We start from the raw sequence: 288,358 nt of genomic DNA on the forward strand, positions 1-288,358 counted from the left end.
ATTTATTTTTTATCACCTTACATCACAAAAACTGTAATACCAAATAATCAAAAATTCATGTGCTTCAAAATGGTACCAATAAAACCATCATCTCTTCCGGCAAAAAATGACACCCTACCTAAGACAATCGCCCAATAAATGAAAAAAATGTGTCTTTCAGAAAATGGAAACAAATTTTATTGTGTAAATTCAAAATTAAATTTTAAAAATAGACTTATTAGGTATCGCCACATCGTTACGACCTGCTCTATAAAAATATCACATTATCTACTCTGTCAGGTGAACATTGTAAAAAAAACTAATAATAAAAACTGTGCCAGAACAGCCATTTTTTGGTTACGTGGCCTCATATAGTAAAATATATATAAACACACACACACACAATGCACAACTACCTCTAGCAAAAGATTTCTATACTGCAGAAATAACCCTAATAATAACACGCCCCCCCGCGCACAGCTCACACCAGCGCGCCGACTAATCAGGACACGGCGCTCCACATGCCGCCTGCACCGCCCACACCTGTGCGCCGGCAAGCAGGTCAGAGCGCCACCATTTCTGTTCGTCAGTCCCAGCCGCCATTTCTGCTCGTCAGTCCCAGTAGCCATTTCTGTTCGTCAGTCACAGTACTATCAGCCATATAGAGAGGAGCCCCTGTCAGCAGTATGACCTACCAGTCGCTACCAGCAGTCTCAGCACCAGCAGTTAGTGCCAGTCGTACAGCCACAGCCAGCAATCACAGTGCCAGCAGTGTCAGACACCTGTCAGTGCCAGCCATCTCAACCATCAGTCAATGCCACCAGTCTCAGCTACCAATCACTGCCAGCAGTCTGTGACGATCAGTGTGGGGGGGAACTCCACACTGAACACAGGAGGGATTGGGAACAGTAACTGGGTCTGGAAACTAGGGAAGAAACAGGTCACCTCCTAGACAACCCTAATCCGGGCCCTAACTATCTATCAATATGAATAGACCTTGAAGGTAGGAATAGTCCTAAGCAGGATACCTAGACCCTGATTTCCCTATAAGGCCCTGGAATAAGTATAGGACCAGAGACAACCCATTCCTCCCCAGATGGACAAATGGATGTCTCTGTCTCAGGCCCAGATACAACAACAGGGAATGTAACAAACACAAACAAACGCGACACTTAACTACTGTAGAGATGGAAGAACTGAAACACCAGAGAGGATCTCACACCAGCTCAGCCAAACCCAAATGAAGCTATCTACCGCATAGTCAGAAGGGTGGGGTCAGAATATAAAGGGTAGAAGTGATGACCACTGAGCAACAGCTGAGAAAAGGGAAGTGGTCATTAACCCTATCAACACTGAATCAAGAGAAATCAAGGAGGCTGTTAGATTCCTCCACGCTCAGCCAATCTCCTTGATTTCCTGACATTAGTCACCTGAGGGACCTTGACACAGTCTCAGACACATCCAACACTCAGTGCCAGCAGTCTCAGCCACAAGCCGCAGGCAGCAGTCTCTACGACACAGCCACCAGTCAGTGCCAGCAGTCTCAGCCACCAGCCACAGTCTCAGCCACAGCCAGCACTCAGTGCCAGCAATCTCAGCCACAGCCACCAGTCTCGGCCACCAGCCACAGTCACCAGTCAGTGCCAGCAGTCTCAGCAACCAGTCAGTGTCAGCAGTCTCAGCAACCAGTCAGTGTCAGCAGTCTCAGCCACAGCCGCCAGTCTCGGCCACCAGTCAGTGTGGTCAAGTGCCCTTGCCATTTAATATAGACTGTTCCTACTAATGTTTATGCAATACTATTCTAGCGCCCATTATTGTAACGGACCTAATGTCTAGTAAATAATAATAACATAGAAACTCAACAACAGTTAGCAAAGGATAGGGAGGAATATAAAAGCTACTTATTCAATAAAGCACAACACATAATCTTTTTTCTTGGGCAGAGACATTTCTGTGAAGCAGGGAAACCAGGACGGCTGTTAGCATCAATACAAAATCAAAAAGAGAATAATAAAATCAGGTGTATTAATCGGGAATTCATTGTCGACTATTATTCCACATTAAATCAATCTGAGGTGGGAGGGAAAGATGAGGAAATAGATTCATATTTAAACAAGATAGATATACCAGTTTTAACGGATGAGGAAAGAGAGATATTAAATGCCCCCATACAGTTATATGATTTTATGGAAGTCGTAAGAGATCTACGGAGTAACTCTGCCCCGGGCTCAGATGGACTTCCATTTAAAATCTATAGGCAATATGGGGATGTGTTGTTACCATATCTGTATCAAGTCCTGAATGAATCTAGGGAAGTAGGAAGTCTACCACCCTCTTTATCAGAAACGCTAAGGATGGACAGGAAATAGGATCATGTAGACCAATATCTTTATTGAATACAGATTTTAAAATATGTGTGAAAGTATTAGTAAACAGGCTTAATAAAGTGGTAAATAAGCTGATTCATCCTGATCAAGCAGGGTTTATCCCTAAAAAGCATGCCCAAAAAAATATCCGCAGAGTATTGGTAAATATTCAAATAGGGGAGGGAGAGGACCGCTCCATCCTGTCGATGGATGCAGCGAAAGCATTCGACAGGGTGGAGTGGAAATTCCTCTGGAAGGTTATGACTAAAATGAAGATGGGGGTAACTTTTATTAAGTGGGTGCGGTTATTGTATAGCTGTCCAACTGCTAGAATAAATGTTGATGGGGTATGGTCAGACTCATTTAACTTATACCGAGACACTAGACTCGGATGTCCTCTTTCCCCTCTACTATTCGCGATCTTTATACAACCACTTGCGTGTAAAATCAGGATGGATGATAGGATAGTGGGATTTGGGGGAGGTGGGATTAGAGATAAAATAAGCCTATATGCAGATGATGTATTGATATTTTTGAAAGCAAGATGGAAAATCCTTCCTTATGTTATGAGGATGGTAAATAATTTTGGAGCCATTTCGGGATTTGAAATAAATTGGGCAAAATTGGTATTATTGCCACTGAGCCGACAAGTTGGTGGCCGATTGTATGAATACTAAAACCTACAGAACAGTTTGAGCATCTGGGGATCAAAATCACTGCTAATTTGAAGGATTATAGTATTTTACATTTTTCCCCGATGATTAATAAGGTAGAAGATAAGAGTATGGCAGAAGCTTCCGCTAGCCCAATTGGAAAGAATTGCTCTATTGAAAATGGTATTAGTACCACAAGTTTTATACATATTGACCGCATGCCCAATTTGGATAGAAGATCCCTTTTTTCAATTTGTTGGAAAGGATTATAAATGATTTGATACGGGGAAGAAAGCGAGTACGGATTAAGCAAAAATATCTATGGTTAGCAGAGGAGTGGGGGGTCTCGCCCTTCCTTATATGCAGGGTTATTACATGGCTGCACAAATCCAATGGAGTATGTGTTATGGTGGGGAGGGGTTTATTCAGCATTTAATAAGTGAATGTAAAGGGACCCAGAAAAATATATTTAGTATTTTGGAAACAGGATGTTTGGGAGTACGGGGGAATAAATACCCGATAAGTAGAATGTTGCAGAATGTATGAAATAAAATCGGAAAGATATTTGGTTTGTCTCAAGCCCTTCATTACACCCCATTATGGCAGAATGTTAATTTAGGGGAGATTTTGTCACTTGAAGATTATACATTTTGGGAAAAGAGGGGTATTGTGAGGGTGTCACAGTTAGTTACACAAGAGAGAATATGGTCACTCGAAGAGTTGTGTGCAGGGGAAGGGGTTGACCGAGTTTAGGTATGTACAATTAAAACACACATTTGATTGTACAAAGGATAAGAGATATTTTATGATTAGGGATCATGAGTTTACGGATTTTTGTTATAATTGTAAAGAGATAAGGATTACAGTGGCACAAACGTATAAAAGAATTAGGAAGGGATTAGGCAAGATGATTAAATTTAAGAGTAAGAATAAATGGGAACATGAGATTGGGTGTAGGAGTGCACTGCAATGGGAAGATGCTTATAAAAATATAAAAAGGGCATCCATATCAAGTAATCATAGACTAATACAATTTAATATAATTCATCGTATATATTATACTCCTTCACTGTTGACTAAGATATATAAAGATGGGGATCACAGATGCTTAAAATGCCAAAATGAACAAGCAGGTTTTATTCATCTTATACGGAGCTGCCCGATTATTCAAGAAAATTGGGGTGAGATATTTGAGGAGATGGGTAGGAGGATGGAGGTAAAAGCCGCAGCAGGCATAGAACTTACAATATTAGGATTCCTCCCCATAGATAAAGGGCATAAGAAGGAGAATATAATGTGGTTGAAAGGGTAATGATAGTTAGAAAATGGGGATCAGAAAATTACCCTGAGTTTGAGGAATGGAAACAATTAATGAACAGGATAAAGAATTATGAACGTGTATTATTTTGGGAGAAAAAACAGCTTAGACAATGGGAATAGTGATGAGCGAGCACCAAAGTATTCGGGTGTTCGGCCCGAACACATTGCTATATTCGTGTGCTCGGCCGAGCACCCGAGAATAATGGTGTCACGGATTAGAGTGGGGGTAACTCTAATCCGTGTGATGTTAACGTAAGTGGAAGCTGCTTGACCAGGACAACAGAATTAGGGAGCAGGTCACCTCCTAGCGCATCCCTAATCTGACCCTGACTCCTAGCTGTATGAGCCGACCCTGATGGTAGGAGGGCTCATACTCAGGAACCTCGCTTCCCTACTAGCCCTGGACAGATCCCTGAGCTAGGAGCTGGGTAAGACTACCTGTTCCTCCTGGATACGGACGGACAGGAGTCTAAACTGGCCAAGCTGCAAGGGAAGAGAAACATCAACAGCCTATAGATATGGCAGGAGAGTGAAGGACTTCCACCCCTACCTGCCACAGACACACTGACTGGATCCCGTGCTCAACTGCTGATGTCCACACCCAACATAAAAGGACACAGCACACACACATAAACACACAGGAACCCAGATCCATAGCTGCAATAATAACAGACACCACATAAACATAAAATAACATCATGTAACATAAACTTATGACCACAAGGGTGGCCCTCACTGGCAGATGGTATTAGAGACCAAGAGGATGCCTCCAGCTTACTACAAGGCTGGAGTACCCCTCAGCTTCAGGTCTCCACAGAGGTTATATAGCCCAAAGTGGCCACACCCACACACAGACACACCCAGTGTTCACACACTAAGAAGGAAGTTAACCCTTCCTACACCAGGCAAGGGAAGAAATCCACTTAAAGGGGAAGTGCACACATAACTTAACTTAAACCCCGTGCACACCAGACATAGAAAGTGCATACATACACACATAGCCAGAGGCAACCGCACGCATCAACAGTGAGACGCCTAGCAACCAGCTCAGGCTGCTACATTGCCAACAAACACCTGTTGTCTGCGGCAACCGCACTAGAGGCGAACTACTAACAGCCCCCAGCTGCGGTTGACAAAACACCCAGACCGCGGGCAACTGCATGCGTCTCCCAAGAAGTCACAACCATAAACATGGGCGTGACAAATGGAAGTCAATGGGAGAACGCCAGGCACTCGTTGCTCGGATGAGAAGAGGGTGTCTGGTTCATAAAAAAAGGTTAAATATTTATGGAAACCCCATCAAAATGGTTTGGAAACAACATTAAGAGGATAGCTGGATGTGTCTTAGACTCCTATTATGTACGACATACAATAGACAACCACACAAAGGGTATATGCCAAAAGCCATGTATGTGCAAGCTATCAATCTATCCATTAGACAGATGACAGGCTTAGTCAGCATACCTTACAATGGCAGCCTTGTGCACTATGAGACATTCCAAAATAGCTCTCATCTGACTGATAACCAGTAAACCTCAAACTTATTTTGCATCTGTTGGATGGCTTGGGTGGACCTGCACACCTAGATTAATATCATTAGGGCGACAAAAAGTTTTCCGATTGTCCTAACATAATATTCAGTAACCTTTCTATACAGTATTGTCATGAAAAAACTCATTTGCTAAAACATGGGCATATGGGAAAGACATGCAAATGAGCAGAATCTGCCTTGTTTTTCAGCTGTCATAAGACTATGAAAACCAATAGATGGCACTATTGAGTTATGAACAGCGCCCTCTATTGGTTTCACAGTCTTATGACAAGACAAATATTCTTGTCAGAAGACTATGAAACCAATAGAGTGCGCTGTTCATAACTCAATAGCGCCATCTATTGGTTTCATAGTCTTTTGACAAAACTATTAGACTGAGTCTTATGACAAGTTTATTAGTGTAGCCTTTTGCATGGAAAATTCATTATACAAATTTGCAATTAGAGTATTCGCGATCTACACTAGGATGATATCTGACACTGGGAAAGCTGGGTAATAACTCGCGATCTACACTGAGTTATTACCCAGCTTTTCCAGTGTCAGATATTATCACTGACTTACTACATAATTATTACATAATATTCGCTATATTGCTCTATATTCGTTTTTTACAATATTCATAATATTCTAAAAAACAAATGTAGAGCAATATAGCGAATATTATGTAATAATTATGTAGTAAGTCAGTGATAATATCTGACACTAGAAAAGCTGGGTAATAACTCAGTGTAGATAGCGAGTTATTACCCAGCTTTCCCAGTGTCAGATATCAAATTTTCCATGCAAAAGGCTACACTAATAAACTTGTCATAATACTCAGTCTAATATTCTTGTCAGAAGACTATGAAACCAATAGATGGCGCTATTGAGTTATGAACAGCACCCTCTATTGGTTTCATAGTCTTCTGACAAGAATATTTGTCTTGTCATAAGACTGTGAAACCAATAGAGGGCGCTGTTCATAACTCAATAGCGCCATCTATTGGTTTTCATAGTCTTTTGACAGCTGAAAAACAAACATAGAAACATAGATTGTGTCGGCAGATAAGAACCATTTGGCCCATCTAGTCTGCCCAATATACTAAATACTATGGATAGCCCCTGGCCCTATCTTATATGAAGGATGGCCTTATGCCTATCCCATGCATACTTAAACTCCTCCACTGTATTTGCAACTACCACTTCTGCAGGAAGGCTATTCCATGCATCCACTACTCTCTCAGTAAAGTAATACTTCCTGATATTACTTTTAAACCTTTGCCCCTCTAATTTAAAACTATGTCCTCTTGTAGCAGTTTTTCTTCTTTTAAATATTCTTACCTCTTTTACCTTGTTGATTCCCTTTATGTATTTAAAAGTTTCTATCATATCCCCTCTGTCTCGTCTTTCTTCCAAGCTATACATGTTAAGGTTCTTTAATCTTTCCTGGTAAGTTTTATCCTGCAATCCATGTACCAGTTTAGTAGCTCTGCTCTGAACTCTCTCCAAAGTATCAATATCCTTCTGGAGATATGGTCTCCAGTACTGAGCACAATACTCCAAATGAGGTCTCACTAGTGCTCTGTAAAGCGGCATGAGCACCTCCCTCTTTCTACTGGTAATTCCTCTTGCTATACACCCAAGCATTCTGCTAGCATCTCCTGCTGCTCTATGACATTGTCTGCCTACCTTTAAGTCTTCTGAAATAATGACCCCTAAATCCCTTTCCTCAGATACTGAGGTTAGGACTGTATCACTGATTTTATATTCTGCTCTTGGGTTTTTACGTCCCAGGTGCATTATCTTGCACTTATCAACATTAAATTTTAGTTGCCAGATTTTTGACCATTCCTCTAGTTTTCCTAAGTCCTTTTCCATTTGGTGTATTCCTCCAGGAACATCAACCCTGTTACAAATCTTTGTGTCATCAGCAAAAAGACACACCTTACCATCGAGGCCTTCTGCAATTTCGCTGATAAAGATATTAAACAATACGGGTCCCAGAACAGATCCCTGAGGTACCCCACTGGTAACAAGACCTTGGTCTGAATATACTCCATTGACTACAACCCTCTGTTGCCTGTCCCTCAGCCACTGCCTAATCCATTCAACAATATGGGAGTCCAAGCCCAATGACTGCACTTTATTGATAAGCCTTCTATGTGGGACAGTATCAAAACCCTTACTAAAGTCTAGATAAGCGATGTCTACTGCACCTCCTCCATCTATTATTTTAGTCACCCAATCAAAAAAATCAATAATATTAGTTTGACATGATCTCCCTGAAGTAAACCCATGCTGTTTTTCATCTTTCAATCCATGGGATTTTAGATGGTCCACAATCCTCTCCTTAAGTATGGTTTCCATTAATTTCCCCACTATTGATGTCAGGCTTACTGGCCTGTAGTTGCCCGATTCCTCCCTACTACCTTTCTTGTGAATGGGCACAACATTTGCTAATTTCCAATCTTCTGGGACGACTCCTGTTGCCAGTGATTGGTTAAACAAGGCAGATTCTGATCATTTGCATGTCTTTCCCATATGCCCATGTTTATGCAAATTATTTTTTACATGACAAAACTGTATAGAAAGGTTATTGAATATTATGTTAGGACAATTGGAAAACATTTTGTCGCCCTAATGATATTGATCTAGTTGTGCAGGTCACCCAAGCTATCCAACAGATGCAAAATAGCTTTGAGATTTAATGGTTCTCAGTCAGATGCCATTGTAAGATATGCTGGCTGTTATCTGTCTCATGGATAGATGGATGGCTTGTACATACCTGGCTTTTGGCATATAGCCTTTGTGTGGTTGTCTATTGTATGTCGTACATAATAGGAGTCTAAGGCGCATCCAGCTATTCTCTTAATGCTGTTGCCAAACCATTTTGATGGGGTTTCCATCAATTTCTAACCTTTTTTTTTATGAACCATACACCCTTTTCTCTTCTGAGCAGGGGGTGCCTGGGGTTCTCCAATTGACTTCCATTGTATTAAATTGTATTCGAGCACCCAAATTATTCGGCCGAGCACTCGGATCTGTCGAGCATAGCGATGCTCGAGCCAAACAACAGTTCGGCCTAGCATGCTCGCACATCACTAAATGGGAACAGATATGGGCAGGATGGATCCGTCCTCTCCTGATCCTGAGTCCTCTCCTGCATAACGGAAACAGGACGGATCCATTATGCAGCCCATAGTCTTCTATTATGACGGAATGAATAACGGAATGCCTCTAAAGGCATTCCGTTGTGCATTCCGTCATAGAATTGCGTTATGGTCCGTGGTAACGGAATCCATAACGCAATTCATCTTTAACCAACAAATGAAGAGTGAACGAATTTCATAAGCGGAAATTCGCTCATCTCTAATAATAATATTTTGTGAATATTTGGAACATGGTGTTGGAGTGTACCCTGTCAGAAGTCAAGGGAATTGTCACGGCTGAGGATGGGGGAAATCCTCAGCCGTGCCTGCCGGGTGATGTTATGGCTGCTCAGCCAGGAGAACAGGATAGGGAGCCGGTCACCTCCTAACAGCGTCCCTACCCTGACCCTAACTCCTAACTGCATGGGCCGACCTTAAAGGTAGGAGGACCCATGCGCAGGAACCTCGGATCCCTAACTCACCCTCCGTCCGGTCCCTGCGCTAGGAGTCAGGGTAAGACGACCTACTCCTCCTAGGCACGGAGGAGCAGGAGTCTCACTGGCCAAGCTGTTGGGAAAAGGGGAACAAATGCAAGCCTATGTATATGGCAGGTGCTGCACTAGTTCCAGCCACCTGCCACAGCCCTGCTGACTGGATCCGTGTGCAGGAAAGCTGAAGTCCACAAATAGCAAACAGACGTCAGCACAAACTCATCCACACACCGGAACCCAGATACATGGCAGCACTGAATAATACAGGAAAACATAAACCGAACATCACACAGACTTAGCTAAACTTAAACTTATGACCACAGTGGTGGCTCTCACAGGCGGATAGAAAAGACAGGAGGCTGCTCCAGCTAGCAAGACTGAAACAACCTACTGAGCCCTGCTAAAGAGAGGGTCTATATAGGCCCAAGTGGCCACACCCAAGGGTTGGACACACCCAGTGACATCACACACACACTGGGAAGGAAGTTAACCCTTCCAGTACCACAGAAGGGAAAGACACATAAAGGGGAAGTGCACACAATACCTAATACACCGTGCACACAACACACACACCTAACATAAAGAAAGTCAGGTGAGACCGCATGCCAGGGCAGCAAGCTGCCAAGCGACGCTCAGGCTGCTCTGCTGCTAAATACAACACTAGTTGCCCGCGGCAACCACAAGTGAGGCCACAAACAAGCGGCCCTCACCCGTGGTTGAACACCCATACAAAACCGCAGGCAACTGCATGCGGTAAAGAAGTCAAGGTCATGGGCATGGCCGTGACAGGAATATCCATGATATCGGTATTTGGATGATAGTTTATGGGGAAAAGTAGAAGAGATTAAAGCCTCTGACTTGAGGAAAAGTTATTAACAATGATATGATTTGTATGAATTTTCGTATGTTTTACTGTGAACTTTTTCTTGGTTAATTAAATTGTAATCAGATGAATAACGGGATTGGATTGAATGTATGTTCCTTTTTTTATAAGCATTAAACTATTTATAAAAAACAAACAAAAAACTCCTAGGCTGGGGGGTGGGCTGGATTTTTTGGTGGTTCTATCCGGGAATCTTTCCCTTCGTAAATGCGGAACTTGTGGGTGTACCTGGAGCTACTCTCACAAATTTTTTAGATTTTTATGCCATACCTTGCCCGTTTACTAGGCAGGAATTGGCAGTTGCAGAATCTAATCCTCCCTTTGAAGAGTAATAGTGACTCATGTACACATACATTTGTATCTGGGTTGTACACCTCAGCAAACCTGGTGTTAAAGTGGTCAATGACAGATCTAACCTTGAACAGACGGTCAAATGTTGGGTCGTTTTGGGGTGGGCACTGTGCATTGTCGTTGTAGTGTAGGAATTTCTGAATTGACAATCGTTTCCGGGTCATGGTCTGACTGTAAATTGGAGTCTGGTAGAAAATGTCCGAACTCCAATATTGTCTAACGCTTGGCTTCTTTACAACGCCCATATGCAGCACGAGTCCCCAAAACTTCATCATCTCTGCTGCACGTACTGGGGTTCAACCTAGGGGATCTAGCATATGGCGAGGTAGGGTTCTGAGCTATAAATTGTTGGGCGTACAATTTGGTTTGGGCCACTATTAAATTTACAAAATCTTCAGAGAAGAAGATTTTGAAAAATCTTGTTCGGTGAAGCCCGCACTGTCTATCTGTATTCCGGAGCTGCCCTCAAAATCCAGGGTTCACTCTGGGGGGCTGCCTCTGCTGCTACCCTTGGGCGACTTCTGGAGGGTCCCTCATCAGAGGAGTAGAGGAAAGTGGCACCCTCCTCTCCCTCACTGGCAGACTCAGTATTAGAAGCAAGCACGGTGTATGCCTCTTCTGCTGAGTATACTTTTTGGGAGGGACGGGACATTTTTATTTTATTGGGGTGTGACGTGTGCATGGGATTAGGAATCCCCAAAAATCTGGGGTGGGACAGCATTTTTGCTTGCCGGGTATATTCTTATTCAGTAAACTGCAAGTTTTTTATATCGTTAAATTTTAAGTGTGTGTGTGTGTGTGTGAAAAATCGCACAACAAAAAAATATGCAAAAGGAACATTTCTTTGTTTATCAGGTCAGAGAAATTAACCAAACGTTTGGCATATATATTCAGTTATCCCGGGTACTTTCTCTGGCACCCCCCCTCCCCCCCCGCCGAAACAATAATCTCCTCTTATATATAATTTACTTAAAGTTCTGAATACTCAGGGGTGCTGGCTGGCTTGGTCGGGCAGAAGGAGTGTGGGAGACTGTGAGGCCTTTTTCTCCAAGATATTATGTGAGATATTATGTGCGTGCAAAAATCTACACTAACACTACCTAAAATGTATTTTTTACACCAAAAAAAATAAAGAAAGAAAACATAAAAGCAACCAGTAAAAAAAAATGGTACTTATTGGTGCTCAGGGCTTCAGAACGCACGCAAGCTGACGTTTTGTGCATACGTGCAGACACTGCATTATAAAAATTTACTGCAGATACAAAAAAAGAACAGTATCTAAAAATCAACATATATATATATATATATATATATATATATATTTAAGAGTCTAATTATTACTTAAAAAAAAAAAGCACAGATGAAAAAAAATATATCTGCACCAAAAAAAATTGCCCAGGTGCTGAACAGTGGATTACAGACTGATCAGCGCTTGGCGGTCATAGCTCGCACGCAGAAAAAGTGGTGCAGAGCTGGAAAATTGTAAAAAAAAAAAAAGCAGTGCAGCAATACCAGATGTTGTTCTTCTTTTCTTCTTCTTTCAGCAGGAAAAGCTCAAATCGAAGTGGTGGTGCACCGCAAGTCCCAGCAAGTCAACAAGCAGCACAGAGAAGCAGAGAACCTCTCTGCATGCAGCTACCAGCTAGAATGGCTGCCTACAGAGAGGTTCAGCCCTTTCCTGTGCTGCTATAACGCTGCCATTGGCTGGAGCGTTGTTCCAGACAATTGCAGTGCTGGCAGGGGACAACAAACACTGGAGTCCCCTGCCTGACCTCGGAGGAGAACGGTGCTGACTAGTTCAGCACCGGACACCTCCCCATGGACCCCCCCCCTCCCAAACACGCCCCGCAGCTTCCTTCTGCTTCCGGCGCTGCGACATGTCGGTCTTCATTGCCCGGCCAATCGCAGCGCTTGGAGCAGCAGGGGGGCAGAAAGACACCATGCTGCCCTTACCCGGCATGGATGCCTGCCGGTAAGAGCAGCCATGGTGCCCCGATTCCCCCGCGATCCTGCCCCAGCACCCAGAGGACCTTGTGCGGTACATGTAAGGCGCTGGTCCTTAAGTCATGTCCAGCTGCGCCGTACATGTACGGCGCAGGTCCTTAAGGGGTTTAGCTATACATTTAAGGACGCTTGTTCCCAACAAGCCACTGTTTTCAGTTTTTTTATAACATTGTGTTTAAAAACCATCTGCGCCCAATAAGGAACAATTTTTGAAATATTTTGAATATTAAAAAGTATAACTAATGTGATAGCGTGGTGTGGTTTTGAACAAGCTGTTTGTTAACACTGTCAACCATGTGTTTGCCCATGGCTATATAGGTCAATGTCACTATTTGCTATTGCTGTCATTGTGTTGAAGAGCTCAAAAGGGAGGAACCAAACTTCATAAAAAAAACAGAACAATAAAATTATAAAAATTAAAAATAAAAGCCCTAGGAGACCTCAGAATGTCATATATCAATATTCAGGGAAATTACAGTACTAGAGATGAGCGAATCGAAGCTGACGAAGTAGAATTCGATCCGAATTTCAGGAAAAATTTGATTTGCAACGAATGGTAACGAATCACAATTTTTCCTAAAATGACGGCTACACGTGTGAGGACATGGGGCAGGAAACTCTGGGAAGGTGGGCTGAGCCATAATGCCATGCATGCAGCCAATCTGCAGCCAGACCTGTGATGTTGCAGCCCTATAAATACGGCGATTATCTTAGAGTCAGGCATGTTCAAGTGTTCTGAGTGCAGGGACAGACGTGTGAAGGCGCTAGGGACAGCAATTGGAAAAAACCTCATTGTGAAAAAAAAAACGGAAAAAAGGATTTATAAGTGCAGGGAAAGGATAGGGAGGAATCATTTCACAGCATTTTAGTGCAGGGAGAGACGTCAGAAGGAGCTAGGGACAGTGATAGGAAAGCGATTTTCAAGTGCAGGGAAAGATTATTTGGGGATCCAAATAGCCGTTATACAGCTCTGTCATTCCAGCAATTTGTTCTTGGGGTGCAAGTGCTATGTTCAAAAGCCTTTAGCGGGGCGAATAGATGCCGGATGACCGGGACGCTCCATGACCTTCCCAGGAGCTAGTCAGGAGCAGCGGTTCATTTCTGAGACGTCCGTACAGTGCGAGGGAAATCCGAAGACCCTCTCAATCTCCGTGCTCCGTTACATGTGGTAAAATCTTTATTGACGTATTTTCGTAGAAGTTATATGTGGTAAAACCTTTTGGGACGTATTTTGGTCGAAAAACACATTTTATTTAGCGTTCAGCTCTGCAGTTATATGCGGTAAAATCTTTATTGATGTATTTCGGTCGGAAAACAAATTTTATTCAGTGTTCAGCGCTGTAGTAATATGCTGTAAAATCTTTATTGATGTATTTCGGTCGAAAAACAAATTTTATTCAGCGTTCAGCGCTGCAGTTATATGCGGTAAAATCTTTATTGACGTATTTTCGTAGAAGTTATATGTGGTAAAACCTTTTGGGACGTATTTTGGTCAAAAAACACATTTTATTTAGCGTTCAGCACTGCAGTTATATGCGGTATAATCTTTATTGATGTATTTCGGTCGGAAAACAAATTTTATTCAGTGTTCAGCGCTGTAGTAATATGCAGTAAAATCTTTATTGATGTATTTCGGTCGAAAAACAAATTTTATTCAGCGTTCAGCGCTGCAGTTATATGCGGTAAAATCTTTAGTGACGTATCTTGATGAACTTTGCGACTCTTCCGGGCTCAAAGCTGTCTTGCGCTTTGTCTTTTCATTGTCTATAGCTACTAGAGGCCTGTTCATGCAAGGCAGGTTCCCCCAGAAGTATCTGGGAAGATGAGCAGCCGATACCGCACTTGCATCAATCTTGACAGGATTAAACAGAAGACTGTCTGATTCTCTCCTGTCTTAGGCAACACTTAATTTTTATCATTAAATTTATTAAATATTAAATTAAAAGAAAGTAAACTTAAGTTTGCCAATATATTATCCCAATCTTCAAGGTAAATTCACAGACAATCAATTTTCCAAGCCTTTTGTGCCGGAGAACGTGTATTTTTAAATCGTGTTTTTAGCAACACTTTATAAAGTTGAAAAATTTTAACCTTCTGTTCTGTTCCCTATTCCCTATAAATGAATAGACGAAGCGGCCACTCTGTGGGCTCCTCATTCTGCTGCTACCTCCACAATCTCTTGTCGTCGTGCTACTCTCTGGCCCCCTCATGCTGCTGCCACCTCCGCAATCTCTCGTCGTCGTGCCACTCAGTGGCCTCCTCATGCTAATGCCTTCTCCACACTATGTCACCTTGTCACTCTGTGGTCTCCTGATGCTGCCGCCACCTCCAGACTCTATCATTGTGCCACTCTGTAGCCTCATCATACTGCTGCCACCTCCAGACTCTGTCATTGTGCCACTTGGTGGCCTTTTCCTGATGCTGTTACTGCTGCTGCCACCACCTCCAGACTTTCCAGTCATTGTGCCACTCGGTGGCTTTATCATAATGCTGCCACCTCCAGACCCTGTCATTAGTCCACTCTGTGCTGTTAGGCCTCATGCTGTTCCCACCCTCCCCACTTCATGACTGGGCCACTATTTTGCCTTTCAGCCTGGCTGACATCATCATATGTTTGACCTTTCCTCTGATCTGTCATCTCTGTTTTACATCCACTCTTGTTTTTTGGGGCATTAGCCATACTGACGGATTGCTGACCGAGTGAATGCGTATGCTCTACAGACAGAATCCGTATTTTGTTGGTTTTTGTTCTGATGGATCAGAGGAAGGGCAAATTAATCAGTGATGTCAACACAAACTTACTGCTGACACCCTCTCCACTCTGTCGGGGGCGGGGGGGGGGGGGGGGGGCTCTACTTGTATAAGCGCTTAATAGAACAGGTTCTGTAGACATCTATGTGGAATCAGCTGACGACGGTGTAAAAGGAGTGCACTTCTTCTTGGTACTAACAACGACCCGTAAGACTGAGTTCACACTTGAGTTATTTGGTCAGTTTTGGCCCCATGACTGCCCTAATGAGTGAAGTGTGCAGTAATTCCAAGAACGACCCCTGTCATCTGCATGTCATACTGACTCACAGTATTGTTTCACTACCAAAGCAGACTCCCTATGCGTGTTACTGCAAGGCACAGTGTTCTACACCACTATAAAGGCTCTCAGCAGCCAGGAAATAGCTGTTTTTTAAAGTAATTTGCCGCAAATATATTCGGATCGAACCGAATCTTTCCCGAAAAATTTGGCGAAACGGGGAATCAAATTTTTTAAAAATTCGCTTATCTCTATACAGCACCTTTCATTCATGTAGAATCAACTTGGCCGCAAATTAAATTTTTAAAAATTTTGACAAATCAGACACGAAACAAATTTTAAGAAGTTTGCTCATCTCTATTTTGAAACCTTGGAGTGGCACTACCAGCTACTTTAAGGGCATTGTTTGGCTTCGGGTTGAGCTTAAAGGGCACTCGTTAAGGGTCTACTAAACACGTCTCCTTGATTTCCTACAGCCGTAACTTCAATTTTTGCATTTAGTTGCTTGTTTTTCTGTTAAATTGTAAATCTCAGCATTGAAGGGTTCTTGGAGAGACCCGGGGAAGTTGTTACCACCACGCGTAATAGTATTTTCATGTATTGTCATTGAAGCACGTCAGAAGATATTTCCACTTGACACGGCTTCGTAGGCCTTCTTGTGTGAAATTATGATTAGTTTATATCATCAACAGATCTCTTCCTTGGCTGATATTGGGGTTGTAGTGATTTACATCTAAAGTCAAAGCAGACAGAGGGAGATTAATTATCGTCGTTACAGCCTCTGCAGACAAAAAAGAAGAAAATTGAAAGACCGGGAAGCCCTTGAATTTGGCTTCTTAATTTGTCCATCAATTGGAAAGTGCAGAGAGAAAAAAACAGCAGGATTAAAGACTCAGTCATTACAGATCTGGCTGCGGGACAAAACATGTTTCTGCAACACTCTGGGAGGCTTTCAAAGTCTTCCAATGTGAAAGTGGCAGCGCGTAAAATGGACGGCAATCTTGTCTATCAGATGAAGATGTAATCACGAGCCGGCTTGACACATTCCTGGCCCCATCAGCCAAGTTCAGCATGGTGTCACCACTTGGTCTTAGCAAGGACACGTATTGCTTGATAGGATCCGACACTTAGGGAACAGACAAAGGGGACTTTCTGTGACTCTGAAAATTCAGTTGGCAGCGTGTAAGGAGGACTTTTCTTGGCCGTATACTACAAGGCAAGAAAATCCGGGAATTAGCGATTGTTATCATTATGGTTGTCCTATGTTGTAGTGGCTATCTTTCATTTGGGGCTGTCAAGGGAGGGGCAGTTCCCTGGGTAAAATGGACAGTGATGGGTAGCTTTTTGTGCATTTGTGGCCAGCATTTGAGTTGGGACAATGGGTCCCAATACAAAATATGTAACAGGACCATCCAACTATTATGCATCGGTTATTATAGTAGTGGTCTTCTCCTTTGGGATAGAGGGACTTTTTAGGTTACCTCATAATTCATGGCCCAAGAGCAAAAGCCGCACTCCTCACAGTTTCGCACTTGCATACCCTGTTCATCCATTACTACCCTTCTAATATGCTGTGTTTTCCATATACAGCTGTATTTTAGGCTGTGGTGTCTTTCAGATGTATCATGTCTAAAGATTACAGAGTAGTTCAGCATGTGGTGTTGCCTCTCATCTCATCTGACCCTCATCTATTAGTCAGAGCAGAAAGTGGAAACAAAAAGAGACTGTTACGGCAGAGGGTGTGGAATCGCTGTGTCAACAAATTTGGCTTTGGGCTACTCTTAAGGGCATTATCCTGGCTGCCCCCTTGTTTTCACTTTTACAAGGATCTGGACTTCGCTGCAGGGGAAGCACCAGGCTGCTGCCTCCTACAGTAGTCTCTGCGTGGTTAAAACAGCGAAACCAGGGTGTAAACGGCTTTGTAGTATTCACTTGAACAGACTGAGCCGTCATAGAAGTGAATGAGTACACCATACTTGTAACTACACCTTCTCACCACTGCAATTGTTGCAGTGAGCAGGTAAACAAAGCAGTGAAGGCAGAGTTGTTATGAGTGCTGCCTTCTCTTCAAACAGCTGATCGATGGGGGTGCCGGGAGCTGGACCCCTGCCAATCGGATATTGATGACCTGTCCTGGAGATAGGTCACCAATAGTAAAAAGTGGACAACCCCTTTAACAATTTACCAATTTCAGTGAGCAATGAACACAGTGTTATGGTGTTGTTTAGTTAGTACAGGGTAACCACTAATCTAGTCTTTGAATATCACAGTGTACTTTGTGGGAAAAAAAATACTTCCCTATACATGAAGTGCCATGTGATAGCTCTGTGTCCAGACTGTGAATCTGGATAGGCTCTCCCCACCCTCTTCCAGCTGGAAATTCCAGCATGATCTGAAACCACCATTTGGCAGGTTAAAACCCTCACGGTCTTATTTGGCAGTGATCCTATCAAAGAAGAAGGCCAACCCAACAGACATAGAATATAAAGGACAAATCTGCTTGAGCTTAGAGGTCTCCTCAAACTGATGGTTTCTCTATATATACTATATACATTCTATACAGTATTATATAGAATGGGGGTAACTGAATATCTGTAACATACATTAATGTCATACATTGAATTTCATATATCCTTTTCTGGGAAAATTCTCTACCACCTCATTTTCTGCTTCGACCTTGAAGGAGAAAACGCCACATCTTGGTAAAGCCTTTTCTTGCAGGTATAATTTCTGTCCTGAACAGTCCAATAAGGAAGTCACTAATAGGGTAGTCTCCTGGTGTGAATGTGTTCCAGAAGAAGCTGAGTGTCCCACGGGGGCACTTCCTGACTCTTTTCCAAGCTAAGAAAAATTTCTTATTAACCATTGTAATGAACATTTTATGTCCTGAACCAACTAGACCTCACATGAAGCTTACCGCTGCTGTAGATAAGACATCACAGCTAGAAAAAAAATAGAACCCTTTATATATAAAGTTAAAATACCCAACACATGTCAACTGTTACAGCTCAAGCAGCACAATACTAGCTGTATCTACTCAGCAATATATGTCAGCTCAGGATTATCATAAAAAAAAAAATCTAAATAATGCTATACATAACACAATATAAATACTAAAAAGTGAGTAAAACAGCTAGAAAAAACTGAAAAGAAAAACAAAACAAATTAAGTAAACATTTTCTTAAAAATAGAAAGTAAAAATAACTTTCAAGAATTAACTATAATTATAGTACAAGAGCATAAAATCAACTAAAACATTAATTACAGTTATAGCACAGGAGAAAGAATCAACTAAAAAATTAACTAAAATTATAGCCCAATAGCAATCAACTTAAAATTTTTACAAAAACTGTTCCTAAAAAATGTACTACAAATGACCAAAATTATAGTTCAAAAGCTAAGCATACAATAACCATATTATTAATAAGAGTAGTAGTCTACCAAAAGTAGAAGTTTTTGGTGTTGATTACCACAATGATGGGAGTGGATTTTAAACAGTCCCAGTGCATATCTCAAAGTGAGGGTGGAATCATAAAATTATTTAGTAATTGGGTGTTGAAATTCCTTATGTAGGATAGGGGTGTGTCCCAACAGATTGAAAGCACCAATTTTACAGCGTCAGAAGGTCTAGTAACAAACCCTATTGACAAAGGTAGTGGTAATGCCAAGTTGGCAGATTTTTCATACATTTCCAGGATGAAAAAGAAGGGAGCACCACACAACACTGGGTTCTCAGGGGCTCCAGAATTTGTTATTTAATGGTTAATTGAAGTATGTACTTAAACAGACATGTCAGGAGAGCCAATAAAAGTTAAAGGGGTTGTGCAGCCAGTACATATTGATGACCTATCTTTTGATTGGTTCCGGCACCCACACCGATCAGCTGTTTGGTGCTTGGACGAGAACTGCTTCCTATTCAAGATTACGGTCATGTTCAGGGGTTAGGGGAACCACTGGACATATCCCGAGTGTTTATAGACAAGACATAAGGACATAGAATATGCAAAAACAAATGGCACAAGACACAAACATAATCAGACTCAAACTGTACATAAAGGTCGGAAACAGTGCAGACCTAGTCTCATCCGACCACCGTCCCTAACTGCTTGGACAGTACATCCTAAATGACAACCCCCAACTGGTCGACAGTCCCTATGCTGGCTAAGTGCAGGGACCTAGTCCAATCACCCTCAGTTAGAACTGCAGGGACCTGTACACACAGCCGGAACCCAAGCAGACACAAATCAAGATCACGATTAAAGACACCGAATCGGAATCAGGATCAAGGAATAAACCGGAACCCATGCAGATCAGGATACACACAGGAAGCATGGCATTCAAGGTCATAACAGAAATAACAAAAAAGACATAACAGACATTGAGACGTAGCAACATCAATGATCAATCAGACTGACCAAACGAGTCAGGGTTGAGTTACAAACACTCTGGCCAAGAGAGCAAGCGCCTTGCACACAGCTTTCCTGGAGACAGACTGATCTCCCAGACATACAGCTCACAGATCTGAATGCAGAGTGATTAAGACACAGAGTCTGCAGGGAGGTAGAGATCATACAAGCTCTATTAGAAAGTAGAGAGAGGAGAGCACACATGGCAGAGTCTGCAGGGAGGTAGAGATCATACAAGCTCTAGTAGAATGTAGAGAGAGGAGAGCACACATGGCAGAGTCTGCAGGGAGGTAGAGATCATACAAGCTCTATTAGAATGTAGAGAGAGGAGAGCACACACGGCAGAGTCTGCAGGGAGGTAGAGATCATACAAGCTCTAGTAGAATGTAGAGAGAGGAGAGCACACATGGCAGAGTCTGCAGGGAGGTAGAGATCATACAAGCTCTAGTAGAATGTAGAGAGAGGAGAGCACACATGGCAGAGTCTGCATTGAGGTAGAGATCATACAAGCTCTAGTAGAATGTAGAGAGAGGAGAGCACACATGGCAGAGTCTGCAGGGAGGTAGAGATCATACAAGCTCTATTAGAATGTAGAGAGAGGAGAGCACACATGGCAGAGTCTGCAGGGAGGTAGAGATCATACAAGCTCTAGTAGAATGTAGAGAGAGGAGAGCACACATGGCAGAGTCTGCAGGGAGGTAGAGATCATACAAGCTCTAGTAGAATGTAAAGAGAGGAGAGCACACATGGCAGAGTCTGCAGGGAGGTAGAGATCATACAAGCTCTAGTAGAATGTAGAGAGAGGAGAGCACACATGGCAGAGTCTGCAGGGAGGTAGAGATCATACAAGCTCTAGTAGAATGTAGAGAGAGGAGAGCACACATGGCAGAGTCTGCATTGAGGGGGAGATCACACAGGTTGTATCAGAGAGTAGAGATGGAAAAGAGCACACATGGCAGAGTCTGCTTGGTGAGAGAAATCATAAAGGCTGTATCACATTGTAGTGAAAAAGGGTAGCACACAAGGAAGTGTCTGCAGGGAGGTAGAGATCATACAAGCTCTATTAGAATGTAGAGAGAGGAGAGCACACATGGCAGAGTCTGCTTGGTGTATCACATTGTAGTGAAGGAGGGTAGCACACAAGGAAGTGTCTGCAGGGAGGGAGGCTTCACACAAGCTTTATCAGAGTGTAGAGAGAGAGAGAGGAGAGCACATTTGGCAGAGTCTTCATGTAAGATGCCGCTTCTGCAGTAGGTGCTCTCCTCCACAGTACACTGTGAGTACAGCCTGTAAGATCTCTCCCTCCATGCATATTCTGCAGTGGGTGCTCTCCTCCCTCGCAGCACTGTGATACAGCCTGTAACTAGGGTTGAGCGAACCCGTGGAAGTTTGGGTTTGCCGGATTCAGGTCAACGTTCAGGTTCGGGACCCGAACTTGACTCGAAATTCACCCCGGACCCGGACAACATTTAAGTCAATGGGGACCCGAACTTCACTTCATTATTTTCCGTTATAACATGGTTATAACAGAAAATAATAGCATTCTTAAAACAGAATGCTAAATAAAATGTCTACTGAGGGGTTAAAAAAAAAAAAACTCACCTCATCCACTTGATTGCGCAGCTGGTATCTTCTTTTCTTCAGGACCTGGAAAAGGACCTGCATGACGTCACTGCAAACACCGCAGGTCTTGCTGAATGAAGATAGAAGGACCTGCTGTGATGTCACCGCGCTCACCAGGTGGCATCACCGCAGGTCCTTCTATCTTCATTCAGCAGGAACTTTGCAGTTCGGGTTCGCTCAACTCCTGTAACATCTCTTACTGCATGCAGATTTTGCTCATGGTGCTCTCCTCCCTCACTGTGATAAAACCCGTAAGATCTCCTCCCCAATGCAGATTCTGCAGTGGGTGCTCTCCTCCCTCACTTCATTGTGATGCAGCCTGTATAATCTTTCCCTCCCCGCAGACTCTGACATGTATGCTCTCTGATACCGCCTGTATGACCTCTCCCTCCTTGTAGACTCTGCTGTGGGTGCTCTCCTTCCTCTCTTAATACAGCAAGCTCTGCTGTGTTCAACCTCCTCCCCTCTCTGCTGGTATCTACCGCAGACCTGCATACTGTGTTAAGCAGGTCATGGTGAGTATGGTCTACCATCTACCATGTATGGGGACCTCCTCATTCTCTCCAAGTGGCAGATGTTGGGAGAGATAATGATCGAGCAGTTGGATTACAACTTCCCAATCCTTATGTTTTTACCCATTCACAATACATCCACACTATCTGAGCAGAAACAACATGTGTAAGGGAGGATTGGGAGGGACATGCTAGCAGTCAACCAAATGAGCAGCAAACATCATGTGTATGGCCAGCCTTACTCTGAAAGGAGAAAAGGGTAGAGCAGGGAGAGCACACTCAAAAAAAAGCAAAAAGATGATCCATCCTTGTTCTAACAGCTCAGCAACTCGGTCAGAAGGAACAGCACAGCCGGCCTTATAAAGGAGTTACACATACTCTACAGCAACAGAATGGTAGGAAATTGTAGAATCTCCTTCTATCTGACAATAAGTGCTTATATTATGGTGAGGATTAGGAGAAGTTCATGTTATTTAAATCTAAAACATAATTTTGGAAAAAAAATAATAAAATGTCATGTCTTAACCCAACATGGTTGTCATACTTTTAGTATTATACAACCCCTTTAAATCAATATAATCGAGCTTGAAATAGGCAATCCAAGATAAGCGTCTATTACGAAGTCTATCCCCATGAATACAAAACTCACTAACTGCAGCTGTACGTCGAACATAAAAAACGGGTAGAATCTACCTCCACCACATATTCCGATATGATGAGTTTATAGGAGCATATTGATGTAATCTAGAATTTTGTTAGACCCACTCGACTCGAAATCCCTTCTCAGCAAATAGACTAGCATTCAGGGCTGCCATATCTCACCTTGCATGTAATAGTTTTTCATCAATCCCTTGAGTGGAGAATTGAGATGAAATGACTTGAACAAGCCAACGCTGCTTTAAATCTTCCTAGGGCTATATATTTTTTTCTGTGAGGTCAAGATGTCTAGTTAAAGAGGATTTGAGGGTGGCGGATTCCAGAGCCTCCAGGCATTACATTTTTATCTATATTTCCAGTATTAAAGGTGAAGAAGTATATGAAGTAATCTCCAAATACATTGTCGTTGGTATAATGTATTTTTTTTTCCTCTTGATTTGCTGTCCGAAGAAATTTTGACTTTTGACCATGGCCTGTTCTTTCATGAAAAGTAGCTTTTCTGGTGGGATGCTACCTTCACGAGAGGTATTCCCATCTCAAGCAGCGGTGGCATATCACTAGGTGAAGGAAAATCGTCTCATGTCAGTCCAATGCCCACTTCCATTGACACTCAAAAACACAAAAAATTTCTCAGATGCAAAACCTTGAAATTAACATTTTTATTTCAAAATTATGTTACTTTTAAAAGACCAGAGCCACCGTTCTTCACGTTGCGTCCTCTTCATTCCTCTATCACATGTCCATATCCGTTTTGACATTCATGACCAGATTCAGTGATTCATCAGTGAAGGATCCATGTTTGGTCTGTGCTTCTGTTTTTTAGCCCTCCGTATGTTATCTGTATTCCACAGACACTGCTAGCCTGAAAAATAATTTCCAGATCATCTCCTACCAATGGTCTGTGAAAACGATGGACCAAACACGGATGTCATCCATGTTGTGTCCATGGTTTTCATGGTCCCATAGATTATATGAGACCCATAGGTCCCATACAATTAGTGTTGAGCGAATCAAAGTATCAGAAGTGGACTCCGATCAAAATTTTAGGGAAGATTTGATTCTCCGCGAAGCCGAATTTCAATTTTGCCTGAAAAAAAAATATCATACTCACCTCATCCATTTGAGCGCAAAGAGGTCGCCATGACCATCTTGATTGAAGATCCTGCGTGAAATCTCGTGAGCGGTGACTTATGACATCACCATGCCAGTGTGATGACGTCATCAGGCACCAAGCGAGATTTCGCACTGGATTTCAATCAAGATGGCCAAATGGATAAGGTGAGTATTATTATTATTTTTTAACCGATTAACCCCTGAAAGTGATGAACGTGGCAACTGAGGGGCTCGATGACAGGGGGCAGCGCTTCTTCTTTATGACGAAGTAATTCGTCATGAAGTGAATTTCTTTCTGAACTTCGGCGAAGTAGCCAAATTGAAGTTTTGTAAACTTCACTCATCTCAAACTTTTATGTGCATGAGGGATGCATAATCACTGACAAATATAGGGCATACTTCCGTGGACCCACAGTCTGTGTAAAACCAGTGATGTGTGAAGGCACACATTAAAGTCAATGGATACATGAGCAGTCAGTGGAGACCGCAGACAGCACACGTCCACCATTCTCTGACATGTGAAAAAGTCATTAGAATAGTGAAACCCACTTGCAAAATTCCTACCAGACAATGGGACAAATTCATGTATTTTTTAATGTACTTTTTGCGTTCCGTTCCCGTGTTTACATTTCGTGTCAGCATCTGCTGCTGATTTTAATGTTTGGATTTTCCTCCCCGCGCCACACATATCTACCAAATTTAAATTCCATCCAGAGTCATCAAAGGCACCAGCTGTGTATCTCAAAAGACTCATAGACCCAGCAGCAAACTTAACACATGGCGGGGAACCTTTCTCAGATCAGCTTTTCCAAAAACTGCAGCTGAGCTATGTCAAATTTTTTCTTTTCTTTTTTTTTCCTTTCTGTGTTTGTGTTGATTTGATTCTTGTCAGAAAAAAAAAAGGCGACAACGCCTTCTTGAAAGGATCTCTAACAAGCAAAGTCTTACCCTTCTGCTCATTAGTTACTGAATTGAAAGGTGGCTGGGGTTATTGAACTCCGAAAAAAAAAAAAAGAGAGCAAAACAAAACTAAAAGTTTCACAGTAAAGTATTTTTCAATCAAAACAAAAGACTTCGATTTCACTTTCTACTCAGTGTTGGTTCTCAAAAAATGAAAATAAAAAAGCTGCAGAAGCTGAACCCGAAGCTGCAAACTGAATGGCCGACATGGCTTTCAATGGAGATATTCAAGGCTTTTTATTTTTTTCTCCCCTTCGCGAATGACACCTGACACTGTCAAAATGTCTTGCCCGCATTGTTAAGTGAAGTGACATTGGGGCACAGCAGGGTCCGGCTAAATAGGAAGCCATGGTCTCTTCAAAAATAAATGGCACGTTTATAGAGCAGGGTTGAAAAGTGTGAAAAACATGTTTTTTCTTTTTTTCTTCCTTTTTCATCTTCTTGTAAAGGACAGAGCTATGACTTTGCATTTGTTAACAACCTTCTTAACCCCCTTTTTAATGCCTGGGTGACCTGGCATTTCCGCCTGGTATATTTCAATTCGTGATTATTTGGCTGACATTTTATGCTGTTGTACGTGGAGAGTAAAGCTGTTGAGAGGTTTTATTTTGTGGTTTTTATTTTTCCTTTTTGTTGGTTTAGATTGTTTCTTAAGACGTAAAAGGAGTTCTCTAGAATTTTCTAATTGATGACCTATCCTCAGGAAATCAGCGGGGTCCTATTCCTGGGACACCTGCCGATCAGCTGTTTGAGAAGGCTGCGGCACTGCCGTAAGTGCCGCTGTCTCTTCGCAGCCTACTAACTACAGCGCCACCCATTGGATAGCGGCTGTGCTTGGTATTGCCGCTCGGCCCTGTACACTTGAATCAGACTGAGCTGCGCCTGATGAACATGATGTCACATGGCCTAGGGGGAGGCCTAGAAACACTATTGATGATATTGATGACCAATCCTGAGGGCAGGTCATCAATAGGGTTGAGCAAAGCGAGCTTTAGTACTGAAGCCGACTTCGGAATTCAAGTTTTAAAATGGTTTTCAAGTTTAAAAATCGAAGGGACCTGAAGGGGAAAATAGAGAATGGTCCATCTCAGGAGGAAGATGAAGAAGATAGAGAATGGTACATCTGAGAGGAGGAAGAGGAAGCTAGAAGTTGGTCCATCCAAGAAGAGGAGGAGGGGGAAGATAGAGGATGGCCCATATGAGAGGTGGAAGATAGAGAATGTTGCATCCAAGAGGAGACAGATAGAGGATGGGCCATCAAAGAGGAGGAGGAGGAAGATATAGGATAGTTCATGTGAGAGGAGAAGGAGGGAGATAGAGGATGGACCATCCGAGAGAACGAGGGAGAAGATAGAGGATGGTCCACCTGAGAGGAGAAGGAGGGAGATCGAGGATGGTTCATCCAAGAGGACAAGGGGGAAGACAGAGTATGTTCCATTCGGGAGGAGGAGAGAGAGAATGGTCTGTCCGAGAAGAGGGTCTCAGACTGCCAAAGCACACTGCGGGAATCTGGCAGCGAATTTGTAGTTTCTGGTGCTGCAACGAACAATTGCCTGACTACTCCACGTGATCACTGCAGGTAATTACTAGCTTCAGTCGTCATCTGGGGTAATTCAGGACATAATCACTGCAGCGCCAGTCTCGTTACAGTGATGATGTTCCTACCTATATCTGGTGATTTGCTCCAGTGATCACATCAAGAGTCAGTGAAGTCATCACAACAGCACTTGGACCAAAAATGGTAGGGGATGGGCAAATGAATATGGATTATTTTCTATTTAAAAACTTTTCTGGCAAAAAATTGAATCGTTTACCTTGGTTAGATTTTCGTGGACTCTCAAAGGTGATTTATGTTTTTTGTGCCAGTCAAAAATAATCAACCGTAGTGATTGACATATTTGGGTGAACCCTTTCATGTTGGAAAGCATAGTTTTTGGTGAATGTTGACTGTAAGTCTGTAGCTAGCTCTAGGATAAAATAAGCCATAGGTGTAAAGAGAAATATGAGTCAAGATCCACACAATCTTCAACCATAATGGTTATGTTGTGGTCCAAAAACAACCATCACCCAGTGATGGTCATAAACCTCATCAATTTATGGATCAGGTAAGATAATTTCCGCAGTTCAAACAATTATATTCTTGTACATAGGGTCAGTATTATAGTAGTTATATTCTTGTACATAGGAGCAGTATTATAGTAGTTATATTCTGGTACATAGGAGTTAGTATTATTGTAGTTATATTCTTGTACATAGGAGCAGTATTATAGTAATTATATTCTTGTACATAGGAGCAGTATTATAGTAGTTATATTCTTGTACATAGGAGCAGTATTATAGTAGTTATATTCTTGTACATAGGAGCAGTATTATAGTAGTTATATTCTTGTACATAGGAGCAGTATTATAGTAGTTATATTCTTGTACATAGGAGCAGTATTATAGTAGTTATATTCTTGTACATAGGAGCAGTACTATAGTAGATATATTCTTGTACATAGGAGGGAGTATTATAGTAGTTATATTCTTGTACATAGGGGCAGTATTATAGTAGTTATATTCTTGTACAAAGGAGTTAGTATTATAGTAGTTATATTCTTGTACATAGGTCAGTATTATAGTAGTTATATCCTTGTACATAGGGGGCAGTATTATAGTACTTATATTATTGTACATAGGAACAGTATTATAGTAGTTATATTATGGTACATAGGAGTTAGTATTTTAGTAGTAGTATTCTTGTATATAGAAGCAGTATTATAATAGTTATATCCTTGTACATAGGGGGCAGTATTATAGTAGTTATATTCTTGTACATAGGAGCAGTATTATAGTAGTTATATTATGGTACATAGGAGTTAGTATTTTAGTAGTTATATTCTTGTACATAGGAACAGTATTATAGTAGTTATATTCTTGTACATAGGAGGCAGTATTATAGTAGTTATATTCTTGTACATAGGAGCAGTATTATAGTAGTTATATTCTTGTACATAGGGGGCAGTATTATAGTAGTTATATTCTTGTACATAGGAGCAGTATTATAGTAGTTATATTATGGTACATAGGAGTTAGTATTTTAGTAGTTATATTCTTGTACATAGGAACAGTATTATAGTAGTTATATTCTTGTACATAGGAGGCAGTATTATAGTAGTTATATTCTTGTACATAGGAGGCAGTATTATAGTAGTTATATTCTTGTACATAGGAGCAGTATTATAGTAGTTATATTATGGTACATAGGAGTTAGTATTTTAGTAGTTATATTCTTGTACAAAGGAACAGTATTATAGTAGTTATATTATGGTACATAGGAATTAGTATTTTAGTAGTTGTATTCTTGTATATAGAAGCAGTATTATAGTAGTTATATTCTTGTACATAGGAGGCAGTATTATAGTAGTTATATTCTGGTACATAGTAGTATTATAGTAGTTATATTCTTGTACATAGGAGTCAGTATTATAGTAGTTATATCCTTGTACATAGGGGGTAGTATTTTAGTACTCATATTCTTGTACATAGGAGCAGTATTATAGTAGTTATATTATGGTACATAGGAGTTAGTATTTTAGTAGTTGTATTCTTGTACATAGAAGCAGTATTATAGTAGTTATATCCTTGTACATAGGAGGCAGTATTATAGTAGTTATATTCTTGAACATAGGATCAGTATTATAGTAGTTATATTCTGCTACATAGGAGTTAGTATTATAGTAGTTGTATTCTTGTACATAGGAGCAGTATTATAGTAGTTATATACTTGTACATAGGAGGCAGTATTATAGTAGTTATATTCTTATAATACTACTCCTATGTACAAGAATATAACTACTATAATACTGCTCCTATGTACAGTAGTTATATAGTAGTTATATTCTTGTACATAGTATGTTCTCCCCGTGTTTGCGTGGGTTTTCTCCGGGTACTCCGGTTTCCTCCCACACTCCAAAGACATACTGATAGGGACCTTAGATTGTGAGCCCCATTGGGGACAGTTGGATCCTAATGTCTGTAAATCGCTGCGAAATATAGTAGCGCTTTATAAGTGCATAAAATTAAATAAATAAATAGGAGCAGTATTATGCTAGTTATATCCTTGTACATAATAAGCAGTATTATAGTAGTTATATTCTTGTACATAGGAGTCAGTATTATAGTCAGTGGCTGATTGGCCATAGACCCTACATTGAAATTTCCCCGTGAGCTGATGCCCCAGGGGTTCACCAAGTCCTCCTCACTGATCAGGTACATAATTAGCTCTCAACAGTAATTAACGCTGTGAGAATCAGGTACTCATGGAACTAGCCAGTGACCGCATATGCCCTCCTGAATTCAACTTCAACTGATATTCTTGTACATAAGAAGCAGTATTATAGTAGTTATATTCTTGTACATAGAAGGCAGTATTATAGTTGTTATATTCTTATACATAGGAGCAGTATTATAGTAGTTATATTCTTGTACATAGGAGCAGTATTATAGTAGTTATATTCTTGTACATAGGAGCAGTATTATAGTAGTTATATTCTTGTACATAGGAGCAGTATTATAGTAGTTATATTCTTGTACATAGGAGGCAGTATTATAGTAGTTATATTCTTGTATATAGGAGCAGTATTAGAGTAGTTATATTCTTGTACATAGGAGCAGTATTATAGTAGTTATATTCTTGTACATAGGAGGCAGTATTATAGTAGTTATATTCTTGTACATAGGAGCAGTATTATAGTAGTTATATTCTTGTACATAGGAGCAGTATTATAGTAGTTATATTCTTGTACATAGGAGGCAGTATTATAGTAGTTATATTCTTGTATATAGGAGCAGTATTATAGTAGTTATATTCTTGTACATAGGAGCAGTATTATAGTAGTTATATTCTTGTACATAGGGGCAGTATTATAGTAGTTATATTCTTGAACATAGGAGCAGTATTATAGTAGTTATATTCTTGTACATCTGAGCAGTATTATAGTAGTTATATTCTTGTACATAGGACGCAGTGTTATAGTAGTTATATTTTTGTACATAGGAGGAGTATTATAGTAGTTATATTCTTGTACATAGGAGCAGTATTATAGTAGTTATATTCTTGTACATAGGGGGCAGTATTATAGTAGTTATATTCTTGTACATAGGAGGCAGTATTATAGTAGTTATATTCTTGTACATAAGAGCAGTATTATAGTAGTTATATTCTTGTACATATGAGCAGTATTATAGTAGTTATATTCTTGTACATAGGAGCAGTATTATAGTAGTTATATTCTTGTACATAGGAGGCAGTATAATAGTAGTTATATTCTTGTACATAAGAGCAGTATTATAGTAGTTATATTCTTGTACATATGAGCAGTATTATAGTAGTTATATTCTTTTACATAGGAGCAGTATTATAGTAGTTATATTCTTGTACATAGAAGCAGTATTATAGTAGTTATATTCTTGTACATAGGGGCAGTATTATAGTAATTATATCCTTGTACATAGGGGGCAGTATTACAGTAGTAATGTTCTTGTACATAGGAGCAGTATTATAGTAGTTATATCATTGTACATAGGAGCAATATTGTAGTAGTTATATTCTTGTACATAGGAGCAATATTATAGTATTTATATTCTTGTACATAGGGGCAGTATTATAGTAGTTATATTCTTGTACATAGGAGCAATATTATAGTATTTATATACTTGTACATAGGAGGAAGTATTATAGTAGTTATATTCTTGTACATAGGGGCAGTATTATAGTAATTATATCCTTGTACATAGGGGCAGTATTACAGTAGTAATGTTCTTGTACATAGGAGCAGTATTATAGTAGTTATATTCTTGTACATAGGAGGCAGTATTATAGTAGTTATATTCTTGTACATAAGAGCAGTATTATAGTAGTTATATTCTTGTACATATGAGCAGTATTATAGTAGTTATATTCTTTTACATAGGAGCAGTATTATAGTAGTTATATTCTTGTACATAGAAGCAGTATTATAGTAGTTATATTCTTGTACATAGGGGCAGTATTATAGTAATTATATCCTTGTACATAGGGGGCAGTATTACAGTAGTAATGTTCTTGTACATAGGAGCAGTATTATAGTAGTTATATCATTGTACATAGGAGCAATATTGTAGTAGTTATATTCTTGTACATAGGAGCAATATTATAGTATTTATATTCTTGTACATAGGGGCAGTATTATAGTAGTTATATTCTTGTACATAGGAGCAATATTATAGTATTTATATACTTGTACATAGGAGGAAGTATTATAGTAGTTATATTCTTGTACATAGGGGCAGTATTATAGTAATTATATCCTTGTACATAGGGGCAGTATTACAGTAGTAATGTTCTTGTACATAGGAGCAGTATTATAGTAGTTATATCATTGTACATAGGAGCAATATTATAGTAGTTATATTCTTGTACATAGGAGCAATATTATAGTATTTATATTCTTGTACATAGGGGCAGTATTATAGTAGTTATATTCCTGTACATAGGAGGCAGTATTATAGTAGTTATAGTCTTGTACATAGGAGCAGTATTATAGTAGTTATATTATTGTACATAGGAGCAGTATTATAGTAGTTATATTCTTGTACATAGGAGCAGTATTATAGTAGTTATATTCTTGTACATAGGGGCAGTATTATAGTAGTTATATTCTTGTACATAGGAGCAGTATTATAGAAGTTATATTCCTGTACATAGGAGCAGTATTATAGTAGTTATATTCTTGTACATAGGAGCAGTATTATAGTAGTTATATTCCTGTACATAGGAGGCAGTATTATAGTAGTTATATTCTTGTACATAGGGGCAGTATTATAGTAGTTATATTCTTGTACATAGGGGCAATATTATAGTATTTATATACTTGTACATAGGGGCAGTATTATAGTATTTATATACTTGTACATGGGGGCAGTATTATAGTATTTATATACTTGTACATAGGGGCAGGGCTGTGGAGTCGGTAGATAAATGGTCTGACTCCGACTCCTCCGTTTTTGGTACCTCTGACTCCCCGACTCCTCTGTATTTAATATGCGAATGTATTTTATACATTCCTTGAAGGAAAGAAAGGCAACATACATGTCATTACCACAGAACTACTGGCTAGGAAGCCGCTGCCTTCTCCTTTGTGTGGTGATCTTCTGCTGAAGATCGGGCAGTGGGGGGATCCAGGAAGGGGCATTTATTGTAAAACATGATTTCCCTAGTATAATCCCATAGTCATGTTTAAAGTTTAAGCTAACAATCTGAGTTTACAAGTTTTTATAGCCTTAGCTGAATGACAGCAGTTTTTCTAATGGTTTACAGCTTCAGTCTTGAGCTATTGACTATCCATTCCCTTCACTTATACAAGTGTCTCGTCCTGCAAAAAACATATCTACTCAATCAGTTATCAGTGAGAGGCTAGGTTAACCATGGGCGTTGCCTATGGAAAGTATAAGTATTGCCGCTCCTTATCTGTGCGTTGCGTGCCATATAGTGAAGCATATGAAAAGCATGCTTCTTCACAGTCACTTAACGTGTTCGTTTTGTGGTAACGTGACGCACTGCATGCATTGGCCTTTATTCTTACAGTAGAGAAGTACCGTATTTTTCGCAAAAGTGGGGGAAAAATATCAGTGTGTCTTATGGGGGCGAATGCTGCGACCGTCCGGTGAATAGGCTGAGAGGGAGGAGGGGCTGGGGCCGGCATCTGTTTCTGTAATGGCAGCGGGGCCCGGTGCAGTCACTGTATTCTACTACACCGGGCCCCGCTCACTGTAGTATACGGTAATCATATCTAACTTGTGGGTATTGTTAAAGTATTCCAATCATCTTAAATCTAGCGCTGTACTACTTACTACTAACTTCTTGGCAGTCAGGAGGCCGGGTGGGCGCTCGTAGCGTAGCTCACTACGTCACGCGCCTGCTCCGCCCACTTTATGAATGAAGCAGGCATCGGGCCCCTCTGCCATTACAAAAACAGATGCCTGCCCCCATTCACTACACAGGGACACTGTTATGGGGGGGATCTGTGGATGACACATAAGATAAGATGCTATATATGTGTCATCCACAGATGCCCCCACAATGATCCCCCATAACAGTGCCATCCACATATGCCCCCATAACAGTGCCATCCACAGATGCCCCAATAACAGTGCCACCCACAGATGCCCCATAACAGTGCCACCCACAGATGCCCCCATAACAGTGCCACCCACAGATGCCCCTATAACAGTGCCACCCACAGATGCCCCTATAACAGTGCCACCCACAGATGCCCCCATAACAGTGCCACCCACAGATGCCCCCATAACAGTGCCACCCACAGATGCCCCCATAACTGTGCCACCCACAGATGCCCCCATAACTGTGCCACCCACAGATGCCCCCATAACAGTGCCATCCACAGATCCCCCATAACAGTGCCATCCACAGATCCCCCCATAACAGTGTCATCCACAGACCACCATTAGTTCAAAACCCACCAAAAGCACACCTTTTGGTTCAAATCTTTTTTTCTTATTTTCCTCCTCAAAAACCTAGGTGCGTCTTATGGGCAGGTGCGTCTTATAGGGCGAAAAATACGGTAATTATAACTTTTTGTGAATTGGGACATTTAAACTTGCTTTTTTTAAATTCCAATTTAAATCTAGTAGGAGTCGGAGTCGGTTCATTTTTTGCCGACTCCGACTCCAGGTACCCAAAATTGCCTCCGACTCCTCGACTCCAACTCCAACTCCACAGCCCTGCATAGGAGGCAGTATTATAGTAATTATATTCTTGTACATAGGAGGCAGTATTATAGTAATTATATTCTTGTTCATAGGAGGCAGTATTATAGTAGTTATATTCTTGTACATAGGAGCAGTATTATAGTAGTTATATTCTTGTACATAGGAGGCAGTATTATAGTAGTTATATTCTTGTACATAGGAGCAGTATTATAGTAGTTATATTCTTGTACATAGGAGGCAGTATTATAGTAGTTATATTCTTGTACATAGGAGCAGTATTATAGTAGTTATATTCCTGTACATAGGAGCGGTATTATAGTAGTTATATTCTTGTACATAGGAGCAGTATTATACTAATTATATTCTTGTTCATAGGAGGCAGTATTATAGTAGTTATATTCTTGTACATAGGAGCAGTATTATACTAATTATATTCTTGTTCATAGGAGGCAGTATTATAGTAGTTATATTCTTGTACATAGGAGGCAGTATTATAGTAGTTATATTCTTGTACATAGGAGCAGTATTATAGTAGTTATATTCTTGTACATAGGAGCAGTATTATAGTAGTTATATTCTTGTACATAGGAGCAGTATTATAGTAGTTATATTCTTGTACATAGGAGGCAGTATTATAGTAGTTATATTCTTGTATATTGGAGCAGTATTATAGTAATTATATTCTTGTACATAGGAGCAGTATTATAGTAGTTATATTCTTGTACATAGGAGCAGTATTATAGTAGTTATATTCTTGTACATAGGAGCAGTATTATAGTAGTTATATTCTTGTACATAGGAACAGTATTATAGTAGTTATATCCTTGTACATAGGAGCAGTATTATAGTAGTTATATTATTGTACATAGGAGGCTGTTTTATATCATAATCTTGTACATAGGAGGCAGTATTATAGTAGTTATATTCTTGTACATAGGAACAGTATTATAGTAGTTATATTCTTGTACATAGGAGCAGTATTATAGTAGTTATATTCTTGTACATAGGAGCAGTATTATAGTAGTTATATTCTTGTACATAGGAGCAGTATTATAGTAGTTATATTCTTGTACATAGGAGCAGTATTATAGTAGTTATATTCTTGTACATAGGAGCAGTATTATAGTAGTTATATCCTTGTACATAGGAGCAGTATTATAGTAGTTATATTCTTGTACATAGGAGCAGTATTATAGTAGTTATATTATTGTACATAGGAGGCTGTTTTATATCATAATCTTGTACATAGAAGGCAGTATTATAGATGTGGGGGCAACATTAGAGTAGTTATATTTTGTTTATATAGGGCTATTTTGTAGTAGTTATAGTATTGTTTATATAAGGTACTAGTATAGTATTCAGAGGCATATGCTGTAGTTGCTTCAGCAACCAGAATGCCGGCTTGCCCCATCGGTTAGCACAGGCCTGGGGGGAGGCCTGGCATGACATAGGCTTGGAGGGAGTGAGCTGTTCGGGATTTATGGGGTTAATTGGTAGGGTTGGTGGGGGCGTTGCATTAGGGAAGGGGTATATGATTTTAAAAAGGGTAGTAAGAGCGGGGAAAGGGCCTTTTTGTAGGGACAGCATGGGGCAATTTTGTAGTAGTTATAGTATTGTTTATATAAGGTACTAGTATAGTATTCAGAGGCATATGCTGTAGTTGCTTCAGCAACCAGAATGCCGGCTTGCCCCCTCGGTATGTACGAGACAAACATCCATTGATTTGCGGTTCAAACAAGAAAATAGCCTTGCAATTCTGTTACTGATGCCGTGCAATTAAGAAAGCCACTTTAAGTTTGAATGCAATCCCACAGGAGCCCTTTCAGTTCACTTGTGCCTTGCCCTTTGCATGTAATAATTGAGCTTAATTAAGCATGCATCTGATGGTAATGTTTGTGCAATATTGTCTTCATGGAATCCATTAAACATTGATAATCTCGCATTCACCACCATTTGAATGGGAAGGAGCAGCCTTTTTATTGGCAAAATAGTTCTATAATTGATTTTGCTGTCTTTACAATAGTAGGATGAATGCAGATTATGATTCATGCTGTGCCGGCTACTTTTGGTTGCACTCAACAGGATACTGAGATTTATTTATTTTTCATTGTGGAAAATGCTGTACAAATAGAAGACAACGGAAATTTGATAGCAATTTTTCTTTCTGGAGAGGTTGCAAATTTGCAGTTTATAACAAAGGGCTGGATAGAACAAGGAGACTGGAAAATCAGTCTTTTGTCATTTAGAAGGATGGATTGGCAAGTAAAATTCAGCACTTAAAAGTGCAGGATCACGAACTTTTGCAGCAGAAACCCAGAGGCTGAATTCATGATGTAAGATACTGTTCCTGCGAAACCACTCTCCTCGTGGGTTCTTCAATTTTTCTCCAATAAATGAGGCATGTTTCCATGACTACTGGAAAGTAGTCTCCACGATGGGGATTATGCTTGTATCAAATCACAGCTAGAAAGGACGGTGCGTTTTTGTTTTTTTTGGTTAATGGTTAGTGGTCGCTATATGTAAAGTACGCAAGAGTCTTAGACATGAAGGGGGATCTCTGCTTTGGCCAATTTTGTTGGAAGGGTCTCCACATGATTAGTTGATTCCAGGTCAAGAACTTCAGCGATCATCTCTAATCTGTGGAGGAACCTAGAGATTTCCCTGCAGCACCACGATAGGAGAAATCAAGTATTACATAGTTCTCATGGAAATCAGTGGTCCCCATGCATGGGTCTTCCAGAGATGTTTACAGCCACTCTTTTGCTTCATTCACACATAAGTGTTTGGTCAGTGATTTCCATCAGTGATTGTGAGCCAAAACCAGGATTGGAGCCTTCAAAGACATAAGGTATAATGGAAAGACCTGCACCTGTTCTGTGTTTAGAGCCGCACCTGGTTTTGGCTCAAAATCACTGAAGGAGCTTTAGTTCTTATAGTAGATGACAATCCTGAATGGGCAGAGCCCCCTCCACTTGATTTATTTATTTTTTTAGCCAGGAAACCCCTTTAACTTGTTCTAATCTTGAAGTTCGTTTTTTTTTGCCGAAAAGTATCTAAGAGTTTGTAGAATGCAGGGGGAAAATTGCCCCCCCAAAAAAAAAACATACCGGTACCAGATGTGATGTATTTCATGATCTGGCAATGATGTGTTGGCTGACCACAGCTTCTCTCTGCAAAATCCAGATGAAGGAGACCTGGGATGATCAGCTGATCTGAACAGTCCTTTAAGTTCAGCTCTTTGGATACATCAGATTTGCATTCAGTTAATATCAGTCCTCGCTGGTTCTCTGGTTTTATAATGATTTTTTGAATCTGTCCAGAGTACCCGAAATACTGCATAGTTTTGACCCACCCTCCATATATCTATTTTTAATGTCGGCACTTCACTTCCTGTCACTATGGTGGCCCATGCCTGCTGCGGTCCTGTTCCTCCAGGGTGGCAAGTGTACCTCTTCAGTCACCAGGAACAGTTGCCTCACCTCTGTGGAACTGCTGATCCCTACCTGTAGGCCATGCACACCCTTCCTGGCTCTTTAAGTGCCAGTGCACTCTCACCTTAATTCTTCCCCAGCCTATTACTGGCTGCCTCAAAGTATTTAGGCACTTTCCCCTGTAGAAGGCTGCCTGAGTAATAGGTGCAGCTAGTCTGTGCAAATGTGTTTTGTTCTGTTTTCCTGTCCGTGTACTGACTTCCGATTACAGACACAGACCCTCTGACCTTGAACCTGTTTCATGGATTTGCATAAACTCTGCCTGACCTGAACTTGGCCTGTTACTGACTACAAGTTTTGCCTGAACCCTTGGTGTTCCACACTGGTGTTTCTGACCCCTGTGTGTTAGCTGTCAACCACACCAGGACTACTCCAAGAGGTTGCAGCCTGGTGGTTCCCCTGCAACGAATCCAGATCCCTGTATAGGAGTTTGTCAGTGAAAACCAAGGGAGTGCCAGGATAACGCCTTTAAGTTTAGTCGAAACTAAGAACGATTGGTTGACACATTGGTTCCACTGCCCATTACACCTCCACTGTTCTTAGCATCACTGCACCCTGGCAGTGTGTTTAATTGCAGAACTTTCTGTTTCCATCAGCTTCCTGCTGGGTTTTCCAACTACTCCCAGCATGCTTTGCTCTGTAATGTTCCTCTGTAGTAATCATGCTCTCTCTCAACACCTCCTTGGAGCAAGCCCTTTGAAAAATTACAGAGCACAGCATGCTGGGAAGCTGATGAAAATTGGAAGTTCTGCATGTAAACATCCTGCCAGGATATAGTGATGCTGGGAACAAGGGAAGGAAATTTCTACATGAAAAACAAGTGTATGGTGCAAAAATATCCTGTGTTTGGGGTATTCTGGGCAAATAAAAGAAATTCATTATGAAACCGGAGAACCCCTTGCATGTACCCTGGCATGATATTTACTTGCAGAACTTCCTCTTTTCATCAGCTTCTTCCTGGGTTTGACAACAACTCCTAGCATGCTTTGCTCTAATGTTCCTCTGCAGTAGTCATTCTCTCTACACCTCGCCTCCCCATATTAGTGAAGAGGAGCAAGCCCTTTGAAAAATTACAGAGCCATTCATGCTGACATTGGTTTGAAAACCCAGCAGGAAGCTGATGAAAACAGGAAGTTCTGCATGTAAACATCCTGCTTAGATGATGTGATGCTGAGAACAAAGAAAAAAAAATGCTGACATGAAAAACAAGTATATAAGGCAAAAATATCCAGTGTTTGGGGTATTGTGGGAAGGAATTTTTTTTTTAATGAAAACAGAGAACCGCTTTAAGAACTCAAGAAATATATTTGACTTGCCCATAAAATGGACGTCTCACCTGTAGGTTGGGATTTACACTTTTTAGAAGTAAAAGGTTAACAACAATGTACTTTTAATGGAATATAAAACCTAGAAATTAATGTGAAAGCAAACAAGAAATATAGTTGTCTATAGGTGGTGGAGTTTAGCAATATTAATTTCTTATTGCAGATAGAATAGAGCAGGGAGTCTCCTTCTCCAGCCACCAGTCGTACAACCAGTCCCAGGATAGTGAGGAGTAGGAACTAGTATGATCTCCCGGGACACATAACGAAGATCTCATTGTATATTTCAAATTTTTGGCTGTAATCCCAGTCAACATAAGACTTAAAGGGGTTGTCCCATGAAAAATTGAGCAGGCACCTTGGCTTCTCTCACCCAGCATGGGTATATGTAAAAAAACACCCCAAAACACATTTCCCAACTTCTCCTGAGTACGGCGATACCACATGTGTGACACTTTTTTGCAGCCTAGGTGGGCAAAGGGGCCCACATTCCAAAGAGCACCTTTAGGATTTCACAGGGCATTTTTTACACATTTTGATTTCAAACTACTTCTCACGCATTAGGGCCCCTAAAATGCCAGGGCAGCATAACTACCCCACAAGTGACCCCATTTTGGAAAGAAGACACCCTAAGGTATTTAGTGATGGGCATAGTGAGTTCATGGAAGTTTTTATTTTTTGTCACAAGTTAGTGGAATATGAGACTTTGTAAGAAAAAAAAAATCATCATTTTCCGCTAACTTGTGACAAAAAATAAAAAATTCTAGGAACTCGCCATGCCCCTCACGGAATACCTTGGGGTGTCTTCTTTCCAAAATGGAATCACTTGTGGGGTAGTTATACTGCCCTGGCATTTTAGGGGCCCTAATGCGTGAGAAGTAGTTTGAAATCAAAATGTGTAAAAAATGCCCTGTGAAATCCTAAAGGTGCTCTTTGGAATGTGGGCCCCTTTGCCCACCTAGGCTGCAAAAAAGTGTCACACATGTGGTATCGCCGTACTCAGGAGAAGTTGGGAAATGTGTTTTGGGGTGTCTTTTTACATATACCCATGCTGGGTGAGAGAAATATCTCTCTAAAAGACAACTTTTCCCATTTTTTTTATACAAAGTTGGCATTTGACCGAGATATTTATCTCACCCAGCATGGGTATATGTAAAATGACACCCTAAAACACATTGCCCAACTTCTCCTGAGTACGGTGATACCACATGTGTGACACTTTTTTGCAGCCTAGATGGGCAAAGGGGCCCAAATTCTTTTTAGGAGGGCATTTTTAGACATTTGGATCCCAGACTTCTTCTCACGCTTTAGGGCCCCTAAAATGCCTGGGCAGTATAAATACCCCACATGTGACCCCATTTTGGAAAGAAGACACCCCAAGGTATTCAATGAGAGGCATGGCAAGTTCATAGAAGATTTATTTTGTTTGGCACAAGTTAGCGGAAATAGATATTTTTTAGTTTTTTCTCACAAAGTCTCCCTTTCCGCTAACTTGGGACAAAAAGTTAAATCTTTCATGGACTCAATATGCCCCTCAGCGAATACCTTGGGGTGTCTTCTTTCCAAAATAGGGTCACTTGTGGGGTATTTATACTGCCCTGGCATTTTAGGGGGCCTAAAGCGTGAGAAGAAGTCTGGAATATAAATGTCTAAAAAATGTTACGCATTTGGATTCCGTGAGGGGTATGGTGAGTTCATGTAAGATTTTATTTTTTGTCACAAGTTAGTGGAATATGAGACTTTGTAAGAAAAAAATAAAAATAAAAATCAATTTCCGCTAACTTGTGCCAAAAAAATGTCTGAATGGAGCCTTACAGGGGGGTGATCAATGACAGGGGGGTGATCAGGGAGTCTATATGGGGTGATCACCACCCTGTCATTGATCACCCCCCTGTAAGGCTCCATTCAGCAGTCCGTATGTGTTTTGCGGATCCGCGGTGTCCGTGTTTTGCGGATCCACGGATCCGTATGTGTTTTGCGGATCCACGGATCCATGGATCGGATCCGCAAAACACATACGGACGTCTGAATGGAGCCTTACAGGGGGGTGATCAATCACAGGGGGGTCATCAGGGAGTCTATATGGGGTGATCACCCCCCCTGTAAGGCTCCATTCAGACGTCCGTATGTGTTTTGCGGATCCGATCCATGGATCCGTTGATCCGCAAAACACATACGGACCTCTGAATGGAGCCTTACAGGGGGGTGATCAATGACAGGGGGGTGATCAGGGAGTCTATATGGGGTGATCACCACCCTGTCATTGATCACCCCCCTGTAAGGCTCCATTCAGACGTCCGTATGTGTTTTGCGGATCCGCGGTGTCCGTGTTTTGCGGATCCGCAAAACACATACGGACGTCTGAATGGAGCCTTACAAGGGGGTGATCACCCCATATAGACTCTCTGATCACCCCCCTGTCATTGATCACCCCCCTGTAAGGCTCCATTCAGAGGTCCGTATGTGTTTTGCGGATCCACGGATCCATGGATCGGATCCGCAAAACACATACAGACGTCTGAATGGAGCCTTACAGGGGGGTGATTAATCACAGGGGGGTGATCAGGGAGTCTATATGGGGTGATCACCACCCCTGTAAGGCTCCATTCAGACGTCCGTATGTGTTTTGCGGATCCGATCCATGGATCCGTGGATCCGCAAAACACATACGGACCTCTGAATGGAGCCTTACAGGGGGGTGATCAATGACAGGGGGGTGATCAATGACAGGGGGGTGATCAGGGAGTCTATATGGGGTGATCACCCCCCTGTCATTGATCACCCCCCTGTAAGGCTCCATTCAGATGTCCGTATGTGTTTTGCGGATCCGATCCGTGGATCCGTAAAACACATACGGATGTCTGAATGGAGCCTTACAGGGGGGTGATCAATGACAGGGGGGTGATCAGGGAGTCTATATGGGGTGATCACCCCCCTGTCATTGATCACCCCCCTGTAAGGCTCCATTCAGATGTCCGTATGTGTTTTGCGGATCTGATCCGTGGATCCGTAAAACACATACGGATGTCTGAATGGAGCCTTACAGGGGGGTGATCAATGACAGGGGGGTGATCAATGACAGGGGGGTGATCAGGGAGTCTATATGGGGTGATCACCCCCCTGTCATTCAGACGTCTGTATGTGTTTTGCGGATCCGATCCATGGATCCGTGGATCCGTAAAACACATACGGACGTCTGAATGGAACCTTACATGGGGGTGATCAATGACAGGGGGTGATCAATGACAGGGGGGTGATCAGGGAGTCTATATGGGGTGATCAGGGGTTAATAAGGGGTTAATAAGTGACAGGGGGGGTGTAGTGTAGTGTGGTGCTTGGTGCTACTTATTACAGAGCTGCCTGTGTCCTCTGGTGGTCGATCCAAGCAAAAGGGACCACCAGAGGACCAGGTAGCAGGTATATTAGACGCTGTTATCAAAACAGCGTCTAATATACCTGTTAGGGGTTTAAAAAAATCGCATCTACAGCCTGCCAACGAACGATCGCCGCTGGCAGGCGTTAGATCCACTCGCTTACCTACAGTTCCTGTGAACGCACGCGCCTGTGTGTGCGCGTTCACAGGAAATCTCGCGTCTCGCGAGATGACGCGTAGATGCGTTACTGTGCCTGAGTGAGCCGCCTCCGGAACGCGATCCTGGAAGGCGGTCCAGAGGCGGTTAAACAGAAGAAAATACGCCTTCTGGAGTGGCCCAGTCAGAGTCCTGACCTTAACCCGATTGAGATGCTGTTGCATGACCTCAAGAAAGCGATTCACACCAGACATCCCAAGAATATTGCTGAACTGAAACAGTTCTGTAAAGAGGAATGGTCAAGAATTACTCCTGACCGTTGTGCACGTCTGATCTGCAACTACAGGAAACGTTTGGTTCAAGTTATTGCTGCCAAAGGAGGTTCAACCAGTTATTAAATCCAAGGGTTCACATACTTTTTCCACCTGCACTGTGAATGTTTACATGGTGTGTTCAATAAAAGCATGGTAACATTTAATTCTTTGTGTGTTATTAGTTTAAGCAGACTGTGATTGTCTATTGTTGTGACTTAGATGAAGATCAGATCACATTTTATGACCAATTTGTGCAGAAATCCATATCATTCCAAAGGGTTCACATACTTTTTCTTGCAACTGTATGTAATAACAGATCATGTGACACTTAGATTGCAAACAGGTGACATAATTTCACTAATTATGTGACTTCTGAAGGTAATTGGTTGCACCAGAGCTTTTTATGGGCTTCCTAACAAAGGGGGTGAATACATACGCACATGCCAATTTTCTGTTTTCTATTTCTAAACAATAGTTTTTTACATATATTTTTCTCATTTCACTTCACCAACTTAGACTATTGTGTTCTGATCCATCACATAAAATTCTGATTGAACTTAAGGCTGTTATGTACCAAAATACGAAAAAAGTCAAGGGGGTGAAAACTTTTGCAAGGCACTGTACTTCCATGAAATCTCATTTTATAAATTGCTGTACTTTTTTAAGCTCTAGGCCAGGGGTGGCCAACCTGTGGCTCTTGAGCCGCATGTGGCTCTTTGCTTCTTAAAGTGCGGTTCTAGCTGTGGAGCCGGGAAGCAGTCAGGCCGGCTCACTCTCCACCCCATGCTTAGATCTCCCTGATCGGGCAATGTTACTACTTTGCAGCTCCATCTCACTCTCCAGTACGTCCTGATGCACACAGTGTGAGAACTTAGTACGTGGAGACACGCACTATGACCTGACGTGGTGCTCATCAGGTCACAGTGGAGAGCGTGTCAGACCTGCAGAGTAGCAGGTGCCCGAGCAGGAGCCCAGTGCCTGATCAGGAGAGGGAAGATATTTTTTTAAATTATAGAACTGAGGGGTCTGATCTAAGCATGGGAGGTTATGATCTGGGGATGGGGGGGGGGGCTTGATCTGGGCAGTGGGGGTCTGATCTGAGCATGTGAGGGGGCCTAATCTGAGCAATGGGGGCTCTGATCTGAGCAATGGGGGTCAGATACGAGCAATGGAGGTCAGATCTGAGCATGGGAGGGTCAGATCTGAGCATGGGAGGCAGATATGAGCATGGGGGGGGGTCTTGTTTGAGCATGGGGGGCAGATCTAAGGATGGAGGGGCAGATATGAGCATGAGGGGCAGATATGAGCATGAGGGGGCAGATATGAGCATGGGGGCAGATATGAGCATGGGGGGTCTTGTTTGAGCATTGTTTGGTCAAGTCTGAGCATGGGGGGGAGGTCTGAGCATGGGGGTGGAGATCTGAGCATGGGGGGGGAATATGAGCATGGGGGGGAATATGAGCATTGGGGGGGGAGATCTGAGCACTGAGGGTCTGACACTGGGAGCCTGATTTGTGTTGTCTGATTCGAACATTGGGGGTCTTATTTTGGGGGTCTGATTTGGAGGTCTGATGAGGTTTGTGGATTTTATTTTAGGTCAAATGAGGATTAAGGATCTGATTTAGGAGTCTGATCTGAGGTCTGAAATATATTTTATCTTTTTTCCTCTGCTAATGAAAAAATAAAAAAAAATATTTTTATCAGACCTCCGATCAGATGACAAATATTTTTTTTCTCTTATTTTTCTTTGTCAAAATCTAGATGCATCTTGTAGGGTGAAAAATAGTATGACTCGTGTCTAAATGTATAGCTTGTGGCTCCTGGTGGTCATACGTTAGTTTTTTTTGGGCTCTTTGTGTCTGTATGGTTGGCCACCCCTGCTCTAGGCCCTATAAGAGGGATCAGCAACCTATGGCACTTCAGCTGTTCAGAAACCACAACTCCCAGAATGCTTCATTCACTTCTATGGGAGTTAGAAGAGCAGCCGAGCATGTTTGCATGCTGGGTGTTGTAGTTTCACAGCAGCTGGAGTGCCGAAGGTTGCTGATCCCTGCCCTATAAGTATTTATGTGCCTCCCAAAAAAATCAGGCAGTCAGCACTTTCCACTTTATTAACAGTCTCCTCTTTCAATAAAGACTTTGCCACAGACATTAGAATGTGGCCGGATGTCTCTGGAATCGGAGACGCTACATTGTGTCGGATACAAATGAAAATGATAGAGTTAAGATCATTTCTCTCGCCTTATGACAGATCAGCAGATTTATTTTGCTGAATTGAAAACAATTGAAAGGGAAACCAGAGCTCGTCAATCCTTTCATAGTCTGTCTAATTATTGAGATAATATGCAGCACTTTTGCACGGTTTGCTTAGCCTAACTATACTTGAAACTTAAAGGGGTTGGCTCATCTCAGACAGTGATGGCATATTGCTAGGATATGCCATCAATCTTATCCACCTATGGGACCTACTTCTATCTCCAACCAGAACGCGTCCCCCAAAGTGAAGGAGAGCATGTCGTGTGGTGTGTTCTCCATTAATTGCTATGGGAGCTCTAAAACTATTCCAGCAACTGTGCTTGGCTGCTTTCGAAAGACCCATAGCCTTGAATGGAGAGCGCACCATGTGAGCGCGGCCACCGCTCTATTTATCGCTATAAAACTGCCAAGCCGACAATCTGGTATTTTCAGAACTCCCATAGAAGAGAACTAAGGCTGATTGCATATGCATAGCTGCTCTCCAATCACTTCGGGGGCCCCATCCTGGATATAAGATCCGGTCTCAGAGGTGGAACCCGCACCTATATGATATTAAAGGCAAGTCCTCAGTCTAAGATGAGCCAACCCCTTTAAAGGAAGAACTCCAGAAGAGGAAAGCACAACCTCCCTGTCATCCCTGGCCTCTTCGATACAACAATCAGTGACCTGCAAAGTCACATGCCGCCACTGAGTCCATTGATTGCTACAGCAGTCATGTGATCAAAGCACATGACATCAACGCAGAACGTCCAGCAGGGAACTTCTTGTCATGGAGGCTTAATGCCAAGTTCATTGATTTTAATCTATCACTATATTTTCTGCTGAGAGTAGATGAAATTGAGAATCCAACAGATCCCCCCTTTTTGCTGAACTTTGACCTGATTACTGCATTGTTAAAATGTTACCCCATCAAACCAAGAGGCAAAGAGGTCTTAGCTGGTGGAGTCCAAAACCCCAATGTCCATGGCAAAGACCCGAGAAACTTATGAGAAATAGTTGTTCAAAATTAGGCAACTCCATAACTATAATTCCCGACCATCCATTGACAAGTCAAGTGAATGCTACTCTAGATATAGTTGGGTAAATGTCTTGTCAAGCCATGTACAGTAGCAATTGCACTTCAGAAGCCCAACCTCCTCTATTTGCATTTATTTGTAGCTTAGTATTCATAATAAAAAAAATCATTATTTTGGTTCCCATGTGGAAAACAGCAGGTGGGGGTCCTGGCAATAAAAGCTTCTTCTTAATGAAGGGTTCTACAAACTATACATTAAAAGGGTGTTCCAACCTAACTGAAAAGTTAAAGGCATAAAATTAAATAAATTAGGTCCCATTTTTGATCAAGTGACCCCCTTCAGCCAATGTCCTCAGTAGTCCCATGTGCAAGAACGACCTGTTACTGTTACACCATGGTTCATGGCCAATGTACCCCAGAGCTAAAACATTTATGACAAGGAATGATTTAAAGAAAATGGCAAGGACAAACTTGCGGGGTTAAGATCTAAGACAAGTGTTTTCAGCGGGGAAATCCACACCATCAATATAATCAATCAAGTCACTGTGCTTCCCTATTGGAGGCCATGACTTTACTCCAAAATTGGAGGCCATGACTTCTCAATCCAAAATTAGATTGAGAAGCCATGGCCTCCAGTAGAAAAGAGCAGTGATTGATTACATCGATGGTGTGGATTTCCCCGTCCAAAACACCTATGATCTATATTGGAGCAAGTCTGCCCTTCTCCGAGAACTGCACGGTTCCGTTTTTCTTATATTCATTCCTGACTGTGTGAAGAGTACCTACTTCATGGAGGACCCTGCAGCTCTTGTAGTAAGAGACATTAATAGGGATGCTTTTTTCCCCTTTTATTATTCATGCATGGCAAGGAACCCTGAATCCCAACTATCCTAACAAGAGGTTCTACAAACTACACTACCCCATAATTCTAATTTTTGACCAACTAATGTCAAGCCATGTCAATTTTATTGAAGATATAGATAAAGTTAAATGAGGTGTTTGAAATGTTATCTAATCAAGCCATGGGTCACAAAAAGTGCTCCCTAGAATCCCAATCTTTAAATTCCAAACACCAAGAAAAGAGGCTCCCAGTCTAGGCAATCTCAAAAAGTATAGGTTAAGAATAAGATAACTATTTCCAATCCAAATTAATGTTAAAGTACTTAAGGTTGAGTGAAGATCCCTAAACTCTTAACATCATGACAAGGACTTCTTCAAACAACTATAATTTCTGACCAACTAATGACCAGCCAAATGAATTTTACTATACGTATATAATTATTGAAGTTGGATGAGTATTTTGAAATATTATTTAACCAAGCAATGGATCATAGTTGATGGACCCTAAACCCCCAAGGTGCTTGACAAGGTCTTCTGAATCCCAACTACCAAGACAAAAGGTTCTCCAATTTAGACATTCCCTATTTTGGACCAACCATGGTCAAGCCAAGTACCGTAAATGCTACTATAGATATAGTTGGGGTTGGGTAAATTTTCTATATGACCAACGCACCCCAGAACCCCAACCTGAGCTACTTGAATTGACTTTGATATTTATTATAAATATATACTGTATATTTCTAGCAGTCACGGACAGGAGAAAATAAACCTCTTTTTGAACTTTCCTTCAGGCATTTGTATCATTATAGGAAAGTGGAATGTGAAAACTTTTTACATTAAATAGTTTGACAAAGTTGAGGAACCTTACGTTACTGATGCTTGTTAGTACATTCTTATATAAAAGAGAAAATGCATCTCAGCATGACTCCTTTTTATAGTACGATCAAAAATACACAGTGACAATCTCTGCTCATCATCTGTGAATGTGCTCCCTAGGATTTAAGATTTGCCAGAGTGGCACAGAGATCCTGAAGATCCTGAGTGCCACAGAGCATAAGTGAGAGGCTAAACCTTGTCATTTGATTATTATTAGTATTAGGACATTGCGGTCTGGTCTTTATCTCCTTTATTTGTGTATCATTACGATAATGAAATATGTGCGCCTTTGAATCCTCCATAACGGGTAAATATGAGAGGTCTTCAAAAGGTTTCCGCACTTTTTTTTTTCACATTATCATTAAGAATTTAAAAAACAAATTATTTAGGCACCCACCTGGCACACAGTTTGCTGAACTTAATGATGCCATGAATCATAGCATAGGCAGATCCAACGCTCACAAACAGCTTTCCTGCAATCCCTACTACTGTTATTCTTCTGTTTTAAAGAATCAGTTCCAGGGTTCATTCTTTATTCCTTCTGGTTGTGGCTGTAGATGGACAACCAGAGCTCTCAGTATCCAGGGACAGACAGAGATCTTAAAGTGGCCCTTAGAAAAAAATAAAAGTGGCCCCATGTTGTAGCTGGGTCCAAATTGACAGTAGATGCAGCAAAACAAGTAGAAAGGGCCAGCATAAGTAGACAGGGCCACCAATACCATATACTATCCCTGCAGAACCAAATATCACAGTGCAGTAGGAACTACTGCCTCAGAAGAACCAAATGCCACAGTCCAGTACAAAATGCTGTCACCCTTGCCACTGTATTCAACTGTATCACCGTCCTAAAGATGGCGATACGGTGGAATTCAGAAGGGCGGCTGTTGGCCAGATGCATAAGTATCTGATGCTCCTAAGTGAATTAATGCTTAGAGCTTCAGATTGTTATCTACCCAGCCAGCAGTCGTGAGGAGGGCTCGGGGGGACCTTTAGACAAATTTCCCTGTAGGGTCTACAGAGGAATCCACCTCTGTCTGTATCCGTTACACTAGTTTTAAACCGTTCAATCCACTCATAGACCAGTATTTCCCAACCAATGTGCCTCCAGCTGTTGCAAAACTACAACTCCCAGCATGCCCGGACAGCCTTTAGCTGTGCGGGCATGCTGGGAGTTGTAGTTTTGCAACAGCTGGAGGCACACTGATTGGGAAACACTGTCATAGACGATTCCACGAGAGAGAACTTTATCCCAGTACTGAGCACACACATGGAGATTAATTTGTGCTCTCTGCCCATAAAAAAGAGTGCCATTCTTCTTTGGTGTAGTTTATAAGTTTCGCAGCCATCTTCACCACAGTACAGGGTCAGCCAACTTGCCAGACATACCAGTCAGATGACACTTTCAGACACGACCAACTACTACTCTTCCCACCCTCACTGTTTCAACTGCAAATATAAAAGTGCAGAAAATTTGTAAGACCCCTCGTACAAATGGACTAAGTAAATTAGAAAAAAAAAAATCTAATTCCACTTCAACAGTGCCCTGATCTCTTTTTAAAGCACTATAGATTGTCACAAACCAGCGGGTGTGAACCCAATGTGAACACGTGTCCTACCTCCTCTATAGGCGTTGTCTAAGTGAACCCCTCGATCTTCACAGTATCCCTGACGGTGGAGATAGACTTTACCCGAGGGGAACACCAGGTCGCTACCTCTTGAAGAGGATTGGCACACGAGCAGGAGGTACCTGAGAAAGGTACCAGAGGTACAAGCGTTGTCAGCGGGCTGAGTCGTAACCAGGAGCAACAGTGCAGGACCGAAGGATGAGGCAGAGGTGAAGTCAAACAGGGAACAGGTCAGAGCAGGCAGCACTGGTACAGCTCAGGCAATCTGGGTCAGCAACAGGAGAGTCAAGGCAAGTAGGCAGGGCTCAAACAGGTAGCAGAGTACAGGAATACAAGTATGAGTCAGGAACACAGGAACACAAGCAGATATAAGGAACCTTAACAGGACACAAGGACCTTGACACTGAGGCATCTGGAAAGGGGACTGAGCCATTTATATATGTGCAGGAGGGCTAGGATTGGTCAGCGAGGTCACATAACCTAACCCATAAAGCACAGGAAGTGACGCATGCCGGCCCTTAAGGAAATGATGCAGAAAACAAGCAGCAAGCATGCTGTGGCCAGGGCTGAAAGGAAACACTGGCCACTGAACGCGGCGCCCAGTATCGCGGCGGTAAGCAGGGGAACAGTGGCGCACAGCAGCCGCTGTTACATAGATGGAGAAAATGTTTAATTCTTCATTTGCTGGTACAGATTAGGACTTTATACGGGAGCTGTGACTAATTTCACAAAATGCATTCTGAAATTTTGACAATTTGGTTCAGACAAATCTTGCAAAATTGTGCCAGCGCTATTTCACAGTAGAAATAGACAGGAAGGAAGAAGATGTGTTATGTGTTTCATACAGCTATTGGCAAATGAAAACTTTATGTAGTTTATGTGGCACAGCAAATTCTGCAATCAAATCCACAACATTTTGCAACAATCTACATTATTTCTGTTGAGCAGCCAGCCAGCTTTTTTTTTAAAAGAAAAAAAAACTTCAAGTTTCACTTAAAGTAGTGCATCTAGCTAACATGCATTAGTAGTGAACACTTTGTACTGCGATAACAGCATTTATATACTAGTTCTCGTTAACTCATTGAAATTTCATTGTAAATTGTCGATACCAGTGTGCAGTGTTTGTAGAATGGAAGGGCCATTTATCTGCGCCTCTGTTTGTAAATTACTCTGTGGCCTCACTCTGAGTTTACGTTGTCCACGGCTTCATGGTTGAACTGTTGCTACTCCTAGACTGTTCTAAAATAATGGCACTAAAAGATGCCCTAGGAAGATGCAGTAGATCAGAAAGGTGACATCCTACGACTGTGCCACTCTTTAAAGTCACTATCACCACTGCTTGTCTGGCTGTGTGCTTGATTTTATGCATGTGTTCACTGCAAACCAGTATTTGGCCATAATGTACCTTTAATTTATATTTCTCCATAACATAATGTCACTCTGAGCCCGACTAGATTCATTCTAGTCTCTTACAGTTCATACATTTTATACTTTTTTCTTACACATTCCTATTTGATTCATTGGACGTCTCGCGCTATTTGATGTCTCCCAGTCTCTTAGACATTTATAACCCCGTCTAACCTTTCACTGAATGCATCTCGATCCGCCAGTTTCGTAATGTATTCAGTGGGGCGCATACTTACTGCGGGCATTTATACCGCCGATATTTATGACCACTGCATTATGCAATAAAACAAAATATCAAACATCATGAAAAGTTAATTGTTGCTCTAATAATTGTTTTTTAACGACTCACTTTATGGATGGAGCATTACGTTTTAACAGTTGCCTGAGCACCCTATCTACTATCGATTTTGTGATATACCTTCCACATACGCAGGAACTGACTAAGACTATAATGTTTATGACTTCTGGTCATCTTATTCCCTGGAGTTTAGGACAATCTTCTTAGCGCAGAGATCAAATCTTACAGAAGATAAACAAGGAAAGGAATTATATTCCCTTAAAGAAAAATACAATCAACAGAAACCACTGCAGCATCCGATACAGAATTTTCCAACTCTATATACAATTCTGTGACCATTAGACAATCCTATTATATGTTATATAATATATATCATGTTATATACATATGAGCAGTATTATAGTACTTATATTCTTGTACGTAGAAGCAGTATTATAGTAGTTATATTCTTGTACGTAGAAGCAGTATTATAGTAGTTATATTCTTGTACATAGGAGGCAGTATTATAGTAGTTATATTCTTGTACATAGGAGCAGTATTATAGTAGTTATATTCTTGTACATAGGAGCAGTATTATAGTAGTTATATTCTTGTACATAGGAGCAGTATTATAGTAGTTATATTCTTGTGCATAGGAGGCAGTATTATAGTAGTTATATTCTTGTACATAGGAGCAGTATTATAGTAGTTATATTCTTGTACATAGGAGCAGTATTATAGTAGTTATATTCTTGTGCATAGGAGGCAGTATTATAGTAGTTATATTCTTGTACATAGGAGGCAGTATTATAGTAGTTATATTCTTGTACAGGGAGTGCAGAATTATTAGGCAAGTTGTATTTTTGAGGATTAATTTTATTATTGAACAACAACCATGTTCTCAATGAACCCAAAAAACTCATTAATATCAAAGCTGAATATTTTTGGAAGTAGTTTTTAGTTTGTTTTTAGTTTTAGCTATTTTAGGGGGATATCTGTGTGTGCAGGTGACTATTACTGTGCATAATTATTAGGCAACTTAACAAAAAACAAATATATACCCATTTCAATTATTTATTTTTATCAGTGAAACCAATATAACATCTCAACATTCACAAATATACATTTCTGACATTCAAAAACAAAACAAAAACAAATCAGTGACCAATATAGCCACCTTTCTTTGCAAGGACACTCAAAAGCCTGCCATCCATGGATTCTGTCAGTGTTTTGATCTGTTCACCATCAACATTGTGTGCAGCAGCAACCACAGACTCCCAGACACTGTTCAGAGAGGTGTATTGTTTTCCCTCCTTGTAAATCTCACATTTGATGATGGACCACAGGTTCTCAATGGGGTTCAGATCAGGTGAACAAGGAGGCCATGTCATTAGATTTTCTTCTTTTATACCCTTTCTTGCCAGCCACTCTGTGGAGTACTTGGACGCGTGTGATGGAGCATTGTCCTGCATGAAAATCATGTTTTTCTTGAAGGATGCAGACTTCTTCCTGTACCACTGCTTGAAGAAGGTGTCTTCCAGAAACTGGCAGTAGGACTGGGAGTTGAGCTTGACTCCATCCTCAACCCGAAAAGGCCCCACAAGCTCATCTTTGATGATACCAGCCCAAACCAGTACTCCACCTCCACCTTGCTGGCGTCTGAGTCGGACTGGAGCTCTCTGCCCTTTACCAATCCAGCCACGGGCCCATCCATCTGGCCCATCAAGACTCACTCTCATTTCATCAGTCCATAAAACCTTAGAAAAATCAGTCTTGAGATGTTTCTTGGCCCAGTCTTGACGTTTCAGCTTGTGTGTCTTGTTCAGTGGTGGTCGTCTTTAAGCCTTTCTTACCTTGGCCATGTCTCTGAGTATTGCACACCTTGTGCTTTTGGGCACTCCAGTGATGTTGCAGCTCTGAAATATGGCCAAACTGGTGGCAAGTGGCATCTTGGCAGCTGCACGCTTGACTTTTCTCAGTTCATCGGCAGTTATTTTGCGCCTTGGTTTTTCCACACGCTTCTTGCGACCCTGTTGACTATTTTGAATGAAACGCTTGATTGTTCGATGATCACGCTTCAGAAGCTTTGCAATTTTAAGAGTGCTGCATCCCTCTGCAAGATATCTCACTATTTTTGACTTTTCTGAGCCTGTCAAGTCCTTCTTTTGACCCATTTTGCCAAAGGAAAGGAAGTTGCCTAATAATTATGCACACCTAATATAGGGTGTTGATGTCATTAGACCACACCCCTTCTCATTACAGAGATGCACATCACCTAATATGCTTAATTGGTAGTAGGCTTTCGAGCCTATACAGCTTGGAGTAAGACAACATGCATAAAGAGGATGATGTGGTCAAAATACTCATTTGCCAAATAATTCTGCACGCAGTGTACATAGGAGCAGTATTATAGTAGTTATATTCTTGTACATAGGAGCAGTATTATAGTAGCTATATTCTTGTACATAGGAGCAGTATCATAGTAGTTATATTCCTGTACATATGAGGCAGTATTATAATAGTTCTATTCTAGTACATAGGAACAGTATTATAGTAGTTCTATTCTTGTACATAGGAGCAGTATTATAGTAGTTATATTCTTGTACATAGGAGGCAGTATTATAATAGTTCTATTCTAGTACATAGGAACAGTATTATAGTAGTTCTATTCTTGTACATAGGAGCAGTATTATAGTAGTTATATTCTTGTACATAGGAGGCAGTATTATAGTAGTTATATTCTTGTACATAGGAGCAGTATTATAGTAGTTATATTCTTGTACATAGGAGGCAGTATTATAGTAGTTATATTCTTGTACATAGGAGGCAGTATTATAGTAGTTATATTCTTGTACATAGGAGCAGTATTATAGTAGTTATATTCCTGTACATAGGAGGCAGTATTATAGTAGTTATATTCTTGTACGTAGGAGCAGTATTATAGTAGTTATAGTCTTGTACATAGGAGCAGTATTATAGTAGTTATATTCCTGTACATAGGAGGCAGTATTATAGTAGTTATATTCTTGTACATAGGAGGCAGTATTATAGTAGTTATATTCTTGTACATAGGAGCAGTATTATAGTAGTTATATTCTTGTACATAGGAGGCAGTATTATAGTAGTTATATTCTTGTACGTAGGAGCAGTATTATAGTAGTTATATTCTTGTACATAGGAGCAGTATTATAGTAGTTATATTCCTGTACATAGGAGGCAGTATTACAGTAGTTATATTATTGTACATAGGAGGCCGTATTATAGTAGTTATATTCTTGTACATAGGAGCAGTATTATAGTAGTTATATTCTTGTACATAGGAGCAGTGTTATAGTAATTATATTCTTGTACATAGGAGCAGTATTATAGTAGTTATATTCTTGTACATAGGAGCAGTGTTATAGTAATTATATTCTTGTACATAGGAGCAGTATTATAGTAGTTATATTCTTGTACATAGGAGCAGTATTATAGTAATTATATTCTTGTACATAGGAGCAGTATTATAGTAGTTATATTCTTGTACATAGGAGCAGTGTTATAGTAGTTCTATTCTTGTACATAGGAGGCAATTTTTATTAGTATAAACAAACATAACAATACATTCAATCCGAATGAACAGAAACAATGGTCATTTACCAGAAATCATACATATCCAACAGTATAAATAATAATAATGATGATAACTTTAACAATAGTCCATTGCTGTTAAAGGAAAATAAAGTAAATAAATAAGTAATAAACACAATTCCATTATGAAGATAAGTCCACATCCACCATATGTACATTCCTCCATAACATCCTGTTTCTCTCCTTTTTCCTACATTCTAAGTTCTTTATCCACCTCAGCTCTGACAGGATCAGGTCCACCGCTTGCCTGTGATGGAACGGCTCGCTATGTATGGACACTTTCGCTCTAGTATGCCAGTGGTAGTATTTAATAACTGTTATAATCAGGTACATGGTCCCCCGGTCAATGTCATATATACTAGCTGGTACCCCATAGATGACATCAGGGTATGTAAGACGCCGCAGTCTTGGGATCTTTAACCTAGAGGATACCTCCTGCCATATTTTCTGCCCTTCCTCGCACTCAGATATAAAATGTGCCATTGTCTTCTCCTGTTGACATCCTAAGGGACACTTACGCTTTGACACACTCAGATGTTTTAAATTCCCCTTAACATAAAGCTTTCCATGCAAGGACAGCCAGGCTATGTCAAAAAAATTTGCAGGGAGCCTGACTCCATTAAGAAACCTCAGACTTTCTTTTAAGGTTACCGTTGTACAGTCTTTTAATGCGGGCTGTATATAAAAGAAAGTCCTACATATGGTCAGGTACCGCTCTTTCCTGGTCTTACTCTCAATACACACTTTATCCATCCGCCAGTTTCTCAAGCACCTAAGACCATATTCCAGGTACTGGGGGAGGAAGCCACGAGTCAACCGACCCCTCTTGAGACTGCCGCCTCGCACCCAAGACTCTGCAAAAGGCAATATCCAGTCCCTGACACTGTTCACCCACAGGGAGCTGTTCTCTGAGTCCAAGTCACCAAAATTGACTTTTAGGAACAAGGAGTCAAAGAACACCCTTGGATTTAACATATCCAGCCCACCCTCTCTCCTCTGTAGGTAGGTGATCCCTCTTTTTACTGGGTTCAACCTGTTCCCCCAAAGAAGCTGGAAGAACAGGCTAAAGAGCCTAGCCGAGAAAGATTCTGGCAAAGGAAAAATGACAGAGATATACAAGAAGACAGGGACCAGGTAAGTCTTCAGCATTTTAACCCTTTCTCTATAGGTCAGCCTCCAGTTCTTCCATCGCTGAACCTTTGCATTTCCAGCTTCCAACTTCTCCTCCCAATTTATCCCGGCGTTATCGTCCCTCCCAAATTTAACCCCTAAGATCTTAATATAGGTGGAGGCTTTCGCAAATTGTGGCAGATCAAAGTCTGGAACAGAACCCAGTGTCCAGAAAGCTTGACTCTTCTCAAGGTTGACCAGAGACCCTGAGGCCTCCGAGTAGCTTCTGATGGCTGCCGACAACATCTGCACCTCACGAGGCTCAGATATCACCACAGTCACATCATCCGCATAGGCAACAGCACTCAGAGGCAAGCAGTGGGGGACCGGTACCCCCTGAAAATCACACTCCTGCAGCGACCTCAGGAACGGGTCTAAGGCAAACACATACAGCAGTGGACTCAACGGGCAACCCTGTCTCACCCCTGCCTCAACCCTGAACGTGCCACCCTGCCAACCATTGACCAGAGGAAAGCTCTCTGCCTCTCTATATAAGGTTTTCAGCCAATCAATAAATTGTCCCGGAATACCGTACTTTGACAAAGTGGCCCATAGATACTCGTGGTCTACTCTGTCGAAGGCTTTAGCCTGGTCAAGACCAACAACATATCTCCCACACCTCAGAGCTTTACATCTCTCAAACATCTCCCTTATCGAGATGACTGCTCCAGAGATGTTCCGCCCTTTTACTGTGCCGAACTGACAGCCTGCCAACAGTGCCCGGGACAAACAGACTAATCTAGAGAAAAGGATTTTTGCCAGAATTTTCCTGTCGACATTCAAGAGGGCAATCGGCCTCCAGTTCTTGATGTCGCTAGGCTCCTTACCTTTAGAAAGCAGAATTAGCGATGATACCCTCATGGACGGAGGCATCAGGTGATTTTCTAGACAATTTTTATACACGTCCACGAGGATTGGAGCCAAGTGGTCTCTGAATTTCTTATAGAATTCTGCGGTAATACCGTCGGGACCTGGTGCCTTCATTAGATGCAATTTATCAATTGCCACTTTAACCTCCTCCACCGTTAATTCTGCTGTTAAAGGAGAAAAGTCCAAATCATTAGTATCAGGGCCTGGAGTTGCCTCCAAGAATTGTGTCATCTTCTCTTTATCCAAAACCGTCTTCTGAAACAAGTCAGTATAGTAAGATCTCACCACCCCCAGGATACCCTCCCGAGATTCCTGCAAAACACCCTGGGAGTCAGTGAGACCTGTGACCACTTTGTTTACTACACGCTCCCGGCAGTTCTCAAATGGATCAGGTGACCCTAAGGAACCATAATCTCGTTCCAGAACCAGGGAGGTGTACCTGCTGTACTGATACTGCCTTATCTCAGATTTCAGTCGGTTAATCTTTTGCTGGTCCCCCCCATCTGCCGAATACAGTGACTCCAATTCTTTCCGCAGCTTGAGATACTGGCTGTACTTACTCTTCCCCTTCTTAAATGACAGTCTCCTCAAGAGGGATCTGATCTCCTCCTTGACGTCCTCCCACCAGTCAGCCATGCTATCATAAAATTCCACTCTCTCTAGTTGTTGCTGAACCTGGACATAAGGATCCTCCATGAGACTGGAGTTAAGTCTCCATAGCCCTCTACCAACATCTGGACGCTTCATGGATCCCAAACAGAATGACAAGGCCAAGTGATCAGAGAAAGAGACAATTTTCTCACACATCCCACTAACCACTTCTGTAGGGTTTACAAAAGCCATATCGATGCGACTACTTCTGTCAGCACAGGAGTATGTAAATTTTGGCTTCCTACCACCCTGTGTGAACACATCGCTGAGGCCTGCCTGCTGGATCATGCTATTTAGGACCTTGGAGTCCCTGGTCACTGCTCGGCCAGAGGATCTTTTACCCGATGTCCTAGTGACATTGAAATCTCCAGCCAACACCACTGGGACAGAGGTAAAAAGATATGGCTTAACCTCATTAAATAACTGGACTCTTTCTGCCACTGACTGTGGGCCATAGATATTAATGAGCCGGAGTCGTCTACCATGGATTGTGACCTCCAGGACCAGACACCGACCCATAATAACTTCTGTCAGTCTGTGTACAGTCAAATCATTGGTGGAAAACAATATAGCAACCCCGGCATAAGGCTCCACAGCCAGCGACCAGAAAGAAGGACCAGACCTCCATTCCCTCTCAGCCTCACGTAGAAGTCCTGATGTGGTCAGACGCGTCTCCTGTAAGAAGATAACATCTGCATCAATAGATCCCAGGTGGTCATACACTATGTGCCTTGTCTTTCTTACTTTAATACTGTTCACATTGCTGGAAAGCACTTTTAAAGAGAACCCGGCCATTATTACACAACACAAAAGGAGGAGCAGCTAGGTAATACCCATCATTATAGGTCAGAGTCGGAGTTGCCCTGCTTACCACCTGTCTCCATGTCTGATTCTACCTGGGACTCTACAGCATAGGGTTTCCTTTTAGTGGGGGGATCCTCAGTGTCCCCTTCACATTCATCATCTATTTTCTTCAGTTCTCTCTCATAATCTTCCTCAGATTCTGACAGAACTTCATACCTGTTGGATATGGCCATAACCTCTGACCCCTTATGGACTTTCTTCTTGACACTCTCGGCCATGCTGTACTCACCCTCAGACTTACGGGAGGACTTGTCTTTTTTCCTCCTCTTGTTACTCTTACTTTCCTCAAATACTGCTGGTGATGAAGAAGAAGCTACCTCTGACTGTTGCTGGCCCTCAGGGACAACCTCCATACTCCCCTGTGCAGTATCTGGGAGCTCATGTTCTGGAGCTGCAGTACCTGATCCCTGCTGGACTTCTTGTCTGGTCAGAATGGACCCTGACATTAAGGCCTCCTCCTCTACAGCATCTGCCTCTAACAATTCCTCATCAGGAAGCTCCTTACAGATATTGTGCCATGCGTCCGGACAATCTCTGTGAGGGTGACCCATCGCACCACATAGATTACATCTGATGTTTTGACAATTTGCGCTTATGTGGCAAACCTCACTGCACAGATTGCACTTGACCACAGTGCACACACTTGCGACATGACCGGCTCTGCCACATTTAAAACACTTCCTGGGCTGACCTGGGTAGAAGCAGACGCCTTTCTCTCTCCCAATGAAGAAGGAGTTTGGTAGATGCCACGTGACATTATTATGCTGTCGCAGCTTCACCAAAACCTTCCACCCTCCAGTCCAGATACCATCATCATCTCGGTTCTTGGTGAGATCAGAGATCATGTCACAGTGTCTCCTGAGCCACACAACAATGTCCTGGGGAGGGACGGCTTCGTTCCAGAAGATGATATTAACCGTGACGGTATCTGGCTTGGATATTGGAATAAAAATAAATTTACTCCAATCATCAGTGTCTCTGAACCTAGGGAAATTAGCCCAAAATCTATCCAGATTAGACATGACCTTAAAGCTGACGTCATAGCCCTGTCTATCTGGTAGATTAATGACTGCCAAGATGTCCGCTGGCACAAACCCCATCTGGCGACACAGGAGCTCTCGGACCACAAGCCTCCGATCTGGGAGGTCTTCTTTGGCGCCTCGATGTTTAAATCTCACTACATTTCTCCTTTTAAAGGCCTGACCTGTATAGTGAGCACCGGAGGAAAAAGATGGAGCACCACGGCTCCAGGCATTACTAGGGGGGACCTGGCGGGGTTCAGGGCCCTGACTTATTGGGGGGGTGTCTGCACTAGGGGGGCCACTCACACCTTCTGTGCTCGAGGGTAAAGGTGGAAAATCGCCCTCATTACTCTGTGGAGATTCCTCCAGCCTGTCCACCTCTATGCCATCCTCAGATATCTCCCGTACAGATTGTACATTCCCCCCAAACACTGACCCCTCATGGACATGTCCACCATCACCCCCAGTCTCTGCCCCAGCAGTAGAGATCTGCTCTGCCACCCCATCACCTGGATGTACGGATGCATGTCCATTGTCCTGCTGCACTGCGCCTCCTGGGACTTGTAGTGCCGGTGTCTGAGGTCCATGTGTCTCCTCAGGGACAGCTGCAGATCCTTGTGTCCGTTGTTGCACACTGTCCTGTTTATAAATCTCTCCTTTATGAAAAGAAAACTTTGCGGCTTGTAGCACAGGTCTTGCCGCTTACTGGGCCTCCTCAGGGGTAACACTGGAATCCAGTTCCACATCAGAAAATCCAGATTCAAGGTTCAGGCCTTGGCTGGCAAAACGCCCCTGGTTCCTATAGGACTCGGCAAGTGGTCCCATCCTGACCAAGACAGTGTCCATCTGCTTTACCAGGTCACCAAGTTCCAAGCTGAGTGAGTGTAGCTTACGGTCATACACCGCTGCACAGTTTGGATTTGCAGTCTTTAACTTGTATACGCAGTCAATCTCCATTTGCAGCATTTGTTTGTGTCCCTTCAGCTCCTCCATTTTCCTCACCAGGGCAGGGATCTCCTCTGCTAGCTGCAGCTCAGGTGCACGGGTCTCTCTTGTTTGGGATCCAGTCTCGGGCAGCTTCTCAGGCTGTTTGAACTCAGCAGACCTGGAGCCTCCATCAGATTTCTCTGAAGGTCTCTCTTGTGCCACATCCACAGATCGTTCAGCATTTTTGCTGCTGCCACTTCCAGACTGAGACCTGGTGCGGCCTAAGTGTGCCATGGTCACCACCTCATCCTGCTGCAGGTTCTGCTGTAATGTCAGCCTCTCCAGAGATATCCTCCGCTGCCTGTGTGCTGGAGGGGTGAGCTGCACACCTGATGCAGGTGCTGCACCCTGTCTCACCTCCTGTGCACCCTGCAGGTTTGGATTTCCACTTTTCACAGAGGATACCTTTTGAGAGTCACTATGCTGTACTGGACGCTGCATGCCTGGGCTGGAGGACTGCTTCTCTGCACCTTTCTTAGCTGTACTCACTGCTGCTGAATCCTTCTTTCTTTCTGCAATCACAACTGTTGCTCCATCTTTCTTACTTGCACTTAATGCACTGGTGTTTCTTCCATTTTGGTCATTCCTTGTCACAGGATTCACTTTGGAACTTATATCCATACTGGAAAGAGCCTGGGAGTTACCTCCCAGTGGAGGCCTGGAAGCCTGGGCCTTGCTTGGGGAAGTTCCCCGCCCAGGGAGGCCCTTCCCTGGGCTAGCTCCAGACATGAGGAGAGCCACCAACACACGTCCTCACAGCTAGGAGGCAGTATTATAGTAGTTATATTCTTGTACATAGGAGCAGTATTATAGTAGTTATATTCTTGTACATAGGAGCAGTATTATAGTAGTTATTTTCTTGTACATAGGAGCGGTATTATAGTAGTTATATTCTTGTACATAGGAGGCAGTATTATAGTAGTTATATTCTTGTACATAGGAGCGGTATTATAGTAGTTATATTCTTGTACATAGGAGGCAGTATTATAGTAGTTATATTCTTGTACATAGGAGCGGTATTATAGTAGTTATATTCTTGTACATAGGAGCAGTATTATAGTAGTTATATTCTTGTACATAGGAGGCAGTATTATAGTAGTTATATTCTTGTACATAGGAGCATTATTATAATAGTTATATTCTTGTACATAGGAGCAGTATTATAGTAGTTATATTCTTGTACATAGGAGCAGTATTATAGTAATTATATTCTTGTACATAGGAGCAGTATTATAGTAGTTATATTCTTGTACATAGGAGGCAGTATTATAGTAGTTATATTCTTGTACATAGGAGCAGTATTATAGTAGTTATATTCCTGTTCATAAGAGGCAGTATTATAGTAGTTATATTCTTGTATATAGGAGCAGTATTATAGTAGTTATATTCTTGTACATAGGAGCAGTGTTATAGTAGTTATATTCATGTACATAGGAGCAGTATTATAGTAGTTATATTCTTGTACATAGGAGCAGTATTATAATAGTTATATTCTTGTACATAGGAGCAGTATTATAGTAGTTATATTCTTGTATATAGGAGCAGTATTATAGTAGTTATATTCTTGTACATAGGAGCAGTATTATAGTAGTTATATTCTTGTACATAGGAGGCAGTATTATAGTAGTTATATTCTTGTACATAGGAGCAGTATTATAGTAGTTATATTCTTGTACATAGGAGCAGTATTATAGTAGTTATATTCTTGTACATAGGAGCAGTATTATAGTAGTTATATTCTTGTACATAGGAGGCAGTATTATAGTAGTTATATTCCTGTACATAGGAGCAGTATTATAGTAGTTATATTCTTGTACATAGGAGCAGTATTATAGTAGTTATATTCTTGTACATAGGAGCAGAATTATAGTAGTTATATTCTTGTACATAGGAGCAGTATTATAGTAGTTATATTCTTGTACATAGGAGCAGTATTATAGTAGTTATATCCTTGTACATAGGAGCAGTATTATAGTAGTTATATTCTTGTACATAGGAGCAGTATTATAGTAGTTATATTCTTGTACATAGGAGCAGTATTATAGTAGTTATATTCTTGTACATAGGAGCAGTATTATAGTAGTTATATTCTTGTACATAGGAGCAGTATTATAGTAGTTATATTCTTATACATAGGAGCAGTATTATAGTAGTTATATTCTTGTACATAGGAGGCAGTGTTATAGTAGTTATATTCTTGTACATAGGGGGCAGTATTATAGTAGTTATATTCTTGTACATAGGAGCAGTATTATAGTAGTTATATCCTTGTACATAGGCAGTATTATAGTAGTTATATTCTTGTACATAGGAGGCAGTATTATAGTAGTTATATTCTTGTACATAGGAGGCAGTATTATAGTAGTTATATTCTTGTACATAGGAGCAGTATTATAGTAGTTATATTCTTGTACATAGGAGCAGTATTATAGTAGTTATATTCTTGTACATAGGAGCAGTATTATAGTAGTTATATTCTTGTACATAGGAGGCAGTATTATAGTAGTTATATTCCTGTACATAGGAGCAGTATTATAGTAGTTATATTCTTGTACATAGGAGCAGTATTATAGTAGTTATATTCTTGTACATAGGAGCAGAATTATAGTAGTTATATTCTTGTACATAGGAGCAGTATTATAGTAGTTATATTCTTGTACATAGGAGCAGTATTATAGTAGTTATATCCTTGTACATAGGAGCAGTATTATAGTAGTTATATTCTTGTACATAGGAGCAGTATTATAGTAGTTATATTCTTGTACATAGGAGCAGTATTATAGTAGTTATATTCTTGTACATAGGAGCAGTATTATAGTAGTTATATTCTTATACATAGGAGCAGTATTATAGTAGTTATATTCTTGTACATAGGAGGCAGTGTTATAGTAGTTATATTCTTGTACATAGGGGGCAGTATTATAGTAGTTATATTCTTGTACATAGGAGCAGTATTATAGTAGTTATATCCTTGTACATAGGCAGTATTATAGTAGTTATATTCTTGTACATAGGAGGCAGTATTATAGTAGTTATATTCTTGTACATAGGAGGCAGTATTATAGTAGTTATATTCTTGTTCATAGGAGCAGTATTATAGTAGTTATATTCTTGTACATAGGAGGCAGTATTATAGTAGTTATATTCTTTTACATAGGAGCAGTATTATAGTAGTTATATTCTTGTACATAGGAGCAGTATTATAGTAGTTATATTCTTGTACATAGGAGCAGTGTTATAGTAGTTATATTCTTGTGCATAGGAGCAGTATTATAGTAGTTATATTCTTGTACATAGGAGCAGTATTATAATAGTTATATTCTTGTACATAGGAGGCAGTATTATAGTAGTTACATTCTTGTACATAGGAGGTAGTATTATAGTAGTTATATTCCTGTACATAGGAGCAGTATTATAGTAGTTATATTCTTGTACATAGGAGCAGTATTACAGTAGTTATATTCTTGTACATAGGAGCAGTATTATAGTAGTTATATTCTTGTACATAGGAGCAGTATTATAGTAGTTATATTCTTGTACATAGGAGCAGTATTATAGTAGTTATATTCTTGTACATAGGAGGCAGTATTATAGTAGTTATATTCTTGTACATAGGAGCAGTATTATAGTAGTTATATTCTTGTACATAGGAGCAGTATTATAGTAGTTATATTCTTGTATATAGGAGCAGTATTATAGTAGTTACTGTATATTCTTGTACTGTAGAGATTCACTGTTCTTTCATACAGACTTCTTGCTAGAAATCTACCTCTTTGACTTCAATTGTACTAACCTTTCAAAGACACAGATGACTATAGTACTTGCAGTATTGCTACGTACAGTAAATAACATCACAGATTCAGATTTTGTATTCTTTGTCACTCTCTTATTATTTTCATGCTGTATTACAGGCAGGAGATTAAAGCGCTCAGTAAAATGCTTCATGCGTCTGTCGGAAAACTTTCCGTAACTGCGAGCCGCGGCCGTGTTTGATTTTGCTCCCATTAGTTGAGTGAATGAATTACTGCAGAGCCCCGCTCCATCCACCCCTGCCGATCACGCAGCATCAAGTTAAAAATAAATGATGTTTTGCCAAGTCTGAAACATGAGTCAGTTTTGAGCAATATGTCCAAACACCCGGCAGGAGATCTATTTTTACAGGTGTTTTCTTCGGTTGGATGGAAGAAAAAAAATATTTTATATAAAGAAATGGTAATTATTTACTCTGAGCTCATGAACTTCAGGCAGAATATCAGGACTTTAGTGGATTTGGGTGATTGTCGTGGTGGTTACTTTGGTTCCTTACTTGCTAATTTACTGTGAAGGTCTTGCAAATATTCTGGCGCCCTTGGCGGAGTGGTATTATATGCTACTTTGTGCATTTGCAGCTGGATATGCTCTACTTTGAATAATTTTTTGTACTTCAGTCTCTATTGTCCAATATGCTGCATTGTACACAAAAAGATGCCAAACTGTGCATAAATATTGGCGCTATATAGTGAAAGATACTAGATGGTTCATATACTAGTCATAAATTCGCCAAACAATTGCCTAAATGATGATCATGCACATTGTCACTGCCATATACTGTAAAATAATAGTGGTGCCATACAGTGCCACAGTACCTACCTATATACATGTACAGTATGTACTTCACACAGTGCACAACCAGGAGTTTGGTTTACTAACCCGATCAGCTGCTATCGCTGGGGTAAACCTAGTCTGGATGGCGGTCCTGGTCATACATGGATGGGTCTGGTCTACCAGAGGGGGTGAGGTCCCAAACAGGGGGGACACTAACTCTCTGATTTCCTGATAGATCATCGAGACCAAATTTCCTGCATTAGGAATTTTTGTGAGCCCCACGGGGGATCGTGAACTTCTGTACAGCGCTGAGTAATATGTTGGCGCTTTAACATAAAGATGAGACAACCCCTGTAAGGCAAACTACTGTGCAACACCCACAGCTGTGCCCCGATAGTCTCATACATTGTCCATATAGAGCCAAATAGTTCCCACAAAATGCCATACAGAGCCCATATAGAGGACGTACTCACAGAGTGCCTTAGGGTGCGCGGATAGTGGGAAATGGTGCTCATATATAAGACGTACTCACATAGTGTCATACTGTGCCCACATAGTGACAAATTATGCCCACATAGAGCATGTACATAGAGAGTGCCTACATAGTGACACACCTTCCTGACATAGTGTTATACAGTGCCCACATAGTGACAAATGGTGTCCATAAGTGCCCGTATTGTGTCATGTAGTGCCCACATAGTGATAAACTTTCCACACATGGTGACTAGGGATGAGCGAATGGACTTTGGATGTTTCATCCGAAGTCGATTCGCTCTTCCCTAATAGTGACACAGTGTGCTCATGTAGAAGAAGTAGACATGGTGTTATAAAATACCCCCATAGTGACAAATGGTGCCCACACAGAGGAAGCACTCACACAGTGTGATATAGGGCCCTCATAATATCATACAGTGCCCACATAGTGTCATACAATGCCTTTATAGAGACAAATGGTGCCCACACAGAGTAAGCACCCACATAGTGTCATACAGTGCCCAAATAGTGTCATATAAGGTGCACATAGTGTCACATAGAGCACACATAGTGTCTGTAATGGAACGCCTAGCACCCCGACCGGGTACCTCCGTTGAATGGATGCTCCTAGTGCTTTCCGAGGACTCCAAGCACTCCACTTGACACCGTACGCTCTGCAGACCCCACGAACCGCCGAAGCTTGGTTGAGGTCTCACCGTCTCCTACCCACCCTGGACCTACGACAAGGCTCCAGGCTCCAGTGGGTGGACCTCTCCTAAAACCAGAGAGCAGGAACAGCCCTTAAAAGAGCTCTTAAAAGAGCTAGTAGTTATAGCCAGGGGAGTATAGCAAATCTCCCAGCATATAGCAATCCCCAGTGTCGATCAGTTACCCAAACATCAGCCTCAACATGATAAAGGGTAAAACAGGAACTGACTGTACTTCACGTACAGCCTCTTTTATTCACAAACCAAAAACATAGTACTGCCCACAGGGGTTTGAAATACAACCAATCAATATATTACAACATATCCCCACAATGCATGATGGTTTCCTCCTCTCTGTCCTGGAGACACCCGAGGAGTAATCCAATCATCTCTCAGGACAAAGGGAAATCGCCAATACACATGTGCGGACAACAGGACAGAAATCACCATTTAAACATACAATGTCACAACCCTTTTCAATACACAGACATTTAACATATTCCCAGACAGCTCAAGTCTGAGTGCATATTATTAGGTGAATGGCACTCAGACAACATGAATACAATAAAATGAGCTAACTGGGTACCCTCACATAACATAAAATACAATTACACAGACAGATGGTTCTGTCACACATCTCAAAACCCCACATGTCCCCATATGGCTTGGATCTGAGCGCTCAGATGCCACAAACACAGTCAAATCGCCATGGGGTTTAAGTTTTGCATGGGCTGATGAGAGGGCCCATAATCCTGGGGCAAGAGGCTGGTAGCCAGGCCCCTCCAAAACCCAGTGGCGAGGTTGGTTTCGCCACAGTGTCATATAGAGCCCTCATAGTGTCATACAGTGCCCACATAGTGTTGGACAGTGCCCTCGTAGTGAAAAAATGGCGCCCACACAGAGGAAGCACCCACATAGTGTCATATAGAGTGCACATAGTGTCAAACAGTGTCCACGTAGTGTCGTATAAAGTCCACATAGTGTCATACAGAGTCCACACCACATAGTGTCAAATAGTGCCTTCTTAGTGACAAATGGTGCCCAAACAGAGGAAGCACCCACACAGTATCATATAGAGTCCACATAGTGTCATACAGTGCCTAGTGCCCACATAGTGTTATACAGTGCCCACATAGTGTTATACAGTGCCCACATAGTGTCATATAGAGTCCACATAGTGTCATACAGTGCCCACATAGTGTCATATAGAGTGCACTTAGTGTCATACAGTGCCCACATAGTGTCATACAGTGCCCACATAGTGTCATATAGAGTGCACTTAGTGTCATACAGTGCCCACATAGTGTCATACGGTGCCCACATAGTGTCATACAGTGCCCACATAGTGTCATATAGAGTGCACTTAGTGTCATACAGTGCCCACATAGTGTCATACGGTGCCCACATAGTGTCATACACTGCCCTCTTAGCGACAAATGGTGCCCACACAGAGAAGGCACTCACATAGTGTCATATTTTCCCACATGCAGCCAAATGTATTTTTCACACCACATTCCAGGAGCCGTGTCCGATGTTGTGGGCGGTCTCCTATTTTTGTATTCCTGGATTCATTTTTTTTTGTAAAACTTATTTCATTTTACACATTACGCCAAAAATGTAGGTCTGCCCTAGCAAGGATTATCTAGGACTTAATTAGGATTTAGGATTCCTCCACAGGTGGGGTTATTTTGTTACAAAAAATCAGCGATGAACCCTCTGCAGAATTCACATGGTGTATATGCGGATCTGGCTGCGGACGTCCCATGGACCTCACCCCCTGCCGTATGAAGGGTGAATTCTGCAGTGGAGACCCTCACTATAAATTGCCACGCTGCAGATTTATAATCCCTCCCACATGATATGTGCGGATTCCACTGCAGACTTTGCTGCTTCTGTAAACACTGCAGACTTTTGCCACCAGATGTCGTGTGTGAACGTACCCTTAAAGGGGTCAGTTCCAGCGATCAATATCGCCTGGAGTAATAATCAGGGAGCGCCACTAGCAGCTGTCTCTGTTTCCTATAGCAACCAATCACATTGCAGCTTTCACTTTTCAAGAGAAAACCCCAGACAGTCGAAAAAGTAGCTCTCTTTGTTGCCCATAGCAACCAATGACAGCACAGATTTCATTTTACTACAGCAGTGTAAGCTGAACTCTGATTGGTTGTTATGGGCAACAGTACACAGGCATTTTTTTTATAAATGGGGCCCCTCATTTTAGACATTTTCATTCATCCCCCCATGTATACACACAGTCACTTCTCATAGTTACAGTCACAGTGACTTGCACATAGCAACCAATCAGAGAGCAGTTTTCATTCTGTTTCCTGCACCCAAAAAATAAAAGCTGTGCTGTGATTGGTCACCGGATTTCCAGCCTGGGCTATGGACGGGACATCACTTTCTGGATTGAATCTGTAATGACATAGAAGTGGCAACTTGTCAGGCATCTCTGATTTTGAAACAACCCATATAACATCTCTCAAGGGTTGTCCCCCAACATTCCATGAACCCTCGAAATTCAGAGATCTGGGGAAAAACTGGGACAAAAACCGGGTGACAACCCATAAGAACTGTAATGGCAAACACATTGGATGTCACCCAGCTTTCCCAGAAACAGATCTTACTGGGAAATGTAACACCCCAGAGTGGTGTTACCACTCCTGCACCCTGCTACTGTCTTTATTGGGCTAACAAAATGTCATCTTATGTATTTCTGTCCAGGTCCTTTATATTGTGCATTCCTAATCTTTATGCAACTGTTATGTTCATGTAATATGCCTGGTTCACCAGCAGGTGGCAGAAAACAAGGAAGAGCTATCTTAGATAGAATGGAACTTTCCATTCTAACCCCCCTCTGTAGGGGAGTGGGCTAGCCCTACTTCCTGCAGGAAGAGTGGGGACCAGTTAGTTCCAGTCTAGTCTTCCCTAGATACAGGAAGGGTGTGCAGGGGCATGTCTCTGCTGGACATGCCCACGCCAGCCAGAGCACCTTATGCTCTGCTGGCCATGGAGGCAGAAGCCTAAAAGCCTCAGGAGCCAGGAGTAAACTTCCTTGGCTGAAAGATAAGTCTGACTAAAGTGTGAAGTGTAGCGTAAAGAAGAAGCCAAGTTACTATGTCAGCTTCTCGGTACAGATATAGCAGAGTTGAGTTTGCCTGCCAGTTTAATACTAAAGCCTGCTGGAACTAAGACGAAGCCTGTAACTGTTGGAAGAAACGTTTATTCAGAGTAAAGCTGCTGTTAAACTTCATCTCAAAGTCTGGACAAGTTCTTTCCAATCCCTCAATTATTCCTCTTTTTATTGCTTCGGAGCCAAAGCCTGGGGTTCAGCAGTATCCAGGTAGGAGCACCGTGACACATAAAGAGACATCTAGGCGGCTCTACCCCACTCGCCATTCCTACACCTGGGACGTGATATAGGAGGGCCCTGGAGGGAGGCGCCCATTGCAGAAATAGTTGGTGTCTAATTTTAGACACAGATCTGGGAAAGCTAAGTGACAACCCAGAAGTCTTTAAAGGTTGACATATTGGTTGTCACCTAGCTTTCCAAGACCCCTGAAAATACACAGAGCTGGGAAAGCTGGGTGACAACCCATAAGAGCTTTAAAGGTGGCTGTATTGGTTGTCACCTAGCTTTCCAAGACTCCTGAAACTACACAGATCTGGGAAAGCTGGGTGACAACCCATAAGAGCTTTAAGGGTTGACATATTGGTTGTCACCTAGCTTTTCAAGACCGCTAGAAATTCACATATCTGGAAAAGCCGGGTGACAACCCATAAAAGCTGTGAAGGTTGATATATTGGTTGCCGACCAGCTTTTTAAGTCCCCTGGAACTCAGCTTTCCTTGAGTCCTGAATGGAAAAATCTATTTTATAGCAGCACCTCAACCACTAGATACTGATTCTGATTTGTCATTTAGGGGTCAGGAAAGCTGGGCGACAACCCATAAGCACTATTATGGCGACCCTATTGGTTGTCAGAAACAGATTTTACTAATAAATACTACTATTTACTGGAGATCTTATCCTGCACGGCGGACGCTCTCTTCTCTCCATGTCGCAAACGCTCTCTCTATCCCTCAAGCTTCTTTTTCAAGTGTCGTCAGCTCTCTCGTTCTCTCTGAATCTCTTTAAGGTGGCAGGATCAATTGGCAACCTGATAGCCCTGCGGTCAAATCTAACAAAGTTACAGAGAGAGAGAGAGAGAGAGAGAGACTAGAAGCGAGAGTCATCTCACAGAAGTAAGCGAGATAGTTTGTAGGGAGAGTGCCGAGACGGATCCCGTGACACCGCGGGATAATTTTACTAATTGCTTCTCTGTTCGTTCCCATTAATAATGTAACAGATGAGTTCAGTTCTCTAAGGTCTGCGCCTTTAAGTGGAGCAATGGGGGCTGCCATGCTGTCTGCTAAACCAATACTGCAGAATCTCATCATGTGGCTGGGGTTGCATGTCTCAAAGATACAGCATTTAAAGGCTATGGACGCCTTTGGGGGCAATTTTATTTATTATTATTGCATTGTACTCATTTTGAGCTAAAAATTATTTTTTTATTTGCTCTTTATTAAAAATATGGCGTCCTTTTTTCTGTACAGAACTGAGATGCTCTCGTAGCAGCCTGTGGATTTTCACTCTTGTAATGCTCCAACGGGTGTGGACCCGCTGTGCCACTTACCGGTTTGGCTTTGGGCCAAACTTGGGAGCAGAATCTTAGTGTTCCCCTGGTTTTCACCCTTTATCCCGCTCCAAGATGCGGAAGCTGGTCTTAGCTGCAAGGGAGACACAAGTTCGTTACCGCAAGAGTGGTCCCGGTTAAGTGGCAGCTGGCCGAGCAGGCAGGCAGGCAGGCAGGTGGAGCGAGCTGTCACTGGACGGAAGGAGCGCAGCAGAAAGTTCAGATGAAGCAGAGCTGAGTTAGTGATTTAGCAGAGCTGGAGCTGTTAGAACAGCAGAGCTGAATAGCTCAGGTGCAGCAGGGGTAACAAGCTGAACAGCAGACAGATGCGTGGTCGACAATCCGAATCATACACTTGAGAGCAGCGAGGTACGGGAGGATCAGGCAGAGACGAGGTCAGGATACAGGCTAAGGTCGGAAGCAGGATATCAACACCGGAACTACACTGTAGAAAACTACAATATTGCTCAGGCATCACAGGAAGGGGGAAGCATCCTTATAAAGGTATTACCTGGCAGGGATTGGAGAGAAGGCGGAATCAGGGGCGTGCACGAACCCTTAAAGGAACAGGACGCGTGCGGCTCCTACAAGGTGCAACTGAAGCTGTCGCCGTCCGTGACAGTGCAGGAAAGCATGTCCGGAGCCTGCCGCGGAGAGGAGGAGCCTTGTGTGCAGTTCGACTGAGGTACATAGCAGGATGCGCTGCACGCTGGCGGCTGCCAGCCGCCATCGTTACAACTCTTTTACGTCAGACCAGGAGTAGACGGGCTCCTTATCTCTGCTCTCTGACCTCCTAAACCCTTCATTATAGCTCAGTTCTTATCTTAAATAAGTGTTTATGACCTCTCAGTACTTTAGAGATAAAGTTTATTAGATGACCGCACAAAGTGAAAGTACCAGTCACACAGCTAGAAAAATTACTCTTTGTGACAGAACAGCTCAATATTTTTTAATAAAGACCAAATGATTTTTAGCCAAAAATGAGTAACATGCAATCATAAAAAAAAAATTGCCTCCGAAGGTATACATAGCCTTTAAAGGGTAAAGCTTTTGGGTGCTGACTAATTTTCTAAAATATCCTTATGGGAATTTTATGATACAGAGTTCCAAATCCCCTGCATAGACATAGAGTTAAATGATAAAATTCAACTACTTGCAGCCTCCACTAGAGGGAGCTCACTATCTACGTTTTTTTTTATTTTTATTTAAATCAATGTGTGCTGTAAGCTTCTAAGCCCCCCCTAGTGGTGACTGGAGGCAGCAAAATGTTGTTATTTACCTCCATGGTTATGCATCGGATTTGAAGCTCATCATTTTGGAACTATTTACAGTCACTTGATCAAATCCTTGTATAATAACATTAACTGCTACTTTCCCCATTTCAAGATCACGGTTTGCTGTCAGTGAATGGAGACAGTCAATACGGAGACTAAAAACTAAACTTGATTTTGTTACACTGTATCATTATAGGTGTGAACCATTAACACAGCCTAGTTGTTTGCTTCTACTGTGTTTAGCTTGCATAGGATACATTGTAACAAACCCTCAGCTGTGCACAGCTCAGATGAATTTCCTGAAGCACTCAGTCTTCTAAGATCTGATCTTTAAGTGAAGTGATGGCGGCTGCCATGTTGTTTGCTAAATCAGCATTGCAGAATCTTATCATGTGACTGGAGTTTCAGGTTTCATAGATAGAGCATTTAAAGGAGTATTCCAGGTCGTCTGTTTTGATGGATAGGTCATCAATATCAGATTGGTGGGTATCCGAATACCAGCACCCCCGTCGATCAGCTGTTTGTGCCGTGGTCTCTTTGCTGCTTACCAACCACAGTGCCGTACCTTGCATAGTGGCTGTGCTAGGTATTGCAATTCAGCTCCATTCACTTGAAGGGTTCTGAGCTGCACCTAGGCCATGTGATCGATGAATGTGTCGTTACAAGCCTAGAAAGAGTCCACAGTGGTCTGTTTTAGTTCAAACAGCTGATCGGTGGGGAGGCCGGGAGTCAGACCCCCAGCAACCAAATATTGATGACCTATCCTGAGGATAGGCCAACAACATTGAAATCTCGGAAAACCTCTTTAAACCCTGAACAGCATTTCCGCTTTTGGATCTAACGTTCTGTGCTGATTAATTTCCTAATATATCTTTATACGATCTTGGAGCTCGATTTTCTGGATACAGAGTTCCAAATCCTCTGCATAGGCATAGACGTAAGCAAAAAGATTTATACTACCTGCAGCCACCACTAGAGGGAGCTCACTACTTACTGACTTATTATTTAAATCAATGTATGCTATAAGCGCCGAAGCGCCCTCTAGTGGTGACTGGAGGCAGCAACCTTTTATCAGTTACCTGCGCAGCTTTGCAGGTGATGTAATCAGCAACAAATGTTTGGAACTATTTACAACACAGTGAGGACATTTACTGGTCAAGCTGTCATATCATAAAATGGTCGTCTATTTTCCCCATTCCAAAGTCACCGTTTGCTGTCAGTGAATAGAAACAGTCAATAAAGGGGCTAAAAACGAAACCTGATTTTACTTGTTGAAATGCATCACTATAGGGACGTCCTTCTGCTGTGTTTGCATAAGAAATGATCCCAGCAGACGTATGGGGATTGCTCCTTTCCCGTGCGGACATCGATACTGAGGTCGTGAGCTGTCTGATTTTGGAATTCTGCTGCTGTGTTTAGCACGCATAGGATTGCTTATACTGATGCATTGTAACAAACCCTCAGCTGTGCCAAGCTTATAAAACCCCTTTAATGTCATACCAATACAGATATTCACCTGGGTTTGCAGTTTCATCTCTCACAGGATATAGCTGATGATTTGTCTCCATAAGTCGAAGCGTCTCGGTTTTTACGATTACACATGACTATTGCTTTATATTAATGTACAAATGATTGCGCCGCCGCTTCCACTGGGAACCAGCGGGCTATCTGTCAGCAGAGTAATGACGGCCGTCTCCAGAGCGCAGCATGGCTGCAGAATGGTGTCCTCCCTGTGTCTATGGGGGTCAGCTTCTGCAGGGCCAGGACTTAGAATGGACACATGGTGCACAGTTATACTGCATACTGGCTATAATATCAATATAATATATCGTCTTTATTAAAGAGAGTCCCAAATACTGTGGGGAGAAGTGACAATATGGAGGGGATGACAACATACCTCTTATTTTTTGGATGTTCAATGAGGGACACTTATGGTTCATTGTGTGAAAGATCAATTTTTCCTGCATATTTGTACACTTCAATATTTTTTTCGTACAAAAAAGTGCAAAATTATGTGATTGTAAAAATTTCTAGAATTCTAATTGCATCAAATAATGAAATAATATACAAGGTGGGTTCTAATGTGCAGATAGGAACCAGACAAACACTTTCTGTATCAATATTGTAATCGTAATAATGAAAATCTATAAGAGGGACATTTATGGAGCAAACAGGGACAGGGGGACTTGGGTCAAAAATAGGGACACTTGGGAGGTCTGTGACAATGGGGGATGACCTGCAAAATTACTGGGTGCTAATAATAATACACTGACACTTGGGGTACAGGGTAATGACACACTGACACTTGGGGTACTGTGTAATGACACTGACACTTGGGGTACAGGATGATGACACTGACACTTGGGGTACAGGATAATGACACTGACACTTGGGGTACAGGATAATGACACTGACACTTGGGGTACAGGATGATGACACTGACACTTGGGGTACAGGATGATGACACTGACACTTGGGGTACAGGATGATGACACTGACACTTGGGGTACAGGATAATGACACTGACACTTGGGGTACAGGATAATGACACTGACACTTGGGGTACAGGATGATGACACTGACACTTGGGGTACAGAATAATGACACTGACACTTGGGGTACAGGATAATGACACTGACACTTGGGGTACAGGATAATGACGCTGACACTTGGGGTGCAGGATGATGACACTGACACTTGGGGTACAGGATAATGACACACTGACACTTGGGGTACAGGATAATGACACTGACACTTGGGGTACAGGATAATGACGCTGACACTTGGGGTACAGGATAATGACACTGACACTTGGGGTACAGGATGATGACACTGACACTCGGGGTACAGGATAATGACACTGACACTTGGGGTACAGGGTAATGACACTGACACTTGGGGTACAGGATAATGACACACTGACACTTGGGGTACAGGATAATGACACTGACACTTAGGGTACAGGATAATGACACTGACACTTGGGGTACAGGATAATGACACTGACACTTGGGGTACAGGATAATGACGCTGACACTTGGGGTACAGGATAATGACACTGACACTTGGGGTACAGGATGATGACGCTGACACTCGGGGTACAGGATAATGACAATGATACTCAGGGTACAGGATAATGACACTGACACTTGGGGTACAGGATAATGACACTGACACATGGGGTACAGGATAATGACGCTGACACTTGGGGTGCAGGATAATGACACTGACACTTGGGGTACAGGATAATGACACTGACACTTGGGGTACAGGATAATGACGCTGACACTTGGGGTACAGGATAATGACACTGACACTTGGGGTACAGGATAATGACGCTGACACTTGGGGTACAGGATAATGACACTGACACTTGGGGTACAGGATAATGACACTGACACATGGGGTACAGGATAATGACGCTGACACTTGGGGTGCAGGATAATGACACTGACACTTGGGGTACAGGATAATGACACTGACACTTGGGGTACAGGATAATGACGCTGACACTTGGGGTACAGGATAATGACACTGACACTTGGGGTACAGGATAATGACACTGACACTTGGGGTACAGGATAATGACGCTGACACTTGGGGTACAGGATAATGACACTGACACTTGGGGTACAGGATGATGACACTGACACTCGGGGTACAGGATAATGACACTGACACTTAGGGTACAGGATAATGACACTGACACTTGGGGTACAGGATAATGACGCTGACACTTGGGGTACAGGATAATGACGCTGACACTTGGGGTACAGGATAATGACACTGACACTTGGGGTACAGGATAATGACACTGATACTTGGGGTACAGGATAATGACTCTGACACTTGGGGTACAGGATAATGACACTGACACTTGGGGTACAGGATAATGACACTGACACTTGGGGTACAGGATAATGACACTGATACTCGGGGTACAGGATAATGACACTGACACTCGGGGTACAGGATAATGACACTGACACTTGGGGTACAGGATAATGACACTGACACTTGGGGTACAGGATAATGACACTGATACTCGGGGTACAGGATAATGACACTGATACTCGGGGTACAGAATAATGACACTGACAGTTGGGGTACAGGATAATGACACACTGACACTTGGGGTACAGGATAATGACACTGACACTTGGGGTACAGGATAATGACACTGACACTTGGGGTACAGGATAATGACACTGACACTTGGGGTACAGGGTAATGACACTGACACTTGGGGTACAGGATAATGACACTGATACTCGGGGTACAGGATAATGACACTGACACTCGGGGTACAGGATAATGACACTGACACTTGGGGTACAGGATAATGACACTGACACTTGGGGTACAGGATAATGACACTGATACTCGGGGTACAGGATAATGACACTGATACTCGGGGTACAGAATAATGACACTGACAGTTGGGGTACAGGATAATGACACTGACACTTGGGGTACAGGATAATGACACTGACACTTGGGGTACAGGATAATGACACTGACACTTGGGGTACAGGATAATGACACTGACACTTGGGGTACAGGATAATGACACTGACACTTGGGGTACAGGATAATGACACTGACACTTGGGGTACAGGATAATGACACTGACACTTGGGGTACAGGGTAATGACACTGACACTTGGGGTACAGGATAATGACACTGACACTTGGGGTACAGGATAATGACACTGACACTTGGGGTACAGGGTAATGACACTGACACTTGGGGTACAGGATAATGACACTGACACTTGGGGTACAGGATAATAACACTGACACTTGGGGTACAGGATGATGACACTGACACTTGGGGTACAGGATAATGACACTGACACTTGGGGTACAGGATAATGACACTGACACTTGGGGTACAGGGTAATGACACTGACACTTGGGGTACAGGATAATGACAATGACACTCGGGGTACAGGATAATGACACTGACACTTGGGGTACAGGATAATGACAATGACACTCGGGGTACAGGATAATGACACTGACACTTGGGGTACAGGATAATGACACACTGACACTTGAGGTACAGGATAATGACACTGACACTTGGGGTACAGGGTAATGACACTGACACTTGGGGTACAGGATAATGACACTGACACTTGGGGTACAGAATAATGACACTGACACTTGGGGTACAGGATAATGACACTGACACTCGGGGTACAGGATAATGACACTGACACTCGGGGTACAGGGTAATGACACTGACACTCGGGGTACAGGATAATGACACTGACACTCGGGGTACAGGATAATGACACTGACACTCGGGATACAGGATAATGACACTGACACTTGGGGTACAGGATAATGACACTGACACTTGGGGTACAGGGTAATGACACTGACACTTGGGGTACAGGATAATGACACTGACACTTGGGGTGCAGGATAATGACGCTGACACTTGGGGTACAGGATGATGACGCTGACACTTGGGGTACAGGATAATGACACTGACACTTGGGGTACAGGGTAATGACACTGACACTTGGGGTACAGGGTAATGACACTGACACTTGGGGTACAGGATAATGACACTGACACTTGGGGTACAGGGTAATGACACGCTGACACTTGGGGTACAGGGTAATGACACTGATACTTGGGGTACAGGGTAATGACACTGATACTCGGGATACAGGATAATGACACTGACACTTGGGGTACAGGATAATGACACTGACACTTGGGGTACAGGATAATGACAATGATACTCAGGGTACAGGATAATGACACTGACACTTGGGGTACAGGATAACGACACTGACACTTGGGGTACAGGGTAATGACACTGACACTTGGGGTACAGGATAATGACACTGACACTTGGGGTACAGGATAATGACACTGACACTTGGGGTACAGGGTAATGACACTGACACTTGGGGTACAGGATAATGACACTGACACTTGGGGTACAGGATAATGACACTGACACTTAGGGTACAGGATAATGACACTGACACTTGGGGTACAGGGTAATGACACTGACACTTGGGGTACAGGATAATGACACTGACACTTGGGGTACAGGATAATGACACTGACACTTGGGGTACAGGATAATGACTCTGACACTTGGGGTACAGGATAATGACACTGACACTCGGGGTACAGGATAATGACACTGACACTCGGGGTACAGGGTAATGACACTGACACTTGGGGTACAGGGTAATGACACTGACACTCGGGGTACAGGATAATGACACTGAAACTTGTGGTACTGGGTAATGCCACTGACACTTGGGGTACAGGGTAATGACACTGATACTCGGGATACAGGATAATGACACTGACACTTGGGGTACAGGATAATGACACTGACACTTGGGGTACAGGATAATGACAATGACACTCGGGGTACAGGATAATGACACTGACACTTGGGGTACAGGATAACGACACTGACACTTGGGGTACAGGGTAATGACACTGACACTTGGGGTACAGGATAATGACACTGACACTTGGGGTACAGGATAATGACACTGACACTTGGGGTACAGGGTAATGACACTGACACTTGGGGTACAGGATAATGACACTGACACTTGGCGTACAGGATAATGACACTGACACTTAGGGTACAGGATAATGACACTGACACTTGGGGTACAGGGTAATGACACTGACACTTGGGGTACAGGATAATGACACTGACACTTGGGGTACAGGATAATGACACTGACACTTGGGGTACAGGATAATGACTCTGACACTTGGGGTACAGGATAATGACACTGACACTCGGGTTACAGGGTAATGACACTGACACTCGGGGTACAGGTTAAGGACACTGACACTTGGGGTACAGGATAATGACACTGACACTTGGGGTACAGGATAATGACACTGACACTTGGGGTACAGGGTAATGACACTGACACTTGGGGTACAGGATAATGACACTGACACTTGGGGTACAGGATAATGACACTGACACTTGGGGTACAGGATAATGACACTGACACTTGGGGTACAGGATAACGACACTGACACTTGGGGTACAGGGTAATGACACTGACACTCGGGGTACAGGGTAATGACACTGACACTTGGGGTACAGGGTAATGACACTGACACTTGGGGGTACAGGATAATGACACTGACACTTGGGCCTCATGCACACGGCCGGGATTCCTTCTGACAGCGGGAGCGCTCGGCGTCATTGGTTGCTATGATGCCGTGCGCTTCATGCCGCCGCTGCTGTACAGTGATACACTCGTATGATCTACGGCATGAAGCGCACGGCGTCATAGCAACCAATGACACCGTGCGCTCCTGCTGTCAGAAGGAATCCCGGCCGGGTTACCACGGACCACTCTCGGCCGCGGAATACGGCCGTGTGCATGAGGCCTTGCTCTGTACACCCCAGTAAGCGGTGTTTCTCTGTGACGCGCTCCCCTGTTTTCCTCCTATCACTGGCCGCTGCTCACAATGCGCTTAATCATTAATCTTATTAACACAGATGTGAGAAATTAGGGAGATTTACGAGCTCTGGGCTGGAAAATCATATTTTATGTGAGCGTTCCGGATTTGATCAGTAGGAATCATTGATGTGCAATTTACCAGTGAGACCCATCTGCAAAACCAGGACAAAACACAGCATTAAGATAATCAGTCAAGAAAATCCGATTAGTTTAGGCAAGAAGGGATTTGTTAGGTAATGGGGTTTTGGATTTGTGGAAATGTTGGTGGGTGATACTATAAATACAATAGGTCTTTATACATTTGCAGTACATCCCTCTATATAAGATTTCATAGATAATTATCATATACTGATTCTGAGTTACAGCGAGGAAAAGAAGTATTTGAACACCCTGCGATTTTGCAAGTTCTCCCACTTAGGAATCATGGAGGGGTCTGAAATTCACATTGTAGGTACATTCCCTCTCTGAGAGACAGAATTATTTTTTTTAAATTAGGAAATCACATTGTATGATTTTTAAAGAATTATTTGTCTTGCACTGCTGAACATAAGTATTTGAACACCAGAGAAACAGCAAGAATTCTGGCTCTCAAAGACCTGTTACTGTGCCTTTAAAAAGTCCACCTCTACTCCACTCATTGATCTAACCTAGTAGCACCTGTCTGAGCTCTTTAAAGACACCTGTCCACCCCACAGTCAGTCAGACGCCAACTTCTACCATGGGCAAGACCAAAGAGCTGTCAAAAGACACCAGAGACAAAATTGTGGACCTCCACAAGGCTGGAAAGTGCTACGGGGCAATTGCCAAGCAGCTTGGTGAAAATAGATCAACTGTTGGAGCAATTATTAGAAAATGGAAGAGGCTAAAGACGACTGTCAGTCTCCCTCGGACTGGGGCTCCATGCAAGATCTCACCTCGTGGGGTATCACTGATGATAAGAAAGTTGAGGAATCAGCCCAGAACTACAAGGGAGGAGCTGGTCAATGACATGAAGAGAGCTGAGACCACAGTTTCAGAGGTCACTGTCGGTAGAACACTACGCCGTCATGGTTTCAAATCATGCATTGCACGGAAAGTTCCCCTGCTCAAGTCATCACATGTCTAGGCCCGTCTGAAGTTTGCCAATGACCATCTGGATGATCCAGAGGAGGCATGGGAGAAAGTCATGTGGTCAGACGAGACCAAAGTAGAACTTTTTGGTCTACACTTCACTCATCGTGTTTGGAGGAAAAAGAAGGATGAGTTGCATCCCAAGAACACCATCCCTACTGTGAAGCATGGGGGGGGGGGGGTAACATCATGCTTTGGGGGGGCTTTTCTGCGAAGGGGACAGGATGACTGCACTGTATTAAGGAGAGGATGAATGGGGACATTTATTGTGAGATTTTGAGCAACAACCTCCTTCCCTCAGTCAGAGCATTGAAGATGGGTCGTGGCTGGGTCTTCCAACATGACAACGACCCGAAGCACAAAGCCAGGATAACCAAGGAGTGGCTCTGTAAGAAGCATATCAAGGTTCTGGAGAGGCCTAGCCAGTCTCCAGACCTAAATTCAATAAACCATCTTTGGAGGGAGCTAAAACTCTGTGTTGCTCAGCGACAGCCCCAAAACCTGACAGATCTAGAGGAGATCTGTGTGGAGGAGTGGGCCAAAATCCCTGCTGCAGTGTGTGCAAACCTGGTCAAGAACTACAGGAAACGTCTGACCTCTGTAATTGCAAACAAAGGCTTCTGTACCAAATATTAACACAGATTTTCTCAGGTGTTCAAATACTTATGTTCAGCAGTGCAAGACAAATACATTCTTTAAAAATCATACAATGTGATTTCCTGAATTTTTTTATTTATTCTGTCTCTCAGAGTGGGAATGCACCTACAATGTGAATTTTTAGACCCCTCCATGATTTCTAAGTGGGAGAACTTGCAAAATCGCAGGGTGTTCAAATACTTCTGTTCCTTAGTGTATATATTATGTTTCAGAGCTGCACTCACTATTCTGCTGGTGGAGTCACTGTGTACATACATTACATTACTTATCCTGTACTGATCCTGAGTTACATCCTGTATTATACCCCAGAGCTGCACTCACTATTCTGCTAGTGGAGTCACTGTGTACATACATTTCATTACTTATCCTGTTCTGATCCTTAGTTACATCCTGTATTATACCCCAGAGCTGCACTCACTATTCTGCTAGTGGAGTCACTGTGTACATACATTACATTACTTATCCTGTACTGATCCTGAGTTACATCCTGTATTATACCCCAGAGCTGCACTCACTATTCTGATGGTGGATCTGATCAGTACCGTTCTCACCTTTCTTTGCTTTAGCGCTATCTCTCAGGTCCTCTATCCACCACCACAGTTAGATTCATGCAACAAGGGATGCTGCCAAGGAAACCCCTTTTTCAGGGGCCATATAGTCGCCACATAGAATGACTCTATGCTGGATTCACCGTTGACAGTTCTTTCAATTATTGAAAACTCCATGCAACTTTTTTCACAATAGAGAAGGTTGCTGAAGGCACTGTGCAGTCCTGACCCAAATGCGTCAATTTTGTCTCGGCTGCCCATAAAAGAAAACAATGATTATTTTTCGGGCGAGTCATTTTGTGGCTCCGAGCATGCATTACTTACACGAAAATGCAGTTTTCCTAATAAAATGGCCTCATGGCTGGCGGCCAGGTGCAAGTTCTATTTATTTGACGCGTTTCGTTCTATCCATCTTTTCGTCGGGAAAAATTTCTAACCTCACAGAAGTTAAATGATGTGTGATCCAGCTGGAATTACTGTTTATTATAACATGGGCTACTTAGCAGAGATTCAATTGGCTTTTCAAGTATGTTTAGGAAATAAGGAAGTGTTTTATTATGTGTGCGTGCAGATTGAAGGGCCACTTTCTATTGCTTTTCTTTTTTTTCCGCTTTTTGTGTGTGTGCCCTTTTAGGTAATAAGAGGCTGTCAGTAAAGCGCTGTTTGTTCTCGTCTAATATCAGGCTGTTCACACTTGGTTAATATTTATACACGCACTTTTTTAGTTTTTCATTTTACAAATTGCCTTTTCATTTATTTTTACTATTCGACCTTCATGAAAACGAAGAGTTTTTTTTATTTACATGGTGCTTCTGATAGAAAGTATTTTCATATTAATTTCGTTTCCTGCAAGGAACTGAAGCCAGAAGCTCTACCGTAACTAAATGACTATTTAACAAGAGAGTATCGTGTATTGCGAATGTGTGAATTGATCTTGTTGGCGCCTAAATGTACAATAATAAGTCAACTTCTACGAGGGAATGGTGTGGCTGGAAATTTTTTGTATTTAGGATTTAAAGGAATATTTCCCACCATACACTTTTATGGCTTTCGATGATGTAAAAAGTCTGATATGTTATGGATTTGTTCCTTGGAACCACTGGAACCCAATATCAGGGGTGCATGATCTTAGTCCTTGCTCTCTCCTTGATTCTTGCTCCTTTATGTCTTCATTTAGAATGGTCATGCCGAGTTCCCCTCTTTTTAGGATTGATGGTCCCATGGTTGGCTTTTGCAGCTTAAAGGCTATGTACACCTCTGGGGGAATTTTTTAAAATTATTACATTGTACTCATTTTGAGCTAAAAATCATGTCTTCCAACTGATCGTTATTAAAAAATATGGAGCCCTTTTTTCTGTACAAAGCCGAGATGCTCTAGTAGCAGCCTCTGGATTTTCTCTCTTTTCCGTCGGTTGGGGAGCTGACAGGCTCCTTATCTCTGCTCTCTGACATTATAAAAACTCATTATAGCTTAGTTCTTATCTTAATGAGTGTTTATGACCTCTTAGTAGTTTAGAGATAAGGCTTATTAGATGACCCAAAGCGAAAGTACTATTCACACACTTAGAAAAACAGTTAACCCTTTGTGACAGAAAGGCTCAGTATTTTTCAAAAAATACCAATTGAAAATATGATTTTTAGCCTAAAATGATGGAAATGCAATCATAAACAAAAATTGCCTCCAAAGGTGTACATAGCCTTTAAAGAAAAAGTATAATAGTTTATATAGAAACAAAATGTCTGGTGTTCGACGTAGATCAGTGTCACCTTGGTTTCCAGAACTTTAGTTAGGATAACCACTGGTATGTTCCTCTATGTTTGCTGCTGGAAAGTACCCATCTGATCCAAGTAGTCCTAACACAATGGAAGCATGGTTGCCCTTGAGAAAATAGGCATCTGGAATAATCCAGAGATGGTTAGTGATTCCTTACAGGAACATCCATTAGAACAATCCATGTTTGAATATTTTGTGCTAAAAGTAAGACGTTCCCTTCTAACATGTGTTCTTTGTCAGCTGGACCAGTATCGATGCCATTAATCTTAATTAAATGACAGCGATATACAACACACCCGAATGTCAGCACTTCTTACCGAGTGTATAATTATTATTAATGGCGCTAACATCATATGGAAGGAACAGCACATATGTTTCCAAGGTGTATGAGATTATGGATGAAAACGAATCACGTTATGGGCATACAATTAGCCTGTTGTGTGCATGCTCCGATAGGATTCATTAGCTGCCCTGGAAAGTCACAGGTTTATGCAAAAAATGAGCCAATAATGGGCACAACTAAAAATTACTTGGCCCAATAGCAAACTCTGCTGCCCCTTGAGTGTTTACCAGCTCCATATGAAAGTTAGTATGAAGGCGCACTTGACTGCCAAGTTATGGTTAAAAAAAAAAGAGTCTTCTAAGTGATTACGATCATCAGGCTTCTGGGTTTCAGATATAAAGTGCTGCGACATGTGCCTCCAAAGATATACCATGTACCGAATATATTGTGCACCCCAAAGCAAATTCAACCTCAGAACCCAAGCTTAATCCAGAGACCAAAGCCTTAAATAAATTCATACTGAAGAACAGAGGCCAAAATGAATGCAGATACTAGATTAGACCTCTAAATTAATCCAGACAATACCCCAAAAAATTTGTTCTGACCCTAGAACAGACCTGTCCAGTTACTTAGCATTCCTTGATTCCAGTCCTCTTCATTTCAAGGAGGCACCACACACACAGGGTCCTGACTATGACCAGTATCAGGAATTGCGTGTCTCATTGTCATGCCCCTTTGTGCATTCGTTTAAGGGCTTGTTCACACGGCATGTTTTTGACGCAGATACTGTCATGGAAACAGAATAGAAAAATGTCTCAAATCTGCCTCTCATTAGGTAGCATCGATTGCACTTTTCTCAGGTGTCCTGCCCTATTTTACTGCCGTTTCCACATCAGAAGCAGCACTAAGACCATGGTGGGTGGCCAAACTCTGTTTAGCCTCATAGAATTGGGCAGAATTAGGCAGAATCCATGGCAGAAACCCCAAACTCAGCCTTGGCTTTCTGACACTGGGTCCACAGGCAAAATACTGGTTGGATTTTTTTTAGTGAGCATCTTGCCAATGTGAAAGATTGCTTAGATTTGGTGAAAGAAACTGGCTACTATCTACTGGCTAAAATCCAATCAATAATGTCTGGTGCCTTGCCCTCTTGAGCCTTCAAGCCTTGTACCATGTGACAACAACAGACCAGGAATTTAGTAGACACTATTAAGAATCTAAAATGGTAGCACAAATAGAACTGGTGATGTTCTAGCCTCATGGATCCGGTTGTCTTGGTCTCTGCTATTTTGTTAGTTTTATTTTGGGGTAGTTGGTGATAGTTCATGAGGTAGTTGATTCTTGTGTTTTTTTTTTCCAGTTTGGACTAAGTATGTTTCTATCTTCTTCACAGTAAGACCTCCGGTTCCTCTCTCCCCTCCCCGAGAACAATTCTGTTCAATGTTGACGAGAAGCACCGTGCCATGGATGTGAAAGAGAGGAAACCTTACCGATCCTTGACCAGGCGGTGCGACACAGAGCGTCGATATACCAGCAACTTGGCTGACAGTGATGAAAGCAAAATGCAACCCAAGTCTTACAGCTCCAGCGAGACGTTGAAAGCTTACGACCAAGACTCAAGGCTGTCCTACAGCAATCGAGTGAAGGAAATGGTCCATCAGGAGGTCGATGAGTTTTGCCGAACTGGTGAGTGCCACAATAAATACTTGTACTAAATATTTATGAACGTATACCATTTTCACTAAATCAGACCAGAGGAAGTCATGGCAGTACCTTCTCATTGATATCCATGCATGGATCACCAACTGAGACCATGATGATTTTGGGATCACCACAGGCACAGAAAGAGGTGGCTGGTGGGATATATATATATTCATTGGGAACTCAGGAGTGCCAATGAGCCTTTCTGACTTGGTCAGGGTATTTAGATTTAGGGCAAGGGCCACATACCGAATCTTTTCCCCAGCTCAAGGAAAGCCTTATTACATCTCTGGTGGCACATTCAGACTTCTGCTAGACCTACATGTCTTCTCATTGTGTTTCGGGTCTTTGGATCCTGGATCATTAAGAGCTGCATACTATAAATATGTTCCCAAGTAATACTGCCATACACCCCCAAAGTAATATAGCCATAAACAATCCAGGTAACAGTGGCATAAATAATAGTACCTTTCTGTGCCCAAAAAACAGTGCCACATGGTACTCGACATAATACTGTAAACACAGTGCCCAAGTAAAAGAACCTTCCAATCCCCTCTTAAGGTGGTTTAACCAACCACAGGATAGGGGACAAGTAATTGATCTGACCTCTGGATCCCCCATTAATCCTGAGAACAGGTTCCCATTACCCCACCTAGATGGAATGACAGATTGAGCATGACCATGGTCATTACATTCATTTATTCTGCCGGTGATAGCCAAGTACAGCATTTCCAACAGACCCTCAGAACATTAATGGTGCGGCTGGGCACATGCAGGTGATCGAAACCCCCATTCTTGAAATCGGTGGGGGTGCCAATGGTTAGATGCCCACCGATCCGTTAGTTATCCCCGTCAGCACTTTAGTGGCGCACATGACCATGTCCATACCGTCCGGAAGTAAACAACCTTTCCTTCTCCATCCTCTTCTCTTCCCATCACTCTGGTACAAGTTGATCTTGGTCTCATCTGTCCATAGGATGTTGTTCCAGAACTGTGAAGGCTTTTTAGATGTCGTTTGCCAAACTCTAATTTGGCTTTCCTGTTTTTGAGGCTCACCAATGGTTTACATCTTGTGGTGAACCCTCTGTATTCACTCTGGTGAAGTCTTCTCTTGATTGTTGACTTTGACACACATACACCTACCTCCTGGAGAGTGTTCTTGATCTGGCCAACTGTTGTGAATGGTGTTTTCTTCACCAGGGAAAGAATTCTTCGGTCATCCACCACAGTTGTTTTCCGTGGTCTTCCGGGTCTTTTGGTGTTGCTGAGCTCACCGGTGCGTTCCTTCTTTATAAGAATGTTCCAAACAGTTGTTTTGGCCACGCCTAATGTTTTTGCTATCTCTCTGATGGGTTTGTTGCGTTTTTTTCAGCCTAATGATGGCTTGCTTCACTGATAGTGACAGCTCTTTGCATCTCATCTTGAGAGTTGACAGCAACAGATTCCAAATGCAAATAGCAGACTGGAAATAAACTCTGGACCTTTTATCTGCTCATTGTAATTGGGATAATGAGGGAATAACACACACCTGGTCATGGGACAGCTGAGAAGCCAATTGTCCCATTACTTTTGGTCCCTTAACCACCTCCGGACCGCCTAACGCAGGATCGCGTTCCGGAGGTGGCAGCGCTGCGCACAGTCACGCATATACGCGTCATCTCGCGAGACGCGAGATTTCCTGTGAACGCGCGCACACAGGCGCGCGCGCTCACAGGAACGGAAGGTAAGAGAGTTGATCTCCAGCCTGCCAGCGGCGATCGTTCGCTGGCAGGCTGGAGATGTGTTTTTTTTAACCCCTAACAGGTATATTAGACGCTGTTTTGATAACAGCGTCTAATATACCTGCTACCTGGTCCTCTGGTGGTCCCCTTTGTTTGGATCGACCACCAGAGGACACAGGTAGCTCAGTAAAGTAGCACCAAGCACCACTACACTACACTACACCCCCCCCCCCATCACTTATTAACCCCTTATTAGCCCCTGATCACCCCTAATCACCCCTGATCACCCCATATAGACTCCCTGATCACCCCCCTGTCATTGATTACCCCCCTGTCATTGATCAACCCCCTGTAAAGCTCCATTCAGACGTCCGCATGATTTTTACGGATCCACTGATAGATGGATCGGATCCGCAAAACGCATCCGGACGTCTGAATGAAGCCTTACAGGGGCATGATCAATGACTGTGGTGATCACCCCATATAGACTCCCTGATCACCCCCCTGTCATTGATTACCCCCCTGTCATTGATTACCCCCCTGTAAAGCTCCATTCAGATGTCCGCATGATTTTTACGGATGCACTGATACATGGATCGGATCCGCAAAACGCATCCGGTCGTCTGAATGAAGCCTTACAGGGGCATGATCAATGACTGTGGTGATCACCCCCCTGTCATTGATTACCCCCCTGTAAAGCTCCATTCAGATGTCCGCATGATTTTTACGGATGCACTGATAGATGGATCGGATCCGCAAAACGCATCCGGACGTCTGAATGAAGCCTTACAGGGGCATGATCAATGACTGTGGTGATCACCCCATATAGACTCCCTGATCACCCCCCTGTCATTGATTACCCCCCTGTCATTGATTACCCCCCTGTAAAGCTCCATTCAGATGTCCGCATGATTTTTACGGATGCACTGATAGATGGATCGGATCCGCAAAACGCATCCGGACGTCTGAATGAAGCCTTACAGGGGCATGATCAATGACTGTGGTGATCACCCCATATAGACTCCCTGATCACCCCCCTGTAAAGCTCCATTCAGATGTCCGCATGATTTTTACGGATGCACTGATACATGGATCGGATCCGCAAAACGCATCCGGTCGTCTGAATGAAGCCTTACAGGGGCATGATCAATGACTGTGGTGATCACCCCCCTGTCATTGATTACCCCCCTGTAAAGCTCCATTCAGATGTCCGCATGATTTTTACGGATGCACTGATAGATGGATCGGATCCGCAAAACGCATCCGGACGTCTGAATGAAGCCTTACAGGGGCATGATCAATGACTGTGGTGATCACCCCATATAGACTCCCTGATCACCCCCCTGTCATTGATTACCCCCCTGTAAAGCTCCATTCAGATGTCCGCATGATTTTTACGGATGCACTGATAGATGGATCGGATCCGCAAAACTCATCCGGACGTCTGAATGAAGCCTTACACGGGCGTGATCAATGACTGTGGTTATCACCCCATATAGACTCCCTGATCACCCCCCTGTCATTGATCACCCCCCTGTCATTGATCACCCCCCTGTCATTGATCACCCCCCTGTCATTGATCACCCCCCTGTCATTTAGCACCCCTCTGTAAGGCTCCATTCAGATATTTTTTTGGCCCAAGTTAGCAGAATTTTTTTTTTTTTTTCTTACAAAGTCTCATATTCCACTAACTTGTGTCAAAAAATTAAATCTCACATGAACTCACCATACCCCTCACGGAATCCAAATGCGTAAAATTTTTTTAGACATTTATATTCCAGACTTCTTCTCACGCTTTAGGGCCCCTAGAATGCCAGGGCAGTATAAATACCCCACATGTGACCCCATTTCGGAAAGAAGACACCCCCAGGTATTCCGTGAGGGGCATATTGAGTCCATGAAAGATTGAAATTTTTGTCCCAAGTTAGCGGAACGGGAGACTTTGTGAGAAAAAAATTAAAAATATCAATTTCCGCTAACTTGTGCCAAAAAAAAAAAATTTCTATGAACTCGCCATGCCCCTCATTGAATACCTTGGGGTGTCTTCTTTCCAAAATGGGGTCACATGTGGGGTATTTATACTGCCCTGGCATTCTAGGGGCCCCAAAGCGTGAGAAGAAGTCTGGTATCCAAATGTCTAAAAATGCCCTCCTAAAAGGAATTTGGGCACCTTTGCGCATCTAGGCTGCAAAAAAGTGTCACACATCTGGTATCGCCGTACTCAGGAGAAGTTGGGGAATGTGTTTTGGGGTGTCATTTTACATATACCCATGCTGGGTGAGAGAAATATCTTGGTCAAATGCCAACTTTGTATAAAAAAATGGGAAAAGTTGTCTTTTGCCAAGATATTTCTCTCACCCAGCATGGGTATATGTAAAATGACACCCCAAAACACATTCCCCAACTTCTCCTGAATACGGCGATACCACATGTGTGACACTTTTTTGCAGCCTAGGTGGGCAAAGGGGCCCATATTCCAAAGAGCACCTTTAGGATTTCACAGGTCATTTACCTACTTACCACACATTAGGGCCCCTGGAAAATGCCAGGGCAGTATAACTACCCCACAAGTGACCCCATTTTGGAAAGAAGACACCCCAAGGTATTCCGTGAGGGGCATGGCGAGTTCCTAGAATTTTTTATTTTTTGTCACAAGTTAGTGGAAAATGCTTATTTTTTTTTTTTTTTCATACAAAGTCTCATATTCCACTAACTTGTGACAAAAAATAAAAACTTCCATGAACTCACTTTGCCCATCAGCGAATACCTTGGGGTCTCTTCTTTCCAAAATGGGGTCACTTGTGGGGTAGTTATACTGCCCTGGCATTCTAGGGGCCCAAATGTGTGGTAAGGAGTTTGAAATCAAATTCTGTAAAAAATGACCTGTGAAATCCGAAAGGTGCTCTTTTGAATATGGGCCCCTTTGCCCACCTCGGCTGCAAAAAAGTGTCACACATCTGGTATCTCCGTAATCGGGAGAAGTTGGGGAATGTGTTTTGGGGTGTCATTTTACATATACCCATGCTGGGTGAGAGAAATATCTTGGCAAAAGACAACTTTTCCCATTTTTTTATACAAAGTTGGCATTTGACCAAGATATTTATCTCACCCAGCATGGGTATATGTAAAAAGACACCCCAAAACACATTCCTCAACTTCTCCTGAATACAGAGATACCAGATGTGTGACACTTTTTTGCAGCCTAGGTGGGCAAAGGGGCCCACATTCCAAAGAGCACCTTTCGGATTTCACAGGTCATTTACCTACTTACCACACATTTGGGCCCCTAGAATGCCAGGGCAGTATAACTACCCCACAAGTGACCCCATTTTGGAAAGAAGAGACCCCAAGGTATTCGCTGATGGGCATAGTGAGTTCATGGAAGTTTTTATTTTTTGTCACAAGTTTGTGGAATATGAGACTTTGTATGAAAAAAAAAAAAAAAAAAAATCATCATTTTCCACTAACTTGTGACAAAAAATAAAAAATTCTAGGAACTCGCCATGCCCCTCACGGAATACCTTGGGGTGTCTTCTTTCCAAAATGGGGTCACTTGTGGGGTAGTTATACTGCCCTGGTATTCTAGGGGCCCAAATGTGTGGTAAGGAGTTTGAAATCAAATTCAGGAAAAAATGAGGAGTGAAATCCGAAAGGTGCTCTTTGGAATATGGGCCCCTTTGCCCACCTAGGCTGCAAAAAAGTGTCACACATCTGGTATCCCCGTACTCAGGAGAAGTTGAGGAATGTGTTTTGGGGTGTCTTTTTACATATACCCATGCTGGGTGAGATAAATATCTTGGTCAAATGACAACTTTGTATAAAAAAATGGGAAAAGTTGTCTTTTGCCAAGATATTTCTCTCACCCAGCATGGGTATATATAAAATGACACCCCAAAACACATTCCCCACCTTCTCCTGAGTACGGAGATACCAGATGTGTGACACTTTTTTGCAGCCTAGGTGGGCAAAGGGGCCCATATTCCAAAGAGCACCTTTCGGATTTCACAGGTCATTTTTTACAGAATTTGATTTCAAACTCCTTACCACACATTTGGGCCCCTAGAATTCCAGGGCAGTATAACTACCCCACAAGTGACCCCATTTTGGAAAGAAGAGACCCCAAGGTATTCGCTGATGGGCATAGTGAGTTCATAGAAGTTTTTATTTTTTGTCACAAGTTAGTGGAATATGAGACTTTGTAAGGAAAAAAAAAAAAAAAAAAAAAAAAAATCATCATTTTCCGCTAACTTGTGACAAAAAATAAAAAGTTCTATGAACTCACTATGCCCATCAGCGAATACCTTAGGGTGTGTACTTTCAGAAATGGGGTCATTTGTGGGGTGTTTGTACTGTCTGGGCATTGTAGAACCTCAGGAAACATGACAGGTGCTCAGAAAGTCAGAGCTGCTTCAAAAAGCGGAAATTCACATTTTTGTACCATAGTTTGTAAACGCTATAACTTTTACCCAAACCATTTTTTTTTTACCCAAACATTTTTTTTTTATCAAAGACATGTAGAACTATAAATTTAGAGCAAAATTTCTATATGGATGTCGTTTTTTTTGCAAAATTTTACAACTGAAAGTGAAAAATGTCATTTTTTTGCAAAAAAATCGTTAAATTTCGATTAATAACAAAAAAAGTAAAAATGTCAGCAGCAATGAAATACCACCAAATGAAAGCTCTATTAGTGAGAAGAAAAGGAGGTAAAATTCATTTGGGTGGTAAGTTGCATGACCGAGCAATAAACGGTGAAAGTAGTGTAGGTCAGAAGTGTAAAAAGTGGCCTGGTCTTTCAGGGTGTTTAAGCACTGGGGGCTGAGGTGGTTAACAAGTGGGAAGCACATATGCAAACTGTTGTAATTCCTGCACCGTTCACCTGATTTGGATGTAAATACCTCAAATTAAAGCTGACAGTCTGCAGGTAAAGCCCATCTTGTTTGTTTCATTTAAAATCCATTGTGGTGGTGTATAGAGCCAAAAATGTTAGAATAGTGTCGATGTCCCAATATTTATGGACCTGACTGTATCTGACATTGATGGCATATCCTAGCAATATGCCACCAATGTCTCGGATGAGACATTCTTTAACATCAAAACTGGTGTCGAGCGAATCGTGGATGGACTTCGATCCAAATTTCAGGATAAATTCAATTCGCCGCGAAGCCGAATTTCCTTGCGCTTTGAGGTAGTGAATCGATTTCATCTGAAATAGTGTAAAAAACTTTAAAAAAAAAAACAAAAACATGCTTACCTGATCCATTTGCTCGTGACGGGCCGGCCGCCGCCATCTTGCTTGAAGATCTCGCACGAAATCCCGTGTGCGATGGCGTCACCACACCGGCTGGCGTGATGACATTATCTCAGGCCATGCAAGATTTCACACCAGATCTTCAAGCAAGATGGCGGCCGGCCAGCAATTAGATCAGGTATTGTTTTTTTTTCATTTTACACTCTGTTATTTATATCAGACATGATCGTAACATCTGAGGGGTACAATGATGGGGGGCAGCGCAATGGCCGCTCCCTGTCATTGCACCCACTACATACAAAGAAATGCGCTTTGTGATAAAGTAATTTGTCACAAAGCTAATTCTTTTGTAAAATTCGGCAAAGCAGCCAAATCGACTTTTCCAATAATTCATCATCTCTAATCAAATCAAAATATATGAGAATCTGTTTTGGATTTAAAGTGACAGTACTAATATACATATATATATATGAATACAGACTGTATATAGAGTTACAGTTCTTAGAAGCTCCAGCTCGTAAGAAGCCGTATCGTAATTCGTAAGAAGCCGTATTGTGCTTGAAATGGCTTTTTCTAGATGAAAACACACTTCACATCTTTAGGGACCGAGTCGGCTGCACACATCCCTTAATGTAATTGCAAATGTCTAATTTAGCAGTAAAGGGCTAATGAATTGCATTTTCCTGAACCTTATTAAGCGCAGTTATTGATAAAACAGATGGGGCGGTGTACACAGCAGCTTTGCTGGAGGTAGAAAAGGTCAGGAAGCGTTGCTTTAATCTCTTCTCAGCCATCACAAGCTTGTCGTTACAAATGAGTCAGGTTTAAGTGATCGCATTCGCAACGTACGGCCCGGAGGAGAAGACAAGTGACGAGGCGAGAGGCCTGCAGATCATTCACCCTCCTCTCTGCCCTTAAAGGGATTGTCTCATCATGGACAATGGGGGAAAATCGCTACGATATGCCCCCATTGTCTTATAGGTGCGGGTCCGCACTTATATCGAGAACGGAGCCCCGCAAGTGAAGGAGGGCGCACTGCGCATGCGCAGCCGCCCTCCATTCATTTTCTAGGGGGCCGGCGAAAATAGCCCAGCGATGGCTCGGCTATTTCCGTCGGACCCATAGAAATGAATGGGAGCGGGGGCCGCGCATGCGCGGTACGCTCTTATTCACTTCTATGGGGAGCTAGCTTGCAAGGCTCCATTCTCGATATATAAGACAATGGGGGCATATCCTAACGATATGCCCCCGTTGTCCATGACGTGACAACCCCTTTAACCTTTTCAGGACCCTGCAATTTTCCATTTTTGCACTTTCATTTTATATTCTTTCCCGGAGCCATAACATTTTTATTTTTCATTATAAAATAATAGCCGTATGAGGGTTTTTTTTTTTTTTTGCGGGACAAGTTGTAAATTTTTGAATGGCATCATTTACTATTGCATACAATGTAATGGTACATAATCTGGAAAAAATTTCCAAATGGGGGGGTGAATTGGGAAGAAAAACTATTCTGACAGTTTTATGGGGTTTTTTTTTTTTTTTACGTCATTCCCTATGCAGTAAAGCCTCATGCACACGACCGTTTTTTTTTTGCGGTCCGCAAAAACGGGTTCAGTTTTTCCGTGATCCGTGACCGTTTTTTCGTCCGTGGGTCTTCCTTGATTTTTGGAGGATCCACGGACATGAAAAAAAAGTCGTTTTGGTGTCCGCCTGGCCGTGCGGAGCCAAACGGATCCGTCCTGAATTACAATGCAAGTCAATGGGGACGGATCCGTTTGACGTTGACACAATATGGTGCAATTTCAAACGGATCTGTCCCCCATTGACTTTCAATGTAAACTCAGGAGTTAATATACCATAGGATCAGAGTTTTCTCCAATCCGATGGTATATTTTAACTTGAAGCATCCCCATCACCATGGGAACGCCTCTATGTTAGAATATACCATCGGATTTGAGTTACATCGTGAAACTCAGATCCGACAGTATATTCTAACACAGAGGCGTTCCCATGGTGATGGGGACGCTTCTAGTTAGAATATACGACAAACTTTGTACATGACTGCCCCCTGCTGCCTGGCAGCACCCGATCTCTTACAGGGGGCTGTGATCAGCACAATTAACCCTTCAGGTGCCGCACCTGAAGGGGTTAATTGTGCGTATCATAGCCCCCTGTAAGAGATCAGGGGCTGCCAGGCAGCAGGGGGCAGACCCCCCTCCCTCCCCAGTTTGAATATCATTGGTGGCCAGTGTGCGGCCCCCCCCGGCCCCCCCTCTATTGTAATATCATTGGTGGCCAGTGTGCAGCCCCCCCGGCCCGCCCTCTATTGTAATATCATTGGTGGCCAGTGTGCGGCCTCCGTCGGCCCCCCTCCCCCCCCCCCCCCTCTATTGTAATTTCATTGGTGGCCAGTGTGCGGCCAGTGTATTTCATCATTTCTCTGGTTCTCTTCTGACCCTTTGTTTATCTGCAATAACAACAATCTCTGCCCCTCCCCCTGCTCTGCGAAGTGAGTGAATAAAAGTGTTGCCCTGAGAAAAATGTCTGACTGCTGGGAAACTCAGCAGAATGTTGTATGTGTAGGACTACAAGTCCCAGCTGTACAATGACACTGCTGATACACACAGGATCTTTCCCCTACCTTTTCTTGTGCAATGCTCCTGTGCCCAGCATTTGTCTCCTCACTGCCTGCAACTACTCAGTAAAGCCTTCAGCCATGAGTCTATGCTGCTGAAGGGGTTAAGAAACCAGGGAGAAAGCAATAAGCAGCAGCCAGCAGTGCAGGGGAGTGTGGCCAGCACAGTGACATCTCCTGTACAGGCACATATCTGCTCTCTCAGGCTTGTGAAGGAAACATCATCAGAGCAGGGAGAGAGGCTGACATCACAGGTCATGTGACCCTCAGTGCAATGTGATAAAGCAGCAACTGCAGATAAAGTAAGTGAATTGTAAAGTCCTTACATTTGCCAAGTTAGAAACATACAAAGAACAAAAAAATAACTCAGACAACCCCTTTAATACCCCCCCCCCCCACCCCAATGCCCAGACCCTGACCATACTAGGGTACTTTCACACTAGCGTTTAAGTTTCCGGTATTGAGATCCGTCATAGCGGCTCAATACCGGAAAAAAATGCTTCAGTTTTGTCCCCATTCATTGTCAATGGGGACAAAGCTGAACAGAACGTAATGCTCCAAAATTAGGGATGAGCGAACCCGGTAAAGTTTAGGTTCGCCGGGTTCGGACGAACTTCAGGTTAAAGTTCGGGTTCGGGACCCGAATTTGACCCGAACCCGTACGACATTAAAGTCAATGGGTACCCAAAATTCACTTTATTTTCCACTTTAACATGGTTATAATGGAAAATAATAGCATTTTTAAGACAGAATGCTAAATAAAATGGCCATTGAGGGGTTAAAAATAATAAAAATTTGCTCACCCCATCCACTTCATCGCGCAGCCGGTATCCTCATCTTTCTTCTTTCTGCAGGACCTGCAAAAGGACCTGCGATGATGTCACTGCGCTCACCACGTTGTGAGCGCGGTGACGTCATCGCAGGTCTTTTTGCAGGTCCTACAGAAAGAAGAGGATACCGGCTGCTCGATCAAGTGGATGAGGTGAGTTTTTGTTATTATTTTTAACCCTCAATGGCCGTTTTATTTAGCATTCTGTCTTAAGAATGCTATTATTTTCCATTATAACCATGTTATATTGCCCCCAAAAAGCTGATTGGCAGCGGTGCCTCCCCCAGCGATCCTGAGGATATGCCATCATTAGTAAAAACCCTGGACATTCCCTGTAAGGGCTCATTCACACGAACGTGTGAAGCCCGTGCAAAAAGATAGAGCATGTTCTATCTTTTTGCGGTGCGGAGGCACAGAACGGAACCCCAGGAAGCACTCCGTAGTGTTCCGTTCCGTGCTTCCGTTCCGCATCTCCGGATTTGCGGACCCATCGAAGTGAATGGGTCCGCATTTGTGATGCGGAATGCACACGGAACGGTGCCCGTGTATTGCGGATCCGCAAATGCGGTCCGGGCAGCGCTCGTTCGTGTGAACGAGCCCTAACACATGACTGCAGGATCCGAGAACACGCCGCAGAGGAGCTGCATACGCAGACCGGGAGGAGAGTTTTAACCTAGTGGATTCATTCGTTTTGTCTTTGATCCGCTAGAGAAATAAAATGACTGCAAAAGTCTAGATACCCTTTAATTTTGGAAATTCCCTTCCCAGACTCCTGTTCATCTCGCAGAAGTGAAAACGAGAAAACAAAATGCCCGCGGGGCAGCGGTTATCAAGCCCGTTTACCGCTGTCTAAATCCATTTCCTAAATAACTAAGTCTGTATTAGTTTCTTCGGGGAAAAGGCAAGAAAAGTAGAAGCGCGGGAGCGGGGGCCTGATAGTCTGCGGTATTTATCATCTCCCACTTATTGACGACACTTGATTTTCCGCACTTTAAAAGGCTGCAAGTGGCCCGAGATATGAAAATCAATGCCCGTCACGCTGCCTGCTGCAAATACATTTGATTTCTAGTTAATTGTAGCAATGCGCGTCTTCATTATTTATGAGCCGCAGCTCTGGAGGAGATCGCTTTAGTCCAGGAATTGAGAAATGCGCTTTGACAGAGAGGGGCCAGCGTCGTGTTAACTCGCCGCTGACAGATCAGCCCTGCTATGTTGTCCTTACACTAATTGGGCAAGACGTGGGTATTACTTGGAAACGCCACAACCTCTTAAAGGCAACCTGACGTGATGAACAAGCTTGACTGTGTCCGCGAGCAATCCGATAGACGGTGGGAGGAAGTGAGAAGATTGATGTATGGTTTATTCGAAAAGATTCCGTATCGCTTGGAATATATTGATTTCCGTCCCGGAACTGTCGGAGGTTAGGGAGTCCAGTGGGCGGTCCTAATCTGTGATTGACAGCTAAGTCTGTATGCTCCTTCACACAGGGAAGACTGCCAATTATTAAAGGGGTAGGATACGACGTGGGCAGCGTGGTGGCTCAGTGGTTAGCACTGGTGCCTTGCCGCGCTGGGGTCCTAAGTTCTAACCTGCATGGAGTTTGTGTGTTCTCTCCGTGTTTGCCTTGGTTTTCTCCCACACTCCAAAGACATACTGAACTTGGATTTTGAGCCCCACTGGGGAGACCAAGAAATGATAATGTCTGTACAGCGCTGTATAAGAGAGGTAAACAAACGTGACAGGTTCCACCGCTAGGACCTACTCTTCTCTCAAGAACGGGACCCCAAAATGAATGGAGAGCAAGCCACCCATGCACACCTCCATTTACTGCTATGGGACTTTTGAAAGTAGCTGGCTAATTTTGGAAGTCCAGTAGAGCAGTCAGTGGGGGGGGGGGGGAGAATACTTCATTTACCGCTACGAGACTTCCAGAAATTTTCTGAAGTCCCCTAGCAGCAAATGAACAGCAAGCCTCGCATGCACGATCTGCTCTTCGTTCACTGTGGGGTACCAGAGATGGGACCTGCACCTATTGTACATTTATAGCATATCCTATCAGTATACAGTACCATCAAAATGCTAGATGGGAACACTCGTTTAAAGGGATTTTCCAGGACATAAAGGGGTTGTCTCTCACTTCAGCAAGTGGCTTGTATTATGTAGAGAAACTTAATACCAGGCACACACTAATGTATTGTGATTGTCCATATTGCCTCCTTTGCTGGCTGGATTCATTTTTCCATCACATTATACACAGCCCGTTTCCATGGTTATGACCACCCTGCAATCCAGCAGCGGCGGCCGTGCTTGCACACTATAGGAAAAAGCGACGGCCTCTCTGGTGGCCGGGACCGTGGGAGCGGACGTACTGTAGGCTGGTGCTTTTTCCTATAACATGCAAGCACGGCCACCGCTGATGGATTGCAGGGTGGTCATCACCATGGAAACGGGCAGTGTATAATGTGCTGGGAAAAAAATGAATCCAGCCAGCAAAGGAAGCAATATGGACAATCACAATACATTAGTAAGTGCCTTGTATTAACTTTCACTATTTACTGAGGTGACACAACTCCTTTTTAAAATGCTCAGGATAGGTCATCAATATCAGATCAGCGGGGGGGGGTCCGACTCTGGGCAGCTGTTTGAAAGAGGCGAATCCTTTTTCGTAGAACACCAAGCACAGCGCCATACATTGGTTAATGGCTGTACTTGGTATTACAGCTCTCTCCCATTCCCTTGAATGGAACTGAGCAGCAGGAAGGCCATGTCACCGATAAACGTGATGTCACAGGGTGAATACAAAGCCCCATTCGATAGATGACCAGCATGGAAGCTGGAAGTCGGACCCCCAGAGGTTGGATGTATATTTTTCCTCTCCATGATGAAATGAATTACATGTTTCCATTTAAATTTTTTGAAATTGTTTTTGTGCACGTGCTCGGCCTCCACATTGGAGGGGATTGGGGCGTCACATCATGTCATGTGCTGTGAGAGGTGCGCTGAGGTTTTGCTGAATAGTGACCCTGAGCAAATCCGGCCATCCAGTGATGTCGTCTTCAAGCATCTACTAGCCACTAAATGGAGTCTGCCACAGTGACTAGTTGCATAGCGGCTACAGGAAATGTCCGAGTGGTAAGACCGGGTTCACATTTGGATCAGAGGCGCCCCTGTAGCTATAGTGGGAGTAGGGAAAGCGGCTGCTTTGGGACCCAAACTTAGGCCTCATGCACACGACCGTTGTTCGGGTCCGCATCCGAGCTGCAGTGTTGGCGGCTCGGGTGCGGACCCATTCACTTCAATGGGGCCGCAAAAGATGCGGACAGCACTCTGTGTTCTGTCCGCATCCGTTGCTCCGTTCCGCAGCTCCGCAAAAAGAATAGAACATGTCCTATTCTTGTCCTTTTTCGCGGACAAGAATAGGCATTTCTACAATGGGCTGCCCGTTCCGCAAATTGCGGATGGCACACGGGGTGGCTTCCGTTTTTTGCGGACCGCAAAAAAAAAAAACTGAACGGTCGTGTGCATGAGGCCTTAGAAGGGGCCCAACCAGGAGGAGGACTAAGGCCCCTTGCAGACGAGCGTGTCCGGATTTGGTCCGGATGCGTTGTGTCTGCGATCAGGGAAAATTGTGAGAGTAGGTACGCAATTTCAGTCAGTTTTGACTGCGATCGCGTTCCGATGTTCAGTTTTTTTCCGCGCGGGTGCAATGCGTTTTGCACGCGCGTGATAAAAAACTGACTGTGGTACCCAGACCCGGACTTCTTCACCGAAGTTCGGGTTTGGGTTCGGTGTTCTGTTGATTTTATTATTTTCCCTTATAACATGGTTAATAATACAGAATGATTACTAAAATGTGGCTTTAGGGGTTAAAAAATAAAAAAAAATAACTCACCTCATCCTGTTGTTCGCGCAGCCGGCATCGTCTTCTTTCAGGACCTGCCAAAGGACCTTTGATTACGTATTCGCGTTTACCACGTGGTGAGCGCGGTGACGTCAGCGCAGGTCCTGCTGAATGAAGATAGAAGATCTTTTATCAATTTACTAACATCATCTCCTAGCAACCAAGCGTGAAAATCGCGCCGCATCCACACTTGCTTGCGGATGCTTGCGATTTTCACGCAGACCCATTCACTTCTATGGGGCCTGCTTGGCGTGAAAAACGCAGAATATAGAGCATGCTGCGATTTTCACGCAACGCACAAGTGATGCATGAAAATCACCGCTCATCTGAACAGCCCCATAGAAATGAATGGGTTCAGATTCAGTGCGGGTGCAATGCGTTCACCTCACCTCAGTGATGGACGCCATTATAAGTCTATGGGGCATCATTGGGGTCCATCTTGGCGATTCTCCATGCTGGGTTTTCTGGTCCCATGCTGGAATAGAAAACTGGACAATACAACGTTGCTTCTAGGGGAGAATATAGAGTAGTATATGGAAGCATACGGAGCACCTAAGGCTCCAAGACCAGGGCTCTGCTGGACACACAAGGCCTAAGACTGCGGATGATGAAAGCAGAACCCCTCAGGACTCCTTACTTATTTAGGTGAATGTGCGAGGAAAGAAAAAGAAATCCTTCATCACGTTTCTCTCCATCACCCCCTCCACCCCCCAAAAAAAATAAAAAATCCCAAAACAGATTGGCGCTTGAAAGCCAGGCCGCAAATTACAACTTCTTCCGTAAATCAAGTTGATTAATCTTTCCAAGTTCAGCAGAACATTTGAAGTTGAGCAGCACAGCGTTTTGTCAGAGCAAGGAGGGTTTTGTCTGGGTGCAATTATCACAAGCTGCTTTGTACTACACGGTTTGGCTGCCGAAGTCGGAGCTGTGAAAGCCTCAGTCTCCCTGCCTGTCAAACCTGTCACAAAATGCAACCTGCCTCGGTTAATTAAGAAAGGTGTGAAGTGCAGAAAGTGATTTAGCCAGTTGGATGTTCCAAGTTTGCCAGGCTGGAGAAAAACTTCAAAAGAACGTCAGATCCATTCGGCTTGAGAAAGTCTGTTTTAGCTCTTTGTGGGATTTTGTGTCTGTCTGTGTGTGTTTTTTAATTAACTTAAAACCAGAATGGTCCCATCTCGTCTGTCACCCACTTCTCATGCTTCTTTGACACTCACAATGGGAGCCATGTTCGTAGCAAAGGAAGGTGGACAAAACCTCCCCGGTGGGTTTACTTTTGCGGTATGTACTTTCCCATATATATATCCCAGAGTATACACTATGAATTCAAAATTGACCTCCATTTTTGATCTGGACAGCATGAGAAGCGTCATCACCACCAGTACACCACTAACTTGGCCAGCCATCTGATCCATTCTTGGATTACCTTGGACTTAGGACAGAAGTATATGGAGGCCCCTTACTGTCTGTGGTCGCCAAGTGTCCATGACCTCCCCCCTTCTTTGACCTTTAACTGGAAGGATACCCAAGGGTGTCTACACCATCAGTCACATTTGAAAGAGGAGCCCAGTTGGAACTTGGCTGAAGCAAGTTATCCTGGTTGAACCTACGCAAGGCTTCAAACCCACAAGCAAGCATATTTGCCCTTGTCTTCTGCAAGGGATTCAAGGGAAATGTGATCTTATATGGGTTTTATTCCAGAGAAAGAGTATAGGACCAGGTAGAAAGTCTCATTTTGATCTTGATCAGGTAACTCATAACACATAAATGTCATTGTATAAAAACACCCTATGCATTTTGGATCTGAGCAGCCCGATGCTTTCTCATGGCATGAGGAAAGATCGTTCTGTTTAGATCCGAAATGCGCCGGTGTTTTTTATGCACTGAGATATTCTGACCCAGATGATCCAATAAATGCTCCTTGATTTTATGGAGTTGTTGAGCTGGACTTCTTCGTTGTTTGTAAATTTGGTGCAGCTATGCTGCCAGGTGAGCGGAGATTGCCAGAATGCCATGAGGGTCAGATTAAGGGTAGCTGGAGGCCCTCAGCCCAGCCACTTGACCCACCATCTCAGCCATATACGGTGTAGGAGAAGTGGCTGCACATGAGCAGAACCTCACCAGTGAAGTTAGTGGGCTTTATGAAAACAGCCAAGCCAGTAACTAACTTGCTTACTCCCCTTTGCAACCTCTTCCAACTGAATCAGGTATACTGAATAGCCATCAGGGGACCTTTTTTCTTCTGAAAAGTGGCGTAATGTATATAGTACCCATATAAATTAGAAATATCAGGGCAGAGCAGATCGGAAGACTAGTCTAGGTTGGTATGGTGACTGATCAAATGTTGGAGGCTCTGGGGCCAGTGGCCCTTGTGCCCTTCCTAAAATTTGTTTCTAGAATCAATAGGGAAATAACCTTCTGGATGCCACAATTCACCTGTAGGACCTTCCGTGTCCACGACTAATATCTGAGTGAAGGTACTCAACTGACCCCAGGATTTCAATTCCCTTAGTTCCCAATGTTCGGTGTTTGATTATTTGAATAAGCTGTCAGGTTAGGGAACAGTGCAGTCCTAAAACTCCGCCAACACCACTGTCCCTACCTACTTGAAAGATCAGTCCTAGACAACAGCCCACAACTGGATGTCGGTCCCTTCCTATTTGGGTGCAGGGGCCTACGGTAAAAAAAAACAAAAACGTAATGGACAGGTAAGAATATCAAACCAGCAGGGAATAAAAGGATGGACCAGGTCAAAACCAGGAGAGAACAACAGAGCCAAATCAATAGACAAAAGGAGTAATGATACCAAGCCGGGTCAAACACAGTGAGCCACATAAAGGTCCAAACACGAATTGAGGCACGTTCAACATCCAGGCAGAAGTCGGGCAGCAGGATTCACATTGGCAAAATCAGCAGTCAGAGACAGGTCCAGAAACACAGTCCAAAACCAGAGAATATTAATGAGGCAAACAGACTAAATTACAGGCAACTGTGGCCAGCCTGTTTAAAAACGCCACCTAGCAGGTCAGATGATGCACCATGAGTCACATGACCTGCATGAGGTTATCTGCATCTGATTGGCCAGCGCTCCTGAACTTGGAGCTCTGGCCTGATTTCCATGGAAGCTGGACGCCGCCGACGCTGCTGCTTGCTGACAGTCATGGCCTCCAGTATACATGATCTAACATAAACGTTCAGCAAAGGTGCAAACAGATACAATTGGAATGGTTTGGAGGAAGTCAATTTAAGAATGTATGCTGAGGTAGGGCAAGTCGAACCTGGGTATAAAATCCGGTGGAACGGCAAGTCTAATGGAACAAGCCATGGTTGGGTAACGGGAGATCAGGAACAATCAAGATGTGGAGAATGCAAGCAGTAGTCGAGAAGACGGGTCACAACTGGTCAAGTCAAGTGCAAGATTAATTGGCCGAAACAAAATACATCTGTTAGGCCTCATGCACACGACCGTTGTGTGCATCCGCGGCCGTTGCTCCGTTTTCCGTTTTTTTCGCAGACCCATTGACTTTCAATGGGTCCGTAGAAAAATCGGAAAATGCACCGTTTGGCTTCCGCATCCGTGATCCGTTTTTCCAGTCCGTGAAAAAAATATGACCTGTCCTATTTTTTCACGGACAACGGTTCACGAACCCATTCAAGTCAATGGGTCCGTGAAAAATCACGAATGCACACAAGATAGTCATCCGCGTCCGTGATCCGTGGTCCGTGATCCGTGTCCGTTTTTCCTATCATTTTCAATGCAAACTTGACTTAGTTTTTTTTTTCCACTTTTCATGTCCGTGGATCCTCCAAAAATCAAGGAAGACCCACGGAAGAAAAAACCGGTCACGGATCACGGAACAACGGAAATCCGTTTTGCGGACCGCAAAAAAAACCGGTCGTGTGCATGAGGCCTTAAGTGGAGGCCAGTGGGAAGAAACTTTGAACAGAATGCCTATGGTTTTAGTTGGCCCAATGCGCTACTTATTGTGGTGGTTGTGGAGAAGAGCAAGACCCAAAACTGGAGCATGGAATATCCAAGTCAAGTTCTGAATTGAAATAAACCCATAACACACATTTCTTAGGTTCATCGAAGGTGGTGACTTTTACTCTGATGCCTCTTTTCCTCCCTGTTTGATCTCTTCTGCACTTTATTTTCTGTTCCATGATTTCCTCGAGCAGAGATGTTCGAGACTTGGAAAACTACTTCAGAGAGCAAGTTACTGGTAAATTGTTTACCTCACGATGTTCAGTCTGCTGGTGAGCGTGGGAGCTGTCATATAAAGTAAACAGATTAGCTATGCATTTAGAGGTCATTTACGTGACAGACTCTTACATGTCATTACTGAAAAGACATTAAATTCCTTTTCTTACTAAAAGCAGAAAAACATGGGATTTTTTTAAATTTTTCAGCCTGTTACATCAACTTATCACTACAGATGAGCGAATCGAAGTTGACGAAGTGGAATTCGATCCGAATCTGAATTTCCTCACGCTTCGTGGTAACGAATCACATTTTTTCCTAAAATGGCTGTTGCACGTGTGAGGACATGGAGCAAGGAACTCTGGGAAGGCAGGATCACCCATAATGCCATGCATGCAGCCAATCAGCATCCAGCCAGCCCTGTGATGTCACAGCCCTATAAATAGTGCAGCCATCTTGGTTTCTGCCATTTACCAGTGTACTTAGTGCAGGGAGAGACGTCAGCAGGCGCTAGGGACAGTGCTAGGAAAGACTTAATTGTGCAGAAAAAAATATTTCCAAGTGCAGAGAAAGATTATTCAAGGTGTAGGGAAAGGATAGGGAGGAATCATTCCACAGCTTTATGTAGAACAGGGTTCAGTCGGGGAGGTTACAGCCTGGGTAATAGGAACAATCTTATTACACCTTGCTGCACTGACTGGGGATCCAAATTGCCATTATACTGCTGCTTTCAGGTTTGCAATAGATGATACCTCTGTAATTCCAGCAAACAGTTCTTGTTATTGGGGTGCAAGTGCTGTGTGATTCAGCCATTAACAGGATTTATTACTAGGAAATATTTCTACGTCTTATTTGCCCTTGTGCGGGGCAGTTATATGTTCTAAAGCAAAATTACAGCCCTTTTTGTCGTGTATTAGTGGCAAAAGTAAAATATATTTGCTGTTTAGCGTTGCAGTTATATGTTCTAAAGCCTTCTGTGGCATGTATAAGTGGAAAAAAATAAGGGTCTATTTGCCGTTTAGCGGTGCAGTTATATGTTCTAAAGCCCTTTTTCGGCTGAGTTCACACGGGCGAGTATTCCGCGCGGGTGCAATGCGGGAGGTGAACGCATTGCACCCGCACTGAATCTGGACCCATTCATTTCTATGGGACTGTGCACACGAGCGGTGATTTTCACACATCACTTATGCAAGTGCGGATGCGGTGCGATTTTCACGCACGGTTGCTAGGAGACGATCGGGATGGGGACCCGATCATTATTATTTTCCCTTATAACATGGTTATAAGGGAAAATAATAGCATTCTTTCTGAATACAGAATGCATAGTACAATAGGGCTGCAGGGGTTAAATTAAAAAAAAAAAAATTTAACTCACCTTAATCCACTTGCTCACGCAGCCCGGCTTCTCTTCTGTCTTCATCTTAGCTGTGTGCAGGAAAATGACCTGTGGTGACGTCACTCCGGTCATCACATGATCCATCACCATGGTAAAAGATCATGTGACGGACCATGTGATGACCGGAGTGACGTCACCACAGGTCCTTTTCCTGCACACAGCTAAGATGAAGACAGAAGAGATGCCCGTCTGTGAAAGCAAGTGGATTAAGGTGGGTTAAATTTTTATTATTTTTTTTTTAACCCGTCCAGCCCTATTTTACTATGCATTCTGTATTCTGAATGCTATTATTTTCCCTTATAACCATGTTATAAGGGAAAATAATACAATCTACAGAACACCAATCCCAAGCCCGAACTTCTGTGAAGAAGTTCGTGTATGGGTACCTAACATGCCGATTTTTCTCACGCGCGTGCAAAACGCATTACAATTTGTTTGTGATACAGCTTTTTTGGGGAAAATTGGTCCATGGCTGTAACTATGGTCAAAGACAATATATGTCCTTTACGGCCCACTGGGTAAATGTGGTTCCTGACATGCCACACCAGCAACTGGGCCAGGTGACGCCGCTTCCGCCTCCACATTCTGATGCCGTTGGTCCTGCGACAATGTCCGCCTCTACCGCCTCATCCTCCACCGTGTCGTCAGCCTCCACTGCAGGGACAATTCACAGTGCTCCTCCAGCATACCACATGTGCAGGGCACGGCGGTGTCACACTGTTCTACAACTCAGTTGCCTGGGTGAACGGAGTCACACAGGGGAGGAACAGCTCTGTGTCCTTTATTTAAGAAATCGAATCCCGGGGAAGCTGAACTGAAGGAGGAGGAGATTGGAGCACAAGCAATGTGTAGTGAAATGGGTGTTTTTTACACACAGATGACAGGAGAGGAGGAGCAGGAGCAGCCAGAGGAGCTACAGGGCAATGAGGAAGACGAGGCAGAGGACCCAGACACACCGTGGCAGTATGCAGTGGAGATGGAGACAGGGAGTCCCTCCGAGTCACTTGCACAAATGGCCCAATGCATGCTCGCTTGCTTGCATAGTGACAGCCGAATTGTTGCCATTTGGCAAAGGGATGACTTCTGGCTCTGCACCTTGTTGGAGCCTCGCTACTGGTCCAAAATGGAGGCTTTTTTTTACATCCGCTGAGAGAGAGGACAAACTGAACTACTATAGAAACATCCTATTTAGTCAGTTGGCCGCTGCCTATCTGTGCCATCGCCTATCCTCTCGCAGGTCTGACTGGGGGTGCCCTCTGCGGTCACGTTCCTCTGCCATGGCTGCTGTGGCAGGGTGGGGGGGTAGGAGCAGTTCCAGCTCTATCAGCAGCCACTTGAGTCTAGAGTCACTGATGAGTAGCTTTCTTCACCCGCCTAATGAAGAAACTACTCACCAGCAGCAGCAGCCAGACCTGGAGCAGGACCTGAACCAGCAGGTGGTGGCATACTTGGACAGCACCCTGCCACCCCACATTGAAGATCCTCTGAACTACTGGGCAGCCAAACTCGATTTGTGGCAGCAAATGGCAGAGTTTGCCCTAGAAAAGCTGTCCTGCCTGGCCAGTAGTGTGGCATCAGAGCGGGTGTTTAGTGCGGCGGGGGCCATAGTTACCCCAAAAAGAACTAGCCTGTCCACCCAAAATGTGGAGAGACTGACCTTTGTCAAGATGAATCAGGCGTGGATCAGCCAGGATTTCCACCCATCAATGCCTGATGCATCAGACTAGATCATCCAAGGTGCCACACCAACACTTTGACAAAAGAGACCGGTTTCTTCTGGCTACCTGCCTCAGCTACTATTCTGATGCTGCCACCCGCCTGATGCCACACATCTGATGCCATGTGCTCCTTCTTTCACCCACCATCTTCAGCGGGTACTGGTATTGCCACCCACCTTCACACTATGTCACCTTGCCACTGTGGCCTCTTGATGCTGCTGCTACCTCCACACTATGTCACCTTGCCACTTTGTGGTCTCCTCATGCTGCTGCCAGCTCCACACTATGTCACCTTGCCATTCTCCGGTCTTTTGATGCTGCTGCCTCCTCCACACTATGTCACCTGACCTTGCTACTCTGTGGTCTCCTCATGCTGCTGCCACCTCCACACTATGTCACCTTGCCACTCTGTGGCCTCCTGATGATGCCGCCACCTCCACACTGTCATTGTGCCACTCTGTGGCCTCCTCCTGATGCTTCTGCTGCTGCCACCTCCACACTCTGTCATTGTGCCACTTTGTGGCCTCCTGATGCTGCTGCTGCCACCTCCACACTGTCATCGTGCCACTCTGTGGCCTCCTCATGCTGCTTCCACCTCACCACTATGTCATAGGGCCACTCTTTGGACTTCACATGCTGTTCCCACCCTCCCCACTATTTTGCCTTTCGGCCTGGCTGACATCATCATTTATTTGACCCTTCTTCTGATCTGTCAGAAGGAAGGAAAAATGAGACGCACAATGGATCCTGTCTGTGTAGCAGCTGTAAGGCCTGTATGGTCCATCACAATTGGCTTATGATTTGGTAGCAAAAAGCAGGAGTGGGTGCAAAACACAGAAGACATGCAAATATTCCATTCACGTCTCATCTCTGTTTTGGATCCACTCCTGTTTATTTTGGCATTAGCAATACTGATGGATTATTGAGCAAATGCTGGCCGAGTGAAGGTGGATGCTCCACAGACAGGATCCGTTTTTGGGGGTTATTGTTCTGACGGATCAGAGGAAGAGCAAAATAATCAGTGACGTCAACACAAACTTACTGCTGGACACCCTCTCCACTCTGTCGGGGGACTCTACTTGTATAAGCGTTTAATAGAACAGGTTCTGTAGACATCTATGTGGAATCAGCTGTCGATTGTTTTGGGAGTATGAAGCCAAATTACCAACTTGTGAAAACTTGGGGAATATGCAAACTTCCTCCAAATATTGCCCTTGGTCAGATGTACCAATGTACTAGTACTAACTACTTGCCAACTACTATTCTTACACTGAAGGAGAAACACCCACTTGACAGCCCACAGACACCCTGGGAGCTACCAACGCAATTTTCTCCTCATGAGGGTATAAACTCATTTCAAAATAGAGTGCACTGCTTTTACTAATCTCAGACATGTAATAGGTAGTTTGGTGCTCCCTGAGGGAAAGCTCTGCAAAGAAATCAAAGCAAATATGCTTTATGTGGATTTACCCTTTAAGGCTTCCTTTGAAAAGATGTATACACCTTCAAAAGTGACCAGAATAAATGTTTTATATTTAAGGTACTTAGTTTGAATTATTGCCGTGCAGCCCAAGGTGCTTAGGTTATATTGGAGATAATTGTAGAATAATGTGTATTTTCTTTTTCTTTTGTTATCCTAGGTGGCAGTTTCACTCTACAGAACTGGGTCTTGTGAAGTCACACCTCCCCATGAACACTATACGGACTGATATTGGTCTGCCACATTGCGGCTATTCTATGACTGGAGAAAACGATGCAGACAATGAAGCTGACTGTGTCTTATCACCAGAACAACCGGTGAGACTCTGGACAAGAAACGCCAAGTCTGGACGTAGCTCATGCTTGTCTAGCAGAGCCAACTCAAACCTTACCCTCACCGACACGGAGCACGAAAACACCGAAAATGGTAAGTGGGATTTTGAACGAATGAATGATATGGAACTCGTTAAACTAGAGTTACCCTGATTGGTGTTAGGATTCAATGAATCAATCTATGGTGAGTTTTGCTTTGAATGAGAATAATTGGCAAATTATTTGGTCCATTGTCCTCTATGGACTGGTGGTTTTGGCGAATCGGCAGGATTGATCTTTTTACCAATAATTGTGGAAATAGTACAACAATAGGTTTTTTTTTGTAATTCTTTATTTACAGAATTAAACATTGTACAATGGCAGTCAGCAAGTCTCCTGGCACATAAATACACATCCCGCCATTAAACAGTTATATTAGTTGAGTGGGATGTTCAAGTGAGTAATGTATCATAAGATCATCAAAGTATAAGTATACAATTAGGGTAAGGGGGACAGGGAGGGAGAAACTAGAAGGGGGTGGGGAGGGTGTAGGGTATAGTAAGATGGACAGCTAAGTGGGTGCCTGGTTCTTTCAATAGTAGGCATTATGAAGGATTTTCGATGGGGGGGAGGTCGGTGTGTGAAGTGTCCTGAAAGTTTTGTGGATGGTACCGTCACCAGGGGGACCATATTTTTAGATAACTGTCTCTAGTTCTATTAGCTAGGCTGGTGAGTTCCTCAAATTGGAAAATTTGGTTCACCTTTGATATCCATTCCTGAAAGGATGGTGGGGATTGACCAAGCCAGTGTAGAGGGATTAGAGCCTTGGTTGCTGACAGGAGATGTGTGATTAGGTTCTTCTTAGACAGTGTGTAGGTCCAGCGTGCTCTCGCTAAAATGATTTGGTCAACCCCAAGGTACCACAATAGGTTGCCTGGATGAGATTCCTTTTTAATTGAGGTCACTGTGTGACATTTGTATATTGTCTAAATCATTGGTTTCCAACCTGTTATTGTGATACTAGAACCCCTTTGGAAATGATGGAATACTCTTGAACTTCTCTATCACTTTAAACAACAGAAGTATGGGTTGGGGAAGGAAACCATTGGGAAGGTGGCCACTAAATGGCAAATCCCTTAACATATAGGCTGAGACGTAAGGGAAGCGTTTCCTTAAGCCACTCACCTCTACTTAATGTCCTAAATTATAAATCCTTGTTTCAGCAACCAGCGTCGGAGACGCAACTGAGAAATTTGTTTCTTGTCTTTTGGAGACTATAATTTATCACCTCTTCTCCGCTCCCGAGAAGCTGGCTAATGTATTCCTCCAGGAGAAGTTAAACGAATGTTAATTTCAAATTCACTCATTTGGTAATTTAACTAAATCCAAAGTACAGTAGATTTCATGCCAAGGAGTCACACGGGGCTGGACACCATTATTCCGGTGCCAGGAGACATTCGGTAGGAGGCCGCCTTCTCAATTTATGGGTTTCGGAATGATCCTCCTGCTGGGAAGAATGTGAAATCTATGCCAAAAAAGCAACATATTCATTGTTATGATCCATTTGTAAATCCATTTTTGGTACTTGGTTAAAAAAAAGGACCAATGAGCTATTTAGTAACTATTTTTCTTTAATTTTACCTACACGAAAGTCAATCATTCAAAAAAATGCTTCAGCCCATAAAGTGGCTTTAAACCTATGTGTTACATGACATCTTATACTCTAGTCATATCCAGACCACCATGGGCCGACCGGGAACTTAAAGTGGCCCTGGTAAAAAAAACTAAAAGTGGCCCCATGTTGTAGGCGGGTGAATTGACAGAAGGTGGGGCAACACAAGTATCCAGGGACAACAAAAGTAGACGGGTCTTCAAATACTGTAGTGTAGCACAAAATACCGCCCCAGCAGAACCAAATAGCACAGTGCAGCACAAAATACAACCTATTTCCGAACTCCCCTAGAGATGAACGGAGAGCACGCCATGCATGCACTGAGGCTCTCTGTTCACTTCAAAGGTCCTGTTCTGGAGATAAGAGAAGGTCCCAGAAGTGGGACCCACACCTATCTGACATTGGTGTCATATCCTAGCGATATGCTATCTATGTCCCAGATGGGCCAACTCTTTCAGGAGGCATGCCCCTTAGGTTACTTTCACACTTGCATTGTTGTTTTCCGGTATTTAGATCCGGTAGAGGATCTCAATACCGGGAAAAAAAAATGTTTCCTTTTAGTCCTCATACATTTTGAATAGAAAGAGATCCGTTCAGCATGCATCAGGATGTCTTCCGTTCCGGCAGCATTCCATTTCTTGACCGGACACAAAACTACTGCAAGCTGTGATAAAATTGGAAAAAAAACGGATCCATCACTGAAAACGATGTAAGTCAACGGTGACGGATCAGTTTTTTTAGGAGCCCAAAAAAACGGATCCGTCACCCATTGACTTTCAATGTATTTAGTGCCGTTCCGTGTTTTTTTCCGTTCTGATTTCACACAACCGCATCCTAACGGAACAGATGCATCCTGATGTGCAAAGTCAAGACGCATCCGTGTAATTACGGTATTGAGATCCTCTGCCGGATCTCAGTACCGGAATTAACAACGCAAACGTGAAAGTAGCCTTAGTAATATTGGTGAGCTTTCCTATGAAGACAGGCATCAGAAATCCACATCTTAAGGCCTCATGCACACGACCGTGCCATTTTTTGCGGTCCGCAAACCGCGGATCTGCAAAAAACGGAAGCCGCCCGCGGGCCTTCCGCAATTTGCGGAATGGAACGGGCGGCCCATTGTAGAAATGCCTATTCTTGTCTGCAAAACTGATGGAACTGATGGAAGCTGTGGACGTACGATACACTGTGTGAACAGACATTTATGTACACAAGATCAACGGACATAGAGAGAGGAGTAGGGAGAAGATAGCAGAACGTGGGTCATGTACTCATCTGCCCTTTGGCAGTGAGTCTGGCTGAACTATGGTGGCGTCACCGGCAGCACTCTGTTGCTTTGGCTGGTCTACCCATCAGGGAGCAAGGACACCGAACCAATCAGGCTTGGCACCAGCATCACCTGCTTCCTGAGAGCTGGCTCTTTAAACGGGCAGCTGCTGACCACCGTTGCCTGTGATTGGTATTTCTGCTTCACTAGGCAGTTTCTCTGACTTTGCCACGGTTTCTGATTTTGCCTCTGATGTGACCCCCGGGTATTTGACCTTGTTTGATATTGGACACCGTTTGGTATTAGACGCTGCTAGTTTGTGACCTCACCTTCTCTGAGGATTATCTCCTGGTTTCACTCTGCTGTGTATTTGACTTAGCTTTTGGATTCTGATCCAGTCCTGTTTTTGCCTTATTGGTTTTGACCCCTTTCTGTCTGACTACTCTTTTACTCCATTAGGTTAGGCCCTGCCATCACAACTGCAGCGGTAAGCATGCAGTCAACTGTCCGTCGTCCCCATTCACTTCAGTGGGATAGCTCCTTCCCAGTAAAATGAATAAGAAGTGAATGGAACGGTGCAGTTGTAATTACACCTGATCGATCCTGCAGTTGCAATGGAGAGCAGGTAAACAGTGAAGAGAAGGCAGCACTAGTACGAGCTCTGCTTTCTCTTCAAACAGTGGATCGATGGGGGTGTCGGTAGTCGGCCTCCTGCCAATCTGATATTGATGATCAGCATAAAAAGCGGACAACCCCTTTAAGCGCGTTCGCCTATTTCCAGAAGTCCAATAGAAATTAATGTTGAGCACACCGTGTAAGTGCAGTCACCGCTCCTATGGAGCTCCTATCTGACATCGGTGGCATATCCTAGCGGTATTAGAGAATAAATTACACCTGCACTCCATTTTCCAAGTGTGGTGCCAATGTAGGGCAAATGCCAAATCCAAGAAGCGGTGTGGTTGGCTATTTTTGGCACTCCCATAGAAATGAATGGAGGGTGGCGGCGCATACATGGCGCGCTCTTGTTCACTTTGGGAGCTTCGTTCTAGAGATAGGTGCGGGTCCCACCTCTGGGACCTGCACCTATTTGACATTGGTGGCCTATCGTGGTGATACGCCACCAATATTCCAAGTAAGACAATCCCTTTAAGGCCTCTTTCACACGGGCGTTGCGGGAAAATGTGCGGGTGCATTGCGGGAACACCCGCGATTTTTCCGCGCGAGTGCAAAACATTGTAATGCGTTTTGCACTAGCATGAGAAAAATCACGCATGTTTGGTACCCAAACCCGAACTTCTTCACAGAAGTTCGGGCTTGGGTTAGGTGTTGTGTACATTGTATTATTTTCCCTTATAACATGGTTATAAGGGAAAATAATAGCATTCTGAATACAGAATGCATAGTAGGTGATCAATTGAGGGTTAAAAAAATATATAAAAATTAACTCACCTTCTCCTCTTGTTCGCGTAGTTCCCGGTCTCTTCTTTACTTCTTTAATGATGAGCTGTGGGCTAAAGGACCTTTGGTGACGTCAGATCACATGCTCCAATCACATGGTACATCACCGTGGTGATGGACCATGTGATTGGAGCATGTGATCTGACGTCACCACAGGTCCTAGCCGGTAGTTCATCATTAAAGAAGTAAAGAAGAGACCGGGAACTACGCGAACAAGAGGAGAAGGTGAGTTAATTTTATTTATTTTTTTAACCCTCAATTGATCACCTACTACGCATTCTGTATTCAGAATGCTATTATTTTCCCTTATAACCATGTTATAAGGGAAAATAATACAGTGAATAGACTGTCACCTAGCAACCATGCGTGAAAATCGCACCGCATCCGCACTTGCTTGCGGATGCTTGCGATTTTCACGCAACCCCATTCACTTCTATGGGGCCTGCGTTGCGTGAAAAACGCAGAATATAGAGCATGCTGCGATTTTCACGCAACGCACAAGTGATGCGTGAAAATCACCGCTCATGTGCACAGCCCCATAGAAATGAATGGGTCGGGATTCAGTGCGGGTGCAATGCGTTCACCTCACACATCGCATCCGCGCGGAATACTCGCCCGTGTGAAAGGGGCCTAAGACAGGGATGCCGAACCTGCAGCCCTCCAGCTGTTGCAAAAAACCAACTCCCAGCGTGCCTGGACAGACTACAGCTATCAGCCTACAGCAGGGCATGGTGGGAGTTGTAGTTTTACTACAGCTGGAGGGCCGCAGGTTGAGCATCCCTACTTTAAGACAATCCCTTTTATCCTCTATGTCCGTGCAGGATATCTACGGGGTGTATTTTTCACAGTAAGAAAATCTGCACCAATGCTGCGGGTTTGTGGTCTACATTGCAAAGGGTGGAAATCACAGTGGCAACCCGCAACACCCAGTACAGCGCATTGACATGCTGCGGATTATAATAAATAATAATCTTATCCACTTTGCTGCTACTGCAATATGCTGCCGATTTTCCGCAGCGATTCCTCTGCATGTATTCGTGCATGCTTTACAGTGTGCATATTCCTGTTACAGGTCACCTCTTATTAATTACACAATAATTGCTTTTCCCAATCCAGAGGTTATGTGTCACCCGGAGGTAGATTCTGCGCTCTGGTTCCTGCTCCTCGGCTTCTCGGGGGTCTCTTTTGCTTCCTTCAGAGTTATCATTTTCCTAGCAGTTGGATACAGAGGTCAGCTTAAGCACCGGCAACATTGCAGCCACCCAGATAAATCCATCAGCGCTCAGGAAGGCACCGGTTTAGCGGAAAACCCAGATTGAAAGCACAATTGAAAATAAGCTTTCAAAGTCGAGTCGCAGCGTGAGGCGGCCTCCCGTGGCGTCGGAGAATAAGACAGAAAATCTCTGTCTGCTCGTAGATATTCTGGTGAGCAGCGTCATCATAAACGTGCCTCATGCACACAGCACAGTCCACATGAGAGGGGGCCCCATAGCAAAGTGGGTCCCCCAATATGGTCTTGGGTTTTTCCCACCCAGGACAGAAGGACCTTGTGTTTATTTCTCCTTTTCCATGACCCTTGGACCCCATGAACCTCATTAGCTAACAATGCAGTTCCTCTGGGGAGGGGTCTCCTTCTCAGGTCCTCAATGAGCTGTAGGGAAATCAGGTCTGAGGAGACGGTGCTCGCTGTGCACACGTGCCGTCCCCCCCCCCACCTCTCTTTCTGCTACTGCTGTTTGTCTATGGGACAGCAGCAGCTGACAGGAAGAGAGACAGGATGCAGAATGAATAAAAAAGTAAGATTTTGTTACCTTTTAGTATTTTAGTTTTTAATTTTTTATGTGTTTTTTGTAGAAAAAAAAATCATATTGATTGCTTCCATTTTTCCCTCATATCACATTTCCTATTTAATGGGCAAATTTGTTTTGTAAATTCGCCATAAAATACGAACGACGGGAATAGTGGTAAATGTAAATGTGCTCAGTAACGGCGCGTCAGCAGAAGATTGCCGCGCTGTGTTATGTTTTGCAGAGACGCCGTTGTTTTAGATGTGTTTTAGATGTGTTTTATGCGTTTTATTGGGGACATTCGTTTTCCCTGTATCATGTTTTTAATGATATTTAAGTAGAAGTATCCGCTCGCCAGGAGAACAATGGCTGCTAAGTAATGTGCAGCATATGGCGATGTAGACATGGGACATGCAGATAATGCGCAACGCATTTGCGTGAGACGACTGCGGGGTTATTATAGGGGGTCCGTCTGATGAATAATACAATGCTATATACAGTATCAGCGATTAGGAATTCAGTGGCGGGGTTATACTTTACAATGTGAAAAAGGAAAAAAAAGAGAAAAACTAAATGAGGCCCCTTCCTGGTGCTGATCCACACCCTTGCCTACCGATACTGGCACCCTCTATATCACCCTCTATAAGAGAGCAGTGGGGTCACCCTCACATTAGATCTCCCTCACAAGGAAGCCTGAACTGCAATACTGATGTAATGTGTCACAGATAAGAAAAAAAGGGAGACTGTCAGCATCCGCGCCACTATTAAACAGTGCCCGGGGTCAGTAGGTATAGCTCTCAGTGCTTCTTCCTTAATTTCATGTTTTCTGTCGAGATAATTACATTCTTTTTTTAAAATATGTAAATCAGTTGTTCCCTGCACAGAGGGTGTTGCCGGTTCTGCACGGAACATTGCCTCCTTCTGTCATCCAGCCCATAGCAGTTTGATGGACAGGGGGCGGACACACTCCCTTTAATTCTGTCGTGGCACAAGTCCCTGACCAGCGTCTGGACAGCAATCCTGTGACCAATATATGGGTAGTGTCATGACCCAGAAAATTGGACACAATGAACAATGGAAAGCTGAGTAGATAGGTAGGTAGGTAGATAGTGTAGGAAGGTACAAGGGGTCGTCATTGATGGAAGGTATGTGTCGCCGAGGTTCCTGGCCTCGGTGAAGTAAGAGCCGGTATTTTCATGTGTCAGCGGCAGCTAGTGCTGGTTGACACTTTTGCTATTTAGTATGACTGTCGTAGCTGATCCGGGATGGCTCTTATTGGGAGTAGTCAAAGTGCTGGGTGGGTGACTACTCCCCACGTTCCAGGCCGGGTTTTGACAGCACCTGTCTATCCTTTTAAAGGCAGCTGGGCTCTGCAGCAGAGAACGCCCTGTGTGTTGTGATCTGAGCCCTGTGCTGGGCTGAAAAGCTGAGACCTGTGTGTTGGGAGAGCAGGCCACCTAAAGCCTGCATTAGGACGGCTGGAGGCAGAACCGCCGACAAGGTGACGTTTTTTGTTATGCACGAACTTTCTACTCTGTGTGAACAAACACCAACCCTGCAAAGAGTGTTTTTTGTTTGACCTTATATGTGAATAAACACGGACATTTGAATTACGGACTTGTACTTTGCCTCTGTACTGCACCTGCTTATCCCAACTACCAGAGCGAATCTCCACAATAGATAGATATGAGAGATATGAGATAGATATTAGATAGATAGATATGAGATAGACAGATAGACAGATAGATAGATAGATAGATAGATAGATAGATAATAAATAGATAGATAGATAGATAGATGTGAGATAGATATGAGATAGATAGATAGATAGATAGATAGATAGATAGATAGATAGATAGATAGATAGATAGATAGATATGAGATAGATAGATAGATAGATAATAGATAGATAATAGATAGATAGATAGATAGATAGATAGATAATAGATAGATAATAGATAATAGATAGATAGATAATAGATAGATAGATAGACTAGATAGATAGATAGATAGATAGATAGATAGATAGATAGATAGATAGATAGATAGATAATAGATAGATAGATAGATAGATAGATAATAGATATGAGATAGATAATAGATAGATAGATAATAGATAGATAATAGATAATAGATAGATAATAGATAGATAGCTAGATAATAGATAGATAGATAGATAGATAGATAGATAGATAGATAATAGATAGATAGATAGATAATAAATAGATTAATAGATAGATAGATATATAGATAGATAGATAGATAGATAATAGATATGAGACAGATAATAGATAGATAGATAGATAGATAATAGATAGATAGATAGATAGGAGATAGATAATAGATAGATAGATAGATAGATAGATAGATAATAGATAGATAGATAGATAGATAGATAGATAGATAGATAGATAGATAATAGATATGAGATAGATAGATAGATAGATAGATAGATAGATACAGTGGGGGAAATAATTATTTGACCCCTCACTGATTTTGTAAGTTTGTCCAATGACAAAGAAATGAAAAGTCTCAGAACAGTATCATTTCAATGGTAGGTTTATTGTAACAGTGGCAGATAGCACATCAAAAGGAAAATCGAAAAAATAACTTTAAATAAAAGATAGCAACTGATTTGCATTTCATTGAGTGAAATAAGTATTTGAACCCTCTAACAAAAAAAGACTTAATACTTGGTGGAAAAACCCTTGTTTGCAAGCACAGAGGTCAAACGTTTCTTGTAATTGATGACCAAGTTTGCGCACATTTTAGGAGGAATGTTGGTCCACTCCTCTTTGCAGATCATCTCTAAATCCCTAAGGTTTCGAGGCTGTCTCTGTGCAACTCTGAGCTTGAGCTCCCTCCATAGGTTTTCGATTGGATTAAGGTCCGGAGACTGACTAGGCCACTCCATGACCTTAATGTGCTTCTTCTTGAGCCACTCCTTTGTTGCCTTTGCTGTATGTTTTGGGTCATTGTCGTGCTGGAACACCCATCCACGACCCATTTTCAGTTTCCTGGCAGAGGGAAGGAGGTTGTCGCTCAGGATTTCACGATACATGGCTCCGTCCATTTTCCCGTTTATGCGAATAAGTTGTCCTGTGCCCTTAGCAGAAAAACACCCCCAAAGCAAAATGTTTCCACCCCCATGCTTGACGGTGGGGACGGTGTTTTGGGGGTCATAGGCAGCATTTTTCTTCCTCCAAACACAGCGAGTTGAGTTAATGCCAAAGAGCTCTATTTTGGTCTCATCAGACCACAGCACCTTCTCCCAGTCACTCTCTGAATCATTCAGGTGTTCATTGGCAAACTTCAGACGGGCCTGCACATGTGCCTTCCTGAGCAGGGGGACCTTGCGAGCCCTGCAGGATTTTAATCCATTGCGGTGTAATGTGTTTCCAATGGTTTTCTTGGTGACTGTGGTCCCTGCTAATTTGAGGTCATTAACTAACTCCTCCCGTGTAGTTCTAGGATGCTTTTTCACCTTTCTCAGAACCATTGACACCCCACGAGGTGAGATCTTGCGTGGAGCCCCAGAGCGAGGTCGATTGATGGTCATTTTGTGCTCCTTCCATTTTCGAACAATCGCACCAACAGTTGTCACCTTCTCTCCCAGCTTCTTGCTAATGGTTTTGTAGCCCATTCCAGCCTTGTGCAGGTCTACAATTTTGTCTCTGACATCCTTGGACAGCTCTTTGGTCTTTCCCATGTTGGAGAGTTTGGAGTCTGCTTGATTGATTGATTCTGTGGACAGGTGTCTTTTATACAGGTGACTAGTTAAGACAGGTGTCCTTAATGAGGGTGACTAATTGAGTAGAAGTGTCTAACCACTCTGTGGGAGCCAGAACTCTTAATGGTTGGTAGGGGTTCAAATACTTATTTCACTCAATGAAATGCAAATCAGTTGCTATCTTTTATTTAAAGTTATTTTTTCGATTTTCCTTTTGATGTGCTATCTGCCACTGTTACAATAAACCTACCATTGAAATGATACTGTTCTGAGACTTTTCATTTCTTTGTCATTGGACAAACTTACAAAATCAGTGAGGGGTCAAATAATTATTTCCGCCACTGTAGATAGAGCAATTTGTGATACAATAATTGGTGAATAGTCAAGCAAAGAAAAGCAAATTTCAAGAAAATTGCACCCTTCTAGGCACCCTTTTATTCTGCCAAATTCTGCTCCTGCAAGTGCCCCTGAGGCACAGCTTCACTGTGAACCGCACTCTGCTCCCTGCATTCAGCTGCTTCAGTTTCCCTCTCCTTTGTTCTGAGAGAGCTGTACTGGTCTCGTGATTGGATGCTGCAGCTGTCACTCAGAGCAGAGCGGAGGGGCTGTGAAGCAGCTTCTATGCAGAGACTACTTCACAGTGAAGCTCTGCCTCAGGGGCACTTGCAGGAGCAGAATAGAAATAGACATTTAGGGCTCATGCACACGAACATTTGTGTTCCGTATACGGGCCGTATTTTGATTCCGTGTACGGTCCGTATACGGAAACATTCATTTCAATGGGTCCGCAAAAAATGCGGACAGCACTCTGTGTGCTGACCGCATCCGTTGCTCCGTTCTGTGGCCCCGCAAAAATTATGAGGCATGTCCTATTCTATAGGCATTTCTATAATGGGCCTCCTGTTCTGTTCCGCAAATTGCGGAAGGCACATGGGGGGGCATCCGTTTTTTGCGGGTCCGCAATTTGCGGACTGCAAAAAATGGCACGGTCGTGTGGATGAGCCCTTAAATTGACACTACTCCTGATAGTGAATGCTCCACAAAAAGTATGTTTGCCCCACTCTCCGCGACATCTATTCAGGGCTGTCAGCAGTTTAGCACAGTCAAAACTGCCAACAGACTTCCTTTAAGGCTACGTGCACACGACCGTATGTGTTTTGCAGTCCGCAAATTGAAAATCCGTATGCCATCAGTTTTTTTTTTTTTTTTGCGGATCAATTGTAACAATGCCTAAAACGGACAAGAATAGGACATGTTATATTTGTTTGCGGGGCTACGAAACGGACATTCTGATGCGGACAGCACACGGTGTGCTGTCCGCATTTTTTGCAGACCCATTGAAATGAATGGGTCCGCATCCTATCGGCAAAGAATAACGGAACGGCCACGGAAACAAGCAACGTTCGTGAGCATGTAGCCTAACAGTGATCCAGAGTGCTTCACATTATGGATTAACGGAGAAGAGAATTTCTAAAGATTGGTATGAGAAGACCTGGACTTTCCACATTTCTAGATCACAGTTTGCTTTGGCTTCCTGGTGGTCTTATCATTTGTGTAAATGTTTGATAGAAGATGACTTCCAGAGAAGTAATTAATCTTCCAGAACCAACTCCAAGTCTTGGCTCTGTCCAGTCCCGTAAAAGGTCTACAACATGCTCATTAATAAGGGGCAGCTGCACACTGATCCTCCCGAGATCCTGCCAAGTCTTCCATACCGAGATCTCAAGACCAAGCTAGCACACCAGTAAATATTTGGTCAATTACCACTAAATCCACAAGAACACAGATCCAATCCATCAACCCGATGTGCGCTCCAAGTCATTTGTCCTTTTGATGTTTTAATTAAGGTGTTATGGAAATGTGAAAGATGAGGAAGAAAATGAGAAAGTGGAGAACACTTAAAGGGGTTGTCGAAGATTAGAAAAAGATGGCTGATTTCTTCCAAAAACAGCGCCACGCCTGTCCACGATTTGTGTAGGATCTCATTGATGTGAATGTGGATGAGCTGCAGTAACAAGCCAAACCTGAGGATGTATGCGGTGCTGTTTTTAGAAGGATTCGGCCATGTTTTTCTCATCCTGGACAACTCCTTTAATTATTGGATGAAGTAACGAAGGATCAGCCAGATTCACTTGCACGGTGTGGTTGGTGGGAAGCCATCCGGTAGGTTTATACATCGTATCTACAACCTACCAAAAGTGGAACCTTTTAATGGTTTGGTTGCGACGAACCAGAATTGGAATCTTAAGGAATTTCTCATTCTTAACTCTTCTCCGCCTTCAAGGAGGGGAGGAGGGTTAGGTCAGTAGTTTTCCAATCCACAAGTAGTGGAGATGTCAGGCAAGGGTATGGGGATGATATAGATGTGTAGGATAGGATAGGCAAGGGTCTTGGCAACATTCTTGGCTCAGAACTTGTAGCAAATAATTCTCACAGTGTAAAGGATTGGCTTATATCGCTAGGATGTGTTATAATTGTCAGATAGGTGCATGACCCACCTCTGTAACCTGCTCCTATCAAGAGAACATGGTCTCCAAAGTGAAGGAGAGTGCACCGGCATGCTCTCTATTCATCGCTAAGGGAGCTCGGAACATAGCAGAGCGTACTTCCATAGCAGTGGATGGAGAGCACAGCCACCTCTCTATTCACCTCTATGGGACTGCCACAACTCCCAACGAGGGTGCCCGCACATAAGTGTCTGCTCTCTATCCACTTCAGAGGGGTCTCCTGTTCTGGAGACAGGAGCAGATCCCGGACGTGGGGTGGAGTATTGTAGCGATATGCCATCAATGTCCCAGATGGGAATACCCCTTTAAGAGTTTGTTACAATTGTGTCCAGTCTAGACAAACCTCTCTGAATCCAGATTCCACAATGATACATTTAAACCTGGATTGATACATAGTAGCAAAAGGTCAGGACAAGCGAGAGATGTGTGCTTTCCATGTATTTAGAGGATGGTTCAGACTGGATACAACCTCCAGCTCGAGAAGTATAATCTCAGGGTTTTCGGCCTTCTGGAGGTAAATCAGAATGTTCCAATTCACTGACAGCAAGCGGAAATCTTCAGAATAGTTCGGAATGGAAAGACAAGTACAGTAGCTGAGAAGCTGTTTCTTTAGTGCTCTATGAGCAGGCTATAAATTAAATAAATCCAGCGTATATATATATCTTAGAGGCAGATTTATGGGGGCCCTTGACGTCAGGGGGGCCCAGCTCTGGTTCATTTCTTATGCTATCTGGTTGTCGAGAACCAGTACATGATCTGCATTGTGGCCCTAGGTCATGGGAAGGAGCAAACAAACCCCAGTCCCATCTTCCCTGGGTGACGAATCCTGACATCATAAAGGGAGCCACTTCTGATCAATGCTATGGGAACCCCATTTTCAGTATACACTAGTGGCCAATGAGTTCACAAGCAGTCCGATGTAGCACAGTGACTTCTACCAAATGACAACCTCTGCTCTGCTACATCCAATTTCTCAGGCTACCCTTTGTTTCTAGTGCAGGGGTGGGGAACCTCTGGCCCACGTGTTCACTTCATATTGCCCCCAGCTCCCTGCAGGCTTCAGCAAAAACGCTTCCGATACTGATAATGCAACCATCTGCATCCGTTATGAACGTATCCGGTTGTATTATCTGTAACATAGCCAAGACGGATCCGTCATGAACTCCATTGAAAGTCAATGGAAGACGGATCCGTTTTCTATTGTGCCAGATTGTGTCAGTGAAAACGGATCCGTCCCCATTGACTTGCATTGTGGGTCATGACAGATCCATCTTGCTCCGCATCTCAGGACGGAAAGCAAACCACAACATGCTGCTGCTCTCCGGTATGAGAACGGGACGGGATGCATTTTGGAGCGCTCCGTTCTGTTCAGTTACGTTTTGTCCCCATTGACAATGAATGGGGACAAAACAGAAGCGTTTTTTTCCGGTATTGAGCCCCTATGACGGATCTCAATACCGGAAAACATTAACGCTAGAGTGAAAGTCCCTCTGTGTCCTGATGCGTACAGCGTCAGGATGAAGTTCATGTAGGCACGCACTATGACTTGACGCTGTGAGCCATCAGCTCACAGTACACTGCGGGACTCGGAAGAGGCGATGTGGGCGGCAGGGAGTTTAGTTTATAGGTAAGTGTACTTATTTATTTATTTATTTTTGTAACGTCTGATCTGAAATTTGATGGGGGACCGATCTGAGGCTGATGGGGTCTGGGGGGTATAATCTAAGTCTTGTTGGGACTGGGGGGGATCCAATCTGAGACTGATTAGATCTGGGGGGTCTGATCTGAGTCTGATGGGGGCTGGGGTGTTCGATGGGAGTTGGGAAGTTGATCTGAGGCTGATTGGGGGTCTGATCTGAGGCTGATTGGGGGTCTGATCTGAGGCTGATTGGGGGTCTGATCTGAGGCTGATTGGGGGTCTGATCTGAGGCTGATTGGGGGTCTGATCTGAGGCTGATTAGGGGGTCTGATCTGAGGCTGATTAGGGGGTCTGATCTGAGGCTGATTGGGGGTCTGATCTGAGGCTGATTGGGGTCTGATCTGAGGCTGATGGGGGCTTGGGGTCTGATCCGAGGCTGATGGGGGCTGGGTGGTCTAATCTAAGTCTTGTTGGGACTGGGGGGGATCCAATCTGAGACTGATTAGATCTGGGGGGTCTGATCTGAGTCTGATGGGGGCTGGGGGGTCCGATGGGGGTTGGGAAGTTGATCTGAGGCTGATTGGGGGTCTGATCTGAGGCTGATTGGGGGTCTGGTCTGAGGCTGATTGGGGGTCTGGTCTGAGGCTGATTGGGGGTCTGATCTGAGGCTGATTGGGGGTCTGATCTGAGGCTGATTGGGGGTCTGATCTGAGGCTGATTGGGGGTCTGATCTGAGGCTGATGGGGGCTTGGGGTCTGATCCGAGGCTGATGGGGGCTGGGGGGGCTGATTTGAGGCTAATGAAGGCTGGTGGGTCTGATGGGGGTCTAATCTGAGGCTGATGTAGATTGGGGGGTCTGATGGGAGGCTGATCCGAGGCTGATGGAGGTTGGGGGTTCTGATCCGAGGCTGATTTTGGAGTCTGATATAATTATATGTTTGACCAAATATATCAGTCTAATTTTTAAGTTGAGAATTTAGTATGGCCCGGAAACAATGTTACAAATATCTAAATGGTTCTCGGCAGCAAAAAAGTTCCCCAGCCCTGTTCTACTGAGAAGTGTGCATGTGGTCTGGCGATGTTCGGATCCTGTCCTGACACCTACATATATAATGTACTAATAGAGCCTCTGGGGAGCGGCCAGGTCGCTCTCCTCTCGATCACACACAGTTCTTCGCTCTTACACCTTGTCTATAAATTCTGACGCGTACACCATCCTATTATTCTTACTTTTATTCCTACATGAACCATTACAGAGAAAAATGCATTGTCAATTCCCTGCATTCCTTCCACTGAAATCTTTCAGCACCCGCAGTAAAAAACCCATCTATAGAGGGGTGAAGACGCAGAAGAAGAAGCGTAGACCATCCCTTCGCTCCCCGCACCCGGCGTAAATCTCTCATAGTGTTTTATTCTTGGTAGGAAAGTGTTTATATCCGCTATTATATAGATAGAGAGCCGTATACCGCTCTTTACTGAGGTCACTAGGACGGGTTTACTAGCGATAAACCGTAACGCTTTATATCAGCTCTTTATCGCTTTGGTCACTGGGGAGATTGTTTGCTTGTATTTTTTCAAAAATTTCCCTATAAAGTTTTGAAAGAAGATCATCTCCAAAATGAAAGAAACTGGATCCTAGCGCTGATCTGTACATATAAAAGTGGCCAGACATGGGACAGTTTGCCCCGACCCAATGTGCGTTCAGACATTTGTGTTGGGACCCTGATTGGAAAAAGAGGCAAAGCTTAAAAATGATCTGATATGGTTAGAATGATTATTGTTATGGCTGACTGTTAAGAAGCACTTTGAAAATAACTCTTAAGGGTATATACTGTTATATTACTATTGAGTACTGTCACTGTAATTGGTATGGGAGTACTATGTCAGTATTCTGGGGCACTGTGACGGTCCTCGGTAGGTGTCATTTTGTGTTTTACTGGTGTTGGGCGCTGTGAATATCATTTCCAGGGAACATTGTGGAAGTCACTTGTATGGGGGCACTGACTATACGCAATATGGGAGTACTATAGCTATTATTGTTATGGGGCACGGTGACTATAATCAATATGGTGGTACTATGTCTATTATTGTCATGGGGCACTATGAAAATAATTAATATGAAGGTACTATATACACTCACCTAAAGAATTATTAGGAACACCTGTTCTATTTCTCAGTAATGCAATTATCTAGTCAACCAATCACAAGGCAGTTGCTTCAATGCATTAGGGGGTGCTCCTGGTCAAGACAATCTCCTGAACTCCAAACTGAATGTCAGAATGGGATAAAGAAAGGTGATTTAAGCAATTTTGAGCGTGGCATGGTTGTTGGTGCCAGACGGGCCGGTCTGAGTATTTCACATCTGCTCAGTTTACTGGATTTTCCACGCACAACCATTTCAAGGGTTTACAAAGAATGGGTGTGAAAAGGGAAAAACATCCAGTATGCGGCAGTCCTGTGGGAAAAAATGCCTTGTGGATGCTAGAGGTCAGAGGAGAATGGGCCGACTGATTCAAGCTGATAGAAGAGCAACGTTGACTGCAATAACCACTCGTTATAACCGAGGTATGCAGCAAAGCATTTGTGAAGCCACAACACGCACAACCTTGAGGCAGATGGGCTACAACAGCAGAAGACCCCACCGGGTACCACTCATCTCCACTGCAAATAGGAAAAAGAGGCTACAATTTGCACGAGCTCACCAAAATTGGACTGTTGAAGACTGGAAAAATGTCTCGATTTCTGTTGAGACATTCAAATGGTAGAGTCTGAATTTGGCGTAAACAGAATGAGAACATGTATCCATCCTCTGATGGCTACTTCCAGCAGGATATTGCACCATGTCACAAAGCTCGAATCATTTCAAATTGGTTTCTTGAACATGACAATGAGGTCACTGTACTAAAATGGCCCCACAGTCACCAGATCTCAACCCAATAGAGCATCTTTGGGATGTGGGTGGGAACGGGAGCTTCGTGCCCTGGATGTCCATCCCTCAAATCTCATCAACTGCAAGATGCTATCCTATCAATATGGGCAACATTTCTAAAGAATGCTATCAGCACCTTGTGGAATCAATGCCACGTAGAATTAAGGCAGTTCTGAGGCAAAAGGGGGTCCAACACCGTATTAGTATGGGGGCACTAATAATTCTTTAGTGATGTATATTATTGTTATGGGGCACTGTGACTATGATCAATATGGGAATACTATAGCTATTATTGTTATGGGGCACTATGACTATTATATATGGGGGTGCTACAGTTATGTTATGGGGCACTGTGACTATAATCAATATTGGGGTACAATGGCTATTATTGTTATGGGACACTGAGAATATAATCAATATGTCTGTTATAGGTCGCTGTGGTAATTATTGGTATGGGACATTGTGGTAATTATTGGTATTGGACACTGTGGCTATAATTTGTATGGGGAATTTGACAATTTTTGGTATAGAGCACTGGCCATTATTGGTAAGGGGCATTGTGGTTATCATTGGTATGGGGCATTGTAGTCATTATTGGTATAGGGTACTAGCTATCATTGGTATGGGCATTGTGGTAATCATTGGTATAGGACACTGTGACTGTCCTGTTATTAGTATGGGGCATTGTGGTAATTATTGGTATACAACCCTATGGCTATCATTGCTATGGGGCATTGTCACTATTGGTATGAGACACTGTAGCTATCATTGGTATGGGGCATTCTGGTAAATATTGGTATGGGGCACAGTACCTATCCTTGTATTATTAGTATGGGGCATTACAACCATCGTATTTTTGGGTGGCACTGTAGCTGGCTTTATGGGGAGGAAATCAGTGGTCATAAATTGAGGGTGTATTTGACTATAGGCCTAGTATTAAAAAAAAATTCACCTTAATGTAATTGTATAAAAGCAGTCTTCAAGCTCGGTATGGTAAGGTAAAGGGTCTGTCTTACTAACTGATGTCCTCTAAGAAATACAGTAAGTGTGGTGAAGCAGCGCTCCAGATGGCGACCAAAATGGTCACCAATGCGCCTTAAAATTTGCTGATTTTTAGCCTTGTCGCCAGTTCCGACAGGGCTGCCGCGCTGTAGCTGAATATTGCAGCGGGGCATGGGAGCTAATAATTCCTTGCCCCGCCGCCGATCACCTACGCTACAGGCCTGAGGTATATTTGGTAATGAAATCCCAGCGTAGGCGGGAGTGATGACATCATCACGTGTGCGCAACTGCGTCGCACCATCCCGGGCCGTACCAGCAGCTAGTGAGCGCCAGCGAAAGGGCACAGGTGAGTATAAGATTTTAGCTTTTTTTTTTTAAGTGCCAACATTACTGGCCATAAGGGGGGCACTAGGGGGGACATTACTGGCCATAAGTGGGGCACTAGGCACTAGGGGGACATTACTGGCCATAAGGGGGGCACTAGGGGAGACATTACTGGCCATAAGCGGGGCGCTAGGCACTAGGGGGACATTACTGCCCATAAGGGGGGCACTAGGCGGACATTACTGCCCATAAGGGGTGCACTAGGGGGACATTACTGGCCATAAGGGGGGCACTAGGGGGGACATTACTGGCCATAAGCGGGGCACTAGGGGGACATTACTGGCCATAAGGGGGGCACTAGGGGGGACATTACTGGCCATAAGCGGGGCGCTAGGCACTAGGGGGACATTACTGCCCATAAGGGGGGCACTAGGCACTAGGGGGACATTACTGCCCATAAGGGGGGCACTAGGCGGACATTACTGCCCATAAGGGGTGCACTAGGGGGACATTACTGGCCATAAGGGGGGCACTAGGGGGGACATTACTGGCCATAAGCGGGGCGCTAGGCACTAGGGGACATTACTGCCCATAAGGGGGGCACTAGGCACTAGGGGGACATTACTGCCCATAAGGGGGGCACTAGGCGGACATTACTGCCCATAAGGGGTGCACTAGGGGGACATTACTGGCCATAAGGGGGGCACTGGGGGACAGTACTTGGCCATAAGGGGGACACTAGAGCACAGTATGGGGAAATTACTACTGTGGAGCATATTTCTACTGTGGGGGCAGTGGGGAGTAATTACTAAGTGTGGGAAATTACTACATGGGGCAGTTTGGGAGAAAATTTACTACATGGGGGGAATTAATCTAAGGTTTTATTATATTACTAGGTGGCATAATTGCTGTAGACACTATAGGGACATTATTTCTAGTGGGATCACTATGTTTTCAGCAGTATAGTACCTGGGGCATTGGGTAGCACCACGGGCACAGTATTGGGAGTGTCAGCAGGATGATGGAAAAATAGAAAAATCTAACGTGTCTGTAATAAACTCTGTAAAGACGGATGGCGGCTTGAAAGATTTGTCATGGCGTTCTGGTCAAATGGAGAGAAGAGGAAAGAGAAGGTCTATATGTGACAGGAGATGTCACTGGATGTAATAGGTATGTGGTGCTGTATTCTCCTATACGTAGTGCTGGCTCATTACTGTGACCTGGGTCATCTTCTTCTCCAAGTCTTTTTTTTATATTTTCTTTATTATAATTATTATATATATTTTCAATTTGACAACTAAAATTTAATTTGGCTCCTAAATGTTCAGTTAAGAGCCAAGGGCTCCTGTTATTTTTTTTAGGTCTGAGCACTGTTTCAGGTTCTCTATTTACCTATTATTAAAGTGGACATGAGGGAGAGAAAGTTCTTTGTGTCATCATTATTTCTAGAATTGTGTGCCAGAAGATCCCCACATCGACCTTCAATGATTGCAATGAGTTCAGAGTGGCGCCAATCATTTGTCAGCCGGAGATAGGGCTGACTCCTAGCACTTATTATCCCAAGCGTACACTTCGCTTTGTACAACACATTATATCAGAGCACGGGAATGAGCACAGTCTGGTATTTTATTGAGAGAGCTAGAAATGCAAAATCTCTGGCCTCCAAGTCTATTGTGTCTTCTGTAGACTGATAAGAAGCCAAGGGTATACCAAAGACAGCTGCTAGGTGTCCCATGGAAAACGGTGGCCCCATGTCTGGTTGGCTGTGTCCTAGATTTTGCAGCTCTAATAAGCGAAGGTAGAAGAACCAGCCAGAGGAACATACAGTATATTGCCCTACTCTTCTCCAAGGAATGGAAACGGGTAATGAGCAAGCTCTTTGTGTCCCTGGATAGGTACAACCAGACGCCAGGACAGGCCCATTCATTGTGACCACTGGAAGAAGTCTTTCATAAAAAATAAAGAATGAATGGTTGATGACATATTCTCTACAATGGGAATTTGAGGGGTTTCCACTTTGTATCATGGGTTTCATCTATAAAGCTACCTCTTTCTATCCCCTAGATACCACAAAAAAAAGAAACAGCCATGTTATTACAGCTCCTATTAGTTACTGTAGCAAATGGTTGTGAGCTATAGTAGTCCTAATAGTCCTTGAGAGAATAAGCAGTGATTTTCCACATGACCGAATAACCGGAAACGAATGTTCTACGTACACTCGTCCGCGATATCTAAAGGTGCAGCAGATCACAAGATAAATCCGAGCGCTCCATTTGTTCTTCGGGTGACATGATCGTTTGTGCAGACATCTCAAGCTCTCATTCCCAGCAGCAGGTTGTGCTGTCTAAACGGCACATCTTCAGCCCAGGAGCTCGTCCTCATATTGTGGAGTGATTGCTGCAATGTAAATGCACCGGTTCACTCCACCTAACTGAGCAGCCAATTGTCGGGAAGTGGACGCTCCTACCCAACAGTAGGCTTCTCTTCGCCTGATACCTGTTAAGACCACAACTTTAAGACCCAAAAAATTTATTCTGTGGAAAGACTGAGTGGAGGGGCACCATGTAACAGACCTACCAGTCTTGAGGACCAAACACAAGTCTCAGAATGTGAAGAAATTCTAAGAGCACCAATAGATGTATATCCCAGCTTTGGGGCATCTGGTGTCCATAAGGTGCCACAGCTGACAGTTGATGTTATTGATCCAAACTAGTAAGTATTTCATAGGTTTATGGTGCTGTCAACCTTTCAAGAGGCATTCTATCTCTCAAACATTAGGTCACGGGCACCCATCTCTCCACAACAGGATGTCTATGTTGGGGAGGAGTTGCCTGGAATGGTGGTTGAGCATATTTCCTGCTCCATGCAACTCTATGGGATAAACAGAAACAGCAAGCATGCCCACTCTTTTGGATACATAATACATTTTAGATCACTTGGATTCGGACCATTGCCCTATAATTATTAAAATGGACCAGGATGTCTATGATGGAAAGGAGTTATATGGAATAGTGGCTGAACATGCTCATGCTGCTCCATACAACTCCATGTGAAGTGCTTAAACAGCCAAGGACACTCCCATGGATACATGATTTTAGACAGGGAGGTTCTGACCTTTGGGAGCCCCATGATTCTTAAAACTGGGGACCTTTATCTACCAGGCTCTCTACCAGGATGTCTATGGTGGAAAGGCATTGTATGGAATGGTGGCTGAGCATGCTTTACTGCTCTATACAACTCTTTGGGAGATGTGAAAACAGCTAAGCATGCTCACTTATGTGGATATTAAAAATGTCCCGATCAGTGTGGTTCTGACCACTGGAACCCCACTGTTCTGTCACTCCACTCAGTCATGATGGTGAAGGGTGGTATGGAACAGTGGCTGAGCATGCTAAATGCAACTTTATGGTAGGTATGGGAACAGATACAGGTACAATAGATAATGCAAGACTACTGCAACTGACATGTTTTCTAAGAACTGAGGACCTCTGTCCCTCTCTACCAGTCACTGATGGTGATGAGTTGTATTGGACAGTTCTGAGCATGCTCACTACTGCACGGAGCAATCGTGCTTACCGTTGCTCCATGCAACTTGATGGGAGTTAGGAAAACAGCTAAGCATGCTCATGTATGTGGATAGATAATGTCGGATCCGCGTGGTTCTTCTGACCACTGGAACTCACATCGTTCCTTAGAACTGAGGGCCTCTGTCCCTCTCTACCGGTCAGTATGGTGAGGAGTTGTATTGGACAGTGGCTGAGCATGCTTACTGTTGCTCCATAAACTTTATGGGAGATAGGAAGTAGGTTATCCCGCTCTCACCTTTACTTGGATAAACGGTAACCACTGATGGCTGGACTGCCCTTTCAAGAAAAGTCCATGCCATATGTAGGAAAATTCAAGAATGCCAAATGGGCAGCTTCAATCATTCCCAGGTTGTAAAATTGCTGAGGTCAAATTTAGAAATTTGTTTTGTGCTCTAAAGACGTATTTATTTTGAAATGGAAAGGGAGTTCTAAAACTGGATCCATTAATTGAGAGCTTTAAATCCACTTGTAAGGTTTGTACATGAAATAATTACACATTGTGAGGCTGCGGTTGTGCTCTGTTATCAGGAGCGTTCAGGAAGGTTTTCCGGGCTCTGCTTCCACATCAGGAATTCATAAGCTGTTGTCAGATAAAAGATTTTCTCCTTTCGTACCTTTAAGCAGAGGTAGTCGCCGAACATATTTGTGTAAATATTTTAATCTGCCATGAAAAGGAGCACGGTGCAGCGTATAATTATGCTTAGTATCCCCATACACTGCTAGACGGAAACAGAAATTAAATCAAAAATCCCCCACACACCGTTTCTTTCCAGGTGCTAGGCCGTTATACACTGCTCAAAAAATAAAGGGAACACAAAAATAACACATCCTAGATCTGAATTAATTAAATATTCTTCTGAAATACTTTGTTCTTTACATAGTTGAATGTGCTGACAACAAAATCACACAAAATAAAAAAAATGGAAATCAAATTTTTTTAACCCATGGAGGTCTGAATTTGGAGTCACACTCAAAATTAAAGTGGAAAAACACACTACAGGCTGATCCTACTTTGATGTAATGTCCTTAAAACAAGTCAAAATGAGGCTCAGTAGTGTGTGTGGCCTCCACGTGCCTGTATGACCTCCCTACAACGCCTGTGCATGCTCCTGATGAGGTGGTGGACGGTCTCCTGAGGGATCTCCTCCCAGACCTGGACTAAAGCATCTGCCAACTCCTGGACAGTCTGTGGTGCAACGTGACGTTGGTGGATAGAGCGAGACATGATGTCCCAGATGTGTTCAATTGGATTCAGGTCTGGGAGGAGGGGCGGGCCAGTCCATAGCATCAATGCCTTCGTCTTGCAGGAACTGCTGACACACTCCAGCCACATGAGGTCTAGCATTGTCTTGCATTAGGAGGAACCCAGGGCCAACCGCACCAGCATATGGTCTCACAAGGGGTCTGAGGATCTCATCTCGGTACCTAATGGCAGTCAGGCTACCTCTGGCGAGCACATGGAGGGCTGTGCGGCCCTCCAAAGAAATGCCACCCCCCCACCATTACTGGCCCATGCCAAACCGGTCATGCTGGAGGATGTTGCAGGCAGCAGAACGTTCTCCACGACGTCTCCAGACTCTGTCACGTCTGTCACATGTGCTCAGTGTGAACCTGCTTTCATCTGTGAAGAGCACAGGGCGCCAGTGGCGAATTTGCCAATCTTGGTGTTCTCTTGCAAATGCCCAACGTCCTGCACGGTGTTGGGCTGTAAGCACAACCCCCCACCTGTGGACGTCGGGCCCTCATATCACCCTCATGGAGTCTGTTTCTGACCGTTTGAGCAGACACATGCACATTTGTGGCCTGCTGGAGGTCATTTTGCAGGGCTCTGGCAGTGCTCCTCCTGTTCCTCCTTGCACAAAGGCGGAGGTAGCGGTCCTGGCTGCTGGGTTGTTGCCCTCCTACGGCCTCCTCCACGTCTCCTGATGTACTGGCCTGTCTCCTGGTAGCGCCTCCATGCTCTGGACACTACGCTGACAGACACAGCAAACCTTCTTGCCACAGCTCGCATTGATGTGCCATCCTGGATAAGCTGCACTACCTGAGCCACTTGTGTGGGTTGTAGACTCCGTCTCATGCTACCACTAGAGTGAAAGCACTGCCAGCATTCAAAAGTGACCAAAACATCAGCCAGGAAGCATAGGAACTGAGAAGTGGTCTGTGGTCACCACTCCTTTATTGGGAGTGTCTTGCTAATTGCCTATAATTTCCACCTGTTGTCTATCCCATTTGCACAACAGCATGTGAAATTGATTGTCACTCAGTGTTGCTTCCTAAGTGGACAGTTTGATTTCACAGAAGTGTGATTGACTTGGAGTTACATTGTGTTGTTTAAGTGTTCCCTTTATTTTTTGAGCAGTGTATGTCAAGTATAAGAATTATAATATCCCGGCACACATTAGATTCTCAACCTCTCCAAGACCAGACTGTCTCTGCACCAAGCTGACCTGGTTTCTGGGCAAAAAAAAAATTACAATGCCAAAATTGTGGTAAATTTTAGCAAAATCACCATAGGTACGGGTTATGACTAGAGCTAACAATGGTGTGGGGCTAGAGCCTCAAGGGGCCCAACAGCACTGACGACTCCCCTTATTGATGGGGCAATAGTCCGCCTTATGATACAGAGTGCCAACTGTGGTTTATCCTATTCTCTATGCTAACGGGTGTCAAAAACCTATGCTGCACTCCCCTCTCCAGACAATAGGAAATTAGCTCAATGGTCATGGAAAGGGCATGGACAGGAGACCAGACATATCTGCACTTGGTGGCAAAACCTGACATATTTTATGCATGCTACTGACCACAAAAATGCCCAACAATCAGGCCAAATTAAGAAAGGCAAAAGTGCTCAGCCTGAAAGTCCTGAAACTGACAATACTAGAGCCCAGAGAGGTAACTCCACAATGAAACAATTAACCCCTTTACTATCCTAGACCATCAGAGGTGTTGCCATCAATCTTTGACCACACTAGACCACCAGTACCAAAACCTGCTAACTTTTTAAGATAGTCTAGACCACCAGGAATGTTATCATCAACCCCCTTACCATCCTGAAACACCAGGAGTAAGATGTGTTAACTTTTTAAGATACTCTAGCCTTGTTACCATCCATCCATCCATCCATAACCACACTAGAACACCAGAACTAAAATGTGTTAACTTCTTAAGCTACTCTAGGCAACCAGAAATAAAATGTATTATTTTTTTAGATACCCTAGGCCACCAAGGATCTTACAACTATCCCCTTTACTACCCTGGGTTCATATGTGACAAATAAGGTGTGCAATAGCTTTACATAACCACAACATGACCAAAAAGTGTAGTTCTCAACCATAACCGTTGAGTCCAATGGAGCAATGACCAAGCAAACGTAGTTCTGGCTTCATTGTAATCAGTGAATTTCAAAGAAAGGCCAGAGCTACAGGTTTATTAGAGCTGATGAAAGTCTACATAACATATTAGAAAAGTCTAAAATGTCTTGTTAGGGACATTTAATTGTAAGTCCAGGTCTAAGGGGTTATTATTGTGTCTACCAGTACAAGAAAATAAAGTTTTATATTTATGTAATAAAGAAAAAATCTGCTATATCCACAACAAGGGTGCCACTGTCCGGACTATAGTATGTCTAAAACTATAGGGACTGCACTGTGTCTGCTACTCTAGGGACTACTATGAGTCTGCTACTCTAGGGATCACACTGAGTCTGGCACGCCAGGTTCCATACTGAGTCTAGCATTTTAAGGTCTACACTGAGCCTGGCACTAGAGGGACCACATGGTGTCTGGCACTCTAGGGACCATGCTGCATCTGGCGTTCTTGGGACCACAATAAGTCTGAAACTCTAAGCTTCAGAATCAGTCAGGGACAATATGAACTCTGGTAATCTTGAACCACATTATGTCTGACACTCTAGGGACCACACTGAGTCTAGTCTAGCACTGTAGGCTGGTCTCATTGGTATTACTATAGGCATGGCCAGGAGTATAATACACGGTATGTCCGGATTATTTCAGGGTGGGACACATCTCATTCTGTGCATACCATATATACCTATTCCGCTTGATGCGCAAAGAGTGGCCACACGCAGACCTTAAAAACATGGTTTCTCCCGAACTGCCTGACTGGTATACTGACTGTGCATGAAAATTTTAGGGTCTTCGTACACATTTTTGATCAATATTGTGTTGCTCCATTCACCAAGGTCAAGATGGCCTCTTCAAATGTGAACCAACGCAATCAGACGTACCTCTTGTACAGTAGCGTGCACCTGTACATTTATTTAATATCGATTGGAGGTGCTGGTCTAACAGTTTTTTTTTATATGTAGCCATCCATCTTTGCCATCTGTGGTGGCAGGGGTGGACCTAGTCTTTCTGCCAATGTCAATTTCTTGGAAAAACTTGGAAAACATTGCATACAGCGCTACAAAATGCAGCACGCCAGACCTGCAGGGGATTGCGAAGTGAGGTCACGGTTACGGGCAATCGAGGGTTACTCACTATTTGAAGGAGAACCCTGGGCAGGCATGCGGCAGTGAAGGAGAGGTAGACACAAGTTCCTCTGGGGCACACTCTGTATGTAGAGACCTGGCCTGATGTTGTGTGAGGTGCCCTGGATGTTGCAGGTGTTTAGAGTGCCTGGGGCAAGGTCCCTTTTGAGATTCGTGACGCCAGTGCCTGTAACGGTGGCACACCGGTTTCCAGTAGCAATAAGTGAGGTACACAGGTGGTATAGTGAACCAAATGTTGCTTTACTTAAAACAGTCCAACTTTATACATCAAGATGGTAATGCAGTCCCTTATATAAAATGCTTCACAAGCAGGCTCATTTCACAAGATGGCAGGTATTGATCATGCAAGATACATGGAGGGTAAATCCACAACACACTCAGAATCAGGTTGTACCTTCTCCTCAGAAATAGTGTACACTGTTCTTTAGAACTCCTGTCTGGCTTCAATCCCAAGGCCCGGATGCCTAAATGCTGGCTTAAATCCCGGGTTCAAATAATCTTCCTCCAGTATTGGCACTTGCTTTGCTTTATACATCCTCTGCCCATCAGGGTACTTATCTGACTGGTAATATCCTTACTTGGCTTGAGGGTAACTGCAGGTTTCTCCCAGGAGGTCCTGTCCTACTACTGGGGTGACTTCTGAGCTAACTGAGACTCACTTGAACTACAGGCAGGCTAGAGTTCTTCACTAGCCTCCTGGTCATAGCTAGCAGCCAGGGCTATCAAGCTGCATGTCAGGAGGAGGCCCTCAGCATATCTCTGGCTGGTGCCTTCTCACTTCTGTCTCCACAGACTCCTGACTCTGAAACCCCTCTCCCTGTCTGGGCCTGGACATTTATACTAGGGGCTCCCTATCTCCCTCTAGTGTACAGGATGCCTAACTACACCCTAATAGGCCTGCTATACATAATACAGGGGAAACATTGCATGTAAAAACACATAGAAAATACATGAAAGTGCACATTTAAATATAAGATCACTGTCCCTTGTGAGTAGAAGTAACACGTCACTCAATTGACCCTTGTGTAGTGCCCACGCCTACCTAGTGGGACACTACAAAAACATACAGGTTACTACAGCGCCGCATACCTCTTACATCCAGTGTCCTCTGTCCATTCAGACCTGATTTCTTTCAGCCTTCTCTTATCTCTGCAGAGTTTGACAACTACTTTTCCATCCTCCTCCCCACCTTTTGAACACCCCATCCTGCCACCTCTAATACTGTGCCCGCTGTGCTTCCCAATACTATACTGCGGAAACTGATAATCCCCCTGAAAATACTGGTACCCCACAGATAGTGCCATTCAATAATTATTGGCATACACTGCCCTAAATAATAACTGTGTCCCGTAAATAGTGTCCCTGAAACTCAAAGTGCCGTAAACAGTGTAAACAGTGATACAGCCCTCCCAAAAGTCCCACCAATAGTAATAATTCTCTGCCAGAGTGCACTATGTGGTAACAGTGCACCCAATAGTAATAATGTCCCTCATTTTGCCCCCAGTAGTAATAATTCCCCTATAATGTGTGCTTGTACAAAAAATAAATACCCCATATAATGTGTGCCAGTACAAAAAATGACCCCTTATAATGTTTGCCGGTAAAATAATTCCCCCTTGCAATGTGTGCCAGTACAAAATACCCTCTTATATGTGCTAATGCAAAAATGCTCCCTTCTGATGTGTGACAGTACAAAAAAGAAAACTCTTTTAGTGCCCCATGTAGAAGAAATGTCCCCATAGTGGCCACCTTAGAATGTGTGCCAATACAAAAAATACTTCTTTACAATGTGCGCTAAGTACAAAAAATGCGGGTCGTGTCCCTCTCAAATTTTAATTGAGAGTAAAATAATTCCTACTTAATTTTAGCAGCCTGATAGCAGATGATATGACACATACACGTGTTGTGCGCCACTTCCTTGACCCTCTCCTTGTTCTTCCTGTTAATTAATTTTCCTAATTGAATAGTTTTTAGAAATTAATATCCACCAGAAATAACCGCCATTCTCTAATTTCCTCATTTATTTTTTTTGCCTCCCAAGTATTGCCATTTAAGAAATCAACAAATGGCTTTGGAGACGAGGTACCATTATCTCATTAAAGAGAGATGTCACGTGAGACCCCGGCTGCGTGTTGTACAAATCACTCTGTGGAGGCGCGAGGTCCCATGTGACTCAATTTATGCCTAGAAATTCACGCGTCGTGTTTAGACAGTTTTCCTAAAACAGCTCGCTGGGTCCTCCGTGCCAACCGAGCAATTACTAACTCTGATTAGGTCAAGCCATTGCCGTTTCTCATGCCACCCGACACGACGCTGTAGACTGTATGGAGCTGACGGGAAAGAGGACATGGAACACGCGTGACACAACCAATTGAGTAGAAATACATAGTATATAAGGCCGAAAAAAGACATTTGTCCATCCAGTTCGGCCTGTTATCCTGCAAGTTGACTCTTTAATGACTATAAATTAAAGCTGTTCCCAAACGCTCCATAGGCAGCTGAAGAGGTGTACTAGATTTAGTGCAACTAGGAATTGTGTGCCTAAGGCTACTTTCACACCTGCGTTTGGTGCGGATCCGTCTGGTATCTGCACAGACGGATCCGCACCTATAGTGCAAACGCTTGGATCCGTTCAGAACGGATCCGTTTGCAAAAAATTTTTTTTTTTTTTTTTGTTGTTCATGATAATGCAAACGGATCCGTTCAGACTTTACATTGAAAGTCAATGGGGGACGGATCCGTTTGAAAATTGAGCCATACTGTGTCAACTTCAAACGGATCCGTCCCCATTGACTTACATTGTAAGTCTGGACGGATCCGTTCGCCTCCGCACGGCCAGGCGGACACCCGAACGCTGCAAGCAGCGTTCAGGTGTCCGTCTGCTGAGCGGAGCGGAGGACAAACGCTGCCAGACTGATGCATTCTGAGCGGATCCGCCTCCACTCAGAATGCATTAGGACTGGACGGATCCGTTCGGGGCCGCTTGTGAGAGCCTTCAAACGGAACTCACAAGCGGAGCCCCGAACGCTAGTGTGAAAGTAGCCTAACCTGTATTTTGGGTTTTTCCCCCACCCCTCTGCTTGCTGAGTGGGTGGGTTCTTCCTATTACGAAGTAAGAAGATGCTTCTCTATTGGTGCTCCCCCTCTTCCCTCTCTCTTATGCTGTTAAATGAAAGGGGTTCTTCCATAACTAATGTAAAAAATTAAAATCAGACATCATATAGGACATGACAACCTCTTTCCAACAAAGCTAGAACCAGCCCTGTACCTCACATGGATCCAGAGATCTCCCCAATCATTGCTCTGCTAGATTTATATCAAGCTGGTAGCTCAAGGGGCGTGTCTTTTCTGCTGCAGCTCAGGGGAGTGTCATTTCTGCTGCAGCTCAGGGGGGCGTGCCCATGCTCTCCCTATCACAGCTCAGGGGGCGTGCCCATGCTCTCCCTATCACAGCTCAGGAGGAAGTTGAAAGATGAAACTGAGCATGTGCGGCCCTCTCAGTGAGCAGGACAAAGAAATAGGAAAAAAAACAACAGCAGGTGGCGCTGTACAGATACATTTTATTGAATAACTCACTGGCTATGGTAAATTTTTAATTACATGCAATTACAAAATAATTCAGTTCCAAGTGCTGATTTGAAAACTATAGAATATTATTTGTGGGACAACCTCTTTAATCACAGAGAAACTGCAGCTTCACCCCCCTCCTCCTGCTCTCTCATTTCTGTTGTGCTACTGTTAATGAATTTTTGGATGGACTGGAGTCCAGGAATTGTGTCTAGTTTGTTTTTTTTTCCCCTCAACCTTCTATTTGCCTTTTATTTTCTCTCCCCAGGCTTGCTTATTGGGTGAGATCTTCCTCACTATGCCTCTCTACTGCTGCTCCCCCTCTTCCCTCCCTCTCATGCTGGTAAATTAAAGAGTCACTGAGTTTAAAAAAAAAAGTTTGATATGTCATAGAGACATAGCAAAAGTTTTGATCCCTACAATAAAATGTTCGAATATTGCACAACCTTTCCTCGCTGCAGAGGATGGAATCGAGACAGGTACAACAATTTCTACTGAGCCCATCTCCTGCAGCAAGGAGAGAGAGAGAGTGCCATATGTGAGTGTGTCTCTTTTCTTATTCTAGTGATCAGATCAAAACTTTTTATTTGTCTCTATGACAAACTTTTGAAAACATAGTGACCTTTTAAACATAGAGGAACTGCAGCTGCATCCACCTCACCCCCCTCTCGTCCATGCCTATTTTACTGTGTTAATGTTGACGTAATTTTAGGTGAAGTAAGAAGTTCCGGAATTGTGTGTCTAACGTGTATTCTGTTTTGCCATCTACGAATTCAGATTTTCTCACCCTGTACTTGCTGAGTGGGTGGCATCTTCCAGTTATGATGTAAGAGGATGGCTTTCTGTGGCTGCTCCCTTTGTCCCTCCCTCTCATGCTATTAACTTAAAAAACTGAGAAACTGCAGCTACATCCTCCTCCTCCCCCTCCTCTCTATTTTACTGTTAATGTTCATGAAATTTTGAATGGCCTGAGGAGTCCAGGAATTGTGTCTAACATGTTTTTTGTTGTATTATTTTCTCCCCATGCTTACTGAGAAGGTGTGATTTTCATGTTGCTGCTCACCCCTCTCTCTCCCGTTCATGCTGTGAAACAGTTTTACTGTTGATGACATTTTGGATAGACTAAGGAGTCCAGTAATTTCATGTCTAACTTGCATTTCAGCTTTTTATCATCGCCATTTTTTAAGGCAAATTTTCTCTCTCCATACTTGCTGAGTTGGTGGCATCTTCCTGTGATGATGTAAGAAGATGCCTGTCTATTGCTGCTCCTCCTCTTCCCTCCCTCTCATGCTGCATAATGAAACATAGAAAAACTGCAGCTGCATCCCCCTCCTTATACTCTCTTTAATGTCTGTTTTACTGTTGATGAGATTTGGTGAACTAAGGAGTTCAGGAATTTTCTTATTTTTCTGTGCTTGGATCTTCTGTTCTGACGTAAGAAGATATCTTTCTAGTTCTGCTCCCCTTCTTCCGTTCCTCTCATGCTGTTAACTTAGACATAGAGAAACTGCAGCTGCATCCCCCTCCTCTGCCTTGTACCTGTCCCTTTTACTGTGTTACTGTTGAGGAAGTTTGTGGAAATGTACAGAGGATCTTCACACGGACTGATAAGGTCAAGCCTATCCAGCGTAAATTTTGTGGTAAATCCATGGTCTCCTACAGCTAAAGTGCGGTATCATTATAAAAGAGCCGGTTGATATCAGTCACACCAATAGATGAAAATGTGTCCGGAGTTTCTCAGCACTGCAGATACACTAAGCAAAAATATAAACCCAACACTTTCGGTTTTGCTCCCATTTTGCATGAGCTGAACTCAAAGATCTGAAACATTTTCTACATACACCAAAGACCCATTACTCTCAAATATTGTTTACAAATCTGTCTAAATCTGTGTTAGTGAGCACTTCTCCTTTGCCGAGATAATCCATCCCACCTCACAGGTGTGGCATATCAAGGTGCTGATTAGACAATATGAATATTGCACCGAAAGTGTTGCGTTTAGATTTTTGCTCAGTGTATATGATACTATAAAGTAGAGATCATAAGAGCAGGGAATATTCTGGACATTGAAGACCATTATTGCAGCCTGAAATAGCGGATAGCAGGGAACGCTGTGTTTAGTTGCAGTTTAGGCTCTTAATGCAGCCGTTCCCACTGTTATAATGTACAGGTATGCTGACCCTGACACTGCCCCTGCTGCTGCCTGTTGTTTTTTTTTTGCAGCACAATTGTATAAGGCTACTTTCACACTAGCGGCAGGACCGATCCGACAGGCTGTTCACCCTGTCGGATCCATCCTTCCGCTATTTCGCCGTGCCGCCGGACCGCCGCTCCGTCCCCATTGACGGGGACGGGGGGCAGAGCACCGGCGCAGCATGGCAGTACACGGCGAAAGGCCGCCGGACTAAAAGTACTGCATGTCCGACTTTTTAGTCCGGCAGCCTCTCGCTGTGCACTGCCGTGCTGCGCCGGAGCTCTGCCCCCCCCCCCCCCCCCGTCCCCATTATAGTTAATGGGACGGAGCGGCAGTCCGGCAGCACGGCGAAATAGCGGAAGGATGGATCCGACAGATAGATAGATAATAGATAGATAGATAGATAGATAGACAATAGATAGATAGATAATAGAGAGATAGGTAGATAGATAGATAGATAGGTAGATAGATAGATGATAGATAGATAATAGATAGATAATAGATAGATAATAGATAGATAGATAATAGATAGATAATAGATAGATAGATAATAGATATGAGATAGATAATAGATAGATAGATAGATGATAGATAGATAGATAGATAGATAGATAATAGATAGATAGATAATAGATATGAGATAGATAGATAGATAGATAGATAGATAGATAGATAGATAGATAGATAGATAGATAGATAGATAATAGATAGATAGATAGATAATAGATATGAGATAGATAGATAGATAGATAGATAGATAGATAGATAGATAATAGATAGCTGAAACGTTGCCTTGGGAATAAGTGGGTCCACCACCCACATTTTTTGTATTTTGGATCTTTCAGTGGATACTGCCTATTGTCCTGGAGGGATTGCACCCGAGTTTCACCTTACAGACTGTGTAGATAGATATGAGATTTAAAGATATGAGATTGATTTACCTGTCATATGTATTGTTCTTTCTATAATATCTTATATCTATCTATCTATCTATCTATCTATCTATTATCTATCTATCTATCTATCTATTATCTATCTATTATCTATCTATCTCATATCTATCTCATATCTATCTATCTATCTATCTATCTATCTATCTATTATCTATCTATCTATTATCGTTCTATCTATCTATCTATCTATCTATCTATCTATCTATCTATTATCTATCTATCTATTATCGATCTATCTATCTCATATCTATCTCATATCTATCTATCTATCTATCTATCTATCTATCTATCTATCTATCTATCTATTAGGCCTGAGTCATATGATGCTAGAAGTACATTCTCTTTCAGGTTATCCATGCGAAGAGCCTCTAAGATTCACAAAGTCTCATTAACATCAAGGTGGGAAGAAAGTTGATGTAATTTCTTCCTAAATGCCGAGCACTTTATTCATATAGCCCAAAAAAAATCACAGGAATATCAACATGATGCAGGGAGCCTCGGGCGCTTCTATTATAAAAGTAGACTCACCCCAGTGGATACAGCACTTCCCCCTTCCTTGGGAATGTGTGTGACTGGCGCTCGGCCTCAGCAATTCTTTCATTGACAGATGGCTGTGTAAAGCATTTCCTCGGGCTCTTCTTGTAAGGAGTCCTGTGGGGCTATTTACCGAGCTGATTTCTGGGCCTTTTTAATGTACATTTCAGGCAGTTAATTCCACTCATCATTTATTTCTTCGAAACAAACCTATTTGTTAAGTAATTTTTTTTCATATTAGGACTGGGAGGGATCGGTAAAAACTTCATGTAAAAGTCGGGCTGTCGGAATTGATAGATGGGGGTCCATGTTGAGGCCTTATGGATGGCTATGAAGAGTGTCACTCTCTAGAGCATGCCCTATATCTGTCCATTACAAGGACAGCCTACTGAGTTCAATGAGATCTGTGTAATGTTTAATTTAGCCTGCGGAGGCACTGTGGGAAAGTTGTTCCCATGCAGATAAGCGCTAATTACTAAAGATCCAAGCAACCAGACACACTGGAATCATTAGGCAGTGTCTAAAGATATGTACACCTTTTGGATGAAAGTTTTGTTTATCAGTAAGATAAGAACTGACCTATAATGAGTTTTTAGAATGTCAGAGAACAGAAATAAGGAGTCTTTCTTCTCTCCAGATGACGGAAAATACAGAAAATCCACATGCTGCTACTAGCGCATCTCAGTTATATACACAAAAAAGGAAGCCATATTTGTAATAAGGACAAATTAAAAAATTTAAATTATTTTTAGATCAAAAGTACAATGCAATCATAAAAAAATAGCCCCCAAAGGTGTACATAGCTTTTAAATGGGTTCTCTGTCTTGGGAAAGTCCTTCTTAGAAGAATCCTTGAAAATAAGCTGATCACAAAGTGTTCCAGCAAATCACCTGGAATTGTTCAAGATTCAAGAAATCTGGCAGAAAGTGTTCCATTTCCCAGCAGCTCCACCACAGGCTAAAGTTAGTATTACACAGTGAATATTGAAATGAATGGAGTGTTTGTGTAATGCAAGACAGGACAGGTCCTCCACAGATGGAGACACTCTTTGCAGCCGCTTATTGCTCTGGCTGATAATTAATAGTCCTCTTTAACATAAAAGATGTAAAAATTTGTAAATTAGTTTTCCCCGCGTACTGTACGAAGCATGTCACGTGTTAATATCATACACATCTTTCTATCCTTCTCTAATAACGTCACTTTTCTTCCTGTAAACCAGGAGAAATTAAAGGGGTTGTCCACTCAGGTAAAAAGAAGCAGAACTGTTTACGTTGGCATCAGTGAAGCAGCTTACTCATTCGACTGTATTTTCAATTTTGCCTCCAACTCCTGTTCTATCCACCAGTCACATGACCTTAAAGAGGTACCGTATTCCCATTTTGGACATTGGAGACACATTGCTAGGATATTCCCCCCAATGTCTAATAGGTGTGAGTTTCACCTCTGGGACCCGCACCTATGCTTAGAATGGAGCTTGCAAAGTGCCAGAGGGCGCACTGCGCATGCACGGCTGTCCTCAATTCATTACTATGGGACTGCTGAAAATAGCCAAGCGGCGCACTCAGCTATTTTCGGCAGTCCCATCGAAATGAATGGGAATTGAACCGCACAAGCGTGGCCACTGCTCCATTTTCTTCTATGGGACTTACTGAAATTTTAATGGACGGTGGTGGCACATATGCAGTGCTCCCTCTAGAGCTTTGCAGGCCCTGAGCTTTGCAGGCCCCCATTCATCCAGACCTATTGTCATGCCCTGCTCAGACTATGTGCGGAGGTCTGCTAGATTAGCAGCACGTGTCTAGTCTTTTGTTTTGTTTTGGAGTCGAGCTAGATCCGCCTTCCTTCAGGTGCACTGGGTGGGGTCTTTGGTTTCAGTTTAAATCACATCACTCCCAGTGTTCCTTGCGGGTTATAGCTTCTGTCAGGCTCTGTGGAAGTAAGGATTGGCTTTTCCTGCTCAGAAAAGATAAGTGATTTTTCTGTTCGCTTGTGGTTTGCTGTCTAGGCTGTTAGAGAGACGCCTGCCCCTCCAGGTTCTGAGGGAGCAGGCTGCCTCTATTCCCCTTTCACCATCTCAGGGATTTTAGGGTATTTTCAGCCCAGGCACGAGGACACGTTATCCCACCTTAAGGGTCTGAATGTGGGCATAGCAGTATAGGGAGAGCTGCTAGGGATTTATCAGGAGGTGACCTTGATCCCCAGCTTCTCGCCTAGAAACTTGTTTGTTTATTTTTCTATGTATTTGATATCCTGTCCGCCGTGACACCTATAAAGGAAAGATGACCTACTGGCTTCCCGGCGCTGGCTCCCTGCTCCTTCTCCTCAAGGCCTGCAATGCTCTGCTGGGCTCCCACAATGTCATCATCTGGTTTGACATTACCAGTCGCTGGCCGTGGGGGTGACCAGCTCCCCTTATGTCGAGATAAGTGGTCACATGACACAAGGGGGTCCAGTCTCTGCCACAGCCAGTGATTGGCTGCGGTGATGTCAACTGTGATGTTGACATCAAGAGATCCAGCAGAGCATCGGTGGTAAGTCATCTTTCCTTTATAGGTCGGGATCGATGGGGGGGAGGTTGCCCATAACCGTTCATTCTTTCACAACCCCTAAGTCTTCATTCAGATGTCCGTAGTGCATTGCGGATCCGCAATACCTGGCCGGCACCCCATAGAAATGGGGACCCATTCTACGACGTCTGAATGGAGCCTAAGGGTGGTTTCACACTACTTCTGTTTTCAGAAATAATGTATAAATTGACCTTTGGATTTCACCCTTTGGCGTATGTCCACATGGATGTAAATCACTCTGTAAAAAAAATTTGATGCAGATTTTGGCGTAGATCTACTGCAAAAAAAATCTGTTTGCAAAATCCTCCACGAGTTAGGCCTCTTTCACACGAGCGTTACGGATTAGGTCCGGATGCGTTCAGGGTGCGTTCAGTGAAACTTGCACCATTTTGCAAGCAAGTTCAGTCAGTTTTGTCTGCGATTGCGTTCAGTTGTCAGTTTTTTCTGCGCGGATGCAATGCGTTTTGATGCGTTTTTCACACGCGTGATAAAAAAACTGAAGGTTTACAAACAACATCTCTTAGCAACCATCAGTGAAAAATGCATCGCATCCGCACTTGCTTCCGGATGCGATGCGTTTTTCACTGAAGCCCCTTTCACTTTTATGGGCCAGGGCTGCGTGAAAAACGCTGAATATGGCCTCATGCACACGACCATTGTTCTGGTCCTCATTCGAGCCGCAGTTTTTGCGGCTCGGGTGCGGGACCCATTCACTTCAATAGGGCCGCAAAAGATGCGGACAGCACTCCGTGTGCTGTCCGCATCTGTTGCTTCGTTCCGTAGCCCCGCAAAAAAAAATATAACATGTCCTATTCTTGTCCATTTTGCGGACAAGAATAGGCATTTCTACAATGGGCCGCCCGTTCCGTTCCGCAAATTGCATGAGGCCTATAGAACATGCTGCCTTTTTCACGCAACGCATTGCAGTGCGGGTGCTATGCGTTCACGTCACGCATTGCACCCGCGCGGAAAACTCGCTCGTGTGAAAGTGGCCTTACATGTGGATTTGCCCACGGATTGGGCTGCAGATTTGCAGCAAATTTTATGCTCTGTATCCCAAAGGGTGAAATCCACAACATAAACTGACACGCTACAAATTGAAGATCAATTTACTCAGCGTTTTTTTTCCGCAGTGGGGGGATATTTCTTCAAAATCTGATCCAATTTGCTGTCAATGTAAAAAGAAATCGGTGGCAAATACAAAGCCACGGCTAAATCCATATCGGATGCTGCACAGTGGTTTATGTATTTTGTGGACATAACCTAAAAAAGTTAGGAAAGAATCAGTAAACCATAACGTCAAATGATTTGCAGACATAAAAAATATTTGAAGCTATAAAAATAGAAAAAAAGTCATAGGGACTAAAGTATTTTTTGCTAACCATAAAATAAAACAAAAATAATGCAGGTTTTAAAAAATATATCATTGTAGTTAAAAACAAATGAAAATCTAATGTCAAATAATTTGCAGGGATAAAATATTTAAATTTGAAGCTATAAAAAAATAATGTACAAAAAGTCACAGAAACCATATAATGAACAAAAAATTGCAGGTGTGAGAAAAAATAATAATTCTGTAAAAAAAATTATATCTAGCAAAAATAGAAAAAAAGAAATAGAAAACAGTCGCAGAAACTGCATTTTTTTTGCAGCCATGCAATAAACAAATATTGGAAGTATGGAAAAATTATTTGGAAAAAAATAGAAATGTTTGCAGGACTAAAGTAAAAAGTCACATTTTTCAAACCATACAATAAACAAAAAAATACAGATGTTAAATAACATTCTTTGCAATTAAGGAAAAAAACTAAAAAAAATACAATTGAATGATTTGCAGGGGAAAAAAAATCGGACACCATAAAACAAAAATTAGGAAAGTAATGGAAAACTAAATTCCTAAAATCAAATTTTTTGCAGACATACGATGAAACAAGAAACTGCAGGTGTGAAAAAACCCTTTGCAGATCAGTAAAGCCTCATTCACGCGTCAGTGAAACACGGATGCAACACAGACAGCAAAAACGGACACACGGACCCAACACGGATCCTTCACGATGAATCACTGACCACTTGGGAAATTCTAACAATTGATTTGCAGGCCTAAAAAAAAAAGTATTTAACGCAAAAAACGCAAAAATTTTTTTTTTAAAGTCATAACTCCTAAAGTCAATCACTTAAGCAGCCTGATAATAAATCAAATAATCGCAGGCAAAAAATAAAATAAAATCTTTGCGGTTCTCAAATGGAAGCATCGAATTATTTGCAAGTGTAAAAAAATAAAAATTCATAAGCTATTAAAGGAAACCTTAGAAAATAAAACGATGAACCTCCTACATCATATTCTGTGCAGCTGGTAAAAGAAATAAAAGTCGGTGGAAGAAACTTCTCAGCGTGGTCTGCTGCCGCCGTCTAACACTTTATTACAGCTTAATGTCATGCCGTATTGGCACAATGATATCGTATCTGGATTAAACGAGTGTGTTAAATTTGCGCTTAACCCATGCCAGGGCGCGTGATTATGAGGGAAATAATTGCACAGTGTGAGCGCTTTTAAGGCAAGTGACATATTGTGAAAATGATATAGTGCTGTTTACTCTCTCATTTATTTTGGCAACTTTCAATAATTTTCTGTTATTTGACCGCCATCGACTTTTATGAGTACTCGCAGCTGCCTCGCGTAAATGCAAAGTTCACTTTCCCTATCTTATTATCACATTGGGGGAGATGTATTTTACTGCGCATTTTTTTTTGTGACTCCTGTTCTAATAAAGTAAATTAAACCTTTGGAAAGTAGTCCAAGAACCCGCTACTGATACTAATTTACTAGATAGCGAGTCCTGCCCCGTCACATACTGACAGATTGTAATTACAATTTCACTCTTAAAAGTCCACGGTAATAACTTTGCTTGGCACGAAAACCTGCAACCTCGGTCCTGCTGGTCTTTCTACCCAATTTTGCCGACTCCTAGAGGGAAAATGGACCTAATTTTTGCAGCAGTTGTGTTACTGCCAACTGCCTGATTTATCATTTACTAAACTTTTTGACAAAAACGTTTACTAAGACTGCATAGCTTACATGGATGCTACACAGTGAGTGTGGAACTGTGTTAACCAAAAAGATTTGACTTTGGGCTATTCCTATAGGGCGTTATACTGGAAGGGGAACTATCAGGCTGCTAACTCCTGCAGTAGTCTCTGTTCAGTCTGCAGCAAACCCATGGTGTTCAGGAGACACAGGTCTGGAGCACCAATTTGTCAGGCAAAAATGTAATCTGGGACAGGGAAGGCAAAATAGGGGAATCCGATAAACAAGCCAAGGTCAGGGCGGACAACTCAGGCTGAGTACGGAAATCAACCAGAGGTCAGGTCAAGGAGAGAAGGTTGAAATCCGAGAGAAACAGGCAGAAGTCGGTACACGAGCAATCAAACCTAATCAGTACACCTTTGCAGAATACTAGTGGACTGAATTTATTGCTCAGGCACAATCCCAAAGAGGAGAATGCCTTATAGGGGTTGTTCCACGAAAAATATTCTACATCTTTCAAAACAGTATCTGGATCTGAATACTTTTGTAATTTCATGTAATTAAAAATTTAGTATAGCCACTGAATTATTCAATAAAATGTATCTGTATAGCGCCACCTGCTGTTTGATTTTTATCTTATTTCTTTGACCTGTTCACTGAGATGGCCGCACATGCTCAGTTTTATCCTTCAACTGCCTCCTGAGCTGTGATAGGGAGAGCATGGACACGCCCCCTGAGCTGTGATAGGGAGAGCATGGACACGCCCCCTGAGTTGTGATAGGGAGAGCATGGACACGCCCCCTGAGCTGTAGCAGAAAAGACACTCCCCTTGAGCTGTCAGCTTGATATAAATCTACCAGAGCAATGAATGGGGAGATCTCTGGATCCATGTGAGGTACAAGGCTGGTTCTAGCTTTGTTAGAAAGTGATTGCCCTGTGCCCTGTATGATGTCTGATTTTCATTTTTTACATTAGGTTATGGGAAAACCCCTTTAAGTTCCCCAAGGGGTCCAACCACTGGTTGGTGCAGATTAGAGTGTACCCTCACTGGCCTTTAGTGTGCACTCCTAATGGCAGAGCATGAAAGGCTGACGGTATGTGGCACGGTGCATCCTGCAGGGAAGGACAGAATTACTCAGCAGCCAGGAAAAAGATCAGAGGGGAGGCGAGCGGAGAAGCGGTGGCTACAGGCCATTGCTGATAAAGAATGAGGAGGGTATTTGACAAGATTTGTTCATAACTAGATTTGACATGCCATGGTCTACACCTGCCCTGATATTATAAAGATTTTGGCACCATTTTTCCCTCATTTTTAGTCAATAGTTTTCAACCATACAGTATAGTTGGAGATCACCCCTTTCGTTCATCAATCTTCAAACTTAACCAGTAAGGAGAGAAGTTTGAAATTCAAGTCGTGAAAGATCCTATACAATTTGGAATCGTTTACGCCAAAAAATTGCCATGACAATGTGATAACGCTGGCTTGTCCCTTATAATGATGTATTATTATTCCATTACTTTATGTACAATATTTATTATGTTTCAGATTATTTTTTTTTACTGACTGTAGTACCGGCATTGAGACTCTAGATGTCCACTGTTGAAGTTGGTGCCCGTAGGCTGTCAATCGAATCCATAAGAACAGGGAGGCTCATCCATTACATGGAAATGATAATATCCTTGTTTGAAACAGTGGGAATAACTAAAAAAAACTGATGGGTAAACCCCCAACTCCAACCTGCGCCCATATAACACACAAAACATATTTTTACTATTAAAAGTGCAATATGAAATATTTATTCATCAATAGCCCAATGTTCCACAGAAAGATACCTATCTTATGTATATTCTTGTACATAGGAGCAGTATTATAGTATTATATTCTTGTACATAGGAAGCAGTATTATAGTAGTTATATCTTGTACATAGGAGCAGCATTATAGTAGTTATATTCTTGTACATAGGAGGCAGTATTATAGTAGTTTAGTAATTCTTGTACATAGGAGGCAGTATTATAGTAGTTATATTCTTGTACATAGGAGGCAGTATTATAATAGTTATATTCTTGTAGCATAGGAGGCAGTATTATAGTAGTTATATTCTTGTACATAGGAGGCAGTATTATAGCAGTTATATTCTTGTACATAGGAGCAGTATTATAGTAGTTATATTCTTGTACATAGGAGCAGTATTATAGTAGTTATATTCTTGTACATAGGAACAGTATTATAGTAGTTATATTCTTGTACATATGAGGCAGTATTATAGTAGTTATATTCTTGTACATAGGATCAGTATTATAGTAGTTATATTCTTGTATATAGGAGCAGTATTATAGTAGTTATATTCTTGTACATAGGAGCAGTATTATAGTAGTTATATTCTTGTACATAGGAGCAGTATTATAGTAGTTATATTCTTGTACAAAGGAGCAGTATTATAGTATCAAAAGCCTTACTAAAGTCTAGATAAGCGATGTCTACTGCACCTCCGCCATCTATTATTTTAATCACCCAATCGAAAAAATCAATAAGATTAGTTTGACATGATCTCCCTGAAGTAAACCCATGCTGTTTTTCATCTTTCAATCCATGGGATTTTAGATGTTCCACAATCCTCTCCTTAAGTATGGTTTCCATTAATTTCCCCACTATTGATGCCCGTGATGAGACTATGCCGTGATGAGACTATGTTCTCATCACGGGCATCTATGCCCCTTTTGATACAACCCATTATCTTATTGGCCTTGGCAGCAGCTGCCTGACACTGGTTTTTACTGCTTAGTTTGCTGTTCACCAAAATTCCTAGATCCTTTTTCCATGTCAGTGTTAGGCCTTGTTCACACGAACGTATGGCTTTTTCAGTGTTTTGCGGTCCGTTTTTTACGGATCGTTGTTCCGTTTTTTGTTTCCGTTGTGTTTCCGTTTATGTTCTGTTTTTCCGTTCCGTTTTTTCCGTATGTCATATACAGTATACAGTAATTACATAGAAAAAATTGGGCTAGGCATAAAATTTTCAATAGATGGTTCAGCAAAAACGGAACGGATATGGAAGACATACGGATGCATTTCCGTATGTGTTCCCTTTTTTTTTGTGGACCCATTGACTTGAATAGAGCCACGGAAAGTGATTTGCAGGCAACTATAGGCCAGTAAGCCTGACATCAATAGTGGGGAAATTAATGGAAACCATACTTAAGGAGAGGATTGTGGAACCATCTAAAATCCCATGGATTGAAAGATGTAAAACGCTTGGGTTTACTTCAGGGAGATCATGTCAAAACTATTCTTATAGATTTTTTTGATTGGGTTACTAAAACAATAGATGGAGGAGGAGCAGTAGACCATCGCATATCTAGACTTTAGTAAGCTTTTGATACTGTCCCACATAGAAGGCTTATCAATAAACTGCAGTCTTTGGCTTGGACTCCCATATTGTTGAATGGATTAGGCAGTGTCTGAGTGACAGGCAACAGAGGGTTGTAGTCAATGGAGATATTCAGACCAAGGTCTTGTTATCAGTGGGGAACCTCAGGGATCTGTTTCTGGGACCCATATTGTTTAATATCTTTATCAGCGAAATTGCAGAAGGCCTCGATGGTAAGTGTGTCTTTTTGCTGATGACACAAAGATTTGTAACAGGGTTGATGTTCCTGGAGGGATACACCAAATGGTAAAGGATTTAGGAAAACTAGATGAATGGTCAAAAATCTGGCAACTAAAATTTAATGTTGATAAGTGCAATTGCAGCGCTGGTAGGAGACGCCAAACACAGGAGTCCCCTGCCTCACCTTGGAGGAGACCGGTGCTGACTAGTTCAACACCGGTCACCTCCCCATGACCCCCTTCCCCCCGCAGCTTCCTTCTGCTTCCGGCGCTGCGATGTGCCAGTCTTCATTGACCGGCCAATCGCAGCACTTGGAGCTGCAGGGGGGCGGAAAGACACTATGCTTCCCTTACCCGACATGAATGCCTGCCGGGAGGGGCAGCCATGGTGCTCTGATTACCCCGCGATCCTTAACCCTGTCACAGGTGTTTAATGATGGCGCTCGCTGCGGGCGCCATAGCCGCAGGGGGGCCGCCTGCTTCTTTTAGCATACACCCGCGGCTCATGTCCGCAACCGGCAGTAATGGCGATCGCGGACATTTAACCCCTCAGATGCCGTGGTCAATCCTGACCACGGCATCTGAGCGCGTTGAAACCGAAACTGCGCACTTTCGGTTGTGCTCCGACTCCCCCCTGTGGCAATCGGCATGTATGACACAAGGCTGCTGCATAGTATTTCCTATGGAGCCCTTGCCTGTAATAGGGCTCTATAGGAAAATACTTCAATGCAAGTGCATTGGAGTCTATGATAATAGCAATCAGATGATGGCATGTTATAGTTCCCTATCGGAACTATAAAAAGTTTTTTTAAAAAAGGTCAAAAAAATAAATAAATAAAAATAAATAAAGCAGAAAAATTCAAATCACCCCCCTTTTCCCAAAATAAAAATAAAAGAACTAAAAAAATAAATAAAAGAAAATACACATCATGGGTGTCGCAATGTACTAAAACGCCCATAGTATAAAAATATAAAAATATATTCCCCATACGCAAACAGCTTCATTTTCTACAAAAAATTTAACTAAAAGTGATCAAAATGTCATACACACCCCAGAATGGTTTCAATGAAAAGTTCAGATTGCCCCGCAAAAAATGAGCCCCCATACAGCTCCGTACACATAATCACAAAAAGTTTATAGGGGTCAAAATATGGCGACAAAAAAATAAAACAGATTTTGTCCCACTTTTTACTTTTTTTATCACTATCAAAGCGCAAGAAAAACTATACCTATATGGTGTCTCCGGATTCGTACTGACCTGTAGAATAAAAGTAACTGGTCAGTTTTATCGTACATCGAACGTCGTAATTAAAAAAAAATTTTTTACTGTGGTGGAATTGTTTTTTTTTTTTGCAATTTCACCTTATTTGGAATTTTTATGCAATATCAAATGGTGGCGTTGGAAAGTACAACTTGTCCCGCAAAAAAACAAGCTCTCCTATTGCTATGTGAACAGACAAATAAAAAAGCTATGGCTCTTGGAAGGCAGGGAGCGCAAAACGAAAAGGCAAAAAAAAAAAGAATAATCCGGTCCTGAAAGGGTTAAGGGCGCTCCTACCTATTGCTGCAGTTTTTACCCTGTTTTTCCGCGTGCTAATTGCTCGTGTTCCGTGTCTGTTTACATGTTGTAGCTGTCTATATAATTGAATTTCTCCAATCCGCCATCGGTCTGTTTCCCTGTGGACTAAAGACAAGTACGAAAGAATAAAAAAAGCTGCATTTCAATGACTCGCCCCACGCTAAACATCTCTCCACAAATAAATACATTTCACCATTGCCTCTCAGACTCCACCTGAGCCTCCTCCCCCGCTGAGAAAGAAAATTGATGATTTCGGTACAACACTTTGAAGGTATTAGAAAACATATTTAAATGAGAGCCTCTGCCGCTCGCTCTGAGCCTCCGCTGCCTGTTCTCTGCTTCCAGGCTATTTTGTTTTAACGGAAAGGACAAAAAAAACAAATCTCTGATATGCAAACAGCTCAAACTTTTGGATCTCCGATATGCAAGTATAGCTGGGCCCCCTCCATGAATGACACGGTGATGCATTGCAGATGGCTGAGGAGACAAGTTGCTAATAGCACTGACATCAATTCATATTTTCCCTAACTTCTGTCAAATTGAGGATTGCCTAAGACATGCAGATTAAGCTACAGGGGACGTGTATACTTTTGCAACACAGTTCTAAATGTTCCAACGCATCCGCAATTGACAAATAAATAAAGAAACTTTGTCGGTAGCCTTAATTTGAAAATCCCCTTCGAGATTGTGTATAGATCTCCAGTCCAGAGCTATGTGTTTCCATGGATACAGACTGCAAACAATGCCTGTGTAGTCAGATCCCACAGTCATGTGTGCAATGTGTTACAGTAAGGCCCCTTTCACACTAGCGTTATTCTTTTCCGGTATTGAGTTCCGTCCTAGGGGCTCAATACCGGAAAAGAACTGATCAATTTGATCCTAATGCATTCTGATTGGAGAGCAATCTGTTCACGATGCATCAGGATGTCTTCAGTTCAGTCACTCTTACGGTATTTGGCGGCCAAATTTCCGGAACACTTGACGCATGCGCAGACCTTTAAAAATGAAAAAGAAAAAATACCGATCCGTTTTTCCGGATGACACCGGAGAGATGAATCTGGTGTTTCAATGCAATTTGTTAGACGGATACCGCATTTGTACACGGATTTCCGGTTCCGGCAGGCAGTTCCATCGCCGGATCTTCACAAACGCAAGTGTAAAATGACCCTAACAATGATAAATATTTGCAATGCTCTTTTTCTCACAGGGTCTCAAAGCACAGGGATTGTTGTGTGCTGGACTGACTCCCTAGGAAGCCAGTGGCAGCCATATAGGTGCTCGATCCCAACCCACAGACCCGACCCCCTCTATATCTTCTTGTTAGGCCTCTTTCACACGGGTGAGATTTCCGCGCGGGTGCAATGCGTGAGGTGAACAGATTGCACCCGCACTGATCCGGACCCATTAATTTCTATGGGGCTGTGCACATGAGCGGTGATTTTCACGCATCACTTATGCGTTGCGTGAAAATCGCAGCATGCTCTATTTTGTGCGTTTTTCAGCACACAGGCCCCATAGTAGTGAATGGGGCTGTGAGAAATCGCAAGCATCCGCAAGCAAGTGCGGATGCGGTGCGATTTTCACACATAGTTGCTAGGAGACTATCGGGATGGGGACCCGATCTTTATTAATTTCCCTTATAACATGGTTATAAGGGAAAATAATAGCTTCTGAATACAGAATGCTTACTAAAATGTGGATTGAGGGATTAAAAATAAAAAAAATTAACTCACCTTCTCCTCTTGATCGCGTAGTTGCCGATCTCTTCTTGCTTCTTTAATCATGAGCTGCCGGCTAAAGGACCTGTGGTGATGTCACATAACATGGTCCAATCACATGGTCCATCACCGTGGTGATGGACCATGTGATGATTTCAGTGACGTCACCACAGGTCCTGAAAAAAGAGCAGAGACCGGCAGCTATGGAGGAGGTGAGTTAATTTATTTATTTTTTTTAACCCTCAACTGACCTTCTACTAAGCATTCTGTATTGAAGAATGCTATTATTTTCCCTTATAACCATGTTATAAGGGAAAATAATAAAATCTACACTACAACTAACCCAAACCCGAACTTTAGCGAATTGAATTTTCGTCGATTTCGATTTGCTCAACGCTAATTACAAAGATGCTAGATTTTTATTTATTTTTTTAACTATACTGGTGGACAAAATTGTTAGTACCCACAATGGTCACTGAAATAACTTGAAACATACCAAAAGTAATAATAAATAAGAATTTGCTGAAAATCAGCTAATGAAAATCACATTGCTTTTGAATTGTGGTTCAACAGAATAATAATAATAATAATAATAATAATAATAATAATAATAATAATAATAAAAAAATAAAAAAATAATAAAACTGGCCTGATCAAAAATGATAGAAAATATAGAAAGATAGAAAAATAATTTGACCATAGGGACATCACAGATGCATTCAAACTTATTATAATCAGTCAGTCTGCCTATTTACTGGGTGAAAATCATATTGGGTACCACACTGAACATGGACCAGTTGGAGCAGTTTGCTCACAAGGAGTGGGCCAAATTACTTGTGGACAGGTGCAGAGGTCTCATTGAGAGTAGTGATTGCCTCAAAAGGTCGTGCAACAAAGTATTCAGTTAAGGCCTCTTTCACACGACAGTATGTCTTTTTCAGTGTTTTGCGGTCCGTTTTAAACGGATCCGTTGTTCTGTTTTTTGTTTCCGTTGTGTTTCCGTTTCCGTTCCGTTTTTCCGTTCCGTTTTTCCGTATGGCAAATACAGTATACAGTAATTTCATAGAAAAAATTGGGCTGGGCATAACATTTTCAATAGATGGATCCGCAAAAAACGGAACGGATACGGAAGACATACGGATGCACTTCCGTATGCATTCCGTTTTTTTGCGGACCCATAGACTTTAATGGAGCCACGGAACGTGATTTGCGGCCAATATAGGACATGTTCTATGTTAAAACGGAAAAAAACGGAAAAAACGGAATGCATACGGAGTACATTCCGTTTTTTTTACGGAACCATTGAAATCAATGGTTCCGTATACGGACTGTATACGGACCGCAAAAAACGGCCCGTAAACGGGGGAAAAAAACGGTCATGTGAAAGAGGCCTAAGGGTACCATCAGTTTTGTCCAGGCCGGTGTCATTAGTTTTCTTTTTAAAAATATTCTGTTGAACCACAATTCAAAAACATTGTCTTAGAGTGATCTGGATACTTATCTATATATGTTTGATGGATGAAATAAAGTTTTGTGCCAAAGCAACAAAAAAAATATGCAACTTGGTTTCGGTCCAGAACAATGTACAATACGACAGGCAGAGTCCTTGCCAGAACAGGCTGTTTTTGTTTTTTTTTCCACTGGAGACCACATGCCGGCGCTTTATAAATAGGCAGTACATTAGCATAAGTAACCCACAATAGTTTGTGAAAACTGGAAGAAAAATGGCGCGCGTTCAATGAGAGCGCAGCTGACAACTGTCTCCTCGTCTGCGAGCTATCTGCTTTTCTTGACCTCGCAGAACAATCATCCTTCTCTTTGGAAACTACTGGGCTTTGACGAGCTGGATCGGATTTACGTGTAGCATTTTGATGGCGACCGGTCACCATCTGGCTCTCGAAAAGCAGGTGCCTCATTATACGAGCTGCAGCAAATATCTGCAAGAATCTTTCTGAAGTTCCCTTGAAAGCAGAGAAGATCCTGGACATCTTAAGGAGTTTGTTCATATTCTTTTTTTTTTTTTTGCTGAGGATTATAAATGTTTCAGCCTCTAGGGTTTGCAGTGGCAGACCTGGCACCAAAATGCCCCTCCCCTGAGGAGCTCCAAAATGGAAAATTCTTCTTCCCACCCTTCTTCTCTTCCTGTCCCTGATCAAAGATATGAAACTTGAAAGTCTTGGTGATGTTCTCCCAACCAATGTTGAACTGTGTAACATGTCACATTGTTTTGTGGGAAGATCCTGTCCACCCCAGCTAAGACAATCCGCATGTATGGGGTGTACATGATCTGCAAGGATGGATTCATGCCCAAATCAATTGAGAGTGCCTTCCACATGGCTGAGTGTGCCCAAAAAATGCCACAAAAACATTCCCCAGACCATAACGCTGCCCCAACCAGTTTGTGTTCTTCCAGCAATGGTTTTTGGGGGTTTGTTCTCTTATGTTTTACGCCTGAAACGCCAATGTCCATCCATTTGATGAAGCAGAAAATGTGACTCATTGGACAAGACAACCCTTTACCAATCAGCGGAGGTCCAATTCTGATAATGCCACGAAAATTGAAGCCTTTTCTGCTGATGCAGCTTGTTAGCAGAGGTGCAGTGACCATCGGTCTGCTCCGGAGCCCCATATGCAGTAAGGTTAACTGAACTGTTGTGTTAGACACACGTCTGGTAGCCCCTGGTCCATTTTGGTGGTCAGCTGCTCTACTACAGCGTGTCGTCTGCACTCGCGCACCTTTGTAGCCAACGTTTACCTCTCACATCAATGGCACGTGGTGCTCTGCAGTTTCCACGTCTCTTATTCACAATGGTGCTATTTGTACACCCACGATACACCTTCGCCGCAGCAGCACAAGAACAGTTCACACTGCAGAGTTTCAGAAATACTGCCACCCTTGGCCCAAAACCAATTATCATCCCTTTTTGCAACTCTGATAAATCACCCCTTTTACCTATAACAGCAATGAGGGATAGGCGTGCAGACAGCGTATCACCAACCTTACATACCCACCGAGCCATCTCAGCACACGTGACTTCTTTCATGAGCAACGTGTTGCCGACATCACAAGGAGGAAGTGGTCAGAATAATGGGACCTGACTGTGTATGATGTACCACCAAACTGAGGTGAAGATTGAGGAACTGGTATCAAAAGTATGCACCGCTGATCAAAAAAGGCTGCATTTTGGGACACATTTAGTGATACTTGCGTTGTCTGGATGTTGGCAGCCTCAGATACTATTGTGCGCCCATGACACCAGCTATAGCATAGCAATACTGAAATTTGGCACCATTGTCATGACATGACTTCTGGCTCACGATCATAGGCTTTGGCTGCCAAAATTGACTTTGGCTCACCACCATAATATCAAAGCCTATCCATGTAAATCATGGATCGTAATCCACATCTGAGCATCTGTAGAAACCTGGAAATAGACACAGTAAAAAGAAAATTGGTAACGTCACACAACTTCAATGAGCCAAGTTGACCCAGTGAGCAGCTTGGTTGCTTGGTGGCTGGCACAATCATCAAGCCATTTTGGGCACATTAAGTCTAGTTTAAAGGGATGTTCCAGATTCAGGATATTGCTAAAAGCCCTCAGGACAGGCCTTCAGATATCAGTGGGGGTCCGACCCTCGGCACTTACACTGATCAACGTTTTTTAATGGGACGAGGTGCTTGTGGAAGCGCTAATGTCTCTTCATTCATTACATGGGGCCATCTGACCTGCAGGCCTTGCAATATACCAGAGCTTTGTCCTGTTTACTTGAAAAAAGTGGAAGAATGAAGAGGCTTTCAAACCTTCTGTCAAGTCCCAGCTTTCCAGAAACCCTCTTTTATTCAGAACTTCATCCCTCCTTCATCTCTATCTGTATAATTGTCAGCCTTCACTCCAGTACTTGCATTCCATTCATGAAAGCACAGGATGAGCTTCACTATAGGTTTTACCCAGAACATTGCAGTGCACTAAATTGTGGATAGATGCAAACATATGTTATGACATCCTGAGATGTCATCCATGAAGAATAGAGAAAGTAGGCCCACATTATCTCAACTTGTCTAAACATGGCTGCCACTCTTGATAGTTAGATGGCGGATTGTTGAAATTTCATGGACTTTGCACTGATTTAAAAATTAACTTTTCAAAGTTTGGAAGAGAAACTTAATCCATTGAAGCAAAGAATACGTTATAGCAGAAGGGAAGATGTTGCTCTGCTCCTCCTGGATGAAACAGATGGGATTCACACGCTGTCTCAATGAGGTCGGCCTCTGAAACAAGCGATGAATTTGGAAGCCGTGAGATTCATTTCACTGCTCTGTCGAGCCCTTGATAAAACCTGTTCCTCCTTTCCAGCGCTCTTCACAACATTCTCTGCGGCTACCAGATTCATCCAAGTGTTCGCCTTTACAGAACATTTCCCTAGATATGTGTGAGTCCTTGAGACGTCCTCATCTGTCAAGCTCTGTTCAACCACTTTTCAGTTAGGTCTATTTCTTTTTTGTGGGGGGAAGCCAAATGGTAACCAGCATGGCCACCATTATAGCTCCAACAAGGTTTTTCACCCAGATGACTAGTTATGAGATCAGGCATGAGCAGGGGAATCTCTGACTACATGACTAAGCAAGTTTCTGGCCGTCAGCCGAGCTGGGTGCCAACAGATATGACTGCCATAACAGCTTTGGTTGCTCTCCTCTAGAAATTGTACCATGCCTGTCCATGAGTTGTGTCAGGTATTGCAGCTCAGGTGTATTGATATGAATAGATCTAAGCTTGTCTGGGGTCTGTATTTGTTTTACTGGGTCTGCTCTGGGGTTATTTCTTTAAGGGTCTGAGGTCTGTATTAGTTTCGGAGACCTGGTCAGAGTCTGTCTTCAGGCGCTCTGGGTTTATATTCATTTTGGGGACCTGGGTTCTGTATTTGTTTATGGAGTCTGTTCGGTGGTCTGTATTTGAGGGTCTCAGGTCTGTATTTGATTTATCATGCCAAGTGTTGGTCCGTAATTATTTGGGTTTTGTGTTTCTCTATATATCTGGGGCCATTAGTTTAGGTTGTCCTCTGGGGTCTGTATATAGGAGGTCTGGTCTGGGGTCTATATTTAAGGGTACTGTTTTTGACAGGTATAATCATTATTTATGAAGATGATTTTAGGTTTGGCTCTATTTGGGTGTTCGGAAGCCTGTATTAGTTTAACCATTCTGGTATGAATGTGTATGTATTTAGTGAGCCTGGTCTGAGGTCTGTATTTACTTAGGATGCTGTTCTGGGGTCTGTGTTTAGTAAGGAGTCTAGTCTACATTCTGTATTTAGTAAGGAGTCTGGTCTAGGGTCTATTTATTTAGGAGTTCTGATCTTAGTCTATATTTATTTAGCAGTGTGTTCTAGTGTCAGTATTTATTTAGGAGTGTGCTCTAGAGTCTATCTTTATTTAGGAGGTTGGTCTAGTGTCAGTATTTATTTAGGAGTCTGGTTTAAGTCTGTATTTATTCAAGGATCTGGTCTAGGCTTTGTATTAAGTAACAAGTCTGGTCTACATTCTGCATTTAGTTAGGAGTCTGGTCTAGGATCTATTTATTTAGGAGGTTTGGTCTAGGGTCTATATTTATTTGGGAGGTCTGGTCTAGGGCAGGGACGCCCAACCTGCAGCCCTCCAGCTGTTGCAAAACTACAATTCCCAGTATGTCTGGACAGCCTACCGCTATTTAGGGCGTGCTGGGAGTTGTAGTTTTGCAACAGCTGGAGGGCCGCAGGTTGAGCATCCCTGGTCTAGGGTCTATTTATTTAGGAGTGTGATCAAGAGTCTATCTTTATTTAGGAGTTTGGTCGAATTTCTGTATGTATTTAGGAGTCTGGTTTAAGTCTGTATTTATTTAGGAGTCTGGTCTAGAGTCTGTATTTATTTAGGAGTCTTGTCTAGGGTTTTTCTATGGTCTGTAGGAGTGTGGTCTGAGGTCTGCATTTATTTAGGAGTCTGGACTGAGTCTGTATTTATTTAGAAGTCTGGACTTAGTCTGTATTTAATTTAGGAGTCCATTAGTAAGTGTGGACTCCACGAAAGTTGAGTGGCAGCCATATTGGTCAATGAGACATTAACGTAAAAAGAAAAATACTCAATTGGTTATATTTGGTGATTCCGCCATCCCCCCCTCTCCTTCCCCAGAAACATTTCACCTTATAAAGACTTTTCTGGAAACTTTAGATCCACGCATGGTTGAGCTAGTAGTGCATCCAATGGATTGGATATAACAATGCATCCTCTGATCTATTACGGTCATATTTCTTGTTTATCTGTCTGAATGAAGGATCTTTTAGAGTGGAAACCAGTCCCCAAGGAAAATGGCAAAATAATAGAACCTTCTGGAAAAATAAAAACAAATCTCTTTATTCCAGCGCTGACACAACCCTCTCCCCCCCTCCCCCCCAGCGGTATCCTAGGCTGCCTGGCACCCAAATGAGTTTGTGCAGATATTTTTTCTGTTATATAACTGGTGAAACAAATTGGTTTTCTGAATAGAACTCGACAACGTAAATAAGTGGACCAGAGGGGACCTAAACCGATTCCAAATGAAATAAATAGGGGAAATGGATCGCCATTTGAATTGCTTATCAGAATAGAAAAAATGACAAAAGAGATTGTGGAAAAATAGAGTAAGGAACTGCACATCAATCCCCATTGTGTGTGGAACAAGAATCATATCACTGTACACTAAACGAATAACTGTTACCAGCTGTACATACCGGTATACATTTATATAAGGAGATGCCCAGGTTATACCAGCATGGTCCATATCACTATATACAAGAAGATGGATAACTTATACCAGCTGTACATATATAATTATATACAGGAGATGCCCAGGTTATACCAGCATGATCCATATCACTGTATACAAGAAGATGTATAACTTATACCAGCTGTACATATATAATTATATACAGGAGATGCCCAGGTTATACCAGCATGGTCCATATCACTATATACAAGAATATGTATAACTTATACCAGCTGTACATATATAATTATATACAGGAGATGCCCAGGTTATACCAGCATGCTCCATATCACTATATACAAGAAGATGTATAACTTATACCAGCTGTACATATATAATTATATACAGGAGATACCCAGGTTATACCAGCATGGTCCATATCACTATATACAAGAAGATGTATAACTTATACCAGCTGTACATATATAATTATATACAGGAGATACCCAGGTTATACCAGCATGGTCCATATCACTATATACAAGGAGATGTATAACTTATACCAGCTGTACATATATAATTATATACAGGAGATACCCAGGTTATACCAGCATGATCCATATCACTGTATACAAGAAGATGTATAACTTATACCAGCTGTACATATATAATTATATACAGGAGATGCCCAGGTTATACCAGCATGCTCCATATCACTATATACAAGAAGATGTATAACTTATACCAGCTGTACATATATAATTATATACAGGAGATACCCAGGTTATACCAGCATGGTCCATATCACTATATACAAGAAGATGTATAACTTATACCAGCTGTACATATATAATTATATACAGGAGATGCCCAGGTTATACCAGCATGGTCCATATCACTATATACAAGAAGATGTATAACTTATACCAGCTGTACATATATAATTATATACAGGAGATGCCCAGGTTATACCGGCATGCTCCATATCACTATATACAAGAAGATGTATAACTTATACCAGCTGTACATATATAATTATATACAGGAGATACCCAGGTTATACCAGCATGCTCCATATCACTATATACAAGAAGATGTATAACTTATACCAGCTGTACATATATAATTATATACAGGAGATGCCCAGGTTATACCAGCATGGTCCATATCACTGTATACAAGAAGATGTATAACTTATACCAGCTGTACATATATAATTATATACAGGAGATGCCCAGGTTATACCAGCATGCTCCATATCACTATATACAGGAAGATGTATAACTTATACCAGCTGTACATATATAATTATATACAGGAGATACCCAGGTTATACCAGCATGCTCCATATCACTATATACAAGAAGATGTATAACTTATACCAGCTGTACATATATAATTATATACAGGAGATACCCAGGTTATACCAGCATGGTCCATATCACTATATACAAGAAGATGTATAACTTATACCAGCTGTACATATATAATTATATACAGGAGATACCCAGGTTATACCAGCATGGTCCATATCACTATATACAAGGAGATGTATAACTTATACCAGCTGTACATATATAATTATATACAGGAGATACCCAGGTTATACCAGCATGATCCATATCACTGTATACAAGAAGATGTATAACTTATACCAGCTGTACATATATAATTATATACAGGAGATGCCCAGGTTATACCAGCATGCTCCATATCACTATATACAAGAAGATGTATAACTTATACCAGCTGTACATATATAATTATATACAGGAGATACCCAGGTTATACCAGCATGGTCCATATCACTATATACAAGAAGATGTATAACTTATACCAGCTGTACATATATAATTATATACAGGAGATGCCCAGGTTATACCAGCATGGTCCATATCACTATATACAAGAAGATGTATAACTTATACCAGCTGTACATATATAATTATATACAGGAGATGCCCAGGTTATACCGGCATGCTCCATATCACTATATACAAGAAGATGTATAACTTATACCAGCTGTACATATATAATTATATACAGGAGATACCCAGGTTATACCAGCATGCTCCATATCACTATATACAAGAAGATGTATAACTTATACCAGCTGTACATATATAATTATATACAGGAGATGCCCAGGTTATACCAGCATGGTCCATATCACTATATACAAGAAGATGTATAACTTATACCAGCTGTACATATATAATTATATACAGGAGATGCCCAGGTTATACCAGCGTGGTCCATATCACTATATACAAGAAGATGTATAACTTATACCAGCTGTACATATATAATTATATACAGGAGATGCCCAGGTTATACCAGCATGCTCCATATCACTATATACAGGAAGATGTATAACTTATACCAGCTGTACATATATAATTATATACAGGAGATGCCCAGGTTATACCAGCATGGTCCATATCACTATATACAAGAAGATGTATAACTTATACCAGCTGTACATATATAATTATATACAGGAGATGCCCAGGTTATACCGGCATGCTCCATATCACTATATACAAGAAGATGTATAACTTATACCAGCTGTACATATATAATTATATACAGGAGATACCCAGGTTATACCAGCATGCTCCATATCACTATATACAAGAAGATGTATAACTTATACCAGCTGTACATATATAATTATATACAGGAGATGCCCAGGTTATACCAGCATGCTCCATATCACTATATACAAGAAGATGTATAACTTATACCAGCTGTACATATATAATTATATACAGGAGATGCCCAGGTTATACCAGCATGCTCCATATCACTATATACAGGAAGATGTATAACTTATACCAGCTGTACATATATAATTATATACAGGAGATACCCAGGTTATACCAGCATGCTCCATATCACTATATACAAGAAGATGTATAACTTATACCGGCTGTACATATATAATTATATACAGGAGATGCCCAGGTTATACCAGCATGGTCCATATCACGATATACAAGAAGATGTATAACTTATACCAGCTGTACATATATAATTATATACAGGAGATGCCCAGGTTATACCAGCATGGTCCATATCACTGTGTACAAGAAGATGTATAACTTATACCAGCTGTACATATATAACTATATACAGGAGATGCCCAGGTTATACCAGCATGCTCCATATCACTATATACAAGAAGATGTATTACTTATACCAGCTGTACATATATAATTATATACAGGAGATGCCCAGGTTATACCAGCATGGTCCATATCACTATATACAAGAAGATGTATAACTTATACCAGCTGTACATATATAATTATATACAGGAGATGCCCAGGTTATACCAGCATGCTCCATATCACTATATACAGGAAGATGTATAACTTATACCAGCTGTACATATATAATTATATACAGGAGATGCCCAGGTTATACCAGCATGCTCCATATCACTATATGCAGGAAGATGTATAACTTATACCAGCTGTACATATATAATTATATACAGGAGATGCCCAGGTTATACCAGCATGCTCCATATCACTATATACAAGAAGATGTATAACTTATACCAGCTGTACATATATAATTATATACAGGAGATGCCCAGGTTATACCAGCATGATCAATGTCGCTGTATAAAGTAGTATGGAGTTCTTACAGTTACTTATAGTTATATATAACATGCCTCTGTTCATTGAGCCCAGCCTGGATGCTCAGTGCTTGTGAAGGTCAGTAGTGCAGAAGAATACACAAGGCCAAAAATGATTATAATTACTGACTCTTAAAAAAGCCCCAACTTTGAACCTTGCCTAATGCTCTGTGTTCTGTCCCCGGGACATACAGGGAGATTCACATTGGTTATTAACGGCTGATAGGGTTCCCTGCAAAGTAGCAGAAAATGTAATTGCAGCCGAATCACATGTGCCAGCCTCCTCGATTTGGACAGTCAGTAATGAGCTAATGATTCGTGTCATTCGACCAGCCAACTGCCACGTTCCCATAACTCGGCACACCATAGAACTCATCTTCCCATTATGTCACTGTGTTGTGTGCCGTCTCCAAATGTCCCTAATTCCATCCTCAGTGCAAAACACTGGCCTCAGAAAATCTTAATCTGTAGTATATTATAGTAGTTATATTCTAGTACATAGGAGCAGTATTATAGTAGTTATATTCTTGTACATAGGAGCAGTATTATAGTAGTTATATTCTTGTACATAGGAGGCAGTATTATAGTAGTTATATTCTTGTACATAGGAGCAGTATTATAGTAGTTATATTCTTGTACATAGGAGCAGTATTCTAGTAGTTATATTCTTGTACATAGGAGCAGTATTATAGTAGTTATATTATTGTACATAGGAGGCAGTATTATAGTAGTTATATTCTTGTACACAGGAGCAGTATTATAGTAGTTGTATTCTTGTACATAGGAGCAGTATTATAGTAGTTATATTCTTGTACATAGGAGCAGTATTATAGTAGTTATATTCTTGTACATAGGAGCAGTATTATAGTAGTTATATTCTTGTACATAGGAGGCAGTATTATAGTAGTTATATTCTTGTACATAGGAGACAGTATTATGGTAGTTATATTCTTGTACATAGGAGCAGTATTATAGTAGTTATATTCCTGTACATAGGAGGCAGTATTATAGTAGTTATATTCCTGTACATAGGAGGCAGTATTATAGTAGTTATATTCTTGTACATAGGAGCAGTATTATAGTAGTTGTATTCTTGTACATAGGAGCAGTATTATAGTAGTTATATTCTTGTACATAGGAGGCAGTATTATAGTAGTTATATTCCTGTACATAGGAGCAGTATTATAGTAGTTATATTCTTGTACATAGGAGGCAGTATTATAGTAGTTATATTCTTGTACACAGGAGCAGTATTATAGTAGTTATATTCTTGTACATAGGAGCAGTATTATAGTAGTTATATTCTTGTACATAGGAGGCAGTATTATAGTAGGTATATTCTTGTACATAGAAGCAGTATTATAGTAGTTATATTCTTGTACATAGGAGCAGTATTATAGTAGTTATATTCTTGTACATAGGAGCAGTATTATAGTAGTTATATTCTTGTACATAGGAGCAGTATTATAGTAGTTATATTCTTGTACATAGGAGCAGTATTATAGTTGTTATATTCCTGTACATAGGAGAAGTATTATAGTAGTTATATTCTTGTACATAGGAGGCAGTATTATAGTAGTTATATTCTTGTACATAGGAGCAGTATTATAGTTGTTATATTCTTGTACATAGGAGGCAGTATTATAGTAGTTATATTCCTGTACATAGGAGCAGTATTATAGTAATTATATTCTTGTACATAGAAGCAGTATTATAGTAGTTATATTCTTGTACATAGGAGCAGTATTATAGTAGTTATATTCTTGTACATAGGAGCAGTATTATAGTAATTATATTCTTGTACATAGGAGGCAGTATTATAGTAGTAATATTCTTGTACATAGGAGGCAGTATTATAGTAGTTATATTCTTGTACATAGGAGCAGTATTATAGTAGTTATATTCTTGTACATAGGAGCAGTATTATAGTAGTTATATTCTTGTACATAGGAGCAGTATTATAGTAGTTATATTCTTGTACATAGGAGCAGTATTATAGTAGTTATATTTTTGTACATAGGAGGCAGTATTATAGTAGTTATATTCTTGTACATAGGAGCAGTATTATAGTAATTATATTCTTGTACATAGGAGGCAGTATTATAGTAGTAATATTCTTGTACATAGGAGGCAGTATTATAGTAGTTATATTCTTGTACATAGGAGCAGTATTATAGTAGTTATATTCTTGTACATAGGAGCAGTATTATAGTAGTTATATTCTTGTACATAGGAGCAGTATTATAGTAGTTATATTCTTGTACATAGGAGCAGTATTATAGTAGTTATAGCCTTGTACATAGGAGCAGTATTATAGTAGTTATATTCTTGTACATAGGAGCAGTATTATAGTAGTTATATTCTTGCACATAGGAGCAGTATTATAGTAGTTATATTCTTGTACATAGGAGCAGTATTATAGTAGTTATATTCTTGTACATAGGAGCAGTATTATAGTAGTTATATTCTTGTACATAGGAGCAGTATTATAGTAGTTATATTCTTGTACATAGCAGCAGTATTATAGTAGTTATATTCTTGTATATATGAGGCAGTATTATAGTAGTTCTATTCTTGTACATAGGAGCAGTATTATAGTAGTTATATTCTTGTACATAGGAGGCAGTATTATAGTAGTTATATTATTGTACATTTGAGGCAGTATTATAGTAGTTATATTCTTGTACATAGGAGCAGTATTATAGTAGTTCTATTCTTGTGCATAGGAGCAGTATTATAGTAGTTATATTCTTGTACATAGGAGGCAGTATTATAGCAGTTATATTCTTGTACATAGGAGCAGTATTATAGTAGTTATATTCTTGTACATAGGAGGCAGTATTATAGTAGTTATATTCTTGTACATAGGAGGCAGTATTATAGTAGTTATATTCTTGTACATGAGGAGGCAGTATTATAGTAGTTATATTCTTGTACATAGGAGCAGTATTATAGTAGTTACATTCTTGTACATAAGAGGCAGTATTATAGTAGTTATATTCTTGTACATAGGAGCAGTATTATAGTAGTTATATTCTTGTACATAGGAGCAGTATTATAGTAGTTATATTCTTGTACATAGGAGGCAATATTATAGTAATTATATTCTTGTACATAGTAGGCAGTATTATAGTAGTAATATTCTTGTACATAGGAGGCAGTATTATAGTAGTAATATTCTTGTACATAGGAGGCAGTATTATAGTAGTTATATTCTTGTACATAGGAGCAGTATTATAGTAGTTATATTCTTGTATATCGGAGCAGTATTATAGTAGTTATATTCTTTTATATAGGAGGCAGTATTATAGTAGTTACATGTTGATGGATGCAGTTCAGAATAAAATAATAAGCTTGAGTATTTTTTTAAAGGTCTTCTTCATGTGACATTTGTGCCATTATGCTTCGTGTAGTGTTGCTCTTTATTTTGTCCTTTGGTTTCTTTGCTTTGCACCTGGAGATTTTGGAGCCATGCTCTCTCCACATGAATTTCATCTCATTACTTATTAAGAAGCTGTCTGTCAGTGATTAACATATCCAGAGTAGACTGATGCACTCACATTAATGGGATTTTTTCCTCCCTTGTGACCATTTTAAAGGTTACAGAGTGTAAACCTTGTCATTTGTCTGTCGTTACCCAGGAGACTGTTTCTGTACACATCCACGATTTTAGGGGATGAAAGAGGCACATGACACATGCGTTGGCACATATGTGCCCATGAGAATAGGTGTGTGTGTGTAAAAAAGGAGAATACATGGAAGGTCTTATCGCATAATGTCTTTGCTAGTTTTTATTCTCTGCCACATAAGGGCAGCTAGTGTGAAAATAACAGATTCATTTGGGGGGACTATTATAGACTATGATTTGCAGCCTAAGAGGATCTTCAAGGTTTAGATCTACCATAGACTTGCATTGCTTCTTTCCATTCAGCTGATATATGGAATAGGTGCAGAGTTGTATTTGCACTTGGACTACACTAACTAAAGGAACCAATTTTATCTTGCAGTATACTTAAAGAGGCTTTCCTTGATACAGCTGGACCCACCTAAGCTACATGTAACTCACTTTTTTGCAATGTACTTACTATCCCTAAATTACATGGATCGGCCATTTAAGAACCTGGCCACATGACGCTCTTCTTCTGAAAAACGTGCTCCCTTCAACATCATGTTCTTTATCAGGCTATGGATGGGGACATCAATTCTGCTGTTGACCTTGACCTAACCATCCCTCTTCTGGCGCATGTACAGATGAGGGGTATTCAGGAGTTTGCACATGCGCCAAAATGAAGAATAGTTCTGGCCCCATCCAAAGCAGAAGTGACTTCTCATCCAGAGCCGAGGCTGGAAACCAAGTGAAGGAGGTGACATCAGTAGGAACTGAATTTTCAGAAGAAGAGCATAACATGGCCGGTTTCCCAGAAGGCTGATGATCCAAGTTCGTGGAGCCACCCTAAGAATATTCCAAACTTTGTCCTGCAGCTATGTTTTGTGTAACTAAGGTGGGGAAATTGGCTTTTTTGCGAAATGGGAGTTTTTGACTTCCTCTGGATCAACAGTACTAGAAGAACGCGCTACAATGTTACTTATTATTATGTCAGGTGGGATGAGAAATTGCTACTTTTGAAAAAAAAAAATCAATAAGACTGAGCATGGCATCTTCAGCTTCTCCTCACCAATTGTGAACCTCAACAGACCCATCAGCATCCGGTAATGACCTGATAGTTGATGATGATTTTGGCAAACGTAACATTCAGTCGCTCCCTTCTGCGGCGGTGCTCTTCTCCTTATCCGTCCACTCCCCTTGATGCCCATGTGAGCATTGTGACCACTTGTAGTCACAGATGACCTATTTGTCAGTGAGTCACAGAACCGGTGTTCCTATAATGGCTATTGACGCCTTCTTCGACAGTGATTGTAGAGATGGAAGATAGTGATCATAGCCCGGTAGACCGCTGTGATCTTCTGCTCCTCAGCTGAAGTTGATTGAATACTTGTATTTTTCCCAACCTACATTTGGCTTGTCTTTTTTTCTTCTTACGTTGATTGCTCACCTGGAAACTGTGTCGTAATTTAATACTTAAGAGCTGCATTTAGTGCCTTTTCCAATGGGTTCAATCAGAACTGCAGGTTTCACCTTCCATAGAACCAAATAGCAACAGCTTAAGCAGAAGTCATCATCATGGCTTGTGTAAACCTATTTACCTTTAATTGCAGGCTAAGACGGCATCATGTGTGATTTTCTGTTACAAACAGGAGCCGGCGTGGCTGGCTTTTTTTCGTTTTTGTTTTTTTTTCCTTTACTTTTAATTGCTTTCCTCGGTTATAGGCTCATTTGTATCATATGTTAAAGGAGCAGGTCATGTTGACGTCTAAAATTGCAATTTTGTAACTTTCACGATCCAGAGGTTGGTTTATACTTACTTAAAGAAGATATTTCAGCTCTCCTGGAGCAAAAACGTATGCAATCCATTTTTCACTGAAGCCCCGTTCAGTTCTATGAAACCAGAACTGTGTAAAAAAAAATGCAGAAATGATACGTGAAAAACTTCACGCATCGCACCCCTGGATGGAAAACTCGTTTGAGTGAAGGAGGCCTGATAAAAGAGGATCCAGAATGTTTATTTAATGGGGAATACAAGTCTCAAAGACATAGCAGGAGGTGTGGCAAGTCCATTTTAAACTCCCACGAACTTAAAGGGCATCTGTCAGCAGTTTTGTACCTATGACACTGGCTGACCTGTTGTATGTGCGCTTGGCAGCTGAAGGCGTCTGTCTTGGTCCCATGTTCATATGTGCCCGCATTGCTGAGAAAAATTACATGGTATTATTTACAAATGAGCCTCTAGGAGCAACGGGGGCGTTGCCATTACACCTAGAGGCTCTGCTCTCTCTACATCTGCCTCACCCTTTGCACCTTTGGTTGACAGGACCAGACTTGATGACATATTCACTGCCTGGCCCTGTAAATCGATGTGCAGACGGCGCAGCAGTTGTAAAGTGAGCAGAGCCTCTAGGTGTAATGGCGACGCCCTCGTTGCTCTAGAGGCTCATTTGCATATATTAAAACATCATGTTTCTCAGCAATGCGGGCACATAGGAACATGGGACCAACACAGATGTCTTCAGCTGCCAAGCGCACATGTAACAGGTCAGCCAGTGTCATAGGTACAAAACTGCTGACAGATGCCCTTTAAAACTCTTCTTTAAGCTTTCTTCCTTTTCTGTAGGTGAGTAGCAGCTCAGCAAGCACCTGGGATACATTGGATTCAGCTGTTATTTACCCTTCATAGACAATAGACCCTCAGATATAGCCTCAGAGATACATATGGGATGTAGCGCCCCCACAATTTCGTTCTCTGCTGTATAGAGAGATATAGCAATGAACTTCTATAAATTTAGAAGTAGGGACGGATGAATGGATAGTGTCTACACTTCCCTGCCTCTCTATGTGATCACTACACCAACACTGAGAGATGGAAGAGAGCAGGGAAGCTACTGAGCGTGCCTGTCCACCTATGAATGCTGGAGAAGGTGGACCTGAAAAATAAACAGCAGGGGGCGCTACCAGAGAAGAAAATGTAATGTACTTTTTTTTTTTTGCATGTTGATTGCAATAATGAAACACCTGATTCATTACATTGTAATACTTTTTAAATGTCTAGGTTTTTGCCCCATTCAGGGAGCTGAATTAAAGTGGTGCTCTTAAGTCAGAGACCTTGTCCATGGAGTAAGTTGAAGGCCTAAGGAAACTGCTGGTCGGATGGAGTGAGATGAGGGACACCCAAGTACCTGCCGTATCAGTCTGAATCCAGGTAGTCTGGTTTAGAAGGAAATAGGTTGCGATGGTTCACACTACGGTTTTCTTAGGTTCCTCTCTACAGTATCGTCCCTCGTTCATGACTTTTTTAAAATTATTTTGCTGTCTTCTATTTTTGATATTCCAAGCTCTTCTTGCTATAGTCTGCAGTTCGAGGCTGTTATTAGCTAATAATTATGTATCTGGCCTATGTAATCTATACACTGAGTCATTAGGGACCTCTGGAGATCAGAGGTAGGCTGGAAAGAAAAGAGAGAGGAGCTGCCTCTCAGAGGGCGTCAAGCATCCATTTTGCTGATTGATATAGCGACTTCTCCCGGGGTCACCAGAAGCTGTAATGATATTGCCTTCTCAGCAAGTACACTGTAATCCCGCTCTGAAAAATGGGGTTGTATTAATGAGATGTCACGAAACATGTGGGGAAAAAAAGAGCCGGTGGCAAGTCTATCACCATTAACCATATTATTGGCGCAGGCGACGGGGCTTTCGGATCACATCAGCACGAGGTTAACCTCTTCCCGGCTGCTCGAGCCAGGCGTAGCAGGAGCTGAAGAAAGCTTCCCATAGAGCTGCAGGAGATCATGATCATCGTAGACTTAGGCCTCTTGCATGCAAACGTATGTATTTCACGGTCTGCAAAAAACGTATCCGCAAAAAAAAAAAAAAAAACGGATGACATCCGTGTGCATTCTGTATTTTGCGGAACTGAACAGCTGGCCCTTCATAGCACAGTACTATCCTTGTCCGTAATGCGGACTATAATGGGACATGTTCTATTTTTTTACGGAACGGACATATGGAATGCACACGGAGTAACTTTTTTTTTTGCGGACACATTAACCCCTTAACCTCTTCAGAACACAGGGCGTACCGGAACGCCCTGATGTCCTGGTACTTAAGGACACAGGGCGTACGGGTACGTCCTGCGTATTTCCGATCACCGCCGCCCGGCAGGCCGTGATCAGAACCCGGTGCCTGCTTAAATCGTTGAGCATGCACCTTGGCTAAATACAAGGGGGGGTCCCGTGATCCCCCTGTGTCGGCGATCGCCGCAAACCGCAGGTCAATTCAGACCTGTGGTTTGCGGCTTTACCTGCGGTAAATAAAAAAAAAGTATACATATTAGGTATCGCCGCGTCCGTAATAACTTGCTCTATAAAACTATCATATGACCTAACCCCTCAGATAAACACCGTAAAAAATGTAAAATAAAAACTGTGCTAAATAAACCATTTTTTGTCACCTTACATCACAAAAAGTGTAATAGTACCGATCAAAAAGGCACATGCACCCCAAAATATTGCCAATAAAACCATCATCTCATCCCGCAAAAATCATACCCTGCCCAAGGTAATTGCCAAAAAATAGAAAAAAATATGGCTCTCAGACTATGGAAACACTAAAACATGATTTTCTTTGCTTCAAAAATGAAATCATTGTGTAAAACTTACATAAATAAATAAAAAAGTATACATATTAGCTATTGCAGCGTCCGTAATAACTTGCTCTATAAAAATATTTGCAAAAAATGGCCTGGTCCTTAAGGTGAAATAAGGCTGTGTCCTGAAGGGGTTAAGGACTCAGCCCTATTTCACCTTATGGACTTGGCATTTTTTGCAAATCTGACCAGTGTCACTTTAAGTGCTGATAACTTTAAAACGCTTTGCCTTATCCAGGCCATTCTGAGATTGTTTTTTCATCACATATTGTACTTCATGACACTGGTAAAATGAAGTAAAAAACAAACATTTTTATTTATAAAACAAATACCAAATTTTCCAAAAATTTGTAAAAAAATTGCAAATTTCCAAGTTTCAATTTCTCTACTTCTATAATACATAGTAATACCTCCAAAATAGTTATTACTGTACATTCCCCATATGTCTATTTCATGTTTGGATCATTTTGGGAATGATATTTTATTTTTTGGGGATGTTACAAGGCTTAGAAGTTTAGAAGCAAACCTTGAAATGTTTCAGAAATTTTCAAAAACACAATTTATAGGGACCAGTTCAGGTACTTTGCGAGGCTTACATAATAGAAACCACCCAAAAATGACCCCATTCTATAAACTTCACCCCTCAAGGTATTCAAAACTGATTTTACAAACTTTGTTAACCCTTTAGGTGTTCCACAAGAATTAATGGAAAATAGAGATACAATTTCAAAATTTCACTTTTTTGGCAGATTTTCCATTTTAATAATTTTTTTGCAGTTACAAAGCAAGGGTTAACAGCCAAACCAAACTCAATATTTATGGCCCTGATTCTGTAGTTTACAGAAACACCCCATATGTGGTCGTAAACCGCTGTACGGGCACACGGCAGGGCGCAGAAGGAAAGGAATGCCATACGGTTTTTGGAACGCAGGTTTTGCTGGACTGTTTTTTTTGACACCATGTCCCATTTGAAGCACCCCTGATGCACCCCTAGAGTAGAAACTCCATAAAAGTGACCCCATCTAAGAAACTACACCCCTCAAGGTATTCAAAACTGATTTTACAAACATCGTTAACCCTTTAGGTGTTCCACAAGAGTTATTGGCAAATGGAGATGGAATTTCAGAATTTCAATTTTTTGGCAAATTTTCCATTTTAATCCATTTTTCCCAGTAACAAAGCAAGGGTTAACAGCCAAACAAAACTCAATATTTATGGCCCTGATTCTGTAGATTACAGAAACACCCCATATGTGGTCGTAAACCGCTGTACGGCACACGGCAGGGCGCAGAAGGAAAGGAATGCCATACGGTTTTTGGAAGGCAGATTTTGCTAGACTGTTTTTTTTGACACCATGTCCCATTTGAAGCCCCCCTGATGCACCCCTAGAGAAGAAACTCCAAAAAAGTGACCCCAATTTAGAAACTACGGGATAGGGTGGCAGTATTGTTGGTACTAGTTTAGGGTACATATGATTTTTAGTTGCTCTAGATTACACTTTTTGTGAGGCAAGGTAACAAGAAATAGCTGTTTTGGCACCGTTTTTATTTTTTGTTATTTACAACATTCATCTGACAAGTTAGATCATGTGGTATTTTTATAGACCAGGTTGTCATGGATGCGGCGATACCTTTTTTTTTATTTATGTAAGTTTCACACAATGATTTCTTCATTGTTTTAGTGTTTCCATAGTCTGAGAGCCATAATTTTAAAAATTTTTGTGCGATTATCTTAGGTAGGGTCTCATTTTTTGCAGGATAAGATGACGGTTTGATTGGCACTATTTTAGGGTGCATATGACTTTTTGATCGCTTGCTATTACACTTTTTGTTAATGTAAGGTGACAAAAAATGTTTTTTCTTTTTTTTTTACAGTGTTTATCTGAGGGGTTAGGTCATGTGATATTTTTATAGAACCGGTCGATTCGGACGCGGCGATACCTAATATGTATACTTTTTTTTATTTATGTAAGTTTTACACAATAATATAATTTTTTAAACCAAAAAAATTATGTTTTAGTGTCTCCATATTCTGAGCCATTTTTTTTAATTTTTGGGCGATGGTTTTTTGCGGGATGAGGTGACGGTTAGATTGGTACTATTTTGGTGGGCAAGCGCCTTTTTGATCCCTTGCTGTTGTACTTTTTGTGATGTAAGGTGATAAAAAAATGGTTTATTTAGCACAGTTTTTATTTTTTATGGTGTTCATCTAAGGGGTTAGGTCATGTGATATGTTTATAGAGCCGGTCGATACGGACGCGGCGATACCTAATATGTCTACCTTTTTTTTTCTCCCTATTTTTTACCAATTTTTTTTAACTTTATTTGGGGAAAATTACATTTTTGTTTATTTTTACTTGAAACTTCATTTTTGGGGGGAAAAACTAAATTTTTTAAACTTTTTTTTTACTTTATTTTTTGTCCTACTTTGGGACTTCAACTTTTGGGGGTCTAATCCTTTACAATGCATTGCAATACTTCTGTATTGGAATGCATTGGCTGTATGAGTAATACTGTGTGTATTACTCATACAGCTTCCGGGGCCTGTGAGATCCAGGGGGCTGGATCTCACAGGCACGTCACCAGAAGGCAGCGCAGATGCCTAAGGAAGGCATCGCGCTGCCTTCCATGCCATCGGGTCCCCCCTACAGCCGCATGGGGACCCGATGGCACCTCCGATCACCGCCGCCGCATAAGGTAAAAGCTGCAAACCGCAGGTCTGAATTGACCTGCGGTTTGCGGCGATCGCCGACACGGGGGGGTCATGGGACCCCCTTCTTCTCGGCATTGTGACAGGATGCCCGCTAAATGATTTCAGCGGACATCCTGTTCCGATCACCGCCCGCAGTACCGCAATCTAGTTTTAAACTTAGGACTTACCGGTACGCCCTGAGTCCTTAAGGACTCGGAAAACATGGCGTACCGGTACGTCCTAAGTCCTTAAGGGGTTAAAGTGAATGGGTCCTCATACGGTCTGTCAAAAAAAATAAAACGGAACGGACACGGAAAGAAAATACGTTCCTGTGCAAGAGGCCTAAGGGCGTTGGGTTTCTTGACGTGACCTTTGCTCTCTGAATTCGAGACTCTTCCGTAGGCGCCTGCAACGCACATGCAAGGTCATGAGTACTGGCAAGGACGGGGTTTTTGCACATGGACCAGTCATTTTTTTTTATTATTAGCCAGAGGCAAACTAAGCAATTGACTAGAACACCAGGAGCAAACGGACCCCCAGGAGCAAACGGACCCCCAATTGACTAGAACACCAGGAGCAAACGGACCCCCAATTGACTAGAACACCAGGAGAAAACGGACTCCCAGGGTAGCAATTTAGTTAAAGGAGTTCTCCGGGATTTACGTATTGTTGGCATATCCTCAGGATAGGTCATCAGCATCTGTTGGGGGTTCAACTCCCAGCACCCCACCGATCAGATATTTGAGGAGGCCGCAGCGCTGCCATGAACGCCTTGTCCTCTTCACAGCTCACCAAGCACAGCACTTCACATCTTATAGTGGCCATGCTTGGTATTGCACTTCAGCCTCATTCACTTGAATGGTACAGAGCTGAGCTTAGGCCAAGCGACTGATGGACGTGACATCACATGGCCTAGGAAGAGGACTCATAGAGCACTGCGGCCTCTCGGCGGAGGTTCCAGGAGTCGGACCTCTGGCAATCCCCTATTGATGACCTATACAGAGCATACGTCATTGATATGTAAATCTCTGAGAATTCCCTTTAATATTAGCTTCAAGTTTTATAAACCAGCTTCACCATACAATTTTTACCCTGACTTTTATCCTGACTGACACACATGGCAATTGCCATACATCCCTGGATGAGTTATCCATATCATGATTCCAGTCCAGGAAACTAGATATATAACTACTGTTACAGCATCTCAGAAAGTGGAGAGTCAGGACACCCCAGATGGTGAGCCAGTCCCAACAATATTCATCTAATGTGCGTGATCACCAAGATAATCAGAAGCAACCTCAATTTACTATAGAAGCTTTGACTACCCTAGACCACCAGAGACTATAAATTCACTCCTTTACTGCCTTAGACCAAAAGGGAATTAATAATAAACCCCTTTACTACTATAGACCACCATGATATGAACCCCTTAACTAGACCACCAGGGAATTTACAATAAACCCTTTACCTACCTAGACCACCAGGGAATTTAAAATGAACCCTTTACCTATTGAGACCACTAGAGAATTTACAATAAGCCATTTACCTAGCCTAGACGACCAAGAAATTTACAATCAAACCCTTAACTTCCCTAAACAACCAGGGAATATACAATGAATGCTTTTACTACCCTAGACCACCATAGAAAATACAGTGAACCACCCTAGACCACCAGGGAATACAAAATTAACTATTTACCTACTGAGACCACTAGGGAATTTGCAATAAGCCATTTACCTAGCCTAGACCACCAGAGAATTTTCAGTGAACTCCTTAACTACCTTAGACCACCAGAAAATTTACAATGAGCCATTTACCTAACCTAGACCACCAAGAAATTTACAATCAAACCCTTAACTTCCCTAAACCACCAGGGAATTTACAATTAAAGCTGAAACTACCCCAGACCACCATGGGAAATTACAATGAGCCAGTTAAATACCCTAGACCACCAGGATATTTATAATGAACCCTTTAAATACCCTAAATAACCAAGGAGTTTACCATTGACCATTTAACTACCCTAGAGCACAAGGATATTTACCACGAACCATTTACCTACCCTGGAATGCCATAAAATTTACAATGACCCCATTTACTACCCTAGACCACCATGGAATATACAATGAACCCTTTAACTAACCGAGACACCAAGGGTTTTACAATGAAACATTTAACTACCTTAAATCACCATGGAATATATGAACCATTTGACTCCCCTAGGCCGCCAGGGATGGCCAGCACAGAGAAGGGTATGCTTTCAAGACTTCTATTGATTGTAGATTTTAGGGAGCTGCAAACTGGCCGCACTAAAGTCAGTAATGGGACTCTATCCAGCTTGTCAGTTCTAACTGGCATTAATAGTTAATGCGATATTTCTGGGTCTGCCGTGTGTTCACCCACGATATAAAAGATGCATTTGGCTTGGAAAATGAAGACGCCGCGATCGGTCGGATACAATTACTGACATAATATAATCCCTCCCAGTGTAATGCCAGAGCTCTGGATGCGACGATAAGAAACACTGCAAAATTTCAAAAGCGTATCCTATATCGCCATCATCGCTTTCCCATTCATATCCTGCGCAGATGTCGCTTTGATGTCACACAGCCTCGGAATGGGATGCTGCCTTAGATGAATGACAAGGCAATTGCAAAATCACACAGCCGCTTTACGCACTGACTATTAAGCTGTCAAGGAATTAAGAAAGTTGAAATGTCTGCACGCTATATTATATATATATATAACTTTATTTTTTTTAGATTTACAAATCAATTTGCAGATGACAGTAATAATATTCCCCCGGGTAGTTTGATATGGACAATTCTATTTTGTCACAAAATAAGTTGATCACCCCTCGGCGATCCAGGTAATGCCGATAGAAATGCTATAAGGAAGTGTTCAATTTCCCTACAGCGCCACCGCCAGAGAAATTAGGCATTACAAGGTTTCCACTGAAATCGGGTATGTGCCAGGTCCTCCAGAGAGTGAGAGGCAGGTAGTCATAGCATATTAAATATGAAGAGGAACTGCCCTTTCATAAAACTTTTGACGTGTGATAATGCCCCAAGCCGCGGAGGATGGGAGTGCTAGTAGGTCTGGCTGCACAGTGGCAATCCGAGGCTCCCTAGAGGTGGGTAAGTGATAGGAGGATGCACCCTTTATTCCCTCGGGGCACACCCTAATTTGGTGGTGCTCCTGTCTGAGGGTAGTTGGGATGCCCTTGGCTTAATGAGTTTGGCAGGAAATGTAGGTGCTGTGGCCGGCAAATGGTGCTGGAGTCAGAACCCAGGCCAGTTGTAGAAGATAAACGTTTCTCTTTACTAAAGCAAAAAATGGGAGTTGTAGTACATCCAGCGATATCAAAACAAAGCTCCAAATAATTCTCAGTTAAAATCTTCCCAGATAGCAATGTATTGATGTAGGCCAGAATGGGGGGTTGTAATACTCCTTCCCTCTATCTCTCCAAAGTGTCTCTCTGCAGAATCTAAGGCTGGCGAATTTTACTCTTGCAATGGTGAATTTAATTCCCAGCTGAGGGGTACAGGACTAAGATACGGTGGGCCAAACCATGTCCAAGAGTGAAGAGTGTCTCAGCAATGTCCCTCTTACTTCAGTAAAGTCTATCCATCTTAAACAGCGAATACCTTACTGACTGACGTCAATTCTCAGCCATGCAGATTCTGGACCTTCTAGTTCAGAGAGGTCAAACTCGTGGCCCTCCAGCTGTTACAAAACAACAACTCCCAGCATGCTCTAATAGCTGTACACTGGGCCTGGTGGAAGTTTTTAATTTTGCAGCAGCTGCAGGGCTTTCCTTTCTCTCATCCTGGAGTACTGTGAAGTAGAGATGTATGTCTCTCTGTAGATCTCTCTGATATAGTGTTTCCCTGTGATAAAGGCCTAGTCCTCTGAGGAGCGAGGACATGCAGCTTCCCCTCATTTCCTCCGCGAGTACTACAGTGAGTTAGGGGCAAGCCAACACCTAATTACCTACATTACAGGGTGTTAACCTATTAAATACCATTTCATAGCAAGAACAGTTTGCAAATACCCTGTTCTGGGCTACTGCAACAGTGACTTTCCGAATTTTTTATCGTTAAAGATCTGAGTTCTGTAACAAAGAGTCAAAAGCGCTTTGCTGAGTAATGTGTCCCATTGGCTATGATCAGCTCTCCTTAGGGTGCCTGGAGATGGGCTCATAGAGATCTACAAGCCAATCTCTTCGAATAGGACCAATCACAGCTGAAGTGGCACATTCTGTCTGCCTGCCTGCTTTTTGGCTCTGCTCCATTAGGACTCAATGACTATCCTCAATGACTCAACCTTAGCTTTATTGTTTGGGGTAGTCTGAAGTGACTTCCTTCTTTCACCATTCCTGGTTCCTTACAATGCAGCACTGCTTTCCAGAAGCACAACTCAACCGGCACATAACCAAGCAATGTTCTCCAAGCCTTATCAGCCAAACCTCCTGGTTTCCGCAGACCATCTAATGTGTATGAGGGGACCGCCCAACTCTCGCCTGATGACAGAGAGAGAGAAGGATCGGTCAGTATGGCTATCTTATGGGTATTGCCTGAGTACTGATATTAGCGAATGCCAGAATTCTATTGCATGGGAGAGGTTCCATAGCTAGACTGTCATTCCAGCTCTGACCAGAAGTAGGCGCCACAGGAGACAGCGCTCAGAAGCTAATGAAAATACTTAACACATGTGAGTATTTTTGGTTTGACCAGAAATTCATTAAAAAGTAATTTTCAAAGTGAACCTGCACTTTCAGAATCCATATTGTAAGAGCTAAAAAGCCAGTATGGACCAGAACGCTAAAGATCCGTGAACTCTGCCACGCATCCCACTTACTGATCCATAATGGGGAAAAAAATACTATAATGTACCCAACGTTTCTCTGTTCCCGGCTATTATAACTATAATTGCAGCATCTCCACTGGCAACTGTGAGCTTGATAAATTAAGGCTATTGAACCAGGGGAGGAGGAGAACAAATTAATGAATATTGGGACAATGAAGTGTTTAAAATGTAGTAATTACGGCTCCGCAGTCAACAGCAACATTATAAAAAGCATGGTTAAGTGCAAAAATAATAATATGTGGTAGAGCGAGAGGTAATTAGCCTAATTAAAGAGGAAGCTAATGTACTAATTCATTAATTAGACTTTTTTTTATTAATTTATCACCAATAAATTTATTTCCAGAAATTAAAATTCTAAGCATAGATGAGTGAAATTAGAATAAAAAGTATTAAATATAATATAAAAAAGTAGATTTATTTCATTTTTTATTTCATTTTTATCTCGATTTTTAGTTTTTCTTTTGTTCTTTATTTTTTATCAGTTATTTTTTTAACAATTCATTTTTGTATTTCATTCTGTTCATTTACTCATGTACCGTAAATGTTCTTTGAGTTTCTAACTTGTCTCTACATAGTTTACCCTTTAATTTTTTTCTTAATTTCTATTTTTATAATTTTATTTTTATTTATTTCTTGCTTTTTTAATATATTTCATTGTTCAATTTTTATTAATTTGTGTATTTCTTAATTTTTTAAAAATAATTGCATTAAAATTATTTATTTCTATGCTCTCTACTTCTTGTTATTATTATTTCCCGATGTCATTTAGAGGTGAAATCTAAGCGCGGCGTGTGTCATCAGGTCGCCTCATCAGAACAGCATGAAGACGAGTTTGGTAGAGTTGCCAAGTAACAAAAGGACGATATGCTATGTCGTTATTTCTGCCTCTTAACATGAGACCGGCATCACAAGTTAATAGCAATTACCATTTCTTGGATGCAGACCCATTACCCAACAATGTTGAAGGCCACGTTACTCGATGCCAGGTCATTGATGTCTTACTGGGATCTCATTTGTATACAAGCAGGAAAGAGAATACCGTGCCAAGACACACACAGGAAAGTCTGACATTGCACTCAAGTTTCTAGTTTCTAGAGTTTTCAAAAATTTTGTTCATGAATGCAGGGGCATCATTCTACTAAATTATTCCAGTTACACTGCAAACCATGAGATGTAATGTAAATGCTGCAGATATGGTACTTCCCACCTATGTTATGACCGAGTAGGGATGATAGGTAATCACCAAGCTCACAGTATTATAGAAAAGATTCATTCTACTGTACAATCTCAGTATGGACTAGACCACTCAATCTCTACAATTATCCGATATTCCAGGTCATCTAGATATCTTTCTAACTAATAAGAAATCAACAGGAAAATCTGTAATGTCTTGTACATAGGGGGCAGTATTATAGTAGTTATATTCTTGTACATAGGAGCAGTATTATAGTAGTTATATTCTTGTACATAGGAGCAGTATTATAGTAGTTATATTCTTGTACATAGGAGCAGTATTATAGTAGTTATATTCTTGTACATAGGAGCAGTATTATAGTAGTTGTATTCTTATACATAGGAGGCAGTATTATAGTAGTTATATTCTTGTACAGTACATAGGAGCAGTATTATAGTAGTTATATTCTTGTACATAGGAGCAGTATTATAGTAGTTATATTCTTGTACATAGGAGCAGTATTATAGTAGTTATATTCTTGTACATAGGAGCAGTATTATAGTAGTTATATTCTTGTACATAGGAGCAGTATTATAGTAGTTATATTCTTGTACATAGGAGCAGTACTATAGTAGTTATATTCTTGTACATAGGAAGCAGTATTATAGTAGTTATATTCTTGTACATAGGAGGCAGTATTATAGTAGTTATATTCTTGTACATAGGAGCAGTATTATAGCAGTTATATTCTTGTACATAGGAGCAGTATTATAGTAGTTATATTCTTGTACATAGGAGACAGTATTATAGTAGTTATATTCTTGTACATAGGAGCAGTATTATAGTAGTTATATTCTTGTACATAGGAGCAGTATTATAGTAGTTATATTCTTGTACATAGGAGGCAGTATTATAGTAGTTATATTCTTGTACATAGGAGCAGTATTATAGTAGTTATATTCTTGTACATAGTAGCAGTATTATAGTAGTTATATTCCTGTACATAGGAGGCAGTATTATAGTAGTTATATTCTTGTACATAGGAGCAGTATTATAGTAGTTATATTCTTGTACATAGGAGGCAGTATTATAGTACTTTGTAGTTATATTCTTGTACATAGGAGCAGTATTATAGTAGTTATATTCTTGTACATAGGAGACAGTATTATAGTAGTTACATTCTTGTACATAGGAGACAGTATTATAGTAGTTATATTCCTGTACATATGAGGCAGTATTATAGTAGTTATATTGTTACATAGGAGCAGTATTATAGTAGTTATATTCTTGTACATAGGAGCAGTATTATAGTAGTTATATTCTTGTACATAGGAGACAGTATTATAGTAGTTATATTCTTGTACATATGAGGCAGTATTATAGTAGTTATATTCTTGTACATAGGAGCAGTATTATAGTAGTTATATTCTTGTACATAGGAGGCAGTATTATAGTAGTTATTTTCTTGTACATAGGAGCAGTATTATAGTAGTTATATTCTTGTACATAGGAGCAGTATTATAGTGTTATATTCTTGTACATAGGAGGCAGTATTATAGTAGTTATATTCTTGTACATAGGAGGCAGTATTATAGTAGTTATATTCTTGTACATAGGAGCAGTATTATAGTGTTATATTCTTGTACATAGGAGGCAGTATTATAATAGTTATATTCTTGTACATAGGAGCAGTATTATAGTAGTTATATTCTTGTACATAGGAGCAGTATTATAGTAGTTATATTCTTGTACATAAGAGGCAGTATTATAGTAGTTATATTCTTGTACATAGGAGGTAGTATTTTAGTAGTTATATTCTTGTACATAGGAGGTAGTATTATAGTAGTTATATTCTTGTACATAGGAGCAGTATTATAGTAGTTATATTCTTGTACATAGAAGCAGTATTATAGTAGTTATATTCTTGTACATAGGAGCAGTATTATAGTAGTTATATTATTCTACATAGGAGCAGTATTATAGTAGTTATATTATTCTACATAGGAGCAGTATTATAGTAGTTATATATAACAATATAGTAGTTATATTCTTGTACATAGGAGCAGTATTATAGTAGTTATATTCTTGTACATAGGAGCAGTATTATAGTAGTTATATTCTTGTACATAGGAGCAGTATTATAGTAGTTATATTCTTGTACATAGGAGGCAGTATTATAGTAGTTATATTCCTGTACATAGGAGCAGTATTATAGTAGTTATATTATTGTACATAGGAGGCAGTATTATAGTAGTTATATTCTTGTACATAGGAGCAGTATTATAGTAGTTAAGTGGCAGTATTATAGTAGTTATGTTCCTTTACATACTATTTTATAATAGTTATATTCTCACCCACAGCTGTTTCTAGCCCAAATACAATGATACAATGTCAGACTACTCTCGTCTGTACTTCTAGTAACCCTCGCCAGCTCTGCTTTCCATAGTGTTTTTCCAGAACTCATTACAGCATCTTGAACTGTGTCCAGACAACAGCAGATTTTTGAAGGGTTTGTAAATGACTCTCAGCAGCCACTAGCCAGCGAGGTAAGAGAGAGGCATGGAAGCATCGCTGCTTGTTAACCATATTTCCCTATAAGAGTGGTTTTATTACTTGCAGATTGCAGGAGCTGCTGATAACATTGCCCTCTTCCTGTGTCAATTGATGCTTACACTGACACCGAGTGGTAACATGAAGATTATGGGTTTGCTGCTGCAGTAAATGTACTTTTAAGCCAGGGGTAGCATTCTGTAACCACTTTATTTTCTGTTCTTTTTCTTTTTTTATTTAAAAGAAATTGAGTTACTGAATAGAAAAAAAGCAGTTTTGATTTTTTTTTTCTATAAAAGCATTATTGTATATACTGGATTGTATGATATATCATTAGACATGTCAGGCTACCCTCTACATTTTAAAGTTCTCTTTTAATTGAATAGTCAAATAATACCTGCACTAAGCAGAACACAGTATGGTATGTGTGGTGTAGTATAGAGGATCTGTCAGCTCTCCTGTGTGGTGTAGTATAGAGGATCTGTCAGCTCTCCTGTGTGGTGTAGTATAGAGGATCTGTCGTCTCTCCTGTGTGGTGTAGTATAGAGGATCTGTCAGCTCTCCTGTGTGGTGTAGTATAGAGGATCTGTCGGCTCTTCTGTGTGGTGTAGTATAGAGGATCTGTCAGCTCTGCTGTGTAGTGTAGTATAGAGGATCTGTCAGCTCTCCTGTGTGGTGTAGTATAGAGGATCTGTCGGCTCTCCTGTGTGGTGTAGTATAGAGGATCTGTCAGCTCTCCTGTGTGGTGTATTATAGAGGATCTGTCGGCTCTCCTGTGTGGTGTAGTATAGAGGATCTGTCAGCTCTCCTGTGTGGTGTAGTATAGAGGATCTGTCGGCTCTCCTGTGTGGTGTAGTATAGAGGATCTGTCAGCTCTCCTGTGTGGTGTGGTGTAGTATAGAGGATCTGTCAGCTCTCCTGTGTGGTGTAGTATAGAGGATCTGTCAGCTCTCCTGTGTGGTGTAGTATAGAGGATCTGTCGGCTCTCCTGTGTGGTGTAGTATAGAGGATCTGTCAGCTCTCCTGTGTGGTGTAGTATAGAGGATCTGTCAGCTCTCCTGTGCGGTGTAGTATAGAGGATCTGTCAGCTCTCCTGTGTGGTGTAGTATAGAGGATCTGTCAGCTCTCCTGTGTGGTGTAGTATAGAGGATCTGTCAGCTCTCCTGTGTGGTGAAGTATAGAGGATCTGTCGGCTCTCCTGTGCAGTGTAGTATAGAGGATCTGTTGGCTCTCCTGTGTGGTGTAGTATAGAGGATCTGTCAGCTCTCCTGTGTGGTCTAGTATAGAGGATCTGTCAGCTCTCCTGTGTGGTGTAGTATAGAGGATCTGTCATCTCTCCTGTGTGGTGTAGTATAGAGGATCTGTCAGCTCTCCTGTGTGGTGTAGTATAGAGGATCTGTCAGCTCTCCTGTGTGGTGTAGTATAGAGGATCTGTCAGCTCTCCTGTGCGGTGTAGTATAGAGCATCGTTCAGCTCTTCTGTGTGGTGTAGTATAGAGGATCTGTCAGCTCTCCTGTGTGGTGTAGTATAGAGGATCTGTCAGCTCTCCTGTGTGGTGTAGTATAGAGGATCTGTCGTCTCTCCTGTGTGGTGTAGTATAGAGGATCTGTCGGCTCTTCTGTGTGGTGTAGTATAGACGATCTGTCGGCTCTCCTCTGTGGTGTAGTATAGAGGATCTGTCAGCTCTCCTGTGTGGTGTAGTATAGAGGATCTGTCAGCTCTCCTGTGTGGTGTAGTATAGAGGATCTGTCAGCTCTCCTCTGTGGTGTAGTATAGATTATCTGTCGGCTCTCCTGTGTGGTGTAGTATAGAGGATCTGTCAGCTCTCCTGTGTGGTGTAGTATAGAGGATCTGTCGGCTCTCCTGTGCGGTGTAGTATAGAGGATCTGTCAGCTCTCCTGTGTGGTGTAGTATAGAGGATCTGTCAGCTCTCCTGTGTGGTCTAGTATAGAGGATCTGTCAGCTCTCCTGTGTGGTGTAGTATAGAGGATCTGTCATCTCTCCTGTGTGGTGTAGTATAGAGGATCTGTCAGCTCTCCTGTGTGGTGTAGTATAGAGGATCTGTCAGCTCTCCTGTGTGGTGTAGTATAGAGGATCTGTCAGCTCTCCTGTGCGGTGTAGTATAGAGCATCGTTCAGCTCTTCTGTGTGGTGTAGTATAGAGGATCTGTCAGCTCTCCTGTGTGGTGTAGTATAGAGGATCTGTCAGCTCTCCTGTGTGGTGTAGTATAGAGGATCTGTCGTCTCTCCTGTGTGGTGTAGTATAGAGGATCTGTCGGCTCTTCTGTGTGGTGTAGTATAGACGATCTGTCGGCTCTCCTCTGTGGTGTAGTATAGAGGATCTGTCAGCTCTCCTGTGTGGTGTAGTATAGAGGATCTGTCAGCTCTCCTGTGTGGTGTAGTATAGAGGATCTGTCAGCTCTCCTCTGTGGTGTAGTATAGATTATCTGTCGGCTCTCCTGTGTGGTGTAGTATAGAGGATCTGTCAGCTCTCCTGTGTGGTGTAGTATAGAGGATCTGTCGGCTCTCCTGTGCGGTGTAGTATAGAGGATCTGTCAGCTCTCCTGTGTGGTGTAGTATAGAGGATCTGTCAGCTCTCCTGTGTGGTGTAGTATAGAGGATCTGTCAGCTCTCCTGTGTGGTGTAGTATAGAGGATCTGTCAGCTCTCCTGTGTGGTGTAGTATAGAGGATCTGTCGGCTCTCCTGTGCGGTGTAGTATAGAGGATCTGTTGGCTCTCCTGTGTAGTGTAGTATAGATGATCTGTCGGCTCTCCTGTGTAGTGTAGTATAGAGGATCTGTCGGCTCTCCTGTGTGGTGTAGTATAGAGGATCTGTCGGCTCTCCTGTGTGGTGTAGTATAGAGGATCTGTCGGATCTCTTGTGTGGTGTAGTATAGAGGATCTGTCATCTCTCCTGTGTGGTGTAGTATAGAGGATCTGTCAGCTCTCCTGTGTGGTGTAGTATAGAGGATCTGTCGGCTCTTCTGTGTGGTGTAGTATAGACGATCTGTCGGCTCTCCTGTGTGGTGTAGAATAGAGGATCTGTCAGCTCTCCTGTGCGGTGTAGTATAGAGGATCTGTCAGCTCTCCTGTGTGGTGTAGTATAGAGGATCTGTCAGCTCTCCTGTGTGGTGTAGTATAGAGGATCTGTCAGCTCTGCTGTGTGGTGTAGTATAGAGGATCTGTCAGCTCTCCTGTGTGGTGTAGTATAGAGGATCTGTCAGCTCTCCTGTGTGGTGTAGTATAGAGGATCTGTCAGCTCTCCTGTGTGGTGTAGTATAGAGGATCTGTCAGCTCTCCTGTGTGGTGTAGCATAGAGGATCTGTCAGCTCTCCTGTGTGGTGTAGTATAGAGGATCTGTCAGCTCTCCTCTGTGGTGTAGTATAGAGGATCTGTCAGCTCTCCTGTGTGGTGTAGTATAGAGGATCTGTCAGCTCTCCTGTGTGGTGTAGTATAGAGGATCTGTCAGCTCTGCTGTGTGGTGTAGTATAGAGGATCTGTCAGCTCTCCTGTGTGGTGTAGTATAGAGGATCTGTCGGCTCTTCTGTGTGGTGTAGTATAGAGTATCTGTCGGCTCTCCTGTGTGGTGTAGTATAGAGTATCTGTCGGCTCTCCTGTGTGGTGTAGTATAGAGGATCTGTCAGCTCTCCTGTGTGGTGTAGTATAGAGGATCTGTCGGCTCTCCTGTGTGGTGTAGTATATAGGATCTGTCAGCTCTCCTGTGTAGTGTAGTATAGAGGATCTGTCAGCTCTCCTGTGTGGTGTAGTATAGAGGATCTGTCGGCTCTCCTGTGTGGTGTAGTATAGAGGATCTGTCAGCTCTCCTGTGTGGTGTAGTATAGAGGATCTCTCAGCCTCTATTATTCCTACTAGGAGTTTAGGAATGAATTTCCATCTAGGTGTTACCAGTTCAGGGTGTTTTCCTACACAGTACAACATTATGGACCCAGTTTCAGACTGCAGGGACACACCCCCTACCGGTATCACCCAGTTGGCACTTCATTCACAATCTTTTAGTGAGAATTACAGAAGTGTGGCTTAGCATAGAGTTATAAAAAAAAAGGAGAATGCAAATAGTTACTAATACAGACATGTCTGGAGAGGGGGCAGGTCCTTTTTAATAGGGAGATGGGGGTGCACCAGATTTTGGATCTAAGAAATAAAACAAAATGACAGTGACACTAAACACTGTGCTACCTCTGACCACCAAGGATGGAACCTCTGACCACCAAGGATGGAACCTCTGACCACCAAGGATGGAACCTCTGACCACCTTTTTGTACTCTACTGCCATGCTTGTTTTATCAGGGACACTTTCTTGTCATTGCTCACAGGGGCGGTTTGTTTAACATAACTTGAGGGGAACTTTGGATTTTGCTATATAGACTGGGTAGCAGCATTATCTATTTGTACAATATGGCAGCATTATTTGTGTATTGTTTAATGGTACTAGTTTTTTGTACAATATGGCAGCATTTATAAGTTTTTTTGTACAATATGGCAGCATTATTTTTGCACTGTTTCATGGTATTTTAGGTAAAAAAAAATGGCAGCATTATTTATTTGTTTGATATGCTGCGTAGCGGAGTTAGTTTTAGGTTCAGTATGGCAGGATTATTTATTAGTATACTATGGCAGCATTATTTATGTGTACTGTTTAGTGATATTAGTTTTAGGTTCACTATGACAGCATTATTTATGTGTACTTTTTAGAAATGTCAGCTTTTGGTATAGTAGGACAGCCATGTCTGTGTGTACAGTTCGGTGGTATTAGTTTCATCTACAATACAGCGGCATTACTTATTTGTCTAGCTTTGTCTATTTGCTTACTGTTAACGGTGCTAGCTTCATGTACAGTATGACAACATTTATTATGTCTACTATTTAATATTAGTATTTAGTATTTCTGTAGTTTTTGCTACAATAGGGCAGTATTATTTGTACAGTATAACAGTATTATTTATTTGTACTATTTAGCAGTATTAGTTTTAGCTTTTTGTACAGCATGACAGCATTATTTATGTTTGCTGTTAACGGTACTAGCTTTATGTACAGTATGACAGCATATTTTGTTTGTTGGTATTTAACTACAATACAGCAGCATTATTTATTCGTACAGTATGACAGCATTATTTATGTTTACTGTTTGGTGGTATTAGTTTTAGGTACAGTACAGCAGCATTACTTATTTGTACAGTATGACAGCATTATTTACATGCACTGTGTAGCGGTTTTAGCTTTGTATTTATCCTGACAGCGCTGTCTACATACACTATATGGCGAGATCTTTTTTTCAGTTGATACTGATGACACTGCGCCCGTCCAGCAGTATATTCAGGGGGGGGGTGAGCACTATGTGTACGTTTATCCCAGCATCAAACCCTCCGCTATAAGCCACTGGCTGCGCACACAGCTACTTATGGGAGTGGATTACAGCGGAGTGCAGCTGGAGGTGGCAGCGTTAAGCGAAGTCATTCAGGAAGCCTTAACTTCTTTCCATCATTTAGACATTCAAGCTCTTATTCCTTCAGTCCCGGGTTGCGCCAAGAGCCTCGTCAGCTTTTTCATTAGGCTCTTGAGCGGAGAGCGATGGCAGAGAGCAGACAATCGGAGGGTGTGGGAATATCTGTGCAGGGAGCGGAGCGCAGCACATAGGTTAAGTGATTTGCCTCTGTTTACACATAGTCACCCAACGCAGTGAAGACCGGCAGCGCCCAAGGAGCCGCCATTATCATTCATGGACCACTGCCCACATGATATCACTAGAATTAGTGGGGATTTAACCCTTTGTGGCGCTATTCTTGCCTTACTCCCATCAGTGTCTGCAAAAAGTTGGGTGACAACCACTTTAGCTTCCATTACAACCCACTTGGGAGTTGTCACCCAGGTTTCAAGGACTTCTAAATATAAAGCTATATACAGGTTTATAACTTCTCTTCCCCTATGGCTACAAAATAAGCCAATTTTTGGCCTCTCAGGAATCTAGGAAAGCTGGCTGACAGCACTGACGATACCTGCCGCAACGTACAGTGCAATGAGCATTTTAATTCCTAAAAAGCTGGGTGACAACCAATATGGCCACCCTTAGGCTCCTTTCACACGAGCGAGTTTTCCGCGCGGGTGCAATGCGTGAGGTGAACGCATTGCACCCGCACTGAATCCGGACCCATTCATTTCAATGGGGCTGTGCACATGAGCGATGATTTTCACGCATCACTTGTGCGTTGTGTGAAAATCGCAGCATGCTCTATATTGTGCGTTTTTTTTCACGCAACGCAGGCCCCATAGAAGTGAATGGGGCTGCGTGAAAATCGCAAGCATCCGCAAGCAAGTGTGGATGCGGTGCGATTTTCACGCATGGTTGCTAGGAGATGATCGGGATGGGGACCCGATCATTATTATTTTCCCTTATAACATGCTTATAAGGGAAAATAATAGCATTCTTAATACTGAATACATAATGCTAAGTAAAATAGGGCTGGAGGGGTTAAAAAAAATAAAAAAAATAATTAAACTCACCTCATCCACTTGTTCGCGCAGCCCGGCTTGTCTTCTTTCTTCTTCTTTGAGAACCTGGGAGGAAAAGGACCTTTGGTGACATCACTGCGCTCATCACATGGTCCATCACATGATCCATCACCATGGTGGTGGACCATGTGATGAGTGCAGTGACGTCACCAAAGGTCCTTTTTCTCCAGGTTCTCAAAGAAGAAGAAAGAAGACAAGCCGGGCTGCCCGAACAAGTGGATGAGGTGAGTTTAATTTTATTTTTTATTTTTTTTTAACCCTTCCATCCCTAATTTACTTAGCATTCTGTATTAAGAATGCCATTATTTTCCCTTATAACCATGTTATAAGGGAAAATAATAAAATCTACACAACACCTAACCCAAACCCGAACTTCTGCCGATTTTTCTCACGCGCCTGCAAAACGCATTAAAACGCTTTGCACTCGCGGGGAAAAATTCCCGCAACGCACCGGCATCTTTTCATCTTTTCCTGCTCATCACCTGCAACGCCCGCGTGAACCCAGCCTTAGAGCTCGCACAAGGGACGTCACCCAGCTTCCCCGCTCTTCTAAATGGCAAATCCTCAGCTTTGATTTCAATGCAGCGCCGGGTAGATTAGCCCTTCAGGAGTCTGGGAAAGCTGGGTGACCGCCGATGTGGTAGCTAAAATGTCTGTCAAGCTGTATCCAGCTTTCCCAAACCTCTGAATGAAAGAGGTGTAGGTTGTATAGATGCACAATTTGGGACCTGTAAGGACATATTCACCCAGCTTTTCAGGAACTTTCTTAGCGAGGCAGAATTGTCTCTGAATATTCCTCAGCTGCCACCAAACTTTCCCAAACCCCTGAGCGATAATATGCTGAGATATGGGGAGAGGGCATAGGCCGCTATGTATATGTATAAGCTGGGTGACAACCAATGCGTGGCCTGAAAGGGCAGCCATATTCATCCAGCTTTCCAGGAACTTTTGTAAAATTAAGAATTAGCGAGGCAGAAATGTCTCCAAATATTACCGTACTCATCTGTCACCAAGCTTTCCCAAACTCCTGAGCGATAATATGCTGCGGTATGGGGAGAGGAGATATATACCGATATATATACACCAGCTGTGTGACAAGGCATGGGAGATCTGCATCCTCAGCCCAGCTCACCCAGCTTTCCCAGGATCTGACACAATTAGAAAATTGGATTTGATAGAAGGGGATGATGAGAGTCTTGTGAACATCCCATGGCGTCAAGTGAAATCATTTAACCGCGCGCGATATAGAGTAGGTCATCGTTATAACGTGACCTTATTTGCATATAATTTGCATCCAATTTGCTGAAACATCTGTTCCACCATTGGGGGTGAGTGGGGGGGATGCGTGAAATCTAGGACAGATCTATTAAACTTAGATTTATTCATGGCTGCCGAGGTTTCCATATTTTTGGGCTCACTGGTTACTGACCCATTAAAACCTCCGAAACTGCGGGATAAGAATCTTGGCTTCTACTTGTGATCATAGAATATTTACTGCAGGTAATGGACTGCAAAAATACCTGGTCCTGCTAAAGCTGGGGATCTGCAGCAGCTGAGGTGTGCATTATGATGTTCTGCAGCAGCTGAGGTGTGTATTATGAGGTTCTGCAGCAGCTGATGTGTGTATTATGATGTTCTGCAGCAGCTGAGGTGTGTATTGTGATGTTCTGCAGCAGCTGAGGTGTGCATTCTGAGGTTCTGCAGCAGCTGAGGTGTGTATTGTTATGAGGTTCTGCAGCAGCTGAGGTGTGTATTGTGATGTTCTGCAGCAGCTGAGGTGTGCATTATAAGGTTCTGCAGCAGCTGAGGTGTCTATTATGAGGTTCTGCAGCAGCTGAGGTGTGTATTATGATGTTCTGCAGCAGCTGAGGTGTGTATTATAAGGTTCTGCAGCAGCTGAGGTGTGCATTATGATGTTCTGCAGCAGCTGAGGTGTCTATTATGATGTTCTGCAGCAGCTGAGGTGTGTATTATGATGTTCTTCAGCAGCTGAGGTGTGTATTATGAAGTTCTGCAGCAGCTGAGGTGTGTATTATGATGTTCTGCAGCAGCTGAGGTGTGTATTATGATGTTCTTCAGCAGCTGAGGTGTGTATTATGAAGTTCTGCAGCAGCTGAGGTGTGTATTATGATGTTCTGCAGCAGCTGAGGTGTGTATTATGATGTTCTGCAGCAGCTGAGGTGTGTATTATGATGTTCTGCAGCAGCTGAGGTGTGTATTATGATGTTCTGCAGCAGCTGATGTGTGTATTATGATGTTCTGCAGCAGCTGAGGTGTGTATTGTGATGTTCTGCAGCAGCTGAGGTGTGCATTCTGAGGTTCTTCAGCAGCTGAGGTGTGCATTATGATGTTCTGCAGCAGCTGAGATGTGTATTATGAGGTTCTGCAGCAGCTGAGGTGTGCATTATGATGTTCTGCAGCAGCTGAGATGTGTATTATGATGTTCTGCAGCAGCTGAGATGTGTATTATGATGTTCTGCAGCAGCTGATGTGTGTATTATGAGATTCTGCAGCAGCTGAGGTGTGTATTAGGAGGTTCTGCAGGAGCTGAAGTGTGTATTATGATGTTCTGCAGCAGCTGAGGTGTGTATTATGATGTTCTGCAGCAGCTGAGGTGTGTTATGAGATACTACAGCAGCTGAGGTGTGTATTATGATGATGTTCTTCAGCAGCTGAGGTGTGTATTATGAGGTTCTGCAGCAGCTGAGGTGTTTATTATGAAGTTCTGCAGCAGCTGAGGTGTGTATTATGAGGTTCCGAGCAGCTGAGGTGTGTATTATGATGTTCTGCAGAAGCTGAGGTGTGTATTAGGAGGTTCTGCAGCAGCTGAGGTGTGTATTAGGAGGTTCTGCAGCAGCTAATGTGTGTATTATGATGTTCTGCAGCAGCTGAGGTGTGTATTAGGAGGTTCTACAGCAGCTGAGGTGTGTATTAGGAGGTTCTGCAGCAGCTGAGGTGTGTATTATTATGAGGTTCTGCAGCAGCTGAGGTGTGTATTATTATGAGGTTCTGCAGCAGCTGAGGTGTGTATTAGGAGGTTCTGCAGCAGCTGAAGTGTGTATTATTATGAGGTTCTGCAGCATGAGGTGTGTACTATTATGAGATTCTACAGCAGCTGAGGTGTGTATTAGGAGGTTCTGCAGCAGCTGAAGTGTGTATTATTATGAGGTTCTGCAGCAGCTGAGGTGTGTATTATTATGAGGTTCTGCAGCAGCTGAGGTGTGTATTGTTATGAGGTTCTGCAGCAGCTGAGGTGTGTATTATTATGAGGTTCTGCAGCAGCTGAGGTGTGTATTAGGAGGTTCTGCAGCAGCTGAAGTGTGTATTATTATGAGGTTCTGCAGCAGCTGAGGTGTGTATTATTATGAGGTTCTGCAGCAGCTGAGGTGTGTATTGTGATGTTCTGCAGCAGCTGAGGTGTGTATTAGGAGGTTCTGCAGCAGCTCATGTTTGATGGGGGCACTTTTTTATTTTTGTCCGGCTGCTGAAACAGATTTTCCTGAATGCTGAAAAGCAATCCTTCCTGGTTACTGAGTGAGGCCTCATGCACACGAACGTATTTTGTTTCTGTGTCCGCTCAGATTTTTTTGCGGATAGGATGCGGACCCATTCATTTTAATGGGTCCGCAAAAAATGCGGACAGCACACCGTATGCTGTCCGCATAAGTATGTCCGTTCTGTAGCCCCGCAAAAAAATAGTGCATGTCTTATTGCTGTCCGTGTTAGGCATTTTTACAATGGATCTTGAAAACAAAGCAGATGACATATGGATGTAATCCGTTTGTTTTTTTCCGGATCCGCAAAACACATACGGTCGTGTGCATGTAGCCTTACTGGCATTCAAGATCCTGGGAAAGTTGTATAAAATCCTATGTATTGATGTCCAGACTATAAAGCATTGGAGGTGGTAATCTAATCAAAGGGGGGTGCAGTGCAAGCAACTGAGAGACAGATGTAAAGATGTAGCAGAGCTGAGTTTGTAAACCAAACGGAAGGTTTTACATAGGACTGCATACGGCTTAGAGTAGTAACGAGGCGCAAATGATACAATTTACACAACACATTCAGCTCTGCTACATCTGGCCCAGGACTCATTAGGTCGACCGGATGACGCTATGGTTCGGCCTGAGCCGCCTTGCCTATAGGACAGGAGGCGACAGGATTATCACAGCAGTCTGGGTGGTTCATCTATTTTTACACCACTCAAAATTTACGTCACCCCCCCCCCCCCCGCCCCCCCGTCCCCCCGTCCCATGTAGCTAATCCTCCGCACAGCAAATCTCTTTTTGATTTGATTGATTGAAGTCCCGCGACGACGTGCATTTGTAGAATCCTTTGCTGACATTGCTGATCGGCCGCGCAGACACAGGACGGGTGACGGCGGGGCGCCGCTCGCTGCGCGCTGTTTTAACCCCCTGACAGACACGTGGCATACCATGTCCTGGTATTTCATTGTGGATCATTTACCCAAAAACTGTAAAAAAAATAAAATTGAAAAGTGGCAAAAAAAATTCATAAATGCAGAAAATGTCTTCAAAACTTTTTGTTCCTTTTTTCCCCTGTTTCGATTGTTCTTACAACGTTCTGCTTTTAAAACAGGGGGTTTTCCAGGACTTAAATATGGGAATGCCTAGCCTCAGGATGGGTCATCAATATCTGATCGGTGGGGGTCCGACTGCTGGCACCCCCTGTCGATCAGCTGTTGCTCTGGGATTGAGCTGCAATACCAAGAACAGCCTCTATACAGTGTACGGCGCTGTGCCTGGAACTTTACGAAGAGGCCGCATCTCTTATTTGAGCTCTGATCAAACGGCTGACCTATAGGGGGGGCCAAGACCCTTTCACTTTTTTCACATTTTGATAGGTTGTTGCTTGTGCTAAAATAAAATAAAAATTCCAGTTTTTCCTGCTAATTCTGGACTCGGTCCTCCATAATGCGAAAGGGAGAACAGAATGTTAGAAATCTTTACAAATTTTTTACTGAAAAGGAAAAACTAAAATCTTGCATTGACATAAGTATTCACGCCCCTTACTCAGGACTTAGGCCTCTTTCACGCGGGCGTCGCGTGTGAGGGCCGGATAGGAAGCGAGTGTGTCGCGGGAAAATGCAAGATTTTTCCGTGCGAGTGCAAAGCGTTTTAATGCGTTTTGCACGCGCGTGAGAAAAATCGGCATGTTTGGTACCCAAACCCGAACCCCGACTTCTTCACAGAAGTTCGGGTTCGGGTTTGGGTTTGGTGTTGTGTAGATTTTATTATTTTCCCTTATAACATGGTTATAAGGGAAAATAATAGCATTCTGAATACAGAATGCAAAGTACAATAGCGCTGGAGGGGTTAAAAAAATATATATATTAAACTCACCTTAATACACTTGTTTGCGCAGCCGGCATCTCTTCTGTCTTCTTCTTTGAGGAAAAGGACCTGTGGTGACGTCACTGTGCTCATCACATGGTCCATCACATGATCCGTCATCATGGTGATGGATCGTGTGATGGACCGTGTAATGAGCGCAGTGACGTCACCACAGGTCCTTTTCCTCCTGATCATCAAAGATGAAGACAGAAGAGATGCCGGCTGCGCGAACAAGTGGATCAAGGTGAGTTAAATTTATTTATTTTTTTAACCCCTCCAGCGCTATTGTACTATGCATTCTGTATTGAGAATGCTATTATTTTCCCTTATAACCATGTTATAAGGGAAAATAATAATGATCGGGTCCCCATCCCGCTCGTCTCCTAGCAACCATGCTTGAAAATCGCACCGCATCCGCACTTGCTTGCGATTTTCACGCAGCCCCATTCACTTCTATGGGGCCTGCGTTGCGTGAAAAACGCACAAAATAGAGCATGCTGCGATTTTCACGCAACGCACAAGTGATGCGTGAAAATCACCGCTCATGTGCACAGCCCCATAGAAATGAATGGGTCCGGATTCAGTGAGGGTGCAATGCGTTCACCTCACGCATCGCACCTGTGCGGAAATCTGGCCCCCGGTGAGAGAGGCCTTAGTTGTAGCCCCTTCGGCAGAGATTCCAGCCTCCAGTCTTCTTAGAGATGATGCGACGAGGTTTGTACACCTGGATTTGGGGATCTTCTCCTGGGTTGGATGGGACCGTTGGCGGACACACATCTTCAGGTCTCTCCAGAGATGTTCAATTGGGTTCAAGTCTATGCCTTGCTGGGCCCCTCAAGGAAATTCACAGAGTTGTCCCTAAGCCGCTCCTGTGTCCTGTTGGAAGTTGAACCTTCAGCCTACGGATAAAGCCCTCATCCACATCATCAATAAGGTTATTCGTGAATAACTTCCTTTCCATTTTCAGTATATCTGTTTGCTGTCAGTGAATAAGAGCGCTCTTGCTTCCATTCAGAGCACACAGCTCCTCCCGCTCTCAGCTGAGAAGTGGATACAATTGCCCTGTAACGGATACAGCGTGAGGGGTCGGGTTTATTACAACACGTGGTCACTTATAATTGAATTTGTGAAAGGGAAAGTGTAACATGAAAGGTCAGCGCTCTTCACAGTCTGATGGACAGTAGACGGCACCAGATGGCGCTTGTTAAAGGGCCGGTCAGGAAAGATACTCAATGAGGAAAACCGCATCAAAAACCAATCTCGTGGGATTAAGGAGCCGGGTCCCTTGTTACACAGAACGCTCTGTATTCCCAGAAATCTAATCCAGATTTATAATCCGATTGAAAATATCTCAAGCCGACAAAATATCTGAGCTCTGCGGATTTCACAATTGATCCGTGATTAACCCTGAAGTATCCATGATTAGTTTGCAAAATATAAATATTTTTTAAAGTTGTACTGTTTCTGTAAATGACAAATCCAATCCCAGCTAATATCAATGGATACAGAAGTGACATTTAAAATGGAGCATTTACTAAATATCGTGGGGCAGCCCGCAGCAGATCGCGGACCCATTCACTTTAATGGATCCGCGATCCGGCCGTTCCGCAAAAAGATAGGACATGTTCTATCTTTTTTGCAGAACGGAAGTACGGGACGAAACCCCCATGGAAGCACTCCGTAGTGCTCCTGTAGGGGTTTCCGTTCCGTGCTTCCGTTCCGCACCATTCCGCATCTCCGGATTTGCGGACCCATTGAAGTGAATGGGTCCGCATCCGTGATGCGGAATGCACACGGAACGGCAACAGGAATCAGGAGGCCTATGGACTTTCTATGTGTGAGGCCTCATGCACACGACCGTTGTTGTGTTCCGTTCCGCAAAATGGGGTTCCGTGATCCGTTTCCGTTTTTGTTTCCGTGTGTCTTCCTCTATTTTTGGAGGATCACCAGACATGAAGGAAAGTAAAAAAAAAAGTCTAAGTCAAGTTTGCCATGCAAATGATAGGAAAAAAACAGACGCGGACGCGCGGATGACAATCTTGTGTGCCTCCACGTCTTTTCACGGTCCCATTGACTTGAATGGGTCCGCGAACCGTTTTCCGTGAAAAAAATAGAACAGGTTATATTTTTTTGACGGACTGGAACCACGGATCACGGACGCGGATGACAAACGGTGCATTAGCTGAGTTTTCAACGGACCCATTGAAAGTCAATGGGTCCGCAGAAAATCACGAAAAACTGAACAACGGACACGGAATAAAACAACGGTTGTGTGCGTGAGGCCTAATAGAAATATGGACAAAAATATGGCATGTTCAATAATTTACGGAACAGATACATGGATGTGAGCAGCACATGGATGATATCCGTGTGCCGTCCGATTTTCTTTCTAGACCCATAGAATGAATGCGTATCGGACACGGATACAAAATATGTTTGTGTGTATGAGGCCTAATATCTATGGATGTTTCTATCGATGTCTTATTCCTCTATCTCTCCATCCATCTTAAAGCATAATTACTAATCTTGGCGCGCTGTATGACAAGCAGAAATGAAGTGGCTCGGTACAGATATTAGTGTGACAGAGGACGACTAAAGGACATGGATTTACTGCGGAGTTCTTCTTTATATCGGGGGCTGCTTTCTAATCGCCGTAGTAGTCGTGGCTGACTATATACCGACGACATACCGGGAGCTGATTCTCTGGTGGAGGATGGCACAGACGGGCACAGCACCAGGCCAGCTCCAGCCTGTCGGGATCTTGTATCTACGCCTCAGTTATTGACGCTTCCTTCTGTTCCGGGCCCCTGGAGACAGGACTCATCCAAGGCACCGGAGCCAATGTTTGCGGACATATCCAGCTGGCAAAACCTGGTCTCCTTGGCAGAAGCCACTGTGCAATTTACTTCCTTCATTCAAATTTGGAAATTTTCACCAAACATTTCTTTCTGCTATCTGTCTCTCCTATCTATTATCTATTATCTATCTATCTATCTATCTATCTATCTCTATCTATCTATTATCTATTATCTATCTATCTATTATCTATCTATCTATTATCTATCTATCTATCTATCTATCTATTATCTATCTATCTATTATCTATCTATTATCTATCTATCTATCTATTATCTATTATCTATCTATCTATTATCTATCTATCTATCTATCTATCTATCTATTATCTATCTATCTATCTACTATCTATCTATCTATCTATTATCTATCTATCTATTATCTATCTATTATCTATCTATTATCTATCTATCTATCTATTATCTATCTATCTATCTATCTATCTATCTATCTATCTATCTATCTATCTATTATCTATTATCTATCTCCTATCTATCTATCTATTATCTATCTATCTATCTATCTATCTATCTATCTATTATCTATCTATCTATCTATTATCTATCTATCTATCTATTATCTATCTATCTATTATCTATCTATTATCTATCTATTATCTATCTATCTATCTATTATCTATCTATCTATCTATCTATCTATCTATCTATCTATCTATCTATTATCTATTATCTATCTCCTATCTATCTATCTATTATCTATCTATCTATCTATCTATCTATTATCTATCTATTATCTAATATCTATCTATCTATCTATCTATCTATTATCTATCTATTATCTATCTATCTATTATCTATCTCATATCTATCTATCTATCTATCTATCTATCTATTATCTATCTATTATCTATCTATCTATCTATCTATCTATCTATCTCATATCTATCTATTATCTATCTATCTATTATCTATCTATCTATTATCTATCTATCTATCTATCTATCTATTATCTATCTATCTATCTCATATCTATCTATTATCTATCTATTATCTATCTATCTATTATCTATCTATCTATTATCTATCTATCTATCTATCTATCTATCTATTATCTATCTATTATCTATCTATCTATCTATCTATCTATCTATCTATTATCTATCTATCTATCTATCTATCTATTATCTATCTATCTATCTATCTATTATCTATCTATTATCTATCTATCTATCTATCTATTATCTATCTATCTATCTATCTATCTATCTATCTATCTATATCTATATCTATCATCTATCTATCTATCTATCTATCTATTTATCTAATACCGTTTTTCACAAGATGAACACATCAGGGGCTTGGGCGCCGAAAGTTTTGCCCAGGGCCAGTGACATTATCGCCACTGCATGCGCCCGGTCTCTATGCTATGGCGGCATCGCAAATACCTTCACTACAGAAGGGGAAACATACCTAATGGGGACATTACAGATGCCATTATAACTACTGGGACACTATAGGGACCATTATATTTAGTGGGGATAGTATACCTACTGGGGTTACTACAGGGGAACATTATAACTACTGGAGGCACTATACCTATTGGGGGTACTATATGGGGCATTATACTTACTGAGGGTGCTACAGGAGGCATTGTAACTACTTGGAGTACTAGAGGGGTAGGGTTGAGCGAATCCGTGGAAGTTCGGGTTCAGCCGAACTTCAGGTCAAAGTACGAGTTCGGGGCCCGAACTTCACCCCAAACCCGGACCCCATTTAAGTCAATGGGGACCCAAACTTTACTTTATTATTTTCCATTATAACATGGTTATAACGAAAAGTAAAAGCATTCTTAAAACAGAATGCTAAATAAAATGTTTACCTCGGGGGAAAAAAAAAAAACTCGCTTAATCGTGCAGCTGGTATCTTCTTTTCTTCAGGATCTTCAAAAGGACCTGCAGTGACATCACCGCAGCTCCTTTTGCAGGTCCTGAAGAAAAGAAGATAACGGCTGCACGATAAAGTGGATGAGGTGAGTTTTTATTTTTTTGTTTTAACCCCTCAGTAAACATTTTATTTAGCATTCTGTATTAAGAATGCTTTTATTTTTCGTTATAACCATGTTATAACAGAAAATAATAAAATCACCTGAACACCGAACCCGAACTCCAGTGAAAAGGTCCAGGTTCGGGTCCAGGTACCCAAAATCGTAAAGTTCGGTACGAACCCGAACTTTGCAGTTCAGGTTCGCTCAACTTTAGTAGAGGGTAAATTATAACTTCAGGGGGCTTTATAAATTCTAGCACTACAGGGGTTGTATGTACACTACTGGGGCACTACGGGGGCATTATAGCTACTGGGCCACTACAAGGGGTTAGAAGCATTATATCTACTGGGGGTACTAGAGGGGCAATTATAACTACTAGGAGCATTATAACGTTTAGGAGCACTACAGGGGCATTATGACCACTTGGCCACTTATTGTGGCAATATATCTACTGGGGTTACTAGAGGGGGCATTATAGGGGACATTATAACTACTGGGGGCACTATGGGGCATAATTACTACTGGGACTGCCATGGGTTATTATTGGGCACTATATAGAAGGCTTCTCCTACCACTAACAGGGCCACTCTTGCGGAGCATTATGTTTGTAGGGGCACTTTTACATATGAGGGCACTCTGGGGGAGAATTATTGGTGGGTCTTTTGGGAGCACTTTGAGGACTATCCAAATGGCACTGTTATTTTTACTGTATAGTATTTGGGGGCATTTGGGGACGCAGCAGACACAGTATTGGGGGTAGCAGCAGGATAACACTTTTGGGGCACCAGGGTGTGGAGCATAATAGAGAATTGAGAATCCTAAGAAGTTTGTGTGTGGCACACTCTGGAGAGACGAGACGTGGCTGGAAGGAGTCGTCATGGAGGTCTGGTCTGATGGATAAGATGAGGAAAGAGAACATCTACATCGGAGGAGACATTGCTGTATGTAATAAGTGCTGTATTCTTCTGTATGTGTGATAGCACTGAATGAAGTGTCCATCCAAATATGCCTTTAGCGCTGGGGCCAGGGGATTGGATCGAAAATTTGTCACATATGCATTTGGGCTAGGGAATATTGCCCCGCTCTAATATCCGTCTGCTACATCTGTACACAGGTTGATCATTCCCTTTTTTTCTGTGTGAATAGAACAGTGTCGCCCCCTCTACACTGCGCCTTGCGAGCCCATCAGGGCGGTATTCATTCGGCCGCTCTGCATGGATCACAGCCCGCCACCACCTCCATTACCCCCTTCCCATGAATTAGATCTCTGCCTGTTTCATTGTCGGCCTTTTGTTGGCGACACAAAGCAGTGCGCCTATAGGTGACCACAAGTCCAGAACGCTCAGCGCAGCACGGGGTGGGACGGGAGGGGGACCCCTCTCCATTGGACGAGGGGGCAGAAATGTAGCAGGGTTGTGATGGTAGAACGGTCACAGGCCTGGTGGTCATTGTACTACAGGAAGGGGGGTCATCATGGTGCCCTACATCTGCATGTACAAAACAGACAATAGCCACTCATTATACGGAAATTAGAAAATAACATCCAAGGTCTGTTCAGGACCGCGTCTGAAAAACTACGTGTTCACAAGTAGTAGTACTGATTATGTTGGATGAAGTAGAGTTGTGTTTGTCCAATGCAGCCATTATTCTGCACTGTGAACCCCAAGCTTTAATTATTTGGGTCCTTTGAGGGGCCCCGACAGATCTTAGTACATTTTAGCGCAAATTGAGATCTTAAAATACTCAGAATCTGCCTCCGATCCATCTCAATAGGAAGTCACACCAAAGCTCATGCTCATTCTTGCCACAGTTTCTGATTTGAAACTACATGAGAAACATCCATCCATCCTCCCGTCCATCTGTCTGTTTATCCATAAATTCCTTACACCCACTCTATCATCTATCTATCTATTATCTATCCATCTGTCCATGCTTCTATCAATCTTTCTGTTTAAGCCGTATCTGTCTATTAGTCTCACATGCATCTATCTGTGCTCATCTGCCTGTCTATCCATTCCTTCTATCTATCTATATATTACATATCTGTCTATCTATTTGTCCATCTGTCCGTCCATCCATCACTCTGTCTGTCTATCCATTCCATCTATCTATCTATCTATTATCTATTATCTATCTATCTATCTATCTCATATCTATCTATCTATCTATCTATCTATCTATCTATCTATCTATCTATCTATCTATTATCTCATATCTATTGTGGGGTTTCGCTCTGGTAGACAGGATTAGCGAACGCTGTATAGAGGCAACAACAAGTTCTTTGGATCAAACAGTTCAGTGTTTTATTCACACTTTAGGCAAATGACAAAACAAGCAAAAAGTGACCTTGTGGTGTTGGTGGTAATTCACACAATGCGGCAATTCTGCCTCAAAGAGTCCTTGCTGATAGCAGCATCAACCTGTTTTCACGTAAAACAGGTAGCAAGCCTTCATCCAGACACAAGGCTCCCAGATCCCAACACAGAGACATGGCTTCTGAGCCCAGCTGCCTATTTAAGGACAGTCAGGTGCTGCCAAAACCCGGACCGGCAATTAAAATCCGGTCTGGTATTTGACCTCACCTGGCTGTAAATCAGCCCAGCAGCACATGCTGGGAGGAAAATACCTGTTTTCCCAGACCAAACCTCTCACTGTGTCACACTATCTATCATCTGTCTATCTATCTATCTATCTATCTATCTATCTATTATCTATCTATCTATCTATCTATCTATCTATCTATCTATCTATCTCATATCTATCTATCTATCTATCTATCTATCTATCTATCTATCTATCATCTGTATATCTATTATCTATCTATCTATCTATCTATCTATCTATCTATCATCTGTATATCTATCTATCTATCTCTCATATCTATCTGCTGCAGACCATAGTGGGACTTATGGTGGAGCTATACGTTGCTTGTATGGTAGGGACACTCATAGAAGTTTCCATCACGCCGTTCCTCAATAATGTATAGGATAATGTATTTATAGCAGAACTTCATCTTCTCCATATAATTTATTCATTTCGGCTCGGCGGTCGGTCCCAACAGCTGACATTCCTCAGACCCCGCTATGACACGGACTGAGTGAGCTGTGCAGCTCTATCCGACTTGTCTTTTGGAGCCGTGTCCTCGGCACTTGCACAAGAAGATCCAAGCGAAATAACACAGGGGGGAGCGAAGGAGAACCAAATTCTCATCAGCTGCCTCCTACAGCACCGAAGGGGTTAACATAAAAAAATTTAATTTAATTAAAAATAGCGGAATGAGCCCGCCGTGCTCACGCTGTGTCTGTAATTTAACGTGCTGAGAGGTAATCTGAATGTCCATGTTGGATTTTCACTTTAGAAATGGAAGTGATAGAGGGGTGACTGGTCTCCCACGGACCGCACAAGAGATGGGCGGCTGCGTCTCTCACAGAACCTGACATTTACCCAGTAACCCTTTCACAGGAAAGTTTCTGAAGAATTAAATGACTAAGTTACGCGTGCTCAGCAGAACGCCCTGCAAAATAAAGCCTACTACACCTGTGTATACAGAAAACGTCATAATTACGCACGGAAAAAACGTTAATTAGACTGGGAGTAAAGAGAGATAATTAACCAGTGACCTTGCATCATACTAACCCCCTGTCTCTGTTACTTAGGGCTCATGCACACGAACGTGTGTGGCCCGTAAACAGCAGGTCCGCAATATACAGGCACCGGACGTCTGCGCCCCGTATCACGGATGTGGGCCCGTTCACTTGAATGGATCCGCAATCTGCAAGATACAGTAAAGTGCGTAGCGGAGCTCTTCTATGGGATTTCGGTCTGTGCCTCCGCACACGTTCTATGTTTTGTGGTGCGGACTGAATATTGCGGATCAAGTGAATGTGTCCGCATGCGCAAACTGGGGGCACACGGCCAATGCCTGTGCCCATGCTATTTGCAGCACATGGGGCACATGAGCCCTTATATTGGCAAATTATTATAGTACTGCCCCATTATAAATATAACTACTGTTACGCTGCTGGCGTGTCTGCCTCTCCGCTCTCTAGGTGTCTGTCCGGTGTCTATGTGCGCACAGGAGCTTAGTTCAGTGTATCTCACTTCAGGTACAGCACTGCGGGGGTCACACCCTTTCTCTCCTTACTCTGTGTGTTGCTGTCCAGCTGCTGACTAATTAGCTCTTCAGCTCCAAAAAACCTACTTGTCTCTTTCTCAGTCTTTGCCTGATCATCACAGGTCCTGCTAGGTGCTGCTAGTCTTCTTTCTGCAAATGAAAATCAGTTCTATTCACTTGAATGGTACTTACAGAAATCCATGTGTTTGTCTCCAAAACAACCCCCTTCAGAGGGATGGAACTGATTTTAAGTTGAAGAAATTTCTACAACAAAATCTGCCTCATCTGAAGGCAACCTTACCATCCTATCTGAGCTATAATGGGTCTACCTGTCAGTATACTGCAAGATGCCTTCCTGAACTTTGGTCTCAGCCTGTTCCTGACCATGATCTAACCTAGTTTCTCTGGTACTCCTCTCTGGTGTCCCTGATCCTACTGCTCCTGAGTGGGTGGCACTGCTCCTATGTACAAGGATATAACTACTATAATACTGCTCCTATGTACAAGGATATAACTACTATAATACTGCTCCTATGTACAAGGATATAACTACTATAATACTGCTCCTATGTACAAGGATATAACTACTATAATACTGCCTCCTATGTACAAGGATATAACTACTATAATACTGCTCCTATGTACAAGAATATAACTACTATAATACTGCTCCTATGTACAAGAATATAACTACTATAATACTGCTCCTATGTACAGGAATATAACTACTATAATACTGCTCCTATGTACAAGAATATAACTACTATAATACTGCTCCTGTGTACAAGGATATAACTACTATAATACTGCCTCCTATGTACAAGAATACAACTACTATAATACTGCTCCTGTGTACAAGGATATAACTACTATAATACTGCCTCCTATGTACAAGAATATAACTACTATAATACTGCTCCTATGTACAAGAATATAACTACTATAATACTGCTCCTATGTACAAGAATATAACTACTATAATACTGCCTTCTATGTACAAGAATATAACTGCTATAATACTGCTCCTATGTACAAGAATATAACTACTATAATACTGCTCCTATGTACAAGAATATAACTACTATAATACTGCTCCTATGTACAAGAATATAGCTACTATAATACTGCTCCTATGTACAAGGATATAACTACTATAATACTGCCTCCTATGTACAAGAATATAACTACTATAATACTGCTCCTATGTACAAGAATATAACTACTATAATACTGCTCCTATGTACAAGGATATAACTACTATAATACTGCCTCCTATGTACAAGAATACAACTACTATAATACTGCTCCTATGTACAAGAATATAACTACTATAATACTGCTCCTATGTACAAGAATATAACTACTATAATACTGCTCCTATGTACAAGGATATAACTACTATAATACTGCTCCTATGTACAAGAATATAACTACTATAATACTGCACCTATGTACAAGAATATAACTACTATAATACCGCTCCTATGTACAAGAATATAACTACTATAATACCGCTCCTATGTACAAGAATATAACTACTATAATACTGCTCCTATGTACAAGAATATAACTACTATAATACTGCCCCCTATGTACAAGGATATAACTACTATAGTACTGCTACTATGTACAGGGATATAACTACTATAATACTGCCTCCTATGTACAAGAATATAACTACTATAATACTGCTCCTATGTGCAAGAATATAACTACTATAATACTGCTCCTATGTACAAGAATATAACTACTATAATACTGCTACTATGTACAGGGATATAACTACTATAATACTGCCTCCTATGTACAAGAATATAACTACTATAATACTGCCTCCTATGTACAAGAATATAACTACTATAATACTGCTCCTATGTACAATAATATAACTACTATAATACTTCCTTATTAATGTTTACTACAATAATACTGCCCCTATATACTGTTACTAGTGTAGATAAGAACATTTCAGTTTTATTGAATTTGTCTCTTTTCTATATTTCTGGAGGTATTTTTTCTGGTTGTTGTTGTATCTTGCGAGGCCTATGCTGTACGTGAAGCAGGCTGTGTGTATAGAACAGGACAGGCCGTGTTAAGCGCTGCCACTTATGTCTGCGGTGAAGCATTTTGTATAATGTAGGTTCTTGGATTTCACATTTAAATGCATTCACCGTTATGTTTTTCGATTTTTTTTCCCTTTCCTTCAAATTGAGAATTATGGTTCTCTATAAAACTTGGCACTGACATCACAAGGCTGCTCGCAGTCATATTTTATACATATCACAACATTTCAGACTGCAGTTTTCACAGTGTACAAGAAAACATCCTTGATTTACTCTCGGATTTCTTCCTCCTCACAAAGAAGCATATTATTGAACCGTGATGAAAAATACAATCTGCATTTTATTAGACACTGGGGAGATCTATTACCAACATGTCGTATATTTCCATCTTGTTGCAGATGAGATCCTCCTGTATCTCACATTTCTGCTTTCCCTTTTTTTACCTCACAAAATACAGTACAGGGTCCGATATTTACATCCTGCTATTGTGTTCATGTTAAATATATAAAAAATCAGCTTTGTAAGAATAAAACATCATTTTGCTTTTATATAGTTGTAAATAGGGTCTGGTATTATAGTGGTTATATTCTTGTACATAGGAGCAGTATTATAGTAGATATATTCTTGTACATAGGAGCAGTATTATAGTAGTTATATTCTTGTACATAGGAGCAGTATTATAGTAGTTATATTCTTCCACATATGAGCAGTATTATAGTAGTTATATTCTTGTACATAGGAGGCAGTATTATAGTAGTTATATTCTTGTACATAGGAGAAGTATTATAGTAGTTATATTCTTGTACATAGGAGCAGTATTATAGTAGTTATATTCTTGTAGATAGGAGCAGTATTATAGTAGTTATATTCTTGTACATAGGAGGCAGTATTATAGCAGTTATATTCTTTTACATAGGAGGAAGTATTATAGTAGTTATATTCTTGTACATAGGAGCAGTATTATAGTAGTTATATTCTTGTACATAGGAGCAGTATTATAGTAGTTATATTCTTGTACATAGGAGCAGTATTATAGTAGTTATATTCTTGTACATAGGAGGCAGTATTATAGTAGTTATATTCTTGTACATAGGAGGCAGTATTATAGTAGTTATATTCTTGTACATAGGAGCAGTATTATAGTAGTTATATTCTTGTACATAGAAGCAGTATTATAGTAGTTATATTCTTGTACATAGGAGCAGTATTATAGTAGTTATATTCTTGTACATAGGAGCAGTATTATAGCAGTTATATTCTTGTACATAGGAGGAAGTATTATAGTAGTTATATTCTTGTACATAGGAGCAGTATTATAGTAGTTATATTCTTGTACATAGGAGCAGTATTATAGTAGTTATATTCTTGTACATAGGAGCAGTATTATAGTAGTTATATTCTTGTACATAGGTGGCAGTATTATAGTAGTTATATTCTTGTACATAGGAACAGTATTATAGTAGTTATATTCTTGTACATAGGAGCAGTATTATACTAGTTATATTCTTGTACATAGGAGGCAGTATTATAGTAGTTATATTCTTGTACATAGGAGGCAGTATTATAGTAGTTATATTCTTGTACATAGGAGCAGTATTATAGTAGTTATATTCTTGTACATAGAAGCAGTATTATAGTAGTTATATTCTTGTACATAGGAGCAGTATTATAGTAGTTATATTTTTGTACATAGGAGGCAGTATTATAGTAGTTATATTCTTGTACATAGGAGCAGTATTATAGTAGTTATATTCTTGTACATAGGAGCAGTATTATAGTAGTTATATTCTTGTACATAGGAGCAGTATTATAGTAGTTATATTCTTGTACATAGGAGGTAGTATTACAGCAGTTATATTCTTGTACATAGGAGGAAGTATTATAGTAGTTATATTCTTGTACATAGGAGCAGTATTATAGTAGTTATATTCTTGTACATAGGAGCAGTATTATAGTAGTTATATTCTTGTACATAGGAGCAGTATTATAGTGGTTATATTCTTCCACATATGAGCAGTATTATAGCAGTTATATTCTTTTACATAGGAGGAAGTATTATAGTAGTTATATTCTTGTACATAGGAGCAGTATTATAGTAGTTATATTCTTGTACATAGGAGCAGTATTATAGTAGTTATATTCTTGTACATAGGAGCAGTATTATAGTAGTTATATTCTTGTACATAGGAGCAGTATTATAGTAGTTATATTCTTGTACATAGGAGGCAGTATTATAGTAGTTATATTCTTGTACATAGGAGGCAGTATTATAGTAGTTATATTCTTGTACATAGGAGTAGTATTATAGTAGTTATATTCTTGTACATAGAAGCAGTATTATAGTAGTTATATTCTTGTACATAGGAGCAGTATTATAGTAGTTATATTCTTGTACATAGGAGCAGTATTATAGCAGTTATATTCTTGTACATAGGAGGAAGTATTATAGTAGTTATATTCTTGTACATAGGAGCAGTATTATAGTAGTTATATTCTTGTACATAGGAGCAGTATTATAGTAGTTATATTCTTGTACATAGGAGCAGTATTATAGTAGTTATATTCTTGTACATAGGTGGCAGTATTATAGTAGTTATATTCTTGTACATAGGAACAGTATTATAGTAGTTATATTCTTGTACATAGGAGCAGTATTATACTAGTTATATTCTTGTACATAGGAGGCAGTATTATAGTAGTTATATTCTTGTACATAGGAGGCAGTATTATAGTAGTTATATTCTTGTACATAGGAGCAGTATTATAGTAGTTATATTCTTGTACATAGAAGCAGTATTATAGTAGTTATATTCTTGTATATAGGAGCAGTATTATAGTAGTTATATTTTTGTACATAGGAGGCAGTATTATAGTAGTTATATTCTTGTACATAGGAGCAGTATTATAGTAGTTATATTCTTGTACATAGGAGCAGTATTATAGTAGTTATATTCTTGTACATAGGAGCAGTATTATAGTAGTTATATTCTTGTACATAGGAGCAGTATTATAGCAGTTATATTCTTGTACATAGGAGGAAGTATTATAGTAGTTATATTCTTGTACATAGGAGGCAGTATTATAGTAGCTATATTCTTCCACATATGAGCAGTATTATAGTAGTTATATCCTTGTACATAGGAGCAGTATTATAGTAGTTATATTCTTGTACATAGGAGCAGTATTATAGTAGTTATATTCTTGTACATAGGAGCAGTATTATAGTAGTTATATTATTGTACATAGGAGGCAGTATTATAGTAGTTATATTCTTGTACATAGGAGCAGTATTATAGTAGTTATATTCTTGTATATAGGAGCAGTATTATAGTAGTTATATTTTTGTACATAGGAGGCAGTATTATAGTAGTTATATTGTTGTACATAGGAGCAGTATTATAGTAGTTATATTCTTGTACATAGGTGGCAGTATTATAGTAGTTATATTCTTGTACATAGGAGCAGTATTATAGTAGTTATATTCTTGTACATAGGAGCAGTATTATAGTAGTTATATTCTTGTACATAGGAGGCAGTATTATAGTAGTTATATTATTGTACATAGGAGGCAGTATTATAGTAGCTATATTCTTCCACATAGGAGCAGTATTATAGCAGTTATATTCTTGTACATAGGAGCAGTATTATAGTAGTTATATTCTTGTACATAGGGGCAGTATTATAGTAGTTATATTCTTATACATAGGAACAGTATTATAGTAGTGATATTCTTGTACATAGGAGACAGTATTATAGTAGTTATATTCTGCCACATATGATAAGTATTATAGTAGTTATATTCTTGTACATAGGAACAGTATGACAGTAGTTATATTCTTGTACATAGGAGGCAGTATTATAGTAGTTATATTCTTGTACATATGAGGCAGTATTATATTAGTTATATTCTTGTACATATGAGGCAGTATTATAGTAGTTATATTCTTGTACATATGAGGCAGTATTATAGTAGTTATATTCTTGTACATAGGAGGCAGTATTATAGTAGTTATATTCTTGTACATAGGAGCGGTATTATAGTAGTTATATTCTTGTACATATGAGGCAGTATTATAGTAGTTATATTCTTGTACATAGGAGCAGTATTATAATAGTTATATTCTTGTACATAGGAGGCAGTATTATAGTAGTTATATTCTTGTACATAGGAGCAGTATTATAGTAGTTATATTCTTGTACATAGGAGCAGTATTATAGTAGTTATATTCTTGTACATATGAGGCAGTATTATAGTAGTGATATTCTTGTACATAGGAGGCAGTATTATAGTAGTTATATTCCTGTACATAGGAGCAGTATATAGTACATACAGCAGTATTAAAGTAGTTTTATTGTACATAAGAGCAGTATCATAGTAGGCTTATTTATTTACTGTATGTAAGCCTTATTTTTCTAGTTATCTTCTTGCACATGGGTGGTAATATTATAGTACTTGTATTTTAGTAGATATATATATAATGGCAATGAAGAATGTTTGAATGCTGTTTTGCACAGTTAGAGGTTGCAGTGTTTTCAGATCATCTTTGCTATTTCTCATAAAGGATTTGATTTTGTAGAAATCTGGTTCTTATCTCGCGGAATACACATTTCTTTATCATATTTGCTTTAAACAGTTGCATTCACGAGGAGATGTGCCAGGAGGTATCCAGCCTTTATCACACATTCAGCTGCTTTTACAGCCGTACCCATAAAACTGGTAAAAATGCTTCTTTACAGTATTGGAACATCAATCACGTTATATTGGAAGAAGCTGGTCACTGAGTTTAGATTCCTATTGGTCACTAGACCTGCTGACCTGCAGAAAAGACCTGTAGAGTCGACAATTCAATGTCTATGAAGCCCACCCTTGGCCAGGGGATGCAGGCATGTAGCAGGATCTTTTTTTTCCTTTCCTGTCTTTCTACAGTCAGGTCCATAAATATTGGGACATCGACACAATTCTAACATTTTTGGCTCTATACACCACCACAATGGATTTGAAATGAAACGAACAAGATGTGCTTTACCTGCAGACTGTCAGCTTTAATTTGAGGGTATTTACATCCAAATCAGATGAACGGTGCAGGAATTACAACAGTTTGCATATGTGCCTCCCACTTGTTAAGGGACCAAAAGTAATGGGACAGAATAATAATCATAAATCAAACTTTCATTTTTTAATACTTGGTTGCAAATCCTTTGCAGTCAATTACAGTCTGAAGTCTGGAACGCATAGACATCACCAGACGCTGGGTTTCATCCCTGGTGATGCTCTGCCAGGCCTCTACTGCAACTGTCTTCAGTTCCTGCTTGTTCTTGGGGCATTTTCCCTTCAGTTTTGTCTTCAGCAAGTGAAATGCATGCTCAATCGGATCCAGGTCATGTGATTGACTTGGCCATTGCAGAACATTCCACTTCTTTCCCTTAAAAAACTCTTTGGTTGCTTTTGCAGTATGCTTTGGGTCATTGTCCATCTGCACTGTGAAGCGCCGTCCAATGAGTTCTGAAGCATTTAGCTGAATATGAGCAGATAATATTGCCCGAAACACTTCAGAATTCATCCTGCTGCTTTTGTCAGCAGTCACATCATCAATAAATACAAGAGAACCATTTCCATTGGCAGCCATACATGCCCACGCCATGACACCACGACCACCATGCTTCACTGATGAGGTGGTATGCTTAGGATCATGAGCAGTTGCTTTCCGTCTCCATACACTTCTCTTCCCATCACTCTGGTACAAGCTGATCTTGGTCTCATCTGTCCATAGGATGTTGTTCCAGAATTGTGAAGGCTTTTTTAGATGTCGTTTGGCAAACTCTAATCTGGCCTTCCTGTTTTTGAGGCTCACCAATGGTTTTCATCTTGTGGTTAACCGTCTGTATTCACTGTGGTGAAGTCTTCTCTTGATTGTTGACTTTGACACACATACACCTACCTCCTGGAGAGTGTTCTTGATCAGGCCAACTGTTGTGAAGGGGGTTTTCTTTACCAGGGAAAGAATTATTCGGTCATCCACCACAGTTGTTTTCTTTGGTCTTCCGGGTCTTTTGGTGTTGCTGAGCTCACCGGTGCGTTCCTTCTTTTTAAGAATGTTCCAAACAGTTGTTTTGGCCAGGCCTAATGTTTTTGCTATCTCTCTGATGGGTTTGTTGTGTTTTTTCAGCCTAATGATGGCTTGCTTCCTGATAGTGACAGCTCTTTGGATCTCATCTTGAGAGTTGACAGCAACAGATTCCAAATGCAAATAGCAGACTGGAAATGAACTCTGGACCTTTTATCTGCTCAATGTAATTGGGATAATGAGGGAATAACACACACCTGGCCATGGAACGGCTGAGAAGCCAATTGTCCTATTATTTTTGGTCCCTTAACAAGTGGGAGGCACATATGCAAACTGTAGTAATTCCTGCACCGTTCACCTGATTTGGATGTAAATATCCTCAAATTAAAGCTGACAGTCTGCAGGTAAAGCACATCTTGTTCATTTCATTTCAAATCCATTGTGGTGGTGTATAGAGCCAGAAATGTTAGAATTGTGTCAATGTCTCAATATTTATGGACCTGACTGTATGTGTCCAGAAGATGCAGAACTGCCCCCTTTGCACTACTGAAATAACTTTGGCTAAGTTGGTGATCCTGTGGGTTTTTTAGGAAGAAATACAGATGACTTTTCGGTAGGGCAGACAGTCAATTTTTGATCGGTGGGGGTCAAAATTAAGTTAATGGGCCTGAGCTGCTGTAGAAATAACTATGCCTTCTGATCTTGGAGGTCCCTAGGGTTTTTCCTCTAATTTTCACATATTGAAAGCTTGTCATAAGGTATCTGAGCATGTAAACTATGAAAACTAAGGCACTATAAATGAATGGGGACCAGAATGTGGAACAATACAGTTATGGCAATGCACTGGTATTGCAGTACCCCAGACCTGGGGGTATGGTATGGGGCATTGGCTGGCATTAGTAGAGGAACTTACCATCCCATTCCTCTACACTTGGTAGGACTGGGCTAGTCCTGCTTCCTTCCACAAAAGAGAGTCTTTGCTAGGAATGTGAGGTGGAAGTAGGCGCATGTTAGAGCTCCTTATTCAAGGTTCTTGTTCCCGTTCTTCTGTGAGACCACTACTCCAGAAACACTGCAAAAATACTTAAACTCAGAAAATGACAGTGTTTACAGTGAGCAGAATGACCAGCAACCACAGCTATTCAGACCCTGCTGCAGGGGAGGGACTACATCCCAGACATCCATCACCTAAATCACATCCAGACCAGCCCAACTCATAAAAGCCTGTATTTTAACCCAGTGGACATGTACAGTCACAATTGCCAGTTTCCAGCTGTTAGCCAGAAGTTCAGGAGAGAGTCTTTAGCAAGATAATATACCTGAAGTGCCATAATCTGCCCTCTTGGCAGCCACCATACTTAATCATCTTGGAACAGAAATTGCACTGTATACAAGTACTGCTGTCTGTACTACAACTCATAGTTTGCACTAAAAGAGAGACTTTCTCAGTAAAGAGAGACTTTTATTCTTTACTTCTGGCCTGATTCCTTATATCACTTCTTTACTGCGCCAATCCCCAAGGAGCAACGACCTGAGGGAGTAAACCATGACATATCATCATCAGTGCCACTACCACTCCCATTCTCTTCACTGTTTTCTCAGGGACTCATTGCAGTATCTCTAGATAACCAGGAAATAAATCGAGTGACCACTGGGTCACCAGGAACTAAACCATGACATGGTACCACTAGATCATAAGTTCTGTAACGTGGATATCTGTACCACCAGGACTTGAGAGGTCTGGCAAGAAATAGAAACTGATTAGAGTCACAGATACTAGAAGATGTCTGGACAGTCAGAAAACTAGTGACAGTGATGGATTCAAAAGTGAATCCACGATACTATGGGGTCATTGGAGATATGGCTAACTCATCATAGACCAGTCGGTGATGGTATAAAAGGAACAAGAAACGAATTCCACTAGATTACCAAGCAGTGATGATTGACCTTGATTACCAGAAACTGGACACTGGCATCACTGTTTCAACAAGGGCATGACATTATAGACCTCCAGGACTATTGATAAATGTAGATCCCCTATGACTGATTACCCAGGACTGATGATAATACCTGATCACTGTGGACTAATGATGCCAATATAACACCTAAGATGAAATACCGCTAGATCACCAGGGCTAATAATACCAATAGAGTTCCAAGAATATTCATAAAACTACCGTATATCATCTATGAATGATTACCTAGGACTGATGATGACACCTGATCACCAAGGATTAATGATGCCAGTAAAACCGCTAGGACAAAAGATACCTCTAGATCACCAGTGATGCTAATATAACCCCTAGGACAAAAGATGCCTCTACATCACCAGGACTAATGATACCAATAGATCTCCAGTAATATTCATAAAAGTACATCACCTGTGAGTAATTACTTAGCACTGATAATGACTCTTGATCACCAAGGACTAATCAGGCAGCTAATATAACCCCTAGGACAAAAGATGCCTCTACATCACCAGGATAATGATACCAATTGATCTCTAGGAAAATTCATAAAACTATTTCATCTATGAATGATTACCTAGGACTGATGATGACACCTGATCACCAAGGACTAATGATGCCAATAAAACCCATAGGACAAAAGATAACTCTAGATCACCAGGACCAGTGATGCTAAAATAACCCCTAGGACAAAAGATGCCTCTACATCACCAGGACTAATGATACCAATTGATCTCTAGGAAAATTCATAAAACTATTTCATCTATGACTGATTACCCAGGACTGATGATGACACCTGATCACCAAGGACTAATGATGCCAATAAAACCGATAGGACAAAAAAGACATCTAGATCACAGGACCAGTGATACCTATATAACCCCTAGGACAAAAGATGCCTCTACGTCACCAGGACTAATGATACCAATTGATCTCTAGGAAAATTCATAAAACTATTTCATCTATGAATGATTACCTAGGACTGATGATGACACCTGATCACCAAGGACTAATGATGCCAATAAAACCCATAGGACAAAAGATACCTCTAGATCACCAGGACCAGTGATGCTAATATAACCCCTAGGACAAAAGATGCCTCTACATAACCAGGACTAATGATACCAATTGATCTCTAGGAAAATTCATAAAACTATTTAATCTATGACTGATTACCCAGGACTGATGATGACACCTGATCACCAAGGACTAATGATGCCAATAAAACCGATAGGACAAAAAAGACATCTAGATCACAGGACCAGTGATACCTATATAACCCCTAGGACAAAAGATGCCTCTACGTCACCAGGACTAATGATACCAATTGATCTCTAGGAAAATTCATAAAACTATTTCATCTATGAATGATTACCTAGGACTGATGATGACACCTGATCAGCAAGGACCAATGATGCCAATAAAACCCATAGGACAAAAGATACCTCTAGATCACCAGGACCAGTGATGCTAATATAACTCCTAGGACAAAAGATGCCGCTACATAACCAGGACTAATGATACCAATAGATCTCTAGGAATAATCATAATACTATGTTACCTATGAGTGATTACTGATTTCCTTGGACTGATGATACCACCTCATCGCCTAGGTTAGAACTAATGATACCATTGTAATTTGTGCAGAATTCTCCTAGGGAAGACATAATAGGCTTTCCTTCTACTCGATTGCAACCCTACAAATATTTTTGGACACCGCACTTGTGGAAGTTGTACAATGGGTGTGCATGGCTTCATTTCTACAGACAAGAAATTTTACGTTACAATGGAGAAAAGGCGGCAAGCTCCTGCTACACGCCGTGATTTGTGTTTCGTTATATACCAGATTTGCTCATTTCAAACTCTGCACTTTCTTCCCAAGGACATTTCGAGAATGAGATGAATACTGAGGAAATAAATAAAATTCTTTCTGAATCTTCCAGCCTTGAATCCTGCTGGTAAGAGGCAGTAATATCTGGAACATGCGGCAATAGTACACTGCGTGTCTCGTGTTCCTGTGCCCTGCAGTCCCATTAGGGGAGCGATAACAATAAAATAAAAGGCATTGCCGTTAAACAAGAATATCAACCCACTGAGGTATTATATGTATACAGATGTGCCCGTCCTACCACAAAGCCTCCATAAATTACTAACTAGCTGGCTGGGTGATGTGGTCCAGGCTGTGATAGTCTGTACGGATGGTAAGTGGGAGGTAAGTAAGGGGAGGGGCTTGTGTTGGCGCTGTCCGCATCAGTGTACGCCCCTGAGTAAAATAGAAAATATCAGCTGCATTATGATCAATGCATTTACAATTTCCCCAAAGTTAATTCTTATGTATGTACACTGTGACCAGCAGAATAGTGAGTGCAGCTCTGGAGTATAATACAGGATGTAACTCAGGATCAGTACAGGATAAGTAATGTATGTACACAGTGACTCCACCAGCAGAATAGTGAGTGCAGCTCTGGAGTATAATACAGGATGTAACTCAGGATCAGTACAGGATAAGTAATGTAATGTATGTACACAGTGACTCCACCAGAAGAATAGTGAGTGCAGCTCTGGAGTATAATACAGGATGTAACTCAGGATCAGTAATATAATGTATGTACACAGTGACTGCACCAGCAGAATAGTGAGTTCAGCTCTGGAGTATAATGCAGGATGTAACTCAGGATCAGTACAGGATAAGTAATGTATGTACACAGTGACTGCACCAGCAGAATAGTGAGTGCAGCTCTGGAGTATAATACAGGATGTAACTCAGGATCAGTACAGGATAAGTAATGTAATGTATGTACACAGTGACTCCACCAGCAGAATAGTGAGTGCAGCTCTGGAGTATAATACAGGATGTAACTCAGGATCAGTACAGGATAAGTAATGTAATGTATGTACACAGTGACTGCACCAGCAGAATAGTGAGTGCAGCTCTGGAGTATAATACAGGATGTAACTCAGGATCAGTACAGGATAAGTAATGTATGTACACAGTGACTCCACCAGCAGAATAGTGAGTGCAGCTCTGGAGTATAATACAGGATGTAACTCAGGATCAGTACAGGATAAGTAATGTAATGTATGTACACAGTGACTCCACCAGCAGAATAGTGAGTGCAGCGTTCATCTTCTGTCATGTAACCCCGGTTTGGTCCTGGCTTACAATTCTTTCTTGCACTGCTTGATAGTTGTCGACCCCTATTGACTTACAATTACATCTTCCAATTCTGTCTTGACATCAGTTGCCATTGAATACCAGGCTAAACGTCTTTGCCAAGGTCAACCACTTGCTCTGGTGACTTTGCCTCAGTTCTTACCAAATTAACCCTGAGAACCTAAAGACCCAAGTAAATTGTGTGACTTGTTTGGCTACTCCTCTGTGTATCTCTGATGCCAGAATCATTACATTGGGCTACATGTTGTGCCTGTATGCCAGAGTGCTCCTACAATGTGAATTTTCTCGTGGTGGCATTGCCCTGTTTTTGGCCATTGCCGTCTAAATGTATAATTCTTGAATTCATCTCTGGTTCAGAGGTTGACATCTGAAATGAATTATCTTCCTGTCTGAATTGCATTAGCGTTCCCCTACACATGTATTCCAGACTCTGCCCCGAGCTACGGCTCCATTTTGCCTTGAAGAAACTGTTCAATCTGGATAGGTTAAAAATCGATTAGCATGTACCTTGACGGGGCGAGACGCGGGGCTCTAACGTGAAGGAATACTGCTCGCCTCTGTTCCTCTTTACATTCAGAATTATTTATGCTACAGAATTACAGTACGTTCTGGACTGTGTGAGCCAAAAACTACATCTCTAAAGAGGTGTTCTCAGGTCACCTGTAACTGAAGCATCTTAAAGGAAAAATCTGTCAGGGGAGACAATTTTAGAAAAGTGGGGTTTATTTAAAGCGTCATAGATACGGCGGACTACCCCAGAAGTTTACCTGACCCTGAAAAAAACAAAAGGGCACCATGATCAGCAGCATCTCTCCAGTATAAAAGGTGTTCATGGACACCTGGAGCAGAACAAGAGCTGGAGGCGAGAAGGGTTAGTATATGATCTGGTCTGGGGTCTGAATATATATTTTTTGTCTGATCTGGAGTCTGAATTAACTTGTGGGTCTGGTCTGTGGTCTGGTTGAGATCTGAATATTTCTAGTCTGGGGTCTGATATCAATAAAGGGGGTCTGATTATATTTTTTGGGAGTCCTGTCTGGGGTCTGATATTAATATAGGGATTTGATTATATTTAAATGGTATGGTCGGATATTAGCATAGGGGTCTGCTCTAGGGTCTTATATTAATGTTGGGTGTCTAAATAAGTTTAAATGGAATGGTTTTTGGGTCTGATATTATAATAGGGGTATGGTCTGATATTAGTAAAGGGGTCTGGTCTGGGGTCTGATATTTATATAGGGGTTGGAATATATTTAAATAATATGGTCTGTGTATCTGATATAAGTATTGGGGTCTGGTCTAGGGTCTGATATTAATATAGGGGATCTGAATATACATAAGAGTTCAGCTCTGGGGTCTGATATTATATAAGGCATTTGAATATATTTATGAGGTCACGTCTGGGGTCTGAAAATAATTTAGGAGTCTGGTCTAGGGTCTGGTATTATTATAGGGGTCTGATATCAATAAAGAGGATTTGTTGACATTTTTAATAATACACATTCTTTGGAAGGGCCCTTACAGAAGATACTGGAGCTCCATTGGCGGCAGACTGCCAGATCACCGTTAACGAGCATTCCTGCGAACGCTCATTAAAGACAAACTGGCTGTGGCGAAACCAACCTCGCCACTGGGTTTTGGAGAGGCCTGTTTGCCAGCCTCTTGCCCCAGGATTATGGGCCCTCTCATCAGCCCATGCTAAACTTTTGAACCCCTGGTCTAATTCGTGCAATTTTGGGATATGTTAAATGTCTATGTGTACTGTAAAGGGTGGGACATTGTATATTTGAGTAGTGATGTCTGTCCTATTGTCTCCACGTGTGTATTGGCGATTTCCCTTTGTCCCGAGAGGTAATTGAATTGCTCCTCGGTTGTCTCCAGGACAGAAGACATTGTGTATTCTCCTGCCTGTGATGATTACATTAACCAGTGTAAGGAAATTGTATCACAGGCAGAGGGGAGGATTTTGTGTGGGAGTGTTTTACTGTATTGTACGTGTTTATTGGTTGTTTTTACAAAACCCTGTGGGTGATAACCTTGTTGGAAAATGTGTATAAGTCAATGCTTGTGTGTTCAATAAAGAGTTCCTGTTTTACCCTTCATCAAGTTGAAGCTGGTGTTTGGGTAATTGATCTACACTGGGGATTGCTATACGCTGAAGATTTGCTATACTCCCCTGGCTATACTATTAGCTCTTGTAAGAGCTGTTCCTGCTCTCTGGATTTAGGAGATGTTCACCCACTGGAGCCTGCAGCCTTGTCGTAGGTCCAGGGTGGGTAGGAGACGGAGAGACCTCAACCAAGCTTCGGCGGTTCATGGGGTCTGTGGCAGTTATGGTGTCAAGTGGAGTGCTTGGAGTCCTCGGGAAGCGCTAGGAGCATCATTCGATGAAGGTACCCGGTCGGGGTGCCAGGAGATCCGTTACACTGGCCAACAATGGTCCAGTCTAATACAGCCTTAACTCATGGGTCTGGTCTAGGATCCTATATAAAAGGAGGAGGTCGAGGGTCTCAATATACTTAGGGGGTCTGGTTGAGTTCTAAATATTTTTAGTACTCTGGTCTGGGGTCTGATATTAATATAAAGATCTGATATCAATAAAGAGGGTCTGATTTATATTTTAGGGAGTTTTGTTTGGGGTCTGATATTAATATAGTGGATTTGAATATATTTAAGATGTCAAATTTTTGTCTGAAATTACTGTAGGGGTCTGGTCTTGGGTCTGATATGTGTATAGAGGTCTGAAGTCCGATATTATTATAAGAGTATGAAATTAATTTCGAGGTCTGGTCTAGGGTCTGATTTTATTATAAGGGTCTGAATATATTTAAATGGTATGGCCTGTGGGTCTGATATTAGTATAGGGTTTTGCACTGATATTAATATTGCAGATCTGAATATACACTGTATTTAAGTGGTATGGTCTGCGCATCTGATAGTAGTATAGGGTCTGGTATTACTATAGGGGATCTGAATATATTTAAATTGAATGTCTGTGCATCTGATATTAGTAAACGGGTCTGGTCTGGGGTCTGAATATATTTAAATAATATGGTCTGTGTATCTGATATAAGTATTGGTGGTCTGGTCTAGGATGTGATATTAGTATAGGGGATCTGAATATACATAAGAGTTCAGGTCTGGGGTCTGAAATTAATATAGGGTTCTGGTCTGGGGTCTGATATTAATATAGGGTTCTGGTCTGGGGTCTGAAATTAATATAGGGTTCTGGTCTGGGGTCTGATATTGATATGGGGTCTGAATATATTTAGACATGCCCATTTATATTAAAAAAAATCCCTCGGAAATGCCCTAATAGCAGATATAACAAAGTGATATGCAACTCAAGACAAAGCCCTCATTTTGCGCAAACCTCCTACGCCAGGCTCCGAATGACGCACGACACCAAGGAGCCGAGTCCCTAAGTGACTCATGATCGCATATGATCCTAAGACTTGTTCTCTTTTTGGTTCTTATGGGACAAGAACAAGCGTTTTCATGTTCTTGTGTCGAAGAAGCAGACTATTACATTGTATCTTGTTTGATGGGAGAAAAGAAGGAAGAAAAGTCTGGATTAGAAAGTCACTTTCAATGAATTGCGTTGCTCACGGCATTGTCTTTCTGTTGTCGTGCTTTGTTGTGGCGGTTCAGCGAGTCTGTATGTAGCACCTGTCTGCCTGCATTTACAATAGGGGGTTTCACAGCACAACACAACTACATCCCAGAAGCCCCCCCGGCTCTCCCGTCAGCCCCTCCACATCCTGCATTCATTATCCATTTTAATCGAAGAGCTTTGTAGGCTTGTGACAACACTCCATGAGAAGAACTGCAAAAGTTCCAAATTCCAGAATTCTTAGTAATTCCTCCTATGGGATTTGCATATCTTGTATCATTAGTAGAGAAGATCAGGGATGAAGGGGGTTCCATGAGTTGGGGCCCCAACATTTTATAGAACATAGTACTTCATTTAAGCCGCTTTGGAGTTAGGCCTCATGCACACAACCGTTCTGTTTGTTGCAGTCCGCAAATCGCGGATCCGCAAAAAACACGGAGGCTGCCCGTGTGCCTTCCGCAATTTGCGGAACGGAACAGGCGGCCCATTGTAGAAATGCCTATTCTTGTCCGCGAAACGGACAAGAGTAGGACATGTTTATTTTTTTTTTGCGGGGCCACGGAACGGAGCAACGGATGCGGACAGCACACGGAGTGCTGTCCGCATCTTTTGCGGCCCCATTGAAGTGAATGGGTCCGCATCCGAGCCGCAAAAACTGCGGACCAGAACAACGGTCGTGTGCATGAGGCCTTAGTCACAGTCTTCATGAACTTATTAAGGGGCCACAGAAAGTAATGGGTCTGAAACACCCAATGTCATTGCAATGATGCATCTGGAAACCACCACTGACTCATTATCTATCTATCATCTATCTATTATCTATCTATTATCTATCTATCTATCTCATATCTATTATCTATCTATCTATCTATCTATCTATCTATCTATCTATCTATCTATCTATCTATCTATCTATCTATCTCATATCTATCTATCTCTATCTAATAGTATCTACCTAACAGTATCTATCCATCTACCTTACATCTATCCCAACCCAGGGTGACTGAACTCAATGATTAATTCATTATCTAATAGTATGTTAATGTGTAAAACCTTTTGGCGCGTCAATCCATAGCGCCAGGCCAGCACATTGTGAACGTCTCCATAAATCACCCGGCCGGTCAATGTGAACACTTATTGATCTCATCTTTGGTGTCGCTGAAAATAATATGTTACCATGTATCAATGTGAAATATTTTATTTATAACCTTCAATGGATTTATAGGAAATGTCTCAGCAGAGATGGAATGAGACATTGCGCTCGGCGAGAGGCAGCCGCACAGAACGAGACTTGTTTTCCCGTCAATCAAATTTCTGTTTACATTTAAAGGGGAAGAGGTTCCTGGGTTTAATGTCAGGAATGGATGCTGAGGGCTTAGGGATTATGGTAGGGGCTACTTTTCAGGTGTACAAGGGGCTGGATGTATGGAAGGTCCTGTCGGAAAGCAGCTTCAGACCAGTACATCAGTCATTAGGAGGTGTTTTTGTTTGTTACTACTAGGAGGTGTCTTTTTTTATAATTTCCTAAAAATCCTAAGGGGGTTATTGCCCTGAGGTGACAATCTACAAGGGGTGCAGAGAAGAAAGTAGCATGAAGCCGTCCTGTCCAAGGATAATGGCGCAAAGTGGCCTTAATGGTTCAAAACTTCACATTGTTGCCTTGCACCACAGGGGTCTTGGGTTCAAATCTGACCAAGGACATCAAATGCATGGTGGGTTTCTTTATGTTCTTCCTGACAGGGTTGATCCTGCTGGTTAAAATGATGCTATGTGCAAATCACTTGCAGCGTTCCTGAGAAAACAGACGTTGCTCTTTATGCATGGGAGGGTCTCATTGCACTTATGGGCGGGGCCTAGCTCTTCCGCTTTCCGGTGACGGCCACCCCCCCTTAGTGCGCGGAAGCCTACATTTACATAATAACAAATAATAAAAGTCTCTCTGCTTGTGAAACACAGTGCCGTACATTGTATACTGGTCGTATCGCAACTCAACTCCACTCTCTTCAATGGGGCTGAGCTGCACCTAGGCAATGTGATGAATGTGACGTCACATGGCCTAGGCTAAGCTGCCATGTGACTCGCTGGTGCCTTCTCAAACAGCTGATCGTCGCGGGTCCCGGACCCCGACCAATCAGATATTGATGACCTATCCAGAGGTCATGAGTTAAAAAAATTATCAGTTAAAAATTTTTTGGAAAACCCCTTTAATGCCTTTCTTAGAATAAAATTGTTTTTCCTTTTTTTTGGGGGGGGAAATTGTACAAAATAATATTTGATTAAATCATGGTTATGATTCAAATTTGCAAATTGACACCAAAATAATTCACAGAAATAGGTTCTCTAGCTTGTGCCGGTCATTTTGATACCTTATATGTATAGTCTCAAGTGAACTGGGCTGCTATGGCGTCAGTTTAGGTTGGCATTGACTTTTTTTTATCTTTTATTTCCTTTATTTGTATTTCTGTTTTGTGTTTGTGTTTCTGTATATAGATATACAGTATGAATATACACTCACCTAAAGAATTATTAGGAACACCTGTTCTATTTCTCGTTAATGCAATTATCTAGTCAACCAATCACATGGCAGTTGCTTCAATGCATTTAGGGGGTGGTCCTGGTCAAGACAATCTCCTGAACTCCAAACTGAATGTCAGAATGGGAAAGAAAGGTGATTTAAGCAATTTTGAGCGTGGCATGGTTGTTGGTGCCAGACGGGCCGGTCTGAGTATTTCACAATCTGCTCAGTTACTGGGATTTTCACGCACAACCATTTCTAGGGTTTACAAAGAATGGTGTGAAAAGGGAAAAACATCCAGTATGCGGCAGTCCTGTGGGCGAAAATGCCTTGTGGATGCTAGAGGTCAGAGGAGAATGGGCCGACTGATTCAAGCTGATAGAAGAGCAACGTTGACTGAAATAACCACTCGTTACAACCGAGGTATGCAGCAAAGCATTTGTGAAGCCACAACACGCACAACCTTGAGGCGGATGGGCTACAACAGCAGAAGACCCCACCGGGTACCACTCATCTCCACTACAAATAGGAAAAAGAGGCTACAATTTGCACGAGCTCACCAAAATTGGACTGTTGAAGACTGGAAAAATGTTGCCTGGTCTGATGAGTCTCGATTTCTGTTGAGACATTCAAATGGTCCGAATTTGGCGTAAACAGAATGAGAACATGTATCCATCCTCTGATGGCTACTTCCAGCAGGATAATGCACCATGTCACAAAGCTCCAATCATTTCACATTGGTTTCTTGAACATGACAATTTCACTGTGCTAAAATGGCCCCACAGTCACCAGATCTCAACCCAATAGAGCATCTTTGGGATGTGGTGGAACGGGAGCTTCGTGCCCTGGATCTGCATCCCTCAAATCTCCATCAACTGCAAGATGCTATCCTATCAATATGGGCCAACATTTCTAAAGAATGCTATCAGCACCTTGTGGAATCAATGCCACGTAGAATTAAGGCAGTTCTGAAGGCAAAAGGGGGTCCAACACCGTATTAGTATGGTGTTCCTAATAATTCTTTAGGTGAGTGTATATATATATATATATATATATATTTAAAAAAAATAATAATTTTGTTTGACACTTTTCTACTGGAGCATCCACAGTAGGGAAATTAGGAGTCAGTTTAGGTTGGCATGGGCTTTTTTTTTTTATCTTTTACTTCCTTTATTTGTATTTCTATTTTGTGTTTATATATATTTTTTGCTCTTCTCTACTGGAGCATACACAGGAGGAGTGTTATGTTACACTGACAGGGCTTGCCCCAAAGCTGGAGAGGAGTCCTCAAGGCAAGACTTGGTCTTTGCTCTCCGCTTTGGCTAATGGAGAAGGGTCCTAAATGGAGGGACCGCTCAACTATGACACGTATAGGCCTTAACCAGGCAGCGGTTAGAGCAGTAGTTTGTGCTCCGGCGCTGCTCTTCCCACTAGAACTGGTCACAGGAAGTTTCAACTCTAGTCAGCCATGTTGGAGACCTCGGAGTTGAGCATTGTGGTCACCCAGTCACCTAAGAAAAAAATGTGCACAAAGGTCTAGCTTCAAGCCTTGACCAGATAACTCCCAAATTTCAAAATGCAAATGGACTGATCCCCTGAATGGGACCAAAGCGAATAAAACTTAACATTTAATCATAGATGCTTTAGAATAAGTGGCACGAAAAAGGACAATCACAATACACATAAATGGACAAGCCCGAGTGGGCCAAAAACAAAAGCACGGATAAGAAAACCAGTGTAAGAGAGGAACGTTCTCACCCAAGATGAACTTGATGGATGAATGGGTGGGTCTTTTCAGACGGTGCCACAGCAAAGATACATCATGGGAAACTTCCAATTCTTTGAAGTGGTGATCACTGGAAACCATGCATAGAAGATGATCGTACAGAGGATTGCTACCTGACAAACTATTCCCTGTTTTGATCTTATTTGTAGTCGCTCCCCCGTACCTACCAAATACTCCTTGATATTTTTGTTTCAGCGGAAGGAGCAGTCAGGGACAAAGCAGCTATACAAAATATTGCAAATGTGCTCTAAACGAGACAACCATAACCCCCATCTTTTTACCCAGTCTTGACTGTATCTGATGCTTTTACCTTGAATCAATACAATTCATTACAGCGTCGCTTCGTCACATTTGGCCGACTCAGTGGTTATTCTAACATAATGAAATTAAGAATAGAGGCAGAGTATTGATTATGGTCCAGCTATTCTGTCTTTGTATTCAGAGGACAGTATGCGAATCCTAAAATCCTGGCGGCGAGGCCCGAGGCCAGTGTCACTAGTTATTACGCTCTTTCCACAGATTCATGCGAGGAACGTGTGGCAGGCAATGGTCGGCAGCCGGCCCGATGGGAAGAAAAACGTATTTAATCTTGTATACACGACTGAGAATCTGAGGACGCCTCTGATCTCGAGGCCTCTGGGCAGATGCACGGCGTACAGGAAAATAAAACCGACATTGTCTGTAACAGAATTTACAACAAGTCATATCACACAGAGAGCAAGATGGCTGCCTAGTACACACACATAAACTGGGACAACTCAAACTCCATGAAATGGAGCAATATCACATTTTTAAAGAGATAGTAGAGGGTTTTGATGTGCAACCAGCAGTTAGGGTCAACATGATGAAAATGTACAGAAAAAATTGGATTGTAGCTAACTCAAATTTCAGAATAACAAATTCTAGTTTTGGATGGGCCAATCTAGTCACAGTGGAGCCCTTAGCCTGGTGATGTAGAACTTGGACCCAGGCCCTGGTGCCTGAGGAATCCCAAACCATGGGTGAATCCTGGATTAAAATCCTAAAGCAGAAGCAGATCCTGGACCTGGTCCCAAAGCAGGTGTAGATTCTAGATCGAAGTCTCAAAGCAGGGGTGGATCGTGGATTGAAATCTCAAAGCAGGGGTGGAACCTGGATTCAAGTTCCAAAGCAATGGTGGGTCCTGGATCGAAATTCCAAAGTCAAGGAGGATCCTGGAATGGCATTCCAAAGCCAGGGTGGATCCTGGATTGAAATCCCAAGCAGAGACAGATCCTGGATTACAGTCCAAAAGCAGGGGTGGATCCCAGATTGAAATCCCCAAGAAGAGGTGGATCCAAGATTGAAATCACAAAGCATGGTGGATCCTGGATTGAAATACCAAAGCAGGGGATGATCCTGGTTTAAAATACTGAATTATGAGTGGATCCTAGATTAGTACCCAAAGGCCGGGACAGATCCTGGTTTGTAATCCCAAAGCACAGATAGATCCTACATTGACATCCAACATCAGGGGTGGATCCTGGATTGAAATCCCAAAGCAGAGGTGGATCCTAGATGGAAATCACAAAGCATGGTGGAACATGGATTAAAATTCCGAAGCAGGGGATGATCCTGGATTGAAATCCTGAAACATGAGTGGATCCTAGATTATTATCTCAAGGCCGGGACAGAGCCTGGTTTGTAATTCCAAAGCAGAGATGGATCGTAGATTGACATCCAACAGCAGGGGTGGTTTCTGAATTGAAATCTTAAAGCAGAGGTGGATCTTAGACCAAAATTACAAAGTGGAGGAGGATCCTGGATTGAAATTCCAAAGGAGAAGTGCATTTTGGATTGAGATACCTAAGTGGCAGTGGATCCTCTGATTGATCATACCCCTGGCCACTTTCTTAATTATGTAAATCACACTGTCAGCACAAGAATATCTAATAACGTCAAATAGAAACACCTCACAATCTAACTTTTAGGGACATGCGTATACATGCTATTTCAGTTAGTAACAAATGTAAAATACCACTATATAAATACAAATATAACCAATTATTTGGCCATACCATGACCATAGTGGCCCAGTACTAGTTCTATACAGGTTGTTATTACAATACAGACTATACAAGAAAATACTAAACTGACAGATGCAGTGACAGAGAGGATACATAAAAATGACATCCAGTGACTCACAACTGACATCTTCCCAAATGTCAGTCACATTCCATCTCTTCTCCATCCTGCACAGACCTCAATGATGACTTCTATTTCTCTAGAGTTTGATGCCCAGAAATTTTTGTCTCTTTGCTTCTGCTGTTCATCCCCAGCCTTTATAGCAACACAAACCCCCTCATACTGCTGCCCCTTTTAATAGTGATAAAAAATAAGTAATAGTAATCTTGCCAGTGTTGCTTCCAGTATTGTATGTGTGAGTAGATATCATGAAGCATGTGCCAGAAAATCGAAATTAATGAATAAAAATATGTTTCAAACATCTCAGTAGGACAATCCCTTTCCCTGGTCACTATGAATGTAACTATTATAATATAGCCCTCTATGTACAATAAGACAACTACTTTATAACTGCTCCTATGTCCAAGAATATAACTACTATAATACTACCTCCTATGTACAAGAATATTACTACTATAATACTACCTCCTATGTACAAGAATATTACTACTATAATACTGCATCCTATGTACAAGAATATAACTACTATAATACTGCTCCTATGTACAAGAATATAACTGCTATAATACTGCTCCTATGTACAAGAATATAACTACTATAATACTGCTCCTATGTACAAGAATATAACTACCATAATACTGCTCCTATGTACAAGAATATAACTACTATAATACTGCCTCCTATGTACAAGAATATAACTACTATAATACTGCTCCTATGTACTAGAATTTAACTACTATAATACTGCTCTCCTATGTACAAGAATATAACTACTATAATACTGCTCCTATGTACAAGAATATAACTGCTATAATACTGCTCCTATGTACAAGAATATAACTACTATAATACTGCTCCTATGTACAAGAATATAACTACCATAATACTGCTCCTATGTACAAGAATATAACTACTATAATACTGCTCCTATGTACAAGAATATAACTACCATAATACTGCTCCTATGTACAAGAATATAACTACTATAATACTGCTCCTATGTACAAGAATATAACTACCATAATACTGCTCCTATGTACAAGAATATAACTACTATAATACTGCTCCTATGTACAAGAATTTAACTACTATAATACTGCTCTCCTATGTACAAGAATATAACTACTATAATACTGCCTCCTATGTACAAGAATATAACTACTATAATACTGCTCCTATGTACAAGAATATAACTACTATAATACTGCCTCCTATGTACAAGAATATAACTACTATAATACTGCTCCTATGTACAGGAATATAACTACTATAATACTGCTCCTATGTACAAGAATATAACTACTATAATACTGTCTCCTATGTACAAGAATATAACTACTATAATACTGTCTCCTATGTACAGGAATATAACTACTATAATACTGCTCCTATGTACAAGAATATAACTACTATAATACTGCCTCCTATGTACAAGAATATAACTACTATAATACTGCTCCTATGTACAGGAATATAACTACTATAATACTCCTCCTATGTACAAGAATATAACTGCTATAATACTGCCTCCTATGTACAAGAATATAACTACTATAATACTGCTCCTATGTACAAGAATATAACTACTATAATACTGCCCCTATGTACAAGAATATAACTACTATAATACTGCTCCTATGTACAAGAATATAACTACTATAATACTGCTCCTATGTACAAGAATATAACTACTATAATACTGCTCCTATGTACAAGAATATAACTACTATAATACTGCTCCTATGTACAAGAATATAACTACTGTAATACTGCTCCTATGTACAAGAATATAACTACTATAATACTGCCCCTATGTACAAGAATATAACTACTATAATACTGCTCCTATGTACAAGAATATAACTACTATAATACTGCTCCTATGTACAAGAATATAACTACTATAATACTGCTCCTATGTACAAGAATATAACTACTATAATACTGCTCCTATGTACAAGAATATAACTACTATAATACTGCTCCTATGTACAAGAATATAACTACTGTAATACTGCCTCCTATGTACAAGAATATAACTACTATAATACTGCCCCTATGTACAAGAATATAACTACTATAATACTGCTCCTATGTACAAGAATATAACTACTATAATACTGCTCCTATGTACAAGAATATAACTACTATAATACTGCTCCTATGTACAAGAATATATCTACTATAATACTGCTCCTATGTACAAGAATATAACTACTATATTGAAACTTCCGTTTGTCTCTTGGGTAGGAAGAAAGAATTACATTAAGACCTTTATTCTTCCCAAATTCCTGTACCTGCTGCAATCCCTCCCTATTTGGTTGCCGAACTCGTACTTCACTGAAATCCGTAGGGTATTCACACGCTTCCTTTGGAATGGCAAGTCGCCCCGTATTGCTTACTCTGTCCTCACAAGAGACAGGAGGTTCGGAGGCTTTGGGATGCCAGATGTGAAGCTTTACTACACTGCTGTACAACTTTGTAGATGTGTAGCTACTATGTCTCGCCAATCTAATTCCCTTTGCTCCCGTCTTGAAAATGCATTATTTACTAACCAAGAGCTACTTACTTTGTGGGGTATTAGGCCTATATCAGCCAATCATTACTACTCATCTCCGGTTTGAAAAGGTATGCTAGTGGAGTGGTCCAAAATGGTTCAGTCCCAAATTTTTAATTTCCCTAATCCCTGTATGCCACTTAAACTACTACAAAGTCACATTCACCCTTCTGTGTTAAACCCCTCCGGGATTTGGTCTAAGCTCGCTGACATTTCTCTGCGAGATGTCCTTCTTCCGGATGGTAGTTTGAACTGGGACCCAGTATTGGACCTCCCTGAGGTTAAAACAGCATCTTTTTTCCACCTAGCGGATTTCCAGAGGGATACTAGAAAGTGTATTGGAACCTTTACGGGTAATAGTTCCCCCTCCTGGTTGGAAAGGAGGGTTTTGAATGCCAAACCTCCCCTTAGGCCATTATCTCAGATGTATAAAGAAATACTTTCCTCCTTACCCCCGGAGTTACACTATATGGTCTCCTGGGAACGGGAGCTTTCCCTGTCCCTTACGGAGCCGGAGAAGGCGTTTATCCTGGCTCATTCGCATGGCTTCACTCGTTGTGTGAGGATTCAGGAAAATTCCTTTAAGCTGCTCAGTAGGTGGTACAAAACACCTGAGTTCTTGCATAAACTAAACCCAGAAGTTCCCGAATCGTGTTGGAGATGTGGCACAGACACTGGCTCCCTATCACATATTTGGTGGCTCTGCCGTAAGATCCAACCATTTTGGAAATCGATTGAGACATTAGTCAACCAAATATGCAATACCAAGATATCTCTGGACGCTAAGCTCGTCCTATTGTGGTGCCCTAATAGTTCACTCACCCCCACCAAACATGACCTTCCAACAATGCTGCTTACAGCTGCTAAACTACTTATTCCCTTTCTGTGGAAGAATGATTCCCCACCGACTCTTCCAATGTGGACTGATAAGGTGGACCAGATATATCGTTTTGAGGAGCTTGCGCACTGGGAAAATAACTCACGCTCTCGCTTCTTAAAATTGTGGTCTCCATGGAAAGCTTATAGGAATTTTACATAAAAGAGCAGAGGTTTCATCCTCCTGTTTCCCTCCCCCCCTATTCCTACCTACTGTTCCTTTTCCCCTTCCCTTTTCCTTTTTCTTTTAATTATCAGTTTCTGATTAATGGGAATTGTAACTTGTAATGCTCACACAGGATATGTGTATGCTTGATAACTACTTTGTACTCTAATGTCATCTTTGTAATGTCATGTGTGGGCCCTGGCCCTGATTTTCTTTCAATAAAAAGAAATATGGTTAAGAATATAACTACTATAATACTGCCTCTTATGTACAAGAATATAACTACTATAATACTGATCCTATGTACAAGAATATAACTACTATAATACTGCTCCTATGTACAAGAATATAACTACTATAATACTGCTCCTATGTACAAGAATATAACTACTATAATACTGCCTCTTATGTACAAGAATATAACTACTATAATACTGCCTCCTATGTACAATAATATAACTACTATAATACTGCCTCCTATGTACAAGAATATAACTACTATAATACTGCTCCTATGTATAAGAATATAACTACTATAATACTGTCTCCTATGTACAGGAATATAACTACTATAATACTGCCTCATATGTATAAGAATATAACTACTATAATACTGTCTCCTATGTACAGGAATATAACTACTATAATACTGCTCCTATGTACAATAATATAACTACTATAATACTGCTCCTATGTACAAGAATATAACTACTATAATACTGCCCCCTATGTACAAGAATATAACTACTATAATACTGCCTCCTATGTACAAGAATATAACTACTATAATACTGCTCCTATGTACAAGAATATAACTGCTATAATACTGCCTCATATGTATAAGAATATAACTACTATAATATTGCTCCTATGTACAAGAATATAACTACTATAATACTGCCTCCTATATATAAGAATATAACTACTATAATACTGCTCCTATGTACAAGAATATAACTACTATAATACTGCTATTATGTACAAGAATATAACTGCTATAATACTGCTCCTATGTACAAGAATATAACGACTATAATACTGCTCCTATATACAAGAATATAACTACTATAATACTGCCTCTATAAATATAATGTAATACTGCCACCTCCCTGAAGACGTGAAAATGTTTGCATGTGAATTTTTTTCAATAAATAGAAAGGTTTCTAATCTTTGGCTGCAAAACTCCTTGGGAGCGTAATAACATCCTAGAATTTACAGTAACCCAATTTATTCACACTTTTACTTTTAACCTTACATTGGTATTGAACACACAAAATGACTATTATTAATACTTATTACTGATGTTTTTGTCTGCGGTCGCATTGTTATGGCAGCTATCATTTCTCTAACTCTTATTCCGTGGAATCTCTAACAAAGATGTCTCATCCATCATTGTGTGCAAAATAATGGAAGATTCAGGGTATTGGGTGCTATTCTTCACTTTATTCATTTGATGGAAAAATAATTTGCGGTATATTTTTCTGCGATATTAGCTGTAATTACAATTATATGGCAGTCAGATATCAATAATAAAGCAGTTTTTTAGAGTAAATTGCCACATTTTTATTTTATTATTTTATATAATTTTTTTTCTTTTTTACTTTTTTTTATTAAGAGAACAATTCGAAAAAGTCATGTTATTTTTTAAATCAAAATGTATATGCAATGGACAATTGGTGAGGGTGCTCATAATAACCAAACAAGACCTAAAGCGTCAGGGCAAGGACAAGGGTTAGGCAAGGTGGGCAGCTGCCTAGGGCACTATTAAAGGGTATTCGGAATTTATTAATGAAGCTTGTCTCACTCATGTTCCTGATGTGGAGCTCCAAGGGAGAGACAAATTCATGCGCTACAGAAGAAGAAAATGTGGCATATGAGGTCTACCCAATATGTTGGGTTGAGCACCACTGTATTATGTTTTTCATAGGTCTGGACAATTTTGGTGGGGTGCACCAAAAATTAAATGTCATCAGGACCTAGAAAAACATGGTCCATGAATTGCTTTCAGGGTAACATGGATCAGATGAGTAGTATCACGTTCCCTCTTGTGACAGAGGTTAGAAGATCTGAGAGACTGGCTGCACGTTAGGCTATCTGACAGCCTATGTGTTTTCACTTGTTGCAGTGTTGTTGTTGGTAATGACCACACCTCTTGTGTCAGGTTTAGCTTGTGGTCATTACTGCTCCTCTATTTAGTCTGGACTCACACTTCATACCATGCAGTTGATATTATCTGCCTGGAGTTGGAAGAGCTAGTGTGTGGTCCTCATCTGAGTTCCTGCTTATCCATTTTTTTCTGAAGATTTCTTCCCTTTGTATTTTGTTTTTCCAATTACTCGTTTACTAGGCCTCAGGGAGACGCTGGTTCGTTCATCTGGGAAGGAACCAGTGGTCTCAGACCCTGTCACTAATCCTAGGGCTATTCAGGGTTACTTGGGCCTAGGTTTACGGTGTTTGAATATTCACACCTTCAGGGTCTATTCATACTGACAGGAGTCAGGGCTAGGTTTAGGGTTTCCTAGGTGGTGACCGTTTTCCTTTCCCTAGCCGTGGTGCCTAGTTTCTGGTCATTTTACTTCTGTTGTCATTCTATGTACCTCCCCTCTCCCTACATTGTGATAGGTAGACTTCCTAACATAGTCTCTCCAGGAGACAATTGGCACCTAAGGTGTCTACGTATGGAGTTCAGCAGGGCAAATATGTTTTGAGGGAAATTGCAGACTGTTGCCCAAGTAATGGTCTACGACCAATCTGTTCAGGATTTTCCAAAGGATGGTGTCTGGTATGACAGCTGAGATCTACTAAAGTGAATAAATCTGAGCTGTGATACCACACAACCTGTGATTAGGCGTGGTGTTGTTTTGGAAAAAAGCCACCATGTTTTTCTTCTTGTGGACAATAGATATGCAAGATATCTGGCAGCTCTTGGACCCTAAAAATTGAACTACAAACTTCACCAGATAAGAGGCCAAGACTTTTCTACTGATGTGTTTATGTTGCAGTAGACCCAACAGTACTTTCTAGTCTTATGTATAAAGTGCGATAAACATCTTCATGAAACCAAGTCTATACACCCAACTTGTTAAATCTATTGTCTTACAGATCTTCAAGATGTGGAGTTGATGAATCCTGCTCTAGAACAGTGTTTTCCAACCACAGTCCTTGGGGACAGTCAACCGTTCCAGTTTTCAGGATATACCCACAGGAGCACAGGTAGATCAAACTGTGCTAAAGAGAGGTCTGCTGCAACTAGGTGGACTGATATTGAGAACATCAATTCCTATTGTTCCATTATGAATAAAGGCCAAGGCAAGATGGAGACAAGTGCCAAGTCACACATTGCAACTCATTTGCAACACAAGTTGTGAGTCATACCCCCCATCATCTCATATTTTAGTAGAATCACATATAATAAACATAGCCTATGGAGAAGATGCCACCATCAACAAGTAATAGACAAGATAAACCTCATCAGGGATCCCATAGATAAAATTGGTTTTGCATTCATCTTTCATGACACGGCACATGCCTCAGTCCCATCCTAGCCTTAAATGTTATATTTGCACATTTTTATATTGCCTTTGTGTGTGAGCCACTAATTTTGAGTTTGAAATATGTATAATATGCTTTTATTAGGTCTTTACTTGGTTGACAGAATGGTGCTGGGATGGCTGTTTGTAGATGTTTGGCAGAAATGCCGTTGTTCCTCTTCTATTCACTGTTGAGGTGTAATTTTCCCCTGGCCCATCTTAAGTGTCTATACTTTTGGTCTTACCTAAGGCTATATTAATTTTACAAGGGGTATGGCTCAATAGTTCAGAGTTGTAGCTGGTAGATTTTGATCTAGGTTAACATGGCCTACCGGGTGGCTGTGGCCCACTGGATTGCTACGGATTTGGCATAAGGCTACTAATGAGAGTTGAGCTCCTATACAGTGATCTGGACTTCAGAAATCCCAGGTCATATGGGCCCAAGGCATGATCTGCAGTACCAAGACTGAAGGCATAAGTCGTAGTCACGCAAGCATGGGTCAGAGCAGATGGAGTACTTCAAAACGATAGACTTGCCATAGTTAGAGCAAGCGAAATCCTAGAAACATGTTAGGCAAGCAGTAGGTCAGGAGACAAAGTCAGGAAAGAGGACCTTGTCTCTAAGGCACAGGCGGATGGGAGAAGGATCTCTAAAACCTATACATTAGCTGGGGAGGTGGTGCACTGACATGAGCAGCAGCTATACCAGGAGAACAATGTAGGGAAGAAAAAAGCCAAATTGCCATTCACTGTCCAAATAATACCATTACACAGCTCTAAGTAATACTAGGGGGTTTAAGGTTAATTAAAACTAAGGAAGTCATAGGAGCCCCTATAACATGAAGGTTATGGACAAATGCCCAGTTTGTCACACCCTGAAATCAGCCCCTGGGGTTTGTTTTTTTGGGACAAGGGGGCTTCATTTTTTCTGTGAATGTTGATAGACCGTACAAAAAATTATCATTGGGGTAGCCATTTTACATGAGCACCATGAACCACTAGGACTCTCTAATTGTACTTTTACACACTAAGTGACTTCTCATACATATTTCATCAAAATGGGCACCACCACTATTAGTAGGAGGCAAGCGTTAGAGAGTACAAAGGTCACTGTCCGGACCACAGCCAATGAACCACAAAACTGCTACCAGTCTGAGGGTGGTAGAAAGATAAGGCTATCCAAAAGTTCTTCACCAGAGCCCACCACGAGGTTGGATGGACTTTACTGCTAAGGACCCAGTGTTACATCGGCAGGCCATGACCGTCACTGCCCAGCTACTTCGCAGGTCCGACACTACTTGAGCGGGCCCAGGTACCTGTGCCTGTGTCCTGTGTGACTTTTGGGGAAAATCTATTCTGATATTCTTCATTGACCCTCACCTCATTCTGCAGTATTTCAAGGGTTAACCTCTCTTTTGGTCCTGTGTGCAATTGCAAAGTCTGTTTCTAATGTGTTTATCACTTTCTTCTGTATATGCTGTGCTGTTTATTGTCATTATCTACCTGAGCAATAGGTTTGTTAGTCTGCTAGTTTCTTCTATACTGTGCTGTATCGGATTTTTTTCATTGCTGTCCGATCCCTGGATTCTGACCCTTCACTGCCTGACCAGACCCATGCCTGATTACTGAGTTGACCCTTTGCTGCCTGCCCTGACCTTGGATCTGTTTCTCGAATTTGCATGTACTCTGCCTGAAGTGACCTTGGCCTGTTGCTGACTACGAATTTGCCTGTCCCTTTGGTGCTTTGCACCAGTGTCTCATGGCCCATGGGTCAGCATCCAACCACATAGAGACTACTCCATGAGATAGTGGCCTGGTGAATTCCCTGCTGCAAAAATCTGATTCATGTATGGGGATTAAAGGGTGAAAACCAGGGATCTGCAAGGATAGTGCCTTTAGGTTTAGGCCAAAGTCAAATCCGTTGGTTAACACTGTCATTCCACAACCACTGCCTGTAATACCCAGATTACGTCTGTCGAATTGGAACAAAAAACTGGTGTGGGAACACTAGTACCAGACCTTCCAGAATGACATGTGGGTTCAAAGAGAAGTCAACAAGCAGGTTCAAAACCAGGAGAGACCGCCACTGTCAGTGCAGTAAACAAGGGGTTAATCCAGAGACAAGCCAAGGTCATTACACAACCACTGCCTGTAATACCCAGATTACGTCTGTCGAATTGGAACAAAAAAACTGGTGTGGGAACACTAGTACCAGACCTTCCAGAATGACCAGGGGGGTGCAAAGAGAAGTAAACAAGCAGGTTCAAAACCAGGAGAGACAGCCACGGTTAGTGCAGTAAACAAGTTGTTAATCAAGAGACAAGTCAAGGTCAGTTACCAGGAAAGTCAATATTAGCAGGAACAGCAGTTGCAGGATTAATCCATAAGTAAGCCAGAGGTCAGTTCACCAGGAGAGTCCATAGGATATCACACAGTATTGAACCCTGATAACAATGAAATCAGTCTTAAATCTCCCGTCTAGATCTGGGATTGGACACAGAGTCAAAAAGCTGATTGGCTGGGCTTCCAGTCACACTGACTCATATTTCTAGACTTTTTTTTTTAAAGTACAAAACAATCATTCTATTAAAAATAATTTATGAAATTGTCCTTTAATAGATTTAATTTAAACAAAAACTATATACAACATAAACAAATAAAATAACTAAAATTATTAAAATATGTTAAAATATAATAATTAAAAACTTTAATTACTGGCAATTCATATATAACATATTCTAAAACTAGTATTTACTACAGAAAATATCTGCTAGATTTACGGTAATATAATTAATAAAATTATCATAATTGAGTCTATTGTTAGAACTAAATATATTTTCCCTATACTTACCTTTTAATGCCAGGTCTGGTTAGAGCAATTTGGTGAGTAAATATTATTTTCTGGGATTAATTTAAATTTTTATATATATTTTTTTACGACATCCAAGTAAAGTAAAACACGAACAAACGTAGTAATGTTGAATTTGAATGAACGAGAAGTAATGAACCTGCTGTCTATTACGCGTGACCTTATAACGATCAGCATAACGCTGTTAAAGATACATTATGAATAATTATTTATTACGCCGAGTGTGAAAGTTAGGAGAGAAATTTCATGCGTCCTGCTTCAGCGAAACACTTCTGCTAATGAGTTAATTCTCTAAAGTATAAGAGCGTCTGCATTATTATTCAAAAGTTTTTTTTTTTAAATTACAATTCCAATCAGATAACTATTTTTTCCCTTTATTTATTATTAATGAGTTATGAGATTTACTGTCGATTCCCCAAAGGTTTATATATTTTTTTCAATCCAAAGTTCTTGAAAATATCTACTTGTTAATTCACTTCCAGAATTCTAGTCAGTTAGTAAATGAACGTGGGAGCATTTTGAGGGGGGAGATTTATTTTTTTTGCTAATTATTTTTTGATCATTTAAGGGTTTTTTGACCAATACAAATTTTGGAAAAAAGGCTCAGAATGATATAAAATAAGTGATATATTAGTGACCCTGTTCTGTTCTCTTTCTCCATGCTTCTAGGTTTCCTGCTGGCCTCTACTTTCTGGTCCCTCTAAAAAAAAAAAAAAAATTTTTTTTTAAATGATTGCTGAGCCAATCCCTGGCCACAGTGGGGACCCGCCTCAGCCAGTGATTGGCTGAGCATTCAACCTTTGTGTCTTGAGAGGGACCAGGTAGTGCAGACCAGTGGGAACCTGGAAAGCATTATGCATGGGAGCAGAAGGGAATTAATAAGGTGAGTATGGCTTATTTTATTATTTTACACTATTTTAAGCCTTTTTTTCAAAAAAATTGTAATTGGCCGGAAAATACATTCAAAGGGGTTTTCTGAGATTTTTTTTTACTGATGACCTATCCTCTGGGGAGCGTTGCTGCCTTCTCACAGCTTACCAAGCACAACGCTGTACATTGTCTTGGTATCGCAGTTGCCATAAGTCCCGTTCACTAGAATGGGGCTGAGCTGCTCCCAGGCCATGTAAACGATGAACATGATGTCACTGGCCTAGGAAAAACAGGGAGAGGGCCGTGGCCCTCCTGTGAGTGCCGCTTCCCTGTCAAACAGCTGATCAGCAGGGGTTCCAGGTGGACCCCAACTGATCAAATAATGATGACCTATCCTAGGTCATCAGTAGAAAAAATCTCACAAAACCCCTTTAAGCTTACCAATCCCTAACCACTCCTGTTCCTACTCTTCCTGGTACCCTACTGGTCTATTCATCCTGGTCTTTAGCACAGAACATGACTAATCACTGGTTGAGGTGGGACTCCAGCCAATGATTAAGAGCTTATTTTTGTGGCTTGGGAATGCTTGTTTTTCTTTTATTATCATTATTATTATTAATAATGAGTTATCAAATCTCAGCTTCTTGAAAAATCTACTTTTTGAAGGCTTTGTCCAGGTATCGGACCCAGCCTGATCTGATATCGGTGGTGGAGAGACACAACTGCACTATGTGAGGCAACCATCCAACACCAGGCAGATATCGTTCACGAGTCCCAATAATTAGAGCAGGACAGGACCTTTGCATGATACTCGCTGGGCGTCATGTGGTTCATTCAGCAACTATACGTGGTAGTTGGGTCTCATCCCCAGATGTCTGATTGGGCTTGAGCGCATAGTTGGACAACCCCTTTAAATTACGTAAGAAAATTTGAGGTAAGAGATTTTGGAGGGGTATGTTTTCTTCTTAAGTGATTTTATTGTTATTAATATTATTATTATTATTATTATTATTATTATTATTATTATTAATAATTAGGTAATTTACAAATAATGTATTTTTTTCCAACCGTAGCGTCTTCAAAAATCTTCTTGAAAATTTATCTCAGGAATTCTCGTTAGTTAGCAAAGTTAATGTAGAAGATTTTTTAGGGTATTTTTTATTCTTTATTCTTTATTTTTTTAAGTAATTAAAATTATTATTATTAGTATCATTATTATTATTATTATTATTATCTAGTTTGGTGACTTACAAAGAATGTAATTCTTTTTTTTATAATTGTATATTTATTATTAAGTAAACAAAGATGAAAATACACTTTTACAGTAGAATAATGCACAGAAGTACAAAGTAAGGGTGATGCACTAAATACATCACATACATGTTGAATGGTCATATGTAACACTTGATAATAGTCAGTGATGAAGAATGGAAGACCAATCAAAAATAAAGCAATAACATGGACTAACTGAGACTGTGTCTATCTGAAACCAGTCCGACCAAGGACTACTATGCAATGTATCTTAAACAAAAAGACATCAGGAAGGAGCGGGAGAGCCTTAACCCCTTAGGGACGCATGACATACTGGTACGGCATGTTTCCCGAGTCCTTAAGGACCCATGACGTACCGGTACGTCATGAGTTTAAAATGAGATTGCGGCTCTGCTGGGGTTAATCGGAACGGGATGCCGGCTGAAATCATTCAGCCGGCATCCTGTCACAACGCCGGGGGGGGGGGGGGGGTCATATGACCCCCCCGTATCGGTGATCGCAGCAAACCGCAGGTCAATTCAGACCTGCGGTTTGCTGCGCTTTTTGCTGATTCTGATCCCCGCGGTCCCTGGCCGCGGGGATCAAACTTCAAAATGCCCCATATACATTTTTTTCCACCCCCCCTGCACCGTACAGACCGCTGTATGGAAAGAGTTAACAGTAAGATGCGGCTCCCTCCCTCTCCCATCGGGGGGCTGCTGTGCCTTTGCAGCCCCCCGACAGGATGGGGTGACAGAGGGAGGGAGCCCCCGTCCTTACCCTTCCCCGTCTGCGAAGTTGTGGCCACAACTGAGCAGACAGGGAAGGTTCCCATGGCAACAGGACGCTTTCTCAGGCATCCTGCTGTCCATGGTGCTGAACAGATCTGTGCTAAAGGCATAGATCTGTTCAGACAAAGTGTAAGTAAAATACAGTACAGTACAATATATATTGTACTGTACTGTATTATACAGACATCAGACCCACTGGATCTTCAAGAACCAAGTGGGTCTGGGTAAAAAAAAAAGTAAAAAAAGTGAAAAAAAATAGTGCACCCAAAATAGTGCCAATAAAACAGCCATCTCATCCCGCAAAAAATTAGACCCTACTTAAGATAATCGCCCAAAAACTGGCTTTTTTTTTTTAAATGAAATCATTGTGTAAAACTTACATAAATAAAAAAAATTGTATACATATTAGGTATCGCCGTGTCCGTGACAACCTGCTCTATAAAATTACCAGATGAATGTTGTAAATAACAAAAAAAAAAACGGTGCCAAAAAAGCTATTTCTTGTTACCGGGCCGCACAAAAAGTGTAATATAGAGCAACCAAAAATCATATGTACCCTAAACTAGTACCAACAAAACTGCCACCCTATCCCGTAACCTCTAAAATTGGGTCACTTTTTTGGAGTTTCTACTCTAGGGGTGCATCAGGGGGGCTTCAAATGGGACATGGTGTCAAAAAAACCAGTCCAGCAAAATCTGCCTTCCAAAAACCGTATGGCATTCCTTTCCTTCTGCGCCCTGCCGTGTGCCCATACAGCAGTTTACGACCACATATGGGGTGTTTCTGTAAACTACAGAATCAGGGCCATAAATAATGAGTTTTGTTTGGCTGTTAACCCTTGCTTTGTAACTGGAAAAAAAAATCTTAAAATGGAAAATCTGCCAAAAAAGTGAAATTTTGAAATTGTATCTCTATATTCCATTAAATCTTGTGCAACACCTAAAGGTTTAACAAAGTTTGTAAAATCAGTTTTGAATACCTTGAGGGGTGTAGTTTCTTAGATGGGGTCACTTTTATGGAGTTTCTACTCTAGGGGTGCATCAGGGGGGCTTCAAATGGGACATGGTGTAAAAAAAAACAGTCCAGCAAAATCTGCCTTCCAAAAACCAAACGGTGCACCTTTCACTCTACGCCCCGCTGTGTGGCCGTACAGTAGTTTACGGTAACATATGGGGTGTTTCTGTTAACGGCAGAGTCAGGGCAATAAAGATACAGTCTTGTTTGGTTGTTAACCCTTGCTTTGTTAGTGGAAAAAATGGGTTAAAATGTAAAATTAGGCAAAAAAATGAAATTCTCAAATTTCATCCCCATTTGCCAATAACTCTTGTGCAACACCTAAAGAGTTAACAAAGTTTGTAAAATCAGTTTTGAATACCTTGAGGGGTTTCGTTTATAGAATGGGGTAATTTTTGGGTGATTTCTATTATGTAAGCCTCGCAAAGTGACTTCAGAGCTGTAGTGGTCCCTAAAAATTGGGTTTTTGTAAATTTCTGAAAAATTTCAAGATTTGCTTCTAAACTTCTAAGCCTTATAACATCCCCAAAAAATAAAATATCATTCCCAAAATAATTCAAACATAAAGTAGACATATGGGGAATGTAAAGTCATCACAATTTTTGGGGGTATTACTATGTATTACAGAAGTAGAGAAACTGAAACTTTGAAATTTGCAAATTTTTCAAAATATTTGGTAAATTAGGTATTTTTTTATGCAAAAAAAATAAAAATTTTGGACTTCATTTTACCAGTGTCATGAAGTACAATATGTGATGAAAAAACATTCTCAGAATGGCCTGGATAAGTCAAAGCGTTTTAAAGTTATCACCACTTAAAGTGACACTGGTCATATTTGCAAAAAATGGCCAAGTCCTTAAGGTGAAATAGGGCTGAGTCCTTAAGGGGTTAAAGACCCAAAAGCCCGGAGCTTCTCAGCCAATTATGCCTAACCCAACAAATAACCAACAGACAAGACAAATGACATAGACAAAGACATAATGGGGAAGGGGGGGAGGGGGAAGGGAACATTCCTTTCGCATGAGATCATCAAGGTTGTCTAGTGGCCCAGTAATAATCCCATAGGTCCCATATGGCGTTGAAGAGTGCCATTTTGTCCTGAAACATAGCAGTGGAGTACTCCATTGTTCGGACCTCCATCACCCTAGCACAGTGATGGTGAACCTTTTAGAGACCGAGTGCCCAAACTGCAACCTAAAGCCCACTTATGTATCGCAAAGTGCCAACGCGGCAATTTAACCTTATTACTACAGTCCAATATAGTATATGTTCCATGTACTTTATCATTTAGCTAAAATAGCCTGCCTGCATTCAATGTGCTGCCCTGCGCTAATGAATGGCAGGAAAAGTCTAAGGCATATTGGTACACCATAGACTTTTTCCAAGAAGCGGGTGCCTACAGAGAGGGCTCTGAGTGCCATAGGTTCGCCACCACTGCCCTAGCATATAAATCAGAGACCCGTGGTGGTTCGGGACTTTTCCAAGCTCGGGAGACTAGACAACGAGCTGTTGTTAGTATCAGTAGCAGTAGCTTGAGTGCATGTTTTTTAACTTGTATGGGGACCACATTGAGCAGGAAGGACATAGGATCCGGTCGGATTTCAAATCCAAAGACATCACTCAGGAGGGCGCCAGTAGGGGCATATCTTGGGACAGTCCCAAAAAATGTGGGGCAACGTACCCCTATGTAAGCCACATCTCCAACAATCACCCGGGACTAGTGGATTCATTCTATGGAAAGGTCAGGAGTGTGATACCAGAACATTAAGATTTTATATTGGTTCTCCTTATGAAGTACCGACATAGATGATTTCGCTGCCCTCCTCCATATAAGGTGCCAGAGTGAGTCCGGCAAGGCCTTCCCCAGATATTCCTCCCACCGCACCATATAGGAATGCCTTTGGACCCGATCAGGGAAGGGAGTCAGCAATATGGACTAAATCTCAGAAATCAAACCTTTCGCATGTATCCCTTCCCTGCAAAGGCGTTCAAAGGGAGTCGGAAGGGAAACTGTGATCCCTGAGAAAATGGACTGGGCGAAATGCCTAATCTGGATATAAAAGAAGTTGGAGGATGGGGGGAAATCATATTTGGCCTGCAGGGTAGGAAACGGCAGAAGGATCCTAGTGAAGGGGTCCACAATATCAGCAAACCGAAACACCCCCCGCTGAAACCATGGCCTCGTTGTGGACGTGATAAGACTAGCAGGGAGCGTGGGGTGATATAAGAAGGAGGTCATGGCGGAGTGAATGGACTCCAGAGGTAATCTGCTACTGCACTTCTGCCAGATGCGTCTGGTACAAGCCATGGGCCCTAGGAGATCCTTGGCTGGCAGAGTCCCGTCCGATCCGGACCATAGCATGGAGTTAGGATGTACAGGAGCCAGCCAGAGTCTTTCTATCTGCATCCAGACAGAATATGGGTGCAAGGAAGCCCAGGCTGTGACAGAACGCAGCTGGGCCGCCCAGTAATATTTGGACAAATCCGTGACCCCTAGACCGCCCTGGTGCCTACTAGATAGGAGGACCGACCGCAGGATTCTGTGCCGCCTTCCCGCCCATATGAATCTAAGGAGGTGAGATTGAGTGGATCTCAGATCCTTAAGGGGGACTTTAATCGGTAAGGTCTCAAAAAGGTACAGCAGCTTGGGCAAGATCGTCATTTTAGTCGCAGCAATACGCCCCATGAGAGATAGTGGGAGAGGATGCCACCTCTCTAGAAGACCCCTAATCTCAGCATATATACGTGGGAAATTAGCTTTGTAAAGCTCTCCATATCGGGGAGTGAGGTCAACACCCAAATATCGCAGTGAGTCCGTCTTCCAATGGAAAGGAAAGTTAACCCTGAGAGAGCCCAGGGCCGTCTGAGAAATATTAAGAGGGAGGGCCTCAGTTTTATGGGTGTTGAACTTATACCCCGAGAGGCGACCAAACTCCTGTAGGATGGGGTGGAGGTTAGGTAGGGAAATGTGAAGCTTGGTAAGGGTAAGGAGGATATCGTCAGCATATAGCGATAGCTTAAACTCCCTGTCCTTGACCATAACACCTCTGATGTCTAGGCAGGCCCTGATCTTGGCCGCCAGGGGTTCGATACACAAGGCAAAGAGTAGGGGAGATAGGGGGCACAAAGAATGTAATTCTAAGCTCCTAAAGAATGTAATTCAAGCTCCTTAAAAACTATTTTCCTGTAAATGTACCTCAGAAATTCTCATAGTTTTTTTTTAACGGGGGTTTCTTGTTAAGTATTTTCTTTGTGTATGTTTCCTTATTTATAAGTTAGCATATTTACCTTAGATTCCCCAAAGAATGTAATTTTTTCCTGTCCTAACCTCAAAAAATCCACTTGTTAGTTTACATCAGAACTTCTAGTCAGTCAATTTTTTTGTCTTTCTAAGTCATATTTTTGCCAATTTTTATTTATTTTGCGCATGATTAACGAGTTAGAAGATTTACTGTAGATTCCCCAAAGAATTATTCCTTTCCAACCCCAGTTTCTTAAAATCTACTTGTTCATTTACCTCAGGAACTATCTTGTATTATTTTTACTTTTATTTTTTCTTCTTTCCAAAGCTAAGTAATTCCATATGTTTGCCGCAAATGTCTTGTGGTATTTTTGGTCTAAATTTTCTTATTTGGTTTAATTGACCTCTATTTTTCAAGATGGCTCTAATAATACGAGCAGTTTGTGTTTTTTTCCGCTTCCGTGGTGTATAATTTCGCCGTCCTTCAGGAGATAATAGGGATTAAGACAGTGTAATAGGCCTCACATTTCGAATAAATGTTAGCAACAGTCCAAAGTTTATTTTTGTTGAGCAGCAGACGTAAAGACGCAGCCACAACTACATTTCAATTGAAAGGATTTCCCTCATGCCTGATGGCTAAAAAAAATAAATAGGTTCAGGACACTGAAAGAATCGCCCGGCCGCCTGAACTACAGTTCTAAATGAATATTGATTGTCCATCTGCCGTTATTTTGCTAACCTTGAACCAAAAACACAGAGACCAGTCTTCTGAAGGCTATTTTGAATTTACTGGGGGAGGAGGGGAGTGCACCATCAGATTAGCTCAAGGGCTTTTCCCCCAGAAAATACTTTTTTGAGGTGCCAACCAGATATGCATTGAGATGTGACCCCAGTCATTTTTGTTTTCAGCGGGGACAAGTCATGCATGGATAGATCTTCTCTATTAACATTAATGGGAGGGGATGCACTGTGCATGCGCTGAATCTACAACTCATGATCAAATCTCAAAGGAGATTTATTGAGCATGGGCCAATCACAGAATCTACGGCTCATTCATAGTACATCTCGTTTGGGTTTCCCTGCTGCTATGATGGTCTCGAAGGAGATTGATTGAGAATAGGTCAGTCATAGAATCTACGGCTCATGTGAAATACATCACTTTTAGGTTTACCTGCTGCCGTGGTGGTCTCAAAGGAGATGTATTGAGCATAGTTGAATCATACAATCTACGGCGCATCTCCTTTGGGTTCTCCTGCTGCCATGATGGTCTCGAAGGAGATGTATTGCGCATGGTCTGGTTGCAGAATCTATTGCTCATGCGCAGGATTATAGGGCCAGGCAGGAGCACGATGAGTATGCCTGGTCCTGTCAATCAAGGGAAGGGGGGCATGCCTAAATTGGAAAACAAAGAAGCTGAAGTGCGCCGAGGGGCTAGGGCACGCCGCTTGGTGCTCTGAAGTCCTAATTAGCGTATTGATTGAAACTAAAATAACTAAAGGATCGGGCAATGGATTTGGGCAATAAAGATATGGCTTTAATCAACAGTATCAACCTTACCTGGCAGTATATCTGGTTTAATAGGGTTGATCCGGCTGACAGGTTCTCTTTGAGATAATTTTAAATTACATTTTGTGACTTCATTTTTTGTCTTCCTACTCCCTCGACTTTCAGACTAGTTTGGGTTACGTTCATTCTGCATGAATTAAAGCAAATTGACGGAGTATGAACTTGGATGTTACAGCAGTGGGTGTGGACCCACTGTACCAACCCACCGGTTCGACTGTGGGCTAACCCTAAGGGCATTCTCCTGGCCATCCCCTGGTATTTATCCTTTAATCTTGGTACAGGAATCTGGACTTCGCTGCAGGGGAGCCACCAGGCTGCCACCAGTGCCGATGTGATCAGCGACTGACCCACAGGGGGTGGAAACAGTTGTGCGCAGCACAGAGGAGTCAGGCTATAAGCGTAGTCTGAAGATGGACCGATGTCAGGGCAGGCAGAGTATTATCATAACCAGAAGCCAGGTCCAAAGTTGGGGCAGTCGGCTAAGTAGCAATGCAAGGAACAGGCAAAGGTCAGGGCAGGCAGAGTGGAGTCAGAGTTGGTTGTCAGGCAGGAGTTATGTACATGAGTAGGCAGAGAGGATATAACACCTTCACTAGTATAATAGACACTAGAAACCTAAAGCTCAGGCACCCTCCCACTGGGGAAGAGGCCTCATATACCCTGGGGTGGCCAGCCATAGGCTGGGAAAGGATTTGGACGTGTGCACGCTAGCTTGGAAAGCACATGTGCCCTATGGGACACTAGGAACACAGGCCTCAGCCTGCAGAAGGCACCACATGACACTATGAGAAGAGCGAGACAGGACCTTCATGCTTACGTTGGCCATAACTTGTTTGGCCAGCAGTATTTCTCCCAGTTTCCCCATAGCGTCATGGCGAGAGTGGAAGAAGTCGCTCCCAGACCGCTTGTACAGTGACATCTCCCAAGAGGAACAAAGGATGAAATTTAACATGCCCAATCCTTCATTATCCAGACATGTGCCATTAGGGAGGTATGGGGAGGTGCCCAAACAAATCAGATATTTGGACACTCATGCCTTTGACCTCATATACTAATGCATTATGCTCAATACAGCCTGAACCCCTTTTTTGCTGCAGCATTGGAGCCCCGCAATGTGCTCATTGGAGCCCAAATGTTTTTGATAATTTGTTCTTGAAACTTCCTAACATGTGTGAGGACCTCTGTGCCATAACATATCACTGCCATGGACTAGTCAAAAGTCCCTCACATTTGTATCGGAAGAAAGGTTGGAACTAAACTAGAAGGCCCAACAACAAAAAAGCCTCCTATATTAACCTTCTGGACCTTTTTTTAACAGTATCGCCCCCGGTAGTGCCCTTGGGCCTCATATAGCAGTAGTGTCAACTGAATACAGGGGTGCATTTAGCGTTTCTGCTGCCTGAGGCGCAAACTGAAACGCCCCTTCCCCCTCCACTTTGCCACAATGAAAGCACTCATTGTCCATGGCCCTTCCGCTGCCCCCCTCTTGACTCTACCTGGTGCTGCCTGAGGCGATCGCCTCACCCGGCCTCATTGGTGGTGCAGCTCTGACCCAATATGTATCCATTTGGCCCAGTTACAAAAAAGTTTCCCATTGGGTATCGTAGCTCAGCATTGTGTAACCTGTTGGGTAATCACTATTGTGTTTCAAAGAGATAATGTAATTGCAAACTTCTGTCAAACCTTCACATCTCCCACCTCCATTTCTCTCCCCGAGCTCCATAATGCATTTTTCCAATCATTTTCCCCTCGTCTTCAAAGTCATGTTAAACTGTGACATATTTCTTAATGATGAGATGATTAAAGAGAGCGGAACATGGGCGGTATCCAGCAGAGTAATACAGTAAAGGGATTTTAAAAATTATTTTTGATTTTTATTTTATTTTTTGCATATCTGAACTGAGCGACATTAATCAGAGTCTAAACTTGAGAGAATGAGATCACCGCGTTCTGTATAATGAACTCACCGCGAAGTTAATAGCAGCAGCCCATTAATAATGCATTAGTAAATATATAGATATATAACAATACGGTGTATTTCTGGATATTTTTGACATTTTTCAAATTTTTATTTGCCTTTTTTTCACACCTGCTTTACCCTAGATGGTGACTGATTGATCCCTTTCGGAAACCATCAGTGGAAAAGTATGCATTTCCTGCACCAGGGTGCACGTGGGCTGTCAAGTGGGCATTCTCCTTCTTAAAGGGGCTGTGCCACCATTCTACGTTATTTTAATATAATCCAGCATGAAAAACTAGTTACTTTTATAATTTACTTTCTGTTGGAAAAATGCTCCAGTTGTGTGACAGTCTCATTTACTTGAATATCATGGTGCTCCCCCCCCCCCCCCCCGAATGTTTAATCTGTATAGTTATGTGCATGTCCACCTACTGAGGTGGACAGGCATGCTCAGTTCCATCCTCCAACTTCCACTAGTCATATCTACTTTTAGAAGGTGTGACAGTTACAGTTAGAAATCTAATACATAAAGGACACACCTGCTGAGAAACTACACATTCCTGAGCTACAGCAGAAAGGGCATGTCCCTGATAAAGGACACCCCCCCCCCCCCCCCCCCCCGAGCTTCTGTTCTGAAGAAAGGCTGGCAGATCTCTGGATCCATGTGAGGTACAGGGCTGGTTGTAGCTTAGTTAGAAAGGGAGAAAGGGATGGTCCTGTACTATACGGTTTTTATTTACATCTATCATGGCATAACCCCTTTAGGTAGGTACAAAAGGCACAGGGGTATGACTATGGTGCAAGCATGCACAGATTTAAAGGTGGCCATACAACTTCAATAGCTGTTAGGCAAGTTTCACACTAGTCTTAAAATCTTCCGCCATGCTTTTGTGACAGAGGAACAGCTTGGTGGAGTTCATTATATCCGGCTACCGCCTACACCATCGGAGCCCATTGTCCATAATGGGACCTGGCAAGGATCCGGCCTAGTTCCAGCATTAGTGCAGGGATTCGGCCAGACAAAAACTACTGCAAGCACTGGTTTTTGCCTACTTGTGCAGCACAACGCTTCAGTTTTGGCCCCAATGCATTGTCAATGGGGACAAAACTGAACAAACCAGAACAGAATTCACCAGAACGCATTCCGTTCCGGTTTGTTACGATCCCACGCCGGACACAAAGCCGATGCAAGCAGCGTTTTTTTGCGTGTGGCATGGGAAATGGAAGAAGCTGGATCCTGCGCCCATTGACTTACAATTGTTTTAGTGCCGGAACCAGTTTCTTAATTTTCGATATTATACAACCAGATCTGTTCAGAACGGATGCAGCCGGTTTGTATTATAATAACGGAAGCGTTTTGCTGTGGTTTTGAGATCCCATGCCGGTTCTCAAAACAGGATGGCAAAAGTGCAGATGTGAAAGTAGCCTATCCGGCCGATTCCTGGCACTAATGCTGAAAAAAGGTCAGATCCCTCCTGAGTTCCATTATATGGTCAATGGTGCCTGGCGGTGCTACAGCCCGTTCCGGCTACGCCAGTTACAATGATCTCCTGCAGGTGTGAAACTAGCCATAGCCAAACACTCATTCGGGCGACAGCCATTCCTTCCATGCCTGCCATACACATGCACACTCAGTTCAGCCAAGCATGCGTATGTTTTTGTATTGTGAAGAGGGGTTAGCAACTAAGAACAAAAGGAGCAGGCATGTTGACATTTGTCACGCCCAACATTTCCAACAGTTGCAACACATTAGATGGTCGGACGGTACTTTCCGAAATCAACCGCCACCTTCCTTCCAATCAAAAACAACCAGCAGATGCGGCTCTTTTGTCAAGTTGTGAAAAAAAATTATTTGCAATTTCTATGTTTCTGAAAAAGCTAAATGACAACCAGTATGGCAGCCATTGTAGCTCCCGCGGGGGCCTTTCACACAGGTGTCCTAACCTTAAAAGCCCATCTGTCAGCAGTTTTGTACCTATGACACTGGCTGACCTGTTACATGCGCACTTGGCAGCTGAAGACGTCTGTGTTGGACCCGTGTTCATATGTGCCCGCATTGCCGAGAAAAATTATGTTTTAATATATGCAAATATGCCTCTAGGAGCAATGGGGGCGTTGTTATTACACCTAGAGGCTCTGCTCTCTCTGCAACTGTCGTGCCTTCCGTACATTGTTTGGCAGTGAAAATATCATCACACCTGACCCTATCAATCAAAGTGCAGAGGGCCCAGCAGTGACATACCCCAGGTATTTAGTCTCCTCTAACTCTATCGCACATTTTTTTTGGGTTAGCGGTTAGGCCAGCTTTTCGAAGGGAGTCCACTATGGCCTGCACTTTGGGTAGGTGACTTTCCCAGTCGGTACTGTGGATGACAATATCGTCCAGGTAAGCCGAAGCGTACCGATGATGTGGACGAAGCACAATGTCCATAAGTTGCTAAAAAGTGGCGGGGGCGCCATGCAGACTAAAGGGTAAGACCTTATACTGGTACAGCCCCTCAGGCGTGATGAAGGCAGTTTTCTCTTTGGCAGCCTCCATTAAGAACATCTGCCAGTACCCTTTTGTGATATCCAAAACAGAAAAATACCGAGCTTGTCCAAACCTCTCGATGAGCTCATCCACCTGGGGCATGGGATACACATACACTGCGTGCAGAATTATTAGGCAAATGAGTATTTTGACCACATCATCCTCTTTATGCATGTTGTCTTACTCCAAGCTGTATAGGCTCGAAAGCCTACTACCAATTAAGCATATTAGGTGATGTGCATCTCTGTAATGAGAAGGGGTGTGGTCTAATGACATCAACACCCTATATTAGGTGTGCATAATTATTAGGCAACTTCCTTTCCTTTGGCAAAATGGGTCAAAAGAAGGACTTGACAGGCTCAGAAAAGTCAAAAATAGTGAGATATCTTGCAGAGGGATGCAGCACTCTTAAAATTGCAAAGCTTCTGAAGCGTGATCATCGAACAATCAAGCGTTTCATTCAAAATAGTCAACAGGGTCGCAAGAAGCTTGTGGAAAAACCAAGGCGCAAAATAACTGCCCATGAACTGAGAAAAGTCAAGCGTGCAGCTGCCAAGATGCCACTTGCCACCAGTTTGGCCATATTTCAGAGCTGCAACATCACTGGAGTGCCCAAAAGCACAAGGTGTGCAATACTCAGAGACATGGCCAAGGTAAGAAAGGCTGAAAGACGACCACCACTGAACAAGACACACAAGCTGAAACGTCAAGACTGGGCCAAGAAACATCTCAAGACTGATTTTTCTAAGGTTTTATGGACTGATGAAATGAGAGTGAGTCTTGATGGGCCAGATGGATGGGCCCGTGGCTGGATTGGTAAAGGGCAGAGAGCTCCAGTCCGACTCAGACGCCAGCAAGGTGGAGGTGGAGTACTGGTTTGGGCTGGTATCATCAAAGATGAGCTTGTGGGGCCTTTTCGGGTTGAGGATGGAGTCAAGCTAAACTCCCAGTCCTACTGCCAGTTTCTGGAAGACACCTTCTTCAAGCAGTGGTACAGGAAGAAGTCTGCATCCTTCAAGAAAAACATGATTTTCATGCAGGACAATGCTCCATCACACGCGTCCAAGTACTCCACAGCGTGGCTGGCAAGAAAGGGTATAAAAGAAGAAAATCTAATGACATGGCCTCCTTGTTCACCTGATCTGAACCCCATTGAGAACCTGTGGTCCATCATCAAATGTGAGATTTACAAGGAGGGAAAACAGTACACCTCTCTGAACAGTGTCTGGGAGGCTGTGGTTGCTGCTGCACGCAATGTTGATGGTGAACAGATCAAAACACTGACAGAATCCATGGATGGCAGGCTTTTGAGTGTCCTTGCAAAGAAAGGTGGCTATATTGGTCACTGATTTGTTTTTGTTTTGTTTTTGAATGTCAGAAATGTATATTTGTGAATGTTGAGATGTTATATTGGTTTCACTGGTAAAAATAAATAATTGAAATGGGTATATATTTGTTTTTTGTTAAGTTGCCTAATAATTATGCACAGTAATAGTCACCTGCACACACAGATATCCCCCTAAAATAGCTAAAACTAAAAACAAACTAAAAACTACTTCCAAAAATATTCAGCTTTGATATTAATGAGTTTTTTGGGTTCATTGAGAACATGGTTGTTGTTCAATAATAAAATTAATCCTCAAAAATACAACTTGCCTAATAATTCTGCACTCCCTGTAGAATTTGGAAACCTCGTTAAGTTTTTGAAAGTCGTTACAAAACCGCAACGTTCCATCCGGCTTGGGTATCAATACTATAGGACTGGCCCACTCACTTTTTGACTCAATGACGTCTAGCTGCACCTCCTCCGATATGGCTTGTCACCGAGCCTCGTGTACCCAGTATGGTTTAATTGGACTTTTGCCTGAGGCTCAGTGACAATGTCATGCTGGATTATGGAAGTGCGTCCAGGGAGGTCCGAGAACACATCCATGTTCCAACTAACGAACTCCCTGGCCTCCTGAGTCTGTTTAGAGGAGAGGCTGTCAGCCATTCTTACTGTGGCAGCCACTTCTCTTGCATCAATCAGAAGGGCCAAAACCTCTTCTCCTAGAAAACCTGGCCACGGGCTGTCTTCTGTAAACCTGCTCCGGCTTTCGCCGCCCTGGCTGGTGTACCTGCTAGTTTACATCTCCAATTTTCTCGAGTACCTCGTAGAGCACCTGCCACCTAGCTAGGAACTTACTGTCCACAGTCAGCACCAGAACCAAAACCCGATCACCTGGGTTAAAGATCCGGACCCGAGCCTGCCGATTATAGACCCGACTAGGCTCACTGAGCTGCCTCCATATGCTCCCTAACAAGAGGCAACACTGTATCTATCCGATCTTACACTTTTATGTGGAGTGGGTTGTTGTTTCCACGCCTCTTTGGCCACGTCCAAGAGACCGCGAGGATGTCTGCCATATAGCAGTTCGAAGGGCGCGAACCTAGTAGAGGCCTGGGGTACCTCTCGCACTGCGAACATGAGATAGGGCAGAAGGAGGTCCCAGTCCTTCCCATCTTTAGCCACCACCTTTTTCAACATATTTTTTAATGTTTGGTTAAACCGTTCTACCAGACTGTCCGTTTGCGGATGTGCAATGAGCAGGACCGTGGTACGGTGGTCAATTATGAAGTGGGTCAGAGTTTGTGTATATAAGTCTATGGTTTGTTCGTGACGCCAATTGCAGCGTGCGCAGGGTACTGTTGCAGGGCCCTTTAAGATGTTGTAACTCACGTACCAGGTGAGGAATGCCAGAGTGGGGATAATGTCTCTATGTAGTGTCAACTGTGTCTCCTACCTTGGTATGGCTGGACTCCTGGATCCTGGCTCACGTGCAATAAAATGAGTGTTGCTAGTAGGAGTAATTGAGGGATTTTGGTAATAATGAATGAGATCCAGACGTGTAATAAAGTTCAACTTGTCTTTACTGGTTGCAGCATAAATCCATACGAGTTACAGCATTAGTCTTTAGGTCCCAGCAGGTATTTGGCTATGTATGGCAGGGATCAATATCTCTTCTGCAGCTATACTATATGCCTGGAGAATATGGAGGTGCTGCATGCTTGTCAACAGTTGAGGCTGAAAGGCTCAGACTGTGAAGGGTGATCTTTAGTCTCAGCCGAGACAGATCCTGGTTTGGGGTCCCTATTTCTGGGAGCTCCTACTAACACAGCCTTCCCCTAGCCAGGGTGGCTGGCACACTAACTAGAACTTCCTTTCCTCCCCATGAGGCAGGATGTGGGAACATTCCACACCTCCTCAAAGAGGGGGGAGTAAACTGGAATGTACTATTTCAGTCTAGATATGCTAAACTGTTACTAAGGCCTGCTGAATACATTGCTGCCACCTGCTGGTGTACATGAAAATTACAGCAAATTATATGTAACAGGCTTAGAATATGCACATTTGTGAGGATGTGATGTTAACTTACACAGGATGACAGTACAAATACACTTAACATGTTGTAGCGGGGTAGAAGTGTTTAGTAACATAACTCTGGGATGTTACATTCCCCTTTACTTTGAGTTAAGCCGTCCTCGGCTTGTGCTTAGGAGGGAGAGAAAGAACCAGCTCTGGGTACCCAATAAATACAAAGTGCTGCGTGACTTACATATAATGACATACAAAGACAAAACATGAAACGGCTTTCCCCAGGTTCCTACCCGCTAGAGTAAGGTGTCCAACACACAGTTTCCTTCTCTTGGTATAACCAGGTAACCTAAATACTGCACAAAGCAAAACCTTTACTGACTGACTTTTAAGTATTGTCCACCAATACCAAAGAAAGCATGGGGGTGTCTTTACTCTGTAATCCCACCATTATGTAATGGAATGCCCGCAAATGAAAGGGTGGCTTTATCCTGTATTCCCTTTCCTGCACCAAAGCCTGAGAAATTTGGCTTAAAGCACGATCACTATGGTGACTAAGGGGTAGCTAAATTATGGCTCTAAGGCTTGAGGTACCATACCTTAGGCAAAAGGCTCAGAAGGGGAGGTATTTATCGTCCCTGTATACTTATGGCAATGTCAAAGGAGGAGGGCATTACGATCCCATGGATCTCCTGGAAATGAGACACCTCAGGATGGGAACAATCCCGAACATGAAACAAGCGGGAAGGAGCAGTCTAGGACTTCTAACGATTCCCGAAGCAGCGGGGGTACCTGTGAAGTTACTGGACCTGCCAGGACTTACCACTTGGTCCTACCCTGGGTACCTATGGGTATATATCACCGGGTGTAGGCCATTAGTTTTCAGAGTCCATATGAAGGCAGTCCATATAAAGGAAGGAGAGAATAAGAGCTGTCAAATAAGGCATACAAGAGTAAGTTGCTACGCAATTGTCACAAATAGTGCAGAAAGGTCACATTGCGGCACCTAGGAGAGAATACACACAATGGGCTGGTTGCAGCATAAATCCATACGAGTTACAGCATTAGTCTTTAGGTCCCAGCAGGTATTTGGCAATGTATGGCAGGGATCAATATCTTTTCTGCAGCTATACTATATGCCTGGAGAATATGGAGGTGCTGCTTGCTTGTTAACAGTTGAGGCTGAAAAGCTCAGACTGTGAAGGGTGATCTTTAGTCTCAGCCGAGACAGATCCTGGTTTGGGGTCCCTATTTCTGGGAGCTCCTACCAGCACAGCCTTCCCCTAGCCGGGGTGGCTGGCACACTAACTAGAACTTCCTTTCCTCCCCATGAGGCAGGATGTGGGAACATTCCACACCTCCTCAAAGAGGGGGGAGCTAAACTGGAATGTACTATTCCAGTCTAGATATGCTAAACTGTTACTAAGGCCTGCTGAATATATTGCTGTCACCTGCTGGTGTACATGAAAATTACAGCAAATTATATGTAACAGGCTTAGAATATGCACATTTGTGAGGATGTGATGTTAACTTACACAGGATGACAGTACAAATACACTTAACATGTTGTAGCGGGGTAGAAGTTTTTAGTAGCATAACTCTGGGATGTTACAGATGGTAAACGGACTTCCGTAGCTGTTTTATGTGCAGCAACTTACAAAGTTCCCTCATCACCCTGGACATAAAAGGGGTCCCTTAGTCGGTCAGAACCTCTTTAGGTAGTTCTACTCGGGAAAACATCTCCATTAACTCCTTAGCTATGAATTTGGCCAAGTTATGTCACAGTGGCACCGCCACCTCGTGGGTCCATCTACCGGCCACCATAGTTAGAGACACCAGTGTGGTGGGGTAGTCTTTTAAGTCTCCGTGGATGCATATTTCCCCGACTTTCTAGCCAGTATAATCAGTAGACCGCACCAGCGTAGCCCTTACTAGGGTCACCAGACTCCCTGAGTCCAGCAGGGCCTCTGCCTGAGTGTCTCCCACTTCCACCTGGCACAAGTGATCTAGAGACTCTGGGGTACCTGTTGCACACAGCCTCCTGGCATATAGCGACTGACAGTAGCCATGGTAAGTATCCATGGGCTGAACCTGATGGGGGCAGTCAACCCTTACATGGCCAGGCTCCTGACACTGCCAGCAGACTATCGGAGCCAGGTCAGCTGTGGGTACATCCCGGGTGGGTTTTACCGGCTCAAATCTCTGGGCCTGGTGTGGAGATTTCCGGGGTTTGCCGACCCCCTCCTGACAGAACCCTCCTTTAGATTCCTGGTAGCTTCATAGCGTTCCAACAGATCCACCATCTCAAGGGCATTGCCAGGAGACACCTGACCGATCCAGTGCTGGAAAGGGTATGGCAAAGCCCTCCAAAACATATCGGCTAACAGACTATCCAGCATAGCAGTGGGACTCAGCACGTCAGGCTGTAGCCATTTTTGCAAGAGGTGAAGTAAGTTATAATACTGGGGTCTTGCAGGCTCAGCCGGGTTGAACCCCCACCGATGCACCCGCTGGGCCCGGACCAACACATTCACCCCCAATCTTGTCTGAATCTCACCCTTGACTTCCTGGTAGTCGGCCGCTTGATCGTCCGGCAAGTGGAAATACACCGCTGAGAATCGGATGCCAGGAATGGAGCGACGACCTCAGCCCACTGGTCACAGGGCAGCTTTTCCCTGATGGCCACTTTCTCGTACATCGCCAGTTAGGCGCCAGTTAGATTTCGATGTTGTCTGCGGGGGTCATCTTAGGAATCGCGGCACGGACTGCTTTCCGGGCATTGTGGACGCTCGGGGTTGCTCCTGCTGTCTGTATCACGTGTGGTAGCAGCAACCGGTTAGTCTCCTGCTGCTTATTAGCCTCCCATTGCTGCAGGTTTGTCTCTCGCTGCTGCAGATTAGTCTCCATGAGGGCCTTCACAACAGCCTCCATTTTGTCGTAGGGCACTGGTTGTAATACAGCTGGTTTAATGTACGACATACAACCTTGCCTGAAAAATGCAGAAACCAAAAATATCGGCGTTCACCCCAGCCTCACTGCTCTTGACCGCATCCTCCACCAATTGTGGGGTTTCGCTCTGGTAGACAGGATTAGCGGACGCAGTATAGAGGCAACAACAAGTTCTTTGGATCAAACAGTTCAGTGTTTTATTCACACTTTAGCAGTCATAAACAAGCAAAAAGTGACCTTGTGGTGTTGATGGTAATTCACACCATGCGGCAATTCTGCCTCAAAGAGTCCTTGCTGATAGCAGCATCAACCTGTTTTCACGTAAAACAGGTAGCAAGCCTTCATCCAGACGCAAGGCTCCCAGATCCCAACACAGAGACCTGGCTTCTGAGCCCAGCTGCCTATTTAAGGACAGTCAGGTGCTGCCAAAACCCGGACCGGCAATTAAAATCCGGTCTGGTATTTGACCTCACCTGGCTGTAAATCAGCCTAGCAGCACATGCTGGGAGGAAAATACCTGTTTTCCAGACCAAACCTCTCACTGTGTCACACCACCTACATGTGATAAGTAGCTGGAAAGAAAACCTTTCCCTCCAATCTTTTTCCAAGCTTCTAAATTGCTGTAACTATTTGAACCTCGCCGTACATTAGGCACTTAAGTGGCAGCGTGACATTTAGTAGAGAAAGGGGTCTGACGGGTGGAAGCGTATCAGAGGCACGTCTGGCAATTATACCGAGGCCTCCTGAGGCTCCTGCGGCCCAGGACCCGACTTTTACATTTTTATTGTAATTATACTTGTAAATATGAGGGAGGGATTGACTGCGTTTCTAAGACAGGGGATGGAGGTTGGCAGACGCAATTTTCGGGAACACATTACCCAGCAGAAATAGGCTGCAATTTGTTTGTTTTTAAAAAAATGTATATTAATTTCAATCTTCATTTTCTTTTTCATTTAAATTTTTGGGAGGTGATTATAACTTTTTTGTTTTCTTATTTTTATGTTATTATTTTCGGATCATTTTTGCTTTCACGGTAGAAGATGTTTTTACCGCAATGACAATTTTTTTCTTTCATTTGTGAAATTGGTGACGTTATTTGATTGTTAAGAAGAGGGATCATTCTGTTTGTGCAAAGTGATCTTCGTTCAGACCTGAGAGTCTTAAAGGGAGCGTGTCACTAGGAAATTCACTGATAAAGCCTTGTAGGGCTAGTGAATGTAATAATTCCTTTCACTAAGGGCTCATGTACACGAACGTATTTTCTTTCCGTGTCCGATACGTTTTTTTTTGCGGAGGACCAAAAAAAAATGAAGTTACTCCGTGTCTGTATGTCCGTATATGCGTTTTGCAAAAAACAGAACATGTCCTATTATTATCCGCATTACGGACAAGGATAGGACTGTTCTATTAGTGGCCAACTGTTCCGTTCCACAAAATACGGAATGCACACGGACGTCATCCGTATTTTATGCGGATACTTTTTTGCGGACAGCAAAATACATAAGGTCGTGTGCATGAGCCCTAAGGGTGGGTTTACATCACGTTTTATGGCTCCGTTTAACATATACGTTACGGGGAAAAAAAGGATACAAAAACGCAGCACATCACGTTCTTGCATCCTACAGTCTGGTAAAAAAAAATGCATACTTTTTTGCAATGGTAAAAAAAAAAGCAGACGTTTTTCTTTTACAGTGGAACTCTAGGGTAAACAAATCCCACTATATGGCATTAGTCTGAGGCTTCTGTTAACGTATACGTTTTTTGTATACTGTGAAAGGATGGGAAAAACGTGATGTTAACCCACTCTTAGTGATCCGTTGCTTTAATAAATATGCAAATGAACTGTTAAGTGCACCGAGGACGGGCCTTAGCCACTATGTGCACTCTTGCTCCTCCTACTTCCTGTGCCAGCCCCACCCTCTCCTTCTTGAGTGATATGGCCATTTGAGATGACTATGGCACTATGGAACCTGGCACTGGTGAGGAAGGGGCTGGCAGAGGAAACTTGGGTGCACAGAGTGGCTTGGGCCCGATCCTTAGTGCACTTAACAATTCATTTGCATATGGATTAAAAGTACTTTTTGTCCAGAATAAAACAATGGATCGCTAAGTGACAGATGTCATTACATTGCACTGAGCCGGCCCTACAAGGCTTTGCTCCTGGAATTCCTGGTCATAGACTCCCTTTAAAAGAGCTCTACCTGGTGGACTCAGGGCTTGTTTTTCCATCACATATAATATGGACCTGCTTGAAGGAGCCACAAAGAAAACCTATTTTTCTGACACAGAGGAGGTAATTTGCACGGCTATATAGAGAACACCCATGGCAGTAAATGTCGCTTTCTAGGCCACGCTCAGTGGAGAGCGGTATATTTTTAGCCCAAGAGTGGAAAGAAAAAATCTCGGCCAATTCATATTCCCCACATGTTCTAGAGAGAAAGATCTGTGAGAAGCGGGGACCTGATTTGTTTTGTGCAGCTGTAGTAGGCTTCATAGCTTGTGGTATATCGCAGCATCCAGAGAGACGTCTGCATCTGGCTAATAGATTTCTATTCCTGCCTGCACCTGCTGCCTCGTAGAGTAGGCGAAACAAGCTGAATGTGCTGATATCCTGCAGAACGCCTATATTACTATGGACTCTGTGTCCAGAAGAAAAGACAAATCTACTTATTAGTGTTTATTATAATCAATAACAATAATGCTCCTATGTACAAGAATATAACTACTATAATACTGCTCCTATGTACACGAATATAACTACTATAATACTGCCTCCTATGTACAAGAATATAACTACTATAATACTGCTCCTCTGTACAAGAATATATCTACTATAATACTGCTCCTATGTACAAGAATATAACTACTATAATACTGCTCCTATGTACACGAATATAACTACTATAATACTGCCTCCTATGTACAAGAATATAACTACTATAATACTGCTCCTCTGTACAAGAATATATCTACTATAATACTGCTCCTATGTACAAGAATATAACTACTATAATACTGCTCCTATGTACAGGAATATAACTACTATAACACTGCCTCCTATGTACAAGAATATAACTACTATAATACTGCTCCTATGTACAAGAATATAACTACTATAATACTGCCTCCTATGTACAAGAATATAACTACTATAATACTGCTCCTATGTACAAGAATATAACTACTATAATACTGCTCCTATGTTCAAGAATATAACTACTATAATACTGCTTCTTTGTACAAGAATATAACTACTATAATACTGCTCCTATGTACAAGAATATAACTACTATAATACTGCCTCCTAAGTACAATAATATAACTACTATAATACTGCCTCCTATGTACAAGAATATAACTACTACAATACTGCCTCCTATGTACAAGAATATAACTACTATAATACTGCTCCTCTGTACAAGAATATAACTACTATAATACTGCTCCTATGTACAAGAATATAACTACTATAATACTGCTCCTATGTACAAGAATATAACTACTATAATACTGCTCCTATGTACAATAATATAACTACTATAATACTGCCTTCTATGTACAAGAATATAACTACTATAATACTGTCTCCTATGTACAAGAATATAACTACTATAATACTGCTCCTATATACAATAATATAACTACTATAATACTACCTCCTATGTACAAGAATATAACTACTATGATACTGCTCCTATGTACAAGAATATAACTACTATAATACTGTCTCCTATGTACAAGAATATAACTACTATAATACTGCTCCTATATACAAGAATATAACTACTATAATACTACCTCCTATGTACAAGAATATAACTACTATGATACTGCTCCTATGTACAAGAATATAACTACTATAATATTGCTCCTATGTACAAGAATATAACTACTATAATACTGTTCCTATGTACAAGAATATAACTACTATAATACTGCCCCCTATGTACAAGAATATAACTGCTATAATACTGCTCCTATATACAAGAATATAACTACTATAATACTGCTCCTATATACAAGAATATAACTACTATAATACTGCTCCTATGTACAAGAATATAATTACTATAATACTGCTCCTATATACAAGAATATAACTACTATAATATTGCTCCTTTATACAAGAATATAACTCCTATAATACTGCCTCCTATGTACAAGAATATAACTACTATAATACTGCTCCTATGTACAAGAATATAACTACTATAATACTGCTCCTATGTACAAGAATATAACTACTATAATACTGCTCCTATGTACAAGGATATAACTACTATAATACTGCTCCTATGTACAAGAATATAACTACTATAATACAGCTCCTATGTACAAGAATATAACTACTATAATACTGCCTCCTATGTACAAGAATATAACTACTATAATACTGCTCCTATGTACAAGAATATAACTACTATAATACTGCTCCTGTGTACAAGAATATAACTACTATAATACTGCTCCTATGTACAAGAATATAACTACTATAATACTGCCCCTATGTACAAGAATATAACTACTATAATACTGCTCCTATGTACAAGAATATAACTACTATAATACTGCCTCCTATGTACAAGAATATAACTACTATAATACTGCCTCCTATGTACAAGAATATAACTACTATAATACTGCTCCTGTGTACAAGAATATAACTACTATAATACTGCCCCTATGTACAAGAATATAACTACTATAATACCGCCTCTGCCACTGTTGCAGCACTGTGAATGTCCATTCCTCGGAATGATGAAGGACACATCTGTATATATGTATCTTGGCTATTATGTCGGTATTTTATATTCTGCACACAGTATAAATGCTGTGTCCTTAGTCACTGTTAACATATGCTGACTGTTCTCCGCCGCGCGTTTTATGACATGTGATCTCTCCCCCTTCTGGCTATATTGTAATCCGCCGCCACATAAATGTCTTTTCAGTGTAGTTTTGATTTTATGTGTTCAAAAAGAAAGCGCAGATGGCAGGAATCCTGCAGACAGGAGAAATCCAGTCTTCATTTTTTCAAGCATTAAATCAGATTTTTTTTCACGACACAGAAAGTATTACTTTCTTTGAAAAGTAACAGACCCTCAAGTTACAACGTTTCAGTTCTTTTTTCTTTTTCTTTATTATATTTTCTGTCTGTGCCCGGGTTTCTTAGTCTCCATTTGAAGATGCAGATTCTCTAGACGTTATAGATCTATGGACAACTACGAGAGCTGTAAACAAAAACTAAATGTGCCGTCCCCTGACTGACAGCTCTGCTCCAGGTGTGGTGACCTAAATCATGATTTTTAGGTTTAACTTTTTCAGTGCTGTCATGGTCATAATTCTAGGGGATGTAGAGGCAGTAGCTGCATATGATTCCAAAAATCTTCACACCCTTTCTTATTTTTTCACATTTTGTTATGTTGCTCCCTGTTTTCCCCATTATTCTGCACTCCGTTCCCCATAATAAGGAAGTGAGAATAGAATGTTTCAAATCTTTACTAATTTATTGGAATGGAAAAACTAAAATCTTGCATTGACATAAGTATTCACACACCTTACTCAGGACTTAGCTGAAGCCCCTTTGGCAGAGATTCCAGCCTAAATGTCCACAAATTTGTTGATCGCGCTGCCTTCTGAGTGCAAAAGTTCCAATCCCAAACCTTCTTTTTTCTCCAATGCTCGGGTTGATTTCACTTTGTAGCCACACAAACGGTTACCAGAGGGAAGTATTAGTACAAATAGTGAAGTTCTACCAGGTATTTATCGCAATCAGCAGGTTTTATTCTACTTACAAAAAGGTCTAAAATCTCAGTCATAAAAACAAGTCTTTTCATCACAGATCGCCCCTGACGAAGCTGGACTGGCGAAACCCGGGTCGGGTGGATCTGTGATGAGAAGACTTGTTTTTATGACTGAGATTTCAGACCTTTTTGTAAGTAGAGATGTTCAATTGGCTTTAAGTCAAGGCTCTGGCTGGGCCACACAGGGACATTCACAGAGTTGTCCCTAAGCCACTCCTGTGTTGTCTTGACTGTCATTGTCTACTTTGAAGGCGAACCTTCAGCAAAGTCTGTGGTCCAGAGCAAAGTCTGTGGTTTTCATTAAGAATATCTCAGTACTTTGCTCCATTCATCTTTCTCTTAACCCTGACCAGTCTCCCTGTCCCCCACAGCATTAAGCTGCCACCACCATGCCAGTGGCGGATCCAGGGGGAAAGGCAACGGGGCAAATGCCCCGAGCTGGCGGCGGCGGGGCACAGGGAGATGAGCGCTTCCATTGTGGAAGCGCTCATCTCCATAGTCATCTGTATCGCCGTCCTCAGGACAGCGATACAGATTACTGTGCTGAGGCAGGGGAGGGAGAGGCGTGTCCCTTTCCCTTCCTCTGATAGGCTGCAGGCACTAGTGCCTGCAGCCTATCAGAGGCTGGCGCAGGCGGCGCGATGGCGTCATCACGCCGCCTGAGCCGTACAGCGCAGGACACAGGCCGGAAGAGGCCTGCATCGCATCGCTGACATGGAGGTAAGTATAAGTGTTTTTTTTTTTTTAAATATATATACAATACTTTTACTAGCACATGGGGGGGGCTGTTATTACTGGCACATGGGGGTGGGGCTGTTATTACCGGCACATGGGGGGGCTGTTATTACTGGCACATGGGGGGGGCTGTTATTACCGGCACATGGGGGGCTGTTATTACTGGCACATGGGGGGGGGGGGGCTGTTATTACTGGCACATGGGGGGGCTGTTATTACTGGCACATGGGGGGGGCTGTTATTACCGGCACATGGGGGGCTGTTATTACTGGCACATGGGGGGGGGCTGTTATTACTGGCACATGGGGGGGCTGTTATTACTGGCACATGGGGGGGCTGTTATTACTGGCACATAATGGGGGGCTGTTATTACTGGCACATGGGGGGGCTGTTATTACTGGCACATGGGGGGGCTGTTATTACTGGCACATGGGGGGGGCTGTTATTACTGGCACATGGGGGGGCTGTTATTACTGGCACATGGGGGGGCTGTTATTACTGGCACATGGGGGGGCTGTTATTACTGGCACATGATTGGGGGGTTGCTCTTGTTACTGGAACTTTATTGGGTACACTATAGGGGCATCTACTGAGGCCACAAAGAAGGGGTATTTTATATGGGGGGCTCTGTACAGTACAATTTTATAATGGGACACATTATGGTGGGTACTATGGGGAAGGGGGAGAGGAGTACTATGGGGTCATCTACGGGGGCACTAAGAAGGGGTATTTTATACTTGCAAATTATGGGGGACACTGAGGGCATACACTGGAGCATTTTATACTGGTACATTATGGGGGGCACTAGGAGGAAGGAGGGTGTGGAGCACTATGGGGGCATTTACTGGGGGCACTATATAGGGGTATTTTATACTGGCACATTATGGGGGCACTATGGGTCATTAGCTCACCTGGGGCATTACAAGGGGGTATGTTTTGCACATTATAAGGAGAATTATTTCTACTGGGGGGGCATTATGGTGGGCTTTATTACTCCCCCATGGTATGACCCCCTAGTAGCAGCACCAGCCTCTCCCTGCTCTGCTATCCCTCTGCCCCTTCTCCAAATCCTTATTATGAAATCTTTCTCATTAGGATAAAACACAACATCAGCTCCGCCGAGCCCCCGGCCAAAGTGTTGAAGTGGTGTCCGAGATCCCCAAGGGCCAAGCCAAGTAATTGTAAGTGTTCATGTGAAATATGTTTGTTATACACATATAGCATCCACTGTGCCACACAATATACAGTATACCGCTACACTGTGGAGTCTGTTCTATAAGCACCATTGTTTTGTGGCAGCGGACAGAAAATAATCTGGAAGTGCCCCTCCCGAGACCAGGCTCTGGATCCGCCACTGCACCATGCTTCACTGTAGGATGGTATTGGGTAAGTGATGAGCAGTGCATAGTTTTCTCCAGACATGACTCTAAGAATTGAGAACAAAAACTTCAATCTTGGTTTCATCAGACCAGAGAATCTTGTTTCTCACTGTCTGAGAGTCCTTTAAGTGCTTTTTATGCAAATTCCAGGCAGCTTTCATGTGTCTTTTACTGGGGAGAGGCTTCTTTCTTGCCACTTTCCTGCCATAAAACCCAGATTGGTAGAGGCTGCAGTGATGGTTGACCTTCTGGAAGTTTCTCCCATTTGCACCCAACATCTTTGGAGCTCAGCCAGAGTGACCTTTGGGTTCTTGGTCACCTCTTTTACCAAGGACCTTCTCCCCAGATTACTTAGTTTGGTGGGGCAGCCAGCTCTAGGAATAGTCCTAGTTGTTCCAAACTTTTTACATTTAAGAATTATGGAGGCCACTAGGCTCTTGGGAACCTTTAGTGCTGCTTTTATCCCCTTCTTCAGATCTGGGCCTCCACGCAATCCTGTCTCTGAGCTCTATAGGCAGTTCTTTCCTCTCTCCGGAGGACCCAACACTTTTTTGCATTACATGAATGGACGATTGATTTCGATGGACACCATGTAATGCTTTGTTGGTGCTGCAGGGAAAATCAACACTTGCTTCTGGTTTCCTCCTGGAGATCTTAGCTGATTGCTTCGAGTTCCAGCGGCAGGATAACCTGGGACTGGAAAATTGTGACCATTTTAGCTAGATGGGATGGAGAAAAATGGACAGCACCTTTAAATTTTAGATTCACCATTAAACATTGTAGTTGGACGTATATTATATCATGGAATTAGTGAGGTCATTAAGGTCGTTAGTAATAACTACATTCCTACTTTCATTATTATCATTTTTATTAAGTATTTGATAAATATGGAAGATTTCCTGGATGTTTTGGGGTAAATTTCCTGATAATTCAGCTTTCTAATAGAACAGCGGAATTAGAACAGTCATCATCTTCAAGACCTTCCAGGTCCACCCAGCTCTTGGGGATGACTATGGCTGTATGGGTCATGAACCTGGGTGACTGGGTAAAAGGTGACTCAGAGTTCGTGGTGATGTATAGATGACGTGGCTCATAATCCGTTTTAGTTTTGGCTCAGTGCAGCGGTGACGCTGCCTCCCCTGTAATAATAGACACCTCCATGATTTGTAATTACTGTCAGGCTGAGGCTCGGATGTCTCACCCGGGGACGTCGTGCACTTACATATTCTCGACAATAATTACATTGATTATTGCTTCTGTCCTGACGCCTTTAAAGATTTGTCTTCCACTTTCTAAGAAGAGAATGACATCGGATGATGGACATAGGCCTCTAAGATGTCTGTGATGTCATCTGACTGTGACCTCATGAACTTTCCCTTTAAAGGATTGTCTTGGTTTACGGAAGCCAATAGAGGACAAAGGTTTAGGGAATAAAATATAAATGTAGCAGAGCTGGGCTTGTCAAATGTAGAAATAATGAGTTTGTCATTTGGTTTGTAGACGGAGAGTGTTATTATGGGGATTCAGAGATAGATAGATAGATAGATAGATAGAGAGATAGAGAGATAGATATGAGATAGATAGATATGAGAGATAGATAGATAGATATATAGATATATAGATAGATAGATAGATAGATAGATAGATAGATAGATAGATAGATAGATAGATAGATATGAGATAGATATGAGATAATAGATAGATAGATAGATATGAGATAGATAGATAGATAGATAGATAGATATGAGATAGATAGATAGATATGAGATAGATATGAGATAGATATGAGAGATAGATAGATAGATATGAGATAGATAGAGAGATAGATATGAGATAGATAGAGAGATAGATATGAGATAGATAGAGAGATAGATATGAGATAGATATGAGATAGATAGATATGAGATAGATATGAGATAGATAGAGAGATAGATATGAGATAGATAGATATGAGATAGATATGAGATAGATATGAGATAGATAGATATGAGATAGATATGAGATAGATAGAGAGATAGATATGAGATAGATAGATATGAGATAGATATGAGATAGATAGAGAGATAGATATGAGATAGATAGATATGAGATAGATATGAGATAGATATGAGATAGATAGATATGAGATAGATATGAGATAGATAGAGAGATAGATATGAGATAGATAGATATGAGATAGATATGAGATAGATATGAGATAGATATGAGATAGATATGAGATAGATATGAGATAGATATGAGAGATAGATATATAGATAGATAGATAGATAGATAGATAGATAGATAGATATGAGATAGATATGAGATAATAGATAGATAGATAGATAGATAGATAGATAGATAGATAGATAGATAGATAGATAGATAGATATGAGATAGATAGATATGAGATAGATATGAGATAGATAGAGAGATAGATATGAGATAGATAGATATGAGATAGATATGAGATAGATATGAGATAGATATGAGATAGATATGAGATAGATATGAGAGATAGATATATAGATAGATAGATAGATAGATATGAGATAGATATGAGATAATAGATAGATAGATAGATAGATAGATAGATAGATAGATAGATATGAGATAGATAGATATGAGATAGATAGATATGAGATAGATAGATATGAGATAGATAGATATGAGATAGATAAGAGACTGACAGATCCTGAGCCGGTACAGACTGAGCGCCCGCAGCCTGCTCTTCGAATCCGGGCGTCACCGATAGAGGTACATGTCCAGGGAGAGCAGACTGTGCCAGCAGGAGGCAGTGGAAGATGAGATCCACTTCCTGCTGCGGTGCCCCAAATACTCAGCAGTGAGGGAGACTCACCTCAGGAGACTGTCTGATCTCTGCCCAGACTTTATCTCCATGGAGGAGGAAGAGAGACTCTCCATACTGCTGGGGGAAGAGGAGAACACAGCGGCCACAGCAGCACAATATATTACTGCCTGCCATAGACTGATAGGAGCCTGATATACCATGGACTCCTATATCCCCACCCTTGACATGTCCCCATCCCCCAACCCTACCCAATTATTTCCCACTTGCTTTGGCAATGCTAATATGCATTTAGTCCTGCCAATAAAGCTGATTTGATTTGATATGAGATAGATAGATATCTTAGAGATCTTCATTGTAGTGCAGCATATATTTTCTGGAGAACATTCTAGATACTGCCTTCACATCTCCTCGCCATCCTTTTACATAAAGTAATAGAGTGAGGAGATGGACTGTGGCCCAGCGTGTGGAAATTGGGGTCTCGTCAGCGCAGGAAGAGAAAGCTGAGAAAAACTTTGATCAGAGCTCAGTCTTCCGAATCAAAATGACAGTTCGGTTCATTGAATTTCAGAAAAGCAATAATTTTTTATTTTTTTTTAAAACCTGCCGGGCTCCATTGTGAATAAATTGCTTGTCTCCGCTCATGCATGGCAACGTCTGCAGCGCCGTCTATTATGATTCCATTCTAATTGTGTAAATTACTCGCCGTGAAATCCTCTACAAGGCGCACATTTGTAGCCCGACATATGTTCTGCTGCAGGTAGCCAGCATTTAAGTCAACATGCATCGTGTGTTTGGTGTGTGTGTGAATAGGCCGGGGCCGGGGCCGCTCCTCGGCTCACAAATATCCTTTGCTGTTGCCATAACAGCTGCCTGGCTGAAGAATTAGCCCCCCACCGCCGTGCTATGTACAGTACCCTCCTCACGCATAGCAAGTTATGAAAGTGAGCATGGCATGACATCCAAGAACCCTGCGCAGAACTGGGTATTTACCTAGAAGCGCAAAACGGCCCCGGTCACCGAGTCTTCTGTCTAAATTCTAACAAACTGGCTTCTCCACTGCATAAACAATACGTTCTGCACATCTCCAGTAGCATTATTTTTGTCTACATTTCTCACCATTTTTAAAATCTCTGCTTGCTCAGTAAACAACAACACTCGTGTCCATTCAGAGGCAGTAAACCTACACAAAGGGGAGCACCTAGCCTCTCTGCTGCCTGAGGTGAAAACTAGTGTTGGCCGAGCATGCTCTGCAGAACACTAATTTTACTCGTGCATCGTGATGCTCAGAATATCACGGAGTTCAACCGGTGTGCTCGAGTGCGATGCTCGAGTCTCCTCCCCGCACATTTCTTGGCAGCCAAGAAACGTGCAGGTAAGTACTGCCATTCACTGTAATGCCGCAGCCATGTTGGCTACTGGCATTACAGTGATTGGCTGGCCGGAACGCGTCATAGGGTGCTATATAGCACCCGATGACACGTGTTCTGCTCAGTCTTAGGCCTCATGCACACGACTGTTGTTCTGGTCGGCATCCGAGGCGCAGTTTTTGCGGCTCAGGTGCGGACCCATTCACTTTAATGGGGCCGCAAAAGATGCAGACAGCACTCCGTGTGCGGTCCGCATCCGTTGCTCCGTTCCGTAGCCCCGCAAAACATGTCCTATTCCTGTCCATTTTGCGGACAAGAATAGGGATTTCTACAATGGCCTGCCTGTTCCGTTTCCGAAAATTGCAATTTGCCGACTGCAAAAAAACTGAACGGCTGTGTGCATGAGGCCTTAGTCCGGGAGAGCTGTGCATAGGAAGGGACAGATAGTGTAGGGAGTGAAATATTTTATTGAAAAACTTGTTAGAGACCCAAAAGTCCTTTTAAGGACTATAGTTGTATCTGGCAGCAATATATATTTTTAGCGCAACCTGCTCTAAATAGCTTGCAATTGTTTGGCCGCTGCAGACAGCGACATTATCTACACTACATCTCCTGTATAACGTTTGCGTATCTGAAATATCAGTGACATTCAGTGTAATTTTTTATTAGGCGGTGGTGACAGCGACATTACTTGCGCTATACCTCCTGTTTAACGTTTGCGCATCCTAAAATTATCTGTGACATTCAGTGTACTTTTTTCATAGACGCTGCGGACAGCGAAATTACCTGCGCTACATCTCCTGTATAACATTTGCGCATCCTAAAAGTATCAGTGACATCCTGTGTACTTTTTTCGTGCATACACTTACAAAACCTGCGCTACTGTATGTGTGACATACTTGCAAGCATATATACCATTTAATATGCAAAAGGCAAGCAGAAAGGGACAGGGAAGTGGCCGTGCTGCTGATGGTGCACGCAGAGGCCGTGGCCCTGAACGCAGTGGAACTGTGCCTGCTTCCAGAGCAAAAGAAACACACTTATCCACGATACCTACCTTCATGTCCCAGTTTACAGGGCGGCGCAGTGCACCACTCTCGAAGTCAGACCAGTGCGACCAGATGTTCGGTTGGATTGCAGCAGATAATGCTTCCAGTTGGTTAAGCACCACCCTGTCTTCCACAAAGTCCTGTCTCAGTAGCCAAGTATCTGGGCAACAGAATCCTCACCCTCATCCTCCTTCCTCCCACCATGGAGAGTCTTGGCAAACAAGTGATCCCACACTTGGATATTCTGAGGAGCTCTTTTCAGCGCCATTCCTTCATTTGGGCCTCTCTCAACAAGCCCGTTTGAAGAAGGACATGAGGAGATCTTGTGCCCTGATTCCCACACTCTTGAGCATCCACAGTCAGAAGAAGATGACGCTGGGGAATGGCAATTAGTGTTTCACGAGGAGGAGGATTATGATGAGACACAGTTGCCAATAAGTCAACCCCAATTAGTGTCTCAAGAGGTTGATGAGGATGAGACACAGCTGTCAATAAGTGAGGTTCTTGCTAGGTCAACAAGTCAGGAGGATGACCAGAGTGAGGAAGTTGTAGAGGAGGTGGTGGATGAGGAAGTCACTGACCCAACGTAGGAAGGTGGCAAGCCGAGCGAGGACAGCAGTACAGAGGGGGAGGGATCCGTAGCACTGCAACAGGCTGGAAGAGGCAGTGGGGTGGCAAAAGGGAGAAGGCAGGCCACACCGAACAGGCCCACAACTGTTCCACGGCGCTTTTTTGAGGAAAGTGCGGACGATAAAAGAATTGTCATTTGCAACCTGTGCCGTACCAAAATGAGCAGGGGCGTGAACACTAGCAACCTCACCACCACCAGCATGATCAGCCACATGGCATCAAAGCACCGTAATAGGTGGGTCGAACGCCTGGGTCCATAATCAGTGTCTGCGGGTCACACCACTGCCTCCTCTTCCCCTGTGTTACATGCCAATCCCCTGTCCAAGACGCAGGCCCGGATGCCTCCCGCCCTGCACCTGGACCTTCGCAAGCACCATCAGCTAGCACATCCACTTCTGTGTCCCAGCGCAGCGTGCAAATGTCCATACCACAGGCCTTGGAAAGAAAGCGCAAATACCCAGCCACCCACCCACAGGCCTTAGCACTAAATGCGCACCTTTCCAAATTGCTGGCCCTGGAAATGTTGCCATTTAGGCTTGTGGACACTGAGGCTTTCCGCAGCCTGATGGTGGTGGCCGTCCCACGTTACTCAGTCCCAAGCCGCCACTATTTTTCAAGGTGTGCAGTCCCAGCCTTACACCAGCATGTGTTCCGTAACATCACCTGTGCCCTGACCAACGCAGTTACTGGGAAGGTCCACTTAGCGACTGACACATGGACAAGTGCTTGTGGCCAGGGACTCTACATTTCCCTGACTGCACACTGGGTGAAAGTTGTGGAGGCCGGGAGCGAGTCGTACCCTGGGATGGCACAGGTGCTACCAACGCCAAGGATTGCGGGCCCTACTTCCATCAGGGTTTCCGCCACCACCTACGTTAGTGGTTGCAACCCCCCCCTTCTCCTCCACCTCCTCCTCCACTTCCACCTCTGAATTCTCATCTTGCAGCACCAGTCAGCCATCAGTCGGTAGCTGGAAGCAGTGTAGCACTGCAGTGGGGAAGCGGTAACAGGCCGTGCTTAAACTGATCTGCTTAGGTGACAAACAGCACACCGCCGCAGAGCTGTGGCAGGGGATAAGGGACCAGACTGAGCTGTGGCTCTCGCCACTCCACCTAGAACCAGGCATGGTTGTGTCTGCTAATGGCCGGAACTTGGTGGCGGCTTTGGCGCTCGGCAAGCTCACACACCCCATGCCTTGCCCACATCTTCAACCTAGTGGTTCAGCGGTTTCTCAATACCTACCCCAATTTGCCTGAGCTACTGGTGAAGGTGTGCCGCTTGTGTCATCGACAGCTTCCGCCGGTTTGTCAACGCTGCAGCAGCGCTTGCAATTGCCAGATCACCGACTGTTGTGCGATGTGAGCATCCGCTGGAACTCGACGTTCCACATGTTGGCCAGGCTTTGTGAGCAGCAGAGGGAAGTAGTGGAATACCAGCTGCAACATGGTCGTCGCCTTTACAGTCAGCTTCCGCTCTTCACTAGTGATGAGCGGCAGGAGTCTTATTCGACTTCGTGATATTTCGCAAATATTTTGTAGGATATTCGTCATATATACGTGAATTCGTATATTCGTTATATTTGACATTCTTTTTTTTCTTTACACGAAAATCGGCAAGGTAATGATCACGTAATATGCGAATACTGCACACTCAATACAGGTGTGGGTCAAAACAGGTGTGTGTTGAGGAATCAACACAGATGGTGAGCGGCGATGCCGCTATTATCAGCGTAACCATCCCACTTCTGTGTCTACTGAAACACTCGCTGCTCACAATTAAGGCGGATGCTTTGCATGGGGAAGACAGTACACTGGGTGATAGCCAGACCACCCTCAGTTTGTCTTCTCAGCGCAAATTGGATGATGATGAGGAGGAGGAGGAGCAGGAGACGGTTGCCTCCGCTACAGAGGGTAGTACCCATGGAAGTTTTATTCCACCTGTTCAGGGTGGGCAGAAGAGGAGGAAGAGGATGAGGAGATTGAGAGTCATCCTCCTGATGAGGACAGCGAAGTCTTGTCTGTTGGGACTCTGGCACACATGGCTGACTTCATGTTATGCTGCCTTTCCCATGACCCTCGCGTTATACGCATTTTGGCCAACACCGATAAGGGTCCATTCACACGTCCGCAAAATGGGTCCGCATCCGTTCCACAATTTTGCGGAACAGATGCAGACCCATTCATTTTCAATGGGGCCGAAATGTGCTGTAGGCATCCGCACTTCCGGATCCGCACTTACGTTCCACAAAAAAAAAGAACATGTCCTATTCTTGTCCGCAACTGTGGACAAGAAAATACATTTTCGATGAGAGTGCCGGCGATGTAAGGTCCGAAAAATGCGGAACGCACATTGCTGGTGTCTGTGTTTTGCGGATCCACAGTTTGCGGATCCGCAAAACACATACGGACGTGTGAATGGAGCCTTACTGGTTCTTCACCCTTCTCGACCCCCACTACAAAGAGAACTTCTCATCTCTCATTCCTCTGGTGGAGAGGACGAGAAAAATGGTGCAAAACCAGAAGGTCCTTGTGGAAAAATTGCTCACAAAATTTCCAGCTGACAACTCTGGCTGCAGAGTACGTAGTTCCTTGGACAACCGAGGAGGGGAGACAAGGGGAACACACAGCAGTTCCAACAGAGGCAGGGCAACATTTGCCAAGGCCTGGGACAGTTTCATGACACCCCGCCAGCACCCTCAACCTGATGAGTGGCCTAGTGTCACAAGGAGGTAAAAATTTTGGAAGATGGTGAAGGAGTACGTAGCAGACCGTGTCAGCGTCCTCAGTGATCCCTCTGTGCCTTACAACTACTGGGTGTCCAAGCTGGACACGTAGCACGGACTGGCGCTCTATGCCTTGGAGGTGCTGGCCTTCCCTGCCGCCAGCGTTTTGTCAGAGCGGGTATTTAGTGCTGCTGGGGGCATAATAACTGATAAGCGCATCTTCCTGTCAACTGAAAATGCTGACCGGTTGACTCTGGCCTGGATTGATCCTGACTTCTCTACTCCACCAGAGGAAAGCGGCTGAACATAAAGGCACTCTAAAGGCACTATTTTTTGGTGTATTGAATACACTGTATTCCCATGCACCTCTTCCACCACAAACAAGGGTATATGGTTCAATCTTCCTTTTCTCCTCCTCCTCCATCATATCAACATGCTTATTAGGCTGCCCTCACCCATAATGTTTTAGAGGGTCACCATCAGGCCCTCGCCCATAATGTTTTTGAGGGTCACCATCAGGCCCTCGCCCATAATGTTTTTGAGGGTCACCATCAGGCCCTCGCCCATAATGTTTTTGAGGGTCACCATCAGGCCCTCGCCCATAATGTTTTTGAGGGTCACCATCAGGCCCTCGCCCATAATGTTTTTGAGGGTCACCATCAGGCCCTCGCCCATAATGTTTTAGGGGGTCACCAGCGGGCCCTTGTTCATAATGTTTTTGAGGGTCACCACCAGGCCCTCTCCTTGTAATTTTTGTCAGCCCTTGCATACAAGTAAATATACAGGAAAGATACAGGAATTAATAAAAATAAAAAATATACAGAAAAGAATGTTTCCTAAAATTGATTTTATCTTCGGTTTTGTGCGTACTATTGTCAGTCAGTCTGTACTCCGACAACATCGTTCCCAGCAGCGACCTGGGAGTCCAAGATGCATCCAGACATCCTCCACATGCTGTTCCCGAACCATTTCAGTGGTGTTTCCGTCAATTTCTGACCTTTTCATGTGAACCAGACACCCTCCCCTCTTCAGAGCAGGGGTTGCCTGGTTTAATGCTCGGGTTCTCCCATTGACTTCCATTGTGCTCGGGTGCTGTGTAGAGCACCCGAGCATCCCAAAGTTTTTCTACTCGAGCACTTGCTCAACCAACACTAGTGAAAACTGAAATGGCGCCCCTCCCCCCAATGCCAATTTCTTAACCTAACCCCTTTGCCAAAATGAAAGCGCTCATTGCCCATGGCCCTTCCGCTGCCCCACTCTCGCCCCCACCTGGCACTGCCTGAGGTGATCACCTCACTTGGCCTCATTGGTGGTGCACCCCTGGACACTGGATACAGTTAGGTGAGAGCAGGATTAGCTTTGTGTAGGCAGGGGTGCACCACCAATGAGGCCAGGTGAGGCAATCGCCTCAGGCTGCACCAGTGGGGGGGCGAGAGTGGGGAGGGGAAGGGCCATGGGCAATAAGTGCTTTCATTGTGGCAAAGAGGTTAGGCAAAAAAACGTTTCAGTTTTCGCCTCAGGCAGCAGAAAGGCTAGTTGCACCCCTGCCAGTGTAGACAAAGCTTTGGATTCCAGACTGATACATTGTAGCAAACGAACAGAGCGATTTGCGCAGCTGCTGCTGCTGGGTTCAGCTCACAGAGCATTGTCTGGACTAGATACAACTGTATCTACTGTGAGCAGGAGTGGCTGTGTGCAGGGTTATTGCCTCTGAGTGTATGTTCTCGTTCACTGACAGCAAGCGGAGATCTTGAAAACAACAAGGAAACGGAAATTCAAGCGGGTTATTTACTAACAGAAATATGTCTATATTAGGTGTATATCTGGCGTAGATCGCAGCGCAAATGTTCTAGAAATGCAGGCGGGGCGCGAGCGAGGAAAGAGGAGGGGCCGGCAGGCCCATCTCATTCATCATTTTCTACGTCTGTTTTAGGCGTAAACATTTTTCTAAATCTACGCCAGCAGGGGAGCTGGCTTAGATTTAGAAGTAGCCGTGGATACGCCGAAGTTACGTAGAGGCCAGCGCTTCTTCATAACCGCGTCGGATCCAACACCAGCGCAGTGGCTTATTAAGACCGGCGTCTAAAACACCGTTCTTAATAAATGAACCCCAAAGTCTTTTAGAAAGTACTTGATTTGCATAAAAGAAGAAAACCCATTTAGCGTACGGCCTCACGGGAAAATCCGCAACATATCTGGCGGAAATCTGCAGCATCGAGACTGGGGGGCCAAGAGCAGCACTGACAGTACCAAAGGGGTTAACTGCAGGTCCCAGACACTGCCACCAGAAGTGGGCATCCCTTCTAGGGGGTTCCCGTAATTAGTCCCCTAAGATATCGGAATGGCGGTTTTTTCAATCCAGTTTCTTATTGTGGTTGTCAGATAGGAGAGATCGAGAAGGAAGGGGGGGAAGGGGGGTTGGTCAAGGATGGGGGCGGCTCATCCTCCGGCCGGGGGAATGTTTTGTGAGAAAACACAAGTGCTTATTGCTCCGAAGTCCTAATCCCTCATTTGTCACACAATCTAGCTTTCCGAGCCAAATATTATCTTTAGAATTGGAACCTCCTGAGAGAACCGTAACCAGCAACTGGATCCATTACCGGCAACCGTAACCCGGTCCCTGTACATAAAGATACAGTACAGAATGTGGCAGGGTGGAGGTTGGGTGAATCTGACATGGGAAAAAGTATTAACACCCCCCCAACCAAAGCATGACCATGGGGTATAAAGGCCAGTTTCATACCCCATTTATTCATTATTTTAGTCTTTACATAGTCCGTAGGGGTTTGCCACTCAGCCTTCCAGACACCTTGAATGGCCTATAGGATGTTTGGAGTCTCAAGAAAGCGGAGTAGCGACCCCTTCATTGCCTTAGTGCTACATTCTCTTCTTGTATGTGTGTCAGTCTTCACTGCACTTCTAGCATTCTATTCATGAACCAGGATGAACAGTTTAATCATTCCTGTCGGAGATGGTGACACTATACTCTATAGGCATTTGCCCCCCTCCCCAGCATTCGGGCAGTGAAAACCCATCACGTCATTAGTTTTTTGAGTTTGCCCATATTTCCTAAGGTTAATTAATACCCGCCATCTGGTCCCGGCGGCTAATAACCTCATATAACAACACATAAATGTTCCCTGTATAATCCTCCCGTAACTACACAAAATTCTCACTTCATTATAGACCTTTCTAGCACACGGACGTCTTCAGACAAATCTATAAAGAGGAAAGGTCACGGCTGTCACTGAAGGTGTTCTGCTCCTTGGCCTTCGTTCTTCTCTCGTTTAATACATGAATTAATTTTTTTTTTATACCTCCGAAGCCGCAAAGAACTTTCCGTGTTGTAAAACTTCATTTCCATTGCCAAGGACCTAGAAAAAAACACACCAAATGAAATACGTATAAAGAGGAACGATTACAAGAAGGTGCAACGACATAAAATCTTCTAAAAGAGCAAAGAAAAGTCTTCAAGGTCATAACGATTAACCAAAGAACTAAAAGAGAAAGTGCAGAAGATCAAGACTGTGGACAGCAAAATGTACCGTGCATGTACGCATAGATCTTACACGTCAGATACAGGGGAGATCTACATGTGCAGGTTTCTATGACTGTTTATACGTGGCAGTATTATACCAGTTATAATCTTGTGCATAGGAGCAGTATTATAGTAGTTATATTCTTGTATATAGGAGCAGTATTATAGTAGTTATATTCTTGTATATAGGAGGCAGTATTATAGTAGTTATATTCTTGTACATAGGAGGCAGTATTATAGTAGTTATATTCTTGTACACAGGAGCAGTATTATAGTAGTTATATTCTTGTACATAGGAGCAGTATTATAGTAGTTATATTCTTGTACATAGGAGCAGTATTATAGTAGTTATATTCTTGTACAGAGGAGCAGTATTATAGTAGTTATATTCTTGTACAGAGGAGCAGTATTATAGTAGTTATATTCTTGTACATAGGAGGCAGTATTTTAGTAGTTATATTCTTGTACATAGGAGCAGTATTATAGTAGTTATATTCTTGTACATAGGAGCAGTATTACAGGGAGTGCAGAATTATTAGGCAAATGAGTATTTTGACCACATCATCCTCTTTATGCATGTTGTCTTACTCCAAGCTGTATAGGCTCGAAAGCCTACTACCAATTAAGCATATTAGGTGATGTGCATCTCTGTAATGAGAAGGGGTGTGGTCTAATGACATCAACACCCTATATTAGGTGTGCATAATTTCCTTTGGCAAAATGGGTCAAAAGAAGGACTTGACAGGCTCAGAAAAGTCAAAAATAGTGAGATATCTTGCAGAGGGATGCAGCACTCTTAAAATTGCAAAGCTTCTGAAGTGTGATCATCGAACAATCAAGCGTTTCATTCAAAATAGTCAACAGGGTCGCAAGAAGCGTGTGGAAAAACCAAGGCGCAAAATAACTGCCCATGAACTGAGAAAAGTCAAGCGTGCAGCTGCCAAGATGCCACTTGCCACCAGTTTGGCCATATTTCAGAGCTGCAACATCACTGGAGTGCCCAAAAGCACAAGGTGTGCAATACTCAGAGACATGGCCAAGGTAAGAAAGGCTGAAAGACGACCACCACTGAACAAGACACACAAGCTGAAACGTCAAGACTGGGCCAAGAAATATCTCAAGACTGATTTTTCTAAGGTTTTATGGACTGATGAAATGAGAGTGAGTCTTGATGGGCCCGTGGCTGGATTGGTAAAGGGCAGAGAGCTCCAGTCCGACTCAGACGCCAGCAAGGTGGAGGTGGAGTACTGGTTTGGGCTGGTATCATCAAAGATGAGCTTGTGGGGCCTTTTCGGGTTGAGGATGGAGTCAAGCTCAACTCCCAGTCCTACTGCTAGTTTCTGGAAGACACCTTCTTCAAGCAGTGGTACAGGAAGAAGTCTGCATCCTTCAAGAAAAACATGATTTTCATGCAGGACAATGCTCCATCACACGCGTCCAAGTACTCCACAGCGTGGCTGGCAAGAAAGGGTATAAAAGAAGAAAATCTAATGACATGGCCTCCTTGTTCACCTGATCTGAACCCCATTGAGAACCTGTGGTCCATCATCAAATGTGAGATTTACAAGGAGGGAAAACAGTACACCTCTCTGAACAGTGTCTGGGAGGCTGTGGTTGCTGCTGCACGCAATGTTGATGGTGAACAGATCAAAACACTGACAGAATCCATGGATGGCAGGCTTTTGAGTGTCCTTGCAAAGAAAGGTGGCTATATTGGTCACTGATTTGTTTTTGTTTTGTTTTTGAATGTCAGAAATGTATATTTGTGAATGTTGAGATGTTATATTGGTTTCACTGGTAAAAATAAATAATTGAAATGGGTATATATTTGTTTTTTGTTAAGTTGCCTAATAATTATGCACAGTAATAGTCACCTGCACACACAGATATCCCCCTAAAATAGCTAAAACTAAAAACAAACTAAAAACTACTTCCAAAAATATTCAGCTTTGATATTAATGAGTTTTTTGGGTTCATTGAGAACATGGTTGTTGTTCAATAATAAAATTAATCCTCAAAAATACAACTTGCCTAATAATTCTGCACTCCCTGTAGTTATATTATTGTACATAGGAGGCAGTGTTATAGTAGCTATATTCTTGTACATAGGGGGCAGTATTATAGTAGTTATATTCTTGTACATAGAAGCAGTATTATAGTAGTTATATTCTTGTACATAGGAGCAGTATTATAGTAGTTATATTCTTGTACATAGGAGGCAGTATTATAGTAGTTATATTCTTGTACATAAGAGCAGTATTATAGTGGTTATATTCTTGTACATAGGAGGCAGTATTATAGTAGTTATATTCTTGTACATAGGAGCAGTATTATAGTAGTTATATTCTTATACATAGGAGCAGTATTATAGTAGTTATATTCTTGTACATAGGAGCAGTATTATAGTAGTTATATTCCTGTATATAGGAGCAGTATTATAGTAGTTATATTCTTGTACATAGGAGCAGTATTATAGTAGTTATATTCTTATACATAGGAGCAGTATTATAGTAGTTATATTCTTGTACATAGGAGCAGTATTATAGTAGTTATATTCTTGTACAGAGGAGCAGTATTATAGTAGTTATATTCTTGTACATAGTAGCAGTATTATAGTAGTTATATTCTTATACATAGGAGCAGTATTATAGTAGTTATATTCTTATACATAGGAGCTGTAAATCATCCAGGTACATAGGAAACAATTATAATTTATGAGAATGAATATATATAGAATTGTGTAATCAGTTTGCACATGATTTTTATGACTGAATGAGAAGGTCACAGTGAATTTATCATTGTCAGGTGTAAAGAAACAGAAAACCTTGTCGTCTCTGACCATTGTCTGTTGTGTGATCAGATAGACCTAAATCTCCATAGAAAAACATTGTGAGGCAAACTGATATCACTCATGTGTTACTGATCTCTCTGCCGGTACATCATAAAATGAGACGAACACTACGCCTGTCACTTACTATAAAAACAAATGTGTGATCTGAGGGAACAGATGGGGCACAGCCCTGTATGGATATATGGATATATATATATATATATATATCCATCATACCGTCAGCCAGGGCATACGCTGCTCCATGCCATGAAAGGTCAATGCATCTTCCTACCTTGCAGATACATTTAATCAGAATCCTCCCTGGAATCCTATTCATGAAGACACAATGCTGATCTCCTCACAGGGAGGACGCCCAGGATAGCTGAATGAAATACGCTCCGCTCTTTATCTGAGATCAGATTAAACCAGGTCAGGACAATAGTACATTCACGTGTCCTGGAAACACAACCACAAAGACTGAGCTGCAGCTAATAAGATATGAACCAAAGGCTCCCATGAAATACACGTTTTATCTATCTATCTGATGAAGCTTAGTATATTCCATTATAACTATAACTCCTGCAGGACTGGAATATATGCAGGGAACAAGAGATCATGTGCCACCACCTCCAGCCTACCGTGCCCAGAATATCTTTCTATCTATCAAAGGCCTCATGCACACGACCGTTGTTTTATTCCGTGTCAGTTTTTCGTGATTTTCTGCGGACCTATTGACTTTCAATGGGTCAGTTGAAAACTCGGCTAATGCACCGTTTGTCATCCACGTCCGTGATCCGTGGTTCCAGTCCGTCAAAAAAATATAACCTAGCCTATTATTTTCGCGGAAAACGGTTCGCGGACCCATTCAAGTTAATGGGACCGCTAAAAAACACGGAGGCACACAAGATTGTCATCCGCATCCGCGTCCGTTTTTTTCCTTTCATTTGCATGGCAAACCTGTCTTAGATTTTTTTAAACTTTTCTTTATGTCTGGTGGTCCTCCAAAAATAAAGGAAGACACACGGAAACAGAAACGGATCACGGAACAACGGAACCCCATTTTGCGGAACGGAACACAACAACGGTCTTGTGCATGAGGCCTAACTAATATCTTTGTATCTATCTATCCTAGTATATGTGATGACTATTCGCATATGTGTTGACTATTGTAGGCTACGCAATGCTCCTTTTGGTTTCTGTTAAAATTATATGCAAATTAGTATGTCTGTCTGCTGGCTTTAGAAAGAATTGCTTTATCTTTTTTTGGCAGGAAAACTTATTTGCATAGATTTGGGTTTTGGGGGAAAATATAAAAAAAAAAAATTCTGAAAAAAGGGATAAAAAATATAATTCTTTGCATATGTTTTTTTCCCAGAAACCAAGAGGAGTGTTGCCTAGCCTACAATAGTCATCACATGTATTAACACATCTCCATAATAGAAATAGCACTTAGCCAAAGGTCCCCCTAAGGCCTCTTAACTAGAAAAGCTGATTAGGTCTGCTCTGCTCTTAGGGGCTTTTGTCCTGACAGAGCTAGTGGCAGATGTGAGACTGGCTTAGTCATACTTCTAGGTATGCCATGGAAGTCTGTTTAACAGGCTGAGCAAAGATTGGAAGGCTATGTTGTAGTTGTGAAAAACTCAGCTTTTGTTTATTCTTTTGGGGCAGAAAGCTGAATCGCACAGGTTTTCCATATGTGGAGCTCTTTTTTTTTTATCTATCACAAAACATTAGGTTTTGTTAGAGTCTGACTTTTTTGGAAAATTATGTTTTTGGTGGTAGCCTCAATCAGTGATTTTTCAAAATAAGTTGTTTTTTTTAAATCTGTTGCTGTGCGTGTATCCCCACATAATGCTTCTCTGGAAAAAAATTATGCAAGCTAGTCTCTTTTCCAAAAGAAAATGAAAACAGAGTGTCTCATACCAAGAGCCCAGCCCATTTTGGGTAACTACCCTTTAACAGAGCTGAGCAAAGATAATTTTCTTGGCTGCCAGAGAGGCCTTGGTTAGGGTCCTATTTCTTCTTATGGAGATGCTGAGTATACATGAAGAGTATCGTAAGTCAGTCAACGTTCCTTTGGGTTTATGGGAAAAAGTTATGAAAATCAGAACATCTGCTGGCATCAGATAGTATTAGGAATGCTAATTTGAATGTCTTTCCTAGAAACCCAGAGGGCATTGCCTGTCCTATAATACTCAACCCACGTACTACACATACTAGGTACTCTCCAAAATTAGAAAGAGTACCCCCATTTCACTGTACTTTTTCAAAAGTACCTTGAAATAGTATTCATATCCTTGAATTTTTCCACATTTTTCACATTACACCCACAAGCTTAAATGTATTTTATTCGGATTTTATTTGATAGACAAACACAAAGTAGCAAATATGTGTGAAGTGTAAAGAAATGAAACATGGTTTTCAAAATTTGTAATAAATTAAAATCTGGAAAGTGTGGTGTGCATTTGTATTCAGCCCCCCTGAGTCAATACTTTGTAGGACCACCTTTAGCTGCATTTTCAGCTGCAAGTCTTTTGGGGCAATGTTTTTACCAGCTTTGCACATCTAGAGGCTGAAGATCAGTCAGATTGGATGGAGAGCGTCTGTGAAGAGCAATTTTCATATCTTGACACAAATTCTCAATGGGATTAGGTCTGGACTGTGACTGGGCCAGTCTAACACATAGATATGCTTTGATCTAAACCATTCCATTGTAGCTCTGGATGGATTTTTAGGGTCGCTGTCCTGCTGGAAGGTGAACCTCCACCCAAGTCTCAAGTTTTTTGTAGCCTCTACTAGGTTTCACACCAGGATTGCCCTGTATTTAGCTCCATCCACCTTCGCATCAACTCTGACCAGTTTCCCGGTCCCTGCTGAATAAAAACCTCCCCACATCATGATGCTGCCACCACTATGTTTCATGGTGGGGATGGTGTGTTAAGGGAGATGTGCAGTGTTAGTTTTCGCCACACATAGCATTTTGCATTTAGGACAAAAAGTTCAACTTTGGTCTCATCTGACCATAACTCCTTCTTCTACGTGTTTGCTGTCTCCCCTACAGGGCTTGTGGCAAACTGGACTTCTCATGGTTTGCTTTCAAAAATGGCCTTCTTCTTGCCACTCTTCCATAAAGGCCAGATTTGTGGAGTACACTACTAATAGTTGTCCTGTGGACAGATTCTCCCACCTGAGCTGTGAATCTGTGCAGCTCCTCCTGAGTGACCATGGTCCTCTTGGCTGCTTCTCTAATTAGTGCTCTCCTTGCCTGGGCTGTCAGTTTAGGTGGACTGCCATGTCTTAGTAGGTTTGCAGTTGTGCCATACCCCTTCCATTTTCGCATGATGGATTGAACAGTGCTCCGTGAGATGTTCAGAGCTTGGGATATTTTTTTTATAACCTAACACTATTTTACACTTCTCCATAACTTTATCCCTGACCTGTCTGGTGTGTTCCTTGGTTTTCATGCTGCTGTTTGATCAATAAACCTCTGAGGCCTTCACAGATCAGCTGAGAATACATTACACACAGGTGGACTATATTTACTAATTAGGTGACTTCTGAAGGCAATTGGCCACACTGGATTTTATTTAGGGGTATCAGAATACCGGGGGCTGAATACAAATGCACAACACACTTTGCAGATTTTTATTTATAAAAATTCTTGAAAACCATGTATCATTTTCTTTTTACTTCACACATACTTGCTACTTTCCCAATAAAGTACATTAAAGGGGTTCTGCACTTTGTTTAAACTGATGGTCTATCCTCTGGATAGATCATCAGCATCTGATCGGCGGGGGTCTGACACCCGGGACCCCTGCCGATCAGCTGTTTGAGAAGGCAGCGGCGCTCCAGCAGCGCCGCGGCCTTCTCACTGTTTACCGCTGGCCGAGTGACGTCACGACTTGTATCAACTGGCCTGGGCAGGGCTAGGCTCCATTCAAGGGAACGGAACTTAGCCGCGCCGAGGCCAGTGATACTAGTCGTGACGTCACTGGGCCTGCGGTAAACAGTGAGAAGGCCGTGGCGCTGCTGGAGCGCCACTGCCTTCTCAAACAGCTGATCGGCGGGGGTCCCGAGATCAGATGCTGATGATCTATCCAGAGGATAGATCATCAGTTTAAACAAAGTGCAGAACCCCTTTAAGTTTGTGGATGTAACATGACAAAATGTGGAAAAGTTCAAGGGGTATGAATACCTTTTTCAGGGTATCAATATATTGCCAAGAAACACAGAGTAGCATAATAGTCTCTCTCTCTTCTCGCTCTCATTCACCCAAAACGAATCACAAAAAAATCTGCTTAGTTAGAATCCGAGGTTTTGGGGAAATTCGTTACAAATTAGGTTCATTCAGAATCAATTCACTCATCCTTACTATGTATCTTTATATCTCATATCTGTCTTCTAACTACCTGTCTATCAATCTATCTATTTAAAAAAAAATACAGAAAAAGAAACAAAAAAGACACAAGAATCTGGAAAAAAAATTCAAAAATGGCTGTAAATATTCCATCAGGGTATTTTTATGGCCCATCAGCCCCTTACATCCATCACGACTGATATTCCGGTGTAACATTTACGGCTGCTATAATGTTTTACCACAGTACATATTTATAACATTCATACATTTTATCCCGCCTTCCTTCCATCCCTTCAAATGTCACATTTTATTTTTCTCCACCCTTGTAAATTTTTTCTTTCCTTTCATCCAAGCCAAATAAATTTTTTTATTGCTTACATGCCAGATCCCAATGTGCTTTAAAACAAATATAAAATCCCATCAGCTCTGTATAGTCTCGCTTCACCGTTTCACATTTCAGAAAACGCTAATTTTCAATTAAAATAGCGAAATAAAATAAAAAACTATCGCAGGTGTCAAATCTTGACATGAACCAAACAAGTTTTTTTTTTTATCATGATGATTAATTTTTCTCTATCTGTGGGCCCGACTTTTCGACACATGTGACAGCTTAACTAGCTTGTTCCTGGCGCTGTGTTCAGAATACATGGCGTAAGTGCAATTTTTAAAAAGTATATTTTTTTTCCCCTCGATCAGAACCCGTAATAACAAGGCATTCTTTCTGAGAAAACAGAAAAACAGTATGATTGCTAGACCGCCGCTCCGACAGTGCATATTTATGGAGGTGTCAGTCTCATTTCTTAAAAAAGATTTACTTTAAGTTCAGCTGGGAATAAATTAACCCCCCCCCCCCCCTTTCATATTCATAAATATTTATGAAGCCGACTTTAATAAAAGCATTTTTTCATATTACGAAAAGTGCGAGTCAACAATAAGTTTGGTGGCCTTATTAAGGGGACATTTTACTCAGGTAGCTTATACCAACGGGAAGGGATTTTTATGGCGGGAGTTAGGGAAAGAAGGTTTCATGGCTAGTGCTAGGTGTGGGTGGTAAAATATGTAATATTTGTAGGACACTTTTCACCAATCGGTTTGGTGGTAGGGAAAAAATTTGAGATCTGTTTTCAAAAGAGTCGTAACAACATCTCATATTCCACGGCCTATACCCTTTGGACCCATCATATTTCTTTACTCCATCCATTGTTGGTGTAATGTACAATCACAGTACATCCCTTGATGAGGGCATATGGGTCAAAGGATATAAATAAGTGATGGACCTCTTAATGGTGGACCCTCAAAAAGTGGAAATTAAGGAAGAATAAAGATAAGAGCTTAGATACCATAGAGCCAGACCCTAGAGATGCCATGGTTCCCCTAAAGTGGCCTCATGGTATATTGGTCCTATCACTTTTACCTAAAAGCATTTTGAATCTGCTCAGGGATTCCAACCCGCCCAGATACCACCAGATCTGAACTAAAACAAAGAAGTCTTCTGCACTCTTCCAAGAATTGTGCCCCATTGACTCATAGGTCAGAGCTAGGTTGTAGGGCCCACCATTAAACAAGACTATACTCCTAAGATAGCTGTTGGCCAAACATTTCTATGTGGAGCAGAAAGGCCTCTAGGATCCCTTAGACATCTGGATCTAGGTGTGACTTTTACCACTGGTCTTACAGCTATGTGCTTGATTAGGAATAATTGAGAACTTTCCATACACCTGCTGACATCAAATTACTCTAGAGATTGGTGGTGGTTCCTCAAATGCTTAACATTTACAGTCTGTCCCCATCTCTGTTAGCAGCTCCATCACAGCCACCATCTCATATGCTATGACATTTGCACACAATTTTTTTTTACATTGAAATGATGGACACCTTAGAATAATCCAACAGACTCCATTAAAATCAACGGGACTATTGAAAAGATGAGATCTGTTCCATATTGGTCTTACTCCCATCTTTAGGCCAGGGCTCCAAAGTGACAAATGACTTCAATGAGATAAACTATATATGCTACTAGTAAGTAGGCAGAGTATCCAATAAGTGTTATGTTATTATCCCCCCCAAAAAAACATTTGTTAGATTTTTTGGGATCATGAGATCTCATATAACTACATTGCATGTGATATTGCAATGCATTTTCTTGGACATGTGCATGGGGGAATAACAGATATGGAATCCTGGCCTAATGAGTGGTGAGGTGGTCTCCTGGTGGGGCAATGTTTGCTAACAGAAAAGTGGTAAAAGCGATGGTTAGGAGTGTGGTGGTGTCAAGCAGCTCCTGAAAGCCACCTCATTATATTTGTTGCTATGGAACCCCTTGCCCTCTATGCAACTTTACTCAAAAATGACCAGGGTAAGGTAAGGACATAGCTAAAGACCAGGCACAACATATATGGGCAGACTAAAGACAAGGCTAAAGACCAGGGACAAAAAAAAAGACCAGCTAAAGAAACGGAACAAAAAAAGGACTAGCTAAAGACTGGGGACAAAATAAATGGAAAGGCTAAAGACCGTGGACAAATAACCACCATGGACAAACTATATGAATGGGTTAACGACAGTGTAAAAAAAGACTGGCTAATGACCAGAGACAAAATATATGGACAGGCTAAAGACAAGGTTAAAGACAAAGCTAAAGACCAGGGACAAAAAAACTTCCTAAAGACCTGGGACAAAATACAGATGTAGCCGAGCTAAACTTGATGGTTAATGTATAAAGTAAAGAATACCAAGTG

General features: G+C 42.2%; 1 long non-coding RNA gene across 1 annotated transcript; it reads left to right on the forward strand.

The window, feature by feature from the left end:
* Positions 1-84,908: 84,908 nt before the first annotated feature.
* On the forward strand, positions 84,909-235,703 carry LOC120996479. Its single transcript, XR_005777790.1, has 3 exons — positions 84,909-85,177; positions 108,485-108,750; positions 235,595-235,703. It is a non-coding gene; the product is annotated as an uncharacterized LOC120996479 (long non-coding RNA).
* The last annotated feature ends 52,655 nt before the right edge of the window (positions 235,704-288,358 follow it).

The sequence above is a fragment of the Bufo bufo genome, chromosome 3 (assembly GCF_905171765.1).
Source record: "Bufo bufo chromosome 3, aBufBuf1.1, whole genome shotgun sequence".
NCBI lineage: Eukaryota > Metazoa > Chordata > Amphibia > Anura > Bufonidae > Bufo > Bufo bufo.